The 288,358-nt window shown below is 41.9% G+C and overlaps 1 protein-coding gene across 1 annotated transcript; it reads left to right on the forward strand.

Moving 5' to 3' along the window:
- The first annotated feature begins 42,171 nt into the window (after window positions 1–42,171).
- Window positions 42,172–162,521, forward strand: LOC124788983 (protein hairy-like). Its single transcript, XM_047256271.1, has 5 exons — window positions 42,172–42,288; window positions 56,769–56,864; window positions 67,925–68,224; window positions 70,116–70,289; window positions 162,354–162,521. The coding sequence occupies exons 2-5, from the start codon at window positions 56,784–56,786 to the stop codon at window positions 162,519–162,521; spliced, it is 723 nt and encodes a 240-aa protein (XP_047112227.1). The 5' UTR covers window positions 42,172–42,288; window positions 56,769–56,783.
- Window positions 162,522–288,358: the final 125,837 nt, after the last annotated feature.

Consider the following 288,358-nt stretch of genomic DNA (forward strand, 5'->3'; position numbering starts at 1 on the left):
AAGATTTGACAAACTTATTGAACAGTTCAAACAACGAAATGAAAGTGTCGACAACCATTACAAACAACTTAGCGAAACAATTAATAAAAGTTTCGGACTCACAAACGAAAAACAAGACGATCTTAAAGAACAGAACAAACAAGTTAGTGAGCAGATTACAGTTGTTACCGTGCAATGTCGGGACAATACAGTACATTTACGTGAGGATACTGAGGCTTGTGCTAAAAACAGTAATAAAGAAATTGGCACTGTTGCACAGGAATTAAGTAGCACACGTGTAGACACAACAGAATCACATAAAGACAAGATTGATGCAATCACTGAACAATGTTTGGCGAACGAAACACAGATACACGAAATTAATGCAGTCACCGAACAATGCCCTAAAAACACAGTACAGATTCGCGATGATTTGGAGTCAGTGGAAGTTTCACACACTCCGAATACGGAGGCTGACGAGAAAAGTGAACGACACAACAACCAGATTGACGAAAGTATTAAAGTAACAGAATTAACAATTATTTCAGTCACCAATACGTCACAGAATCCGCCACGTTTCGAGCATTTGCCTGTCTCACGCAGCGTGTATAATGTGAACAATTTACAGAGACTACGCGACTTAAAATCCGAAAGGCCACGCGACTTAAAATATGAAAAGCTACGCAACTTGAAATCCGTAATTACACAGACGAACAGACTTTCACACAAACCTGAACGTGTTCTCAAATTCAGTGACGAGAGCGTTGATAATAAGCAATTTGTATTTGTAAGAAAATGTAAAGAATTTAATAATGACAGAGCACAGATACACGATTTGCACTGTATACGACAATTTATCTTTGTACATTCACCGCTATTATCTGTAATGGAGAAACTAGCTTTGAACCAGATGCGACAATTTATTTTTGTATTTACAACAGCATTACGTATTATGCAGAAACTGGAATTAGCATGCAGACAGCAATTTATTTCTGAATTTGTACCGCCATTGCCTATAACACAAAAGCTAAAGATTATTTGCAGTGCGTAATAGACCTCAGGGGATTCATTACGCTTTAATGAATATGTGCCGTAGCGAGCATAGGGCCCCGAGCTGTAGTAGTGCTGTTTCATCTTTAGTTTTCTGCACTGCTGCCTTCTCTTCTACTATCCTTTATATCTATCAAAACTGCTCTTTAACTATTGCTCTACCTATAATTAAGAAACGTGACTAAAGAAAACCGGATACGACAAATCTTTTACCGAATGTGACAATTTTCAGTAGGCACTCCAGAACCAGCGTAATTTTAATAACGGATAAAATCGTAATCATCAGTATGTGTAAAATTAACTGCAAACGCATTTTTTTTGTAACAATAGATGTTTTCCGCCACAATAGCATGAAAGTCAACCGCTTAGCATACCTAACCAACAATGGAATACACAAGGTCAACCAGGCTTTAATGTTTCGCCGCGTGCACGTAGTCCCAGCTCCAACAAATAGTAACGCATGGCAGCAAAAATAACTACGTACAGACAACAGACCATTTCAATTCCTATCGCAATGCGCAATATAGAAATTACTATCATGACAGACGTAAAAATAACGAGCACAATTTTCAGCGTACCTTTAATAGCAGTCGATCTTTTCAGCAGCAAGAACATCAGCAACAACATATTATGATGAATGAAACAGACAATAGGTGTCATCCATAACGTAAGACGTCAGGAAGAAATAGCAGAGCAGTTCAAAATAGTCGATATGCCACAATATTCTCCAGTAAATAATAACACGTACGATAGATTTTAACCAGATACAGCACAGATTGCATATTACAGTAACGCAAACATTACTTTTGACACGCAGAATTTTGTTCACGAGAATGTTATTTGAAGCATGCTTTGTTGAATGCTCCACTTTTATCGCACCCAGATCTTACTAGAAATTTTTCGATTGCCACCGACAGTTCCAACACCGCCTTAGGCGTACATATTTTTCAGGAAATTGAAGAAGATGGTTCTACAGTAATTAAAAACATCGCATTTGCAAGTCGCATTTTGTCACCTGCTGAACGAAATTATTCTGTTACAGAATTGGAAACATTATGTGTTGTATGGGCTTTCACGAGATTTAGGCACTTTCTTTATGGCAGACATACCACTGTTTACACAGATCACAGAGCGATACAATTTTTACTTTCAGCTAAATTTACTCACGACAGATTAAGCAGATGGAAACTTTATTTACAAGAATTTAATTTTACAATAGTTCACATTCCCGGCACACAAAATGTTATAGCAGACGCACTATCGCGTTCTCTCGGCAACAATCAGCAAGACGTAGCAACCAACTTCTGCAAAACAAATTTCAGTGTCATGTACATTCAGCAAGTTGCATTTGAAAATTTTATTTCATCGTCATTACAGGACATAGCACAAGAGCAAAATAAAGACAATGTTTGGAAAGAAATTAAACACCTTTGGCAAGATAGGAAAAATGTTACGATTAGGAATCACTACACTGTACGCAATGACATTCTGTTTCGCCGCTCTCATCCTGACAGCAACAATTGGTTATTATGCATACCTGACGAACTGGTTAACAAACTAATTTGGTACACTCATTTAAGTTACGCACATTACGGAGCAAGAAAATGTTTTCTTATACTGAGACAGAATTGTTATTTTACTAACATGGAAAAACGTATACGACGAGTTTTAGCGTCTTGTAAAATTTGCCAGAAAGCTAAATCAGACACCACTTCACATATTCCTCCGTTATATCCCATTATACCTGTTAAATTAAGACACATGGCCGCAGTAGATATTTTTGGTCCGATTCCCAGAACTAACAGAGGTTTTTCCTACATCTTTGTCGCTGTTGAGCTCACTTCAAAATTTGTTACTTTCACTCCGTTACGCAAAGCTACTGCCAAAACTGTTTCAAATGCATTTGTAAAACATTTTCTATTTCATGTAGGGCATGTAATGAAAGTAATTTCTGACAATGGATCTCAATTTCGTAGTAGCATATGGACACGCATGTTACGAGCCAGAAACATTTCTCCGATCTATATATCCAAGTACCACGCTTCTTCGAACCCTTGTGAAAGATTAATGAAAGAAATTGGTAAGCTGTGCCGAATATACTGCCACAAAAGACATATTGATTGGGATACACACTTACTCTCATTCCAAGATGTAATTAATTCCATTCCAAATGAATCCACTATGCTATCTCCGTCTGTTATACTGAAAAACGTTGAACCACCGAACAAAATTAAAGAATTAATAGAATTTCCCAAAAGTCGTCGCCTACGACACCACGAAATAATTGACATTGCGCTGAACAACATCAAACGTGCCGCAGAGCGCCGGAGAAGACAGCAAAAACAGGTTTGTACACGCCGCGACTTTCACGTTGGACAGAAGATACTAGTACGTACACACTATTTATCCAGCAAATTAAAAGGTAAGTGCAGTAAATTTGAACTTCTATACACAGGTCCGTATCGGATTCGCAGCATCCCTCACCCCAATGTTGTACACGTCGAAACTTTGAGAACCAGAAAATCGAAAGGCAATCACCATATCTCAAACATTAAACCGTTTATTGAGTGAAACCACTGTATGATTCAACACACTATGATGCCATTTACTAATGCAATTATTTCACGTGACTAATTACTGATGATTATCGTATTTTTTTTTGGCAAGTGCCCGGCAAGGTAAGGTTAGCAGGTCGCTCTTCTTGTCGTTACACATCAGACCGTGCATATTTTTCCAGATGAATTTACACATTTACGACTATTTCAGCAATTATATTTATGTGACTACTTATTGATGATTATCGTGTTTTTTCTTGGCAAGTGCCCGGCAAGGTAAGGTTAGCAGGTCGCTTTTCTTGTCGTTACACATCAGACCGTGCACATTTTCCATTTTTTTTGTGTATATGACTGTACTCCAGTTTTGTTTGTATGGACTATGAAATAGTTAAGATATAACACACACCAGTCGACTTTGACATTTTTTTTGCCTTATGACATCTCAACATCGTGACTGTTTCACATTTTTTTGCTGCTGCATTGTATTATTCTGTGTATATTTTTGTTTTTGAACACTGTCAATGTTTTTGACATATTACGTTTTCTGTCATGTTATGCTGTATGGCTAATTATGTCACCATAAACCAGTCATTATTTAGTGGGTATATGATTTAAATGCAGGACATTAATCTCTGTCATCAATTTCAGAAAGAAATGGTGCGTGTAAGAAATAAATTCAACAGAAATGGGAATTTCACCTACGGAATAAACGAAAGGAGATGCAATAACTTTATGAGGAAGAGTAAATGGATCAGGATTAACAAACATTAACAAGAATATACTATACTCATCACAGAATAGCAGTCTTAACTAATTTTTCTTTCAGAATACAAGGTGATTGATGCAGGCTGTCAGAGAGAACTACACATCTTAGTTTTAGTGATGAAATATGCTAGAGATAAGGAATAGTTATGTAATGAGTAATGAAGTGATATTTTGCAGATGATAATGAATACTGATGAATAATGATGAAGGAAATGGTATTATGAATAATAAAGTTTTTCTTTACAGGTGATGATAATGGTGAAGTTATGATGATATGGATAATGAAGTTTTTTTCTTTACAGATGAGGATAATGTTGAAGTTATGTATTTATGTTATGTAGTTATTTAAGTATTTGTTGCAGTTTGCTTTGACAGCAGGTGTTACATTGCATAGTAGGATGACTGAAAGTTTTGGAAAGGACAGCTATGGAACACATTTTTATACACACTTCACTGCCTGTTAATTCGAAGTTCACTTCTTTTCAGCATAGTGTGCGTTTCTTCTTTCAGGTCAATAATCCGTTTTTGTATTTTTTCCAGGAGAAGTTTTTCATGACACTTACTAAACCTGTTACTTATTATACCTGTTCTAGTACTTGCATTTTTATATTTTTTACCCATTTGTGTTTATCATTTATAAATGTGATCACATGTACTGCCTTGTTACATAATCTTGCTACAGCTGACTCATGACGAATGACGTTACCTATCCTCATTTGCAGCAATAGGTCAAAAGCAAAAAGTATTATGCCTCAGCAATTAATTATCGATCCCAACGCAATGTATTGCTAACAAAAAACATGTATTACCAGTCCCACATAATGTCACTAGTTTATGATAATTCTGAATAATACTGATCAACTCTGAATAGCATGTCACTTGATTAATGACCTCTTAATGAGACTATATTCAAAATAATGCTTTGTCACTAGCTAATAACTGCCACTGTCTATTATAATGATACTACGTATAATGCCTGTGATTACTAATGATTTGACTGTAATTAACTGATTTTAATAATGCCTTTGTAATGATCTGAATACTACTGAATGAGGAACACTGTTTATTGTAATGAGTACTTGTAATGCCCATGATTATTAATGCTATGACTGTAATTAACTGATTTTTAATAATGACTTCGTAATAATCTGAATAATACTGAATGATGATTTTATTCAATACTTGCTGGCCACTGAGTGCCAATAATTAATGTCACTTGAAGAATTGTTATTAATTATGCCATTAATTAGCCCTTTTTTTTCCATGTTGACTTTTCATGTTTTGGTTAATAGCCAATGAGTGCCAATAATTTGTATCACTCCATGTATTATGTTAATGCTAGGCCAATAATTGACTCTCCTTTTTAACTAAGACTTCTGATGAACATTATTCTGTCTTACTAAATATACTTTGTAACTGGCGAAGGACCGCCACTGTTTATTGTAATACGATTACCCATGATGCCAGCTAGTGATTCTTAATAGATTGTAATGACACATAATTAATTAACTATGGTACTGTTTAATAATGCTTTGTAATTAATTAAGGCTAATAATTCTTACTATATTGAAATGACAAATGATTAATTAATTAACTGTAATTAGAATGACAAATGATTAATTAATTAACTGTAATTAGACAAATGATTAATTAACGACAAATGATTAATTAACTGTAATTATACAAATGATTAATTAACTGTAATTAGACAAATGATTAATTAATGACAAATGATTAATTAACTGTAATTAGGAAAAGGTTAATGATTCTTAATTATACTCTGTAACTGGAAAAGAATGCGATTATTTAATAATGCTTTGTAACTAGGAAAAGAAGATTACTGATTCTATGTAAAACAATTAATGAACATTTTTCTGTAATACTACATACTTGGTACAGAAATGTTCAATAACTGGGCTATGAATGCCACAAACTGCTAATTAAGTCTGTAATTGTCAATATTATGTGACTTGATGTCCTTCACCTCATAAGCTGACTACCCTGAATTATTGCAATGTCCATTTGTCCTGTCTATCCCAGTGATCATGGAGCACTATATTTGGTTTTGCACTAATTCTACGTTGGTGTGCCTTGTAAGAGTGTGGTGTTGACACGACATGCTGTCCACCACCATGAGCGATGAAGACATTATTATGGTCCCACTGTTTGGTGTACCTAATGTACTGCCAAAATGAAAACATGGAACATTACTACGACAGTTCAGTGTCTTTGCTACACTGATAAATTCTGATGGGAAAAGATCTTCAAGTTGTGTCACTTGGTGTTGTACTTCTGTGGAAAGATATGGACTTTCAGAGCAGCTGTGTGCAATCTAAAGTGCTACAACCATGATGCAATCCTTCCCTTTCCTATCCTGATTCTTGTCACATAAAGAAAAAAATTTTTTTGGTAACATCATTTATGTTCATAGGTTATACATTTTTCGATTCGCTAAACTCCAGTGTGAGTACACTTATGTCACTGGTCGACATGATGTTTGCCATTATGTTTATTTGTTGTGAAAATACTAAAGACATTTTTCAGTGCATGTGCACTTTGGACATGATTTTTTTTTTTTTTTTTTTGCCATTATGTTTATTTCTTGTGAAAATGCTAAAGACATTTTTCAGTGCATGTACACTTGTCAACATAATATTTTTTGCCAGTCTGTTCATTTGTTCTGAATATGCTAAAGAATTTTCAGTGCCTGTGCACTTTATTATCTGTCAAATAATTTGTATATACATTTTTCTGATTTGCTACTATGTTTTGTACTCACATTTTGTCTTTGTCTGATATATTTTGTACTTAGTGCGTGTGCACAACATTTAAATACTCTGTAAGTTGTAGAATTTTGTTAATTAAAGAAAAATTTTGCCGCGCTTGGCAAGTCCAAATGACTCACCATCGCTGCCAAATTTTTGCCCCCCCAGTGGAGGGTTATGAAACACGTATGTAACGCAGCAGCGATGGCGAGGCATTGTAGCATCTGTGACCAGAGAGTATGCGCTTGACCGCGCGAGTGTTGCGAGCGGTTCTCAGTCAGTCAGTAGCAGTCAGTCAGTCGTTGCGAGTCTGTAGCTCTGTCTAGTTGAGAGCAGTACTCAGTCTGTAGTCGTCATGCAGAGCGGTCGGTCAGTAGTAGCAGCCCAGTGCGGTTGTGTGATGTAGGCGGTCGGCAACACTGGTCAAGATGAGGAATAAGGTATACTGTTAATTAATACAATCATTAGATAATGAAAAATTTTATTTATTGTAATTATTCTCCAACAAGTCTCCCAATAATAATTTTTTTATTTCAAAAGCATTTTCTCAAAAATTCAATTTTTTATTGAACTCAAGATTTCGTTGCACTTCCCATTTCATTCCACTTCTTTTAAAGAAAAACTCCACTAAAATCACAAAAAAAAAGGAAATATTATTATTTGCAATGCAGTTCCTCCAAGCGGTGCGCAACAACAAGAGCAGATATGTGACATCCATTTATTCTGAGGTAAGACTTTAATTCTGACTGTTTTACACAGGGCCAAAGACCGATATTTCGGTTTAATTGAATTTCCTGATCACTGAATGGACTTTAATTTTTCATGAGGAATTTATATTTGAGTCAGATTGCGAATTTCAGATTTTTGGTTGCCATTGTCAGTACATTTGATTGTGGGCAGGTTACGCTTAGAGCCATGTCCATCAGCATTTCTAATTAGTATCGTCCTTTTCTTTTAAAATTATTGTAGGGAGGTTACACTTGGCTCCCATTTGTATTGAGGATTGTCACTTACATTTCTTTTAAAATTACGGTGGGGAGGTTACAAATTAGATACATTACTACTACATTTAAACTCACAACATAAGAAAATATAGTTTACTGTGGAGCTGCGAGGATCTTCTACAAATTTGTTGTCTTCTATAAATTTTTTGTACCTTAATATAGACACTTATTTAACACTCACAGAGGAACGATAGGTACAGATACGGTAATCCCTGAAAGCTCCCAGAATCCGAACAGCCACCACAAACATGCAGTTTTCCACTCATAGGTGCATCGCATCATATAAGTTCCATTCCCTGACTCAACCTTTCACACAAAACTACGGACCATCTAATATATCGCTCCCAGCAATGGCTATAGGTCTGACCTGATTGATAATATACTAATAAAAACGGAAAATGCGTTAAAGTACATCACTTCTGTACGTCGGCCAACAGCAGTCAGTCAGTAGTTACCCAAAACTGGTGCAAAATCCCATATATTAGCAGAATTCCAGACAATCTTGCAAAACCGTTAGTCTCGTAACTACAGACCTGTATTTTATGATACCAGCAGCATATCAAAATTTTTATTCAATATTTAAGAGAAATTGCAACCCTATGCACAGAATTATGTATAAAATCACACTCAGGCACTCCGGAAAAGTGTGTATTGTCAGTCAGTCAGTCAGTCAGTCAGTCAGTCAGAGCAGCGGCAGTTAGGTTACGTGAACACAAGAGAAGCTGGAGGTTAAGGAAGAAAGATTCAATCTTTGCTGATCCTCTTTTAACGTAAAACCTTTCATATGAAGTAGAATGTGTAGTTTTACATTATGTTAAGAAAAGCAGAAAGATGACGCTATCGGAAATATTTGAAGGCAACAAATAATGAGACAGAATCCCAGTTTAGTATTAAATGATCAGACTGAGTTTCCTTTCTTCCCGTCGTTAAATTAAGTTCTCGTTGGATATACTAAATTCAGATTGTATATTAAGCATATTTCTCACCAATTGTTAAGTGTGTCTCCACATAAAAACTATTTTTGACCCTTTTTACGTTAATGATATTATTTCTATGTAACAAAAATAATTCTGTACAAATAATATCTGTGCAACTCGATTATCATTTTATCTGTGTCTGCGACATTCAGTTGTCATCTGAAGTCGGCCTGAGACGCCGAAAGTCGATACGTGACCAAGTAAATATAATTTTGCATAACGTTAGCGAGTTTTTTTTCCTATTTTATATTATTATCGTGTTCTGCCACGCAACGAAGAAAAATTAAGCTAATTTATTTTAAATTATTCACGATGACAGTGTGCAGCGTACAGTTTCACCTTCAGTTGCTCCAGTTTTAAATTGTGTCCCTGTACACGATATCTTGTGGCAGTACGCCACTGTAAAATAGTTCGGAAACAGAAGTTAATTTGTTCCTTAACAACATACAACTTAGTACGAAATTACTTGATACTGTGTAGCGTTGTCAAGTTAAGAATTATGATTTGGCACTACATTGTGTTGTGTTAATATCCGACAAAGGCTCATTGGATCTCTATCTCTAAATTGGGGAAAACTCTTTGCATTGCAAAACATAGTACCCGAGTAATAGGGAATTGAGGCTATCGACAACTGTGCATAAATTTCTGGAATGTAATCGCTATAGACAGTGAAATGAAATGAAATGTCGTGTGACGAGGGCCTCCCGTCGGGTAGACCGTTCGCCTGGTGCAAATCTTTCGATTTGACGCCACTTCGGCGACTTGCGCGTCGATGGGGATGAAATGAGGATGATTAGGATAACACAACACCCAGTCCCTGAGCGGAGAAAATCTCCGACCCAGCTGGGAATCGAACCCGGGCCCTTTGGATTGACAGTCTGTCGCGCTGACCACTCAGCTACCGGGAGCGGACACTATAGAGAGTGTGCAAACAGCACGCAGTACATAGTGTGACAATTAAATCGGATGAGGCTGGCCGCTGTGGCCGAGCGGTTCTAGGCCCTTCATCCGGAATCGCGCTGCTGCTACGGTCGCAGGTTTGAATCCTGCCTCAGGCATGGATGTGTTTGCTTAGGTTAGTTAGGTTTAAGTAGCCCTAAGTCTAGGGGACTGATGACCTCAGAGGTTAAGGCTCATAGTGCTTAGAACCATTAAAAAAAAAAATCGGATGAGTCTGATTGCGTGAAATTTGTGCATACGAGGCAATACTAGGGCCCAGACGAATATTATTGTTGAATGACAGCTCAGTGGAACTTGTTCCAAAACTCGATGATCGTAACTGCGTTAGATTACTGAGGAGCTACCAGTGGCATCGTGCTCGTGGGGTGGGGGTGGGATAGAAGATAATACATTCCGAAGTACAGAGGAAGTACAACTTTACCAGTCGTGTTTAGATTAGAGACATTAAATAAAAGTCGTTGAGGAAACGCTGTAGGTACTTCCTTGGTTCATCTGGCAGTCAGTTGCTCAACAGTTGCACATCTAGTCGCCCGTACACATCTCCGCAGCCATCGTTGGCCACTGTCATCTGTGGACCGTGGTACATCTCAGTTTTCTCGGCGCTGCTTCGCATAGCGCCATTTTGCAATGCGCTGTATATTTTAACCATGGCGGCACGCGAACAGTTTACAAACTTTGCCGTTTCGGAAATGCCTCCAACCTTGCCCCGAAAGCCAATAATCACGCCCTTCTGGACGTCAGACGGATCGCCCTGTTGTCGCATTATGAAAACGTTTGCACTGTTTTCCTTGTTCCCCGATAGGCTCTTATATACTCTCTACTAGTAGTGCTGCCACTTTCCGTCTGTCTGTGGTTATTGCACGTTGACGTCGAACGTAGGTGATGGTCACATTAAGTAACAAGACCGTGTATTGGTTTTCATGTATGGCTAACAAGTAACGAAGTTTGTTGACACATGTTGTAAGTAGGCTGTTTAGGTTTTTATGTTGGTAACGCCACGTAGAGCTCTGTTTGAAAATCACTGACTGTGCTGTGTGCAGTCTGTGGCTGGTTGGCATTGTTGGAATAGCCGCCATTGTAGTGTTGGGCAGTTGGAGGTGAGCCGCCAGCAGTGGTGGATGTGGGGAGAGACATGGCGGAGTTTTGAGAGCGGATGTTATGGACGTGTGTCCATCAGAGATAGTAAATTTGTAAGACTGGATGTCATGAACTGAAATATATATTATGTCTTTTGAACCCTATTAAGGTAAATAGTTGTTTGTTTCTATCGAAATCTTTCATTTGCTAACTATGCCTATCAGTAGTTAGTGCCTTCAGTAGTTACAATCTTTTATTTAGCTGGCACTATTGGCTCTCGCTGTATTGCAGTAGTTCGAGTAACGAAGATTTTTGTGAGGTAAGTGATTTGTGAAAGGTATAGGTTAATGTTAGTCAGGGCCATTCTTTTGTAGGGATTATTGAAAGTCAGATTGTGTTGCGCTAAAAGTATTGTGTGTCAGTTTAGTGTTGATCAGAATAAGTAAAGAGAGAAATGTCTGAGTACGTTCAGCTCTGCTCAGCTGTTTGAAGATCAAATAATGTAAGAGGTTTATCAGCACAGTAATTTACTAATTTTTCTTAGGGGACGTTTCAATGTCTTCAGTGGTATCTACGAGATGGCGAACGAAATGTTTTCTTTGGTGGATTACGGCAATAACCAAACAGGTGAAAACCGGCAATGTATTCTGGGTAGATTGCGAGGACCTCTTCCGCCCTCGCCAGCAGAGCTACTTTTTCCCGACTGCAAGATTCCGCGTTCACGTTCCCCGCCACTATGCAGGCGTGAGAGAACCGAGATATGCAGATAGCAGAGGCACGCACGCGAAGAGGCATTCCGTGGAAGAGGCCGCTTTTTTCTGTCGTGTGGAGCCACGCCTGTCCGTCTCAGCTCAGCCGGACAGCTATTAGTTAGTACAAATTGCGGCAAAAAGCAGGCCGTCACTTGCCCTGAAAGGATTTTCTTGTCAGTTCCGCTGTTACTTATGCAGGCGGCCACGGAATCTCAATCCTGAGAGCAAAGTGAGCAGCCGACAAATAAGGGGCAGATGATATCAGAACGCGCCGGCATGCTAAGCTCGGCTGTCGGAGGATTCTAGTTGCGACTCCACAATAGCTGGTGACCTCAGCGTTCAGTAACCGTACATTCGCCTGAAAGTCATCAAGCGGATAAGAAAAATTCTATCCAAACTGCATCTGCAAGTCTCTTATTGGCATATGGCAGTCTTCTATTCACATATTATGGACTATTTTAACTCTTTCGGTATGCTGGAACTTTTCAGGTAGGCTTGCTACTGAAGTCAGATGTCGTAATTCACATTCCACTGACTAAGAACGTAAGGACTATGATGATCAAATTTTAATGCAACGTACTGTTATATTCTTGATACGTTCCTCGATGGAACAGCTGGACAATTTGCAACGCGTACAATATATTGCTGTATCTTCATAATGAGAACTATCTTCTCGCAGTCACCGTGCGTAGCCGACTCGTAACGCTTCAGACTTAATGTATAGGAAGTTACACTGCAGTGTGAGAATTTCTTCAACCACATGACCAGTTGAATCTTCTGGAGCTCTGCGTAGCATGGGCGCATGCATTTGAGCCGTTGATATTTATTACTACTAATCTAAACGTAAGTTGTCAACTTTAAATAAATACTGCGTGATGCCGGCCGCGGTGGTCGAGCGGTTCTAGGCACTTCAGTCCGGAACTGCGCGACTGCTACGGTCGCAGGTTCGAATCCTGCCTCGGGCATGGATGTGTTTGATGTCCTTAGGTTAGTTAGGTTTAAGTAGTTCTAAGTTCTAGGGGACTGATGATCTCAGATGTTAAGTCCCATAGTGCTCAGAGCCATTTTTTTATTGCTTGTTGGAGGTAAGTTTAAGATATATCCGGATAAAATATTGTAGACAGTATCCCTATAAATGGTGTGACTGTTTCTCAAACATCACACATTTGGCAGCTTAGGCATTCGCAGGCAAACTGTTGTTTTTGTAGATAATGAAACATGCAGTATATTATGGTAAGTTCTCACTCCTGAGGCTGTGAGTGATGACTATTTCATCAACGCCGCTACATAGGTAGAATCGATGGAATAAGAAGGCCAAGAAAGGTTTGAAGCTGACTGTCCATCAGTTATCCTTGTATAAAACGAGTTATTAGGATGTCTCACTAATCGCAGTGTACAGAATCAATATTAGATCAAAGAGGTACGATGACTGGTTATTTGTTCACTTCCTTGATATGATCGCAGTATATGCATGGCTACTGGGCAGGAGGTTCTGTAACTCTCTTGGAGCATCCAAAAATAAGGCGAAGCCATTTCGTCAGTCAGAGCTGAAATAGCTGATGCGATTTGCAAAATAAACAAGGACGTAAGTGGTAGAAAGAAAGGAAGAACTACTTCGAGTGTAGATACTGAATCTGCAAAGAAGAAGCAAACAAGGCAGGCGTAGAAGCCAGTTCCCCAAAAGTCTGTTTGTCGACAATGTTGGACTCTGGCCATTTGTGTCTGACAAAAGAGTTAGATGCAAGGTGAAAAACTGCAAAGGAATTCTGTTTATTATCTGCCAGAAGTGTAATGTTAATTTGTGCAACGCGAAGAATAAGAGCTGTTTTCTGGACTTCCATAAAGAACAATAACTAAGGAGGCCAAAAGTTTCAAATTCAAATGTTTTCGTATGTCAGAGAACTATACAAGTAAAGATTCACAAGCCAAAGTTTAAGTCATCTGTATTCTCAAATGCCTAACGTAAAAATATGTAACACTGCAAAATATGTTATATAAACATGAATTAATGTAATTTTTATCAATATGTGTTTATTGTGATCCTAAAGTGACACAAATACAGCATTTAGGATTTTTTGTCTTTATTGCTTCACAATTCTGTCCATAGAGGGCTAAGTAACTACTTCTATCGAAACAGATTTCATTAAATTATCTGTAGAAAGTTTTCCCAACAACGGACAGTCAAATGGAGTCATATAACAAGAGGTCGTCGCACCTTTCATACTGTTAAACATTAGGCACGTAATTCTTTTATAAAATATGAGTTAATTCATTATAATGTTAAATCATATTAAAGTTCTACACTTCTCAATGTGATAACCGTTACATTGTGCACATGTAAACACTTTTAACAGAAACACTAACACCATCGCTGATTTTATACTCAACATTATTTGTACCGTATGTAATATAGAAACAAGAGTTGGTCTATGATGCGAAGGTTCCAATAGAAGGTGTGTCCTAAAACAATTTTCAAGTCGGTTTGTGCAACTTACCGTAATTTGGGAAGTGACTAAACAGGAATGACCCAGATGTACGCTTGATACGAAGGGTACAGGATGTACGGGTAATAGTGCGGAAATTCAGGAAGTTCGCCGTGACACCAGTTTTAGTCCACGCGGATGTGAGCAACACCGTCTATCGTCAGCAGTAGTCCTACACTACGCATCCATGTCATTGTTGCATTCTTGATTATTCAATAGAGAAGGCAACAATGTGTATCTCATCAGAATGTTTGTCTGAGTTTGGAAATTCAGCCAGCGTGGCATATTAAAACATTACGCTCCACACATGCCAAAGAGGCATTCCTTTTCATTTTGAATGGTTGATAATAATAATGAATTCAAAAATAAGAATTATCATCGATTGCTTGTAATACTAAAAGGAAATCGAAATATTGACACTAATTTGTAACGACAACGCAATTTTTATTCCTGATAACTGCAGATATACCAGATTATATTCGAATCAACGCAGGTCCTAACCATAAAGTCAGTAATACTGCGGATATCTGCACTCGCACAGACTTCTAGGTATTAGTGATTGGTGAATTCGTATTTTGAACGTCAATTAATTTCTTCTCTCTCTCGTGGATTCCATGGGACAGGGCTCTTCTATCTCCACTGCCTGTGTCTCTGGTTGATTTGTAACTACCCAAGTTTTAAGTCATCATTAAAGGTTAACTACATTCATCTACACTAATTTTGCTCAGTCTCTAGCAGCAGTCACAAAATGGTCTTAAATCTTACTCGTGGAATCACAAACAGTATCGAACTAAGTTGTTCGTTCCTGACTGCCTTTGCAGATTTATGCTTCTCATTATAAATTGTTTTTCAGATCACCGATACAGAAGCATGTAACTAGTCCCTGGTTAGGTGATTTTCTTACCGCCTTCTGGAACACCTTTTACAGAGTCTCTCCATACACATAGTGTTAAATATTGGCAGAAACGACCTGGCTGTAGGTAGATTCATAATCTCGTCAACTTCCTTGGTAATACAGAAACAATAAAAAAGCTCTTTAACTTTTTTCGACTGACTTCTCTTACTTCTACACTGGATGCTGTGTGTCCTTTATTTTCCGTTTGGTGACACACAAGAATGCGTCATTGCCCAGTGTTGGGGATGCTAGTACGTAATGCTGACTGTGCGAAAAGAAAGATATATTGCTTCATAGATCATCCCATGTTTATGTTGTATCCACTACTGCTTACCAATTCTAAGAAGACGACAGTGATTACTAGCGAAACGTAAGTTATCTACATATTGTCTCCCTCCGTTTTGTTATGTAAGAAGTGGGTAGCAACAAATCGGCGCAAGTGGTGTTTGTCTAATGTAAATTATAATCGATAATGAGTTCTGACAGATTACAAGCAAACTAATGGGTAAATTGCGTGTGTGTTCCTAAGAAACGTGCAGAAGTAAGGTATGCTCAATTCTACTGTTGGACGATGAACTTCCCCTCACTTTCCAGAGATAATAATATTGCTTATATGCTTCAGAGGCATGCTTACATCTAACCTTTTAGTATATGTCTAGGCAAATATAAAGCGAAGCAGGCAAGTTGAAGGATTCTGTTTCTTATCCGAGTTTCTCATTATGAGTACTGAAATACACAGGACTGAATGGAGGTGACCGTTTAACCGTTCGTGAGCTATTCCTCCAAGCGTTCCAGATTTAGAAGAAACCTGCCTAAAAGCGCAGAAATCATAGCAACGAGGTGCTCTATTAAGAGCTGAAGTAGAACCTTCTCTGTTGTATTCCTGCTTACTCTCCATACAAAATAAGGTCGTCATTTTATTAAGGATGAAGTGTTCTGAACGTATTGGTGTAATTTGTAAGAGGTTACCCTTTACTTCATGGCGCTAATTTTGATCAGCTTGTAATGCGCCCTACGCGATCAAACATTCCGCTAAATTTCGCTTTTTTATCAAATTATTTGACACTGCGCTGTTTTGTTTGGTGTGTTTGTCAAACAAGGACTGTGTTTCGCGAGCCCGATAGAAATTCTGTTTGACGATACATCTGGCAAACGTGTATGACAGATTGCGCTTGCGTTTGTTAAACAAAAGCGAATTGTTTGCTGGACTTCCGAGGAAACGGTCCTTATGCATATTTCGCTGTACATTTTGAAGGGAAATCAGTATTCGTTGCAGTGTATCTCATGGTGGATTCGCACTACGATGGAAACTAAGATCAAAGTCAAGTATGAAAGATCACTTGCCATTATGAGAGATATCTCACCTTGTCCATCTTAGTAACGCAGGGACCTAATGAAAAAAAAAAACTAACGCGCTGGATAAGCGGGAGTTTAACAGACTAAGGAAATCAAGGTTTCCAAGTTCGTCACAGTCGATTTTATGTGTCCCTGTTGTGGGATGGGATGGTTATAATTAAACTTGAGGCAGTATAGACGGAAAACTATTTATGGTTTGGGTACTCAGCTTTATAGGAATGATGCGTTGCCGGATTCGGGTTACTAGTAGTGTTGACGTCATAACCTGCCATCAAAACAACAGCAATACTGCTGCTATTCTTCGCGAGTATCGAATTAAAGGAATACGGAGAGGTCCTCTTTCCACAAGGGATTGGAGAACATGATTCCGAAGTTCGAATTCATTGGCGATTTGGGGAATTGCTCCCGGAACAGACGGACGACCAACTGCGCAGGAAACTGGTGAAGAAGTTACTGTTGCTATGGGTCAGAATGCTTGACGCAATGTGCGGTCCCACACCAGCAGTGTTGCGACAGCTGAACATCCCATGGTCCGCTGTCTGAAGAATGTTGCGAACAGTCTCTAGCGCGGTTCCAGGCTGTCGTGAATGTAGATGGCCGCCACGTTTAGCAACGTTTGTAGCCTGGAACGTAAGCATGGTACGCGACAAGAAAAGGTTGATCTCTCAAGTGGAAATTAAAACGTGTTTCTTTCAATGGTTTATTCGTTTTTTCTCTTTCGCATGTCCTTACAAATGTTTCGACATTGTCCTACGATAAGTCGTTTTTCATGGGGGCCCGTGGAAGTAGCGGAAAATTAATTATAGACATCCCGTACTTTAAAGAATTGACATTTTTAGAAAACCAAGTACGTTATCACTGAGCAATTAGAACAATTTTCGCATGAAATAATTCAAATAGGTTGCTAAAAATTTGAAACCCATTCGGAGAAAATTGGCGTAATCATTGGGTTCCGTGTCTGATACTTGCTTTAACAGAATTTCATTCTCTCTGCCAAAGTCTTATTTTCTTGATTTACACAACGTAAGAAACCCTTGTGTCTGCGCCGATGAAATTTCAAATTGTGTCAAAATTATTCGCGGACTAGATAACTACACAGCCTTGAGCTGCAAAAAATTGAAATTAAGTTTGAGAAACTTTTTCTTCGTCTGCTCTCCTGTTTGAAAAACCAGTAGAAAGTAAACAAATCTGAAGATCAGACTTTGCCGTTTACAGGGCCTTTAGCAAACCAGTGGCTCGATGTACAGCAGACGCGATGACCTACGTAAATGGTAAATCTTTCCTACCACGTAGTTACGCTGTGTATGGTATCCCGAGTAATTTAAGAAACTTCGAGTTAATCCTTCAGCTGTCAGTCGCTACACGCAGTTCTTCTGGCTCGTAGTGTATTGTCAACCGCAGTTTCCGTAAGGAAGTGCTCCCTCGTTAGGAGAGGCCCTCGGCAGAGACTTCCAGTACCGGTTACCGGAGCGGCTCGCGAACAGATGTCGTGGAATGCCGCCTGTCTATAATGGGACGGTCGCGCGGTCGTTTTCCCACGCGACAGTGACACCTGCGCTCCCAGCAGGTTGCAGTTTCCATTAGCAGAGGCGGCCGCATGTGGGAGCTGCCAGCGGGAGCGCCGCCTGTTCCAGCTCGCCTTGTATCTGCATCTCGGGACGGGCGCGCTGCATGCCAGGGGAGGAGTTTTCCCACAGCGCGGCACGTGCAGCCAAGGCCGGCGGTCGGCCAATCGCGGCGTCAGGCGGCGCGCGCCGTTCGCACGACCCGGCACGACGGCTGCCGGAAGGAGCCGAGGCGAGGACGCGCTGCCTGTCGGCGAAATTGGCACGGCTGCCAACCGACTGCGCGAGGTGTGGCACGCGGAACACTACGGCTGTCTACTAACAGAATTATGGAAAATTAGGCAGCAGTTTACTTTCCGCGCACACACATTGCTGGCAGGAAAAGACGGGGACCTAAAATGAAGGCCTTCACCGACATAAATGGATCTCGCAAATAATGCCCACTGTTCACAAGTCGAACGTCGGAGCTCTCTTCGGAGATCTCGGTGAGGGGACTGGCAATCCTCTAAAATAAATAAAAAAACCAGATAACTGCAAGTAGGATTCGCATACAGAATGTTTCGTATAAACTTGATTACGTATATAGGTAATTCACATATCCCGGGAATAGAGAATCTCGATTATTTTGGTCTGTTATCGATATCGATACTGGCGCAAAACAGGTCCAGGGATTTTCACGACTTTCGAAAATGACAAAAAATATTTTTCGTGTGATATAATTACAAATTAACAATTTCCGAACTTTCAAGATTCTAGGTCAACGGGAACCACGTATGGAGTTTGATGTTTGAGTTTGCTACTGTCAAAATACGCGACATATGAGTAAATGGTTTCACTCTTTGAGTACATTGGCCTATATGCTTAGTGTTTTATACCACCAAGGGACATGTGACATATATTTCAGCTTGATACGCCATCCATTTCTGAGAAAAATTGCCTTAACAGAAGGACAGACTGACAGTCGGATAACAAATGACAGAAAATATTTTTCTCGTGTGATATAATTACAAATTAACAATTTTCGGACTTTTTTCTTTACTTGTACTGCGAAACCTTGCTTCTCGTCAAACTCCATGATTCTGGGCAACGGGATGTAATCCATGCTCGTGGGTTTTCAAGAGTGAGTTTGCGAGTATTAAAATATGTGACATAAAAAGCCGTATCTTTTGATTGCATTGAGCTCGAAGCTCAAATTCTTACACCGCCAAGGGACCGTAGACCTTAGCATAAGACATAGAATTCAACTTAATACGTCTACCCGTTCTTGAGGAAAAGGAGTCTTAACGGTCGGAAGGACACACAGATAGGCAGCCAGGCAAGAAAATGATTCTATAAGGGTTCTGTTTTTGACGACTGACGTATAGAACCCTAAAGAACTAAGTTTCTCAGCGACAGAATCTGAAATACGTTAAGCGACAGCCGCACAGAACCACTGAGGAAAAACCGACGAAAAAGTAGATCGAAAGAACGAAGAGAAAGAAAACATGCGAACCGAGAAGTCGGGTAATCGAATACCAGCGGGACCACGGAAGTTTTTCACTCTGCCTTTAATTTAGCTTCCACCCCTCAACGGTATGAAAAGTGGCAAGGAATGACATGTGGTTAGGATTCCACATCGAACTGCGTATCCCCTTTCCGCAGTTGGGTAACTGGGAAAGAGTAGGGACACGCAAGTCGTCGAAGTGGTCTCCGATTGAAAGGTTTACACTCGGCCATTGAACTCACAAAGCTATTATTACTCTACCAAATAGAATGAGTTGGTGTTTCTGGATTACGACACCTAATCATCTGGTGAATGAGTGAAGCTAATCAGGTAGTGAAAGACATCAGTAATCAGTGGGTGAAGATGCATAGTCAGAAAGCATCCCAACTGTGTGTCCGAGGTTTCCTGTCGTAGCGATATCATTTTCCTTGTTTCTTGTTCCACCTCTGAATGAGGCGTGGGAAGAATAATTGTCTATAAACTTCTGTAGGACTCTAATTTTCAAGACGTGGTCATTTCACGAGACGTATGTGGGAGGAAGTAATATAAGGGGCGTTCACAAAGTTTCAGTATCAATTCGATGTTACATCTTATTTGTAACCCATCGCAGCTCCGATGCAGGCATATAAGCATCGACATGTAGGCATGGGGTTAGTGGGGCAATCAAAAAGAAACTTTGTCCAGTCACATTAATGCAACCACATACAGGCGAGGGTTTAGTGGGGCAATCCAAAGGAAACTCTGTCCAGTTACATTAATGCAACCACATGTAGACAAAGGCTTAGTGGGGCAATCCAAAGGAAACTTTGTCCAGTCACATTAATGTAACCGCATATAAGCAAGAGTTTAGTTGGGCAATCCAAAGGAACCTTTGTCCAGTCACATTAATGCAACCACATGTAGGCAAAGGCTTAGTGGGGCAATCAAAAAGAATCTTTGTCCAGTCACACTAATGCAACCACATGTAGGCAAGGGTTTAGTGGGGCAATCCAAAGGAAACTTTATCCAGTTACATTAATGCAACCACTTGTCAAAAGCCCGATTAATCACGTTTTGTAGTGCGGACCCCTTTGAGAGTGTCAGTGAAGTTCTGGAAGGTAGCGACAGGGATGTGAAGTCATGCCGACTCCGGTTCCGTGGCCTATGCACTAGGTTTCTCGGTTGAGAATCCATTTCACGAGCTGTCTGATCGAGGTGGTCCCGTATATTCTCGATTGGGTTTAAATCCGGGGAGATTTGTTGCCAGCGGAGTATTTTATAGTCATCATGTGGTCTTAGAACAACGCTCGTACGTTGCGACCTGTGTTAACACGTTGCGTTGTGCTGTTGCTAGATGCGACTGTTCGGAACAAAAACAAACTACATCCAGAGGTGAACGTGGCCCACAAGTATAAGACGCATACTTGTGTTGATCCATAGTACATTCCAGACTGATGAGATCACTCATGTAGTGCCACGGAAAGACTCCCTCAGCTGCGCTTTCACACGTTGCACGCCATACACGACACCGTCCATCTGTCCTATGCAGAATAAAACGTGATCCATCTGGAAAGGCCACCTGTCGCCACTCAGCCGGCCGGAGTAGCCGAGCGGTTCTGGGCGCTTCAGTCTGGAACCGCGCGACCGCTACGGTCGCAGGTTCGAATCCTGCCCCGGTGATGTCCTGAGGTTAGTTAGATTTAAGTAGTTCTAAGTTGTAAGGGACTGATGAGCTCAGATGTTAAGTCGCATGGTGCTCAGAGCCATTTGAACCAGTTTGTCGTCAGTCAGTAGGTGTCCAGTTGCGGCACAGGCGAGCAAATTCCAGTCTTCGTCGCCGATGAACGAAAGTCAGCATGGTTGCACGAACAAAGCGCCTGAAGTGGAGGTCCATACTCAGCAATGTTATGTGAATGGTCATTGAGGAAACACAATTGGTTCGTCTGGTCGGTCAGTAGCTGAACAGTTACACGGTGCCAGTTCTGGATAGCGCCATTTTCCCATGCAAGGTATAATTTAACCATGACGGCACGCGGACAGTTTACAAACTTAACCCTTTCGGAAGGCTTCCACCGTTGGCCCAAGAGGCAATAATCATGCTCCGCCCCCCCCCCCCCCACCTCCCTCCCTGGAGATGCTTTATATATCCTCCACTGCTAGTGCTGCCACCTGTTGACTTCGGGTGGTTGTTGTACGTTGACGTAGCACTTAGACGGCGATCACATTAATGTGACTGGACCGTCTGTATTGTTACTGAGAAGTACCTTTGGAGGTTTCAGAAGACAACTGTTTGAAAACTACAAGATACATAGAACAATGACACGTATTAGTTGACAGAGCATTTCTCTTAATTTTGACTCGTAATACGTGAGGTGGCACAGTTGCACTAGGACTATGGATGTCATAATATGTAGAGAAATTATCTGTGCTGTACCGTCGCACCGATTTACACCGAGCCTGCTGTTAGGCAACTCCATGAACAGATTTGCAATGCGGGTTGCAGTCGCCCCTTCCCGCGTCGTTCGTGCCAGCGACTTCAGTGACGTTTACTGCGTCACAAACGGTGCCCATATTAACTACTTGAAAAAAAACTTGAAGAATTGCTCTATTTTATCACAGTCGTCTTCAGAAACACCGGAGGTACTTCTCAATAGTCCCGTTCCTTGCCCAATTCTACTGCGAACGTATGCTATCGGAATCTTAACGATCATCCTCTTCGTGATACACAACGCCTCTCTTGTTCAACTGGCACTGAAGTTCGTTGAGTATCACATAACGGACACCATGTCAAGGAACCGTGATCTCTTTTGTTATAATAAGTAAACAAAAAGCCGTCTGCGTCACAGCTTTTTATTACCGACGACCGTTTTCAGTCTACACTACAGATCATCGTAATCTCTGCAACGCATTCGTGCCGACTAAACAATCCTGAGACAAAACATGTTGCTCATCGTCGGAGCTTCCTGTACTACACGGTAAGAGCCCCAACATCTCAGATGAATATGCGGCGGAAGACGCAGATCAGTGATATGTGACATCAGACAGAAAAAACCTAACATTTTGTGTGTACGTCCTCTCCCCCCCCCCCCCTTTTATTTTCAGTCTACCGTACTCTCTACCTTGTGGGTCAGCAGCATTCGTTAGTCTTATGCCACCGGTCGTTTTCAGTTAGTGACTGGAGGCTATTATTAACCGTTCGAGTTTCTTACGTTCTTTCAGTTTGTGATTGTCTTCTACCACCACTATGTCTAGGACTTCTTGTGTTCTATCTGTACTTTGCTTTATGGAGCCATGGGAAAGGGTTAGTGTCGAAAAAGGAACAATGGTCCCAAATTTATACGTATCTGGGAGCTATTTCTGGACAGTTTGTGGAATGAATTGGTTTGGTGCGGTATGGGGACTTGTACGGTAAAAGAGGATCTGAAATAAGCAGAAATATAACAAAAAATATAACAAAAATAGCAAAACACGCATCTTAAAATACACAAAACTAAGACGCTGCAACATAATCATCAAAACCAGACTGTCTTTCTCGGGTTGAAATATTCGTATTTAACAAAAACAAAAAAAAAAAGAAGACATTGAAGAAATTGAAAAGAGAGAACGAAAGGAGTAAACAAATGCGATCTTGGCAAATAAAGTGTTCGTGTAAGAAGACTTCAACATTTACAAGTACAGATTGCCTCGTACAAGACTCACTATGTCAGGTAAGTGTGCCAGGGAAGAGTTTGAAACCCACTGTTTATTTTACGAGTGAAGGTGGCATTTATTCAACACCGCTGTCAACCTGTTTTGCAAGATGCCTTATTTCTGTTACTATTTACTTCTTTTGTTTTTGTTCTTCAATTTTGATCATTCCATGTGACGCATATTGTACTCACAGAGCTGCCTCATTCTCGGCGAGAAGGTCAGTGTTAACTGTAGACTCTAGCGTTATTATCTAACATTCTTAGAGTTTTATTTTTTCACTTTCTTCACTTTGTAGCAGGTGTAGTTGGATGAATGGCTGTAGATATGGCTGGGGTCTCTGTTATCTGACCTATTAAGAGTCTGAATTAATACAGATAACCGAAAGGTGGAAGAATTGGCCTTCGTAGATATTCCAATTACCATTGTTCCCTAGAAGATTGTTCGCCTGCTGATCTTCTGTCCCAGACATCGGATATCTTTTCTTACAGCCGGTGCTACGTCGCCTAGTAAGGAACTGTTTAAAAAACGTCAGGGAAGCTACAGACGAACAAAAATCACACAATAATGTCTACCGTCCCTAGAGAGAGAGAGAGAAGAGAGAGAGAGAGAGAGAGAGAGAGAGAGAGAGAGAGAGAGAGAGAGAGAGAGAGACAAATGACTTAATATGCATCTTTACGACGAAAGAAGCTAACCGTGTGTCAAGAATGCTTACACAGTAACAGGGCCGGACAATTGAACTTATCTCGCTCCATGTCGATTTACAGCGCCGGTACACTCCGCGTGGCTTTGCAGCGTGCTTCTTAATTCGAAACATCACGAGTAACTCGCGGATGGCTAATTCATGACTGTAAGCTAGGTAATGGGAAGCAACACTTGCCGTAAAATGGCGGTAACTGCAGCACAATGTACCTCGCGATGTCGACCCCTTTAGAAAATCCAACGGAATGGGAGCGGAATGCTGCTCTGCGGGCTACTTAAAGATGCAGTCGATGAACTGTAGTGCCGCGGTCAACGGGAAGGTCCTTTTAGTCAACCTAACAGAGTCTGTAACTGTAACTGTTCCTGCTGTTCTGGCCGACAGGAGCTGCAAAGTTCCTACCTTCAGTTTGGGTGGCCCAAATTGGTGCGTATTTTCAGAACGCGGGGCAATTGTGTATGTTTCCATCACCGCGTCGCTTCAACGACATTTCGAAATAACGGTCAGAAAACCAAGCTGGATTTCACCGTCCTGGGTATTTTCTATATTAAATAAACTGTGAATGCAAAAATTATCCTGGCCCCTCCAGCCGATGTTCGTCTATATAGATAATACGTCGGCAGTGTCTCCAGAACTGGGAAAATTAGTAGCATTACATGTGTAATTAAGATTGACGACTGGTCAATTAATTAACTGACTGGCATGATTATGGTATCAATTTACTCGTAATTTTATTGGGAGATCGAATCTGTGGTCAGAATTAAAGGATTAATTTTATTACTCTCTCCTCCTCTGTGATGGTGAGTGATCTGGACAGACGCTATGTCCTCACGAAGTGCGGTATGTTATGTGCTTCACAATGTGACTGTATTACAGTTTCATATTCAAAACATAAATAAAACAGCTATGTTGATACGCTGCAAGGAACTGCTAGATTCTTTGTTTTTGATATATCCTACTTACTTATTATCCTCAAAGATGCTACTGCCCTGCCAGAAATTAGGAAATTTTAATTAATATTCTTAATTTAACAATGTTTGGCAATGTGAATGGATAGTAACAGCATTAGATTCTACTCATCTTGCGCAGGTGGCTTTTATCCTGTGTTATGTTTCCGTGGCGTTTGTGCTTAGCGTATGCCAAACGTATTTTCATATAAACCAAAGAGTGGGCGCCAAAGTTGTCGCGGTAATCCTGGGATCTAGAAGGTTCCAACAAATTTTATGATGTCAAGCGAATACGCTGTCTTAACATTCACTATGCACTTGCCTTAAAAGAAATAGGTAATGGAGTTTACTGGTTTGAATATCAATGAAATTAGTATATTAACGTATTGTGTAGTTTAAATTTTGTGAGAAATTTTACGGCGGTTGCTGGAAAGAAGTGTCACTAACGTAAGTATATTATTGGGAGCAGGTATTTGGCTGTTGTGATTCTAGATGGTTTACTGTTACGTAATTAGGGAATATTTTGCTAGACGTCACTCATCGAAGGAAAATTTTTGAGTGTTAAGTAACGCAGGTTATTTGATAGCGGAGTGTTGAACGAACACGAGTGATATAAACAGGAAGCAGTCGAGCATCAGCGCAGCACTGGGTGGCTGCCAGAAATTACCATACAGCATCTCCTTTTCATGTAATTTTGATCGATTCTATGCTCTCTACCCAGGCCTGACTTTTTCACCAGGTTTTTTTCTGCAGGCTGTAAGCGTAAATGTGAGAATAAATGGGAGTGTCTGAATGAGCTTTACAACGAAACCTCCTTAGTTTTAAATGTATTATTCACTTATTTTGAAACAAGCTATCAAGAGTCTTAACGCCGACAAGAGTGTATTGGTACATAATGCCGAAAAGAGAAACGTAACCATCGGAATGAACACAGAAGATTATGAGCGAAAGATTCGGGACCTACTAGATCTGACGCTGTTCCGAAAACTAAGCGCTGATCCGACGCAGCGGATCACATGGAATACGGTTAATCAAGGCGTCTTCTCTCTCGACGGACATACATGGGAACCTGAGCACCACAGAAGCCCTACCACCTTGGCTGTATGGATTATCAAAGGTCCATAAGGATAATGTTCGGCTTTGCGTTCCTGGCCCACCAAAATATGAACTTCGAAACACTTGGCCTCTGTGTTTCAGCTGCACATGGGAAAGACCAACGCATATGTAAAGGACTCGGGACATTTGACTGAGAAGCTAAAGAAACTAAAATTCAGGTCAAATGACATGATGGAGAGCTTTGGTGGTGTTTCTTTTTCACCAAAGTGTCACTCATTGACTTACTGGAGTATATTGGTTCCATTTTACCCTCAAGACATCACCAAGATCTTTCATGCTTGTCTCACCATGAGCTGTTTCATGTGAAATGGCAACTTCTACGAACAGCTGGAAGACGACGCCATGGATAGCCCACTTAGTCCAGTGATGACCAATTCCTTTATGGAACATTTCGAAGCATAGACACCGGACTTGGAAGGTTGTAAACGTAAGATGTGGTACAGAAGCGTCGACGTTACTTTCGTTGTGTGGAACCATCGTGAGGAAAGGCCCGGTGACGTCCTAAGACAACTCCGATCAATGCCAATTTAAAATTTACCATGGAGATAGAAAAGGACGAACAGCTACCCCTTCTGGACGTGCTGGTCACGAGGGATGGCGTAAACCTGAGACCCAGCTTACATTGAAATCCGTCACACACGAACCGATAAGTGCACAGACTATCAGATCACCACCCGAGGCAGAAAACATGCATGATTCACACGCTCGTAATGCGAGAAAGACGGTTATGTGAGCCGCAGCACATCAGACGAGAGATGTAACACCTGGAAAGCGTTCTGAGGAGCAATGAGTACTACACCAGTTACATTAGAAGTATCACGGAATCGAACACTCAGTGAAGTGATACAACGGGAATAGAATTTCTGCCATACATTCCCAGAGTGACGGACAGAATCGGCGGCATATTGCTCAACCACGGCGTAAAAACTATTTATAAACCGAAAAAGAAGATCAAAGGGTGTCTCAGATCGTCAAAGGGGAAAACGGACGCGCTTGCAATGTCGGGAATATGCCGAATACCATGTACTTGTGGAAAAGTCTATGTTGGAACGTCTTGACGATCAGTCAACACCAGGATCAGCGAACATAAGCGGAATAGCAGGTTGGGGCAGGCAGAGAAACCGGTCGTGGCGAAGCACGCGCTGTGTGAGACCGCCCACATAGTGAAATTTGCCGACGTGGATGTTGTTGCTGTAGAGAAGACCTATTACACCCGCTGGTTCAGAAAGCTGTAGAAATATATGAATACGACAATAGTTTCAACAAGAAAGAAGAAAGCATTGGAGCGAACGGATCCTGGATTCCCGTTGCAGGTAGAGAGGGAAGAACCGCGGCGGAAATTACCACGGAAAAGCCCTTCGACGTTGGCGCGCTCGACTCCAGTATACAACCAGCAATGGAGGGTGAATCTCTGACAGCCACTCGCAAGGAAGAAACATCAGCAAAATTATTAAACAAACGTCGGCCGGAAAACCCGCGTCAGAAGGCAACACGCAATTTGTCAACAAGTGGCCACGAAAGCCTTAACAGTTTTGTGTCTTGGAACGGTTCGGTATGGGTGCAAATAAACGAGATGTTGGGCTCTCGAAGTTAACACCCATTGTTCTTATAATATATCCGATGCGTCCAGCCACGAATTTCTCTCCTGTCATCGTCATCGTCATCGTCATCTAAGGGCTAATTGAAGTTGAATGTTTCAAGAGTCTTATAAATAATATCATCAGCATACATTTATACATTGTCTTATCACGAGGAAGTTAAGAATGGCCACTGGAACAGTAGCTTTATGGGTGGCGAATTTTTGCACAAAAGGTGCCTCGTTACCTGGGAGCGCCGCCACGGCGCAAGCGCCGGCTCCCGATGGCCTGGCTCGCTTGTTCTCACGCTGTGGCCAGCAGAGGAGCACGACCTCCGGGTCACGACTTTGTTAACCCAGCCTGGGATGCGGCCCTTTAGGCTCTCTCTCGTGCATCTTTTCCACAACTTGACCCCCATCTGGTCGGAAGAACGGAGATGAAATGGACCGGGCGATATTTCGATACTCAATTCCGAAATAATTAAATAACCAAGTAGGATTAAAAGACTGCCTTGTTTTCATTTTGAACTGATTTTACTTAACGGTTATCCAAAATTCAACTGTTGTCAAACTGTATAGGCACGTGCAGGGTAAAAAAGATCGATAAGCCCCACATAGTAACGAACACACCACGATGAAGTTAGCAGTGACACGCTCTTTTTGTTGTACCTGTCAGGGGCTCAGTATCTCCGCTATATGGTGAGTAGCAAGTTCCCTTTTCGCTATATTGTCATCATTCCGTCCTGAATTTTCCATTGTTTAAAGATAAAAGAAACATATTTTTAATTTCTCTCTAAAATCAGAAGACGGCGACACATCCACGTGCAAACAGGCTACCACCTCACAATGGCTTAAAAATCGAAACAAGTCTGTAGTGGATGTGAATAACTTTTTGATTTTGACAAAAGTTTATGGGAGGTTACGGTTGAGCTTTAAGCGCACTTCTGTAACCCTGTTAAGATCCGAAACTGGTGACCAGGTGACTCCCCATACGCCGACCGGGGTGTCCGAGCGGTTCTAGGCGCTACAGTCTGGAACCGCGCGACCGCTACGGTCGCAGGTTCGAATCCTGCCTCGGGCATGGATGTGTGTGATGTTCTTAGGTGATTTAGGTTAGTTAGATTTAAGTAGTTCTAAGTTATAGGGGACTGATGACCTCAGCAGTTAAGTCCCATAGTGCTCAGAGCCATTTGAACCATTTGAACTCCCCATAAGAAAATGGTTCAAATGGCTCTGAGCACTATGGGACTCAACATCTTAGGTCATAAGTCCCCTAGAACTTAGAACTACTTAAACCTAACTAACCTAAGGACATCACACACACCCATGCCCGAGGCAGGATTCGAACTTGCGACCGCAGCAGTCCCGCGGTTCCGGACTGCAGCGCCAGAACCGCACGGCCACCGCGGCCGGCCCCCCATAAGATCATGTGAATTACTAAACAAAAGTTCCACAACCGATAACTATGTGGGGCATCTGAATTTAAACAGGGGTGGTCCAGGCACACATGAAATATGGACACGATGCCTCACAAAGATACAATGAGTAGGTTTTAGTCTATTTAAGGAATGAAACAAGAGGTCACGATAAAGTCCTGTTTATTGTTAAAATTCATGCACTTCGCTTTTAAACATAGAGTGTGTAAAATGCTTAACTATTACGTTCATGAGGTTACAAATAACTAATTCAACGTAAACAATAATAACTCGACAAAGGTGGAAGAAGTTGGAATGCAAGATTCGGTTGATTCTGAATGTTGTTGTTGTGGTCTTCAGTCCAGAGACTGGTTTGATGCAGCTCTCCATGCTACTCTATCCTGTGCAAGGTTCTTCATCTCCCAGTACCTACTGCAACCTACATCCTTCTGAATCTGTTTAGTGTATTCCTCTCTTGGTCTCCCTCTACGATTTTTACCCTCCACGCTGCCCTCCAATACCAAATTGGTGATCCCTTGATGCCTCGGAATAAACCCTACCAACCGATCCCTTCTTCTAGTCAAGTTGTGCCACAAACTCCTCTTCTCCCCAATTCTATTCAGTACCTCCTCATTAGTTATGTAACCTACCCATCTAATCTTCAGCATTCTTCTGTAGCACCACATTTCGAAAGCTTCTATTCTCTTCTTGTCTAAACTATTTATCCTCCATATTTCACTTCCATACATGGCTACACTCCCTACAAATACTTTCAGAATCGACTTCCTGACACTTAAATCTATACTCGATGTTACCAAATTTCTCTTCTTCAGAGACGCTCTCCTTGCCACTGCCAGTCTACATTCTATATCCCCTCTACTTCGACCATCATGAGTTATTTTGCTCCCCAAATAGCAAAACTCATATGCTACTTTAAGCATCTCATTTCCTAATCTAATTCCTGCAGCATCACCCTGTTTAATTCGACTACATTCCATTATTCTCGTTTTGCTTTTGTTGATGTTCATCTCATATTCTCCTTTCAAGGCACGGTCCATTCCGTTCAACTGCTCTTCCAAGTCCTTTGCTGTCTCTGACAGAATTACAATGTCATCGGCGAACCTCAAAGTTTTTATTTCTTCTCCATGGATTTTAATTCCAACTCCGACTTTTTCTTTTGTTTCCTTTACTGCTTGCTCAATATAGAGATCGAATAACATCAGGGATAGGCTACAACCCTGTCTCACTCCCTTCCCAACCACTGCTTCCCTTTCGTGCCCCTCGACTCTTATAACTGACATCTGGTTTCTGTACAAATTGTAAATAGCCTTTCGCTCCCTGTATTTTACCCCTGCCACCTTCAGAATTTGAAAGAGAGTATTCCAGTCAACATTGTCAAAAGCTTTCTCTAAATCTACAACTTTAGCACGATGGACGAGAGTATTCAGAACGCCACGTTTTTGCTGGATGATGGTGGCTGAGAGCGTGTAGATACCGATCTGTGTGTGTTGGTTTCCTGTAGACACTGTGGCTCAGGTGCCCATTGGTTTTCCTATGTCGGCCAAACAGTACGCTCTGTGGAGCAACGCCGGACAGAACACGAGAGGTGCTTACGCCTACGCTATCCAGAAAAATCGGCCGTGGCAGAACAAACCTTAGAAAATGGACACCGAATTCTATTCGACGAAACATCTGTCGTTACGAAGACGTAGTGATTTTGGGATAGCGTCATAAAAGAAGCTATCGAAATAAAACCTCTGAAAACACCTTCAACACGGACGGCGGTTTGCAGCTCAGCACAGCCTGGGACCCTGCTATCGCCATGTTGAAACAGGCGCGATGGATGCGGCATGAAAACATTACCGTATATGGCGAGGAATAGAGCACCAGTGACGTCACAGGCAGCAGTGCGGCTGTATAACGACGCGGCCACGGCGACACAGCAGTCAGCCTTAGTACTTGACAATGACCGGGGAGAGCTCGGTCGAAAGCTCGTGGGATTTTAACCACCTGACGCGGATGGAAGCCCGAGAAAATTTTATTAATATACTCATATGTCCATGCTTTCCCTTGCCTGAGTGGATATTGAGTTAAACTTGTTGAGTTCACGGATGTGTTTGTAATACCAGAACCTAACTCGAAACAAAGGACTTCACGGCCCCTTCGGAATGTCGTTCGCTAGCTGCACGTGTTTGCCATACTTTGTACAATCGCAGGCAGAGAAAGACTGTGTATTAATTAAAAATCTGCGTCTGGCTCATAATTTGTGAGCAAGAAGCCACGGACCTGGAACTGATTGAACTTTCCCAGAATTAAGATGGAGTCCTTCCTCTCGTCACTTTTGGTTAGCTTTCATCTTTTCTCTTTTTTTCTCTGTTTGCTTGAGTATGCTTTAGATGACCAAATATCAGCTTATGGTGCGACCGCAAACCAACTGGATTTCTCGTAGTTAGCCAGAATCCTCTCTTCCTTACGTTTATTTATCGTTAACCAAGTGACTGATGGAGCTGAGAAGCAGCAAGAAAATTATTACCTCGAAGGCATATATGGTTCTCGTTCTCCCAGTCACATCTGCTCTTACAATAGGCATCAATTAAATGACTGGAGGGACGTTGGTGCAAAGAGTGAGCATCTCGGAGTGTGGCGGCGTGTCGCCTCATCCCTTAGCAGATCTTATCTTTGGAAAAGCGTCCCGTCAGTTGGTTTCCTGAGAGCAGGTTTGCAGCCGGCAGACTTACTTCACCCCCCTTAAACCCCGCTGTCCGCGACGCCCTGGTGCCGAACGCAGGCTCAAAACAGCGGGCGCAGCCCACAGCATTCCTGCCACCGGCCCTGACTTTCAGCGTAACACTTTTATGAGGCGCTTGCCGTTCTTCTACTGCTGTCCTTCCTGTTCCCATAGTCAGCAGGCGGCAAGCGGACTAAACTCGACAGAAAAATTGTTCATTTCCCGTCGCCATAGAAAGAAATGAAATAAAAAGTACTAGCTTTTTTTTACAACCATTGTTATTTGCTTTACCGTGAGGTGACAAAAATCATGGGATACCTCCTAATATTGTGTCGGGCCTCTTTTAACTTGGCATTAGTGCAGGAACTCAATGTGGCTTGGACTCAAAACGTTATGACCACCGGCTTCATAGCTTTTTCGTCCGTCTTTGGACAGACGTGCATATTTGATTGTGCGTACCAAAGACCCGATAATTTGTAGGTACGTTTTTGGAGGCATGTGGCATTAGATGTCTTGGTATAGGTCATGTAATTCGCATAACCGCTGATTTGGTACGCGATGATGGCGCCTGAGAGCGACCCAGATAAGTTCAATAGGATTTACATCAGGCGAATTTGATCGCCGAGACATCAACGTGAGTTCACTATAACGTTCCTCAAACTATTTTAGCACGGTTCTGGCTGTGACACAGACAATTATACTGTTGAAAGATGACATCGCCGTTGCATGAAGGGATGCACGTGGTTCGATTACTACCGCAGAAGAATGTCTCCTATAGCATAATACTGCTCCCACCAGCCTGCGTCCGTAGCGCTCTGCACGTTTCGAGCCGCCTTTCACCTCGGTGACGGCGTTTGTGGAGATGACCATCAAGCTAGTGTAGCAAAGTGTGATTCACCCGAAGAGCCGAAACGTTTCCATCTACATCTATATCATCCACATCTGTGTGATTACTCTGCTATTCACAATTAAGTGCCTGGCAGAGGGTTCAATGAACCACCTTCAAGTTGTCTCCCTACTTTTCCACTCTCGAACGGTGCGCAGGAAAAACAAGCACTTAAATTTTACTGTACGAGGCTTTATTGCTCTTCTTTTAGTATGATGATCATTTCTCCCTATGTAGCTGGGTGCTAACAGAATGTTTTCACAGTCAGAGGAGAAAATTGGTGATTGAAATTTCATGCAAAGATCCCGTCGCAACGAAAAACCCCTTTGTTTTAATGATTGCCACTCCAATTCACGTATCATGTCTGTGGCGCTATCTCCCCTATTTCGCGATAATACAAAACAAGCTGCCCTTCTTTGTACTTTTTCGGTCTCATCTGTCAGTCCCATCTGATGAGGATCCCACACAGCAATACTCCAGAACAGGGCGGAGAAGCGTGGTGTATGCAGTCTCTTTAGTAGACCTGTTGCACTTTCTAAGTGTTTTGCCAGTGAATCGTAGTCTTTGGTTTTCTCTACCCACAACATTATCTATGTGACAGTTCCAATTTAGGTTATTTGTAATTGTAATCCCTAAGTATTTAGTTGAATAGAAATTTATAGACTATCAAATCCCTATGGTCCTGAACTGACTGCAGTCGAAACTAGCGAAGTCAACATGTGAACTCGTAGGAGCAGTCTGCTGCGGAGCTCCATTTTCAACAATGTACGATTAACGTGTGCTGTTTCGGCAGAGATACTACAGATCACCATCTGTCCTACTTTACAGAGTGGACAAGCATGATGATTTTTCTGACGCTTTGCTGTATGGTCAAAGCTTTACCCCGCATTGCTGTCTGTAGAGGCTGAAGCTTTGACAATGCCACCCACTCGTTCTGGCGAAACATCAGAAATATCATCAAACAAACGTCAGCAGAAGAACCTGAGACAGAAACTAACACGTAGTTTGTCAACAAGTGGCCAGAAAGGAATTACAATATTGTAGTAAAGAGCTAGTTGTGTTCGACAAGAACGATATTTTATGAATCTATGTTGGCTATTTGTCAGTAAGTCGTATTTTCGAGATAATTCGTAACGTTCGAACACAGTTCATGAGTCCACAGTTGGAACCGACAAACCATATGAAGTCCAGGTAAGGCAGAACAAAAGGAGAAAGATGCTCCAATAAGGAAAACAGTGGAAAGACTGACTTTTCCGGGCGTAAGTGGAAACGACAGGACGATACAGCATTCCCCAGTTTGTAAGCTCGCAAAGTTCTGTGCTAACAATCTTAGAACCAAGTGAAATACTGATAATGGTGAATGCATACTCCGATTTTACCCCGTATGAATTACGAATTTTTCAAAGCTGTGAAATTTTGTTCCTGTTATAGTTCTTAAATCAACCACATAAAGTCTCTGTTACATGAAGCAGATCTCTGTTTCATGAAGAAGATATAGCTTTGTGAACTACGAATCGGGATGTGTCTTTGTAGGAAAGCCGAGAACAGGGCCACCACGTGTTGGCAACAGCTCCCCGGCGCCATAGCGCAGAGGGTGTTCTCGAGGCAGGGACAGCGAGACAAAGAGCATGTCCACCTCCCGGAAAACCCCAGCGGTCCCGACCATTAGCAGGTATTCGGCGTCGGGGCTCAGCCTGCGGCCGCCGTGCAAAAGCCTTAACTGCCTGCGGCCGTGTCTCCACGAGATAACCATCTCACAACGGCAGAGAGAAGTGACAGCGTACATTTTCTTAACACGAGACTGGGCGCCAGTGTTACCAACGCCGAGCACCTATACGGTTCCTCCGTTCGAGATTATTAAATAATGCGACCCCTTTGATGATGAGCAGGGTATGTCTCGATTCCTCGCTTCAATTGGCCCCAAACTCATCTATAATAACACAGACGTTAAACGGTGCAAACACTAATTGTGGTCTCCCGTACCGTACACCACTGACCCCATACTTCTCGGTCGTAGCAATCAGGGTCTTCCGTATCATACAAATTCCTGTCTGACACTTTGTATAAAACTTGGAGGAATCTGATAATTTTCATTATAAAATTTCTTTGGAACATTCATATTCGCTGCGGAAAAGTGCTGACGACCTTGCTGGAGGAAGCTTAGCAAATAAAACTGCAGGATACTGAACGTAAAGCTTCATCCAGAAGTACTTATAGTTTCTAAAAAATTTTTTCACACTATTTAAGGGTTACTTCCTTGATTAGCGTCGTTCATTGTAGACACAGAGGTCTCGGGATCGTTTTCTGTTAAACATTTCGGAATTCTTGGATTGGGAAGGTTCTGAACGCATTCCACGACATCCAGTGAGGACAAAGACACACACACACACACACACACACACACACACACACACACACACACACAAGGGCGCGCATACACAATGCATACGTGTGGTATTACAATTAATGTAAGCAGCGCGGGGTGGCCGCACGGTCTTAGGCGTCTTCTCACGGTCCGCGCGGCTCCCCCCGTCGGAGGTTCGAGTCCTCCTTCGGGCATGGGTGTGTGTGTGTGTGTGTTGTCCTTAGCGTAAGTTAGTTTAAGTTAGATTAATAGTGTGTAAGCCTAGGGACCGATGACCTCAGCAGTTTGGTCCCACAAGAGCTCTTACCACAAGTTTCCAATTTACAATTAATGTAATGGAGCATGTTGTAAAATAAATAAAAATAAAAAATCATGAGGCATTCATGGACAGTTCGTTAATATCATCTCCGTAATGGAGAGCGAGAGAGGAGGTTTCGAAGCATTTTTGTTTTCGGTAAAATCAGATGTCTTTATACGAGATCTTGTGTCAGAGAGTGTCTTCGTGTTATTTAATTAGCAGCATAAATAGAGTTTCGTTGTATAATGTTCTGCATTAGTTGAAAACTTTCTAGCCTTGTATTTCTGCTTTACGTACACGGAAATTCGCCTCTGTTACACGCTCTACGTAGAAACTTGCTGATGACATTGGTATCCTGAGTTAAAGGGAGGAAGAATTGCAAGACCTTCTGAACTCAATGTACAATCTGATGAGTACAAACTGTAAACCGAAGAAAGCCGAAAGTAATGAAGCGTGCATAGGGATTCACAAGGGGGCAGGAGGTGAAACTTCCTGCCTCCTGGTATCTGCGCACACCCCTTTTTTTTCACTACAGAATTCCCTCGAATTTCCAGTAATCATTGCCTGAAACTCTACTGCACTGCCAATGTAGCATTGCCAAGCGTGGCGAGAAATACTGGAACTTTAACAATCACCGTACATCGTGGGTTTTCTTAATTGTCAATCTGTTCCAGCACCCTGGACCACGTGATCTGTCGTCGATTCCCAACACAACAAATACGGCAGCAGTTACACGTCAAACATTCGTCCCCGCATCCCATAAGGACGCCACCTCCCCTCGATGCTCAACGGAATCACAACAGCGGTTTATCATTTCTATGTGTAAAAAGAAAATCAATAATGACTCTCTCATTCTGCAATCAGTTTTACAACACAGAGCTGTTGCAGTACTCTTCGAAGAAAATAACCACGTGTTTGAAATACATTAATGAAAAAAAGGAAACAGTTTTTCCGAGCTGGAAGAGAGGGAAAACTGAAATTTGGAGGTCGACAAAAGGTGCGCTCCAGGATTAGGAACTTCTCAAATTCTATGGGTGCAACAGGGTATCATGCACAGTCACAGGGCTACGAATTTTGTATTCCAGTTGGCATGCTGCACGATAATGTAACAAGAACCTAGATTAAGGAAAGGCAAACCTACGTTTCTAGCATTTGTAGACTTAGAGAAAGCTTTTGACAATGTTGACTGGAATTCTCTCTTTCAAATTCTGAAGGTGGCAGGGGTAAAATACAGGGAGCGAAAAGCTATTTACAATTTGTATAGAAATTAAATGGCAGTTATAAAAGTTGAGGGGCGTGAAAGGGAAGCAGTGGTTGGGAAGGGAGTGAGACAGGATTGTAGCCTCTCCCCGATGCTATTCAGTCTGCGTATTGAGGAAGCAGCGAAGGAAACAAAAGAAAAATTCGGAGTAGGTATTAAAATCCATGGAGAAGAAATAAAAACTTTGAGGTTCGCCGCTGACATTGTAATTCTGTCAGAGACAGCAAAGGACTTGGAAGAACAGTTGAACGGAATGGATAGTGTCTTGAAAGGAGGATATAAGATGAACATCAACAAAAGCTAAACGAGGATAATGGAATGTAGTCGAATTAAGTCAGGTGATGCTGAGGGTATTAGATTAGGAAATGAGACACTTAAAGTAGTAAAGGAGTTTTGCTATTTGGGGAGCAAAATAACTGATGATGGTCGAAGTAGAGAAGATATAAAATGTAGACTGGCAATGGCAAGGAGAGCGTTTCTGAAGAAGAGAAATTTGTTAACATCGAGTATAGATTTAAGTGTCAGGAAGTCGTTTCTGAAAGTATTTGTAGGGAGTGTAGCCATGTATGGAAGTGAAACATGGACGATAAATAGTTTAGACAAGAAGAGAATAGAAGCTTTCGAAATGTGGTGCTATAGAAGAGTGCTGAAGATTAGATGGGTAGATCACATAGCTAATGAGGAGGTATTGAATAGGATTGGGGAGAAGAGAAATTTGTGGCACAACTTGACTAGAAGAAGGGATCGATTGCTGGGACATGTTCTGAGGCATCAAGGGAGCACCAATTTAATATTGGAGGGCAGCGTGGAGGGTAAAAATCGTAGAGGGAGACCAAGAGATGAATACACCAAGCAGATTGAGAAGGATGTAGGTTGCAGAAGGTACTGGGAAATGAAGAAGCTAGCACAGGATAGAGTAGCATGGAGAGCTGCATCAAACCAGTCTCAGGACTGAAGACCACAACAACAACAACAATGTAACAAACTGGAGGGACTAAGATTACCTTGGTACAATCCCAGCTTCTGAAATCTTACTCTACCAGTCAATTTGAGGATGCTTTTGGGAGGTCTCCCCCATTAGTTTAGTCGCATTCTGGCACTGAGTTACACTTTTCCTAACATACCCAAAAAATGTAGCAGAATAGTTCAGCTCGTGTCTCGACGCTAAAAAGTTATAAATGTTCGATGTAATGCTAGTAATCCACTAATGTGAACAGATGTGAAGTTTTATAGCGTGTGTGTGTGTGTGTGTGTGTGTGTGTGTGTGTGTGTGTGTGTGTGAGAGAGAGAGAGAGAGAGAGAGAGAGAGAGTTTGTGTGTGTTTGGAGTTTATGGGCGCTCATCGGCGAGGTTTTCGGCGTCCTTACGGTATTAAAAGAATCAAATGTAAATAAAAGAACTATAAAGGAAGTCATGACACACACAGTCACTCCAACTCTCACGCCATTAAGACAACAGAGAAAGGGTGAAAAGTGCTAAATCTGGGATGAAAACATAAAGAAAACGACAGAAGAGCTAAAATAACAGCACAGTAAAATGTGGCTTGCTTACAGTTTACAAAAGAACGTGGTGTTTTATAAGAAAACAAACTCTTATAGATGGCGTCAGTTGAATAACCTTTTCCAAAATTTATTCCCTGATTCTTCACATTGAGGAGTATTAGTGTGACATTTTTGTTCTTATTCAGCAGAAGCTTTTTAATCATTCTCATTTTTTTTTCATTTTTCAGATTACGATTTTCAGTTACAATATAAGATTTTGGAAGCATGAAAATATTATGTTTTTGAATGTTTTCTTTCTTCATTTCATAATTATTGGACATCCGGAATGTAATCAGGGTGAAATTTTAGGTTGTTGTATCAAAGAGGTTGCATCCATATTCACGTTAACAACATGAAAAGATGTACTTTGCATATTATATTGAAATATGCTTACCGTTTAGGAGCCAAAGTAATTTACTTCAAAAGTTCTCAGAACATAACTTTCAAACCATAGACATAAAATTAATTTTGTGTACTTCCTGCTAAATTTATTCCTTGGGACACGACATACTTTCAAAGTTAACGTATGGTTTATTAAAAAAACTCGCAAGTTTTGAATGTTGCTTCCTCATGCAAAACCTTTTGCCGATTTCCAGAAGGAATGGCAGAAATGAAATTAGCGATAAACTTACTGTCAAAATTAAGGGCCACGAAGTAGACGAAGTGAAGCTACCTGGGAAGCAAATTTATAGACTACACGACGAACGAGGCAACGGGAGTATAACATGCTGGCTAGCACATACAAAGAGGGCATTCCACGCAAAAAGAACTCTGCTAGTATCGAACACAGAATTTCAAGAAATGGCTCTGAGCACTATGGGACTTAACATCTGTGGTCATCAGTCCCCTAGAACTTAGAACTACTTAAACCTAACTAACCTAAGGACATCACACACATCCATGCCCGAGGCAGGAATCGAACCTGCGACCGTAGCGGTCACAGAATTTCATTTGAGGAAGAAATTTCTGGGAATGTACATTAAGAGCACAGCGTTATGTGTATCTCAATCATAAACCGAGAGAAAACCGAAAAATAAGAGAATTGAAGTGTTTAAGGTGTGGAACTGCAGAAGGATGGAAGTTTTGTGGATGGATAAGATAAGACATGAGGAGGTTTTCCACAGAATCGACGATGACAAGAAGCATGGGCGTCTGCAGAAATTTATCCAGGAGGGGGCAATAACTAAATCCGACAGGTATTACATAAATCGTACTGTATATCGAAGGATTGATGGTTATCGAGTCCATACTTCTTTGAAAGTACATTATATTGATATCTGGAATGTAAACGTATTTAACTACCAGAAGATGAGTACATCTTTTTATTCTGAATGTTGTTGATCTGTCAATTCTTAGTTGCTGTTAATTATACTATTAATAACACTTCCTACTAATGGGACAATATTTAAATGTGTTCGCCTACGCTTTATCTGTATTGTAAAAGGGAAAATGTCATTTCCTTCGCTAGAAGATAGGAAAATGAATGTAGCGGTGGGTTGAGATCGGAAAGACAGCAACTCCCGGAGAGGGCCTCATTTTGAGCTTTGCACCCCCGTTCCGCTATTCTAGAGAAGAACGTCCCGAGAATTGACAAAGCATTCCGCGCTAGCGTGTTGGACCGGTACCTTTCTGTTGTTCGTTAAGCGCTCTACGGGCAAGTGACAGAGAAAAAGGAAGTGGGGACCCTGCTTCGATATTGCTCTGATACGACGACGCTTATGACAAGAAGAAGGGAGAGGATCATAAGAAATGTGTTAAGGTATCAAGGAGTAATTGCCGTGGTAGCAGAGGGAGCTGTAGAGGGAGATAATGTAGGGGAAGACAGAGCTTGGAGTATATCCAACAAATACGGTCCTCGTAACTGAGGAACTTGCCTGCGGGTGTTACGCTGAGTCGAGGCGGCTGGTACGGGAGAGGAATACGTGGCGAACTGCATCAAACCAGACAAAAGAGTGATAAACGCCCTGTCCCGCCCACTTCTCACAACCAAAAAACCAATGCTGCTTTGTCGAAAACTGACATTTTGAGCCTGTGGTTGCGTACAAAATACAAGTTGACTCTTGGAGAGAAGGTAACAGCAATCAGCCACTGTTTATAATGGCCGACCTGGGTGGCAGAGCGGTTCTAGGCGCCACAGTATGGAACCGCGCGACCGCTACGGTCACAGGTTCGAATTCTGCCTCGGGCATGGATGTATGTGATGTCCTTAGGTTAGTTAGGTTTAATTAGTTCTAAGTTCTAGGGGACTGATGACCCCAGAAGTTAAGTGCCATAGTGCTCAGAGCCATTTGAACCATTTGTTTGTAATGCTATTTATGTACATAGATAGCGCCGTAGCCAGTTTCGAACCCGTAGTATCATCATGAGACGCCTTGTTCACGTTTACATAGATTTTTATTGTAGTTTACATTAATTTTCACTCGTTATTCCCAGATTTTATGTAAATTCCTTGGTGTTTTGGTGCCCTATAATCAAAACATGCTATGAGAAACTGTCTACAATTACAGTTAAGCGGACATGAAACTTCCTGGCAGGTTAAAACTGTGTGCCGGAACGAGACTCGAACTCGGGACCTTTGCCTTTCACGGGCAAGTGCTCTGGGAAGCAGGAGAGCTTCTGTACAGTTAGGATGGTAGGAGACGAGGTACTGGCAGAAGTAAAGCTATGAGGACGGAGCGTGAGTCGTGCTTGGGGAGCTCAGATGGTAGAGCACTTGCCCGTGAAAGGCAAAGGTCCCGAGTTCGAGTCGCGGTCGGGCGCACAGTTTTAATCTGCCAGGAAGTTTCATATAAGCGCACACTCCACTGCAGAGTGAAAATCTCATACTGAGCTAAGCAGACAGTTTCCCACATCTTGTTTTGGTTATAGGCCACCACCCCTCCAAGGAATTTTCATCATACGGACGAATAAATAGTGGAAACTAATAGAAACTACGATCAAAATGTATCTTAACGTGAACAAGCTCCCTGATGATGAACCTGTCGGATCGAAACTGGTAAAGGCACTATTTATGTAAGTAAACGGCGTTATGAAAAGTGTCTGGTCGCCATTATCTTCTCTGTAAGAATCAACAAAAAGTAAGCTTTCTCTGAGGACATTGCATAAGCTCAGGTACTGTTTGTGTGAAGCTTTTCCTCTATGAGATTGATCAACATGTCGCTAGATTGGGGAGCGATCTAATGGTTTATCAGAGCAAGAGAATTCTCCCGCTGTGCGCGAGCACAGCTCGATGACGAGTTACACGTAGACGGTGAACTGTCTTTGTGGGTGTAGTGAAGCTTTTGGTACGGTAGTGTGTGGGTTCCGCCGCGGTCAGTTGGAAGTTGGTAGGGCTGTGGAATGCCGGGCGGCGCAGGTAGCCGGGCGGCAGGTATTCATTCCCACAGAGCTGCGCTCGCGCGCCTCTGTGGACGGGCCTGCCGCCGCGGTGCCCCAGGCACGCGCGGTGGTGGGGGAAGCGCCCGGGCGCGCGCGCCTCTGCCCGTGTAGGGGGCAGCCGCCGCCGCCGGTAGTGGGGGGCCGGGAGCGTGGCAGGCCGCAGCGCCGCCACTTTTTCTTCAGTCCACGACCGAAGCTCGTGCGCCGCAGACAGTTGAGGACCGTACAGCGCCTGCGTAAACTTGACGCGGTCGAAGACGCGCCGAGCGGCAAAAAGACGAACGACACGCAGCTGCCGTGGCAACCACTTGTTACGCGCACCGATAAACCGCACGGGTGGAACGGAGCGAGGCGATTACTGCTGCTCGCGACCGTGACAAAACCACAAACAGGGGAATTTTTTTTGTGTGCGTGTGTTCTGACCACCGCCGTTGCTACCGTTTTGCGAAGGACAGTTCACTTCCGCGGCGTGCTTTCCCACCCGCGAGTGCGGGTGACCGGCTGAGCGAGGAAGCGCGGAGTGCGTGCGGCAGTGGAGGTGTTGTTGCATGGCAGCGCAGTGATGGTGACCGGAGGGCCGACTGCAGGGCCGGGGCCGGCGCCGTGCGTCGTGACGCCCGCCCCCACGCCCCCGCCGGGCTCTGCGGCCGCCGCCGCCGCAGCCGCAGCCTCCACGTCCCCGGCGCCCGATGGCGGCGGCGGACCGATAGCCGTGCAGCGGCGCAGTGCCAGCGAAACGCGACGGGTGAGTCTCGCTGTGAGCGATAGTCATTTATCTAGAAGCTCAGTAGCTAGCATCTTCCGGGCTCTTTAGTTTCTTCTTACACGATCGTCGTTTCGACCCGTCTGGTTCGAACGTCATCGGGATCTTCTGCTGCTTCCGGTTAACCGAACACCGGGGACATCAGAAGACTGCAGCAGACAGATCGGAATGTCGTTTGTGTAAGAAGAAATTAATCATGAACGTGACGACGCCTGACAATCTAGACTATTTTATAATCAATGACAACGGCTACGGAAGTCTTACTTTGTTTTTTAATCTCCCAGTCGTTGGTGACGATGACATGTCGAAGGAACGCTCCTGCAATGAAATTTTACTGTGTGACTTGCTCAGGTTGATCTTTCTCGATACTGATTATTCAGACAATAAACATTATCGATTTCGGAATACACATCCATCAGCAGATACATATGACATGGATCATATCTGCAGGGATTTAGTAAAATACGTCCATGCATATAACAGTGGTACCCTGCCTTTCCACTTCACCACGTAGAAAAATCGCATAAAGTTAGAACACTGCCTTTTTCTTATATTTTACAACTCATACGAAACCCTAACTGACAGTGAAGCATTATCACCCAAACCGAGCAAATGTGATTTACCTTATAGACACATTTGATGATGCAATGTTTATTCCGAATTCGAACGCGTATGTTGTATGTATCATGAACATTAATAAAGAGTGCAGTTTCAGGAAGTCCGCCACTTTTACTTTATAAAATCGTAATGTTTTTATGTCGCACGTGAATGAAAACTGATTGGAAGGTGACTTTCCTGTCACATCCAAGAATACATTCTCACGTGCTCAGAGAGCCACAGTCGGATATGTCCAACGCATAAAGGACATTGATTCTACTTCATAGTCGCGAGACAGTGGGTGGCACAGTAAGCTTGACATCACAGAGCGTCTGGCACTGTTTTTTACGCTCAGGTGTACGGGATGATGCGTGTGTGTCTCATTTGTGTATTTATACATACGCGAGCTGATAGTGTCTTAGGATGTAATCGGCTTTTGGTAACTATACCGTATCGCTATGCTGTAATGCTGCTCATCGCAGTTAAAAATTATCCTTCACAGCTAAGTTTAGTAGAATCAGAATTATGAGATGTACTCCTCTTCAAAATTTTAAATACAACACGGAAAATACTACGCCCGTTGTACACAGTTTAGTTATCGAGGATGTCCGTGTAGCCTCTTATAATGAAGATAGCAACGTCCTTTATCCTCTCTTCTTTCTGAGTAAATACTGAGCGAATGAAGTTTGTAGTGCTGGTTTTTATTTTGTTGTAGTTTTTTAGTTCAATTCACTAACGGAGCGTGGAAGCAACGTATACTTCATGCGCCTCCGTGTAGGATGTTAGTAGTTCCTATGTTTTTGCTCCGTAAACTACCGTTATTGGCGATAGTTTTCTCAGAGATACTGAAAGACGTTCCTAGAGTGTTTCCTAGTTCACATTTTAGCTACAGCCAACAAGGACGTCAATGTGATACATTGCTTACAGATCAACCATACGACGGATCCCACATGCTAGGGCAAGTATCATGAAACAACCCGTACAGGTGTTCCGTTGGATTATACAGTTCCTAAAGTGTGCTGCAATATATTATTTAGTACGTGTTAATCGACTAGCATTCGATCTCAAATCTCTCTCTCTCTCTCTCTCTCTCTCTAATGACGAAACTTCACTTTTGGTTAGGAAGTGAGGAGATATTTCTGCCGCACAGCACCGCGTACTACCGTGGTGTACGTTTTGATCACCGTACAAATTAGTTTTGATCGATGTAGTCCTATCGAATCAGCACGTACAAAAATGTCGTAAGTTGCGTCAATTTCATATTTCTGGCTATAGTCTAGAGAAGATATATGTAAATTTTTGGTGGTAATATATTGCTACGTTTTTCAGTTCCTTTCTATTTTTTTGTACCGCGGGAACAACTCCAAGTTGAACTTTTTCTATTTTATGGATCTGCGAAGTAGTGACGGTCATATTTAAAAATCACTTTCACATATTGATAGAATGCTGCCTGTGAGTATGTTCTTCGGAAATTTTTGATAATTTTTAGAAGCGACGTTGTGTTACGCGGATTCATAATCACTACTTTGGATCGCTACTCTTCTCGTTGGAGTCTGGTTCACAGCAGCTTGACTAAAGACAACTATTCAGAGACAATGAAACACGCTTGCCGACTATAAGAGCCCTCATTCAAAAGTCACAGATGTAACTCGGAGGTTTGTTTACAAAGTAACTACTTTGCTGCCAGTAACGATCTGCTTTTTTATTTATTTGACGCAGGACGCTTCTGCGGAAACGATTTCGATTTTCAAGTGTTTTATTCGTATATTATGCAATTTATGCGTGATATTTTCGATATGTTAACTACAGCACGCATTAATATCGTAATACACGAAAACAGGGCAATGGAATTCATTTCCTGAAACGCGCCGTGCATGAAAATAAAAGGAAAATCGTGACAGGCAGTAGAAAGATATTTTATAAGCAGACCCATAAGTTATACAGCCAAAGACTGTCACCAAACCTTTCTAATAGATAAAAGAAAAAGAGATATAACTGCTTGAGACTGTTCTATGGTCGTTTTCAACTGGTACCTTTGCGTTACAACCAATGTGCCTGATTTTCTGAATGCTTGTAGGCTATTTACCAAGTTTATAGTCGCACTAGCAGACTTGTTTAGGATCTCGTTCCTTTGTATTTAGACATGGGAATATTCCCATTGGAATATGTAAAACCGAAAAAAGCCTTATGTGCACTATAGTTTTCATTATTTTGTGCCGCGTTTACGTTATGCTGAAAGGCGTCGTAAATGATTAATCGTATAAGTTCCATATTCACCTTCGTCAGCCAATACAGGTATTGTTGTGGTCTTCAGTCTGAAGACTGGTTTACTGCAGCTCTCCAAGCTACTCTGTCCTGGTATTACTGTCTCATAATTATGGATTCTGAAGGTACCAGTGCCGCCCATATCGGCAATCTGAAACATATTCAGCAGCCATTAAAATGAGAATTTTTGCATACTAGAGCGGATGTTGGTCGTGCGTGTAACTCCCCCTATCTGGTGGTCTCGCACGACGCGGGTTGCAAGGCACAGCAACAAGTGTCTCGTAACCCTCCCGGTTGGCTAGACGCAGATAGCATTTTAACTGGGTGCTTAACACCTCGTTTGAAGCTAACAGTTCTCTGGGAACGTTATTTGATTTTGCTGTTTTATTATTGTTACTTCTGCTTAGGTTTTTAGTATGTTACGATCTTCATATTGATTCCTTTTGGAATCGGTGGTGAATGTACCCTTATTCAATCACTGGGAGACTACCCTATCAAATTCGACGGGAAGGTCTGGGTGGCGATCAGTAACCTGAAAGCCGGCCGGGGTGGCCGAGCTGTTCTAGGCGGTACAGTCTGGAACCGCGCGACCGCTACGGTAGCAGGTCCGAATCCTGCTTCGGGCATGGATGTGTGTGATGTCCTTAGGTTAGTTAGGTTTAAGTAGTTCTAAGTTCTAGCGGACTGATGACCTCAGCAGTTAAGTCCCATAGTGCTCAGAGCCATTTGAACAATTTTTTTGAAGATTGCATCGCGCTACTTCACAACACAGGCACTGCAATTTCGTATTTATCAACCGGTGTCGGGCCTGTGACTTAAAAATAATATGCCGTTAAAGGGATGTATGAATACAGATATGACACGTGGACGATGATGTATGGAAGTTCGGGTCTGGTCGTGATTCGTGTTCGGAGAGCTTCATGGTAAATCGACCGCTCGTGTGAAGTGGGAAATCCGAGGTCTAGTCGCGGTTCGGCACAAATTTTCATCGTCATTCCATTATGCAGATGGAGGCGGTTTATATTCGCAACTGCGAATGCGTTTCATGTCTTGTCTTTCTTTGGTTTTATTGTCAATTTTTGGCAAGTGACCTGAGCCGACACTGTTAGCCGAACGTCTGTTTGATACTCTTCTCAAAGTATATTACCCACAAAAGTGTAAATATTTAGGTGGGAAGTTTCAAACAAAAAGAGTTGTGTATGAAAACTCTTGCACGCAACTGTCGGTCCCCAAAGCGCAGAGGACTCGTCTGCCCAAATGTAGGTACGCACAAAGATGGCGAGTTGCGGATTTAGAGTGCGGGGATTAGTGGATCTCACCCCGATGTCTTCGGAGTTGCAAGTCCGCGTGCTTAGCTGAGTGGTAACGTGTTTGCCTACTATGCAGCGCGCCCGCGTTCGATTCCCAGCCGGGTTGGAGATTCTCAACGCTCTTGTACTGGGTGTTGTGTTGTCCTCATCATAACCGACGCACAAGTCGCCAAAATGTGTCGTCACCTGAAATAAGACTTGCAACTCGGCGGCCGAACTTCCACGGTTGAGGCCTCCCGGCCATCAACGCTGCACGACGATTCCATTTCATTTCTGTGTTGTAGAGTTTCGTGTCTGCCCGGCAATTGTACGATCGTGCGGATCTTCACCGATTACCTGAGAGTTGTGAACCGCATAATGAGCAGTGCAGGGGAAACGGCCCCTGTCCGCCGCCGAGAAATGCCGCTTAGCGGGTGTTAGAGGAGTCGCACTAATCGCCGTTGCTGGCGAGACGTGCTGGGCGCGCCACGTAAACACGTCGCCAGCGAACTGGCGGAGCCGCCGCGCTTTAATGAGAGCGTTAGTTAGCCGGCGCGAAAACCTCGCCGCAGACCGCTACGTGGCCGCATAATTGCGTTGCGAGGTGTCGAAGAACGGCGGCAGAAATTACGCTGTCCGCGTGAGCCCCCATCCGGCGTATTGTCAAGGAGAGAAGATTGTCACGTTGCCTCATTTTAACGGACGCTAATAACAGATTGTGAAAATTTGCAACTTTGTAAGCGGCAAATGTTTCGAGCCTGAAGCCTGGCTGTAAAGCGCTCGCGTTCACCTTATACACACCGATAGGGCGTACGAGAACGTGGCAAACAATTATGGAAGAAACTCCGCATGGGCAACAGAGATATGTGCTACCGTCATCACTGGGTGAAGCTGTTTTACAGATTCTGCTGCCCGTGTGGTTTATTATGGTATCATACGCATACCGGTAAATAAGGTAGACGGGAGTGCTTCAGCTTTATGTTTCAGGTTCTCTCCGAAGACGGCTGAACGTTTCACAGCCGAAACATTGGCCGCTGATGTGTACTAACGATTGACTTTCAGGAATTTTTATGGGTCATGTAATACGCCGTGAAAATATGGAGCCTCACAATAATCATCATAAAACTTTCGTCATACAACATTTACTTCCAACGAGTGACATATTTTTACCAATTGGTAAAAAAAATCTAATTTCTGTCAATATCTTCTGCGGACAGGTACCGCAAAGTATGGAAATTCCCAAATGACAAGCAGGCGGTAATCCTAGAAAATTAAAATTTCTAGCTTCAGGGCGGAATTTATAAATGTTCTTTCGACTAGAGATTTTTGAGATAAAATTGGTTTCACATCTCAAATAAAGGTGTACATGAATCCATTTTTTCCACGCTCCATGAGCGAAAAGAGATGTAGGGAACCAGATGTTCGGTACGAAATAACAACTAGTTTTACAGTGAGTCGAAGAGTATATACCGTATGTAGACGCAGAAACGTTGAAGGGATTTCGGATTATTTAGATTGGTACATCTGAGGGAAAAATTTTAAAGGCTCAAATGGTTCAAATGGCTCTGAGCACTATGGGACTTAACTGCTGAGGTCATCAGTCCCCTAGAACTTAGAACTACTTAACCCTAATTAACTTAAGGACATCACACACATCCATGCCCGAGGCAGGATTCGAACCTGCGGCCGTAGTGGTCGCGCGGTTCCAGACTGTAGCGCCTAGAACCGCTCGGCCAACCAGCCGGCACGACGCTTACCATCTTATTATTTAACTTCTGAGGTTGAAGATATAATTGTACTTGAGATATAGCGAACGTAACGACGCCGTGTAACGATGCTTGATTCTGTTTTTGAAAAATCTATCTTGTATGGAATGAGGTCACGAAGGTGTATTGTTCGCCGATGAATGTGATGTTACTGGATTATGCAGGAGGAAGGTGAACACAAAGAGTGCCGTCTATACCGATTAGGTGACTTGCTTCCCTCGTAGTGAAACGTAATTCTCTATTTACATATTGATGCGTGAAATCTCAATCCTTTCTTTCTTCTTTTGTTTAGCATCATTCTCCCTATCTCCACTATACAGGAGTCTGTTTACCTTACGGTGTAGTATAGCTCCCGTCGCTCTGGGAAAGTGTATGCCCAATAGATGGTACTGTACGCAAGGCAAGGTGTTGGGATTTTATGATCACAGGACCACTTGTTCTAGTCGTATTTTGTGCATTTCTTGAACTACAATCGAAAAAATAAAGAAAAATATATGTATTTTATATGGAAGCAAGTAGCCCCAACGGGAATGGACCTCTGCTCGACCCAGCCACTAGCGACACCTGTCGCCTTCTTACAGCAACTCTGCTCGTGGGAAACGCGGCCGTTTGAACAGATCGTGCGCTTGGGATAGCCGTGTGGTATCGTTAGCGCCTCAGAATCTGAGCGGGAGCCGCGGCAAGTTTTGTTGATTTGGCAACAGACAAACTTAGCTCTGGGCATATGCTTTTACATATTTCGGGAGTACTGTATATATCTGTACGTATTTAGTTACTATTTAGTTCAACACGGGAAAAGCTAGACTGAAGATCTAGAAGCTGCGATCTAAATACCTATCACTACAACTCTGGCGATATGGCCATTGTATAAGCTAAATCACCTTCTCGTTTACTGGCGGGCAGGCACGTAGATAAAATACCGTATTGCTAGTTTTCATTGTTATGTATTGCTAAAATTCAATATGAATCTCACGTCCATCGTTTCATTTTTGCTAACAGCACATAAAGGTGGTTTTAACAGAACGTCAGGGAGAGATTTTAGGACGTGTCTTTTATTTCATTTGACTGCAAAGTTGTGGCCATTTAGTGAAATGCAGTTTCACCGTTCCTTTGTCGTAACGAGCGGAGTAGAGGCAGCGATAATTGGCAGGCTGTGGCGCTACCGCTGACAATCGACGAACTTGGCTGATACGTTTCTGATGGGTGACAGCGGGCAATGATTGATGCACTTTGGCGTTAGCATCAAACCTTCTAGATCCCGGCTATTTACCTGTCATAACAGCCATGATGTGATGTTCACAGCTCACTCCTTTTAGATTGAATTTACATTTATCACGAAATGATTCCACAGTGCATTTTTGATCTGCATTCAAAATTTGCAGTTATTGCCAGTGCAAATAATTTTTTTTACTGATGTGTTTACAGGACCACTAATACTGCGTGTTAATCCAGATACCTTCCGTAAAATTCTTCTTACATAACTGAGCACTATTTTTGTGCATATATCACGTCTAGAAAAATATGCCATGTAGTTAACTTCTAGTGAAGTAGATGATGCATCCACGGTAAAGCTACTGTGATCACGACATTTTCATCTCAGTGTCTATCCTCCGATCATAGCAAATTTAAGTTGCCAGAAAATGATTTCTTGTTTTGTTATCTTTTGGCAACGTTACTATCTTTCCATTAGCAACCGATAGTGCTTTGAATTCTAAATGTGTGGGTGGGTGGCTATACAAAGATATGTACGTTAGCTCATATCCGAGTAAGTGATGTAGTGACTTTGTCAGCAAGACATTGGAGTCACTGTTGTCGGAACATGCATGGCGTAACAAAACGGAGTTTTAGTTGCGATGCAAACCATGCTAGAGACTTTTGAAACAAACTGTCACCATGAGAATTTTTCCCGCCTGCTGTCACCTTTCGTGACCGGAGCCGCTATTTCTGAGTCAAGTAGCTCCTCTATTGCCTTCACGATGGCTGAGCGCACCCCGCCTGCCAAAAGCGCTCGGCAGATCCGGACGGTCTCCCATCCAAATACTAGCCGAGGCCGGCAGCGCTTAACTTCGGTGATCTGACGGGAACCAGTCATTGCGGCAAGGCCGTTGGCAGCATAGTAACTTGGTCGATTTTATGCCTTAGTCCCTCCCCCGTTTCAAAACAGGCCACGTAAATTGTTCCCCTGGTTATAGAATGTCAAAAGCACGCCAAAGGCGTTGTATATCACAGCGCTAGTGTTAGGATTTATAATAGAAACATGATATTTTCGCTTACAAACTGCATAGTGCGAATAAACGTGTCTATTTCTTTTTTCTTCCAGCTATTGACTACATTTGTACAGAAAGTGGCCACTACCCCAGAAAATGAGTTTATTTCCTTAACATTGTACTAAGAACGCGAGAGTAGCGTGCAGTATCCAAATCTGGCCTGCTTAATAGCTCCAGTTTAACGAGTTTATGTATTTTATTCATGTAGTCAAACGGTTCAGCACGATCAGCATCATAATTGTATTGATGAGAAATACTTTACACCTACATGTAGCTAAGATTGCCCAGTTTGAATAGTTGCAATTTATTTTTTTGCGCTAACAGGGTCTCTTTTATCTTCTTTGTGTATAAAATTAAACTTTTTTACTGATTTTATACAGTGTTCTTTTTTATATTGAGTTACCTTTCGATTTATAGCCAACATCGTCGGTAGTGTTTCTCCCTTACACCGACTTAAAATAATGCCTTTGGCGTGCTTTTGACATTCTATAACCAGGGGAACAATTTACGTGGCCTGTTTTGAAACGGGGGAGGGACTAAGGCATAAAATCGACCAAGTTACTATGCTGCCAACGGCCTTGCCGCAATGACTGGTTCCCGTCAGATCACCGAAGTTAAGCGCTGCCGGCCTCGGCTAGTATTTGGATGGGAGACCGTCCGGATCTGCCGAGCGCTTTTGGCAGGCGGGGTGCGCTCAGCCATCGTGAAGGCAATAGAGGAGCTACTTGACTCAGAAATAGCGGCTCCGGTCACGAAAGGTGACAGCGGGCGGGAAAAATTCTCATGGTGACAGTTTGTTTCAAAATACGAACATGTGTAAAGCCCAACTAGCACATCATGCGTTTGCTTAGACACCTTATATGCGTTAAATGGAACTTTCTCACTCTAAAATAATGCAGGAATAGTTTAAACTAACGAAACGTTGGAAAGCGTATTTACCTCAGGGATTTATGGTTTTGTCTTCGGCTGAAGTTTGAAATGATGTGTAGCGTTCAGGTGGTCACAATATTAAACAAAACGTTTTCTAAACGGAATCCGGGAACTTGAACAATCGTTGTAGTTCAGTGTGATGCAAAAAGAATAATGTAGTTTAGCAGCGTGAAACTGAAAACCAAACCCGTGCAATCGTTCTGTCCAGGGTAGAAAGAGGTAGTTTTACTCAAATAATGAGTCACGTATACACCAAATTTTGGTCGTTCCCTGCGTTGTGCTTTTGTGTCATCCAAATCATCAGCCACAGGGTTACAAGGAATGTCTTATTGCAGCGATTTTTTTTTTCAGATTGGCAGAATACGCCAATAGAGCGGGATCGTCGGTTTTGTGCGTCGAACAACGCCGCAATTTCGCATAACTGCGTGAATGCGTAGCCTCGTGATTACTACGCCGTTTGGCACGCGCCTGAGTGCTGTGTGAGTGTGCGCTGATGCGATCGTTCCTAGACGAGCAGATGTTCCAGGAGGAAATGAGCGTGCAGTGTGTCGATAAGCGTAATCGCCAGACCTGCAGTAACATCCGGCGTTTGTTCCTCGGGCGTATCGGGTGAAAGAGGTCAGGGACGGGATTCGGCCCGCGACCCTCTGGATAACCCCCGGCGGGCTCACGCGCCGGAAGGCGTGGTCGGCTCGCCTAGCGACGCGACCGAGGCGGTTTTTTCGCCTCCTTCCGTGACCCGCGCTCTATCGGCAGCGATAAACCGACGCCAGTTCACGCCCGTGTCGCGCACTCGTGCAGCCGCTGGTCCCCTCTGCAGCGCCTGCCTCTGCCTCGCCTTAGTTTCCGCTGTGCCGTTGCCCGGCTGTGATGACTGCCGCGATAAACAGAGATCGACTTACAGTGCCACGGCACCGCTGGCCCTATTCTGCCGACCGCGAGTCACATCTCGCCATGCGGGTAAAGTACAACTGGCGATATCTTTGTCGTCTTTGAGGCAAAAAATCACATTTATTCCTCTTCAATATTTCTAGAATACTCGACGTTTCGAACCCTTTGCTGGGGTCCTCTTAAGGACTCCAGTGGCACTGCGTGACCAACCGCAGAACGGGAGTCACAAAACTATTCTTACAAATAGTCCCTACCAAAGGAGGCCCTTTGGGAGCCGTGGCAGAAATATCAGTAGCCAGAGTTGGAGCCGACTACTAATTTGGCTACTGAAACCGCTCAGAGTAATTTTGCACTTAACACGGCAGGGTAGAGGCAGCACACCTACAGATTTTTCTAATTCGGGTTTGAATTAAATTTCAAATCAGTACCACAACCACATGGCTTTATTTATGAATGGATCTAAGCAGGCGGAGTGTCTTGACTTCACAGCTGTTTTTACCTAGTTTGTCGTCAAGATTCGTTTACCTAACGAGTACACTATGTTTCAGAGTTGTTTAAAGTTCTTATTTTTATACTCTCTATTATTTAATGAGCGTTTTATTACTGTGATTGCGTATTATTATTAATTTATTTTTTATCTATGGTTTGGTTACTGATTCCTTTTTACTGTTTGCTCCTTTTCAGTTCTTTTAGTTATATTTGCGGTGGTTATGAAGTCTATATTGCTTACTGTTCTCCGTAAGTTAAAGAACGCGATATCAGCATATGCATTCGCAGCGGCAGATCTCGTCGAGTATCCTTACTGGAACTTCTCCACCTGAAATCGCTAAGGATAATTTATCGCTCTACGGAAATCGATCGGTACAGCCAAGTGCTATGCTCTGTCGTGGGTATGGAATGTGGCGTCGAACTTAAGTTCGTGAAATTATTTAGGTCTTCGGAGAAATATTCTCGGCGAATCCCAAAAAAACGTGCAAAACTGCAGGTCCGCACCGTCAAACCACACAACACTTCCGAACGACTTGCATCTTTATAATCACTGAATATTTCTTTTGAAATGATTAAGGGTTATGAACTCTACACACCTGATACTCCTTTTGTGCTTTTATACGTATTTATTTTCTTCAGTACCATAAAACAAGGATTACTGCCTTAATGGCGGCTTCGAACAATCTCCTCTCAATCCGACATAGAACATCTCTCTTCCAGTGTCCAACATGTAACAATTATCTCTTTGCCGTCGCTTAATACAGTCTGTATATCTTTGTTATCGAGTTCGCGCGGAGATGTTTAAATTACACGGGTATTTATTCATCGTGCAGGTATTTTACATTTATCGTTGTATTAATAGCCCGTCGCACTTATCGAGACTTGTATGGTAACTGCATCAGCAGCTTTGACAAACCTGTTAATTAGTATCAGCTTCGATCGTCTTAAATCATTAGGCACAGGATGTTTGTCACCGTCTTTATGTCTACCTACCGTCAAAAAACGCGAACTGATCTTCGTAACTGATGCATAAAACACAATCATCATATATAAGATTGACAACACTGGATCTTCCGAACAAGATTTAGATTCTTTGTATCAGGTTACGGTGTTCAGTTTCCTTTCTCGAAGTTTCGTAGAGGAGTATCGATCGTCACGTACATATCGATGCATACAGCAAACTTAATGCTAATTTCTCATGATGGAAACAGAGGTAATATCTGAAACCTCTAAATCTACGTCTACATCTACGTAGATACTCCGGAAGGCACCGTACGGTGCGTAGTGGAGGGTATCCTTGTACCAATACTTGTCATTTCCTTTCTTTTTCTACTCGCAAATAGAGCGAGGAAAGAAAGACTGTCTGTACGCCTCCGTGTGAGCCCTAATTTCTCTGAACTTATCTTCGTGGTACTTTCGCGCATTGTATGTTGGCGGCAGTAGAATCGTTCGGCAGACAGCTCCAAATTTTCTCAACACTGTTTTTCGAAAAGATCGTCGCTTTTTCTCCGAGATTCCCGTTTGAGTTCCGGAACCATCTCCGTAACGCTTAGGTGTTGTTCGAAGCTACCGGTAACAAATCTAGCAGCTCGCTCAATTGTTTCGATGCCTTCCTTCAGTCCGACCTAGTACGGATCCCAAACACTCAAGCAGTATTCAAGAATAGGTAGCACCACAGTCACTTACATGTGGTCTCCTTCACAGGTGAACCACCCTCTCCTGAAATTCTCCCAAGAAACCAAAGTCGACAACTTTTCCACGAAGTCGGAAACAAAAAAATTGTCTTGTTTAGTGTTTTTTAAAACGATTTGATAATTTCACGAAGAATTAATTAATAAATGTACACATTATTTCAGCTAACGAATTCTTTATTTGCGCCGTTAATTAGGCGGGTATTCTGATTCTTCATAGGTCTGTGTCTTTATTCCTCTACAATCCATGCAGTCAGCAGTACTGCTTCTGTGCTCTATGAGAAAGATATTTCCTGTAGGAGTCGATGTTGACTATCAGTAGCGCGAAGTAGTAGTATAAGAACTCTCACTTACATTTTCTAAACGAAGTAACAATTTTATGAAGTCGTCATGTAGGTTTAGATTTATTGTATCAATCCGATACGTGATTGATACATCAAGGGAATTTATTGACAGAACATGACTGCCTTGTAGTGAAATCCGGAGGAGTGTGTTACAGTGCACGTACCAAGTCCATTTTATGCTTATAACTTTGACCTAGACCAGAATCTGGTTGATCACTTTCATGATAGCTAACCGCATCTGTTGCGGGAACGCAGGCCTAACGTGGTCTTGAGACCAAATAATATACACTGACCACATCAGGCTTGCTTTAAAGGATTCATTAAACAAGCATATTATACAGAGGCCTTACAGGCTTTTCTGCTGCAGCCATAAGAAGTAAATAAATGCTGTATACTTCGAACTGCATTTCATTATGCTCTTAAAGTATATTTGTAGGTTTCCCACAATCCTGGATGAAAACAATAGATAGTTTCCGTGAATTTACTTAACGCAGTCGTTGTCTAAAGTTGCAATTAATGCATAAAGTAACAGAAAATGATTTGAGATTTCGTCGAGGCTTATGAATCACCTTAACCGGAGCTTGGAAATAATTCTCCTGTTGGATAGTTTCAGTGCCTTCGTTCCGTTTTCGTCAGTATAAGATAGTTAGCTACAATCTAGTGAACATTAATTTAAATTGCTGCCTCCCCAGTACCAATCGGCTACAATTTCCTAATGGAATCCAGTGTGTAGCCTTTTACAGTGAAAATATCGATTAGCGTAAAGGTCCACAAAGAAAAATATTGTGAAATTGGTCTCCACTTGGCGTGTCGTACGCGAGCAGTGATATGACGAGCGGGTTGCGTTCTGGTTAATTGCAGGGGTTAAGCGTTCGACTGGGTTAAGCATTCGAGTACGAGCGGCAGTTTCCGGAGCATCAGGAACTCATCCGTTGAAAAGAAGGGTGACACTACTGTCATTCACTTCTACAACTCTTGCAACAGCCTGTGCTGTTTGTGTCATGTAAGAAATAGCATAAGGAATTAATGACGATATTTGTCCCAAGTTTTCTTATTCTGTCCTCTCTCTCTCCTCCTTGCTTCTTCCTTATTGTAGTCTCCCACTATGCCTCTGCCAGTCATTCCGCCCTTCTCTGAAGTGATATTATGTCCTCACTTACTCTCTTTTATATCTTCCCATTTACTCTCTTTTCGCCGGCCGTGGTGGCCGAGCGGTTCTAGGCGCTACAGTCTGGAACTGGGCGACCGCTACGGTCGCAGGTTCGAATCCTGCCTCGGGCATGGATGTGTGTGATGTCCTTAGGTTAGTTAGGTTTATGTAGTTCTAAGTTCTAGGGGACTGATGACCTCAGAAGTCAAGTCCCATAGTGCTCAGAGCCATTTGAACCATTCTCTCTTTTCCCCTCACTTGATCTATACAGTGATTCTTTCTACCTTTTCCTTCCGCCATTTTCCAGCTGCGTTCATTTGCTCTTCTACATTGCCTTCACTACCTTCCGTCTCTTAGCGTGTTTATGCATACATTCTCACGACGTAGCCCACTGTATTGGCTGGTGGTGTATGAGAGTCGCCTGGCTTTGATGAAGCGCTCATCTAGTCGTGTTCAGGCCTCATCTCTCCCACACCACTGAATCGAGGCAGTCGGTCACGTCAGGAAAAACACGGCGGCGCGTCGTCACAAATATTGAATTAGTAGGCGTCTCGATGAATAATTCACCCGTTCCCATCTTCCGCCGCGGGCGAGCGTGCCGTGGTACCGGCACCCAAATCACATTACGGGCGGCGCGAAAGAACGCGCTTCGACCCGCCGCCAGCTCGATCGATCCATCGACGCGTTATCGCGCCATTCGATCGATACACTACACGGCGGCATGCGTATGTATATGCGTGTTTATGTATAAAGCTTCTGACTTGGCGCTCTCTTGTGTTGCAGAGCAACAAGCCCATCATGGAGAAGCGGCGACGTGCCCGGATTAACAACTGCCTCAATGAGCTGAAGACTCTCATCCTGGACGCCATGAAGAAAGATGTGAGTATCATGTCTTCTATATATGTACATACGTGTGCGTGTGCATAGATATTTATAATACATACGCGTACTGCCTTGTAGTGATGGAGGGTGCGTGCGGCTCTATTACGGCGCCCCCTCATCTCTGTCATTTAGGCGTGTAAAGTGTCAGGTGAAAATTACAGGTGTGGTGTGCCGCGCGTTTAATAGGGAGCCGGCAGAGCGACGGCCGGGAAGGGCTTCTAATTATAACGTGCAGCCAATCACGTGGCGACCCGGCCAGCGCGCCCGTGTTCTCACGTTAGTATTCCTCGCCCTTATTCAATCACTTGGCGCTACCTGCTCACCGAGGAATTTTAAGTGATTTGGCAGGTGGGAGGGGAGGCAAAGTGCGATCAGAAAAACGGTCGGAAATGTCACCAGTCTCCATTTCGGCATTCACGAATGCTCCTTACTTGCCAGGTGTTCAGTGCGAAAGAGAATAAGAATTCGGTCCTAAAAATGCTCTCGTCATGTCATATTTCGAAATCCGTAGCGTAAACGTGCCATCGTGTTGCAAAACACGGTGGCGTTTAACAACAGAACGTACCAGTGTAAATCGCAATTTATTTTCATCACTATTGGTGGTGAGTGGTTTCGGTTATAATAACCAGTAACAGATGAAAATTAATTTACGTACGCTCCATACTGTTGTTGACTGCTACCCGGTTGGTAGCACACAGCGGCTTCGAGCGCTCTCTCTCTCTCTCTCTCTCTCTCTCTCTCTCTCTCTCTCTCTCTGCCAGGCCATGAAGGCCCGCTGGATGTCGACCAGCTGCCGTGTAGTCCTCTGCGTCAAGCGGATGCGGTTTGGAGGGACACGTGGTCAACACACGGTTCCGCTACTACCCCGTCAAGTAGCTCTTCTGTTGGTATCACTAGACTGAATGCATACCGTGCCAGTCCTCCCATGAATGAAAAATCCTTGGCAGTACCGGGAGTCGAACCCTGGTCCCCCACATGGCAGCCAACTACGCTGGTCACTCACTACGGAGGCGGACGGATTCCTTACGCGGTCTGACTAAATTAATTTTGGTCTGATGATTGGAAATGGAAACCTTTCACCACTGGAAGTACGAGAACAAATTGCTATTTACACTGGTACTTTTTGCCTTCAATCTTCTTTTGGTTTAATGCGGCCGGCCACCAATTCCTCTCCGGGGCCAACCTCTTACAGAGAAGCACTTGCACCTAGAACTCCTCAATTATTTCTGGGATGCATTTCTGTCACTGCTTCCCCCCACAGCTTTTACCATATCCGGTTCGCTCAGGTACCATCCAGTTATTCTTTGATGACCTAACACACATACTATCATCCTCTGTCTTCTTTTTGTCAATGTTTTCGACATGTTCTTCTCCTCTCCGATTCCGCGTAGAACTTTCTCATTTCTTACCTAATCAGCCTACCTAATACTGTACATTCTCGTCTTATTCTTATATAAAGACAAATTGTCGAAGTTTCAACAATTAACCAAAATATCTTACTATGGGATTTAATGTCGTACTCGACAACTCATAGATATTAAAATGCCAAATTTCTAGGAAACCGTCTAGATACGCTGGCGAAAAAAATAATTATTAATTGCGAGTTCGATTATCTGATAGTCTACACGTATCATAAAATTATGTGAAGCAGCTTCTATGACACTGTTCTTACTGTGGCATCAAATAAAACAAAAACTGCTCTACATCAGTTTGTACAGTGTCACCTGCCATTAATAGTAATATGTAATACAAGGTCAAAGCTATTATTACATTTATTTTTCTTTTGCCTGAATATTGCATTTTGGTATTGACGGCAGATTACTTCTTACTACCGTTCCCTGTCGCATTTTTGTTTGCACTGATAACCGCACCTTCATATCCATTGTGGTAGCAGGGTAACCGTCGATTTTATGTACTACACGTAGCCTCCATAAGTCACGTTCTAATTAGTGACTTTTGAAGGTTCTGCACAGCACACAAAACTAACGGGTTGCTCCGCTACTACAGGAGAAATACGGCAGTAAACTGTAATAAAACCATTAGATAAACAAACATTTTATGATCAAAGCTGGTAGTTAATAAAGATTTATTTCATCAGCAGTTCTTGGCAGATCTAAAAGTTGGATTTTTTTTCAAATTTTTCTTTTCTTCTTTTTAACCTAGCAAATAGTGGCAGCAGATATAATATTTGTTGCCCATATTGCAATCTTCAGACCTGCACCTGAGAACCCTTAAGTCTATAAGTGATCTTCTGGCAGATCGTCCGTGTACGTACTTGTGACCTTCTCATCGCCAGCCGGGGTGGCCGAGCGGTTCTAGGCGCTACAGTCTGGAACTGCGCGGCCGCTACGGTCGCAGGTTCGAATCCTGCTTCGGGCATGGATGTGATGTCCTTAGGTTAGTTAGGTTTAAGTAGTTCTAAGTTCTAGGGAACTGATGACGTCAGAAGTTGTCTCATAGTGCTCAGAGCCATTTGAACCTGACACTGTAACGCAATGAGGAAAACCTGTCGCCTGTCAGTGATTACTAAAATTTTTGGACACGGACAGTTTCGACAGCTAACATTGGTGGCTGCTAACCCCAAACTATGTATAACTAGAATCTTGAACAATATGTAAAAGTGTGTTTCATTAGGGAACAGTTACAGAAAGACTGGAGGTTCAACTTGGGGTCTGGACGAATGGTCCAGCTTGTATATGAAAATACCTAAAATACAAAATCCCAAATTCAGGACCTGGTGTCCACGTCTTACGAAGTGCCAGTATTTTCTCTTTAAGGCACGTGTTTTAAAACTTTTAACATAATCTTTGCCATGTTAGAGAAGTCAGCAATGTATTTATGGAAATATATATATTTTTCTAAAATCCATAATTTTATGAGTTAACGTATGATGAACCAATGTTTTACTTGTCAGAATCCAAAATCATCGTTGTACCATCAGCTGGGTAAATGTGGCACTTAAACCAAGATTCATTCAAACTAAATAGCAATTGTTTCTGTAATCTTCCTCTATCGACCACTGGGAATGTTTCTCTGTCATATTCCACTTTGGAGGAATATTCACAGTACCACTCATTGCAGTATTGTTGCATTTTAATTACACGTTCTTCCAGACTTGATTAGTCTAAATTTCTTTTAAAACTCAAATCCAGATGTACTAAATGGTATCCAACGTACGAACAATTTCAGCTAACTTTCAATTCAAATGCCCTATTTTCAGTGACTTTTCAAGAATTATTTTGAACATTGTAACCGGACCAAAGATTAGTTTCGGTATGAGTAAAATAGTTCTCGCTGAGACAACGTAGCCAGACTGAAGAAGACTGCCGAGCAACCAATTTTCCTGCTACATCATGACGCGGTCATGCACCTTGAAAAATATTATGTAAGTTTTTCCTGTCATTTCTAGATCAGTACCCCACAATCGGGCGAAACCTGGCTCAAATTCCGAGGTGCAGACAACACTGTATACACCTGGAGCCACGTACATTTGAAGTAGATAGCGGGAATGCACTTAAACTGCCAGGAACATGGAAACACACATCGATTTACATTGAACAACTGAGTCTAATTTTAACCTAGTTCATCATTTGAGTTTTAGCCACGTTTGCCGATTTCAGCATTTTCTTACTGGCACCGTTAGGGGTGGTACCAGAGAGTTTTTGCGTTTGGTCACATTGTGAACTCAGAGAAAGATGTTTATTAGATATGCTTCAGGCACTTTTTTACATACCGGAGCTGCTCCATCGAGGGAATTCTCGCAAATTCCAGAAACAAAGTCAGGAGAACGTCTGGGAAGTTTATGACGTAGGAGAGAGGAACTAGTAAAAGTAAACTGTGAGCTGCGCGTGCATAGCTCATTCGGTAAGAGAGCTGACTGCAGAAAGCATGGAGACAGGTTCTAATCCCAGTTCGGCAGACAGTTTTAGTCTGCTAGGAAGTTTAGCCTTCCAGACTATTACCGAAAGTGTTAATAAATATGTACACGCTATCTGAGCAACGTCTCGCTGATCCTCAGTCAGATGGCAACTCATTGGTTCTTCGACTTGAAATAATAACCGATTTGTTTCAGTTCCGCTGTTAGCAGAAAATTATGCGTTAAAAATGAGTCCTGAGTTGTATTAGTGAGGAGGCAGAGGGACGTTTCAGTGGTACTCGCAAGCTGCGGCTGTTCATTCTCATCGCGCGACCACTGTGTCCCCTTGGGCAACGACGAATGCCTCAGCAGGGCGCACATTGCACGTAGCTCGCATTATTCAGACACCTTGTTAATAGTAATCACCGAAACTCTAATCAGCGTGACAGGACATGCATTAACGATGCGTCCTTCTCTAACTAACAGCGCCTCCGCAGCGGAATCTTTTATGTCTTCCCAGCATGGGGCAGGGCATAAATGCAGAAGTGGGACAGCCAGTGGTAATTTTAATTATCTACGGACCCCGGAGCATTGCGTTAGTGCCGTAACGAGGAAGGCAGCGTATTGGCCGCCATCTTGGAGTTATCGTCGTCTGTGGCGCAGCCGAAGCTCATTAATTTCTGTGCACGGCTTCGTTTCGACTACCTGCTTCTGATGATGTCTTTCTTCCTGACACTCATTACATTCCCAATCCTCACTGTGTGCCCGTGGGCATCTCTGTTAGTGGCAGGTGGCAGCAATCATCTGACGCGTCTCGTATAAGGCCAGCGTTGCCTCTAACTTTCTAATGCGGCGAAAGATTTCGTTAGACAGTTGGAGGGATGCCATACCTACCTATAAATTTTCTATTACGGATTCTAGATATACCGCAAGTGTCTTCTTGTCCACTTTGTTTACCTCGCAGGGTACTGAGTTACGCGGCGCACGGGTTCAACGCCGGACCCGGTTCTGCCATGGTGATCTTGCTCTTACGGTGTTTCCCTGATAGGTGTCGATGTGGTTCCTTGAGTAGTTCACCGCTTGTTTATTCACCTATTCGCCTTTAAACTAGTCTCCAATGATTTCGTTGATGATGAGTCATTTTAACCTACCTTCGTGAACCACGTACCCAAAAAAGAATAATACGGCGGTAAAATTGCGAATCAGCTTAAGTGCTAATGCGTTCTCTGGAATAGTTCTCTCCATCATTGAATTCCTGCCTCCCGTACGGAAGCCCAGCAAGAGAAATGTCAGTCCACTTAGATTCACAGATTGTAGTACCTACGAAGCAAGACACACAAATGTAGGCAGCTACTCTTTTGGTCCATCCTGTTCGCGTTGTGTTCCGTTAATTGACTCTACTAAATCTGTGTTCTAGTCTAATTTTTATTTACTGAAAACCGAATTTACGAAGTTTCATTTTCACACGCAAGCATGTGCTGCCCATATTTTAAAAGAATCGTGCTTTGTTATCTTCAATATGAACGCAAGTGTTGAGTATATGAACAAAGCACTGTCTAGATCATGCATTTTTGTTGTAATAACCGTTTTTGGCAAATTTAGGCCAACTTCTGATCTAAAATATGGGGAGATTGGGAGGAAGATTTCCTAATTCGACCATTTGTCCTAAAATGGGAAGAGGGTAAACTTTCCTTTTGGTGTCACAATGCCGACTTTTCAAGCTCTCCGATGATGTATGACACTGTACTATTCCTTAGACGCAATACGTGGCAACTTTTCGTCGAAAATTTGCCTTACAAATCTGTAGAGGGTGTTCCATAAGGAAGGATCAATATTCTCGTGTGTGACAAGGAAGCCCGCTCGAAGCAAAAAAGTCTGTAAAACATGGGCTTCAAAATGCACATCTTAAGAGCTATGAGAACTTATTCATATTCCTAAAGTGAAACCCATCTCTTCTACTGAACAAGTTCTCAAAGCTCTTAAGGCATGAGTTTTGGAACCCATGTTTACTAGACAATTTTTTGTTGTTTTGGTCCATACTACCTCCTGTCAAAGGAAAGCAAGGAGGTTACAGTAGAAGAGATTTGTTTCACAGTATCGAAGATTTGTGCTCATAGCTCCTAAAGTATAAATTTTAGAATCCGTGTTCACTAGGCTTTTTTGCTTCGAATTATCGTTCCTGTCATATCCCTGAATGTTGACCTTTCCTCCTGGGACACGACGTATACGTCAAGTATTAATCTGTTAATGTCCTCTCTAATGGTTCCGTCGTCCGGAGGACGTTAAACTCGTGTTCGTTACTCTCCGAATAGCGAACGACACCGCCACGTCAGCTCTCGGGCAGTCCCAGAAAGGTAAAAAAGGGGTTATGGAGGGGAGGAGAGTGTGATGACCAGCACGATCGAATTCGGGGAGCGGGTGGTTTCAAATCTAGTTCACATCTCCTTCATTATGTTATGGTTTCAAATCTATTTCACATCTCCGTTATTATGTTATCAGTCGTTTCACTGTGTTAATTTGTGACCGCTATTGGAATTTTAAGATCAGCGCAACTGCAATACCTGTCGACATGCCATCAAAACAAACAGTAAAATAATGAGTCATTGAAAAGGAGATTTTCGGCGGTATGTTATTGCAAACTTGGTGCTCGGTATGATGAATAAGTACAAGGCAGATGGAAAACTGATTCGTGCGAGAAGATACACTGTAAACTGCCAACTCTGTACGAGAAGAATAGTAGTATGCGGTGTATGTGGTTGGGTAAATACCCTTAGACCTCTTATGAAACAAATCCTGGGATTTGCAGCGGCAGAGCTTGTAGCTAGGCAAACCAGTTCGTAAATCTCCTCTAAATAAAAATGCGGCCCACGTGGGTAGTGATTACGCGCGCGCGATGTTCAGCTGATAAGGAGAGCAAACGCGCTGCCGGCAGAGATAACCGCAGTGGAGAATGCGGCATCTCGCGTGTTTCGGGCTTATAGCCAGACGGGGTATTACGAGCTGATCCTCATCAGGACTGCTGTTTAACGCTATGGACGAGAGATTAGGGGGATTTGGGTTTTTCTGAATGATAAGTGGCGGCGTACGATGGACTGCTTTGATTTCAACTACTAGTTCTTGCGCGTTAGTCGAACACCGATCTTCTCCGAGGATCCCCGAGTTTGCCAGCACTTTTTTTAATTTTTTTTTTTAAGCAGCAGAACGAAACCGTTATACGATGGTCACGTCCGCCTGTGTAAATCATTTGGCTTGATCCGTCGAGGCCAAGGCCCTTTTCCAGCATACATTCTGCAACGGTTCACAGTGTTTGCATCAGACTAAGCGTCGCTCGATAAAGTAACGGAGTGATCGAGAACCTTCCGACTTTTGTACGTATCACTAATGAGGACTTATTAAGGTCTTTCACCGCTGGTATCAGCGTCCTTTACTCTCTGCACAGACTGACAGCAAAAATTTCCTGTCATGAGCTTCAGAAAGCAGTGTGCGTTGTTCACTACAGTGCAAGTTAAGAAATACTCATCGACTTCGTAGCTCAATGATCGAGAGACTGGTCTCTTAATCGGAAGGAGCACGGTTCGCATCTCAGTCTAGCCATTCAGATGTAACCGTCCCACGACTTAAAGGCGAACTCCGAGATCACTTCCTCAACCACCTATTTTCAGCTGGCTCCAGTCTTCGACGTTGACGAGACGTTAAAATACTATGGCGGTTTCTAACAAATTGGATACCCATTTCGTCTATGTCACTGAGGAGTGTGTAAAATTTTTGCTGCTCTACTGAGCAAAGCTTGAGTAAGTGAATATGTTAGGGACGTAGCAGCCTTTGTTGCATCCATATTAATAGTTTATTTCTGCTTAATCGAAGAGCATTGTTGGCACCTATTACAGTTTCAGGTATTTTTTTCTCGCAACGTAATATTAAAGTTCCCTCACTTGTCTTAAGGTATGTCTACACATGTAAAATGAGGATTTTCCAAAGCTAAACTAAAAATTGCAGGCTACTGACAACATTCTGTTAAAGCAACGAGTGAAAACTGCATGTGTTGAGGGAAAACGCCTTTTATTCGTTACTGATGGTACACCATATAACTATTTCCTATCTTCGTGGGAAGGAGAGCGATTAAGAGGATTGGGTTGAGGAGGTTACAAAGAGAATGGGAACTGGGGTTTGAAATGAGGTAGTAGTTAATTTCTCAGAGATGTTTAGGAACTTAATTTTGAGTGGTTGGCTATTTTATATTTTCCTGTATACAAGGTCTTCCTTTGCAGAGAACAAGTATTACTGCTTTGCTTTTCAGATAGTAGTGTTACAACCTGACACTGTCAGACTGGAGCACTTAATCTGGTTTTACTTGTTTATTCAGTATTGTCCTTAATGCATGTGGTGGACATAGCACGGTTCACCGGTTTCGAATCTTGCGATTGATAATCGGAGCTGGTGCGTTGTTACGAAAACAGCATTTCAAGGAGTCATCTAGCGCACACGATCACCTGTGCTCAACGCTGGTGGGTTCTGATGATGACTCATAAGAGTCGAAACCAAAAACTGTCCGAAATCCAGCAATTGCGATCAAGACCATTGCTTTTCACAATATACACTCCTGGAAATTGAAATAAGAACACCGTGAATTCATTGTCCCAGGAAGGGGAAACTTTATTGACACATTCCTGGGGTCAGATACATCACATGATCACACTGACAGAACCACAGGCACATAGACACAGGCAACAGAGCATGCACAATGTCGGCACTAGTACAGTGTATATCCACCTTTCGCAGCAATGCAGGCTGCTATTCTCCCATGGAGACGATCGTAGAGATGCTGGATGTAGTCCTGTGGAACGGCTTGCCATGCCATTTCCACCTGGCGCCTCAGTTGGACCAGCGTTCGTGCTGGACGTGCAGACCGCGTGAGACGACGCTTCATCCAGTCCCAAACATGCTCAATGGGGGACAGAACCGGAGATCTTGCTGGCCAGGGTAGTTGACTTACACCTTCTAGAGCACGTTGGGTGGCACGGGATACATGCGGACGTGCATTGTCCTGTTGGAACAGCAAGTTCCCTTGCCGGTCTAGGAATGGTAGAACGATGGGTTCGATGACGGTTTGGATGTACCGTGCACTATTCAGTGTCCCCTCGACGATCACCAGAGGTGTATGGCCAGTGTAGGAGATCGCTCCCCACACCATGATGCCGGGTGTTGGCCCTGTGTGCCTCGGTCGTATGCAGTCCTGATTGTGGCGCTCACCTGCACGGCGCCAAACACGCATACGACCATCATTGGCACCAAGGCAGAAGCGACTCTCATCGCTGAAGACGACACGTCTCCATGCGTCCCTCCATTCACGCCTGTCGCGACACCACTGGAGGCGGGATGCACGATGTTGGGGCGTGAGCGGAAGACGGCCTAACGGTGTGCGGGACCGTAGCCCAGCTTCATGGAGACGGTTGGGAATGGTCCTCGCCGATACCCCAGGAGCAACAGTGTCCCTAATTTGCTGGGAAGTGGCGGTGCGGTCCCCTACGGCACTGCGTAGGATCCTACGGTCTTGGCGTGCATCCGTGCGTCGCTGCGGTCCGGTCCCAGGTCGACGGGCACGTGCACCTTCCGCCGACCACTGGCGACAACATCGATGTACTGTGGAGAGCTCACGCCCCACGTGTTGAGCAATTCGGCGGTACGTCCACCCGGCCTCCCGCATGCCCACTATACGCCCTCGCTCAAAGTCCGTCAACTGCACATACGGTTCACGTCCACGCTGTCGCGGCATGCTACCAGTGTTAAAGACTGCGATGGAGCTCCGTATGCCACGGCAAACTGGCTGACACTGACGGCGGCGGTGCACAAATGCTGCGCTGCTAGCGCCATTCGACGGCCAACACCGCGGTTCCTGGTGTGTCCGCTGTGCCGTGCGTGTGATCATTGCTTGTTCAGCCCTCTCGCAGTGCCCGGAGCAAGTATGGTGGGTCTGACACACCGGTGTCAATGTGTTCTTTTTTCCATTTCCAGGAGTGTATATAAATGACCTAGTAAATAGTGTCGGAAGTTCCATGCGGCTTTTCGCGGATGATGCTGTGGTATACAGAAAAGTTGCAGCATTAGAAAATTGCAGCGAAATGCAGGAAGATCTGCAGCGGATAGGCACTTGGAGCAGGGAGTGGCAACTGACCCTTAACATAGACAAATGTAATGTATTGCGAATACCTTTATTGCATGATTATATGATAGCAGAACAAAAACTGGTAGCAGTTACTTCTGTAAATTATCTGGGAGTATGCGTACGGAACGATTTGAAGTGGAATGATCATATAAAATTAATTGTTGGTAAGGCGGGTGCCAGGTTGAAATTCATTGGGAGAGTCCTCAGAAAATGTAGTCCATCAACAAAGGTGGTGGCTTACAAAACACTCGTTCGACCTGTACTTGAGTATTGCTCATCAGTGTGGGATCCGTACCAGGTCGGGTTGACATAGGAGTTGGAGAAGATCCAAAGAAGAGCGGCGCGTTTCGTCACAGGGTTATTTGGTAAGCGTGATAGCGCTACGGAGGTGTTTAACAAACTCAAGTGGCAGACTCTGCAAGAGAGACGATCTGCATCGCGGTGTAGCTTGCTGTCCAGGTTTCGAGAGGGTGTGTTTCTGGTTGGTTCAAATGGCTCTGAGCACGATGCGACTTAACTTCTGAGGTCATCAGTCGCCTAGAACTTAGAACTAATTAAACCTAACTAACCTAAGGACATCACACACATCCATGCCCGAGGCAGGATTCGAACCTGCGACTGTAGCGGTCGCTCGGCTCCAGACTGTAGCGCCTAGAACCGCACGGCTACTCCGGCCGACGGTGCGTTTCTGGATGAGGTATCGAATATATTGCTTCCCCCTACTTATACCTCCCTAGGAGATCAGGAATGTAAAATTAGAGAGATTCGAGTGCGCACGGAGGCTTTCCGGCAGTCGTTCTTCCCGCGAACTATACGCGACTGGAACAGGAAAGGGAGGTAATGGCAGTGGCGTAAAGTGCCCTCCACCACACACCATTGGGTGGCTTGCGGAGTATTAACGTAGATGTAGAAGACAACTGTGAATAAAAACAAATTCTTTGAGTTGAACATAAATAAGAGGCAGTGTCACGGTAACCTAATGTATGATGTAGAAAGTAGTAGTTGGTTATAAGGGGACCTTCGGTTTGTTGTGTGCAGCCGGCGCGCCACTCGAAGCTGGAGAAGGCGGACATCCTGGAGATGACGGTGAAGCACCTGGAGTCGCTGCAGCGGCAGCAGTCGGCGATGGCGGCGGCGACGGACCCCTCGGTGGTGAACAAGTTCCGCGCCGGCTTCAGCGAGTGCGCCGGGGAGGTGGGCCGCTTCCCAGGCCTGGAGGCGAACGTGCGGCGCCGCCTGCTGTCGCACCTCGCCAGCTGCCTCAACGGCAGCGCCATGGCAGCCCAGGCCGCCACCGCAGCCGCGCAGGCCGCCTCCGTCCACGACCAGCAGCAGCAGGTAAACACTGCTCTCTTTGCCTCATCTTCTGGAGGCTTCGCCTCGCCTTCTGGATGGCAACAACGAATCATTTCGTTAGCCTCATATTCCGGTCAATCTGGTAGGTGTGCACTTTATGGTCAAATGTGGGTGAAATCGTATGGGACTTAACTGCTAAGGTCATCAGTCTCTAAGCTTACACACTACTTAACCTAAACTATCCTAAGGACGAACACACACACCCGTGCCCGAGGGAGGACTCGAACCTCCGCCGGTACCGGCCGCACAGTCCGTGACTGCAGCACCTCAGACCGCTCGGCTAATCCTGAGGGGCTGCACTTTATGGTAGCTTATATCTGCATAGTTCATGAATTTTCCATTCTAACAGCCTTTCTTTAATACACTCATTTGCAAGTTCCAATACCAGAATGCTACTGTGTGTCCAGCATCTCATCCTAAACCACTTGATAGATTTCAACCAAATATGTCTCACAAACACCACACTTCACGAGTATCACGACTGTGCATGTTAGAACTTTCTAGCACCCATACCAGTGGAGATACAGGCAAAACATGGTTTCTCAGCCCCGGATACGTAGCCTGCTCTTCGTGACAGGCGTGTTGTGAGATGGTAGTATCAGGCTGCCTTTTCAATCAGTTTAAAGGTGTCTTGGACGTAGTGGATCATACATACACGTCTTGTGATCTAGGGCCGGGCACTACAGCCCAGTTGGTACTGCTTACACCACATAAGTCGATTCTGGACTACTTCCCTTCCATTTTAGCATATTTCTCTGATACTTCAGCAAAATATATCAATGCCAGCATTAATAGCGATGTACCACTGAAATCGTCAAGTACTGTTTTATGCCAATAAAGAACTTCATCATCCCTTAGAAAAAAAAGTATCTCATTTGATACATGTATTAACACTTTGACTGCTCACCATGTAAACCTTGCCATTTCGTAGGCTGTCAGCCAGTTTATGGCTATTTTAGTGAAATATGTCTCTCAAAACACAACAAAGACCAATCAAGTCCATCTATATATGTGATTTTGTTTTTAAAGGTGAATGAAATTCTACCCCATCAAGTGAATAGTATCAGCAATCAGTGTTACCTTACAACAAAAATGTCGATACACTGTACCTCATCATATTCACATGTAGACCTGCACCACAGACTGCTGATTTGTAGTGAAGCTGTCTATCTTAAGGAAAATAAACGCTGACCTTTGATGGCGTTAGTGCAATATCTTTCCTTCATTGAAGTTAGAACATAACATCTAAGATTTTCTAGTATTAGACTTAGTCATTTTATTTCAATCATTCTATAAAGATAATATTTATGCATCATAGCCATTGCTATGAGTGTCTATTAATGAAAGAAACCATGTATATGAAGAAAATGCAATTCAGTAAAGTTGTTCTCGATATTACCAACTCAATATGTATTGCTACAGAGACTAATGTTTTGACTACAAGAGATGACCACTAGCAGTATACTGTTCCACCTCCATGTACCACTATGTTCATATCACATCCTCTAATGACAATAACGCCTGTGCTGATTCAGTGGTAGGTAAGAATCAAAGGCTCATCAGTAAAGAGATTTAGATTTATTCACCACAATTCTTTCTTGCAACTACTACAAGAGTAACCAAGTAGCCATTCAACATAATAAATAGAGGGCAGAGAGTGACTACATCATGTGAATCAGAGGCTATATAAGTAGTAACTTGTTGTAGAATGCCTGAAATAGTAATCCATTCACCATTTTTGGCTAGACAACATGCATGCGTACACACCTAGAAGGATTTTCCTCAGCTGCGAAGCATTTCATTTCTGTAACACTTTTACAGCCTGTGTGCCCCCATTCCTCATTGTGCTTAAGGTTGTGTTTTATGTTTACAGCCTCCAAACACTGCTGGAGTGACGGGAGCACCCACACAGCAGGTAACAGCTATGCCTGTGACTGCAGCACCGACAACAGCGACAGCCACGGCAGTGCAGGTCCACATTGTACCTGCCATGGGCACCTCTGGGGAGCACACGACTGGCCCACTGCTGCTGACGACAGCGGGTGCAGTGAGTGCCGGTGGGTTGCAGCTCCTGCCCACCAGGCTGCCCAATGGAGACATCGCACTAGTACTGCCTCGCTCGCAACTACCTCAACCGCAGCAGCAACAGCCGTCACAACAACAACAGCAGCAGCAGCAGGCTCAACAGCAATCCACCCCCACCGTACTGCCTACACTGGTGCCAATACCCACACGCACTGCCTCCACTGCTTCTGCAGCCTCCTCCACATCGAGCATGTCTTCTGTCTCATCGGCATCCTCTTCTCCGTCTGGAAGTGCCTCGGGATCTTCATCTGCATCAGTGTCACCGGTGGCCTTTGAGAGGTTGGCAGTCAATAGTAGCCCTCCTGCACCTCCGTTAGTCAGTCCCCCTGCACCGACGGTAGTTGTTGCTGCCCCTCCCATGGTCTCATCGCCAGTACCTTCCACGCCATCTGCACCCACCTCACCTGTCGTCCTGTGCCGGGATGTGGCTACATCACCAGCTAACCTTTATTACCAGCCGAGGCCTTATAGCCCACCGATGCAGAAACCTCTATCATTAGTTGTCCGGAAGACGGCACAGCCTGTTGAGGAAGAGAAACCCTGGAGACCATGGTGATGTAGAAATTATTCAACTGTGTAAATTAAACAACTGATGTTACAAATATGCAATTCTGGATAGAACATCACTAAAGAATTCACGATGGAAGTTCATTCTGAAAAATTGTCAATCTGAATAAACATTTTTGTTATCATGAGATACATGGTGTGTGATATAATTTACTTGAGTGGCAGTTTGTTTCTTATATATGAAATGTGTTTTTGGTGGTTTCTTTTGAGGTGTGCAATACATCAAACAGTATGTTGGCCCTGAACTGTTTAGCCAGTATTCAGTCATCTGTCACTTTTTCTTTTTTTTACAGTATGGCCTGCGTAAGAGATTTTGGTGTCTGAAAGAAAAGCAACGATGTCCAGAATGTGCAGACTGATTTTTAGGTTACTTTATACATTATTCTACTGCTCTGTGTGAGACCAATTCATAGAAACACCTTGTTGCAAATCTGTTCTTATTTAATAAAAAGCAACAATGACATTTAATGGCAGTTCATGTGAGGAATTGTGCATTTATTACTTGTATCAAAACTTGGTTTAAGAGAATCGCAATGACGTATAGTACTGTACATGTGAAAGGAAATTTTTGGAAAAAAAACTGTGTCAAAATGAGTCAGGGACTGTGAATACCCATTCCCATTCACAAATGAAGTAGCAGTCTCTGAAACTATCCTTGTTCTGTTTTCATAATTATGGATTTCAATTAAATTATGAGATTTGTAAAGATATTTTGGTTGATTCACTTTGATAATTCTTTATGCTATACTTGATCTGTTCAGCTAACATGATCTCTGTTACACATATTTATGGCAGCTGTGTTACTTTATTTCATGTGATATTCATTATGCTCCTCAGTACTGATGTTTTCTGATGATGGGTCCATAAAGAAAATATGGACAAAGGACATTATATTTTATTTTGAAACTTCACAGTAGTGATTTAAGGGCCTTATGGAACATCTGAATCAGAAGTTATGCCTTAACACACTCAGAAACCGATTTCCTGGTAAATGACTAAACTCGTTTGACATTTGGTTTTTATGAGATGTATTCCACAAATTCTTAAGAGGTTGTCACAGCATATTTGATCAGACTTCTATGAGTCTCTTTTTCTCCATGGAGAATGGCAGTATCATTTAACAGACAGTGACCAAAGTGTTTACTTACATATCTCCCTTCCTACAGTCATTTTACTATTTGAACCCAAGTGTGTTGTGAGCACCACATTATGAAAAAGGTGCCTTAATTAGGTTACAGTTCCTGACACTATTTTTTGATATCTTAAAACTGAAACTAGCTATCTGCAATTGTTTTTGGTATAGCACCTGAAATATTACAAACAAATATTACAACCCATGAACTGTGTTAATTTAGTGTTGTAAAGTTGATATTTTTTTACGTTTTTTGACAATGTTATTTCTCACAAATGCAGAAGTGTTGTGAAGTTACTTCCTTGTGGAGTAAAACAGATTTATAACAAATGTTTATTGGAGGTTCAAGAAGTGATAATTTGATGTTGTAAGAAACATAATTGCCTCTTGAACCACAGAACCGTCCATTAAATTGCATTCCTAACATTTACATGCTCTGGATCTCCATAAGTGATATTACACCATTAATTTGTTGTCTGTTTACAACTTCATTGTTGCCAGTACTAGCCTCTCTTTTCAGTTTTAGTGTGTGGGTACAAACATCTTGTGGGAGTCCTAATTCCAAATTATTCTGTTAGTGGGAGCAAAGTGCTGGAATTTTGCTCAAATGGAATCTAAATTGTCAAAGTAATATGACAGGCGAAGACCCAAATGAGCCTGAATTTATATAATTCTCATAAATTTTGAGAATAATATGCTATGCTTAAGATTCACATAAAAGAGGAGAAGGCTGAGCCCAGGCTATATATAGTTGTAATATGACTTTTGGGAAGTAAACAAACAGATGTGACCAAAAACTAATTTCTTCAGCTTACAAACAGCTACAATTTTGTTAACACTGCAATGATCAAACTATTCCTGCCAAACTTGGATGTGGATATATTTCATCCTTGTGATAACTCCAGTCATTACTTACAGAAATATCCAATAACTCCATTGTTGCAACTTCTTCTTCACTTCTCCTAAAAACTGAAATATATATTGAACTGCCATATGAACAGATACTTATATTTTATAATAAAGTTATCTTATAAAAGAGGAAGTGTGCTCAAAATGATGACTGCCATTTTGTAACAAATATTATCCATGTTGGCCTTTTGCTCAGTATTAAATGTGAGAGCACATTGATGGCATCTATACGAAATAGATTCAATGTTGTATATATGTCTGTGTTAGATTTTATAAAGTTAATATTTTTCTACTCTTGTTAAACTATTAAAGGAAGAAAGTTGACTGAATATTCCTGTTTCTTCCATTGCTGTAAATATTCCTTTGCACAAATTTTATGTAGATAATGTTGTATATAATTTTGTATGTAGAATAGTTAGTATATATGTTTCGCATCATGTGCCTTATACAACAAAATCACAAAGGTCTTCCACATACGTTGTATAAAGTTTGTTAATCTACAGCAAGATAAACTATTTATGCATATATTCATGTTTAAATTTATGGAAATAAATGCAAATTACTATGAACCTGCTTCACTTTTAATTATTTATTCACACACATCCTTTAATGTAAAAGTTTCATATCAAAAAAATGATATATATTGGTATCATTTTCCCACCAAGTACGAGTTTTTGACATATGTCTTCTCTTAAGAGTGCTTCATTTCCAATATTGTGATATATAACTAAATAATCTGGTCATGTTTTACAGTTTTGCCAATGTGTTCCTTTTGGTTTTCATGTCTCCTGTTTTTTGAATTATTGTTTCAGAACATTTAACAACAAACACAGAAAATGTATTTTCCATACACATGCAGGGAACATGTGTCTCAAATAAGGTATTAGTCTTTCAGCGTAATTTACATTTCAATGAGTTCATGAGTTTTGGCATGGGGTTCTGTAGTAACATTCTTAGCTTAGTTTCACAGATTGTTACGAAGGCAGTAATAATGTGGTGACTACATTACCAATAGTAGATTTGTTTCCTTGCAGACTTCATTCCATTTCTCTGGTGCAAAATTTTTTATCAGGAATGGTGCTCAACTCTAGTACACAACAGAAATGCTTGTTATTGTTTGGAATTACTTGACTACTAAAAAGAATGATTCTGCAAAAAGAAAGCAATTGGAAAATTATCGATGTGCCACACAGATTATCAAAAACTGTACATTGAAATCATTAAGAATTAATTATCAAAATCAATGAGGAATGTATACTCTGTGAAGATCTACAAATTAAAGGAAAATGAACTGAGACATGCAGGTGGGTACCTCCTTGATTATCTTCAATGTTGGAAGGAACATGATAGCTTTAGTGGATCTTTTCACTTGTAATTTGAATAGATTGTTTCAGATTTTCAATATAGTAGCACAGTATTAAAATATCCTGCATTATTGTGGATTGCTGAAGATTCCAAATAGTAATAAACTTGGAACACAGGTGGCACAGTCCTTCCTAGTAGTGCTTAACTGTTTTATTATCTTTCTGCTGTAAACTAAACTGTGATGCAATGAAAAAAATTAAGAATAATGGCATATATTGACAAGTGGTGTAGCTTATACAAAGGAACCACATGATAGACAATACTGAAAACGATATTGTATCTCTTATATTTCTGAAGTACAACTTAGTTTGGTCTAGTCATTTGATTTAAGACCCACTCTACTTCAAAGAAACATTTCTCTCACAGTAATGAGGAGCCCCAGAGTGGAGTTGGAAACCACAGGGGACAGCATGGTCAAGTGAGTGTCATGTCATGTTGTTCTGGTACATCACATAAAACTTACTGTCCAGTAGGATTGTTTGGGACAATTGTTGACTTTAGGTAATACAATATTATCAGATATAATTACATGAAGTGTTAAACTGGCAATGTAAGGTTCAAACTCAGTGTATTGTATGTTGGGCAAAGTTAAATTTCTCGTGCACTGTCTTCATATTGATAAATTACAACGCAGCAGAGAGAGACTAATAGATCTGAAACATATCCATTCGTGAATTTTCACTGGACTCAAATTTATTGACATGTGGACACATTTGGAAGTCAGAGGGTGCTAAATTTGGCGAACAATGTCAAGGGCTCCAACAAGTTTTACTTCAGTCTCACTTTTTGTGTTGCCATTTCTTTGTAGCAGGGGGGCTATATTGATGAAATATAAGACTGCAGTCAATGGTTCTTCTGAACGTCACCAATAACTACTGTTTGCCCCTTTGCAAGGCAATTAATAAAAATAAACTTGTGCATCTCACAATATACTGACCACAATTTTTCCTTGTGAAAATGTGCATCCACTTTTTTCATGCTAGATCCTTACTTCTTCATAGTGATTTAATTTCTGGTGTTAAGTGGATAACCCATGTCTCGCCAACAGTAACAACTTGAGCAAGTCAATAAAGCGTTGCTCCACGTCTGGCACTGATCCAAGCAGTTATTAGGCCAAGCCACTGATAGAGTTGTTGGATGTCCTGAGGAATATCGTGCCAGATTGTTCAAAATGGCTCTGAGCACTATGGGATTTAACAGCTGTGGTCATCAGTCCCCTAGAACTTAGACCTACTTAAACATAACTAACCTAAGGACATCACACACATCCATGCCCGAGGCAGGATTCGAACCTGCGACCGTAGCAGTCGCGCGGTTCCCGGCTGCGCGCCTAGAACCGCGAGACCACCGCGGCCGGCGTGCCAGATTGTGTTCAACTGGTGTGTTAGATAGGCAAAATCGCGAGCTGGTTGCAGGGCCCTGTTTATAATGCTCCAAACGTTCTCAATTGGGGAGAGATTCGGTGACCATGCTGGCCAAGGTAGGGTTTGGCAGGCGTGAAGAAAATCAGTAGAAACTCTCGCCGCGTGCAGGCGATAGTTATCTAGCTGAAATGTAAGCCCAAGTGGAATGTCTTGAAAGGCCATAAAACAGGAAGAAGAATATCGTAGACCCACCTGTGGCTTGTGAGAGTGCCGCGGTTGAAAAACAAAGTGGTCTTGCTATGAAGTGAAATGGCACTCCAGAACTTCCCTCCTTGTTGTCGGGCCTTATGGCGGGCCATAGTCAGGTGTCAAACCCACTGTTGCTTGGGGCATCTCCAGACACGTCTTCGCTGGTCGACAGGACTCAGTTTCGGAGCGAGACTCATCAGTGAAGACAATTCTACTCCAGTCAATGGAAATTCCAGGCCAAATGTGCCCGACACCGCTGCAAACAGGCTTGTTGGTGTACAGAGGTCAGGGTGCCGTGAGCTCAGCCCCCTTCTTGTGAGCCGGTGGTTTTTGTGGTTACTGAAGCACCAGTTGCACGCCCAGTCGATAATAATGATGAATTCGGGCTCTGAGTGCCTATCTGACGATTGGTCGGTCCTCACATTCTGTCGTCGCTCTTAGTCCATCGTTTCCTTCTTGACGCTGTGTTCGAGCATGGTTCACTCACTCCCGCCAACATCGTCGAATAGTGGCACTGCTTCCATTAAAATGTTTAGCGATTCGCTTATTACTCCAACCGGCTTCTTTGAACCAAATTACGCGTCCTCTCTCAAATGCAGACATTGAGTGCCTGTCTGCGAGGCATAGTTGTTGTCCAACGGAGTACACGGAACGAAATTCGCGAAGACTTTATGCTATGAAATCGACTTATCTCCCGTTTACTATCCTTGTCAGCTGCGCGGTGAAATTGTGTTGCTGCGTCACACATTCATCCATCGGCCGCCAAAGTTAACAATTTTTCCGACGATATTAATATAAATATCACTTTGTGACCAGTTTTCATAACTCCTTCGTTGTGCGCTTTTTTTTCTTTTTAATTTTGTCTTGGAGTGTATGTAAACAAGGAGAGCAGTACCAAGATAATAACGCTGGGATGAACCCAAATACGACTTCATAATTGAGATTTACTTTGCGTTTCAGACTTACGAGGTAATACAGAACGAATGTTAATTACTGAAATCGGGAGGCAAGAGTGTTCAATATCAAGTATCAATATCACAGTTTATCTAGTATCACTTAAAACCAAAGTTACGAAACTGTAATCGGTAAAGCACCTACATGGTTGAGACAGTGGAGCACGATGTATTGTTACCTAGTCTGCAGGCCGTGTTGCGCCGACGGTGGCTGGCGCTCGTTCCTGAAATTCTCTGTGGTGGACCAGTGCTCTGCATGTAAGGATGTTCTAGGACACCGACAAAAGGGAGGCTCGGGGATCCCGCTGAGTACTTTTTAAAAAAATCGCCCCCAGCTGGGAGCCAGCAGATTGCTGCTCTATTTGCTAGTGCCACTCTAATGTTCATTCCTTCAAAAAACTATGTGTCCTTCCAGCGAGTTCCGAGGGATGTCTGTACAAGTACATGGCAAGAATGTATTCCTACACTCCTAGCGTCCGTCTACAAACCAAGAAACTGTTCTGACGGTCGCCATCATTTTGGTGATCTGCGAAGGTTATAGTTTCAAAGGTGTTGCCTTCAAATTAAACTAGCACAAAAGTACTCCTGCACAGAGAGCATAACGTTAAGTACTATCTGTCTCTCTCTCGCCTCAGGCGCACACACAAAATCCGAAGGCAAAATTTTGGCTTATTTCAATATGCAAAATGGCCAGAACCAGTCTGTAAAGCTTGTAAGCCTGTTGCTGGGGAGGTTGGGCTGAAAAATAATTGTTAACCAAAACATTCAATATGTAGCAACTTTTCAGAGTTTTTTAGCACTAAAGTAACCCAATCAGTTCGTCGCGCGAGAAAATTCAAGCAGTTTGCCAGAGGCGGTATCGCCAAACGTGGTCTTCGTTTGGTTTTCTGAAGTCGGAGAAACGTCGCTTTTGCTCACCTACTCTATCACTTCCGAAAAAGGTACATTTCAACAGGTAACGATCATTTCAATAAGTGGTAACTCACGAATCCATTGATGTCTGTGCGTTACCGCGTTTTAGATCGTAAAAGTACTTGAATTTGCGCGCAAAACTCCCTAGTTGGTTAACTTCAATGCTGAATAAATCAGAAACGGCGCAACAATTATTTCTTAGCACAACCTCCCTTGAAACATCCTTGTAAGCTTTTCAGACAGTTTCTGACTACCGTGCACGTCTTAATTTGGTAATAATAAGTAAAGAAAAGCTCACAGGTTGATGACAGCAACGAAATTATTAAGAACGTCATAAGTGTCAAGCGAGATGTTTTCTACATATTGCTTAAGATCCATCCTATGCTGAGATGAAAATACGTTTTCAAGAGCCGAAACAAAAAAGTCCAATTGAAATAAGAAGAACTGGTGGCAACAAAAAGCGAAGGGTTGCAAAAACTTTCAAATGACAGCGACTTGCGGAGCATTTTTACATTGGAATAAAAGAGATATATGAATTTGTCGTTCCTTGTCAGGAACACTTGAAGCCCCCCCGACAGTACGACTATCCTCACTGACAGTCAGGACATTTTGAGTTACTGGAAAGAGCACTTCAGTTCACTCTCGAGCCGTAGTACTACCGCTGTTGAAGATGTCCTCAAACATGTCCCATAACACCTAGCACAAACTTGGATGGCAGTATCACCGATATTTCATCCGTTTAGCAAGATTGTAGGCAACACGAAACCGAGAACAGCATCCGGACCTGACAACATTTCCTTGGAGATCATTCACACTGGTGGCTTGCGTCTGAAAACAGACTCTTCTCTCTGTTCTGATGTGGGAAACATGTAGGGTACTCCACAGCTATCACCGTCTTTTAAAAAAGGCTGTCTGTGGTAACTAATGTGGCATATCCTTGCCCTCTGTGGCTGGAAAAATTTTCGCTGGAATTTTGTTGAATCGCTTGTACTTACCGAATCTTAAAGCGGATTTCTACCCTCCTCTAGAAATACAGATATAATCTTCTGTGCTCGACAGAATCGGATGTATAGAGAACAACATAAGCCTAAACTATCGGTATTCTGTTTTCTAGATGAGGCGTTTGATATGGCGCCCAGAGGGGCTGCGTGGAAGGTCTGAAAGAGCTGCAGGTGCTCTGAACACTTTGTTGGACTGATTAAAACTCTCCATGATGACAATTCTAGGCAAATGCTGTATCAGAATGAAACATCTGCGAATTCCCTATTACCTATATTGTGTCCCTGTACCTCGCAACCATGCTTTATGGAAAATCGCCTGTAAACAATACAGGTACAGAACTTAAACACGGATTTACGGGAGGCTATACCTCGCAACCATGCTTTATGGAAAATCGCCTGTAAACAATACAGGTACAGAAATTAAACACGGATTTACGGGAGGCTATTTAATCAGTCCAGACTCCATTCTGAAACTATCTCAAGTCTCAAATAATTGAACTGCAATGTGCAAATGTAGTAACCAAAACCAACTGCGGGAACGCCTTGGGCTGCGGATAGGTGCCGACAGGCGGGGAAGCCGCCGGCGGTGGAGCACGCGCCACCGGGTAAACACAGGATGAGTCGGACGACAGACCAACGACAACTGACGACAACCGACCACGAACGACTATGAGCGACACAACAAGGAAGAGATAAACAACGGAGGCTTGTGGAAACCACAACACCAAACGTAAATCCACTCGGAACCAGAGCCAGGCAAATGTCAACGAACAACGACCAGAACGCAGTACCGCCGAGATAGAAACGAAATCCTGAGCGTGTACCAGACTGACTGGACTAGTTTTTTTTTCAATTCCCCCCCCCTCCCCCCCCCCCAAGGGGGCTAGCTGGCAGCAGCTTAGTACGCTGCTCTACAGCCTACAGACCTTTATTTTAAAAAACGGGAGAAGAAAAGAAACAAGAAAAACAGTCGATAAAACGGTGACGTCAAGTGTAAAATGGCGGAAAAATGCGGAAAGTTAAAACGGAAAGCAAAAGGGGTTGGCAACGTTAATAAAAGACACAGGAATCAGATAAGTAACATAGCACACACACAATTAAAAAACACGGCGACAGTCTGGTTTCTGTTCGCAAGAGAGAAAAGGCACACTCAGCGACAGTATGATGGCCGTTCACAACACTTCCCAAAAAACACAACACGGAACACCCACTGTCCGCAGCTCGTGGTCGTGTGGTAGCGTTTTCGCTTCACACGCCCGGGTTCCCGGGTTCGATTCCCGGCGGGGTCAGGGATTTTCTCTGCCTCGTGATGACTGGGTGTTGTGTGATGTCCTTAGGTTAGTTAGGTTTAAGTAGTTCTAAGTTCTAGGGGACTGATGACCATAGATGTTGAGTCCCATAGTGCTCAGAGCCATTTTTTTGAACACCCACTGGAAATCACTCACTGTAGAACACTCAATGTAGAACACTGCACGAAAGTGGCGGCACAAAGATGACACTCCCGAGCCAAAGGCGGATGGGGGGGGGGGGAACTGGAGGAGGGGGAAGAACAAGGAGGGAGGAAGGAAAAAACGAAAAAGGGGGGGGAACCAAGGAGGGAGAGGACTAATAAAGGGGGAGAAGGGCAGACGCGAGAGGGAAATGTAAAAGGACTCGGGGGAGAGAAGGGGGCAAAGAGAGGGAAGGTGGGGAAGAAAGAGGATGGAAGGGGGGGGGAGAGGGAGCCCGGGAAAAGGACAGAGGAAAGGAGGGGGAGTGAGGATCAGAGTTGATAGGAGGGATAAATGGAGGGAGAGAGGGCAGCATCCGGGAGGGGGAGTTGATGGAAGCCACCTTGGGAAAGGAGATGTAGAGTGTAGAGATAAAGGGTAGGAGGGACACAACAGTGAAGCCGTGGCAGGGGTCGGGAACGGGAGAGGAGAGGAGCAACCAGGGGGTGAGGGGGTTCAAGGCGGCGTGAGGTGTAGAGGATGTGGATATGTTCGAGGAATAGGAGCAGATGGGGGAAAGGAATGAGATCATAGAGGATCCGCATGGGGAACGGGAGGCGTATACGGAAGGCGAGGCGGAGTGCATGACGCTCAAGGATCTGGAGGGACTTATAGAATTTGGGGGGGGGGGGATCAGATATCCAGGCAGGACTGGCATAACAGAGGATGGGACGGATTAAGGATTTGTAGGTGTGGAGGATGGTAGAGGGGTGCAACCCCCATGTCTGGCCCGAGAGGAGTTTGAGGAGTCGGAGGTGGTTGTGGGCTTTGGGTTGGATGGAGCGGAGATGAGGGATCCAGGTGAGGTGACGGTCAATGGTGAGGCCAAGGTAGGTGTGGTTGGGGGTGAGGCGGACAGGACGGGTGCAGACAGTAAGGGAGAAATCCAGGAGCCAGAAGGAACGAGTGGTACAGCCTACGATGATTGCCTGGGTCTTGGAAGGATTGATTTTCAGGAGCCACTGGTTACACCATGCAGCAAAAAGGTTCAGGTGATTCTGGAGAAGGCGTTGGGACCGTGGGAGGGTAGGAGCGAGGGCAAGGAATGCGGTGTCATCAGCACATTGCAATACTGGAGGGGGGGGGGGAGGTTGGGGCATATCTGCCGTGTACAGGAGGTAGAGGAGAGGGGAGAGGACAGAGCCCTGGGGAACACCTGCAGAGGGGTAGAAAATGTGGGAATTGGCATTATGGATGGTAACATAGGAGGGGCGATGGAAGAGGAAGGAGGCCATCAGACGAATGTAGTCGATAGGAAGGGCGTAGGTTTGGATGGACTAGGGCAGAGCGGGTCCCTATACACGAAACCGGAGGGAGCGGCTATTGGCAGCTGTCTGCACGTGGCGTAGCGGTGGCGCCCTCGCTGCACGAGAGCCGCTGCACGGAATAGCCGCCGCAGAGGCGGAGCCCTCTATGGGCTGACCACGTCCATTTGTTCTGGCGCGTGTTCGACTTCCGCGGCGGAAGGTACTAGAGCAAACGACATTGTTCTTGAGTTCTTACATCTGTAGAGCTGTAAGTTGAGTAGCGCACATGAACGGTTTGTCCTAACCGTCAACATCTCCAAAACATTTACGCACATCCAGCTCCTGGAACTGCCTATCCAGATTCCAGTGTTTCTGTTTCCGGAGCACCTGTGGGACAACTAAATCACTTCCACTACCTAGGAAGGACATTATAAATTAATTGCTCATCAGAAAAGGACGTGGAGAACGGAATACATGCTGGACATGTTGCCTTTTGACGTCTCACACATCACATCTGACGCTGTGCATTAAACTGATACCCTGCTCTATGGTTGCGAAAACTGGTCGCTATACAGGGTGAGACACCTAACATTGCCGCTGGATATATTTCGTAAACCACATCAAATACTGACGAACCGATTCCACAGACCGAACGTGAGGAGAGGGGCTAGTGTAATTGGTTAACACAAACCATAAAAAATGCACGGAAGTAAGTTTTTTTAACACAAACCTACGTTTTTTTAATGGAACCCCGTTACTTTTGTTAGCACACCTGAACGTATAAACAAATACGTAATCAGTGCCGTTTGTTGCATTGTACAATGTTAATTACATCCTGAGATATTGTAACCTAAAGTTGACGCTTGAGTACCACTCCTCTGCTGTTCGATCGTGTGTATCGGAGAGCACTGAATTACGTAGGGATCCAAAGGGAACGGTGATGGACCTTAGGTACAGAAGAGAGTGCAACAGCACATTACGTCCACATGCTAACACCTTTCTATTGGTCTTTTTCACTGACGCACATGTACACTCTTTGACATAAAACTTGAGAGGCGGTAAGCCGCTGTAGAGCCTAAGTTCGCGGCGACCGCGACATGGGACAAAAAAACTGACCAACTCGCTAATTCTCTAAGTCCGTCTATCTGCACAATCTGGCAACGCTGTAGACTGCGGAACTTCCTGGAGGAAGTCTTGGCCGATGTTAGAGAAAGCATAGACTGTTTATGCCCGTGGTCTAGCGGTAGCATGCGTTGGTTCTGGGTATAACGTCTGTGAATCGTGACCAGCTGACGAAAAAGATTTTTATAGCCTCTTCTGTCGGAATGCTGAAGACGTGAGTTTAATGGTAGCACAGATTCAATCTATTTCACTTTCTGACACACCAATAACAAAATTTTATCCAGTAACCATTTTGCGGCAGATTTCTCGCAGACTGTCCTCCTCTGGACTCCGTATGCGGCAAAGCTCCGGGATCCACTTGCTAGCTACCGGCAGCGGCCGTGGCGACAGCAGCGGCGCTGCACTCCCCCGTCCTTTATCGAAATCGCCTGCTACCACTCATCGCTTTTGATAATTTAAAACGCTTTATTATTATTAAATGTTGCTCCACAGAAAATTTCTACGATTTCCATTCACACTCGAGTGCAACGGAGATTACTGTACTACATTAAACGGCAAGAGCTGACTATGGCCCGAAATTAATTTTATAGATTGGGACGAAATTAAACCACCTCACTACATTCGATGAATTTATAAATGTTTCATACTTCGTTTATTTTTCTTTCAAAGTCAATTATTTGTGCAACTTTTGGCCAATATTCGGATGTTTTCGTCAAGGCAGAGTGAGCGTCTGTGGTGTAAAGCGTATTACAGTTTTTGTTTCATTCCTTATGATAAGTCTATGCGATAAACTGTGTGAGTACCTTGCAATGCATGCTCTGTAGCAGTGGAGGAACACTGCACATTTGGAGTTAGATGTATGGATTCAGGAAGTATTTAACGTTGATCGGAAGTGATAGTTAAAGTCATCAAATTTAAACCACAAAAAGTTATCGTTTTTGAGGTTTCAGAGAACGGAAAGGAATTGCTAACACCGGTGTCAGAAAACCTATACAATTAAATGCTATTGCAAACATTTGGAGGAGAGGAACTATATTAATCAACATGTTCACTTCATAAACAGCCTCCTGACATGTTAGATCTATATGACGAACAAAGCTCAAATTCGCAACGTCGACGGTCGGTTTGAATCTTTTGAGAAACTAGTTTACAGTGAAGCCCTTGGCATTTGCAAAGCAGACATCCGTGATATTAACATAATTTACTAGTGGATTATATCGTATGAGTTTTCGATGTGAAAAACGAATGCCAAGTGAATTTAGCGAGGTAATGCCGGGCTATACCTGGAAATAAATGCACTATCGCAGTGTTGACAAATACTTACTACGACGCTGCCAATTCTCAGCTTTCTTACGCCGCACATAACTATAACGAGGAAGTCTGCGTCTTCATAAGTTTCCTCCATGAAATCGGTGTAGTCTATTATATACTAAGTTTCCTGATCATAGTTTCCGTAATGTTAACCTCTTGTTTGGCTCCTAAACGATGAATAGATTCCAAATGCATGTCTCTGACTTCCTGCATTGTTTTTTTTTTTCTATTTTGCTTTGAATTCATGAAGCAGACCGCTGTGCTTCCCCCCCACCGAGGGTTAGGTCACAAAACTAAACCGTTTTTTATCCACTGGCATAATTTATTCAGACAGAATCAGCACAAGACTATCAAACAAAGCCTTTCATTTACAGTTGCAACACTCTAAACAGCAGCTGACCCAAGGGTAATTCACGGTCACGGTCCGAAATTAGCAGCTATCTGCTACTGTGGCAAAGTCTGTACTACATTTTCGATCCCGCAGGACTAGTTTATCTGGTAACACTGTGTTAAATCAACAGGAGTAGTTGCAGAGTTGTGCCAGCATATCAGTCCTCCCGTTGTCAACTTTATGTATCTGACTTCTTCTGTAGCGTTGAGCCGGCCAGAGTGGCCGAGCGGTCGCAGGTTCGAATCCTGCTCGGGCATGGATGTGTGTGATGTCCATGGGTTAGTTAGGTTTAAATAGTTCTAAGTTCTCGGGGGCTGACGACCTCAGATGTTAAGTCCCGTAGTGCTCCGAGCCATTTGTAGCGTTGATCACGATTTGCTGAAGTAAATTGTTTATTTTGCATAACGTAACATTCAGTATTCCCTTCTTTCTTAGCCACTCTTGATGTGCATCGATACCAAATAGGGATGTGAAAACTCTTGCGAATGAGAGAATGACAATAATAATCGTAACAAGAACAAGCAAATAATGGGTGAACTTTATTGCAATGCAAAACTAGAATGGCTGTGAAAATAAAAATCTATAAAAATAGTTTGATCATTGAGTTGGCACAATGCAAATATCTTCTTAGCATTTTGTTACCGAATTTAGTTCTGGATGTTTGCAGAGGTAAAAGTAAATTCGGTACTTCTTTTAGTGTAATATAATGTGAACCAGCAACTACCTTTCCCTTAGAACACGACTCAAGCAGGTCCCCAAGTAGCTACCAAGTCACTGCTGCATCTGTTCCCTGATATTGTTCTGATGATGGTTAATGCAGATAGTTCCGATTATGAAATAAAAACGTATTGCAGGTTAGTTCCTAGGATGTTAATATTAAATTTGCGATGTAGATGGCACATGAACGTGACGACTATCCAGATTACTCGTCAATATAAAAAGACAATTTTATGGGAATTGAGCATTGTCCCAAGGCACCAGTGCTGAAAGAGAGTGAATGACCACAGGCGTGCTAAACGTTTTCAAAAGGTCTGCCAAGTACGAAAGACAGTAGCAATATGAAGGAAGCATTGGACAGATCAGAAAGGCCTCACTGCTATCTACAGCCTGTTTGTGTCAGCCCTAGTGGATCTGCGCTGCCAGAATCCAACCCTATAGCACATTACACCACTGAAATCTACGAATCAATTGTGTACTTATACTGATCAGCTTCAGTGAAATTTGTTATACATGACTAGAATATCAGGTGTTATTATGGAACTCATTTGGTGGAATCACACAGAAAAATGTAAAGTGAGAAGAAAGGAAACATTGGAAAACGCGTTGATGTGGATTTTCATACGTGTTTATCTTTAGAGCTGCCATAGTTAATACATCAATAATAACCTCATTTATTGCTTCAGTAAATGTTACCTTCTTGTTTGACACCGAGGTTTCCAGAACACAAGTGAAACGGAGGGTTAAGAATGGCCTCTTAGTTGTGATATTTAGAATCGCAGTTGCCGCGCGGGGTGGCCGCGCGGGCTGGGGCGCTTTGTCACAGATTTCGCTGCCGCTTCCGCAGGAGGTTCTAGTCCTCCCACGGGCATGGAAGTGTGTGTTATCCTTAGAATACGTTAGTTAGTGTAAGTAGTTTCTACGTCTAGGGACTGATAACCCTAGCAGTGTGGTCCCTTAGGCATTAGAACTTTAAGAAGAGCAATAGCGGAAGGAATTGATAAGATAAAGCTTTTGCAGAAAAACTGGAACTAATGAAAAAAACGGCTATGGTTATATAAATTGAGGACTTTACTGCAGCAGTGCCTTGTTTGCACAGTAGTAAATACTGCCCGTACCATAATCGTAGCTGACGTATGCAGCTCGCAACGTGAAACATGAGGGTACGGCCACCTCTTGCCTGAAGTGACCATTTCGAACTGAAATACGTTTCCTAACTCAAAACTACTCCTTCTGTGGTAATTTTTCACAATATTTTATCGAGATGACAAGAAAATATTAAACGGCTGTAGCACATAAAACACAGTCTCGCAGCCTCAAATCATTCTCATACCAACACAGTTGCCAAATAAGGCGTAAGACGTTGTGAGTCCTTGACTACGTTAGTGGCAACAAGATTCCATTTTCTTAACAGGAATTCTTCACGAACTAATGGGGATACAATGCAATCCGAATGACAGATATGGCTGTATGCCTATATGTCTAAAAAGAGCAGAAAACCTAATTGTTAACCCATTGAGTAATATTCCCACGTCTGTGACTCGTATCATGGTTAAAGCCCATGTATTACCCCTGTTCATGCTTACCGACTGTTACCTACATCATCAAATAACAGCAGGGAAAGAGAGAAATACTTATGAGTAGACGCCTTGATATTTGAATTAATTTTCGGATGTAGCAGGTTTTCTTTTTCAATAAAGCTATTGTTTCTATTTGCAGACAACATTTCATAGCCATCTTACTTCTGCCGCAGCAGTTATTTTGCTGTCCACATGGGAAACCACGCCTACGACTACCATCGTCTCATTTCCTAATACCCTCTGCATAGCCTTACTTAATCTTACTACTGCTCATTACCCTTTTATTAAAGGTTATACACCAAGGAAAGAGAAATAACATCTACATGTAATGTTTACCGTGATGCAATCAGGAAATTGTGCTTGTAAAAGCGCTCAGAACAGCTGAACGAGCCTTTCAATTTGCAGCACACTCCAGACCGAATGAAAGAAAATAATATTAAGAGGTGCAAGTTGACCATAGCGAGCGTGGGGAGTGTTTGATGTAGTGCCGTGAAGTTGGACCAGTTTCCGTCGAATTTAGTTCCTGATAGATCAAAATGTGATCTTAATACAAAAGTATCAGTTTACTCACATGTGAACTGCTTCCAACGTGTAATTGATAGAATACCTGCTCACGTTAGGTAGCGTTTTGCTTGCGGCCATTCCTTGATGACGCACTGAAATATTTTCGAACTTTTCTCATTGATTCCTACCTCAGAGATTTCCTAAAGCGTTGTATCGTGTGTTAGTCGCACCGTAAGTTAGACAACCATAAAGCTCTGACTTCATGTAGAGCATCAAATCATTTGAGCAGCGATTCTAAAATACAAAAGACCACTTCTGAAGAAGGGCCTCCTGACAGCAAATCCTGGAATACAACACTGTGGGCAGTAACAATGCCCATGTTTTACGTCACAATATGCTTTTCGGAAAAGTCATTTCATGAATGCCTTCGAGTCCGGTAGCGTATCGGAAGGGTGTTTTTGTGATGGTAATAAGTTGGGCAAGACAGATTTCACTAGTTTCGTTGGATTTGAGAATGAGAGTCAGTTTTTGGGTAGTCGAGTGATGTGATTATGGTCAACACCAACTGCTATTTCTACAACACATTGGCTGCCGCAGCGTTCCTGTTTCGTCAACACAAACACCACGTGTCTGGGCACACTGCTCACCACGTCACATGCTGCGAGTGGCAGTGTCAAGAGGGCGCAGTGTTTTTTCAACATGTTACTCAAGTAATAAGTCAAATGGATTACATGAATATTATAAGTGGGACAGAAACCTTAATTTACCTTTTATTGCTTATTTGTGGTCTGACTAAAATGAACAACAGTATCGTTTAATATCTTGCCTAGTGATTGTCGTGTCTTTCTTAATAGTGATTCTTAACAAAGCATTTTAACGAAGTTTATATTTTTGTGGTCAGATAACTGAAAATAGATATTCTTTTATTTTGTGGGTCTTCGTTTCTCCACTGAGAAGTAAATGGTTCTCTTTATAAAACGAGTGGTAACGTCGCAAGGGCAACAGCCCCAATTCAGTCACAGTGGAATCGAGGGAGTAGGGTGCGTGTTGTTGCACTGATTGAGTATGGCAACTACTTGGCATCAGAAGCTGGAGAAGAGTGTGGAGTACTGGCAAGAACAGCTAGACGTTGGTGGAAAGAATACCAGGAAAGGGGTTATATAGGGTGGAAAAGAGGAAGTGGCCGTGGGACCATGCCCAATTACCATAATATTCTCTTTTTATATAGACTTGTAACCTGGATAGTCGTCACATCGCAAATTTAATATTCTCATCCTAGGAACTAACCTGCAATACGTTTTGTATTTCATAATCGGGACTATCTGCATTAACCGTCATCCGAGCAACGTCAGGGAACAGAAAGCAGCATTGCCTTGGAAGCTAATTGGGAACCTGCTTGAGTCGTGTTCTAAGAAAAGGGTAGTTGCTGGTTCACTTTATATTACACTAAAATAAGTACCGAATTTACTTTTACCTCTGCAAACATCCAGAACTAAATTCAGTAATAAAATGCTAAGAAGATATTTGCATTGTGCCAACTCAATGATCAACCTATTTTTATAGATTTTTATTTTCACAGCCATTCTAGTTTTGCATTGCAATAAAGTTCACTCATTATTTGCTTGTTCTTGTTACGATTATTATTCTCATTCTCTCATTCGCAAGAGCTTTCACATCCCTATTTGGTATCGATGCACATCAAGAGTGGCTAAGAAAGAAGGGAATACTGAATGTTACGTCATGCAAAATATACCATTTACTTTGGCACCTCGTGATCAAGGCTACAGGAGAAGTGGGATACTTAAAGGTGACAATGGGAGGACTGATATGCTGGCACAACTCTGCAACTACTCCTGTTGATTTAACACAGTGTTACCAGATAAACTGGTGCAGCGGGATCGAAAATGTAGTACAGACTTTGCCACAGTAGCAGAGAGCTGCTAATTTCGGACCGTGACCGTGAATTACCCTTGGGTCAGCTGCTGTTTAGAGTGTTGCAACTGTAAATGAAAGGCTTTGTTTGATAGTCTTGTGCTGATTCTGTCTGAATAAATTATGCCAGTGGATAAAAAACGGTTTAGTTTTGTGACCTAACCCTCGGTGGGGGGGAAGCACAGCGGTCTGCTTCATGAATTCAAAGCAAAATAGAAAAAAAAAACAATGCAGGAAGTCAGAGACATGCATTTGGAATCTATTCATCGTTTAGGAGCCAAACAAGAGGTTAACATTACGGAAACTATGATCAGGAAACTTAGTATATAATAGACTACACCGATTTCATGGAGGAAACTTATGAAGACGCAGACTTCCTCGTTGTAGTTATGTGCGGCGTAAGAAAGCTGAGAATTGGCAGCGTCGTAGTAAGTATGTGTCAACACTGCGATAGTGCATTTATTTCCGGGTGTAGCCCGGCATTACCTCGCTAAATTCACTTGGCATTCGTTTTTCACATCGAAGACTCATACGATATAATCCACTGTAAGATGAGACAGAAAGTATATTTAATTTCTGGACTCCAAGAACGACGTTCTTCACATAAATAACACCGGTTTGTGTGCTTAATGTTGCGTTTAGAGGATCAGGCAATATCGCATTGACTGTAGTCCGCCTGTTGCCACCAGTGTGTCGTTAGCTCAGCGGTTCCCTTTTGCATTGGGATGCTAGTGCTATATGAGATGGCAGTTCCAATCTCGGTGAAAGCCACTGAATGCAACGTTTTGTTTTCCATTTTAATTAATGGAGTTGCCAACTGCTGGTAAAAATTCCTTATACGAAATCGGAAGAATGCCTTCACACATAAATCTTCGTGCAATTCGACTTAGTTAATTATGTTAATATCACGGATGTCTGCTTTGCAAATGCCAAGGTGCTTCACTGTAAACTAGTTTCTCAAAAGATTCAAACCGACCATCGACGTTGCGAATTTGAGCTTTGTTCGTCATATAGGTCTAACATGTCAGGAGGCTGTTTATGAAGTGAACATGTTGATTAATATAGTTCCTCTCCTCTAAATTTTTGCAATAGCATTTAACTGTATAGGTTTTCTGACACCGGCGTTAGCAATTCCTTTCCGTTCTCTGAAACCTCAAAAACGATAACTTTTTGTGGTTTAAATTTGATGACTTTAACTATCACTTCCGATCAACGTTAAATACTTCCTGAATCCATACATCTAACTCCAAATGTGCAGTGTTCCTCCACTGCTACAGAGCATGCATTGCAAGGTACTCACACAGTTTATCGCATAGACTTATCATAAGGAATGAAACAAAAACTGTAATACACTTTACACCACAGACGCTCACTCTGCCTTGACGAAAACATCCGAATATTGGCCAAAAGTTGCACAAATAATTGACTTTGAAAGAAAAATAAACGAAGTATGAAGCATTTATAAATTCATCGAATGTAGTGAGGTGGTTTAATTTCGTCCCAATCTATAAAATTAATTTCGGGCCATAGTCAGCTCTTGCCGTTTAATGTAGTACAGTAATCTCCGTTGCACTCGAGTGTGAATGGAAATCGTAGAAATTTTCTGTGGAGCAACATTTAATAATAATAAAGCGTTTTAAATTATCAAAAGCGATGAGTGGTAGCAGGCGATTTCGATAAAGGACGGGGGAGTGCAGCGCCGCTGCTGTCGCCACGGCCGCTGCCGGTAGCTAGCAAGTGGATCCCGGAGCTTTGCCGCATACGGAGTCCAGAGGAGGACAGTCTGCGAGAAATCTGCCGCAAAATGGTTATTGGATAAAATTTTGTTATTGGTGTGTCAGAAAGTGAAATAGATTGAATCTGTGCTACCATTAAACTCACGTCTTCAGCATTCCGACAGAAGAGGCTATAAAAAATCTTTTTCGTCAGCTGGTCACGATTCACAGACGTTATACCCAGAACCAACGCATGCTACCGCTAGACCACGGGCATAAACAGTCTATGCTTTCTCTAAATGGGACAAGACTTCCTCCAGGAAGTTCCGCAGTCTACAGCGTTGCCAGATTGTGCAGATAGACGGACTTAGAGAATTAGCGAGTTGGTCAGTTTTTTTGTCCCATGTCGCGATCGGTGAGGACTTAGCCTCTACAGCGGCCGGCCGCCGGTCAAGTTATATGTCAAAGCGTACATTACCATGAGGGGTGAGGTACACGTACAATTCCGTTTTCAATTACGGAGTGGAATAGAGTGTGTCCCGATATGTCAGGCCAATAGATGTTCAATGTGGTGGCAATCATTTGCTGCACACAATTGCAATCTCTGGCGTAATGAATGCCGTACACGCCGTAGTACATCTGGTGTAATGTCGCCGCAGGTTGCCACAATACGTTGTATCATATCATCTGGGGTTGTAGGCACATCACGGTACACATTCTCCTTTAACGTACCCACAGAAAGAAGTCCAGAGGTGTAAGATCAGGAGAACAGGCTGGCCAATTTATGCGTCCTCCACGTCCTATGAAACGCCCGTCGAACATCCTGTCAAGGGTCAGCCTAGTGTTAATTGCGGAATGTGCAGGTGCACCATCATGCTGATACCACATACGTCGACGTGTTTCCAGTGGGACATTTTCGACCAACGTTGGCAGATCATTCTGTAGAAACGCGAAGTATGTTGCAGCTGTTTGGGTCCCTGCAATGAAGTGAGGACCAATGAGGAGGTCGCCAATGATTCCGCACCATACAGTTACAGTCCACGGTCGCTGTCGCACTACCTGTCTGAGCCAGCGAGGATTGTCCACGGACCAGTAATGCATGTTCCGTAGATTCACTGCCCCTTGGTTTGTGAAACTCGCTTCATCGGTAAACTGGTAGAACTGCAACGCATTCTCTGTTAGTGCCCATTGACAGAATTGCACTCGATGATTAAAGTCATCACCATGTAATTGCTGATGTAGCGACACATGAAACGGGTGAAAGCGGTGACGATGCAGTATGCGCATGACACTACTTTGACTCAGTCCACCGGCTCTCGCAATGTCCCGTGTACTCACGTGTGGGTTCATGGCAACAGCAGCTAACACACCAACTGCACCCGCTTCTCCCGTGACGGGCCTGTTACGGACCCGTTTGCGTGCTACGACCATACCTGTTGCATACAGTTGGCGGTAGATGTTTTGCAATGTGCGGCACGTTGGATGCTCTCTGTCCGGGTACCGTTCTGCATACACCCTGCAGGCTTCAGCTGCATTTCGTCGACACTCGCCATAGATGAGTATCATCTCCGCCTTTTCAGAGTTCGAATACACCATGGTCACAGTTCCTACGACACTACACTATCACAGACGTCTAGTAACACGGTGTACTACAGTTGGGCCGGCCGGGGTGGCCGAGCGGTTCTAGGCGCTACAGTCTGGAACCGCGCGACCGCTACGGTCGCAGGTTCGAATCCTGCCTAGGGCATGGGTGTGCGTGATGTCCTTAGGTTAATTAGGTTTAAGTAGTTCTAAGTTCTAGGGGACTGATGACCTCAGAAGTTAAGTCCCATAGTGCTCAGAGCCATTTGAACCATTTTTACTACAGTTGGTCTGCGTGCGGAGACGAATGCAGAATAACAATAGCAGCAAGCGCTACATGCGGACACTGCGACAACTAGACCAAACCATAACAGTGCACAACAGCCACACTCGTAAACACGGTCGTCATCGTAAACATGTCCCTGCAGATGCTGCTCGCCGACCGTGGCCTGTGTTTGTTACAACACGCAACTGAACGTCGGAGGTTTCAAGCATCAACTTTAGGTTACAATATCTCCGGATGTAATTATCATTTTACAATGCAACAAACGGCACTGATTACGTATTTGTTTATATGTTTAGATGTGCTAACAAAACTAACGTGGTTCCATTTAAAAAAACGTAGGTTTGTGTTAACAAACATTCTTCCGTTCATTTTTGTATCGTTTGTATTAAACAAATACAGTAGCCCCTCTCCTCACGTTCGGTCTGTGGAATCGGTTCGTCAGTATTTGATGTGGTTTACGAAATATATCCAGCGGTAACGTTAGGTGACTCACCCTGTATAGTCGTGATCCTAAGAAACTAGAATACTTGAACGAAAAGAAGCTTAGATACATTCTGAATGTCAAATGGGATGACGTCGTATCAAACTAAACCGTTCTGGAGAAGGCTAAGGCGGACAAAACAGAGGCCACCGTCATTGGTCACCAACTCAGAGGGATTGGGATCCTCTAGCGACTGAGAAATAACAGACTTCTTCAACAAATCTTCTGTAGCGGATTAAGCGCAGGTAGAAGATTTCGCCGTGTTCCACTGAAGCGCTATAAGGATCAAGTAAAGAAGAACTTAAAGAGTCGAAATATTACCCGAGTAACTGGTGCACTAAAGCAGAAGATGGTATTCGCTGCCACTCGACTGCTTCAACTGCTGTTTTACATTTTGAGAGAGAACGTCGAAAACTGGAAAACGAGAAACGTCAGAGATTCAAACTTCGCCTGGCCTAGCCACACCTTAACCATCTATGAGTGTAATCTGTGTGGTTGCATGTTTCATGCTAGGATTGATGTGATGTGCTAGCAAAGGCGTCTCCGCCTATACTATAAAGGAAATACTAGAGAAAAATGAAAACTCTGATACGAGTATCAGCCAACCACCACCACATCATACCCACACTTAGTCCCGTCTGATATGGCTCCCACGTACGCCTGAGTAATATTCTAAGATGAGATGCACGTGTTTTGTAGGCAGTCTGCTTTGTAGACTAACTGCATTTTTGTAGTATTTTATCAATGAACTGAAGTCCATCACCTGCTTTACTTATGACTGAGCCTACAAGAATGTTGTTTAACAGGATTGCGAGATATACAAAAAACGCTACGAGAGGCTGCCAGCACACAGGCGCAATCACTCGCCTGTTGGCTTCAGTTCTGACAAGGGAAAACGCCCCGTCGCACCCCCTTCAAACTTAATGGTAATTTGGCCAGTTGGATAGCCCGTCAAAAACTGAGCACAGATCAAACATGAAAACAGGAAGAAGATGTACTGCACTAAGGAAAAAAGAAGCAAAATAGAAACAGTAACTCCGAAGAAGGAGATCCGGGTTCAAATCTCCCTTGTGCCAATTACGAACTGTCCGTCCGGTCATTGACGTGTCTGTTCGCTGTAAGCAAATTTGTCTCTGCCGTGGCTTGATGTCCTTTTGCAACAGCGACGTGTAACGAAGGGAGGTCCAGACGTACGTAGCTCTTATTTGTTCTACACGGGGACCACAAGTTATGCCTCTTGCGTTCAGGTTTGGAAGTTCTGACTCTCGAATTTCTTCGTTGTGACATAGCTCACACCCGTTTCTTTGTAGTTTTCATTTCTGTGAGAGGTCTCAAAATGGTTCAAATGGCTCTGAGCACTATGGGACTTAACTTCTGAGGTCATCAGTCCCCTTGAACTTAGAACTACTTAAACCTAACTAACCTAAGGACATCACACACATCCATGCCCGAGGCAGGATTAGAACCTGCGACCGTAGCGGTCGCGCGGTTCCAGACTGTAGCGCCTAGAACCGCTCCGCCACCCCGGCCGGCTGTGAGAGGTCTATGCGGCATCTCACCTGCTCCACTCCTCATCACATTTCCTAGCGACGGTGATATATCCTTACCTCATGATTCATATTCTGTGATGAATAGTCAGAGTAGGCGAGCTGCCCCATAGACCTCTCACAGAAATGAAAACAACAAATAAACGGGTGTGAAATACGTTACAACGAAGGAATTCGAGAGTCAAAACTTCCAAAACGGAACGCAAGAGGTATATCATGTGGTACTTGTGTAAAACTAATAGAAGGTCCCATCGTTTTGTATCGCTGTTGCAAACGGACAGTACGCCACGACACATACACAAATTTGAATACGGCGAACAGACACGTCAATAGTCGGACGGACAACTCCTAAGTTTGTGGGGAAAAAAATGCAGCGCACGAAGGACATTTGAACCCGCATTTCCTCTTTCGCTGTCTAATACCACGACCACACAAACATCACGCAACTGTCGTTACTGCTGCTCGATATTGCACATATTAAATTTGTACTGTTCACTGTTTCTATTTTTCTTCTTTTTTCCACAGTTCGATACACCTTCTTCCGCCAACTTACTACCAAATCCGAGGGGGTGCGATGGGGAGTTTTCCTTGCGAGCAGCAGCCTCCAGACTGCGCTCACAAATCCGGACCCGTTCTGTTTCCTTGCCACGTCCATGAACGCGTTGTATCCGTCTGTGAACAGTGTTGCCATCCCACAAAGACAGGAAGGGGAGATTAGTGTTTAACGTCCCGTCTGCAACGAGGTCATTAGAGACGGAGCACATGTTCGGATTAGGGAAGGATGGGGAAAGAAATCGGCCCTGACCTTTCAAAGAAACCATCCCGTTATTTGCCTGAAGGGATCTGGGGAAATCACGGAAAACCTAAATCAGAATGGCCGGACGCGAATTTGAACCGTCGTCCTCCCGAATGCGAGTCCAGTGTGCTAACCACTGCGCCCCCTCGCTAGGTCCCGCCAAAGAGAGCACAGTCAACTGTGGACCACTTTGCTTCTCCTGATACTGGCGGAGATGGAAATCCTTACCAACAGGCAGAAAGGAAGACGCGCCGCGGCCACTCACAGAGTTCTAATCCTGCTCTTAACCAACACAGTTCAGCACCTGCAGCCAGCTAAGTACAGTTCCTGCCATTGCCCTATGGAGCAGAGTTCCATGTGTTCTGTCAAGAAGATTACATTCCGACTTATCAGTAGCCATTTATGGAGCAACAGATACAGTCAAACGAATGTTCAGTGAAAATGACAATATCATAGACCGCCAAGAGAGAGCCAAATTATTTGGGTTCCATGTATTAAGAATAGGACACGACGTGCCATGCACTAAGCTGTCACCAGAGTTAAGTAAAGGTTTGTAAGATACTCTTAATACATGTTATTGGTCATTTCTTGTTGTTTTGCCACACTTCTAGTGCCGCCCTGTCAAGCGTGTGTTTAATTACTAATATAGGTGCACAACATGTCACCCATTTTAAATAACTATAGCGGTAAACAAGTTTTCTGCTACAGTGGATGTTTGGGCTGAATCAATGCATTGTCCAGTCCCATTATCGTGGCCACCGCCTGTGTTCGACGCCAGTGTGCAATAACCAATCACAGATGGCATTGGAGGGCACATGAAGCTTGTCCGTGAAATGCGGAAAACAGTTCAGTTGATTTAGTAACGCGGAAGCGGAGCTATCTATTTAATGTCCAATAGGCTAAGATCATTGGCTCTTGGGCCAAGTCTGAGGGGATTTCCGAAAAGGCTAGTAAACTGTTCGTGTACAGACGTGATTAAAGTGTACAGCACTTAGCAAAACAGCGCTATCCATAACCAACAACTAGGCACTTTATGTTGCACCATACGCCATAGATGACAGGTATGAACGACAGCTGCAGGAAATGGGTACGGGCGAATAGACATGCAGCTGTAGAGCAACTGATTGCCCAGATGAAGCTAGGGGCTAACAACGCTGTCCCTTCAACGACGTGGCTTCGTATGGGCCTCTGCAGCAGGCATCTGGTTCGTGCACCCATGCTGACTACTGTTCATTGACGACGAAGGTTGGAATTCTCATGGCAATGCCACAGCTGGCCGTCCGCTCTGTGACGACAGATGAATCAGATGAATCACGTTTCATGCTCCATCGGCTTGAGACATCTGAAGGCAAACACACTGAGACAATCGTCAGAATTATCCAGGTCAGACGTGGGAACGGCTTGGTCTGCGGAACGTTTTCGTGGCATTCCTTGTGCTATATGGCATCCTGGGAGACGTAATGGATCAATACAAGTATGTATCTATCCTCGGGGACCATGTCCACTCCCATATGCACCATAGCGTCTACCAGCGGGACAATGGAACGTCTCACACTGCTTTTAGTGTACGCGCGTTATTCCAAGAGCGCCAGGATGACTTCACCGTACTCCGTTTGCCTCCATACTCCGTATTTAAACCGAGTCGAGAATCCGTGGGACGACCTCGATTGGTCTATTCGCACCTTGGTTTCTCAGCCGAGGAACTTAGCGCAGCTGGCCGTGGAACTGGAGTCGGCATGGTTCGACATCCCTGTCAGTAAAAACTCATTGACTCCCTTCCTGCACGTCTCGCAGTGGTCCACTCTGTAAAAGGTGGTTATTTAGGCTTTTGACAGGTCATTAACGAGACTGGGCTGTGTAGTAACATCCAGTTACGATGTCCTAAAAGTGAGCCTTCTATTTGATGTGCTGACAAATTGTTAGATTCAGATATTAGCGCGAGCTGACCGCACGGGACGATAAATCCAAAGTGAGACGTTTGTTGGGTACTGATCTTTATTAAGAGTAAGAATTACCACATTTCCTTCATCTCGGTGCAATGACGAAACACCAGAAATTTCTGTGTTAGATGACTTGTTTTCTTTGTCAGTTTAGCAGGAGCCTTTGTGAGTGCTACACCGTCCATTAACCCCTCGCTCCCTCCTCCCATCTGTCTCTCGGACAGGAGCGCCGGTGGATCATAAAGGCAGCCGCGCCGCCGCGCTGTTTATACCGGCAAGGCGGGCGCTCCCGTAAATCTCGCGGGCTGCCGGTTCCATCTCCCAGGCGAACGGATCGCCACCGCCGCTGACGGCCTGGCCGCCTTCTACGGGCAGCGCTCAGACACGCGGCGCCATTCCGCCCTCATTAAAGGTTCGTATTCAGATTCTGGGCGCCGCGTTCGGCGGCGGTCGGCTCGGCACGTGGGCGGCCCACTCTCCGCGTTAATTGCGTCCCTGCCGCTCTGAGCGCGCCGAACGCTCGTATTTCGTCCCGCGTCGTGCAGATGGCGCTTGACGAGACCCTCCATTCCGGGCGATGTGCTGTGGTGTGGTGTGGTGCGATGGAAAAGCAATTTCCCGCATGGCCTCGGAGGTCGTAAACAGCTGGTGCCCAATATGGACGTGCCGCGCCGTAATCTACTACCACCACCTCTGCGCGGCCGACTGCGGTCGATGGCAGAACGTGACACGAAAGGAAGTTAGAACTTCCCGGGAGATCAGAACTTAATGCTGGGCTGCAGCTCGAACCCGGACCCTTGTCTTTCACTACAAGTGTCCCAGTCTGGTACACAGTTTTAATCTTCTAGGGAGTTTTAACGAAGTGCCCTCTCTGCTGCACGTGGAAGTTTCATTCTAGATTCTCATTGTTGCAAAGTAGAATGGTAAGTACAGCAACAAAATTTTGTTTCAAGTCGATGGAGATGCCGCTTAGTGGGGCGCTCCTGCCGACTACGCAACAGTATCGTAACCGAATGTCAACATGCGAGGTGCAGAGTACAAACAAGTTGGAAGCTCGTTTCATCAGGTTATACGAGAGGGAAACCAAGAACAACTGATTCGGCACTTTGACAACAGGGCTGCAGTCAGCATTTTCTACTGTAATGATGCTAAAAGCAGTAACCACCTAGAGATGTCGTAAGAACACCTTCCAGAATGCAAACTTCGAAAAGAGGAAAGTCCTGAAACCCTAGCGTAGCCGAGAGCGCTCAGAGGATCAGAAAATGAGACCATATTCAGCTAACAGTGTGGAAGTAATCACGTCATAGCCTGCTATAAATCCTCCGCCCACCTCAAGCTTATTCGTGGAGTGAGGACATTCAATCTGCATTACAGATACCAATGGGAGAGGCGCTCTTTTAAACTGCAGGACGCTCTGGTTAGTTTGCCAAGTGTTTACAAGCTGCTGCCAAATTGGAGCGCACTGATAAAGGTCCACAATTGTCCGGTCGTGGAGTGGGCTTTTGATCTGCAAGCCGCAGTACTGACGGTCACAACGGTGACTGACTTAAAATGAGGGGCTGGGCTAATCTTCCGTGGATGAAGAACTGATCTGCCCATCTGCAACCTGTCCAAACTATCCAATTTTAATGGAGCCTGTGGCCATATCAGTATTGTCTTTGTGATCGAGAAATTGGTTTCTAAATCTTTTTGTAAGCACAATATAATCATCTACTTGACATCTTGTGACATGTTCTCTGCTATATTGTTTCGAAATATTATTTGTACAGCCAGAACCAGTACTGTAGAACGACGAAAGTCTTTGTTCTCTCTCATTCCCTTTCTCTCGCCCACATTTTTCGACAGTTTTATCTTCCATCCTCTACCACAGAACAGTCATGTCACCGACCTCCAGCAAATGAACCTTTTTTCGGACCACCGCTTTGTGAAACAGCGGTAAGGGATAGAAAGTGATAGGGACAGAACCACCACAAGCCTGAAGCCAATGCCGACGTTCTCAGGTTATCACGCCGATGTTAATGAGCGCCAGTCCCTTCACCGCTAATATGCAGCGTGCTGCCAGGTGTGGTGCCAGGATCCAACGGAGTGGCCTCTTAACACGCAGTATACTCACGTCATACGGAGACCAACGACCGCGTCGATGCTTACATTGTACTCTTCTATTAATACGCATCAGATCATTTGACAGAGGCGAATACCTCAGTTTTTTCTTGGCGGATCGAATTGACGCAAATGTTTACTGCGTGTACAAGGCTAGTTGCTGGTCTCGACAACATGCCATTGGTACTTTAGCCACAGACGTCACGGTGACGCCTCTGAAGCAGTCGTTTGTTAGAAGTAGGAGGGAGTTCTGTGGTGTGATTGGCGTCAGATTGCGACCTGTTATTTTTGGGGCGATCCCGTATGTAGAAAAATTCACTCTATTGGACCACTCATTTCTGCATTTTTCGCTGTTGACGTGCAGGCACAGTTCGGCAGGAAAGATAATTGAACGTTAACACTTCTTGAGAAGACGTGGAGGGGGGCGCGGAGCTTAAGACTTCTTGGGAGGACACGCAATCGTTTGCATGTAGAGGGACCTCCTCAGAAGACGTGGAGAAGTTCCGACGTAACTTCCTTTTAATTTCTTTTTTTTTAAGACACGGTAGACATTGCACAGAGATTATTTTCATGCGAGGACGTGGTGGTGTGCATATCAGCCGAACCGGGAGTAGAGTTTCAGCAATTGCAACGCGCCTATGTCTTTAGTCGAGGACCATTCTCACGAAGACAGCGTTCGTCACGACTCTCGTGCATCATTTCGTTGAACATAAATAGCAGCGTCGGCGTGTTAGGATATCTTTGGACCCTTGCGTTTCTGTGCGAGAGCATGTCTCAGATTCAACCTTAGCGTGTGTAATGTGTCCGTTTTGCTATTAGTAGCCTGGTTTACAGTCACTGTTTCTCGTGCAAAATTCACACGCTTTAAGATTCACTTTTTGACCGATATTACTGTCAGAAGAGCATACTCGTATTTTGTGGTTCAGTCGAGTGACACTGCTAGTCAGTTAATGACACTATTCAAAATTCCAGAATTTGTGTTTGTAAATAACTACGCATTTTCTCATAATTCATGCATATGACTGATGTTTTTAGTGAACAAATCAACATGTTAAAACAATACATTGTGTCTATTAAGCACCTTAATTAATTACTCTTTGTGTGAATCCGCAGTGTAGGATCTAGCGGTCGGGCCCTTAAATATTAGCATTATCCAGTGAAATGGTGCACAGAGAAATCACAACTTGGGTCTTAAAAGCGTGGCTCCAGTCACAATTTATTTTCTGGGTTAGAATAACATGCCACGCGTGGAGGACTCGCACAGAGATGCAGTACCGAGCGAACAGCGCATAGAGAACTGCATGGGTGGACATTTTGCTCCGGTTGCCTCTTAAAGGGTCATCGATTACAACGGTACCTAAAGCTACGCGTCCTAAATGGACCAGAAAACACAGAAACTGGGCAGTAACTGGCTAGAGGCGTGTAGATTCGACGAGTCATGATTTTGCCTCATTTCATATGACGGAGTGCGTCGAGTGAACTGAATGCTCAATAAAGCTTTTAATCGGCAGAATATGGAGGGTGAAGTCATCAGTGTCCAGCTTTCCCTCCAGGATGATGGTTTTCTGGACCGCAACCGGCAGAGGAATAAATTTGTGATGGTACAGATGGTTGTTTGGAATGCTATTTTTTTAACATGTAGTTCAGTCTGGAGGTAGTCCTGTAATGTTTAGATGCTGTTTCTAGTGCAGTGACTTGCAGCCACACGTTCAGATTACCGTGTATGAAGTGCGATGTTTATTGGTGACCAAGTGTTAAAAAAATGGTACCAATGGCTCTCAGCACTATGGGACTTAACTTCTGAGGTCATCAGTCCCCTAGAACTTAGATCTACTTAAACCTAACTAACCTAAGGACATCACACACATCCATGCCCGAGGCAGGATTCGAACCTGCGACCGTAGCGGTCGTGCCGTTCCAGACTGTAGCGCCTAAAACCGCTCGGCCACTCCGGCCGGCGTGACCAAGTGTTGCGCTTTCTTCTGATCTCCATGGGGAGTAAGCTGTGAACACTCCAGTCTCTCAACAACAGTTGCGCTCACAAGGCATATGTTTCTGGTTTGGTGAACATCGTACCTCACTTGGCCGCCTAAAATTGTGACTACTTGCAATATTGATTGAAACGTTGCAGTCATAAAGCCCAGTATTTAGTAGGTCTACTGTATCTAATCACCAATGAATGGCTTCAGAAGGACGTGCTCAACCTAAGCAACTTGTGGACTCACTCCCTCGCCAAGTTCAGGGCGTTCTCAGGGATAACATTTCTTTTTTCTCAACTGCGTTTACATTCCGCCTGACAGAGACCGTCCAGCTCAGTCCTTGACTCTGCGAGATTTGTTATGAGGGTGACGGGAACAAGTTTTGAACATCTTTAACCGTCGAGGAACGTTCAACCAAAGTGTATAGCCACAAGGCGGTGAGGCTTTCGAACATTACAAAGGAGATCTGTTTGCTTCACGGGCGAAAAACTTCAAAAGGCCGATGTCTTTACCCCTGTTTTCCATCTGAATGGTTTGGCGTGGCGACTTTGGCACGACTACCGTCGCAAAAAGTGGAAACAAAAGGAAACAAAACACGAATTCGCCCCGAGTTTATTACCTAAGCCGTTCTGCCACACTCCCTCGTGCTTCCCCCTCATCATCCTCCCACCCGTACCAAAGTACCCTTTCTGTTCGGCTCGCGCCTGTCAATTTGGAGATACCGGACGACCACTTAAAAATGACCCTCGAAAGGTACAGGGCCGCCGCCTCGCTGGCCCGGCGTTCCGAAATTTAATTAGTTTTCTGCGCGGCACACAATGAGGACGGCCGCACGCCTTGCTCCCGTGTATGGCTCAACCTGCGAGCAAAAAGCGGTGTCGCCGCCTGCGGGCGGGTTCCGGTTATTGGGCCGAGAGCGCGCGTGCGCCCCGTGTGTGTGTGTGTGTGTGTGTGTGTGTGTGTTTGGATCCATGGCGCCCGCAGCAGCGGCTCCTCACAAAAGGGTCCGTGTTTTGCTCCTGGGACCGCGAAATTGGCCCGCTAGTAATGGCTGGTCAGCGCGTGACTTCGGGGGGAGCGAAATTGGCTGCAAGAAGGCAGGCGCGTTGCTATCTGGTGTCGAGCCGCGCATCCTCAGGAGATGGCACGAGGCGGGTCGTCCACCTGGCCGCCACAAGAGGGACTAGCAATCGAAACGTCCTAGAACACGAGTTCGACCCTAGTCACTGCTTAAATTCTACATAAAAATGTCATCAGTAATGGTAGCGGACGACTTCTGGTATAAGGAGCCCAGCTTCAGAGCTAGTGTTGCTCGGAGCTTAGTGTGAAACAGACGTCACGAAACGTGACAGCAATCGACAAGTGATGAAGTTAGGAAACGCTATATTGGATTTCGTCGATTTTGCTTACTCCTATGAATACACACTGTCACAAAATCGTTAATCTCGGTACGATTAGTTGTAATTAAAAGTCAGTTAATGACATGTCGGTGGAAAGAGCCTTCAGGAGGTCCAAAGATGAAAGTGTAAGATGAAATCCCAGGATACAAGTAAGCAGTTATCTGAGTTCACTCTAGTCTAGGGCCGAGCGGTGGCCGAGAGGTTCTAGGCGCTCAGTCCAGAACCGCGCGACAGCTACGGTCGCAGGTTCGAATCCTGCCTCGGGCATGGATGTGTGTGATGACCTTAGGTTAGTTAGGTTTAAGCAGTTGTAAGTTCTAGGGGACTGATGACCACAGATGTTAAGTCCCACACTGCTCAGAGCTATTTTTTTTTTTTTTGTAGTCTAGGACGTAGTCAGCCTTTGACTGTGGTTAGGCGCGCACGTCTTGTTTGCGTCTCGCCTGTTGCGCTGCTTGCGAGCGAGCGGGCGGTTGTTTACTTCCGCGTAGCGGCTTGTCTCAGATCCCGAGTTCATCGACCATCATGGCGTTTTGTTACCGCCAAGCCACAATTAAATTAACTTATCGATTAGATCTCGAGTGACCGAGAGCGTATGAAGTTGAACGTTTTATACGGGATGAAATGCGGCTCCCGCCACAAGACGTTCGCGGAATACATTTTTCAAAAATGGTTCAAATGGCTCTGAGCACTATGGGACTCAACTGCTGAGGTCATTAGTCCCCTAGAACTTAGAACTAGTTAAACCTAACTAACCTAAGGACATCACAAACATCCATGCCCGAGGCAGGATTCGAACCTGCGACCGCAGCGGTCTTGCGGTTCCAGACTGCAGCGCCTTTAACCGCACGGCCACTTCGGCCGGCATACATTTTTCGATCCTCAGTACTACTGTGTACATAAATCTGGCGAATGACGATCTGTGCGCCGGGATTGTGCGGCGCCACGCTGACGTTTTCAAGTTTCGATACTCTGACGGACATATAGGGACCGTAGTTGTTTCAGGCTGGTTTTGGCCTCCGAACGTTGCGTGTTTTCGAACTCCCCCTTTCAAATACCGTCGGACGCTGTGGTGGCCGCTTTTAAACCTTACGGTAACGTCGTCGATCACGTGGTTGAAGGATTGTGGGAAGCCGGCCGGGGTGGACGAGCGGTTCTAGGCGCTACAGTCTGGAACCGCGCGACCGCTACGGTCGCAGGTTCGAATCCTGCCTCGGGCATGGATGTGTGTGATGTCCTTAGGATAGTTCGGTTTAAGTAGGTCTAAGATCTAGGGGACTGATGACCTGAGAAGTTAAGTCCCATAGTACTGAGAGCTTTTTCTTTTTTTTCTTTGAACGTGGCTGAAACGTGGAAGACGTTCGCAATGTACATTGACCTCGTGCCCTCAGTGATGTCCGACGGATAAAAACTGAACTACGAAACTACGGAATTACGGCTGCAGGGCAGTCGTCATGTACGACGGCCAGCCGCGCACCTGTTCAGGTTGCGGCCAGGAAGGCCGTGTCCGTTCCGAATGTCTCCCACGCAGACTGGTTTCGACGACGATCGGAGACGCCCCTCCTACGGCGCCCACTGTGTTACCTCTATCTTTCGCGTCTGTAGCGGTGCTGCCTGTTACGCCCTCTCTGAATCAGTCGGCACCATTTGTCGGCTCCTCTCGACGACGCGATGGACGTTTCGCCTGTTTCTCCTACAACGTTGCTGGAGGCAATACAAATGGACGACGACCGTCAGCAGGCGCAAGCTGTCTGTCCCGTCCTCATGGAGTACCTACCTCCGCCTTTCTGCCATCTGGCCACATGTCGGACGGTAGCCGCCCGCTATCCGACACGGAGCAGCATGGTAGGAAGCGACGGTCGACGAGGGAACGGAGGAGACAACGCTGTACCCCTTCTGATGACTGCGTCCATTGGAAGTCTGCACAGGATGACCACTCTGTTACTGATGGTGCGCTGTCTTCTGACGCCCTGACACCTGACGACGCGATGTCCTTCCCCGCCTCCATCCCCAGTCAGCGTCCATCTCCGGACACCGACCTTCCCCCGCCTGCGTCTGATGCTGTAGCCCCCCTGTCTGTGTCTGACGCTACCTGTTTTCGCACCTCTGATAATGTTCCACTGAATCGGCCCGGTGACATGTCTGTCTCCAGGGTGGACGACCTCGATGCTGAGGATGGACCCTCTGGAGGTGTACAGAACGATGGAGCCCCATTGGTGGGGTCGGCTCCCTCCCCGTCACAATGATGTGCCCTTCCGTACGGGCCTAACAGGGCTTCCCTGGGCTTCCCCCGTGTTTGAATCGCCTGTCCTACTGGTGAAGGCAGCTTTCCAGACTTACCGCATAGCCACGGTCCATGTCAACACTATTTGCGTATGCCACAAACTGGCTGTACTCCATGGCATGCTGTACGCCGCGGACGTTGACGTAGCTCTCCTTCAGGAGGTGCATGTTGCAACTTTCTGTGCTCCCCGTGGTTTTACGGCACATGTCTCCCATGCTGCCCCTACTGGTAGTGGGGTGGCGATCCTCTTATGTGACGGTATCCTCGGGTGATGCAGTTGCCTATCTCCCTGATGCCAGAGGTTTCTCACGTTTAATGGCGTCAGGATCACCAATGCCTATGAGCCATCTGGTTCCGATAGCCACCGTGAACGTTCCATCTTCTTCTCAGAGACAGTTACAACTCTCTTCCTGGGTCGGCAGTATGCATTGATCATGGCAGCCGATTTCAACTGCACCCAGGTACCCAAAGACCAACTACCACGTCTCCCTCCGTGCGCGGCGCTAGCGAAAATTCTCCAGCACCTCAGCATATTGGATCTTTGAGAGCATGTTCACGGCGATCGTCCATAGTTTACGCATTTCACTCGATCGTGTTTACATCTCCCGCGATATTGTCAGTGGGGTGCAAGCTGCTGAAGTCTGGCCCACTGCGTTCTTTGACCATGACGCATATATCTGCGCCATCAATCTCTGCCGCCAAAGGGCGTTGCGCGGCCGTGGAACACGATCCACCTTACTTCATCCGACTGCCGGCAGTTCATCGATACCACGTGAATAGCTTGTCTTCGACGCCGTGATGCCTGTCAGGTTGGCCTCTCATGGTGGGTGCTCCGTGCAAAGCCTTGATTGTTTACGGAGGGGAGTTTGCGGCGTGGCGGTGACGGACTCAGGAATTCTGTTTGACCTTTCTTTGTGAATATACGTTGATGCCGTGTTCGCCAGTGCGCCAGGCCATGGTGAATCGTTTCAACTCACAGCTCACGTCCCTCTCTCACCGCCATCTTGAAGGAGCTATGGTCAGGGCGCGCACACACGATGGATTAGTGCAAGAGCGTCCATCTATGTATCATGTTATAGCGGATCGACGCCACCGTCGGAGGAATTTTATTAGTGGATGACTGATGATGGGCAGCGTTTTGATACCGAACGGAATACCGGGTCTGTCCTCCATGCACATTATGTTACACTGTACTCTGAACAACGTAACCGCCCTGCCAACATTACAGCGGTCTCCAGACTCTCCTTTGGCTCGGTTACCGTGGATGCGACGATGGATCCGATTTCTAACGTCACGGAGGACGAAGTCTATGACACTACCCAGGAGAGTACTACGAACAGGTCACCTGCCCCTAACGGCCCCCCACTGGAGTTTTATCGGACATTTCGTCCTCTTCTGGCTCCTGTGTAGACGGCAGTTTGTCAGGACCTTAGTCCGCAGCTCGTGGTCGTGCGGTAGCGTTCTCGCTTCCCACGCCTGGGTTCCCGGGTTCGATTCCCGGCGGGGTCAGGGATTTTGTCTGCCTCGTGATGACTAGGTGTTGTGTGATGTCCTTAGGTTAGTTAGGTTTAAGTAGGTCTACGTTCTAGGGGACTAATGACCATAGATGTTAAGTCCCATAGTGCTCAGAGCCATTTGAACCATTTTCAGGACCTTACGTCACCTTTCGTGCCGATTCCAGACGGTTTCCTCGATGTTTTTCTTATTCCCATTCTCAAGCCTCGGTGTACCTCACGGATATGCGATTACCAACCCTTGACATTACTCAACAGCGACACAAAGATCTTTATCCAGCTGTTGACTGCGCGACATAAACGGACAGCTCGGTACTTGGTTTCCCCCGATCAAACTTCTTTTGGAGGTATCAGTAACATCCGCACTGCCCTCTGCCGCTATCGGGACATAATCGCTCTTGCTCTCGCTCGTCGTATGCTTGGACTTGGCAGCTCTTGACTTCAGCCAGGCGTTCGCTGGAGTAGATCATAACTTCCTGGAAGGGGTGCTCCGCAGTATGGGCTACCCTGATACTACCGTCGTCGGGGTCGTAATGCGTCTCCTTCGTGGAGCTACGTCTCGTGTACTCTACAATGTCCGTCTTACTCCTCCCATCTCGATCCGTCAATCGATGCGTCAAACCTGCCCGCTCTGGTAACTGTTGTATGCATTCGCCAAGGAACCGTTGCTATGCGGCCTTCCTCAACTCCTCTCTGGGATGTCTCTCGGTGACAATGTACTCAGCTCCACTGCATATTCAGACGATCTCGTCATCGTTCTTCGTTGCGGTGCTAAGGTCAGGGAGTCACTGGCATTGGTTAGTATCTATGGCGAAGCTTCTGGTAGCTGCCTTACAATTGCCCTCAACTGCCGACGTCAACTTCCCCAGCTACGAGCTGGGCTCTTAGATCATCGTGTGCGAGCACTCAATCTTCTGCAAAGCACACAATACGTAAATGTATATTTGGCGTCACGTGTTCCCCATATGGCACAGACATTTCATATTCCGCAATCTATGGCTCGCCACATGCTATCGGCATTGGGTTTGTTTGTTTGCCACGGCTTGGTGTTCAAAATAAGGTACGAAACCCTCACCCTCATACGGTGCTGGGGCGCTTTAGGTCTGTAACATGTGCCTGACAGAGCGTTAGCCATTTTCATTGGCTCTCGCATGGCGCTCTGGCGCCTACGTGACGTAACCAGCCTGTTGCTGGACGCCCTTGCGCCATTCTCTCTCAGCACCTATCCAACTTTCTGAAGTCCCGCCGCCTTTCTTTTACTTCCGCCACTTTTTCCTTGAGCCACGTCCGTACAGTTGACATCCACAAAGGCGATCTATGGTTTCCTTCAGCAGTACAGGTCGCCGAAGTGGTTGAAGGGAAGTTTCCCAACGCCTACTGGCGTGCCGTTTGACGATCAGTGTGCACTCCTTATCTTGACACTGACGTACAGTCTGCGTGGCACCTCAATGTCAAGGGGAAGCGAGTATGCCGATCACGCCTTCACAGGATTCACCTCGCAGACACCCTGTGTGTGTCAACTGTGATGTTATGGACACAGACGAGCACCGTCTAGTATGCGGATCGGCGAGAGATGTCTGGATCTTGGTGCGACAGATGTTGTCCCTAATTACTCATACGACTCCTCATTTGATACCTAATCAACTGCACCTCTTTCCGGACGCGAGATACTTCCCGCAAGTGGAGACGAATTCTGCGAGGTGGATTTGTGGATACGCAGCACACTACTTGTTTCCTGATGGCGAGAAAAGTATCCTTGGCTTTTGGAAGTTTCTCAATCAATGCCATTGTACAGTTGTCCGCAATCCAAAATACAGACAATTTTTCTCCAATTTCCTCTGCAGTGTCTTCCTTAACCCACCCGTGTTCCTGTCACGACGAATTGCTTCCCGTCTCTTCTACTCTTAGAACCGATATACGCTATTAATCGGAATGTTCTTTCGGAAAAACTGTACGTTGACACTCGATTCCCACGCCCGGGTTCCCGGGTTCGATTGCCAGGGGGTTAGGGATTTTCTCTGCCTCGTGATGACTGGGTGTTGTGTGATGTCCTTAGGTTAGTTAGGTTTAAGTAGTTCTAAGTTCTAGGGGACTGATGACCATAGATGTTAAGCCCCATAGTGCTCAGAGCCATTTTTTTGTACATTGACAACCTCATTTAGTCTGATGTCTTGCTGCGCCCTCCTCCTCGCGTGACGACGGTTTCCTAATATTCTCGGTAAAATAAATAAATAAAAATGAAAAAGAACGGCCGGCCGAAGTGGCCGAGCAGTTCTAGGCGCTTCAGTCTGGCACCGCGCGACCGATACGGTCGCAGGTTCGAATCCTGCCTCGGGCATGGATGTGTGTGATGTCCTTAGGTTAGTTAGGTTTAATTAGTTCTAAGTTCTAGGGGACTGATGACCTTAGAAGTTAAGTCGCATAGTGCTCAGAGCCATAGTGCTCTGAGCCATTTGAACCATTTAAAAAAAAAAAAAGAACGAAAAGAAAAATAAATAAATAAAGAAACGATGTTCATTGTACCTCTATTCCACGTTCCCTATGCTTTCCTTGGTTTCCGGAGGGTGGGAACGTGACATGATGGACAGGCCTCCAGTTGCGACCCCTGCCCACTTTGCCCCACCCCTCGAGAGTAGCTATGAAATCGAAAGGCGTGAGTTCGTGTCCGTCTGTTGTTTTTACAGACCTTTGCATGATTCTGGGACGTTCTTATTACTTTAATTGAACTCCAGGGGATATAAACGGACAAACAGCAGGAATGGTCATCGAAATCGCAGCCATATTACTGCGAAAATCGTGGAGATAACGTGACATTGAATGATATAAATGACGTGCTGATATAAGCAGTGTCATACATTCACTAGCAAATGTATACAACGAAAGTACTAGAATTGGCTGATAACTTACGTTTTCTAACCAGACTGAAGTGTATACTTTACAACAAATACATACTTTGCAACAAACTGCGTTGTTTCCTTTTCCGCCAAAGCAATTACACATGTTTTTGGATTCTACATGCACTGTTTCTGGAGTACGTCTACTAATATTACATTTCATTATCAGGTATGGAGGAGACGTAATATTCTGTAAATATAACTCGAATACATTCGTAGAATGTGTTTGTATCACAAATTAATCAACAGACAGTGTAAATAATTCGAATATGACAACAGTGGAATTGGTGATTTAACCTCGCATTAATTATTTTTTTCCTTCCTGAACTGATGTCAAAATGAAACGTGAACTCATACAACTTCCGACAGTTGTGTTTCAACTTAGGACCTCCTATAGGCTTTTACCACCAAACTGTTACTAACCGCCGTTTAAATGTAAGCTTTACGTGACACAGGATTCTCCTTACAAAAACGTTCCCTACATGCTGGGGCTTGTATCACCAAGATCTGAGTGCCTTTATTGTTAAAGGGGAGACCTCGCCACTACCGACTCAACTTCGAGTGAAAACCCTAACCCTCAACCAATCTTATTTCCTCCGTTCACATAACATACTTCGTGGAACTCGATGTGAGCTCAAACTCGATAGCAGTCGAGAAATGTGCTGTAGAGTACACCTCATTTTGACGCCTCTTCCCTGTAAGCCTCGACTGAAACTAGCTTCTCCCTATGAAGTCACTCCTCTCTACCAAAGTCCCTGTTAAAGAGGGCAGAGGAGCGGACAGGGTTTCGGTGCAACCTGTTAGCCATGGGGTGAGTCACTGTCCATAAAAGGCGGAATAATTAGCTATGTTCAGCGGCATGGGGATGCAGGAAGTAGTCGAAGCCACTGCATTAAAGACACATAAAGTGTATCCACAGGACATGTGACCCGTAACCGATAAAGTGCCATGATGATCTCTCTACTGGCAAAAGAATCCGGATTAGCCCCTATTCGTATATCCGTGAGGGAGGGGGGGAGGGGGGGGGCACACATGATAAAAAGATTGAAGAAGTAACGAGAGGCTAGCATTCCTTGCAGAATGTTAGAAGTCTGTATGTGGCAGAGAAACGCAAAGCCTCTGTCTAGATATAGTAGGGTCACTGAAGTAAAATACATAGATCGGAATGATTTCTGATCGAACGAGTATAGGATAATATCGAAATCAGCGAAAATTAATTTAAGAGGAGTAGGATTCGTCATGAGTAGAAACGTAGGGCAGAGAATGAGTTACTGCGAGCAGTTCTGTGATCCAGTTACTCTCATCAGAACCTACAGAAAAATCGAAGTCAAGAACAATAATTAAGGCATACATCCCGTCATCACCAGCAGAAGATGACCATACAGAGAAAATACGTGAAGACACTGGACGGGTAATACAACATGTAAAGTGAGATAAAAATCTATCACGGATGATGAGAACGCTGTAATATGGGATGGAAAAGAATAGAGTTAGGGGAGAGTATGGGCCCGATAGTAGGAATGAGTGAGGAGAAACACGAGTTCTGCAGTAACTTTCAGCTGGTAATCGCGAATACGTTGCTCAAAAATCGCAAGAGGAGGAGGTGTACTTACAAAAAGCCTGGATACACGAGAACATTCCAGGTAGATAGAATCATGGACAGATAGAGATCCCGAAATCAGGTGCTGGATAGAAAGGTATATCCACTAGAACATATAGAGTCAGACCGCAGTTTATTGGTGATAGAATGAAGTTTACCAGGATCGTCCGGAAGAATCATTGCGCAAAGACGTGGGGCACTGTAATACAGAGGAATGAAGACAAGCGTTTCGAGTTCTGTAAGTTTGTAGATACCACAATAACGAATGCCAGAATGGGCTCCCACCACTCGATTTCGCACTGCTTGTGAACTCCCTCCCCTCACAACTACCGATGGCGCCACCGGAAGGTGTCAAGGAGGGGATAACTCGCGGAAGTGCCACTCATCGGTACAGTTGGCTTTCGGAAGGCAAAGGAGCCACGGAGGCAGTTCAGACGTTGCATTCGGTAATGGAAGCAAGACTTCAGACAAATGAAGACGCTTTCATAGGATTTTCGACCTGGAAAGAGCGTTCTATAACGTAAAATGACGCAGGACGTTCGAAATTTTCAGGGAAAATACGTACGCCGGCCGTGTGGCCGAGCGGTTCTGGGCGCTTCAGTCTGGAACCGCGCGACCGCCACGGTCGCAGGTTCGAATCCTGCCTCGGGCATAGACGTGTGTGATGTCCTTAGGTGAGTTAGGTTTAAGCAGTTCTAAGTTCTAGGGGACTGATGGCCTCAAATGTTAACTCCCATAGTGCTCAGAGCCATTTGAACCATACAATACGTATGGGAACGATGAGGGAATACTAAGAATAGAAGACCAAGAGCGAATTGCTCGGATTAGAAAGAGTGTGAAACAGAGATAGAGTCTTTGGCCCCTAATGTTCTATCTTTACATCGAAGTAGCAATCTCGGAAAGAAAATATGATTCAGGAATGAGATTGAGATTCTGGGTGAAAGGATACCAATGACAAGATTCGCTGATGATGTTCCTATCCATAGTGAAAGTGAGGGATATTTGCAAGACGTATCGAATAGAAAGGTTTAACGAGCATATAATATGGACTGGGAGACAGGAAAAGACAAAAGTAAAGAAAGTAGCAGAAATGAGAAGAGCGAGACACTAAAGATCGAAACTGGTGGTCACGAAGTAGAAGTTGAGCAATTCTACTACATTGGAAACAAAATAACGCACTAAGGACGAAGCAAGAAGGACTTAAAAAGCAGACTAGCACAGGGAAACAGGGCATTTCTGGCTAGGAGAAGGTTACTGTTGTACAACATAGACCTTAATTTGAGTAATAAATTTAATAAAATGTACGTTTGGAACACATCGTTGTATGATAGCGAATCATGGACATTAGGAAAACCGGAAAAAAGAGAATGGGAAAGTTTGAGATGTGGTGTTAGACAAGAATGTTGAAAATTAAGTGGAATGGTAAAATAAGAAATGAAGACGTTTCCCGTGGATTCGGCTAGTTAGTTACATGTTCAGTAGACCATTTGAACGTTTCTCTTATCCAAAGAGGATAGGATGTGGAAAACAATGACAAGAAGAAGGAACAGGATGGTAGGAGATCTGTTAAGACAACTTGAGAGAGTCGTAGAGAGTAAAACTGCAAGGGAAGATAGGACACAGAAACTAGAAAATGAGTGACGATATTAGGTGCATGTGCTGCTCTGAGTTGTGGAGGTTGGCACAATAGGGGAATTTGGCAAGGGCCATATCAAAAGAGTCATAAACTGAAAAAAAAACCCTAAGAGGGTTCAGTCCTCATTAGGTTCTAAGAAATTATTTGTTATTTATCGCTTCTTTCCTCTCTGGCAAAGGTCTGGATACCTAAAAATTGCCGCCTCCACCATGCTTCGGAGTCCATTCTATGCTGTAGATCCTCCTATGGCTCGACAGCTGAAACGTTGGATTACTGGAAAAACATACTGCGACTAACCACTTTTCTGTAAACTTTGTGTCAAGCTGCGTTTCCAGTTACTACATTTGCATATATACCTCCCACATACTGTTCAGTGTATGCTGGACGGCACATTTTTCCAACATTATCTATTTTCCTTCCTGTTCTATTTGCCTACTGAGCGAGGGAAAATGTTTGTCTACATGCCTCTGTACGTGAATTAATCTGTCTTATCTTGCTCTAACGATCCCTAAGTGAGATGTAACATTATGTGATTGCCTTATTATTTTAAATCATTCACTAATCGAGCAGTCGCTCGGCAACAGCTACAAATAATGTTAGCAAATAATGTTGTGAGAATGTAAAAGGTGAACGACCTGTGACGTAACGTGTTTATTGTCGAAGCGCCTTCAGAGATGCAGTGAGTTATTGACTTTGAAAATCGCGGCGCGAAAAACGGACAGAAGAAGAACACTTTTACACTTTTTTTTTGAAGTACGAGATATTCTCGATGAACAGTTACTCATTTTTCTTCTCTTGTCTCTTGTAACTTGTGTCGGACGCCCATGTCTTGCGCCGTATTATTATCGTTAAAAATAATATTATTGTAGTGTAAAGTAAATGTGCAATACTAAAAGTGCACTACTGCATAGCACTAGATTTATTGTGCGACGTGTATGTGAAAACGTCAAAGAAATTATTTTCATTATGAGAAGAGAAGTGCTAGTCAAAATGGAATCCATGTTAAATTCTTCATTATAGTGTAAGTTCATCTATTAATTGCCATAAATTCAGAGTTAAATGGAACTGGTGTACAGACTATTTATTTAATATAGAATCTATGTCTCACTCCTTCATGAAGTTATTTAATTTTCTTTATGTTCCTGCCAAATAGAGAGTTCACAGTCACGAATTCTTTCGTCGAAATCGGACGGAAGTTGTATGCGGCGAAATATTTTCTCCGCGCCGTATTCTACTGGTAAATGCATGATAAACTACGATCACTTAGGAAATTCATGTTGAGCTATCCAAAAACAATTATATTTTGAATAGGCATTTACTCCCCTCTGCAATGCAACTTCCGACTGATCAGACGATCCAACAAGAAACAGCCGCACACGGTCGGCGTTCGCAAATATATTTCCACCGCTGATTATAGCTATATGTTACAGCATAAAAGTAAACGTATTGTTATAATTAGTGACTACGAACGGGAACATTTATAACTGTAAGTTTATGTATACACATTACGTAAACATATCGTTATAACCTCCCACGTACTGTTCAGTGTATGCTGGACGCCACATTTTTCAACATTATCTATTTTCCTTCCTGTTCTATTTGCCTACTGAGCGAGGGAAAATGTTTGTCTACATGCCTCTGTACGTGAATTAATCTGTCTTATCTTGCTCTAACGATCCCTAAATGAGATGTGCGATGGTTTCAGCATAATGTGCGCACAGGTTCGTTCAAATCCATGTCCTCTAAATGTACCCGACAGGGTTACTTGAGAACTACGTCGTCTTTCTCCTATGGATTCGCATTTAATTTCCCGGGATATTTGTGTTACACTTTCGTATGCGCTACACTGACCTATTACAATCCTAGCAACGCGTCCACATATTCGTCCGACGTTTCTCATACGTGCTGGATAAGGACTCCAAATAGTGGAAAGTGCCCTAGAATTGGCCGCACTAGCGTATTAGGTGCGCTTTCCTTTGCAGATGAATTACGTTTTCCCGGAAACTTTCCAATAAATCTGTATCTTCCATTCGCCTTACCTAATACTGATTTTACGTGTGAGTTGTGGTGGCTTGTCGAACTATATCGATATCGATATGCTGTTATCTTTGGCTGTAATACGTTGCCCAGCGAGCGCGACTGTGTCTGGCGCGGCCTGGAGGGCCACCTTGCTGAGTCCACAAAGGCAGTATGACAGTGTGATGTTCGAAGTATCAGTGGGGCAACCAAGCAGAAAAGAAGCCTTTTGCCGCCATCTACCTGTCTCTGTGTTTGCGCAAACTGGGAAGGATATGCTGAGGTCATTTTGGCCTGTGTTTGGCGTACAGAGCCGAGGAACCTCAGGAGTGGGTTATTGAAAACCCGCCGAGCTGTCAGAGGCGTGTTTGCCGGAATTTCTGGATGCTCCGGTTCTCTTTATTGGTACGAAAGTCCGCGACTCTATGGAATTCGCAGGCTGAATAGTGGGAGCAGGAATTTCTGTGTTAAAATGTTTGTTAAATATTTCAATTACATCTTTGTATATTGCATCTTATTGGAAATGAGATCTGTGTATGTCAGTGTTCGCCCATACAGGAAAGCTTGTTGTGAAGTTCTTTGCCAGTGTAGTATTTATGTGTGTTTAAGTGCTTCTACCGGCATATTATTAATTCTCGTCTTCCTTGAGGCTGGTCCCGGCGGAGGTTCGAGTCCTCCTTCGGGCATGGGTGTGTGTGTTTGTCCTTAGGATAATTTAGGTTAAGTAGTGTGTAAGCTTAGATACTGATGACCTTAGCCGTTAAGTCCCATAAGATTTCACACACATTTGACTTTTTTTTTTTTCTTCCTTGAGGCAAACAACTATCAGCTGATGTTATCAGGGTTAGTGTTAAGACCGATGTAACTTAGGTTTAATTTGAACATTTTGGATAAATACCGTGCTCAATTCGTTTGTCGGAACAATAACCGACTTACTGAACTTGTCTCACTTCGACTTGTTCATTGAGGCTAATGTACTGCTTATATTGCTTCAGGTCATGTATATAGTGTGTTTATTTAATTTAAATGTTTTATACGGAAATTTTAGTTTTTTGAGCCATATTTTCGCTTCTGAGCTTGTCCTGGACTGTGTACGTGCCCAGGAGCCGTAGAATTTAAGGCAACTGTCTCGGGGTTGGCTTAATCATTTGTTCGAGCAGAATCTGGTATAACTATTTAATTCTGAAATTTCCTTAAGTGGTGTCTTAAATTTTCTTCTAACTTCTTAGAACACTGTCAAATTTCGAGTATAGCTCCGTAAGAAATTGCATTGTTTGTTGACAGATTAATCATTATTTATTATAATCTTGGCTCTGACTTGAGCTTGAACTTATCGGATTTTATTAATGCTACAGAGAATTTTCAAATAAGACTACTTGTGCTCTGACGTGGGTGCTGTTTACCGATCCTTGTCAGGCCCACTCATTCTGGGAACAGTCGGCTCACACAGCTGCCTGTTTATGTGATTCTGTGCGCAAGCCTCGGGCTGCGAAAGCTCACGCTATCCGTCTTCTGCAGAAATATTCCTTCTGAGCGCAGTTTACACTTAAGCTGAAATTTTAGAGCAGTTCTGAGTCATTCTATTTGTTAATTAAAAGAGGCCCCCTTTTTTATAACCTTATTTCTGCTTTACGTTCCTTAAACATTCTAGTGATTCAGATCTCAAAGATCTTTCGTATTTAACGTAAATTTCAATTATTTGAATATTATTGTGGAACCCTATAAGCCTTGCTGTCATGTCTCTTTTATGAGGCTTTAAATCTTTTGTTCTCTTTCTTTGGCCAAGTTGTATTTTAGTAGAAGAATTTTGTATTAGTGGCCTATTATGTGACCAGTTTTGTTTGTTGTTGTGGTCTTTAGTCCTGAGACTGGTTTGAAGCAGCTCTCCATGCTACTCTATCCTGTGCAAGCTTCTTCATCTCCCAGTACTTACTGCGAACTTCATCCTTCTGAATCTGCTTAGTGTATTCAACTCTTGGTCTCCCTCTACGATTTTTACCCTCCATGCTGCCCTCCAATGCTAAATTGTTGATCCCATGATGCCTCACAACATGTCCCACCAACCGATCTCTTCTTTTTGTCAAGTTGTGTCACAACCTCCTATTCTCCCCAATCCTATTCAATACCTCCCCATTAGTTATGTGATCTACCCATCTGATCTTCAGCATTATTCTGTAGCACCACATTTCGAAAGCGTCTATTCTCTTCTTGTCAAAACTATTTATCGTCCATGTTTCACTTCCTTACATGGCTACACTCCATACAAATACTTTCAGAAACGACTTCCTGACACTTAAATCTATACTCGATGTTAACAAATTTCTCTTCTTCAGAAACGCTTTCCTTGCCATTGCCAGTCTACATTTTATATCCTCTCTACTTCGACCATCATCAGTTATTTTGCTCCCCAAATAGCAAAACTCCTTTACTACTTTAAGTGTCTCAATTCCTAATCTAATTCCCTCAGCATCACCCGACTTAATTAGACTACATTCCATTACCCTCGTTTTGCTTTTATTGATGTTCACCTTATATCCTCCTTTCAAGACATTGTCCATTCCGTTCAACTGCTCTTCCAGGTCCTTTTCTGTCTCTGACAGAATTACAATGTCATCGGCGAACCTCAAAGTTTTTATTTCTTCTCTATGGATTTTAATAACTACTCCGAATTTTTCTAGTGTTTTATTTACTGCTTGCTCAATATACAGTTTAAATAACATCGGGGAGAGGCTACAACCCTGTCTCACTCCCTTCCCAACCACTGCTTCCCTTTCATGCCCCTCCACTCGTATAACTGCCATCTGGTTTCTGTACAACTTGTAAATAGCCTTTCGCTCCCTGTATTTTACCCCTGCCACCTTTAGAATTTGAAAGAGAGAATTACAGTCAACATTGTCAAAAGCTTTCTCTAAGTCTACAAATCTTAAATCTTTTATTGGTGTTTTCTGCTAGTGAAGTTTTGGTAACTTGTATAGGCGTTTAAATTTGTCTTGAAGTTTGTACCACTAGTCTTTTATCTTATGGTCTGGCAAAGAGTGATTACGTGCGAGCTATAAGTGACATTTTTTGCCGCCACTGATTATTGTTCAGTATTCAAATTAATTGTTGTCTAATTAAATTGTTAATTGGGTTTAATGTAATTCTGACTGTGCAAAATAAGTTTTTATTTGGTACCATTGATGAACAGTGTCAAATCCACATTAGTGTAGCCCTTCCTCGTTTTCCTTCCTGGGCAAATTAAGATGGCATATTTTCACATTTCAACGTGATCGTGCAATGTCATGTCACTTCTTAGTATCACCGCTGAATATAAGGCGATTTCAAATGAAAACGACACAGATGGAAAAAAGGAAGTAAATTGCTTATTATATCAAAAGTAATCGACACTATTGTAAACACATTTATCACACCGTGAAACAAAACAGTGAATGCCTACATGGGAAAATGTTTGCGGTTGCCTGTAGAACCATGATTGTATCGAGGAGTGTACCTCTTCGTCCGAAGCAAATCGGCGGCCACAAGTGTCTTTCTTACAGTTACCAGAAAAATGGAAATCACATCGGAGGACACCGAGACTTTAGAGAAGATGTTTAGGGCTTCCCAGCGAAACGTCTGCAGCAAATCAGCATGGGCAACACGTAGGCACATCCACGACTGGATCCAATCTCGGTTCCAAAGGGAAGAGCAAACGTTCTTCCATGAAGGCATTGATTGTCTTGTCTCACAGTAGGATAAATGCATCAATAGTAATGGGGATTACTTTAGGAATTATAACAAGGTTTACGTACTTTCTTCATCTGCCTCCTTTTCATTTGACTGCCCCTTACAGACGGTGATTCAACTGCCCCAAACGATAGGTTTTATGCAACCCACAAAGCCTTCAGAAACGACGTGGGAGATTTTAGTTTTCTCTCGCCCGTCACTCACAAACTATTACTCCTACAGAAAAAAGTGAACAGTATCTTTTTGTTGGAAGTATAATATAGGTGAATTTTGTACTAGTATACGACTTTGCTGGAGGCCACGGTTTTCCATTTATTTAAGAAAAACGCGTTAGAAGGTGACTTGCGTATTTTCCTCTTGAATAGTTCGACAACTATGGCCACTAGCGAAAATGTATCCCAGTACAAAATTTAACTGTATTAAATATTCTACAAAAAACGTCGCGTTCATTTTTTCTGTAGGACTAACAGTCTGTGCATAACGAGCAAGAGAACATGAGGATCCTGCATGTAGTATTCGAATACACTGCGCATGTTGCATACGGCCCAGCAGTAGGGGCTGCTCATTCACCCTTGTATGTTAGAGCTGTCTGGAAGATATTGTGAATTCTTCAGATACAGAATTTTGTATTGAATTAATTTTTTAAACTAGTTACATATTGTGCTGTCTGTTAGGCCACATTTCGTCGCTTGTGCACCACCTCGTACAGTCAAACTGAATGATTTCTGTCACAGTACATGTGACATTTGCAAAAGAAGAGACTTTCCTTAATTTCTTAAAGACGTTATAAGCCCTGAAAATTGAAACTGGTGTTTTGTTTTCAATTGCTTCTATTTTAAAAAAGCATTTAACTTGTATCTCATTTTTGATAATATTTATACTTAATTTGACTGCACTTACTGATAGCTGGTGAGTGCCGGCCGGGGTGGCCCAGCGGTTCTAGTCGCTACAGTCTGAAACCGCGCGACCGCTACGGTCGCAAGTTCGAATCCTGCCTCGGGCATGGGTGTGTGTGATGTCCTTAGGTTAGTTAGGTTTCAGTAGTTCTAAGTTCTAGGGGACTGATGACCTCAGAAGTTAAGTCCCATAGTGCTCAGAGTCATTTTTTGTTGGTGAGTAGTAGATTAATGATATAGAAGATAGATTACTAAATGTGGTACTCTTGATTGCAATGCTTCTAAGTTTAAATCGAATAGTTTTTTCTAGGTCCATGACCATGTTGTACCTTGGAACACGTTTTCACGTTTGGAAAACCTTAATTTAAGGAGTAGTTTTCGTAATTGCAGAAAAAGCATATAGAAAGTAAATCCTATCATTTGAAAACGGTATAAGAAAACATGTTAAACTTCTATTACGAAAAGGTACCAAGGTACGATATTCTCCCTTACCTCCAGTCCGTATTGCCATAATACTACATTACCCTGCGAAACAATGAGACACTAAGACTTGTGAGAGTGACTGGATTGTGTGCTTTATGTTTTTTAATAAGCTGACAAAATTCGCTCGATTCGTAACTGTGTAGATCCTTGGTATTTCCAAGAGTCTGGCGGAAAAATTGATTTCTCGTGGGAAATCCCAAAGCCAAGGTGATGATTTATTTATGTTTGCGCTACTGGCAGTATGAATAATTATATTTAGTTCTTTAGCAAACAGTTCTGAGCCAGACACTCAAGATGATTTATGAGCAACTGATTTAAGGCTACCACGTTCCCGCGCGATATCGTTATCGTACAGGTGTATTTGGAATTCCCGTCCAACCGTTGAGCTGACACATGCAGTGGCTTCTCGTTTCGCAGCGCACCGGAGCAGTTAACACATGCGGAACAAATGTCCGTTTAAATGTGCTGTCACTCTGGCCTCGGCGGTTTGTGAGTGTCGAGCACCCATCGTCACAATACTCCGTCCACTACATTTCATTTCTTTTTGTGTCACTTTGGGAGATTTAACAACAAATACTCTGTTTCATTCACTGCATATCATTTTGTTTTCTGTCTTTTGGAAGAGTAAGCAACTTCAGTCTTCATGATAAGCACATATTACAAGTATTTGTATTGGGCAAAGATGCGAGAGAAGTGATGTTCTATTGAGTTTTTCAGACGTATTGATGGTGTGCTGATGTGCATCCGATGAGTGTACACTGGATGTCGCGACTGAGCGCAAAAATTGTCTTTATATAATTACAAATGAACGTGGAAAGAAGATAAGGGGGGGGGGGTGAAACCTGGCGCTACGTAGTCTGTTCTACTTATTGACTGCAGCAGGGGTTTCGTTGTTTAGGTTCCCCAGACAAACCCGGAAAAAAATTATCTCTCATTTCTGATAAATAAGACGTCGGGGAAGATCAGTTTGGATTCAGTAGAAATGTTGGAACACGTGAGGCAACACTGACCCTACGACTCATCTTAGAAAATAGATTAAAGAAAGGCAAACCTACGTTTCTGGCATTTGTAGACTTAGAGAAAGCTTTTGACAATGTTAACTGGAATACTCTCTTTTAAATTCTGAAGGTGGAAGGGGTAAAATACAGGAAGCGAAAGGCTATTTATAATTTGTACAGAAACCAGATGCCAGTTATAAGAGTCGAGGGGCATGAAAGGGAGGCAGTGGTTGGGAAGGGAGTGAGACAGGGTTGTAGCCTATCTCCGATGTTATTCAATTTGTATATTGAGCAAGCAGTAAAGGAAACAAAAGAAAAATTCGGAGTAGGAATTAAAATCCATGAAGAAGAAACAAAAACTTTGAGGATCGCAGATGACATTGTAATACTATCAGAGACAGCAAAGTACCTGGAAGAGCAGTTGAACGGAATGGACAGTGTGTTGAAAGAAGGATATAAGATGAACATTAACAAAAGCAAAAGAGGATAATGGAATGTAGTCGAATTAAGTCGAGTGATGCTGAGGGAATTAGATTAGAAAATGAGACACTTAAAGTAGTAAAGGAATTTTGCTATTTGGGGAGCAAAATAGCTGATGATGGTCGAAGTAGAGAGGATATAAAATGTAGACTGGCAATGGCAAGGAAAGTGTTTCTGAAGAAGAGAAATTCGTTAACATCGAGTATAGATTTAAGTGTCAGGAAGTCGTTTCTGAAAGTATTTGTATGGAGTGTAGCCATGTATGGAAGTGACACGTGGACGATAAATAGCTTAGACAAAAAGAGAATAGAAGCTTTGGAAATGTGGTGCTATAGAAGAATGCTGAAGATTAGATGGGTAGATCACATAACTAATGAGGAGGTATTGAATAGAATTGGGGAGAAGTGAAATTTGTGGCACAACTTGACTAGAAGAAGGGATCGGTTGGTAGGGCATATTCTGATGCATCAAGGGATCACCAATTTTGTATTGGAAGGCAGCGTGGAGGGTAAAAATCTTAGAGGGAGACCAAGAGATGAATATACTAAACAGATTCAGAAGGATGTAGGTTGCAGTAGGTACTGGGAGATGAAGAAACTTGCACAGGATAGAGTAGCATGGAGAGCTGCGTCAAACCAGTCTCTGGACTGAAGACCACAACACCAACAACAACAACAAGAAAGCTGGGAGAATGGGTGGAATTTAATTCCGGACACTGGAGCACTGTGTGGTGGTGAGAAATAAAGTTAGTTTTTTCCGTTATGTTATGTAATTTCGCTGATGTCTTCTATTTCTCGCTTGCAATGGGAAATCGGTATGAGCACACCATGTCATTGCGATTGTGGTCTGAGGTGTTGTTGGCAATTTGTTGTCCCTTATTGTTTAGATTTATCAGATTGGTGAGAAACGTAGGATGACTGTTTAAAGATAATGAAGATTATGGAGTAACTGATTACCGAAAGGTTAAAAGCAGAAGGGAAAGCAAAGTTTTGGTAAAGTAGGTGCATTTATTCTTGGCAGCGGTCATTGAATAGTTAACCCATAGGATTCAGTAATAGTTATATATAATACGGAAAATTAGTGGTCATGTGAGGCAGAGTTGTTCATTGTTACCAACGATATATTTATTTGTAAGACCAAATGAGAAGAGTAAAGAATTATCTTAATTCGGGAGGTGTTTGTAACCGACAGAAAATCCTTAGAATGCGATTATGCCTACTATTTCCTAATTAGATTCAACGTAACTGCTCAGTGGAATAAAGAAAGCAGCCCGAAATTAGTTTATGACTGTGGCTAATGGATGAAGGTAATTATATCGGAAAGGAAAATGTTACGATATTAAGGGACTGGATACTAACGCTACATTGAATGTTTTCTCGTTGTACTCAAAGTCACTATTGAATTTTTACATAAACAAATGTATAAGTTCCAAACACAAATTAATAATGGTTAATCTCGAAATTGGCCAAAATGTAAATGTTAATCGTCACACTCCACTCTGTTGACATACATATACAACACTGTAATCGAAGACGCACCGCAGTGTAAGCACTGAAATGAGGTATGATTGTTTGTTCTTACATGGATAAATATCCTCCGCAGGATAGTCACATGAAAGAGTGATGCAATACTTGCTGTTACGCATCTTGGCCGGGATGCTAAATAAACAAGCATGTCAGGAAAAGTAACGTTATGGAAATCGCACAAGGCTTTAACTTATTGGGCACCATTTATTCTGATTTTGCTTTTCTTTTAAAGTCACACGAAAATTCTAAAATGAGCATTTATCTTTTGGTGGTAGTGCATGTGAGTGGTGGGAAACAGTATGACTAGTGGTAAACTCATTTACAGAGATGGCAAAATTCTTTTATCATGACTGGTGGCAGCATTTTACAACACATCAATCACTAATATTCTCACGGTGCAAACAGGGGCGTACGATCTTAACAAATTATTAATTAGGAGGTACGTTAACAAAAATTGAGGTGTAACAGTGAGGCTGCACTGACCACTGTGACTGAAATAAGCCTCAGGTTCGAGACATTGGAATCCCATAATTCATCCGTACAGTGAAAGAGCGGGCAATCTTCAATACTATGATTTATTCCCATTAACGAAAGCAAAGAACGAACAGAGAAGGCAGCGGATGGCATCACATCAGAGATGCACGTGCGAAGACATTTCGTTAAAAGTCAAAAACTAGTCAACGAAGAATAATTCTTCGTCCATGTAAGGACTCGCTATGGTTAGAATTTCAGGTTCTGCAAGATGCATAACAATGTCATCTGAAAGCTATGAGGTCACAAACGCCTGCGGGTCTAACGGACAAATTTGTTATGTGCGACACAGAGATTCACTGGAGTTAACCACACTGAATTTAGCTCAATGTCCCTGAGATGCATGGATTATGAATGATCAAATCAGCAAAGATGGAAAGCTCACTATGCCTAGCGCACTGCACGGAACACACACGTAGCGGTAGCTCAAGCCTCAACAAAGCATTAACCGACAAATTAACTCCATTGTGCAAAATTAAATAAAACAATGGAAATACGAGATCGCGAAATGTTTCGCTAACTTAATTGAAGCTTAAATGGTATGGACTGAGCACTTCTGCAAACTAGACTATTCAAATACCTGTATCCACAACCGAACAAAACAGCTGAGGAGAGCGCGTCTGTTCATTTACAAGTTCACCGCCAGAGTGACGATATGACGCATGACCGAAAAACGGGTCCTCCATCGGACAGGTGGAGGGGAGAGACTCCGCTATGTCTGACCAACCACGTCCCGAATCTAACGCTCATAGTTGAGCCAGCTATCTGCTCTCGTTCTCTGCTAAACCTCCCAACAACGTTAGCTTTGGTAAAGGCTACAGCATGTGCTGACACTGACTGCCTACGAAAACATTTGAAATCCACATACACAAATTCGTTCATGTTCGTTGGCATCAAACATGGGCGCTGAAAAAGACTCATATAAACAGAATGAGTGAACCCATTGACTCATCTTTCCTCTGGAAATTGATTGATAACTTGGCAGAGTAATGTGCGATAGAAAATCGACACCCGAAGCACGAAAGATACGTGAGAAATTTGTGACACATGAAACGGCTCTGATTTACCCGTTTCAGTACGACTGGCACAGCAGATGTGAACATGGCGCAACGTTCATTCATATACTACTCACACAGTTCTGCTTTACATCCACCCTTGATAAAGAAAATATGCTTCGACGATTTTCTCCGCTCAGGGACTGGGTGTTGTGTTGTCCTAATCATTTGATCCCCATCGACGCGCAAGTCGCCGAAGCGGCGTCAAATCGAAAGACCTGCACCAGGCGAGCGGTCTACCAGACGGGAGGCTCTCATCACACGATTTCAATTACGTCTGTTGCTGAGGATCAGCCCGCAGCAAGCGAGACACGTTCAACTCCTGTTTTCAACGACCAACACTGAATTCTACTTCACTGCTACCATCACCACCACCACCACCACCATTACTATTACCACTGCCGGCCGGGGTGGCCGAGAGGTTCTAGGCGCTACAGTCTGCAACCGCGCGACCGCTACGGTCGCAGGTTCGAATCCTGCCTCGGGCATGGATGTGTGTGCTGTCCTTAGGTTAGTTAGGTTTGAGTAGTTCTAAGTTCTAGGGGACTGATGACCTCAGAAGTTAAGTCCCGTAGTGCTCAGAGCCATTTGAACCATTTTTGAACCACTAGTTCCGGACCCACCGTTTTCGGCGCTTCAACTTCGACAGTCAATACACACACGCACTCTTGAACTTTGCGAGAAAACAAGTAATAAAGCAGAGTAAAGGATTGAGGATCTCTTACCCATAGCAGTGGTCTCAGAAAGTCAACAAGAATTGAGTTGATTGTTTAACGCACTGGAACGTGTGCTAGCTGATGGCTAAAATGCTGAAAAATAAGGGTAAACCTAAATAATCGCATGTGCAGCGGATGAACTGATCAGATGGCTAGACTGTTATCTTAACAAGAAGAATTTTACTACAAACAATCCTGTTGGATGAACATCCGACACTGAGCATTTTAGCAGAGGCTGAAAATACCACTTCAGGTGTAAATTTCACTGCTCGTAGTCAGCACACCGCACATGGTACACGCGGCGCTCGAGGACCACAGCACAGCTACGACACCTGAAGATGGCCTTATAACAGTCCGAAACCGGTCGTGTGAAAATAAAGAAATTTGGAGCTGCAGCGGTATTTTCAACCTCTGCTAAGGAGAATTTTGAACAACTGGCAACACTTTACAATCTCCTTAGTATATCACATAAAGAAGCAAGTAGCGCTGTAGCAAGGATTTCACACACGTATAGGGCTATTAATGTTAGCATTTCAAAGTAGCACTTCCATCCAGTGTCCTTAATTATGTTATGATGCGAGTCGCCAACTCGCGGCGGCCGTGATTAGCAATATGTCGAGGCCTGATACAGGCGTGCGTCTATGTACACAGAATGCTTGCCGGTAGAGCTAGCTATCAACAGCTCGGTGTAAAGTAAGGCACCAGCTAGCAACACGAATCTAATCTCGAATTAGAAGACTGGTGGCCAGGTGCCCGCCTCTTATAACACTGTCCTGGTGGTCTTCCTTGGTGGCGACGTTCAAAGCGCAAGCTCGCGGGGCCCGCAGGAATCTTCATTGAGGCGCCGCTTCCGGCAGCATCGACAAAGCTACGATACTACAAATTATCTTTTGGATGTATTCCAGTCTATTTTTTAACCTTTACAGCCCCCCGAGTACAACTCAAGTTATTCCTTGATGTCTTAACACACATTCTGTCATCATGTACCTCCTTGTCATCGTCGCCGATTCTGCCGAGAATCTTCTTTTTCTTTATCTTCTCACTCCACGCAATTTTCAACATTCTTCTATAGCGCAACATCTCAGACCGATTCTCTTCTTTTCCGGTTTTCCCAGAGTCTATATTTCACTCCAATACACTTCTGTGCTCCAGATGTACATTCTCAGGAACTTCGTCATCAAATTAACGCCTATAGTTTATTCTAGAAGGAATGCCCTCTTGCGTCTGCTAGTTTGCTTTTTATGCCCTCCTTGCTCCGTCAGTCATGTGCCATTTTTCCTCCAATGTAGCAGAGTTGTTCCGCTACATCTGCTTTATCGCCTCCAATTATTTTGATATTAAGTTTATCGCTTATCTCGTTCCTGCTCCACTGGGAGATTGTAAACTGATACAAGATGTTGAACTAATCGCCAGTTGGGATCAATTTGTTGCTACCTAACAGTAGACGGCGAGTAAACGACCTTATTTCTATATAGCTTATCCGTAAATTAGGACTGCGGTCATGCGCTGTAGCTTTACGCCCTTATAAAAGCGTCAGCAGACACAATCACTGAAACTTTCATGTAACAGCATAATTTACTGAACGTATCATCAGAATAAAGGACACATAAAAGAATGTTCCCTCAGGATTATGATGTAGCCTAACATGAGGATTAAAATTCACTGTCAGTTTATTCACACCAATCATAAAATTACTTCGAATGATGGCCTTATACAGTCTGATATGTACACATAGTAAAGTAACAAGAGATAAGCTGAATGACTTAGCACACCACGCAGAGTGTTCTCCGGTAGCACTGTGAATAGAAACAGTGAGGTAAATAGAAACGAAAATTCCGAAGATGTTCTATGCTACCTTGACGGTATACAAATAGGAATATCATTCAAAGCTATTGACCAAAGCTGTTGACCAACTAATCTAAGAGAGAAATTATGAATTTGAAAGTTAGCGATAACGTCAGTTGATGTTTTTTTCACTCTATGACAAACATCGGATGTGATGCTGAGTTTGCTTACTTCAAACTTTATTTGAAAGTGGCAGTTAATTTAAGTACAGTACCTGATAAACAAATTTGCAATCCCACTTCATGAACTTTAAGTTCAGCTTTAAAGTATATTTTAATCTAAATTGTGTTTCGGCTAATTGAAAATGTAGGGTTGTGTTTTCGGAGTTTATGTAGTGAACAGAAACAGTAATCGTCTGTATTTCTTCAGAAGACCAAGGATTTTACCCGAAAGAAGAACCAAATTGCACTGTTCTTAACCCAGGAGATTATGCTGTGAAAAAGTATGTGGAAAAAGTAAGCAGTAATTTTGATAGTATGCACGTATAATTTGTTATATAGAAGGCAAAGGTTAGGCTGATATTTTTTCGAGAACAGCATCGCCAACTGAACACGTTTATTTAAACAGATGAGAAGTTATTTTTAGTCAAAGGATGTTGCTCCGAAGCTCTTGGGCACTTTAGGGGGTACGACGTGTAGATTAAAAGACATAATTTTTAAACATTAATTCAATGACTTAATGTATGACATACAAACCTAGTTCATAAATTTAATGTTACAATTAAGTAATTAGAGATAGAACGATTTTGTTTTTGGAAGACACGATAAAAAACACAATTCATGCAAGTTTTCGTATTGAATAAAAGATTTTTGAACCAGAGAAATTTTGTTTCTTATTCTACTAGATCCAAAACAGATTTCTACATGTTCCTATTCACCCCAAAGACTGATAATCCGAAAAATAATGAGATTAACACAGTTGTTTCCATTGACCTTATCTGAAGGTGAACAGAAACACCATATTTTTATTTTTTTCTGTTGTGAAGTCATGAGTGATGTACCAAATCTAATTATAAGTTTAAAATTAGGCACAAGATCTACAGTCGCATATAAATTCGATCTCAACATTTCTTTCTATAATTATCAATTTTTCTCTTAAAATTAAAAATGTTTCTACTCAGTTCAGTTTACGATCATGAATGTAATCCAAAGGCATTATGCAGTGCACCAAATCACTCAAACTGAATTAAATTTCTTGAGTTCGATAAGTTCATTCGTGACCATATACAGCAGCCAATTCACCACAGCAAAAGTCCAGTCACTGATAGCTATACTAGCACTCACTGTTCAGATATTGCCTAAGTAGCAACTGTTACACTTGAATATTTCTAAGTATCGAATAGATGCTCATCGTAATAATTCCACGTCCCAATCGACACTTAAAGTCATACAGTTCACTGTCCGTGTAGTCCTTACCAAACCACCTAATTCATCAAGACACGAACATCAAAAGACCACGAAACATGCCCTATCCTCCTGTTTAGAACCTTTTTCATATACTAAACGACTAAAGTCAGATGAGCAACTTGGAACTATAACACCATTATTACAATTATATATTTTACAACCTTTACTTCTTTCAGACATACATTACATAAACTTTTAGATAATTTGCCGTCTGGTTCTATATTATTACATGTTAAACATCTTAGAATGATGAGCTTTTATTTAAACACTATGCATCATAAATGGAACGGCAAAAAACTAGAAAAGTTCATGTCTTCATTCAAGCTGCCGCTGCAGCACTACGCTACTGACATATTCACCCTGTAAACTTTAAATTACTAAATACTCTTTAAATAAACATACAGAAATTGTGATACTAGCACCAATCATTCAGCTTACGCTAATATATACTGTAGCTGTGGCGAACTCTTTGTTTCGGCAACGTCGTGTGACTAGGGCCTCCTGTCGGGTAGACCGTTCGTCGGGTTGCAACAGTCCACGCATTGCATTCCAATCACGCATTATTGTACTCACTGAAATTACAGTCTGTCCCAAAAATATTGACTGTGGGTTCACTTCACGTTAACCATTCACATTTATAACCAAATTCACAGTTTTTCGTGCGTAATATTGGCGTTTGTCGTCTTCACCGCTGTTGAACGTTCAATACTAGCACTTCACTGTCCGTATCACAGTTTCACCTTCACAGTTTTTCACACTGCTTAAAGCAACTGTTTCTATTAGTCCACAAACACTAATGTATTTCATTCAGTCTGAACTGGATTTTGGCTCGTGCTGGATTTTACCAGTCTCTTGCACTAATTATCTCTTTTCATTTTCCACTTAGAGTGGTACTTGCCTTCAGATTTTTTGACTATACAATTGTATTTCCGTCTCATCTGAGGTAAGTCCCCATGTCATGTCTGCCCACTCATTGCGTACTTGCCCTCCAGAGCCAGGCTCGACTTTACAAAACTTTGCCTCTCGCATTATTGTACACATTTTATAATCTAGGCCTAGCGTGCAAATTCCTAGATTAGTGTTATATTTGTGACTTTTGTTTACACGATAAATTCGTGCAAATCTCTGCCTTAGCAGATGGCAATATATTTTAACAATGCTTAGCGGTAGTCGCTTTTACTGATTTGCTTTGTACCTTGTACACACCACATGAGATACCTTGAGTGATGTACACCCTGCACTCATGTTTTTAGTAAATTATGATTGAGCATATTTCAGGATCGGTATAGACGTAAATACATGGAACAACATATACACTATAATATTGAATTTTCATAAGTTGCATTACTACTACAATTCAAAAATATCCATGACACACTAAAGAAAAATTCTTTCATCATTACATGCTGTTGAATTTTTTTAAAAATATTTTTAAAGCATTTTTAAAAATGAAATTTGTAAAATATTCTTAAACCTACGTTCATTTTTTTTCTTTCAAAATGCAATTGCTTAAAAATACTGTAATTCCTTAACATCTACAAAATTGAATCGCACTAATCTTGTGTGCCTCATCGTCTTTACCTGTTACACTCAAATCTGAACATTTACACACAGAAAAACTACACTATAAACTTAACCTACTACTCATATATATGTAGAAGTTGCTCTACTGAGCGATCGTCTTTGTAAGTATTTTTCCCATTTCCTTCGTAACTGCCTCCTTCTTTGACCACGGGATGGTGTAGTTCGCGTGACAGAAAGTATCATGAGGTACCACTTCGATGTTATAGGTGTGGCCCTCGATAACACTGGGTTTTTCCGAAAACACATTCTCATAATCTGTAAGTAGCTGAGTCAATTCTTTTTGTTGTGCTTCAATCAAATGTTCTGACTCCCTGACTTTCATGGCTGTCAGTTTCCTATTTTCCTCTTTGTCTTCAGTAATACATTCTTTATAATATGCTTGTCTTGTACTTAAGTCAGAATATAAATTAATTACCTGTATTCCTTCGAATCTAGACTGAAAGCTCCGGCAATATTTACCGTGCACTTGCCGTGACCTCAACAATGGCAAAATTACACGTCTACTCTCATTCATAAGGTTTACTTCCCCGCACAAGAGGTCGATTTTTGCGTCCCTCTGGCGTACAAATTCCATCCCCAGGATGCAAGCAACACCTAAACTACCAGGAACGAGATTTTCATTGCTTCATTTCCTACCGTAAACTCGACTTGCACCTGGTGCTTTATGATATGAGATTGTGCACCTATTGAACCTGTGACACGACAATTCTTCACTGGCAATACTGGTATTCTATTATTTTGACTCAAGTACTTGTAAAAATTTGCACTCATGACATTGGTTGACGCACCGGTATCGACTATTATCTGTATTGGTGCTCCGTACATATCTGCTTGCAATATAGCCTGCACAACACTTTTGTCGGTTCGGTTACATTTCTGCGGTATGTCTACAAGTTCCTTTTCTATTTTTATTCCCTCATTGTATCTCAGCATACAAAGTTTATGGCTGTCATCCGTGAATGTGCCCTCACTACACCATCCTGGAGCCAACAACGGAGAGCGTATTGTGGCTGTCTTTAGTTTAACGGATAAGCATTAGTGGGTTGACAGTTGTCTGTCGCTTCCACTAACCTCACATTGTGGTTCTGGTTGTCGTTGTTGCTACTGTTGGGTTGGCTGCCCTGCCTCCCCGATGGCGTATTTTGATACCGTGTATGGCTCTAGTTTTGCGGTGGTCGGTTGTAACATCCTGACATGTTCCGTGATGGACCTGGGTTGGCGTTCCATTGTGGCGCTGTGTTTTGTTGCCACTGTGGTGTCGGTTCATTAATACTACGCCACTGGTTTCGGTTGTTCCGCCATTGCGGATTGCCGTTACCATTATATCCATTAGTCATGCGTCCATCATGATGTCTCTTTCGATTTTGACGCTTATAACCGTTGCCGTTATAACCACTGCCATTGTTTGTGTCTCGTTTCTGTTGCCGGTGCTCTTGCCTATTCCCGTTACCATTTGGTACTAAGTTACTACCGTTCCTGTGGCTGCCTTGTAATCGGCTTTTTGTTGATTACAGCCTGCATGGTTCCACTTATTTTCGGTTTTCATATCTTCGATCAATAAGTCAACAGAATCCATTATTTCCATGAATTTTTCTATATCATATTCCAGTACATTGATGAAATATCTTTCAATTTCGCTGGGAAACTTCATTTTGATTAATCTGATTATGTTACGATCGGACATGGGCTCGTCCCAGTACCTCGTTTTGTTTACATACTTTTCAAAATATTTGCGTAACGTTCCCATCTTAGAATTGTACATTTCTGGACTGTACAACTCCTTGCGTAGTCTTTCTTGGACACTATCCGACCAGAATTTTTGCAAGAAAGCACCTTCAAACTGTTGCATCATTTGACATTTTTCGGACACGTCGGTGGCCCACAGTGCCGCGTCACCTTGACTAAAGGAGACCACGAACTGTATTCTTTGTCTTTCCGTCCATGTCCTGGGAAACACATTCCTGAAGCTCTTAATAAAAACCACAGGGTGGACATTTCGTTTTTCGCTAATGAAGGGTTGGAATGTCCTGTGTTTTATTACATTGTCCTCTTTTTTGCACATCTGATTGCTCCATTCTGTGATCTTCATTCCTTCGTGATGTGCGCTGCACGGTATCGCTTGTTGTTCGTGCTCATAATTCGCATTAGGTTGCGGTTGCGCACTCGCACCCTGCATACCGTCAGTGTTATTATAGTAATCAGTACGCGGAGTCGGATTCATTATCTGTCCGCCACTGTTCACATTGCTTTCCAACACAGACAGTCTCCGCGCGACTTCCTGTTGTCAATTCGGCAACTCCGCTGTCACACGGGATTTGATCTGTGTTAATTCGGCATGTAGTGCGGCAGCGCTAGCGTCAATATTTACACTCACGGCCGCAGTCGCTTGTTCTACAGCTGTTTTTACGTTGCTTTCAGTCTTTGCAGATATCTCGCGATCCTTTACTTCTAGCCATTCATTAAATTCTTTGTCGACTGTCTGAGCTTGCACTTCCAAACATGTATCAATACTTTTCCGTGCACCTAACTACACATTATCCACGCGGGTGGTTAAAATCTGGACATTGTCTTCAAGCCTAGCCTGCGATATCTGTAGTTTTTGCATCTCGCCGGCTAAGCTTTGCACAAGATCGGGTATTTCTTTGCACGCGTCCCGCATCTCGGCAAGTTCGCTTTGGATACGATCTAGTTTCGCTTCACTGCGCTGCTCTTGCTCACCGAGCTTTTGCGTAAATTCTTTCCCTTGGTCATGTAGCATTTGAGTATATTTTTTCTCTTGCTGATGTAGCAGATGAGCTAGTTTTTCGTCTCTTTCTTTTTCCCTCTGCTCTGACATTCTATCTTTTTCCCTTTCTTTCTGTTCTCTTTGTTGCTCTTGCTCGTAGAGCATCTGAGCCAGTTTTTCGTCTCTTTCTTTTTCTCTCTGTTCTGACATTCTTTCTTTTTCCTTTCTTTCTGTTCTCTTTGTTGCTCTTGCTCATAGAGCATCTGAGCCAGTTTCTGATCTCTCTCCCTATCTCTTTCTTCTAACCTGCGCAGAAATTCTGCAAATGGGTCTGCAATCGGTGAGCATACTGGTGCCCCGCTTAATTTAACACTCGATTGGCCCACCTGTCCAGGCAGTGGAGTTGTTGTTCTGTTCCCACTCTGCTGTGGAGCGTGATTCACCGTCCACAGATCCTCGCTTCCCGCTCCGGAAATTATGTTATCCGAGGCGGTGACTTGGGATTCGTTTGCGTATTGCAAATGACCCTCACTTTCCATATTAACAAAATTTTGTTCGTCTGGTAGGGATGCCTTAGCTTGTCCTATCTTACCCATTCAAAATTCACTTTAAGCCACTGACAAATCTTTAACATTGATACATACACGAATAATTATCCCCTCCAAAAATAGACACATAAATACACAATTTAATTTGCACTTTACTTAATATTTTTTCACCGAAGGTATCTCATGTGCATATGGGTTCGATATTCCGCACAGAGCTACACAGGATGCTTGCACAATAGACCTTACCTTAGTTATTTCTGGTTATCGAAATCCTTTTTCTTTTCTACACTTTTTCTTCTCCAGATCTCCTCAGGGTGTGGTTTTGTTGTTGTTCATGTAAAAGAATTCACATAGGCATTAATATTTTACAACAATTAGACACGTACATAATTACATTAATTACAATAGAATCATACTGATCGGGCCCCAAAGTTGCGGCGCCAATCTCGCGTCCGTCGGCCGTCGTAATTTAATATATTATCATTATTTTGATTGTTGCCGACTTACATGGTGGGCCTTAATAAAAATGATATTTCATTCAATTTTGATTTACGATTAAATGCTTTCCTCAAGTTCTCCTTTTTAACAATATTAATCTCAAATTATTTGTTACGTTAATGAACGTTAGACTCACTGAAACTTAAAACATGAGCATATAAGCTGAACAATGTAATAAACTTTTCATATTAATTTCCTCGGCTAGTCAGCTCACTTTAACGCAAAAGATGTTTAGTTATTAATTACAATTGCGGCCAACACACGCGCGAGAATATTTTTTCTTACCTCTGTTAACCATTGCCTTATAGTCGGAGTCCTGCCTCTGGCTCTCGGCTGTGGTACTGAAAATAAGAACCTTAAAGCTACGTATTTTCTGCAACGTCGGGCGGCTGTGGCGAAAAATTAATATTATGTTAATAGCGGGCGAGTTTTTCGCTTCCGCTAAATTTTTCCAAGTTAATATCGCCACGTAATGGCGTCGTTGGCTGCATCGGCCGCTGCGATTGTTGAACCGTAAATTACTTGAATGCAGGTTAATTCAAGGAAGGCGGACATGAAATCGGGATCACCTCTTACAAATTAAAAGTGCATAATAATATTAAATCAATACATTATCTGCTTAACTCATACAAATATGCTTGCATTTGCCAGCACTCGCAAGATGTCCGTCTACACATAACCGAGACAAGAGAAGAAGTGAAGACGACTAAAAAATTAACAAAAGAGCGTATCTTGTCGTCTCTTTAGATCATTTTGTTATATTTCTTTGCCTTCGAAACTTACACAGAGAAATTATTATAATATAGAGAAAAATGTATGTTCACCTGAGCGGCTAGTGTCCACTTATTATTCAAATTTTAAATGTCTCTACTTTATAAATACCGTTTTCTAAGTCTTTTCGTAATATAGCACTGGGGACGCTATAGGGTACAAGTCCGATTTGACGCCACTTCGGCGTAACTGTGATGTCGTCTCTCCAAATATCAATTCATGTTTTTCCCTCTTCGTTCTTACATATATTGTATAGTGTGCATCCTTCTCTATAGCTTATACCTATTGATCATAGAATTTCGAAAGTCTTGATTAATTTTAAATTGAAATAACTACGTAGGCTTCCGCTGCTGGTGTCATGATGATTGAAATTCCTCGGCCACAAACTGATGCCAGAAAAGGAAGAACCATTTACTATCTAGTCAGCAATGCTTTGCAAAAGGAAAGGATACAACAACTCCGGAGCTTCGTAGATTGCAACAGCAGACAACTGTACAGCAAGCATTTATGGTTGTCATCAAAGCTATCAGCGAATAACTGGGATAACATAAACATAATACCTCACAAGCAAGTCTGCATGGAGAAGAGTTGGTCAGCAGTCGACAGAAAAAAAAATATCAGGAGATAACAGGGAACAAACAACATACACAGTCAAGACTGGATACAGTCCGTATAGAGGTGAACATCTCTACGCACACTATCAATGTGTCGGCAATGTCAGTTCTGTCCAAATGGTTAAACTTTGTAATTGCACTGGCGAAGATTCCCGCAGACGAGATCATTCAGTCTGTGGAGGCGTCGCTCCATTAAGTACCAGATGCCGAAGCAGAAAATATGCAACAAACCGTCAGAATATTACAAGGAGCAAAGCCACAAAGATAGGCCATAAAAGAGTACAGGAATAACAAGGATACCGTGGTCCTACATGCGGACAAAGGAGAAGTTACGTTTTTGATAAACATCTCTGAACATGAAAGGAAAATGGACGAACTGCTGAGCGACCTCATTTGCAAAAAATGGTTCAAATGGCTCTGAGCACTATGGGACTTAACATCTGTGGTCATCAGTCCCCTAGAACTTACAACTACTGAAACCTGACTAACCTAAGGACATCACACACATCCATGCCAGAGGCAGGATTCGAACCTGCGACCGTAGCAGTCGCGCGGTTCCGGACTGCGCGCCTAGAACCGCTAGACCACCGCGGCCGGCCCTCATTTGCAGAGAACTATAGAGTGATCCTACGCTGAGGACAGTCAAGAACACGAAGGCCCTCATAAAGGACGAGAATTAATCCTGACGCAGCCAAGAGGTTCATCAGCGAGTACCTAAGATCCATAAGGAGGGCCAGCCATTGAGGTTTGTTGTGAACAGAAGCGACTCAGCTACCTGTTACGTAACGAAACCTGGCTTCTAAATTGCGCCATCTCGTGAGACAAACGGACTCGTATGGGAAGTATTCTTCCTACATTTTACAACTAATTAAGAGGCCACGGATGTCAACTGACATTATAGTTAGTTCGAAATCAAATGTCTCTCTACCGTCATATCTATAGAGGAGACCATTCGCATCCTACAGGTGCGTATCTTACGTGCTACATGTGATTTGGAGCAGTTATGTTTATCATCAACAAACTTCACCTGGCGAGGAAAATACCACGAGGAATTTGATGGAATGGCAATTGGCTGCCCCTCTTTCCAGTCGCAACGGACATTTTCACGGAAGCTTTTGAGCAAACGGCCCTAGCTTCTGCACCGTTACGTCCCCGTTGCTAGCTACGATATATTGACGACACATTAGTTATATGGCCACACGGGTATGCTTCCGTCAGCATTTAAACAGCTTGTATGAAGATATTCACCGGCCGGTGCGGCCCAGCGGTTCTAGTCACTTCAGTCTGGCACCGCGCGACCGCTACGGTCGCAGGTTCGAATCCTGCCTCTGACATGGATGTGTGTGATGTCCTTAGGTTTGTTAGGCTTAGGTAGTTCTAAGTTCTATGGGACGGATGACCTCAGATGTTAAGTCCCATAGTCCTCAGAGCCATTTGAACCATTTTTTGAAGATATTCAGTTCGCCTACGAAACCGAAAACAACGGAACGTTACAAGTTTTGGACGTGGAAGTATATAGAACTGCCGATGGTACACTGAGGAACAAAGTTCACCTGAAGCCAACCCACTCAAATTGGTACCTGCACGCGGAAAAAAATGGCTCTGATCACTGTGGGACTTAACATCTGAGGTCATCAGTCCCCTCGAACTTAGAACTACTTAAAACTAACTAACCTAAGGACATCACACACATCCATGCCCGAGGCAGGATTCGAACCTGCGAACGTAGCGGTTGCTCGGTTCCAGACTGAAGCGCCTAGAACCGTTCGGCCACTCCGGTCGGTGAGGCGCTGCAGTCATGGACTGTGCGGCTGGTCCCGGCGGGGATAGCGTTTCGCCTTACCATGGACGTAATTATCGCTCACAGAAGAAATGCTACATTAGACAGCGAAAATAACAGTTAAATTGATGTTATGTTACGAAATCACATGTCTCTACAAGAAGAAATGCGACTTCAGTAGGGTTTCCATGTGAGGGAAAACTACATGATCTTCAGTAAAGAACAGATGTTTTCTCCACGTACTTCATTTTATTAAAAAATATTTACGTGAACTATTTCAAATCTAAAAACTAACATGTGAAAATGAAAAATCATGTAACATTCCAGGACCCCACTTAGGATGCCTTGTTGAGAAAGTGAAACGCGTCGGGGTACATAAATAATATTCACATGTAGCATAACGGCGCTTCCTTCCTAGCTAATACAATACGAAAATAAATCCGTGTGGGCTCCAACTGTTGTCTACAGCTTCAGACTGTAAACGACGTGACACGAGTCTAACCTCATTGACAGGTCTGATGTATTATCATCACATACACTAAATATAGCTACCTCCTATCAAGAACGGACATATGTTTCCTTCTGTGAAAATCCCGGTATTACCTGCTCCAAGTGATTTTGCATTGACAGCTCATATGGGTGAATAACAGGTCTTCACAATGAGAAATAAATACCTCTTTCTTTAGTTTATCGTCGTGCGACCGCACGATGGTTTAATTTTGTCAAGTCGCTCGTGGCAGGAGTGAGTACCTTCGCATTACTTGTGTCTTTGTCATATCGCTCATTGTCACATACTTCAGAAGACTGAAGAGAAAATCATCACAGATGGATTTAGTCTCGCGGATGTTCTTGTAATTCTACCTCGTGAAGAGGTTTTAGACAGGGTTACAAGCTGCTAAACAACTAATGACATATAGTTTGTACTGTCCTGTAGGAAGTGTGCAGTTATGATTAAATTTACTGAAAAATAATATCAACTGGTGCTACAGTTTCCAAAGTACTACAAAGTTATTGGCAAAAGTTTATATCGCACCATGGATGACTATCATTAACTGTCATTTAATCACCTCAGCTTTTAGCTAAATATCGGTGGTAAAATCTGCTCGCTGTTCCATCAGAGAGTGCTGATGTCATATTGTCAAGAAAGCTAGCTGGAGCTCAGTTTATCCACAGTTTAGTGGCTAAAAGAAGTAAGAATAAGACATTACTTCCATTAACTACGTCAGTAAACAATGCTCCTAAGAGATCCATCAGCACAGACTCAAAGTTGGATATCGAGACTCAGTTACATGGATATTCAAATATTACTCCCGTTCTCGCTAAAGGTCCTCTCAACACATTTGATTTAATTATATTGACTGCGGTTAAGCGGTGTTTGAAATCTGTCTACGTCACAATAAGCGTTTTTTTCCCCCATCAGTCTTCTGACTGGTGGTTTGAAGCGACCCGCCACGAATCCTCTCCTGTGGCAACCTTTTCAGTGTAGCATTGTAACATACGTCTTCAGTTATTCCCTGTCTTCCTCTACAGCTTTTACTCGCTACCGTTCCCTCTAGTATCATGGAAGCTATTCCGTGATATCTTTACAGATGTCCTACGAGCCTGTCCCTCCTTCGTGTCAGTATTTTCCGTATATTCCTTTCCTCCCTGATCCTCCAGGGAACTTCCTTATTTCTTATCTTATCAGTCCGCCTTATTTTCAACATTCTTCTGCAGCTTCACATCGCAAACGCTTCTATGCTTTTCCGGTTTTACCATTCCATGCTTCACTGCCATACAGTTCTGTGCTTCAAACGTACATTCTTCGAAATTTCTTCCTCGTAATAAGGCCCATGTTTGATATAGTAGACGTCTATTGGTCAGGAATGCCCTTTTTGTCAGTGCTAGTCTATGTCCTCTTTGCTCCGTCCGCCATGGGTTATTTCGCTGCCTAAGTAGCAAGAAGTCCTTAACTCCTTAACTCTATCTACTTCGTGATCAATAAACCTGTTCTCCTACTTCCAATTACTTTCGTGGTTTTCGATTTACTCTCAGTCCATATTCTGTACTCATTAGACTGTTCATTCTGTTCAGAAATCCTGTAATTTGGTTTCACTTTCGTTGAATATAGGAATGTCATCAGAGAATATTATCATTGATATCCTTTCACCGTGAATTTTAGTCCCATTCTTGAGCCTTGCTTTTATTTCAGCCACTGCTTCTTCGACGTATAGATTGAACAATAGGGGTGAAAGACTACATCACTGACTTACACCCTTTCTGGTCGGAGCACTTCATTCTTTCATGATAAGCATAGGATCTGTAAATTCTTCTTAACCAAACCCCACTGGATTTATCTCAAACAGAGAGATACAACGATCCAAGTGTCTCCGTGTTCAAAGTATCAGTAGCTGATGCCTGAGCAGTTCATCCAGTCTTCTAGCCCCGTCGGTGTGTTCTCGCTGCGTGCCGTGTTCTGTGACATATCGTACACTCATGATTCAAAACGTTATGACCATCAGCTTAATAGTAGGTTTGGTCACCTTTGGAAAGCAGCACTGCTGCGATTCTGCATGGTACGGGTTCGACGAATTATTTGTAGGTTTCCCAGAGGACCTTGGCACCAAAGGTCTCGTAAATTCCGTAAGTTACAGGTCGGTGATACGTGGGCGCGAAGTTGGCACGCGATAGCGTCCCAAATGAGTTCCATCGGGTTTCTAATGGTCAAGATATCAACATAACTTCACTATCAGGTTCCTCAAATAACTGTAGAACGATTCTAGCGTCGAGACAGGGTGAGCTATCCTGATGGAAGATGCCATTGTTCGGGTGAGAGAAAAAGCAAGAAAGGATGCAGGTAGTCAGCAATAATGTTGACGTAGTTCAGAGCTGCCTTCGATTACAACCACAGAACCCGTGGAAGCCCACGTGAATACCCCTACAGGAAAACCATTAAGCATAGGCCATACCGAGAACGTTCATAAACATTCTGTGGTGCATTCTCTCTCTGGACACTAACAGGTGACCAGGATCACCAGCCACAGTGAAGCGGGATTCGTTGATTTAATCACCGCGAAATGGCTCTGCCAGAGAGACGTTTACTGGCAGTGATCTGCCTGATGTCTATTTCTTTTCGTCACTGGTGGTACGTGTCGATCCGTCTACGGCCACTGGCATGTTTCCACATAGGATTTCTACTTTAAGCAGTCTTTTTTGAACACAACCATTACTGTGTCCACAGTAGTGACACTTTGACAGGCCTCGAGCTGTCCAACAGCTCCTCCACGATCGTAAATACTCAAATGATATCTTACGGACATTTCGTCATGCCATACAGAATGTTACACTAATCGACCCCTTAACAAAAAAAAAAAAATGGCTCTGAGCACTATGGGACTTAACTACTGAGGTCATCAGTCCCCTAGAACTTAGAACTACATAAAACTAACCTAAGAACATCACACACATCCATGCCCGAGGCAGGATTCGAACCTGCGACCGTAGCGCGACCCCTTAACAACTTTCGCCAGACACCGTACTGCAAGAACTGTCGCAATCATACAGACCGTTGGTGCACAGGCTTCGCTGCAGTTAAAATGTCCCACACTCTACATTTTCTTTTACTACCTCGGTTGGCTGTTTCCTAGTAGCTGTCACCTGTTCCGTAGCAATTGGAAGTTGGACCTTAGAAAGCGTGTATTGTTCCTTAGCAATTGTCAAGCTGTGTACTAGCCCAACCAGTTATCGTCCGTCACGCGGTACGATGACGGCTTATCCAGAAGCTGCCATCGAGCAGGCGTAATAAGAAACGTGATTCATCCGATCTGGCGACACGTTTCCATTGATTCACGTTCCAATTTTGATGTTCCCGTGGCCACTGCAATTTTAATTGACGACGTCATTGAGTCATTATGGTACAGCCTCGCGTTCAGCAATGTGCGCTGAACGGTCTGCTGCGAACCACTTGCGCTTGCACCAGCTTTGCATTCTGTCGTCCGATCTACCGCAAATCGCCATCTACCATGCTTTATAGTGCAGGCAAGCCACTAACCTCCACGTTCCGTGATGAGCCATGGACGTCCAACACCTCGCTGCTCACACGTGGTTTCATTGCCCCCTGCTTTCCAGAGATTCTGACGATAGTAGCACGCGAATAGCCCATATAGCCCATCAGATTCGCCGTTTCTCAGAGCCGAATTCTTAGGAGCCGAGGCACATCAATCTGCTCTTTGTCGAAGTCGCTTATATAGATTCTCCTATTTTCGTTCCGTATCGTCTCTAGAATGATTCGCCATTCCCCCCTGATCCTCTTATACAGGGTGGTCCATTGATCGTGACCGGGCCAAATATCTCACAAAATAAGCGTCAAACGAAAGAACTACAAACAACGAAACTTGTCTAGGTTAAAGGAGGAAACCAGATGGCGCCATGGTTGGCCCGCTAGATGGCGCTGCCATAGGTCCAACGGATATCAACTGCGGTTTTTGAAATAGGAACCCCCATTTTTATTAGATATTCGTGTAGTACGTAAAGAAATATGAATTAGTTGGACCACTTTTTTCGATTTGTGATAGATGGCGCTGTAATAGTCACAATCATATGGCTCACAATTTTAGACGAACAGTTGGTAACAGGTAGGTTTTTTTACATTAACTACAGAACGTAGGTAAGTTTGAACTTGTTATTTCGGTTGTTCCAATGTGATACATGTACCTTTGTGAACTTACCATTTCTGAGAACGCATGCTGTTACAGCGTGATTACTTGTAAATACCATATTAATGCAATAAATGCTCAAAATGATGTCCGTCAACCTCAATGCATTTGGCAATACGTGTAACGACATTCCTCTCAACAGCGAGTAGTTCGCCATCCGTAATGTTCGCACATGCATTGACAATGCGCTGGCGCATGTTGTCAGGCGTTGTCAATGGATCACGATAGCAAATGTCCTTCAATTTTCCCCACAGAAAGAAATCCGGGGACGTCAGATCCGGTGAACGTGCGGGCCATAGTATGATGCTTCGACGACCAATCCACCTGTCATGAAATATGCTATTCAATACCGCTTCAACCACACGCGAGATATGTGCCGGACATCCATCATGTTGGAAGTACATCGCCATTCTGTCATGCAGTGAAACATATTGTAGTAACATCGGTAAAAAATTACGTATGAAATCAGCATACATCGCACCATTTAGATTGCCATCGATAAAATGGGGGCCAATTATCCTTCCTCCCATAATCCCGCACTATACATTAACCCACCAAGGTCGCTGATGTTCCACTTGTCACAGCCATCGTAGATTTTCCGTTGCCCAATAGTGCATATTACGCCGGTTTACGTTACCGCTGTTGGTGAATTACACTTCGTCGCTAAATAGAACGCGTGCAAAAAATCTGTCATCGTCCCGTAATTTCTCTTGTGCCCAGTGGCAGAATTGTACACGACGTTCAAAGTGGTCGCCAAGCAATTCCTGGTGCATAGAAATATGGTACGGGTGCAATCGATGTTGATGTAGCATTGTCAACACCGACGTTTTTGAGATTCCCGATTCTCACGCAGTTTGTCTGCTACTGAAGTGCGGATTAGTCGCGAAAGCAGCTAAAACACCCACTTGGGCATCATAATTTGTTGCAGGTCGTGGTTGAGGTTTCACATGTGGCTGAACATTTCCTATTTCCTTAAATAACGTAACTATCCGGCGAACGGTCCGTACACTTGGATGATGTCCAGGATACCGAGCAGCATACATAGCACACGCCCGTTGGGCATTTTGATCACAACAGCCATACATCAACACGATATCGACCATTTCCGCAATTGATAAACGGTCCATTTTAACAAGGGTAATGTATCACGAAGCAAATACCGTCCGCACTGGCGGAGTGTTACGTGATACCACGTACTCAAACGTTTGTGACTATTACAGCGCCATCTATCACAAAGCGAAAAAAGTGGTCCAACTAAAACATTCATATTTCTTTACGTACTACACGAATATGTAATAAAAATGGGGGTTCCTACTTAAAAAAACGCAGTTGATATATGTTTGACTATGTCAGCGCCATCTAGCGGGCCAACCATGGCGCCATCTGGTTTCCCCTTCAAGCTAGATGAGTTTCGTTCTTTGTAGTTTTTTCGTTCGATGCTTATTTCGTGATATATTTTGCCCGGTCACTGTCAATGGACTACCCTGTATACTTTTCGTGTCTCGTCAGGTGTTCTCATCGCTAGTGTTCAGTTTTTCATCTCGTGGTGGGTAGTGGTCATAATGGTTTCGGTTATCATTGATTGACTATTTCGTCGGTTCTTGGTAGAACATTTTATACATTATGAATGAAGACACACACAACACTGGCGTAATGTTTAAAACCCGTTTTTGACTCATATGCCATCATCGGGCACAAAGATAAAAATGTGGTGCAGTGCAATTTTGTTGGATCAAAGATTTTAAACGAGTGCATCTACACTGTACCTCCATTTCCATGGATGAAAATGTTAATGCAAGATTTTGAAATAAAACGAGAGGAATTATTTCAGCGTAAATGCGATTTAAGATTATTTAACTAAGATAATATATGTGACACATTAACTAATGAACTATATACGAGTACAAATTACAACCATTGTTCACAGTAATGAGTAGTATCTGCAGTCATATGTGGCGAGTAAGGGAACTGCGCATTGACATTCAGTGATGAGGGGTTGGGAAGACGGATGTATGTTTTATTAATCATCAGTTATGCAGTCTCAACTGTGCCAAGGTTGGTTCCCACGCACTGCCGAACTGTAATTCAAACTGACATTTTCTATCCATGCTGGTTCTACGTACACACGTTGATCGAGTTATTCTCCAGTGATAGAGTCCCAGAAGATGAACGTTTCCTAAAGCATATTTGTGTCTACTTACTTTATTCTAGGTTCCGTGCCTACACAGTGTTCGGCAACAGTAGATATTACGGCTTACATAAATTCGGATAAGGTCTGGGCCTTTAATGGTGCGACACGTAAGACCGATGTATGAATTCCCTTCATCACAAAGGATCTTGTCTAATCCGAGTCTTCTTAGCCCTGGATTGGTATCTACAGAACCTAGAAAACTTTTCAATCTTGCCGAAGGGTGAGAAACACACATGCTTCAGTATCTTTCGAAAGGCATGTAGCTTGGGGGCTTAATTATTATTAAATTTGAAAATCATTTTTTTATTTTTGGTGGCTGTCTGTCCGATTACGCAAGTCTCGTAAACGGTTGGCCCTGACTAGTCTTAGTACGCAATCTGACTGCATAGAACAACAACAAAGAATGAAAGAAAATTTACGTTAACACAATTAATTAATTAAGTCCCCAGCAACTATAAAACCTACGAAACCAAAGCACAAGTATAACTGTTCTGTGTGTGGAAGTATGACTCAACGTACACATCTGGCACGGTTCTTCTTCAATAAGGCAAGAAATTTTAAATATCATTTATACTGAAGTAATTAAAAAATAGAAATACTATAATTGCGTAAGGAAAGCAGAATTACACTCTAATACAAGAACACAAGCCAGATGCTTTGTTGACTGAACCTGTAATGACGCATTATTTAAGACACTGAGATAATAAAAAGAAAAGGAAAAATCATTTTCTTTTACCTCATATATTGACGAAAATCACTCTAATCATTACAATATATCTCCACACCGACTCTCCACTACCACATCTCAACAAGAACTCTCCACCACGACCTCTCGACAAGCACTCTTCACTACCACATCTCAGCAAGCACTGACTACTACGAGTTCTCAACAAGCACTCTACTACGAGTTCTCCCCAAGCACTGCCAGTAGAGGCGGCTGAATAACACTCTTTGGCGCAATCTCTGGCGCTGTGGCTCAGTGTAGCCACCTTTCATATGCCCCTCCTCCACGGGCCAGAATTTGATGGTATTTTTGCCAGCATTGGTGGTGAAAATACCACCAAATTCGTCCACAAAAATACAGACAAAAATAAAAGATAATATTAATACGTAAATATCACATAATTAGATAAAATTTTGGCTTTGCACTGACCTTTCAATAACCTATTATATAAAATACAGTAAGCAATACAAATTCTTTCATACATGTGACTTTACATAATAGTTTACACAATACACAAAAAATCAGTTTATGCAAATGTTCACAAAAAATGCTTTTAATTATACAAAAAAAATAGTTGATAGTTCCAGCAGCAGCACCCAGCAATGGTCAACAGGTGCAAACACCAACAAGTGACATCATTTTAGTAGAAGCAGTTCCATCAGTGGCACCCAGTAATGTTGAACAGGTGCAGACACTAACAAGTGACATCATCTCAGTAGAAGCAGTCCATCAGTGGCACCCAGCAATGTTGAGTAGGTGCAGACAGCAAGAAGTAACATCATTTCAGTAGAAACAGTTTCAACAGTGCCACCCAACAATGTTGAGTAGGTGCAGACACCGACAAGTGACATCGTTTCAATAGAAGCAGTTCCATCAGTTGCACCCAGCAATGTTGAACAGGTGCAGACACCAACAAGTGACATCATTTCAGTAGAAGCAGTCCATCAGTGGCGCCCAGCAATGTTGAGCAGGTGCAGACAGCAACAAGTGACATTATTTCAGTAGAAGCAGTTCATCAGTGGCACCCAGTAATGTTGAGCAGGTGCAGACACCAACAAGTGACATCACTCAGCAGAAACAGTTCCATTAGTGGCACCTAGCAATGCTGAACAGGTGCAGACACCAACAAGTGACATCATTTCAGTAGAAGCAGTCCATCAGTGGCACCCAGCAATGTTGAGCAGGTGCAGACACCAACAAGTGACATCACTCAGCAGAAACAGTTCCATTAGTGGCACCTAGCAATGCTGAACAGGTGCAGACACCAACAAGTGACATCATTTCAGTAGAAGCAGTCCATCAGTGGCACCCAGCAATGTTGAGCAGGTGCAGACACCAACAAGTGACATTATTTCAGTAGAAGCAGTTCCATCTGTGGCACCCAGCAATGTTGAACAGGTGCAGACAGCAAGAAGCAACATCATTTCAGTAGAAGCAGTTCATCAGTGGCACCAAGTAATGTTGAACAGGTACACACAGCAACAAGTCACATTATTTCAGTAAAAACAGTCCATCAGTGGCACCCAGCAATGTTGAACAGGTGCAGACCCCAACAAGTGACACCATTTCAGTAGAAGCAGTCCATCACTGGCACCCAGTAATGTTGAGCAGGTGCAGACACCAACAAGCGACATTATTTCAGTAGGAACAGTCCATTAGTGGCACCTAGCAATGTTGAACAGGTGCAGACACCAGCAAGTGACATCATTTCAATAGAAGCAGTTCCATCAGTTGCACCCAGCAATGTTGAACAGGTGCAGACACCAACAAGTGACATTATCTCAGTAGAAGCAGTCCATCAGTGGCACCCAGCAATGTTGATCAGGTCCAGACAGCAGTCCATAATATTCACTATCACTAATCACACTGTTCATCAGCAGAAATTAAACATGTCCTAGTGGCACCAATCACGTAGAAAAAGTGCAAGTAACAGTCCATAATATTCACTATCACTAATCAGACAGTTCATCAGCAGAAATTAAACATTTCTAAGTGTCACACATCAATGTTGAACAAGTGCAGGTAACAGTTCATAATATTCACCATCACTAATCAGACAGTTCAGGGATGAACAATAGTTTGAATGCACATACAAATGCTTTTACAAAATTATTCTCAATGCTCTTACACTAAACATACAAATTCTAATAAACACACAAATGATATCAGATAATTGTCATATTAGCTATTACAAATACTCAAATATCAGTAAACCTATAATATTTATGGGTGTCAGTGCAAGCCACTACAAACAAATAAAATAATATTTAGGAGATAGGTGGGTAGGATTAGGAAAGGAAAACACACAAAACACACTCACTCATCTTTCATCCACATTAAGTACTACTGTGTAATTGAATAGTGTTAACTGTGTAAATGCAATTCTGTCAAAATTTGATGTTCTTCATGTGTATCAAGTAGTAGTGGCAGCAATGTATAACAGTCAATAATAGTTAAGTCAACGTCATAGTCATCATGTCAAGACCAATGTTTGCCAAGCCAGATCAAAATGTACGGTTGCTGAACAACTGTCAGTGAGCCAAGATATGCAATTACTTCCTCTCTCCAAAAAAAAAAAAAGTATATACTGCTTAGTGATTTAACAAAGTGTGTGTATAGACTATCTTCCTTCTACTAGAGTGTTCTAGTCTGCTATCTTCATCCTCCTTGTTCCATATAGACCAACAAAAAAATATGCACCTCACTTACTTTACCTCTTATCCACCAAAACTCCAATAATCATCAGCATCACATGATCTCAATACTTCAATAATACCTCTTACGTCGATACATATAAATCTTATCATCAATGTCATTTACCTTACCTCTTGTCCACAAAAACTCCAATAATCATCAACTTCATATAATCTCAATACCTCAATAATACCTCTTCAATACGTCGACACATATAAACCTTATCGCCAATATCATTTCACTTCCATAACAACTCTTTCCTCTAGTCAGTCTCCTCGAACAAGTACATATAAAATCCTAATGCAAACCTCATCATCCCATACAATCCGAAGACACACTGTCAACACACAACCTCTGTGTAATCCATCTGACCCAAATCTTCTACTCATTATAAATTATAAGATGTATTTTGGTTACCTTGTCCATCATTAAATAAAAGAAATGCATACATGACCTCTAACAGACTTAGTTCGAATAACTCTCAGTAATTAAGTACGATTACAGAGTGTGAATGATCATAGTATTTCACAGTGTGTACACCACTTCAAGAATTATGGCAAACAGAAGCAAAAATGTGGAGTATTTCTTGTGTCAAGTGTCACTTCCTATTTCAATTGCTCACGAAAAATGCAGTGTAATAACTGTCAATGGTCTAAACCTAGTTTTGTTATGTCATGTCGTTAGCTTCCTTCCTATTAGCATAAATTTATACAACTTCCATAAAACCTCCAGCTCATGTGACTTCTATGAAGTTTCTTGTACTAATGTCGTTTCTGTCGAATTATAGCAGTTCATTTTCCTATCTTAAAAATATAAGGCACTGAGCGTAAGCAAAACATGCAATAGCGAGCAAATATACCAGTAGAGAACAGAATGTCAACAAGTGGATGCAGCACAATTCCTACAACGAGGCTCTGCCAAGCGAATAATCTATAATTAATACCATAGTGTGACCTAAACTCTATGTTTGTACATAGTATATCAGCATTTCTATATACCAAATTAAAGAGTAGTTATGACAACAAACAGAAATGTATAAATATGCAATCCATACGCATAGCAGCAAACATATATCTTACGTAATAAACAGGTCATTAGCATCATATCAGCATAAGCAAATAAATGTTCATATGTCATCTTAATAAGTAAACATGAAGGCGCAAGCAGATAAATGACAAAGTGTAACCTACATACATAACCACAGTCAGCACAATTAATCAGGTGACAATTATAATGTAAATAAATAAGCACAGCAGACACATAATAAAAAAATATGACATCAGTGAAAAAGCATTGCAGCCAAGCGATGCATAATATATACAAATAACAACCCTGTTCATTAATAAAACATTGACAAAAATTAGCAAATGTACGCAAGCACGTCGCTTCACAAGTAAATTCATATAACACGAAATTAGCACATAGTATGAATCACGTAATTGCGAGCAGCAAATTACGTCTAAAGTACGTACCTAAGTGGAAATATGTTACCTGAAAAATAAACTCAATTAATAGTTACCTTTTTAGTTTATTAGTTTCTTCTTCGAAATTACATTCTTTCTGAAATTTTCTCGATAGCAAATCCTCTTAACGTCGGAGACACACAGAATTTATCTGAAGTTCTTAAATATTTTATACAACTGTATCCTGAAAAATACTGAACGTTAATAACATAATTCATCAAGTCACTATAGCTTTATACTGAATTTAGTCGGAGAAATTAGACTGTGTATTTGTTTACGGCTGTCAGTGCATTCGCACTGAGCGCTCGATCAGCTGTAGGTGCGTGACGTAGGAAGCAATTGTTTGCGGTCAACGACTGCCTTGTGCGGCGCGCAGACTTGACTGTTGCTTTGAGTATATGCCGCCGCCAAAACACAGCGCGGTATCCTTGTACTCTACGCATGTTTACATGTAGCTGTTAGTTTCTCTAAAGTATGTCATTCCACAAAAATTTTAACGTTAGATATATGATGTATTCCTTTAGAGCGCCGAGATTTAAGAGTTTCTACTTCGACAGTGTTATCATGAATAATTTTGGGAATTCTATATGGACCGTTATAAAGCAGAAAAAATTTGCGACACAAGCCTTTTCCTTTGTGAGACAAACGGTGAGACTTAATTAACACCTTTTGACCAACTGACAAGATTTTTAAACGACCAGGACGCTTAGCTGATTTCTCTCTTCTAGCAGCCGCAGATGCAATATTTTGTAGAGCCAGGTTGACAACTTCAGAATGCCGCAGTTTCCGTGAATGCGGAAAAGGAACGATTTCAGAAATGCGATTTGTCGTTGCTTTGTTTTTTAATATCAGTATAGGCGGTAAATAAGTTATTAGGAAGTTCATTCAGAATGTTTTGAAAAATATGAAGATACTGATCCCACGTTCCGTGATTCTGGTGACAATAAAGACGACACAATTTATTGATTTCCTTCATCCATCTCTCTGAAGCGTTAGATTGAGGGTGAAAAAGTGAAACGAAAATTGGTTTAATTTTACGACGCCGTAGAGTACGAAGCCAAATTTTAGAACGAAACTGTGATCCATTGTCTGATATAACCTTATCAACATGACCAACTTCTTTAAGAAAATGGTTAATGAAAGCATTAGATACTGAACGAGCTGTTGCTTTGCGTAACGGTGTAAAACACACATATTTTGATGTCAGCTCCACTGCTACGAAAATGTACGCAAAACCATTAGTAGAACGAACCACTGGACCGAACAAATCGACTGCAGCCATGTCCTTTAATTTCGCTGGAATGATAGGAAACAACGGTGCTCTGTGAGAAATTGTTGGCGGCTTAGCCTTTTGACATAATTTGCATTTGGCCAGAACAGATCGAATACGTTTTTCCATATTACTGAAGTAGCAATTTTCTCGTAATTTATGAATGCATTTTCTGGGACCAAAGTGTGCATAACTGAAATGCGTATACCAAATCAGCTTATTAACCCACTCATCAGGAATACAAACTAACCAAACAGAGTTGTCGACCGATTTTCGTTTAAAAAGAATGTCATTGCGAACTAAATAATGCTGTCTAATCGCTACGCTTTCCTTTCTCCTCCACTTCTCCTTAATGTCCTTCCAGATTGGATCCTTATTTTGCTCCTTAGCGATGTCCTGGAGCGAAGACGAAATAAAGTTCTCAAACGCAACACCTTGAATATACATCAAACAATAATTGTTTTCCTTGCAGTCCTCTTCAGCACTTTGTTTCAAACCCATAGGTGCACGTGATAAAGCATCAGCAACAATATTTGAAGAACCCTGTATGTAAACAATACTAAAATCAAATTCCTGTAGGTACAACGCCCATCGAGACAATCTGCCATGAGTTAATTTTGTCGACATAAGAAATTCCAGAGCTCGATGATCGGTGTAAACCTTAGTATGTCTGCCAAACAAAAATGTGCGAAATTTTGTGAAAGCCCATACAACAGCCAAAGCTTCAAGTTCCGTTATCGAATAATTCTTTTCTGATTTAGAGAGAACACGACTTCCAAATGCAATAGTTTTCTGAACTACAACGCCGTTTTCTTCTATCTCTTGAAATAAATGTGCACCTAGCCCTTAGTATGATGAGTCCGTCGCCAAACAAGAATCTTTAGATAAATCCGGATGTGAAAGAAGTGGAGCAGCAACTAAAGCATCACGAAGTTGTTCAAATTCTGATTGAGCTTCCTCATCCCAACACCAATTAGATTTCCTTCCAGATAATTCACATAAACGAGGTGTGGCCAAATCGTCCAATCTAACAAAGCGTCTAAGAAAATTACAGACACCAAGGAAACTACGAACATCACGTTTTGTAGTAGGAACAGCATAATTACGAATAGCGTCTAGTTTCTCTGGATCAGGAAGAATATCTTCTGTAGAAATAATGTGACCGAGAAATTTCACCTGTGAACGATCAAATTCAGATTTTTTCCAAGTTCACAGTAATGCCAACTCTTGCAAAGATACGTAATAATGAATCCAAAATTTTGTTGTGTTCACTCCAAGAACGTTTAGCAATGAGAATGTCGTCAACATATGAAGTAACATTGTCACGAAGATAAACAGGTAAGATTTCGTTTAAACTACGAATGAATGCTGCAGAAGATACAATAAGTCCAAACGGTAATTTCCGAAACTGGTAACAGTTACCAAAGGCTAAAAAGGCAGTATATTTTCTACAATCAGGGTGGAGTTCTATTTGCCAAAAACTTGCGCGCATATCAATCGTGGATAAAACTTTAATTCCATGGAAATGTTGAAGAAGTTCATCTAAATTTTGTGAGCGGTCAGTTTCAGGAATGATGATATTATTTATCTGTCTGGAATCCAGAACCAAACGAATTGACCCATCCTTTTTAAGAACAACGTGTAATGGGCTGGTGTAAGGACTGACTGCTGGCTCAATAATGCCCTGATCTAACATGTATTGAAGTTCATTCTTAACCTTGTCTCTGTAAGCCAAAGGAATAGCGTACGTTTTTCCTCGAAATGGTGTGTGTTCTTTTACTTTAAACAGATATTGTAAGCCTTGTATAGTTCCTGTGTGATGACTAAACACTGTAGCATGTGAAGTCAAAATGTGGTGCAGCTCTTCTCTTGCAACGTCATCTGGCACTTCAGCTTTCTTAACCTTTTCATTAATTAATTCTTCGCTATTAATTATATCATCCATCGCGTCTCTGTATCTATTGTCATTGTCATGAATAAACACACTGTCGTCATAATGCTCGACGAAAACATCAGAAGTAAGAAACCTTAAACATTTTGCATCTGATTCACATCTAGTTAAACACTCGAAAAATTTCGAACATTTCGGCGTTCCGGCAACAGTCAAATTCACACTTCATTCTCTAAAGTTCAAAATTGCCTTATGTGCATTAAGAAACTCCATACCTAATATAATTTGTGTACTGAGTAATGGAACAATAATAAAATTAGCAGAAAATTCGTATCCTTGACAAATGAAATTTAAGTTGGTCTGTTGTTTAACTTCCACACTTTTTCCAGAAATAGCGCCTCGAATTGTAGTTTTAGAAACAGGTAACACAGGACAAGCAATAGTTCTTACACATATACGAAAAACTGGTTCACTAATGACATTCAATGGGCTCCCAGAATCTAAAACTGCAGTGAACTTATTCTTACCCACACATACTTCAATAACAGGATGTACAAATGCGTCTACATTATTTTCCTTTTCGTCTAACAAAATGTCTCTCATGTCTTCCAGGCGTACGTAGTGTAAGGTCGTAGTGTCATTACTTTCTGAACCGTCTATATTGCTGCCAGAAGCCGAAGCTACAAGTCATTGTCGATTGCTTGCGTCACGTCTTTGACTATTCGCGTCATTTCGCGGATCAATTTCTACTATTTGCACTTGTCTCTCTGAAGTTCTGTCACGTGGAGGATGCCAATTAGGTCCTTCCTGTCTGTTAGATGCAAATTCTTGGTTGTGTCTGTTATTAAAATTTCTATTTTCCTGTCTGTCTGCATGACTACTTCTTGTGTAATTTCGACTGTCACTTCTGAAATTATTGTTGTATCTACTACCCTGGTTATTTCTGTAGTAAGAATTTCTATTACAGTATGAATAATTTCTGTCTTGATGATACCGATTACTGTTTCCGTATGATTGATCATTCCGGTACGAATTACCGTTATTATAATTGTCTGTGTAATTTCTGTTAGAACGTCTGTTATTGTCATAAGGCTGGTATCTATTGTCCTGTCTGTTACGTCTGTCATTCTCGAAGTTACCCATATAACGCCCGTTCCGATCACTGTCCCTTTTCTCTGAAAATCTATTGTAATTACTGTTACTGAAAAAGTTACAAGAAGTCCCGTCGTCGTTGTCATACTCAAGTTCTTGCAACAAAGTCTTAAAAGTCTCAATGTCGTCTTTACACCTTCCGGCTAAAGCAATTTGTCTTATGGACTGTGGCAGCTTAGTTAAACAAATGCGAATTAATTCAGTCGGGCTATAAGGGTTGGAAAGGAACTGATTCTTTCGAATCATGTCTTCAAAATATTCTGCTGGCGTGCGGAACTCAGACTGTTTGAAATTACGCTGCATAATAAGACTATGTTTGAGTCTGTCTTGTGTGTTTTCGGACCAATATGCCGATAGAAATGCATGATAAAAATCATTCAGATTATTACAATCTCTAATGAGTGCGCGCATCCGCGTCGTCGGTTCGTTTTCTAAATATCCACACATAAATTCCAGTTTGTGACTTAGTGGCCAATTTGGTGGAAGTGCGTACATAAATTGATCTAACCATGCACATGGATGTATGTCATTCTTAGAATTGCGGAAGATCTTAAATTTCCGAACAGTTAAAAAGTGTTTATAGTCAAAGTTTTCGCCTCGTGGCGACAAAGACCTACCGCGTCTGTCCCAGTCCCAATGACGATTATTGTTAAATTCACGCGCCTGGCGTTCTCTTGTTGCATCCCGTAAATGAAACAAATTATTTTCTTCAAACCCCTCTGGTATCTGTGATTCTAAATTTCCTTTGCCGTCTTTTCCTACGATTTCGCCTTCAATTTGTTTGACTTGCTTTTTTAATGCTTCAAATTCCCTTTTCACGCGTTCATTAAATTTTCCCTGATTTTCAACATGCTTATTTATGTTCTGATACTCTTCGGTTTCTGCAAATGGTAATGGAGCTGTATCATCCGAATCTCTGTCCCCATGTAAACTAAGATTTGTCAATTTATCTGAAATCTCCTCAACTCTTTCCGATAAGTCATCTATTTGTTCTTTCTGTTGATTTATGTCTTCCGTAAGTGTCGTGACTCGGGTTTCAGCATTGACACATTTGGTAGTTAACTGTTCATATTGTTGTGTTAGGTTATTTAATCTGTCATTTGGTACGGATTCCTCGATTCTCTCAAATATTTCTTCCTTATCTTTTGCACGTTGTAAATTTAACTCTGAAAATTTCTGTACTATCACACGATCTCTTTCTTCGTGTTCTCTATCCTGTTCCCTTTGTCTAACCTCTACTGCAATTAATCTATTATTGTGAGAATTCAAAATCGGTTGTACTTCTTCTCTGATTTCTTTCTTTAATTCATCTTTCATGTTTTTGAAACATGTCCCTATTCGTGAGTCTAACCGTGTTTCCATTGTTTCCATCTCTGTTTCTAAACGTGTTGCCACTGTTTTTAATTCAGATCCTAACTGTGTTTCCATTGTTTCCACCTCTGTTTCTAAACGTGTTGCCACTGTTTTTAATTCAGATCCCAAAGTTCCCATCTCTGTTTTAAATTCAGATCGTAACTGTGATCCCAGTGAGTCTAACTGTGACCCCAAATTTAATATTGCACCCATCAACTGCTCCGTATTAACTTGTTCGAAATTCTTTTCGCCCCTAACATTTCCCGCAAAACCAGTTTCCTTCGTCATAGCTGTAAAGCTATCGTGTTCGATACTATTCCAGAATCTTCTATCGTTAATCTCGTATTCTGTGAATTTTCTGATTGAGAAAAATTTTGAAATGGTTCCGGACTATCTTCCCGACTTATTAAATTGTTTTCCACTTCATTATTCATGATACTGTTTTCCTCTGTTGGCGAGTTCGCCATGTTAACAATTTCGTCATTCTCACTATCCATCATTTTTGCCTTTTTCATCGATCACGTAATCATTTACAAAACATACAAAACTCGTCACTGTACGAAAATTACACACAATGACTCTTTATCTCCAACAATACCATTTACATGAAACGTTTCCCTCAAACACGATTAATCGAACAATTGAAATAATTGTCCTAAATTGTCAAACCCATAGACAAGACAATAAAAATTAAATTTGGAAAAATACCATTAGAAGAATGCCAATTACCAAATCTACACATGCAAAATAGACTACAATTACTAAACTACAAATTACTACAACAATATTACTGTCTACTATTTTTACAATCAGAAGAATTCCAAGGGACGATCCGAAGCAGCGGTCGCCACGTGCAGGGGGGTTTAATTATTATTAAATTTGAAAATCATTTTTTTATTTTTGGTGGCTGTCTGTCCGATTACGCAAGTCTCGTAAACGGTTGGCCCTGACTAGTCTTAGTACGCAATCTGACTGCATAGAACAACAACAAAGAATGAAAGAAAATTTACGTTAACACAATTAATTAATTAAGTCCCCAGCAACTATAAAGCCTACGAAACCAAAGCACAAGTATAACTGTTCTGTGTGTGGAAGTATGACTCAACGTACACATCTGGCACGGTTCTTCTTCAATAAGGCAAGAAATTTTAAATATCATTTATACTGAAGTAATTAAAAAATGGAAATACTATAATTGCGTAAGGAAAGCAGAATTACACTCTAATACAAGAACACAAGCCAGATGCTTTGTTGACTGAACCTGTAATGACGCATTATTTAAGACGCTGAGATAATAAAAAGAAAAGGAAGAATCATTTTCTTTTACCTTCATATATTGACGAAAATCACTCTAATCATTACAATATATCTCCACAACGACTCTCTACTACCACATCTCAACAAGAACTCTCCACCACGACCTCTCGACAAGCACTCTTCACTACCACATCTCAGCAAGCACTGACTACTACGAGTTCTCAACAAGCACTCTACTACGAGTTCTCCCCAAGCACTGCCAGTGGAGGCGGCTGAATAATACTCTTTGGCGCAATCTCTGGCGCTGTGGCTCAGTGTAGCCATCTTTCAATGTTAATCTTAGATAACGACCCAAACCAGTAAAGGACGAAACCCATCCTAGTAGATAATCTTTCTACACACTGGGACCATGGATTGACTATAAACTGTGTAGACGTCTTACGTACAATCATGATTTCAGTCTTTGGTCATTTTCATGTCGGGTCGTTGCGAGATGTGCTGTAAATGCCCGCAGCCGAATCCTCTGGGTATAAAGAGACGGACTGATAGATACCGGCACTTCACCAGAAGATGGAAAGAGACAGAGTAGCCTTACGAAAACGTCATGGTGACACTGAGATTTTATACACCAACAAACCCACCCAAGAAGGCCCATAACTTTCTGTTTTATGCTATGACTCTTTAAGATGCATGAAATTTGTTAATGGTATTACATTTCTGCAGCTACTTTCAAAATTTTTTATCCACAAACCCGTAACCACTTCTTGCTGCATTAATGTCCCTTTGTTACTTCGAACCAGAATGTCGTTCACTGTTAGCTCGAATGTACGTGAGACATACTGAAGCATAGGGGAAAGGAGCCTTTCCTTTTCTCGGGGTAGCGTGCCCAGTGTCTATCTGAGTCGTGTAGCTATTTCTTTGCACACTGTAGTATAGTGTCGTGCTGTTCTGAATGACTATGGAAATGAGAGGAAGAGAGAATGTTTGCAGATGATGCAGTTGCTTATAAGAAGGTAGCAACGTCTGAAAACTGCGGCGAAATTCAGGAAGTACTACGGAGAAATGATGATTAGTCGCTGGGACTGACTACATAAAAAGGCTATCATATGCAATACCGTACGATTACACACATCACCGTAAAAAGTGACTACCGTAACATACCTTGGAATAACCATCCGGAACAACATAAAGTCAAATGATCGAATAAAAAAATGGTAACAAAAGCTGAGATTCAAAGGAAGAATGTTAAGGAAATGTAGTTCATACACAAAAGAAATGACCTACAGAACGCTTGTTCGACCGATTCCTTAGTATCGCTCACCAGCCTGCGACCCGTACCATGTTTGATTAATGGTACAGATAAAAAAGATCCAACGAAGAATGGCGCGTTTCATTACCGTATCATTTAGACAGCGTGACAGCACTACGCACATGCTCAACACACTTCAGTGGCAGACGCTACAAAAGATGTGCTGTGCATCGCGAGGAGATTTTACCAAAAGTGTCCTCCTCCACAGTATGGTCGCTTATGGAGTATAGATGTTGTAGGCGTAGATGCAAAAAGGGTGGAACATTGTGCCAGCATACAGTAGCTAACACCTCTCAAATACCGCCGAGCTCTCTGCCCAGTGTATCCCCATCTGACAGACGGATCACAATCAGTAGCACCACATATCACTTGTGTTGTATTTGTTATTACGAACAAGCTCATCAGCTAGTACGTAAAACGTGCCTTGATAATGTGACAGTTACACAACGCCACACCTGCATCATCTACATGATTACTTTGCAATTCAAACACAAATGCCTGGCAGTGGGTTCATCGAACCACGTTAAAGCTATTTCTCTACCGTTCCACTCTCGAACGGCACGTAGGAAAAACGAGCACTTTAATCATTCTGTACGAGCTCCGATTACTCTGATTTTATTCTGATGATCATTTCTCTCTGTGTATGTGGGCACCAACAAAGTATTTTCTCGATAGGAGGAGAATATTCTGATTTTTTTTAATGATTGCCATCCATCAATATGTATCATGTATATGGCACTCTCTGCCATATTTCAAGATAGTGCAGAACGAGCTGCCCTTCTCTGAAGTTTTTCAGTGTCCTTCGTCAATCCTATCTGACGCATATCCCACACCACCTATGAATACTCCAGAAGAGGGTGGAAAAGTGTGGTTAAGCGATCTCTTTAGTAGACCTGCTGCACTTTGACAACGTAATGATGTACTTATCACTAGTAGCGCAGATACACACACACACACACACACACACACACACACACACAGACGCCCCGAATATTCTCAATAAGAACCGCCTCAGCACCAGTCTCAGATAAGTAGCATGTCTGGCATGAAGAACAAGGCCTTTCTCTACAATAGGTTGCCCAACTCTCGTAATTAGGGAATGAAAGATGTGATAACAATAAGCGAATAGTCAGTAATTCTACAAAAAGACTCTACTTTAAGCTGCTACAGGTAGATGCCATATTCTAACCATGCAACTCAATACTAATCTAACATAGCTGCACTGAAAATTGTAACCGTAACTTCCGAGTCTACTGCAGTCACGGTTACATTACTGGTAGAAACTCACATTCCTGGCGCCGGATTACGCTAAAGCTCCTTTCACGACACTGTGCCTTCCGTTCAATTGCTCTTCGAAGTCGTTTGCTGTCTCCTAGAGAATTGTAATGTCATCGGCAGACCTCAAAGTTTTTATTTCTTCTCCTTGAACTTTAATCCCCACTCCATATTTTTCTTTGGTTTTCTTTACTGCTTGCTCAATGTATAGACTGAATAACATGGGAGATAGGCTGTCTTACTCCTTTCTCAACCACTGCTTTCGTTTCATGCCTCTTACAGATGCCGTCTTGCTTCTGTGCAAATTGTAACTAGCCTTTCGCTCCCTGTATTTTACCCCTGCTTCCTTCAGAATTTCAAAAAGAGTATTTCAGCCAACATTGTCGAAAGCTTTCTTTAAGTATGCAAATGCTGCAAACGTAGGTTTGCCTTTCCTCAACCAGTCTTCTAACAGAAGTCGTAGGGTCAATATTGCCTCACGTGCCCCCACATTTCTTCGGAATCCAAACTGGTCTTCCCTGTCGTCTGCTTCTACGAGTTTTCCAATTTTTCTTTAAAGAATTAGTGTCAATATTTTACAACTATGACTTAGTACCGACAGCTCGCTAATATTCACACCTGTCAGCACGTTCTTTCTTTGGAACTGAAATTATTGTATTATTCTTGAAGTCTCATACATCTTGTTCACCAAATGGAAGATTTCTGTCGTGGCTGACTCTCCCAAGGGTATCAGTTCTAATGGAATGTCGTTACTCCAGGTGCCTTTTATTGACTTAAGTCCTTCAGTGCTCTGTTAAATTCTTCTCGCAGTATCACGTCTCCCATCTTATCTTTATCCCACCCTCTTCCCTTTCTATAATATTGCCTTCAAGTTCATCTCCGTACAGGCCCTCCATATAATCCTTCCAGCTTTCAATTTTCCCTTCTCTGCTTAGAACTGGTTTTCCATCCGAGCTCTTGATATTCACACAGCTGCTTCTCTTTTCCTCAAAGGCCTCTCATTTTTCTGTAGGCAATATTTAAGGCAAATATGGATACCAGGACTGAGCAGAAAGCAGAAGCAAACCCTGAGCAGGAAAAAAATGTGGTGCAAGCTAGCCAAACATCAGATCCATTAACCGGCTTATTCAAAAAATTAGAAATGATTTCGTCAACAATGTCGTCAATATTGATGCACCAAGACATAGGATGAGATGGGGTTAGAATTTTCTGCCAATCATGATGAAATATCGAAAAAGCAGGATGCTATGCAGCAGAATTTGCTAGTAAACATGATGAAATGTCTAGGGAACTCGCAAAGATTTCGGACATCACGAGGAAGAAAGGCGCAGTGACGACTGAAAGTAATGAGCTTTCGATTAAGCATGACGCGTGGGCTAAAGAATTAACGGACGAGATAATCTCTCTGAAACAATGTCATGCGAGATTATCAGGGACGGTGCCAAAGTTATCGGCTGAATTAGAGGACGTCAAGCAAACGCAAATCGAGCTGTTGAAAACATTGCAGCACTTGTCGACGAAGGAAGTCAATCCCGCAGCGGCTGATAAAGTATGGGCTGATCGATTCGAATCACGACGAAAAATACTAGAAGACGAAATTCCTGCTTGGACAGTGACTAAAGAGCAAAAATTATTAAATCCTACCGATTCTAAAATCCAAGAGGCAACCGGTACGATTTCGACGGAAATCACCGAAGTAAATAAGAGCCTGGATACTTCTGTCGATAATGAATTGCGAAAGGTTAATGAAAAACTAAACAAGGCCTTTCGCTATGGCATCAGAAAAATGCGAATGTGTCTCGCGCTCTGAAGTCTCTCTATTGCACGCCACATCGAAGCCTTTTGTGTTGCTAACCTACCCCAGTCATGCGACCGGGGAAAGGGGACCTACAGCTTAATGTGGAATGTGAACCACATGTTATTTCTAGCGATTCCTCACATTGCTGGGAGGTGAAGGATAAGATAAAACGAAAACTTAAAAATCTGTTGCTTGATTGAGATTCTATCACGTGACCTCTCGTTTCCCATGTACATGCTTTTGCACTAGACAACCAGGCCTAACTTGTGTGTGTAGAGTTCATCAATAGATTTTGATGAGTGACTTTGCAAGTATCGAAATATGTGACATAAATGGGCATATCTTTAGAATTTATTGACTTAGAATCATAAGTATTTGCACCACTAACTTGATACATTTACCCATTGCTGAGATAAAGGGATCTTTACAGACAGCCGTATCTTTTGAGAGTATTTTTAGAAGCTTACATATTTTACACTGTCAAGGAAGTGTAGACCTTAGAACTCCGCATAAATTTCAAATTGATACTCCCACCCGTGCCTCAGAAAATACAGACAACACAGTGATCCTGTAAGGGTTCCGGTTTTATCAAGTGAGGTACAGGTTCCAGAAAGAAGGAGCGAGCAGAAGTGAAAGATACAAAACAAGATGATAAATCAGGGCCACCAGATTTGGAGCAAATATAATTTCCGATCTGAAGTGGAAAAACATGATGCTGGTGCATATCTAAGTCCCAACCGTTGTCTCGCACAGTTTCGTGTGTGGTACGGTGTCAGTGCTATTCTTCACATCAATGATGACGGAAGAAAACGTGATTAGGCACTGGAAACTGCAAGTTGTTGCGAAGAAAACCGTGCACCCTGTTGTGTTCGTAAAGATATTCAGGGGAGATATTCCTAAATTTTGAACTAATGTACTACACGCTGCTTTTGTGGCAGGTTTTATTCAGAAGACGCCGCTTTGTGGACTATGGAAGAAATTAACTGTTGTCGAATGTACGAAGAATTCGAGTGGCTACTCTTGATAAAATACGGGTCAGCTGAGGTGCAAGATGTACTGTGTACAGAGGTATCTGAACACAAACCTAAGCAGTCATGCAAAGGTAACCTGGGAAAACACTTCGAAAAATACCTGAATAAAACTAGATAATGGGAAAAACTGATGTCGAATCTCGATGCTATGAGTATTCGAAAGATAAAACTATCAATCAGGGGGGAAGCTGATAAATGATTCTGAAAGTGATGTAGAAGAATTCATGTCTGTATTACATTCTGTTGATCTGACACATGAAGATGCAAACGCCTCTTCACAGAGTGGAAAATATAACACTAATAACCACAATGATCACCATGGGAGATTAACCAAACTAAAAAAAAAAAAAAACAATACGAATGGGTAAACCCGCAGAAATAATGATAATGACAATAGGAATAATGGTAATAGTCAATTTTATCAATGAAAGCAGAAAAGATAATATATTCAATGACAGTTATTCCAGCCATCAATAGCAAAACGATCTGTGGGGTGCAATCATAATTCGCATTGGTATAATCTATATGTGGAAAGGAACACAAACAACGGTGGAAGTCGATCATCTGGGTCTTTACACTCGATCACATGAAGCCCCAAACAAATGTCGAGAAGTGTGGTAGGGGCAAACAAAACTATAAGACGTGATCAAGAAGTTTCTGCCTTAGGACATTGCTGCAGTGTATACCCAAAGCAGTGTGCTTCGAATGTGGGCAAATAAACACCGACATGTAGACATGTGGTTAGTGTAGCTGTCGAATGGAAACTGTTTGATAGCCCTTTATTCGTCTAATTTTGGGGGACATTACATGAAAGAGGAATCTGTGCTAGTAGTGGAATTAAGTCCAAGTCAGCACAGTCTGCATTGTTGCCAAATATATTCAAGACAATGGCTCTCCCTTGGGTGCAGGTCCACCATTTGCCCCCCTAGAGGGTATATGTAGCAACATCACATTGTTGACATCACCACTCCCACACCTCCCCCCTTTCTCACTTCCTCTCCCCTCCCCCACGTCCTTCTGCCCCCTTCGCTTCCCTCCTCTCAACCACTTGTGAACTGGTGGGAAAAAGACTCCATCTGTCCTTAACTGCTGGAGAGGAACGATGTAAGGTACAATATTTATTTATTATGAGTTTTGGCGGGAAATTCTGCTATTGGATTGTCCTCTACTCACTTTGAAGACCCCACCCACACTTTTTCCATTACACATGTCAGTACGTTCACCTCACAGTTTGATGATGGGCTGCTGTACTCCACAATACAGCCACCAGAGTATACTCAAAATTGTCCTACAGCTGGCCCCACCCGCCTCCACACTCTGCTGACTCCCATTCCACTTCCGCCGCCCCCTCCCGTGCCCCCACTTTTCCCAGTTGCACCTGTGTATGTTAGCCTTTAAGTTTAGAGATTGACTGCTCAACCCACAATACGGTCATCAGAGGATGCTCAAAACTATCCTACAGCCGCCCTCACGCGCCCCTACTTTCCACTGCCCTCCGGCCCCACGAGTGAATTGGCGGGAAGCAGGCTGGAGTGGAAGTTACTGCCTTTATTTTTGGAGCGAAATATGTTCATTTGATGAGATGCTAGTGTTAGAAAGAGAGAGTATTATAAGTATATAACCCAAAAGCAGATAGTTGAGGACTGTGCCCATAGCCTCCTACATGATGAATAGAAGGAGGTGATAATGGAGGAATGTAGAAGGAATACTTTGTAGCAAATAATGGTGATCTAGCAGTATGAACTGAGGATGCATGCTAAAATTCATAGAGACTAGTGCTTGTGCTGGAGCTGTTCGTGTTTTATGAAATGACCAGTTAGTCCACAGTGCAAAAGACAACTTTGTCCAATTCCACTGTCCCAGACTAAATGAACCAGAGATGCTCGACTTGGTGTATGGAGCTCAACTGAAGATACTTGCAACTGAATTTGCTTCCCTTTCCAATCACGGGTGTGGATCTGACCAGCTTGCTGTGTGTTCTAGTACACAACACCAGTCGAAATTGGCGAGAAACTGTCCTACTGCCGCTACCCGAAGAGGTAACTACCAATTTACAAGTGAATAGCTGCTGAGGAATGTGTGCGCAGATACATGGTAAGAGGGAATACAATAAACACTATCACTGAAATGTAGGAAGAGTATCCTCCTAACGGTCTCTATGTGAAATAGCTGCTACTTGGTAAGAAGGGACAGGGTAGCAAACCATCACTGAAGGGTGGGAAAAGTTGCCTCCTACCGATCTGTAAGTGTATATATACTGAGGAACTTGTACGTAGAGATGTGGTAAGAAGAGACAGGACCTCAAACTATCACTGAAGTGTAGGAGGAGTTGCCTCCTACAGATCTATAAGTGTATATTTACTGAGGAAATTGTACACAGACATATCATAAGAAGGGATAGAGCAGCAAACTATCACTCAAGCGTAGAAAGGCCAATATACGCCACCACAACTGATGGAAATTGATTCACTGCTCTAACTATAAATCGAAATTGTCATGTAACAAAATCACCGCCATTAGTAAGCAAGAGGTCATAATACGACACACACACACACACACAGTCTGGGAATTGAGAAAAATTATTTTAATAACACAACTACCACAGAAATCGACCTCAGAGATCTCACCAGGAGAGAGTGGTGGCAACTGCACCTGTGCTCACTTCGGTGTGCGGATACAGACTAACAAGTACAGAACCAGTCTTACCTCCATTCCTACCTTCCCTCTTCCCTCCCTCTCCTCCTCCCATCGGTAAGGATACTGGTATTCCAGGCCTGTTCTAGTAAGTCACTGACAGTGGACGAAGATAGCCACCTACTGGCAGTGATATAGTGTTTCAGGTCTGCAGGAATCAGTCACAGGTGGACTAAGGACTCGAGGACGCCTCCTCCAAGCCATTAAACGTATTTCTCAGAAAGACGGACTTCCCTGGAACAATAGCGACATAGTTGACTGTTTGTCACAGATGAAGAACTGAACGGTCAACGGCAGCATGCTTTAAATGTTTTGGATGTGCCAAGACCACCTGAAACTGGCCCTCAGCTAAGTAAAATCATTCTCATGTAGGATAAACACTGAAATAATACGTCCCGTGTAAATGAAATACGCACAAATCTTTATACTGGTCATCCCACAGTGCGCCTATCCACCCACTCTGCAACCAACAGGAGGAGAGCAGTGTTGGCACCCACTAGCCTCCGCCACTACAGGCAGTTATAACCCCTCATCGCTGGCATTTATTCTGATTACTCAGATAAACTGTCTGACGGTTGGAACTTCCTGGCAGATTAGAACTGTGTGCCGGACCGAGATTCGAAGCCCCGAGTTCGAATCTCAGTCCGGCACACAGTTTTAATCTGCCAGGAACTTTCACATCAGCGCACACTCAGCTGCTGAATGAAAATTTCTTTCTGTCTGGTTGAGGCTTCAGACCCTCCATTGTACCGACTTCCATTGTACCGACTAAAGGCATTGTGTGTGTGTGTGTCTGTGTGTGTGTGAGTGCGTGTGTGTGTGTGTGTGTGTGTGTGTGTGTGTGTGTGTGTGTGTATTTGTGACACTGCATGTCTTACTAAAGTGTTGCCTTTCTTAGCAGCTCAATTGCTATATTATCAGCTCATTTATTTAAAAAAATTAAACTGAATAAACATGAACACTCATTCGATGCATGAAGTATTACCATTGGGTATTCTCCACGTGTGATTCTTACGCTTGCTACAAGGAATATCGTAACGACAGACCTCGCCGCATTTCATGTAGGGGCTTATAAAACGAATACTGTAACAGCAACAAAATAGGTTACACAGTACTGTAATCAAAGAAATATCCAGCTAAATAAATGTTAAGTCACACTTCTGGTATGAACTAATGCTTGCTACTACGATTATTGAACTGGAAACATTGAATCTCCCATTGAAAACACTACAGAATAATCACTTAACACCATCTAGCGCTTCTTAAATATACATTCAGTTAGCAAGTTCCACAAACCATGGTGAGTAGTAGACTTCACCAATAACATAATACTGGTGGGACCAAACAGCAACATGATAATCATCGTACATCCATAGTTGAACTGGAGGACAGAAATTCCTCCAGCTGTATTTAATGTGTCGATTTTATTTTGGCAACTAGTTTCAACGTTGTAACAACGTCATCTTCAGGCCTATACACTTGTTGACGTCAACTGCGTGCGGCTGATACTAGAAGTCAGTGGTGAGATACGGACGTGCTGCGTGTGGAAGGTGGTTGGTAACTAGTACTAGTACTAGTTGTTAGCACACTGGACTCGCATTCGGGAGGACGACGGTTCAATCCCGTCTCCAGCCATCCTGATTTAGGTTTTCCGTGATTTCCCTAAATCGTTTCAGGCAAATGCCGGGATGGTTCCTTTGAAAGGGCACGGCCGATTTCCTTCCCAATCCTTCCCTAACCCGAGCTTTCGCTCCGTCTCTAATGATCTCGTTGTCGACGGGACGTTAAACACTAACCACCACCACCACCACTAGTACTAGTTACCAACGTGCTCTGTGTGGAAGGTGGTTGGTAACTAGTACTGGAGGAATTTCTTCATTTTTAATATAAACGTGATAATCAGTACTGAGAGAACATCCCGAGATGGATAGACGTGGTTTACTTGAGAATGGTAACCAGTGTGTCTTAGGAGCAGAATGATGTAATCCTCTTAAAAGCGAGCAACTATTAAGAAAAACACCATAGCAACGACAAATGTAACTCCGCGAGAGCATCCCACCCTTTGCTCTACAGGGAGACGATACACTGTAATAACATTATACAACTAAAAAATAAATAATAAAAAAATTAAAACCTTCCAGCGAAACAGCGCATTTGACTTCACCTCGATGTGTGGATAGCCACAAAGCAGATCGGCCGCGCGGGGTAGCCTGAGGTTTCAGGCGTCTTGTCACGGTTCGCGCGGCTCCCGCCGTCGGAGGTTCGAGTCCTCCCTCGGGCATGAGTGTGTGTGTTGTCCTTAGCGTAAGTTAGTTTAAGTTAGATTAAGTAGTGCGTAAGCCTAGGGACCGATGGCCTCAGCAGTTTGATCCCATAACCCCTACCACAAATTTCCAAAGCAGCTCGGAATCGGTCGTACCTTCCCTCATAGCTACACTCCTCCCTCCCTCTCCTTCCCCCATAGGTAGGGATTCAGGTTTTCCAGGCCTGCTCCGTCCTGTCGCTGATGGTACACAAACAGCTCCAGCCACTGAAGGTGCTCTGCTTTGGCCTGCGTTGGGTTGGCAATGATACGCTGTTTCCGATCTGTAGTTTGACCTTCCTGTAGATAGTCGTTCTGTTTTCTGAGGTCTGTTCTGTTCTCTAGTTGATGGTGTACGAGGCATGTTTTTTAAGTAAGTACCGTTTTGACAAAAAAAAGACGTGCTAAGATATCTCATTAATATTATTTTAACATGAAAGCCTGTACCTTAACCTACTTTTCTACATAATTTCCGTCAATATTGAGGCACTTGTCATAACGTTGTACCAGTTTTTGAATACCCTCCTCATACAAGCCTGCCGCCTGACTTTTTAACCACTGCATCACCATTGTTTTGACTTCGTCATCGTCTTGAAGACGCTGACCGCCCAGTAATGTGACAATCAATGCAGCAACTTACTGTAAGACATTGCACAATCTGCGCCGTTCAGTTCAGAACAAAAGGCGTGGCAAATTGAGCAAGGGTATCGTTTTGCTGCAAGACAATGCCCGTCCGTACGTGTCGAATCACACCAAAGATCTCATCACATCTTTTCGATGGGAAACTAGATTATCCTCCGAACAGTCCCGATCTTGCACCCAGTGATTACCATCTGTTCCTGCACTTGAAGAAACACTTGGGCGGTCAGCGTCTTCAAGACGACGACGAAGTCAAAGCAGTGATGATGCAACGGTTAACAAACCAGGCGACAGACTTCTATGAGGAGGGTACTCAAAAACTGGTACAACGTTATGACAAGTGCCTCAATATTTACGGGAATTATGTAGAAAAGTAGATTAAGGTACAGGATTTCATGTAAAAATAAAATTATTGAGGTATCTTAGCATGTCTTTTTTTAATTTCAAAACGGTACTTACTTAAAAAACACTCCTCGTACAAAGAGATCCATCTGTTAGCGATGCTCTGCTTTGGTCAATGTCAGACTGTTTCAGGTCTGCAGAAATCAAACGTGTTTCCAGGATATGCCGACTCCTGGAATAATAGCGAAATACTTGACTACTAATTAGAGAACGGCCAACAGCACGCTGCTGCCCTTGGCTACGTCTCTCGGTGGGGGGCGGCAGCACTCTGCGAAGGGGCGGACGCGTTGACCGGGCTGGCGCAGTTCCTCTGTGGCCGCTGCGGGCGATCGCTCTTCCATACGCTGGCGCTGACTACCCCGCTGCCGTCGCCAGCTCCCAGCAGCCTCTCGTAGCCCAAGCACTTAAGATTAGATCTCAGGAAGTATGGTAAATTAACTGTCATACATGCAGGTATACATATATTTCTGAAGCATAAATATCAATACAGAACAGCAACTTTCACGCTATCTATTCACATACTGGAAAAAAACACCATCTTTTTTACACCCGACAGCAAGTAACAATTCACATTCCTCCCTCTTCGTTATTTCGTGACAACCACTAATAAAACTATGAAATCGATCTACCACAACGTCGTCGATAACAGATGAGCAAACTGCCGAGACTGTAGTCCTGTAACAATAATTTTGGTCGTATTTTTCCTCACTTTTCGTATTTTCCAGCAACTTCTCAATTTTACCAGGTTTTTCCGTAATTTCAACGCATTTTACGCAATTACTTGAGTGAAAACCACTGCTGTCGACGTCTTATGTCAACAAAACGTCTCATTGTGTCGATCTCGTGATGCTATCAGCCAATGACAGTACAGCACGGTTCTCAATCTCTGTATCACTGCTAAATCATCCCCTTCATTACTCTGCGAGTGCTGTACACATGTGGACATATCATGAACCCTGTTGCACTGCCTGCTTCACATGACACAAATACTGTTTCATAGGGTGGGAAATAACGACCAACAGAGAAGACGTGCAAAAACTACGTTCCTTAGCCGAAACACCTTATAAGTTCGGTAAGATTTTATTACAATCGGCCATTTATCCCAATGTGGATGGGTGTCACAAGGTTTTCTCTCATTCGTAGCATAAAGTCGGACACCGAGAAACCTCACCAACAAACGACTCATATCCACAACATTAATATGGCCTGTATTTCGGAACGAGATGCCATTTCATTGAACCTTTCGGCTAAGGATTCTGAGCAAAACTCTAAATGATCTCTTTCTATGCATCTCGTTGCCGTTCCTCCGTCTTTCACCAAACCTCACTGCAAAATTGCCTCCGATTTAATGAGGAACTGAGCAGAAGTAGGAGAGCGCCTATATCCACTACATTCGACGTCTCGTAAAGGAACAGAGCGAACTTAGTTCCACGTAATCAATGAACTTTGATATTTTGCTTTAGGAAAGAGCATAACATCGTGTTCCAAACTTGTAAATCTGAGTGACTCTAGTGACAGAGGCCGGTAGTCTCATTCCAATACTGTAACTGCCATTCTGCGAACGCTGTAGATATGAACCTGATACATTTGAGAGTGTTGTGCTGATGTAACAGATGGTCGAGAAGAAGAAACGAATGGTTTATGCCTGATGGAGCTCGAGACGGTAGGAGTTTGAAAGGTATTACATTAATCACTTGTGCTATCATTTCTGCAGTATTGTTCTAGTGTTTTGAGTCCATACAAGAAGGTATGAGAAATGATCTTAGAACATAAAGACATACTCCCAAGGCTATATGGTTCTGCACTTAAGTACGCTATAATCTTTGCGGATCCACTCACCAAAAGGCTACGGCAGCGGTTAGGGTGGATTCACCTACATTATAATTACTGGATAACATTTGGTATGGATCCATCACATTGTGTAGTCTGTTAGTTAGATCCTCCTACGTTAGGGTCGACGTGACCACCACTGACGAAGCATTCAGTACTGATGGAGTGTGGGGGAGAGGGTGTGGGAACCCCACCAGGGAACCCAGCACATGAAACAACGCAACTGTTTTGTGTTTACAACAGAATAACGCCAGCCATCTAATCCAAAACAGTGATCCATGAATATGCGTTTTATCGACAGACTGTATACACCCAAGCTGGTATGGGGTGTATATCAGAGTTGGATGCTATAAACAGAAACAGCAGACCACATCTGCAAGCAATAAGAGCGTATACTTATGGAAAATCGAGGCAGCGGCAGCAGGAGAAACTAACTCCACACACAGGTCAACTCCCTGTTGCAGCTACCTACACGTTGGAGTGGGAATCAAGTCAACATAGTCAACATGCAGAACTGTTTCAGACTTTGAATTTCCATCAACAGCACCATTACATGCGTCTGCCTACACACTCTCTGATGCATCAGCGTAGGACACTGAATCGTTTCCAGACATCGAGTTTCCATATATCCTTCGCATGCAGCACCTGCCGAGTAATAACATAGCTACAAAACTGAGGCTACTATACTTTCAGCCATCTCGTTCGATTACTTGCTACTTGCACACTTGTTACATCCGAAATTGGTGAATGTACATCATCGGAAGGTGGGAAATTCTCAGGATTTTTAATAGGTTGACGAAGATTACCTACATAAAATCAAGCCACACCCAGTTATCTTAGCAATATACGTATATAAATATCTACCGACCAAAGCATAGCATCCCAGCAGATTAATTTCTTTGCGTAACATCAATGGGAGGACAGAACAGGCCTGGGGAAGCAGAACCACTACCTACGGGAGGGCCCAGCTGCAGTCTGGAGTAGGTGGGTAAGTTGAGCACACTAGCAGTGTTTTTAATGTGTAAGGTGGCTATAATTTCGCACCTTACAAGCACTCATCTACATACTTTGCTGTGATTTACAACTCGTATTAGATATCATTTGATAGACTGTACATCGTATATATGAATATTTAAAGAAGACTGATATTGTCACGTACACCTTGTAAATAGTTGTTAACGCTTATTGTATGAAAGGTGACGGAGTGTCTTTATTATCAAAATGGCGTAATGAATGGTTGCCTGTACTAGTAGAGGTTGGAAAGCCAGTGAAAATGAAACGGCAGGTGTAACTCAAGCCCTGGGTGGAAAAGCCCGCACAGGTGAGTTGGTCCTGCTGGACACAGTTAGTAGCCAAGACGGACGGTCGGGGCACCTGAGCGCTGCAGCACAATACAGCAGCGGCCAGCCGGTTTTGTAGCGGGGCCGGAAGGATAACTGGATAACACTTCGGAAACTCTGAAAAACATGGACGCAACAGAGAGGAACGAGGAAGCGTTACCTCAGAAATCAGACATGATGGGTTTTTTCCGAGGATTTTTACTCTGAAAAGCGTACCACTGTATGAATTCCTAATTAACGGGGATAGGTATTTCCTCGCTAACTTCCCGCTCTGGACGACAAAAGACTAAAATATGGTAGGTCGGCGTTCGGAAGAATCTGTAGAGAGGGATAATATTCCGTGGTTTCGAGAATATGATTCGCCTTCTGCAGCTATGCGAGAGGGGAGCCGAGCTCTGCTGGGAAGCCAGCGATGGAGAGAAGGTGGGTCTTCCGTTTTGAGCGCCTGTGTCTGACAGGCGCTTAGTATCAGCTTTGTTGGTACAGATGTACTTGCTATCTTTGCTCTCAGGAGATTTTATAGTTAGAACTGTTAGGCACTGTACTGTTGCGAACTTACACGACTCTGAACTTCGCCTCCGGTTAGGGAGTCGTCGATGAGAACGCAGCGTTCAGTGACTGAGAGCACTTCTTCTGCGTGTACTCACAGTGAGATGTTGTCTGAACTAGATCCTTGTGGCTGGAAGTTGGCGTGTCCAGTCTGTAGAACACAGAGAGGAGAAGACAGTGTTAGATTTTACTAGTGAGAGGACCACTTTCTGCCGTCCTAGTATTTGAAAGAGTTTTTATTTTGTGGCTGGAGTTCTTCCATCGTCGCAGACGTATACGAGAACCACCACTCCGATGCATCGGACATAGTACATACTGTGATACTGCTAATTGCTTCGGCATATTTGGGACATGAAGCCAAACAGCTGTAATTACGTAAATTTTATTTCCACTGAGGTTGCACACCACTGTAGATGATCTAGTGTTTGGTACCTATGTGATGTCAGTCATCTCGCATTATTTATATTATATCGCGTAGCCATAAAAAGGGGCAGATTTGGGTAATTGATCAAATGGTTCAAATGGCTCCAAGCACTGTGGAACTTAGCATCTGAGGTCATCATTCCCCTAGACTTAGAACTACTTAAACCTAACTAACCTAAGGTATCACACACATTCATGCCCGAGGCAGGAATCGAACCTGCGAATATAGCAGGGACGCGGTTCTGGACCAAAGCGCCTAGAACCGCTCTGCCACGGCGGTCAGCGGCAATTGATCAATCATACTAGTTAGGAAATTCATTTATATCTCTTTATGTCCATGTAACATTGATATATAAGCATTTGTAATATATAAAGAGTTTTTAAGCTACAATAAATGTATAAGCAGAATCAGCATTTATCATTTTATAATTACTAGTTCCCTTAATCATTCATTTATGTTTATGTTGTAATTTATATGTTAAAGAGCAAGAAGGAGGAGATATCACCATTACGAGATCCTAAGCTCTGCTTCAGGGAGTAGTCAGACAGTGCCAAATTTTCATCTTCCCACTCAGTTTTTTCTGTTGCGCACATTCATTTTACACCCGCCTGGAGTAGCATCTTGGAAACGCAAACATTTTTTTATGAATCATTATGAATAAATCTTATATAATATGTAGTTATTATATAAAAATTTTAAAATTTCATATAATATTTATATATAAATAAAAAAAGTAGCTTTATAAAATTCATAAGAAAGGTTGTACATTAAAAAACCTGAGAGTACACTCAACGTACCCACTTAGTACTGTATTGCATCGAAAATAAACATCATTTTGAGTGCACTAATATAAATTTAAAAATAATTTGTGAAACAAAATTTCAGCAAAACTTTTCAGCACTTTTTGGAAGGAAACCCAGCTGTCAGACTGCAACTTGGATGCTAACCATCGTCCACCCACCTTCCTCTGTTGCGTCTTGGTCAGTACACATTGGTATTCACTGGTTCAGCTGTTGGCTGCAGATGTCTTCGACTTCTTCTGGCTTGGCTCGAGCAGCGTACGAAGACAGCGAATAACAATACCGTCAGCTACGCGAACTAGCCATTCAACTGTGCTCTGCAGTGCAAGAACATAACGTTCACAAATTGTATATATGGTTGGTATTGAGGAACGAAGTTGATTCAAGAACAAAAATGAGACATCTGTTAGCCGTTTCTGAACCAGCTACGGCAGCTAAAGGCGTCAGGGAAACTGGTTTGATAGTTCGGCGCGACCTTGTGGCCCAGCCGGATAGCGATCAAAGCTTCAATCTGTTGCGAGGCATGTCGCAGACAGGAGCTATGCAATATCTCCCGCCAGCTGGCCTGCTGAATAGGTCGATTTTCAATAATTTCTCAGCCAAATATTAACCGATTTAAAAAAATTCAAAATCCTAACATAATCTACATGAGAAGGGCTATCCAGAAAAATAGTAGAGAATAAAATTGGGAGCAGTTTTTCAGTTTGAAAATTCTCAGTTAACATTGTATGTTGAGAAACCAGTGTCAAAATTTTCTTACTGTACGTGAATATAGAGACAAGAGTGTCTTTTGGTATCTTACCATTTAATGTACCCACAAATTTCGACGTTGTACTTCGACTGGTAACGTTATTTTTTCTACATGTTATGTTAATCACATATATACGATAATTTGCTATGAAATTATAATGGTTTAATTGGCATCTCCTTTCGGTTGACTAACTCGTTTAAAATCGACAAAAGCATCGTAAGTTTTCAAGTAATTATCGTGTGGTTCTAAATTCCATGTTTCTTGAGGGAATACTTCGTTTCTTCCGTTTTCCAAATACAGATTAAATTGTTTACTTGACTGTATAGAGATGAATCAGCCAACTTGTTGTTTTTCGATTAGTTTGAAACACAGCAAAAAAAATGAGGCATAACAAATTCTAATAAGTCGTAATAATTCGTGAGATACAGCTCGAATTTTTTCTTGTCACTTAATCCTGCTACCTCAACTGTTTGTGGTTCATAGAAAGAAATTGAAATTTTAGGATTTGTCGGTGCACTTTCTCGTTAGGCTCATAATTCGAGTCATATTTAAGAATATGCACGCGAATCTCCGCTACAATTTCACCTTCTTTTCACCTTCTTCAACTTCAGCACCGTTGTAGTCAACCCATCTAAGAAGGGCATCTCCAGCACTGGAGATTACCTTATTGTTACGAGTTCTACATCTACATCTGCATTTATACTCCGCAAGCCATCCAACGGTGTGTGGCGGATGGCACTTTACGTGCCACTGTCATTACCTCCCTTTCCTGTTCCAGTGGCGCATGGTTCGCGGGAAGAACGACTGCCGGAAAGCCTCCGTCTGCGCTCGAATCTCTCTAATTTTACATTCGTGATCTCCTCGGGAGGTATAAGTAGGGGGAAGCAATATATTCGATACCTCATCCAGAAACGCAGCCTCTCGAAATCTGGACAGCAAGCTACACCGCGATGCAGAGCACCTCTCTTGCAGAGTCTGCCACTTGAGTTCGCTAAATATCTCCGTAACGCTTACCAAATAACCCTGTGACGAAACGCGCCGCTCTTCTTTGGATCTTCTCTATCTCCTCCGTCAACCCAACCTGGTACGGATCCCACATTGATGAGCAATACTCAAGTATAGGTCGAACAAGTGTTTTGTAAGCCACCTCCTTTGTTGATGGACTCCATTTTCTAAGGACTCTCCCAATGAATCTCAACCTGGTACCCGCCTTACCAACAATTAATTTTATGTGATCATTCCACTTGAAATCGTTCCGCACGCATACTCCCAGATATTTTACAGAAGTAACTCCTACCAGTGTTTCTTCTGCTATCATATAATCATACAATAAAGGATCCTTCTTTCTATGTATTCGCAATACATTACATTTGTCTATGTTAAGGGTCCGTTGCCACTCCCTACACCAAGTGCCTATCCGCTGCAGATCTCCCTGCATTTTGCTGCAATTTTCTAATGCTGTAACTTCTCAGTATACTACAGCATCATCCGCGAAAAGCCGCATGGAACTTCCGACACTATCTACTAGGTCATTTATATATATATATATATATATATATATATATATATATATATATATATATATATTTTGTGAAAAGCAAGTTGAAGTCAAATGCAACAAAACTGATGCTGAAATAAAATGATGCTCTTTTCTGGACATAACATTATTTCGTTTCTTTCTGGTTATAAAATCAAATAGCTTTGCCACACGGTTATCAATAAATTTTTATTAGATTTCCCCTCGTGAATTGGATAATCAGCACTATCATCGCCAATAATATACAAGCTCATGTACAACTGAACATGATTAGTATGAAGCTATCCATCTCCTATATGTATGTTAATTTCCGTATCCATGTTAGGAATATTTAGATTACTTTTTGATTTGTCATTCATAAGGAATAAGTGGAAGTAACAGCTGTTTTGTTTACTATTTACTAAAGACAAAAATTTATTAAGCCATTATAAAATAACTGTTACAGCAGCAACATTAAAGTCAGCCAAATGATCATTTTCATCTGTTACAGTTTTTTCCAATTCTTGTAGAGTATCAGGAAGTGTTATGTTTATAGGATAATGTGGTTCATGAATTACTGGTCCATCAAATTGAGCATTAGACTTGAATGAAGCAGAATGAAGCAATAATATTAGCTTATCGATGAAAATGGTCAGCATGTTTCACTAACATTTCATCAGCCAAATTAACACAACTGTTGGTTAACTCACATGGAATAATTTTAGGCTCATCATTAGCACCTGCTTTTTCATTGCGTTAAATAGTTTGACTGCTAAATCTGAACACATTTTCAATACTATCTTTTATATCCACATATAATTTAACATCGCTCTCAATAATAATTCTATTTAAGATTTCATTAGACTTTTTTGAATGAATAGATTTTTCCAAGCTTTTCAAACCATACTGGTGAACAGGAATTTCTATCGTTTCTCCATCACAATACGATTTACTTTTTTTTTTGAGAACTGATGACTTACTACTCAATTAAAACAGGTGACTCATTTAATATTAATACAAATTTATTTAATTAAATGAAAACAGGTTGGGAACCAAAAATAACAGTTCCAAAGAATAAATGAAAAAATAAACGAAGCATGCTGTTACCGAATTCTATTCGATGTGCCATAATTAGTCCAAGTGGCTGAGGGAGAACAACATTATTGAGTGACAATTATATACAAGCTTCAGGGTGGTTAAACTGGAATAAGATAAATCACTTGCATGTTTATTCAAAAATCTTAGATTAGCCGAAATATCAAGAATTTAGAAAAATGTGTAAGAAATGTATGATTAAACAACCGTCATTCAAGCCAGAGTTGAAACATCCACTTTGAAAAATTAATGAACTACTGTGCTGATAAACCTCTTACGTTATTTAATTTTCAAACAGCTGAGCAAAACTGAACGTACTCAGGCATTGCTCTTTTTACTTATTCTGATCATCACTAAACTGACACACAATATTTTTTTAGCGCAACACAGTCTGACTTTCAATAATCCCTACAAAAGAATGGCCCTCACTAACAGTAACCTATACCTTTCATGAATCACTTACCTCACAAAAATCTTCGTTACTCAAACTACTGCAATACAGCGAGCGCCAATACTGCCAGCTAAATAAAAGATTCAAACTACTGAAGGTACTAACTACTGATAGGCATAGTTAGCAAATGAAAGATTTTGATAGAGAACAAACAATGTATTTACCTTAATAATGTTCAAAAGTCATCATATATATATCAGTTCATGATATCCAGTATTACAAATTCACTCTTTCTGATGGACACGCGTCCAGATCGTCCGCTCTCAAAATTCTGCCATCTCTCTCCCCACATCCACCACTGCTGGCGGCTCACCTCCAACTGCGCAACGCTACGCGCTGTTCACATCCAACTGCCCACCACTACAATAGCGAATATTCCAACAATGCCAACGAGCCACAGACTGCACACAGCACAGCCAGGGATTTTCATACAGAGCGCTACGTGGCGTTACCAACATAAAAACCTGAACAGTCTACTTACAGAGTTAAGTCAGTAACTTAGGTTGTTCATCCAAAACGCCTGAGAAGTGAACTGCTCAGATTACGGATCGTGCTACTGCGGACTGCAAAAACTTACCTCTGCTCCAAGTCAAGTAGACTGCTGGAAGATAGCCACAGCTGGCCATCAGCCCTTATCTCTGCTGATCTTCATATGTGGCTCGAAATAATAAATAAAAAAAAACTGCCATCTGCAGACAGACAGAAAGCATCGATACATCCAGAATACAATCGCACATCATTACATAACAACTTTAATCACGAGTGTGTTCAAATTAAAACACTGTAGATCATTGTTTCACGATATACTCAGCAGCAAATTTTAAATCATTGATTTACGTTACCACATAAAGTTCTTCTTGCTGCATCCATCCCTTCTGCACATAAGTGTATCATGTGGTGAGGAAATAGTAAATACAGCGGAAGCATCAAAATTTTTCTAACGAGCATTCTTTGAGAACTTTGTGGCTGATGTAACTTCGAATTTGGCAGGCAGCTCGTTTGTGACCACTCGGGGGGCTTCTCTAACCTACAAAAACCTCATGTGCCCGCTATACATGCTCCACTACCCTAGTAGCCCCATTCTGCGATTAGCATACACCATACCTATTAAGGGGAACTCTACAATTCAGCACTCAATAGCGGAAGTCTAGAAATTTACATCCAGTGCCGTTTCAGAGTTGCCTGGGCCTCTGCTTTAGAGCTTCCATTCTGCTCAAAACCAGAGGACCACGATCGTCCCTGAGTATGAAGCTTCAAATAGTCAGCTTAGAATGCACCCTAAATGTGATTATAGGTTTCTTCACCAACTCACCAACTCAGCCACCCGCCGAAAAAAAAAAAAAAAAAACCTGAGGATGGCCTCAGAACTCAAACGTCCAGCGACATTCGTGCTGACACGTGCGTCTATTTGTAGCCAATAGCGCCCAGTGCGCTCAATAGACGCCGGCAGGTCCAACAGAACAGCCATCCCTTCCTGGCTCAGAAGTATTATCAACACTTCTTAGTACCTCGTACCTGTTACTAAGGCTTATGGAACCGAACACGGGGCACGTTCCCCCTTCCACCCTCCACCCATAACATGCGAACCACCACAGTCTGCCATTTACTCTCAACCAAAAACAAACCGATCATATGTTATGTTGCCTGTCAGAAGACACAACGACAGCCTGGTCATCAATGCATTCCAACGGCGCCAAGGCTGTCGAAAGTCTCGTCAATGGTGCCCTAATGTCGCCGCTGCCTCAAGTAGTAACCAGAAGCCTGTCGACCATGGCCATTGCTGCCCCCAGCTGTTTGTAGACAGCAGTTAGTTCTGCTTGTGTCCGCTCACAACAACCACTGTCCATATCTATGCTGTACTGTGTGAAAAAAAGCTGGATGGGATCTCAAAATGCAAACAAAGAAGTGACAAGTAACCGATGAAGAACAAACGGACTCCTACAAAAGAGGAAATTATATCTTTCTTCAGGCAACAGCACAGTCAAACCTATATAGTGGTACTCGATCCTCAGCAAGAACAAAAAAAAAACCTACAATTGTTCAATTCAGCAAAATATCTTACAGCAGTACATGCTCCATTTGGTTAATAAACGTCTAGTATTGAACAATCAAATGGGCAGTCACACCGCGGAGCATTATCGCTTAGTTTCAACAATCAAATGTGCCGGCAGAGTGGAATCATGTGATCTGTTGGGAGCAACTAAACCGGTCGCAGCCAGAAGGTAAGGACGGAAACGGAGTCCCGCTTTACCCTGACCTTGCAAACTTTTTCAAGACTACCCACAGATTTCAACTTTTCAGTTAATATTTTACAACGGATTTGCGGTGCTTGCGATCTCGCTCATACAGCAGACTTGTGGTGGTTGCGATTTCGTTCACTGACCGCAGGTAACACAATTTGAGGAAAAGCGTATTAGAAGACTGATATTGTTCTTTAACTGTTAACATTTTAATATTTTTAAATTTATTGGCTTTCGGGATATGGCCATCCAGCAGTCTCACTCGCGGAATGTCAGGTATGAGGTTACGAACGTGAAGACAACACTTAATCCCGGAGCAGAGAAAATCTCCGACCCGGACGGCAATCGAATCGGAATACCTTTGATCAGCAATGCGCGGCGCTGACCGCACAGCTTCCGAGACGGACCAGTTGTCAACAAAAAAAACAATTACTGCTGCGGATCTCCTCAGATAACCTCTGATATCCACAACCGCAAATTAAGAATTACTACAGATATCCGCACAGACCACCAAAGGACGTTTTCGCCATCACATAGCCGTGTAACGTCCTATAGGTCGCATTCATTTAGTTAAGTCTATGTGTGGCGATTTCATTCTGCGTTCACTTGCATATTTACTGTACTCGACTATACAGGGCGAGTCACCTAAAGTTGCAAGGAAAATATTGCGGAAATGGAAAGTGCTATTGATATGTGGTTTTCATAGAATGAATTGATAGGCAACATCTCTTGCTGATAGCCAATTAACATATTGTAATTATAGAAAGTGTATTTTTGTGCAAACATACACTTTTTAAATTGAACAATGGCTATTGAAATTAACAAACTAAAAGTAGGGCACATTGGAATGTCAATTGTTTTTCTGCAAAATTCTGGTGCGAGTATCTTATTCTGAAACGTTTCCACACTGATACTTCTACAATACAGGGCTATTACAAATGATTGAAGCGATTTCATAAATTCACTGTAGCTCCATTCATTGACATATGGTCACGACACACTACAGATACGTAGAAAAACTCATAAAGTTTTGTTCGGCTGAAGCCGCACTTCAGGTTTCTGCCGCCAGAGCGCTCGAGAGCGCAGTGAGACAAAATGGCGACAGGAGCCGAGAAAGCGTATGTCGTGCTTGAAATGCACTCACATCAGTCAGTCATAACAGTGCAACGACACTTCAGGACGAAGTACAACAAAGATCCACCAACTGCTAACTCCATTCGGCGATGGTACGCGCAGTTTAAAGCTTCTGGAAGCCTCTGTAAGGGGAAATCAACGGGTCGGCCTGCAGTGAGCGAAGAAACGGTTGAACGCGTGCGGGCAAGTTTCACGCGTAGCCCGCGGAAGTCGGCGAATAAAGCAAGCAGAGAGCTAAACGTACCACAGCCGACGGTTTGGAAAATCTTAAGGAAAAGGCTAAAGCAGAAGCCTTAGCGTTTACAATTGCTACAAGCCCTGACACCCGATGACAAAGTCAAACGCTTTGAATTTTCGGCGCGGTTGCAACAGCTCATGGAAGAGGATGCGTCCAGTGCGAAACTTGTTTTCAGTGATGAAGCAACATTTTTTCTTAATGGTGAAGTGAACAGACACAATGTGCGAATCTGTGCGGTAGAGAATCCTCACGCATTCATGCAGCATATTCGCAATTCACCAAAAGTTAACGTGTTTTGTGCAATCTCACGGTTTAAAGCTTACGGCCCCTTTTTCTTCTGCGAAAAAAACGTTACAGGACACGTGTATCTGGACATGTTGGAAAATTGGCTCATGCCACAACTGGAGACCGACAGCGCCGACTTCATATTTCAACAGGATGGTGCTCCACCGCACTTCCATCGTGATGTTCGGCATTTCTTAAACAGGAGATTGGAAAACCGATGGATCGGTCGTGGTGGAGATCATGATCAGCAATTCATGTCATGGCCTTCACGCTCTCCCAACTTAACCCCATGCGATTTATTTCTGTGGAGGTATGTGAAAGATTCGGTGTTTAAACCTCCTCTACCAAGAAACGTGCCAGAACTGCGAGCTCGCATCAACGATGCTTTCGAACTCATTGATGGGGACATGCTGCGCCGAGTGTGGGAGGAACTTGATTATCGGCTTGATGCCTGCTGAATCACTAAAGGGGCACATATCGAACATTTGTGAATGCCTAAAAAACTTTTTGAGTTTTTGTATGTGTGTGCAAAGCATTGTGAAAATATCTCAAATAATAAAGTTATTGTAGAGCTGTGAAATCGCTTCAATCATTTGTAATAACTCTGTACATGTGGTGGCACACGTTAAAGGATAACACAAGTGCATACACTAGTTATTTGGATTCTGACTAACAACGAGACAACTGACGATCACCGGTTGTGTTCCGAACGATCACTCGCAGCGTCAGTACACGCTTCCAGGCCAGTCCTGAACGAATGCTGCACACGTGCTAGCATTTCAATGGAGACGTACGAGCAGGCTGCAGCAGTAAGTCGTTGCATATCCTCGGGTGTGGTTGGTATGTCCTTGTAGACAGCGGCTGTCAGCTTTTCACACAGAAAAAATTATCGAGGAGTCAAATCTGGGGAACCGGCCGGCAAGGGTACAGGTCCCCTGTGTCCAATCAACGATTTGGAAACAGTTCTTGAAGACATACTGTAGTACTTCAAACACTATGGGTTCGACTGCTATCATGTTAGTACCACAGGCTCCTCCTAGTCTGCAGAGGAATGTCTTCTAGCATCCGTGGAATGTGGTCTGTGATACTTGTGTGCATTTAGTGGGGATTGTCAACAGACCAACACTGCATGTTTTAGTGGTTTACCTGACCGTGATTGATAAATGTGGCTTCATCGTTAAACAAGATACATGATACATCTGGAGTGTCTTGTCTTAAAGCCCTGTACAGATGTTAACAAGATTCTCGTAGTCGTTTCCATGCAACTCTTGATGGAGAGAGATGTGGTAGGGATGGAACCTATGTCGATGAAGAATATGTAGGTTACCTCGTAAGCGAATGTCCATATATTCTCACAATATTCTAATTTGTCCAGGTGTTTAACACTATCACTTTCACGTAACTGGTTGAAGGGTTGATAGATAGCTGTCGAGATAGTTGATGTCTATTGGAGTATCCTGCATCTTATACCGTACAAGAACGAACTGCATTCTTCTTACACTCTCCTTAATCCATGAGCATGTCAGCTTTTTCTGCACTGGTAAATCCCGTCTTCCACTCACGACCTGCTGCTTGAACTGTCACACACTAACTGACTAGCTAGTCGCAGTGCACTCAGGGAATACATAAGCACAGTGTAAGCAAACATAACAACATTGTACATAGCAACTAAACAGTTTGAACTGCACAAACAAGTATCGGTGTGGAAACTTTTCTACATGCCATGTCGCGTGAACGACTCGCACTAGATTCCTGCAATGAAAACCACTGACATTTCAATTTATCCTGTTTTTAGTCTGTTAGGGTCAATAGTTAATTGTTCCATTTAAAAAAGTGTACCTGCACAAAAAGTACACTTTATAAGTGTTACTAAAATCTGTTTATTGATTAAAAATACGATCCCTTGACTACCAATCCATTCTGAGAAATCCACATATCAATAGCACTTTCCATTTCTGGAATACCTGTGGTGCGAGTTTTTGGTGAGCAACCCTGTGTACTACGTTTACCTTATTTCTCTGTTTGTCATTACTGTCGTAATGTCTGCCTTGCTGTGAGGTCAATTAGGCAGCCAATAATTACCCTAGCGAGGTAGTACCGTACTTAAGATGATCGACTCTGTAACAGAATTCATATATTTTCACTATATAGGACTACTTATGTGAATATATTTTGCAAGAAATTAACAGTGTCCTTGTAAAGAAGTCGATGAACCATGTTAAAAAGAAACTAAGTTGTTGTATCTAACATCTATGCGAATATCTGAGATGAATTCAAAAGCGAGAGTGAAATAGTCGAAGTAAAAGAGATGTCAGAGACAGGTTCTCACGTCAGCGAGAGAAAACAGTCTTTTTGTGACATTTGGAAATCCCGACGTAACTGTCTGATGAGTGATCAGTCAAGCCACGGATATTCTTTGTAGCGGAATCACTGCAGTGTCTTGTGACAGCCAGAGCGAGAGCACCAGCAGCAGCGAGTACTGTTTGTATAAAGCGTTTATTTTGCATTTTGTTTACGACCTTCCACTAAGGAAGGGATTCTATTTGTGTTTATCTGCTCTGCATAGTAACTAACAGTTCTTGATAAAACTTTACGTAGTTTTCGTGTTAGATTTCTTAGTGTTTTCTTGATCGTTTAGAACAGAAAGTGCCCTAAAACCGTCTTTTGTTTGTTTCGCGGCCGTTAGCCACTAGTCACTTGAATCAGCAGTTGTCTTGTGACAGCCAGAGCGAGAGCACCAGCAGCAGCGAGTACTGTTTGTATAAAGCGTTTATTTTGCATTTTGTTTACGACCTTCCAATAAGGAAGGGATTCTATTTGTGTTTATCTGCTCTGCATAGTAACTAACAGTTCTTGATAAAACTTTACGTAGTTTTCGTGTTAGATTTCTTAGTGTTTTCTTGATCGTTTAGAACAGAAAGCGCCCTAAAACCGTCTTTTGTTTGTTTCGCGGCCGTTAGCCACTAGTCACTTGAATCAGCAGTTGTCTTGTGACAGCGAGAGCACCAGCAGCAGCGAGTACTGTTTGTATAAAGCGTTTTTGTACTTATTTGCTGCGCTTAGCTTTTAAATAGTTTTTCTGGGAAAACCTATCGTAGTTTTCGCGTCTCGTATTTCAGTGAGTGTTTCTTGATTATCAGAGTAGCTCATCAGAAGATTATCTTGGGAATTTGTCACCGTATAGAGTAGGGTAAACATAGTCATGTGTAGGGACTGTGGTTGTTGTGAGCGGACGCAAGGAGAATTGGCCACTCTTCGGGGCAGGTGGAGGCTTTGTCTGTTAGGCTCATCGAGCTCGAGGCGCAGGCGTCGGCTCGTAGTGGCGTTGGGGCAACTGTGGTGAGACCTATGCCTACTTCGGTGGCCTTGGAATCACATGGAACCCCTGATGTCGCTGCGTCTTCCGGCAGTGAGCATCTTACCGGTCAGCCATCACTCCAGGGTGAATGGCGGACAGTGGTGGGCTCGCGCGTGCCTGGCCGAAAGGCGAAGGTGGGATCTGGCCGCGTGGCAGCTGCCTTACCCCTTTCCAACAGGTACGGGGTGCTTCCTAGTGGTGATGACATCGTTTCCGAGCCACCACAGGATGCCTCGCCTGTTGGGCCAGTGGTCGATTCTCCGGCAAGGTCCCGACAGTCATAGAGGGCGGGCCTATTAGTTATAGGGAGCTCCAACGTTAGGCGGGTTATGGAGCCCCTCAGGAAAATAGCGGGTACGTCGGGGAAGAATGCCAGTGTGCACTCGGTGTGCTTGCCGGGGGGTCTCGTCCGTAATGTGGAGGAGGCCCTTCCGGCAGCTATTGAACGCACTGGGTGTGACCGGCTGCAGATAGTAGCACATGTCGGAACGAATGACGCCTGCTGCTTGGGTTCTGAGGCCATCCTTGGTTCCTTCCGGCGGCTGGCTGATTTGGTGAAGACAACCAGCATCGCACGCGGAGTGCAAGCTGAGCTTAATATCTGCAGCATAGTGCCCAGAGTCGATCGCGGTCCTCTGCTTTGGAGCCGTGTGGAGGGTCTAAACCAGAGGCTCAGACGACTCTGCGACTATAATGGTTGCAAATTCATCGACCTTCGTTATTGGGTGGAGAACTGTAGGGCCCCCCTAGACAGGTCAGGCGTGCACTACACACCGGAAGCAGCTACTAGGGTAGCAGAGTACGTGTGGCGTGCACACGGGGGTTTTTTAGGTTAGAGGGACCCCCCCTTGGGCGAAACGATAAAATACCTGACGGCTTACCAGAGAGGACATTATCATCGTTAATAAAGAACGTCCGTCCTCAGAGACCAAAAAGAGGAAAAGTTAACGTAATATTGGTAAACTGCAGGAGTATCCAGGGCAAGGTTCCTGAATTAGTATCTCTTATTGAAGGAAATAGTGCGCATATAGTATTAGGAACGGAAAGTTGGTTAAAACCGGAAGTGAACAGTAACGAAATCCTAGACACAGAATGGAATATATACCGCAAGGATAGGATAAACGCCAATGGTGGAGGAGTATTTATAGCAGTAAAGAATTCAATAATATCCAGTGAAGTTATTAGCGAATGCGAATGTGAAATAATCTGGGTTAAGTTAAGTATCAAAGGTGGGTCAGATATGATAGTCGGATGCTTCTATAGACCACCTGCATCAGCAACCGTAGTAGTTGAGCGCCTCAGAGAGAACCTGCAGAACGTCGTCAAGAAGTTTCGTGATCATATTATTGTAATAGGGGGAGACTTCAATCTACCAGGTATAGAATGGGATAGTCACACAATGAGAACTGGAGCCAGGGACAGAGACTCTTGTGACATTATCCTGACTGCCTTGTCCGAGAATTACTTCGAGCAGATAGTTAGAGAACCAACTCGTGAAGCTAACGTTTTAGACCTCATAGCAACAAATAGACCGGAACTTTTCGACTCCGTGAATGTAGAAGAGGGTATCAGTGATCATAAGTCAGTGGTTGCATCAATGACTACAAGTGTAATAAGAAATGCCAAGAAAGGAAGGAAAATATATTTGCTTAACAAGAGTGATAGGGCACAAATCGCAGAATATCTGAGTGACCACCATCAAACGTTCATTTCTGAGGAAGAGGATGTGGAACAAAAATGGAAAAAATTCAGAAACATCGTCCAGTACGCCTTAGATAAGTTCGTACCGACTAAGGTCCAAAGCGAGGGGAAAGATCCACCGTGGTATAACAATCATGTACGAAAGGTACTACGGAAACAAAGAAAGCTTCATCATAGGTTTAAGAGTAGTCGAATCATAGCTGAAAAGGAAAAGCTGAACGAAGCGAAAAAGAGCGTAAAGAGAGCAATGAGAGAAGCATTCAACGAATTCGAACATAAAACATTGGCGAACAATCTAAACAAGAACCCTAAAAAGTTTTGGTCATATGTAAAATCGGTAAGCGGATCTAAATCCCCTATTCAGTCACTCGTTGACCACGATGGCACCGAAACAGAGGACGACCGAAGAAAAGCAGAAATACTGAATTCAGTGTTCCGAAACTGTTTCACTGCGGAAAATCGTAACACGGTCCCTGACTTCAGCCATCGTACGGACGCCAACATGGAAAATATTGAAATAAACGATATCGGAATTGAAAAACAACTGCTATCACTTAGTAGCGGAAAAGCATCCGGACCAGACGAGATACCCTTAAGATTCTACAGTGATTATGCTAAAGAACTTGCCCCCTTTCTATCAGCAATTTATCGTAGATCGCTGGAAGAACGTAAAGTACCTAGCGACTGGAAGAAAGCGCAGGTCGTTCCCATTTTCAAGAAGGGTCATAAATCAGATGCGAATAATTATAGGCCTATTTCGCTTACGTCAATCTGTTGTAAAATAATGGAACATGTTTTGTGTTCTCGTATTATGACGTTCTTAGATAATACAAATCTCCTTCATCATAACCAACATGGATTCCGCAAACAGAGATCATGTGAAACTCAGCTCGCCCTATTTGCCCAAGAAATTCACAGTGCCGTAGACACTGGCGAGCAGATTGATGCCGTATTCCTGGACTTCAGGAAGGCATTTGATACGGTTCCGCACTTACGTTTAGTGAAAAAAATACGAGCTTACGGAATATCGGACCAGGTTTGTGATTGGATTCAGGATTTCCTAGAAGAAAGAACACAACATGTCATTCTTAACGGTTCAAAATCTGCAGATGTAGAGGTAATTTCGGGAGTACCGCAAGGAAGCGTGATAGGACCTTTATTGTTTACAATATACATAAATGACTTAGTTGACAACATCGGTAGCTCCGTGAGGCTATTTGCAGATGACACGGTTGTCTACAAGAAAGTAGCAACATCAGAAGACTCGTACGTACTCCAGGAAGACCTGCAGAGGATTAATGCATGGTGCGACAGCTGGCAGCTTTCCCTAAACGTAGATAAATGTAATATAATGCGCATACATAGGGGCAGAAGTCCATTCCAGTACGATTATGCCATAGGTGGTAAATCATTGGAAGCGGTAACGACCGTAAAATACTTAGGAGTTACTATCCGGAGCGATCTGAAGTGGAATGATCACATAAAACAAATAGTGGGAAAAGCAGGCGCCAGGTTGAGATTCATAGGAAGAATTCTAAGAAAATGTGACTCATCGACGAAAGAAGTAGCTTACAAAACGCTTGTTCGTCCGATTCTTATTGCTCATCAGTATGGGACCCTTACCAGGTTGGATTAATAGAAGAGATAGACATGATCCAGCGAAAAGCAGCGCGATTCGTCATGGGGACATTTAGTCAGCGCGAGAGCGTTACGGAGATGCTGAACAAGCTCCAGTGGCGGACACTTCAAGAAAGGCGTTACGCAATACGGAGAGGTTTATTATCGAAATTACGAGAGAGCACATTCCGGGAAGAGATGGGCAACATATTACTACCGCCCACATATATCTCGCGTAATGATCACAACGAAAAGATCCGAGAAATTAGAGCAAATACGGAGACTTACAAGCAGTCGTTCTTCCCACGCACAATTCGTGAATGGAACAGGGAAGGGGGGATCAGATAGTGGTACAATAAGTACCCTCCGCCACACACCGTAAGGTGGCTCGCGGAGTATAGATGTAGATGTAGAAGAGTTGAGCCTCAGATGAAAGATAATTGCATATGGTTCTAACATTCTGCGTGGTGTCTGTTTGTTCTAAGTCGTGATTCCATACCACTTCCTCGTGTTTTTTAGGGAATTGACTAGTTTGAACCTGGAACCTGTTGTTGGTAAGGAGACGCCAGACCACACATGACATGTAGAGTTCAGAGAGTTCAGTGAGACTAACGATGATATAAACAAATACTTAATGATTTCAGCGTCAGCTCCACTTCACTCCCTGTAAAAGAATCTTAATACTAACTAAATTTAGCGGAAGGGGTTCAAAGCTTTCCTATTTTTTATTTAGCTGGTAAAATAACGTCGAAAAAGCAGTTAAGTTTACCACTGGAATTTTTATTCTACTCACAAAACATTGTTTATAAATTGTACTATTGATAAAAGGAAATATTTTAATACAGGATGATAAAAACCAACTGCGTTCAATAAAAATGCGAACGAATATTCCCTGAATGGGTTTCCAAGTTCTATAATGGATCGAAGGATGAGCTATGCCATATCACATCTATAATCTAGGTTTAAATTAAGTTTCATAACAGAGAAAACGATCAAAAATGGTCTACAGTGACCCTCAATTATCTTTAATTTCTTATTTAACTTGTCATAAATTACATTGGCTGATGTGGCTTCTCAATAATTGTATAACAGAAAAATCATTGTGTTTCAGATTTTAACTTCAAGTAGCTAATGTGAATACTACGAAGTTTAATTGATGATCGACACTAGCATTTCGTAAAAAGGGGATGAACAGATGAGACTTCTGCAGTTCTGAGTGAAGCCTTATGCGCTCTTATGCGGCATCGGGTGTGTACATTACCTTGTCGGTGGTTAGACAGCGTCAGAGGCGGCGGGCGGCGCAGCTCCACACACCTCGCCTTGGTATCAACTCTCTCGAACTTATCCTTACTACTGTTTACCGAAGTTGGTTTAAGAAAGAAGTATCTGGCTGTATTTTCAACTGACCAATCAGCGCCTCAATGTTAACCTTAAGCTCTACCTACAAAAATTCTGTCTGTCCAATGAGAAACGTTATACTTTTTGTGGTGGGGCAATGTTTTTCATGTTTGCTACGTAACAGAGACGCGTATAGTCTCACGCTAAAACTTGCAGCTGGTGTTGCCCTTTTAATGTTATCGTAAGATCTATATTGTTCTTCTGGAGGACTCTATCTTTTAACATGGGCTGGGGATGGACCTCTTGGCGGTTGGCCGGGAATGTGGGTGTCCCATTGTCCCGCTCTTGTAGTAGAGCCTTCTAGCTTACACACCTCTGCTCTCGGCTTCTGTTCTCGTATCTCCCCTTGGAACTGCGTCTGTTTCTTGATGGGAAGGTATGACATGCATTTAGGCGTTCTTGTGTTAGTCTGTGGTATTCCATTTGCTCACTCCTTGATCATATTACTTTGGTTAATTTAATGTCAGGATTGATTCAGAGCTATGTAACTTATTGCCGAAGTTGCTATCATGTCTGGGTTTTCATGGATGGTGTTGGATTTGCCTGACACCTTACGTGGTTACGGTGTGAGTACCTATTACTATAAAACTGCTGCGAGAGTATCGCTTTGTAATTTAGGTCATCTTTTGTGAAAGGAATATACAGACAAAAATTACAAAATTTCATTCTCTATGTGCGTATCAGAAGCTTAATTACGTTAACACTCAATCGAGGAAATGTCCCGTCTACATTGCGAAATGTAATTCTATTAGTCTGCGTTTCTCTTTTCAGAGCAGTGAAATTTTCAGAAGAAAGTTTGCATACAACAGACAGACTGAAATCACAACTGGTATTTTTCGCCTGTTGGAATTAAAGGTACCGAATAAAATTTTTGAACAGAGGATCAACAATCAAAGATAATTTTAAGGCGAACAACAGCATAGCGAGGAAGTTCTTCAGAGAAGGTAAGATGTTAGATCTTGTAGTTGTCTAAACAAAACTGACACACCTACCGTACATACGAGGGTAAGTCAATAATCATCCGCAAAGTAGTTATAAAATTTTACTGTAATCAAATAGGAAATGCTTCAAAGAACAGATATTGATGACGTTATGAGGGGCAGAATAATAGAGCGACTGGAGTCTGGTCAAACACAGCAGGTCGTAGCACGGGCCCTCCGTGTGCCACAGAGTGTGACCTCAAGATTATGGCAACGATTCCAGCAGAAAGGAAACGTGTCCAAGCGCTACAGTACGGGACGGCCACAGTGTACAACACCACAAGAAGACCGATATCTCACCATCAGTGCCCGCAGACGGCCACGGAGCATTGCAAGTAGCCTTGCTTGGGGCCGTACCGCAGCCACTGGAACAGTTGTCTCCAGACACACTGTCTACAGACGACTGCATAGACATGATTTATTCGCCTGGAGACCTTGCAAGGTCCATTCCACTGACCCCTGGCTGGTCACAAGAGAGCCCGTAAAGCCTGGTGTCGAGAACACAGTACATGGTCATAGGAGCAGTGGTCCCACGTTATGTTCTCGGACGAGTCCGGGTATAGTCTGGACAGTGATTCTCGCCGGGTTTTCATCAGCCGCGAACCAGGAACCAGATACCAACCTCTTAATGTCCTTGAGAGGGACCTGTGTAGAGGTTGTGGTTTGATGGTGTGGGGTGGGATTACGATTGGTGCACGTACACCCCTGCATGTCTTTGACAGAGGAACTGTAACAGGTCAGGTGTATCGGGACGTCATTTGGCAGCAGTATGTCCACCTTTTTAAGGGTGTAGTGGGTCCCACCTTCCTACTGATGGATGATAACGCACGGCCCCAACGAGCTGCCATCGTGGAGGAGTACCTTGAAACAGAAGAACGTCTTCAAACCCCTACGACACTTCAGGAACTCCGACAGGCACTGGTGCATGAATGGGAGGCTATACCCCAGCAGCTGCTCGACCACCTGATCCAGAGTATGCCAACCCGTTGTGCGGCCTGTGTATGTGTGCATGGTGATCATATCCCATATTGATGTGGGAGTACATGCGCAGGAAGCAGTGGCGTATTGTAGCACATGTCTTTCGGTACAGTTTTATCAACTTATCACCAGTACAGCGGACTTACAGATCTGTGTCGTATGTGTTCCCTATGTGCCTATGGTATTAGCGTCAGTATGGCACCACATTCTGCAGTTATCCTTAATTTGTGAGCATGATTGTGGATCTGAAAATCTTCTCACTAAGTTCGTGCAACATCGAAAGCCAATTTACGTTCGATGGGTGTACGTATCCCGTCAAGCCTTTTGGGATCACCAGATGAACAAGTTCCTTGTCCTTAGGTACAACGTTACAAACGCTTTTGTCACACTGATCTCCACTCTTTTCGTAGTTAAATAAAATAATGGAGAGTTCGGACTGAAAATTGAGAATCACTTTTTGAAGCCTCCAAATGTGTTTGTAACAGCATCTCAGACTATCTTAGCGTTACAATCGAGGTTACTGTTATTCTGGAATATTCCTTATGAAATTAGCAAGGCTTAAACGAAGCATCGTATAGAACAATTGGTGTTTCTTATTATGTAGGGTGCGCGATTGTTAACGTTCAAAACCTGAGCATAAGCTTACGGAGGCCATCCTGTGCCCCTGGTAGAACTACCAAAGATTCGACCAGCCCCCCTCCTCCCCCGCCCCCCTTCATCCCTCCCATCCAACAAAACTAACTTCCAGCAATTTTTTTCTTCACAGATCAATCAAATTATAAGGTTAGAAAATGTGTATCTCACTTTATATGACAGCTACCCTACATTGAGGTGAAAAAATTCGTGGGATACCTCCTAACATAGTGTCGGACCTCCTTTTCCCGGTGTAGTGCAGCAACTCGACGTGGCACGGACTCAACAAGTCGTAGGACGTCCCCTGCAGAAATATTGAGACATGTTGCCTCTATAGCCGTCCATAACTATGAAAGTTTTGCCAGTGCAGGATTTTGTGCACGAACTGACCTCTCGATTATGCCCCAGAAATGTTTAATCGGACTCATGTTGGGCGTTCTGAGTGGCCAAATCATCCACTCCAATTGTCCAGAACGTTCTACAAAGCAATCTCGAACAACTGAGGCACAGTCACATGACGGCACATTGTCATCCATAAAAATTCTATCACAGTCTGGAAACATGAAGTCCATGAGTGCCTGCAGTTGGTCTTCAAGTAGCCGGACATAACAATTTCCAGACAACGATCGGTTTAGTTGGACCATTGGACCCAGAGCATTAAATGTAAACACAGCCCGCACCACTATGGAGCCAACAACAGCTTGCAGATTGCCTTGTTGACAATTTGGGTCAGTGGCATCAACTCTTACCAGCTGAAACCGGGCATCATCTGACCAGATCAGGGTTTTCCGGTCGTCTAGGGTCCAATTGGTATTGTCAGAAGCCAGGAGAGGCGTTGCAGACGATGTCGTGCTGTTAGCAAACCTACTCGCGTCGGTCGTGTGCCACATTTTGCCGCACTGACCTAAGGGATATATTCGTCGTACATCCCACGTTTTTTCTGCGGCTATTTCACGCAGTGTTGCTTTTCTGCTTACACTGACAACGAACGCTACGCAAACGTCACTGCCGTCGGTTGTCAAGTGAAGGCGGTCGGCCTCTACGTTGTCCATGCTGAGACGTAATGCCTTAAATTGGGTATTCTCGGCACTGTGGACCTCGGGATGTTGAATTCCCTGACGATATCCGAAATGGAATGTCCCATGGTTCTATCTCTTGCTTCTATTCCGGGTTCAAAGTCTGTAGAAATTTCCGTGCGACCATAAACACGTCGAAAACCTTTACTTATGAATCACCTGAGTACAAACGACAGCTCCGCTGGTGCACTGCCCTTTTATCTCTTGTGTACGCGATACTACCGCCATCAGTATATATTCATATTGCTATCACATGACGGTTGTCACCTCAGTGTATATTATTGTAGTATGATTTATAATAAGGGAAAAGTTGGAAGTCTTCGGTGAAATAGCATATATGTTTCAGCACATACTCGCCGATCTTGATATAGCACAATGTTTAGCGAGGCAGCAGCAAGAATTACGCCGAACATAAGGCAGCTCTGTTGGCGGTAAATGTCTCAACTGTCTGAGCCGAGCACACTGTTGCCATACACATAATGTTAAGAGCAGATGTTTGCTCGCTAGTAATAGTTTACTTATGATGCTACTTGAGCTAAATGACGTTGTGGAAATGACACACAAAACAGAGTGCGTTTACGGTGACTGACTGAGGAACAGAGGATAGGCACACTCAGATACCTCTCCCGACATATTCTTACAACGGCGTTTATTGCATTTTCGGTCAGTGTGTGCACCCTTGGCGGAGCCTATTTTGTCAGACCTTCTTTACAGGAGGAAAGGAGGAAGATTTTAAAGTCTCATCGACAGTGAAGTCATTATAGTCCGATTCACGAACGATGCCGGTTCGCGCTGGTCTAGAAACGGTCGGAGCTTGCCAGCGACAGTTGCGGTACGCGGATACACGTGCTTTGCGCTTGATGTAAGCGTGTATCCTGCAAAATATGTGTCTCACATGCTTGTGTAGAATTTGTCGCTTACCGCCACCATCAGTCATGACAACTCGCAACAAATGGAACAACAGTTCACTGAATAACTTCCTACGCTTACATGTAATACTCGCATTTGGTACGGTACTGACAGCAGAGCGCTCAGAAAACTACTGAGCGCTCTTTAGATGTCTGAGAATGCGTGACGCTGGTGCGCAGAAAGTGCCCAAACTTTTCCACCATTGTTTGTGACGGATCTCTGTATGACCCTCTTGTTGAGTACTTACACTCAAGTACAACGGCGTCCTTTGTGACATCTTATTCTCCTCTTTTTCTCTGATTTCTCTAATTATTATTCTTCCGTCCACCACATTTGCACTTCTTTTTCATCGCAGAAATTTATTTCAAGTGAATGCATTACTAACATTCAATATAACTTGAAAGCAATGCGTGTATGTTTGTATAGAAGCATCTACTGTAGGCAGTGATTAATATTTGCAGTTTCTAAACGCATTAAGCAACAAATACATCACTAGCTGAAAGATGATTTAATGGAGGTTTAACGAGCGAGGTGTCGCGGTGGTTCGCACACTTCACTCGCCTTCGGGAGGACGAAGGTTCAAACTCGCTTCCGGCCGTCCTTATTTAGGTTTCCGTGATTGTCCTAAATTGCTTCAGGCAAATGCTGGGATGGTTCCTTTGAATGGGCACTGACGACTTCCTACCCCATCCTTACCTAATCCGATCGGGCAGTTGACCTCGTTGTTTGGTCGCCTCCCCCAAATCAGCTAACCAACCAAACAACACAGGCTTAAATTCCTATCAGATGAATAATGATAACAGTTCAATGACACAGTACTACCACATGTTTCATATTAGCGTCCAGTGATGGAGGACCATACGAGTACGTAGTCTTACCTTATTCGCTCTCTGAAAACCAATTAGTATGCAAGAGATTGTGAAACGTCCCCTTTGAACAATTGTACAAGACTGTGCTTAAACTGACACACAATATTTTTAGCGCAACGCAATCTGACTTTCAATAATCCCTACAAAAGAGTGGCCCTGACTAACATTAACCTATACCTTTCACAAATCACTTACCTCACAAAAATCTTCGTTACTCGAACTACTGCAGTACAGCGAGCGCCACAACTGCCAGCTAAATAAAAGATTCAAACTACAGAAGGCACTAACTACTGATAGGCATAGTTAGCAAATGAAAGATTTTAATAGAGAACAAACAATGTATTTACCTTAATAGTCATAATATATATAGCAGTTCATGACATCCAGTCTTACAAATTTCAAAACTCCGCCATCTCTCTCCCCACATCCACCACTGCTGGCGGCTCACCTCCAACTGCACAACGCTACGCGCTGTTAACATCCAGCTGCCCAACGCTACAATGGCGAGTATTACAACAATGTCAACCAGCCACAGACTGCACACAGCGCAGCCAGTGATTTTCATACAGAGCGCTAAGAAAACCTAAACAGCCTACTTACAATTGTATTACTTGTTAATAATAATAATAATAATAATAATAATAATAATAATAATAATAAGTGTCCCTTCTTTAGATGAATCTCGATTGATGGAATTGGCCGCGTAGAGCATCCTTGTATTTCACGTAACATGGCGCCTCAGCAATGTGGCAAATTTATGCAGGATAATACATTCCTGGTATAAACGTTCACAATACTTGACTTAAGTAACTGAAATATTAACTTGTGAGAGCAATTTAAAATCTTGTAGTGGTAATTTAACCTACATTTTTCATGCAAAACCAAGAGAATTTTGTCGGACACAAATCCAAAATAACACTAACTGAGCGGTTAACACTGAAGAATGTAATACAGTACGGAACCAAATGAAGCTACAGATGATGCAGTGACCGTCCTTCAAATAATTATAAGCTCGCAACCAACTCCGGATCTATTCCATTGCGTGTAAAGACGTAACCGTATTCTAGCGCGAGGATCAATACTAGCAAAGTAAAATTTTGTCAGCCGATCCTAGTAAAAACTCTAAGAGGTTTTGGTCTAACGTAAAATCAATAAGTGGTTCGCAATCCTGTAATAATTCGTTCAGTGACTATAGTAGCACCGAAAGGGATAACAGCGAGATAGTCGAAATACTGAATTTGGTCTTCCGAAATTGTTTCACCGCGGAACATAACGAGGTCTCTCCTTTCAGTCATCGTACCAACGCCGGAAATACGGATATTGACATAACCGATTGCGGAATAAGTAGTCAACTATAAGCGCATTGTAGTGGAAAGGCATCAGAACACAGCGAGACACCCATAAGATTCTACAAAGACCAAGCGAAAGAACTTGCTCCCCGTCTAGCGTCGTAGTTCGCTGGAGCAATGAAGGGTACCTAGCGACTGGAAAAAAAGCGCAGGTCATTCCTCTTTCCAAGAATTGTCGTAGGACAGATGAACATAATTATAGGCCTATATCGTTGACGTCAATCTGTTGAAGAATTATGGAACACGTTTTATGCTCAAGAATTATGACGTTCCGGGGAAACGAAAATCTCTTCCATACTAATCAACATGCATTCCGCAAACAGGGATCTTGCAAAACTCATCTTACTCTGTTTCTCCACGAGATCCGAAGCGCTGTAGGCAAGGTAGGTATGGGATAAAACGACTGGTTAAAACCGATACCGGTATTTTAGTTCTGAGTAATCGGTATTTTTTGGTATTTGTTCGGTTTCGCTTATTTTTTACTGGTAACCTAGTAAAAAAAACGAAATATTAATTAACTATAGCAGCATTCTAAAATTTTTCGTTTTTAAATAAATCTTTTTTTAAAAAAGGAGAAATTATTACTCGTGAAGTCTGCATTGGTTTGAAATATGGCATTACTATAAAAATGAGAAAAGCGATCAGTGCTATTTTAATAACAATGCCGACAGCAACGAGCGACAAACACATGGGATGAGAATTGGTACAAAATTGATGCTACAATAATTTCCCTGTTGCCGTGTGTCATGGCTTAAGGTGCGCGTTTAGTGAAACATGCAGGACGTGCTCCCACCTGGTCTATACAATAGTTTCTCGCTATAATCCGTTGTACTGCAGAATGTCACCAACCCTAGCCTGGAAATATTCTTACGAAGTCGTGTAGCAATGATATACAATGCTTCATTTGCTTTAGAATATTAAAGATTTCTCTGCCATTTCTATGAAATAATAAAGAGGAGGGAGATTGTGGTAACAGCAATAAACTAAAAATTTAACTATTCATTCATAATGCAAAATAAAAGTAGAAAGTAACTGATCTGCTGCCATTGTGTACATAATATGTCTTTATCTGCTTGCTGCTCTTAAAAACTAACAAATTAACACGAAAAAACTTTCTCCATTCTCAGTTTTCACTTTTTAGCACTGACTATTCGTAATGCCCAAATAGAGATATGATCCCTGACTAGAATTGATTCGCGAAAAGTGGTGATTTTTTTCTAGTAGACACTTACCACTTTTCTTTGTTTGATTTCTACCTTTAATACAGGAAATAATGGGAACAAAACACCGAAAACCTGTTAGTTTGAGTGATTTTAACAGTCAGGTTAAACTATCGTGAAGAAAAACCGATATAATGGAAAACCATTTGTTTCAGTGATAACCGCTAGCCCCAAGACAACAGTACTTAGGTTGATGCCGTTTTCGTTGACTTCAGGAAGAACGAATTCCCGCACTGACGTTTAGTGAAAGAAATACGAGCTTATCTAGTATCGGGGCAGATTTGCGACTGGATTCAAGACTGCCTTGCGGATATAATCCAATACATCGCACTTAATGGAACAAAATCGAAAGATGTAAAGGTAAATTCTGGTGTGCCCCAAGGAAGTGTGATAGCATCGTTACTGTTTGCAGTGTCTGCTACACGCGCAAACGAAGTTGGCACTCGGCGCGATGGCTGATGGGAGCGACCGTATAGCCATTTCCCGTTTACAGTGGCTACCATGAGCCACCGCGCCGAGTACCTGTTTGCGCGAACAATACAAACGATCTAGTAGAAAGCGTCGGAAGCTCCTTAAGACCGTTCGCAAATGATGACATTGTCTATAAGGAAGTAACAACGCAAGGAGATAAAACTGATCTGCAGGCTGAATGCAGAGGACTGAAAGATGGTACAGGCTCTGGCAGTTGGCGCTGAAGGTAGATAAATGTAACATAATGCGCATACATAGGAAAGGAAATCCACTATTGTACAACTACACTGTTGACGACAAACTGCTAGAAACAATATATAACGTAAAATATCTTAGTAATTGTCCGGAGAGACGTTAAGCGGAATGGCCACATAAAAGAAATAATAGGAAAAGCAGATGCCAGACTGAGGTTCAGAGGAGGAATCTTAAGGAAATGTTGCTCATCCATCTCTTTAGTAGTGTTAATCCATATGAGGTAATGACCTGGTAGGACCGATAGAGAGAGAAGATCCAACAAAGAGAGGCGCGAAATCGTCCGCGGATCGTTTAGTTAGCGCTAGAGCGTTACAGAGATTCTCAATAAACTCCCGTGGCAGACGTTACAAGAGACGCTTTGTGCATCCCAATGAGGTTTACTACCGAAATTTCGAGAAAACACTTTCCGGGAAGAGTAGGACATCGTATTACTTCCTCCAACATACATCTCACGAAATGACTACAACGAGAAAATTCGATAAATTAGAGATAATATAGACGCTTACCAACAATCTTTCTTCCCACGCGCTGTAGGCGAGGGTACAGGGAAGATGGGAATCAGTGGTACATGACGAATCTCTTCCACACGTCGCTAGGTGGCTCGCGGAATATGTTGTAAACATAGGCGTAAAAATAGAAATTGGATTGATCTTATCAGGTATCTTGTACGCCATGAAAACTGTTCAACAACATGGCCCTCCATTATCAAAACAGCATGTGACCTAGGAAACAGCTCCCCAACCGCCGGCCGGCCGAAGTGGCCATGCGGTTCTAGGCGCTACAGTCTGGAGCCGAGCGACCGCTCCGGTCGCACGTTCGAATCCTGTCTCGGGCATGGATGTGTGTGATGTCCTTAGGTTAGTTAGGTTTAATTAGTTCTGAGTTCTAGGCGACTGATGACCTCAGAAGTTAAGTCGCTAGTGCTCAGAGCCATTTGAACCAGCCCAACCGCCTCTACGTAACACTCCATCGTACCTAAGGGCATAGCAATGGCTGACTTCCTTAGCACAAGGAACCCACATGGCTTGTAGACCGCCAACGAACAGTATTCGCTAAGGCCAACGGACTCAACAAATACCTGACACTGATGCAGTGATTTAGCGAAGACTCTTGTAGTGGGACGCGAAATTGAAGCGTCACCCATGCACCAGTGTCAACCCAGTTTGCAGGTGAATATAAGTTTAATTTAGTGTTTTGTTCATGTATTTTGTAATATTTGTAATGTTTGTGAATTATCTAAAGTTTTGTACTTATTTTTATGTTTCATGTACGGAGAGGGCGGCGCAACGAACGGAGACAGCATCTTCACTGCCGGGACCGGAGAGAATATTGCTGGCCACTATACGTCGCGGGTCGACAGCCAAAGAGCAACAGAAGATCCTGAAACCGAATTGTTGCGTCGCGCTTCTAAAAACTGAAAAAATAATAATTTGTAATGTTTCTACAACAATGATGTCATAGAAAGTTTAATCATGTTGTAAATGTTCAGTTCTATCTTGTCAAGGCTCATGTTCACGTCTGTATATAGTATATACGAAAATAATAAACTAGTGTATACTACAAAAGTTTAAATACGCGTTCCGATAATTTATTTATGAAGAATTAAATTTAGGAAGAAGTATTACTGATTTATTTGACAAGATTATTAATTTTTGACAACGTTCATCGCGAGTTTGAGTCTTAAAAGTTTATTCAATGTGGTTTTAATATTTATTAAAGCAGATAACTTGCATTAATATAATTTCTGAGAAGAAGCCAACGACACATAAATTGAAAAAAGTTTGCGCAAACCAATTGGACTGAGAGACGTAATTCTGCGCATACTACTCAAATGGTGATGTTTCAATCACAGTTTCGTTCAAGAACCATTCAGAAAGAATTTAAGTAATTTTGAAGTGTTCTGTAAGTGACGTAGGTGACGAAGTCTGCACATAGTCATACGTCAAAAGAAAATCATTTATACAAAACTTACGTCGTTACACTACACTCTGCAAAAGGGCCTTTATCGATTTTGCTTGGAAGAGGTTATTGCAGATTCTTAAAGACCATTAAAATTGCTACACCACGAAATGACGTGCAACAGACGCGAAATTTAACCGACAGGAAGAAGATGCTGTGATATGCAAATGATTAGCTGTTCAGAGCATTCACCCAAGGTTGGCGCCGGTGGCGACACCTGCAACGTGCTGACATGAGGAAAGTTTCCAAACGATTTCTCATACACAAACAGCAGTTGACCGGGGTTTCCTGGTAAAACGTTGTTGTGATGCCTCTTGTAAGGAGAAATGCGTACCATCATGTTTCCGACTTTGATAAAGGTCGGATTGTAGCCTATCACGATTGCTGTTTATGGTATCGCGACATCGCTGCTCGCGTTGGTCGCGATCCAATGACTGTTAGCAGAATAGGGAATCGGTGGGTTCTTGAGGGTAATACGGAACGCCATGCTGGATCCCAATGGCCTCGTATCACTAATAGTCTAGATGACAGACATCTTATCCACATGGTTTTACGGATCGTGCAGCCACGTCTCGATCCCTGAGTCAACAGATGGGGACGTTTGCAAGACAACAACCGTCTGCACGAACAGTTCGACGACGTTTGCTGCAGCATGGACTATCAGCTTGGAGACCATGACTGCGGTTACCCTTGACGCTGCATCACAGACAGTAGCGCCTGCGATGGTGTGCTCAACGACGAACCTGGGTGAACGAATGGCAAAACTTCATTTTCTCGGATGTATCCAGGTTCTTTTTACGGCATCGTGATGGTCGCATCCGTGTTTGGCGACATCGCGGTGAACGCACATTGGAAGCGTGTATTCATCATCGCCATACTGGCGTATCACCTGGCACGATGGTATGGGGTGCCATTGGTTACACGTCTCGGTCACCTCTTGTTCATATTGACGGCACTTTCAACAGTGGACGTTACATTTCGGATGTGTTACGACCCGTGGCTCTACCCTTCATTCGATCCCTGCGAAACCCTACATTTCAGCAGGATGATGCACGACCGCATGTTGCAGGTCCTGTACGGGCCTTTCTGGATACAGAAAATGTTCGACTGCTGCCCTGGCCAGCACTTTCTCCAGATCTCTCACCAATTGAAAACGTCTGGTCAATGGTGACCGAGCAACAGGCTCGTCACAATACGCCAGTCACTACCCTTGATGAACTGTGGTATCGTGGTGAAGCTGCATGGGCAGGTGTACCTGTACACGCCATACAAGCTCTGCTTGACTCAATGCCCAGGCGTATCAAGGCCGTTATTACGGCCAGAGGTGGTTGTTCTGGGTACTGATTTCTCGGGATGTATGCACGCAAATTGCGTGAAAATGTAATCACATGTCAGGTCTAGTATAATATATTTGTCCAATGAATACCCGTTTATCATCTGCATTTCTTCTTGGTGTAGCAGTTTTAATGGCCAGTGGTGTAAATGTTGCATGCGAAAAAGACACGAAGAGTGTAAAATATATTGTGATGAAAGGAAAGAGTCGATTAACAGGCAGCTTGAAAACTCTGTTCCTCTCCACATCCTGTCTCCTCCTCTCACAACATGACGTGTGGGCTCACTCGGTCCACACCCGACTAGCAACACGTAAAATTCACATTTTTACGATGCCCAACGAATATCAGCTTGGCGCCCGGCAAATATGGTATGCCTACACGCGAAATCCTTGAAAAGGCGTACTGCCCGGTCTTGGCAATTAACGTAACACTGCATGACTGTACCTTTACAGATTTTGAAGAACTGTCGTCATAGGTTTTAATACGACAACTTATGGGCGATGACGCAAACCAGTGTCTGTGCCGGGAGGATCCCCGCTATGCAAACACGAGCAGCGGCATTGCTACTCTGTGATCAATTAACAAAATTGGCGTGACGAGGGATCCCGAGGCTCAGCAATGCAGGCAAGCCTAGAATCACGCGTCGATGAGGCGTCATTAAGCGAGCCATAGGATGTCATTCCGAGCGACCGCCCCGTGTTCGTCACGCCGTAATAATGGAAGACGGTAATTGGCTAATTACAGTTCAGCGCAACACACACGCATCCTGCGGACCAGAGCCACAGCGAATGCTCTTCTGAAAATAAGACCACTGCTTCTAGTAACGAAAGAAAAGTGGCTGCACTTGAAAGTATTGCCACTCATGAGGGACACATTTCTTTCATAGATTTCGCCCATGCGTAATTTTCAGAAACGGAATGTCTATTACTCGTTGTCCACCATTCGGAAATAACTCAACAGGGCAAGAGAAAATAAATAACCCACGACTGGATCGGCGGCAACGCCCTTGCCGCAGTGGATAGACTGGTTCCCGTGAGATCACCGAAGTTAAGCGCTGTCGGGCGTGATCGGCACTTGGATGGGTGACCATCCAGGCCGCCATGCGCTGTTGCCATTTTTCGTGATGCCAATTGAGGAGTTACTCGACCGAATGCTAGCGGCTTCGGTCAAGAGTACCATCATAACGACCGGGAGAGCGGTGTGCTGACCCCACGCCCCTCCTATCCGGATCCTCCACTGAGGATGACACGGCGGTCGGATGGTCCCGGTAGGCCACTCGTGACTTGAAGACGGAGTATGGCTGGGGATGCTACGACAAAGCTTTAGATGAGATCTTACTTTTTCCAAGCAGCATAGTGCAGTGGTTACAGCACTTAAGGATTCAAACACCACCCAAATCCAGATTTTCCTTGGATAAAGCAAACACCTTTCTTCTGAAAATGATGTTGCGAGTTTCTTCATTATCCTTGTTAATGCAACATTTAGCACCATCTTTAACAACCTCGTCGTCGCCGGGACATTGAATCGTAATCCTCCTTTCCATTATTGAACTAAGAAACAGAGCAACTCGCAATACACTTCCTCTGCTGTTAACATTTGTAGAAAATTTGTCAAATGAAGAAGCAATTATAGTGTTATAAAAGCGACGTTTAGACCACCCACCTCAAATATGAGGATGCGACGATAAGTAAAGCCTCCGTACTTTTTACGTGAAAACTTTTGAAGCTTCTTAAAATAGAAACAAACGCTATTAACATTCTACATCGTTAATCTTCGTGTTTACATGTTTGTTTCTCAACATAGTCACCCTGGCGACGAACACATTTCTCCCAACGAGAGATCAGTTTGCTGATACTGTCACTGTAGAATGTTTGTCTTTGTTGACGAATCCACAACCTCGCCTCTGCATGTATCACTCCCTTTACTACCACAGTGAAGTCCTCGAAGGTGTTTTGCTAATAGATGTAAATCCGATGGGGCAATGGAGAATGATCGAAGGCAGTGAACCTAAGGCGTCGGGTTGCTGCTGATAGCGCAGCGCTCGTATGTGGTCTGGCATTGTCATGCTGAAGGAGTGGGTGCTCCACGTGTGGACGAACTCTTCGAATGGTTCAAATGGCTCTAAGCACTATGAGACTTAACATCTGACGTCATTAGTCCCCGTGACTTAGAACCGCTTAAACCTAATTATCGTAAGGACATAACATACATCCATGTCCGAGGCAAGATTCGAACCTGCGACTGTAGTAGCCACGTGGTTCCGGACTGAAGCGCCTAGAATCGATCCACAGCGGCCGGCTCGTGGACGAACTCTTCGAATTCGAAACTCGGTTATAGCACACCCTGTTTCTTCAAAATGGTTCAAATGGCTCTGAGCACTATGGGACACAACTGCTGTGGTCATAAGTCCCCTAGAACTTAGAACTACTTAAACCTAACTAATCTAAGGACATCACACACATCCATGCCCGAGGCAGGATTCGAACCTGCGACCGTAGCGGTCGTGCGGTTCCAGACTGTAGCGCCTTTAACCGCTCGGCCACTCCAGCCGCACACCCTGTTTCTCATGCTCTGAAGTACGAGGGTCACTCCAAAAGAAATGCACACTATCTTTTTTAAAATCCATCTTTTATTCTACATGTTTGAAAGTTTTACAGTGTGTAGATACATCCTTTAGGAACAATATTTTCATGTCTCCACATAATTTCCATCCCTCTCAACTGCCTTATGTCATCTTGGAACCAGCGCCTGTATACCTACGCGGTAAAATTCTGGACCAACCTGTTGGAGCCACTGCTTGGCAGCGTGCACAAGGGAGTCATCATCTTCAAACCTTGTTCCACTAAGAGACGCTTTCAGTTTACCAAAGAGATGATAGTCACATGGATCCAGGTCAGGACTGTAAGGCGGGTGTTTCAGTGTTGTCCATCGGAGTTTTGTGATCGCTGCCATGGTTTTTTGACTGACATGTGGCCGTGCATTGTCGTGCAACAGCAAAACATCCTGCTTCTGCCGATGTGGTCAAACACGACTCAGTCGAGCTTGACGTTTCTACAGTGTCGTCACATATGCATCAGAATTTTTGGTGGTTCCACTTGGTATGATGTCCACAAGAAAGAGACTTTGGAATCGAACAACACCGTAGCCATAACTTTTCCAGCAGAAGGTATGGTTTTGAATTTCTTTTTCTTGGGAGAATTCGCATGATGCCGCTCCATTGATTGCCTCTTCTTCTCTGGTGAAAAATGACGGAGCCATATTTCATCACCTGTCACAATTCTTCCAAGAAATTCATCTCCACCATTCTTCTACTGCTCCAAAATTTCGCTGCATACCGTTTTTCTTGTTTCTTTGTGAGCCACTGTCAACATCCTGGGAACCCACCAAGCACAAACCTTTTTTAACACCAACACTTTCAGTATTCTGCAAACACTTCCTTCCCCTATCTCAACCTAGCATGAAAATTCGTTCACTGTGATGCGCCTGTCAGCAGTCACCAACACGTTAACACTCTGCACATTGTCTGGAGTGTGTGCAGTACGAGGCCTGCCGCTACGAGGACAATCCTCAATATTGCCGCGCCCTCTTTCATCACGTAACCTGCTTGCCCACCGACTAACTCTACTGCGATAGACAGCAGCATCTCCATATAACTTTTTCAACCTCTTGTCGATGTTTCCTACTGTCTCGTTTTCACAGCACAGGAATTCTATGACAGCACGTTCCTTCTGACGAACGTCAAGTGTAGCAGCCGTCTTGAAGACATGCTGTGACGGCGCCAGTCGCGGGAACAGGTTGAACTAAGTATGAAAACAAGCGGGAAGGATGTATCCACACACTGTAAAGCTTTCACACATGCAGAATGAAAACTGTATTTTTACAAAAATAGTGTGCATTTCTTTAGGAGTGACCCTCGTAGTTACGTTACAGATCCCCATATTACACAACACAATTCGGAGCTCTCTAGCGGCAGACGGTTGCAAACGTGTGTGTGAAAATGTTTCAAATGGCTCTGAGCACTATTGGATTCAACTTCTGAGGTCATTAGTCACCTAGAACTTAGAACTACTTAAACCTAACTAACCTAAGGACATCACACACACCCATGCCCGAGGCAGGATTCGAACCTGCGACCGTAGCGGTTGCGCAGTTCCAGACTGTAGCGCCTAGAACCGCTCGGCCACCCCGTCCGGCTGTGTTTGTGAAGAATAAAGATGTAGAATGTTAATGCCGTTTGCTTTATTTAAAACACTTTAAGAGTTCTCACATAAAAATTTAGAAGCCATTAATTTTGAACCCACTCTCGTACATCGCGGACATGGTAACATCGAACATCGGAAAGACTTTGGAATGAACAGCAGTTGCATCGTATTGCAATGAGATTTCCCCTTTAAGAGGATACGTGATTCTAAATACCTCTCGGTTATGGTAAATAGAAATGCTATAGTATCATAGTAAGACGATCCATATTATAGTCAGGGAGGAACTACGCGGAAAATAGCCTTCAAAAGAGAAACTGAAACTGAAAGACGCAAATTCCTGAGTAAAATTATTGCTTCTGTTATGGACGGGAATAGGGAATAAATTATGAGAGTCAAGAAACTGTGCAATGAAACAGAGAAAATCAGTACAGCAGCGAGAAAGAGTAATGCAAACTGTACTACGGTGACACAGCCAAACAGGAAGGCAATAGCTCATGTCACGGATTTTCAGCGTATGTCAACAGAGATGACAACGAACTTGAAGAGGACGTGATTAGTTGGGACTGAGTTCAAATACTATCTCTGTGAACTGTTCCTTATCTCCGCCCTTGGGAGCACAAAATCGAAATCGCAGCCAGAGCCATAATCCACACATTGTTAGCTACATGTTTTGTGTGTGACAAATTACACTACCTGTTGCTTCGCAAAATTTGCTCTAAAACATTTGTTAGCAGCTCCGGATTAGTGCTCTGGCCCGTTGCAATAATAAATAAGTAAGTGTCGCTGAATCTGACACACGGTACAGAGTTAAACTACTCACTACTTCAAAGCAATAGTTAGAAAGCTGTAGCTAAAACTCAAAGATTTAACAGCTGGACTGTAAAATGTCTTCTTTAGCAGTTCACACACCACCTCCGCCGATAGTCTGGAAATGCAGCAACCAATTTTGCATGCCTTTTTTTTCTTCTTTGGAATGTCCAGCTAAGGACCACGATATTCAACTTTTCAGCCTGATGTCTGCCCAGCAATCCCGCATTTTCTGGCTATGTTCCTCCTTTCTCTCCTTTGTCCAAAGGGCGCCGGTCTTTTTACGGGGTAATCTGTCCTGAAACCTCTTTTCTTTTAGTATCCTTCTGAGAAGTGCTCGGTTTCTAATGTCACTTTCAGTTATGTTCAGTTCCTGGATGTCTTTCTTGACTTCTATCAGCCATAGTGTCCCGGTGTTCCTGCTCTTCCAGTAGTTGAAAAGTCGGTTGGTTAGTCTTGTTTGGTCCATCGTTGTGATATGTCCGTAGAAAGCGAGACGTCTTTTCCTGGCTATATCTGTGATTTTCTCAGTATGATTGTATAGCTCCTGGTTTGAGTGTCTTCTGTACTCACCATCTGTTTTGACTGGTCCCAGAATTTTTCTCAGGATCTTCATCTACTGAAGCTCTAGTTTATCTGTCAAGCCTTTCCTGTTCTGATTCAAGCATTCTAAGGCATATAGTACTTCAGAACGGATAACTGTTCGGTAGTGTTTTAGTTTGTAATTGCGAGATAGGCATTTCTTATTATAGATGTTCTTAGTTAATCGATATGCTAATTGTAACTTATTAAGCCGACTTGTTAGTGGTGATAGATTAGGTTCCAACCATTCTCCTAGATACTTGAATCTGTCAACTTTCTCAATTTGACCTTGTTCCAGCTGTAGTTCACTGGATGCATCACTGATGTTGGTGAGGTATTTTGTCATTTCTAGTAACAACTGAAATCATACGTTGGCAGCGTGGAGTTCGGGCATATTGAGTTGCTTTACTGCTACTTCCATTGAGCTTACTATAAGTGCCAGATCGCCTACGAAAGCTAAACAGTCTACTACTAGTCCCTTCCGTTTGTGTCCCAGGTAAATACCGCTCGGTATATTTTGTACTTCCTTTCGACACACTCTGATCACCTTGTCCAGTGCACAGTTGAAGAGAAGAGGTGAAAGTCCATCTCCCTGTCTAACTCCTGTCTTTATCTCAAAGCTTTCTGAAAGTGCTCCCCTGAACTTTACTCGTGATGGCCCGCTGGCGGTCTCTACGCAGTGTCGGAGTGTGTGGGAGCTGTTCGATTGCTACGAGGTTCGTGGCTCACCGGCCCAGGACATCAAAGTTGAGTGGTGATTTAATTACCGAAGCCAGTCTGTTCACACTGTGCCGTTGGTTTTCATGGTTGGCCGTTGGGGGTATTGCCGTGAACAACAGCGAGTGTTCGAGTTGGCGAAAGTTTGGCCACCATCCGGTGGAGTTTAACTGTATTTTGGTTATTTGAAGTCCAAGTGCACTAGCGGAATTTTCTGCCTTATGGCCGTTAGAGTTCCGGTCACCTGCCCTGACCGCTGACGTAAAATTCAGGCAGTGTCCTTTTCTCACCGTGTTGTCGCGGTCCAACACGCGTGTGTAGTTTTTACAGCTTATGCATACTTGGTTTTAGGTTTTGGCATTGGAGTTCCTTGTGTACTGGTCGGGTAGAAAGCAAGTCGTCTTGCCGCTGCGTCCGTTGACTGTCTCTTGGTTGGGTTGCCGGCGGTCGGATATAGTTGGGCCGAATGCCGGACATTTGCCACGCCGGACCTTTGCCACACTTGCCCCTTCGTCAGGTAGCTTGAACAGCGATCCCTCAGGGAAGGGACGCCCTTCCTCGTACTTCTTCTGTCCGGTTTCAAACCGCCATCTCCACATCTTACTCGGTACAACCAGAACGGAAGGGACCCTCTTCTTCGACATCTTGGCGAAATACAGAGTTTCTTTTCCGAAATAGAAATATTTATACCTTTTGATAAACGAAAGCAATACCGACTATTATGTCAGTATGTAATTAGTTCTGCCAAGTATAAATATAGATCCCTTTGTCTGTACAGTAGCTTCCTTTCACGCATACTGATTGCGATTGAAACAGTCCATCGCCATGGCAGCAACAAGAAAGGAACGATGTAAAGAGAATGCGAATGTACGCTAATCATTTCTTTTTGATCACTGCATTTGTACCTAGTTTAATTACTGCATTTGTGACTGCTTTAATTACCACAACTGCATGCCCAAAAGACAATAAGGAAAGAAGAAATAGGTATGTGAATGTTTGAAAAGAAGAACGACATACTCCATATTAATTTATTCTCTAAAATCCGATATCCCCTGAGGCGAAACATTAGTTAATAAGGTGTAGTGGGACAATGTTCAAAACATGACTGAAAATACGTTCACTAAATAGAGATAAGAACATCTTTGATTGACATGTCATCTAAAGTCGACGTACAATTTTAAAATGTTAGAAATAAGGAAATGAAGTAATACAAATGCTGCGCTTGTAACGTACGTTGTTGTTCTACATTGTTTAGTTCTGGTATTTATAGGGTCACAGAGAAGGCATCCTAGGTTTTGGAGGGAAAAGCCGTAATTGTAATGATCTGCACAGCAGAAACAAGAAGCACAACATAAGGAAAAATAATGTAATGTGCGTTCCAGCTCACAAGCGACATTGAAGCAGATAGTTCCTGTGACTTAGTAAGGGCAGAGTTTATATTCGACAACCGGTATAAATTAATAACTGGCTCCATTTACCGACCCCCCGGTCTCAGATGAAACAGTGGCTGAACAGTTCAAAGAAAACTTGAGTCTCATCACAAATAGGTACCCTACTCATACAATTATAGTTGGCAGTGACTTCAATCTACCTTTCGTATGTTGACAAAAATACTTTTTCAGACACTATTGTAGATAGAAAACAACTTCCGTAATTGTTCTAAATGCTTTTTTAAAAGTTATTTTGAACAATTAGTTCACGAGGCCATTCAAATTGTAAATGGTTACGAAAACACACTTGACCTCTTAGCCACAAATAATCCTGAGCATAACGACGGATACAGGGATTAGTGAACACACAGTCGTACCGAGGCTCAATTCCGTAACAAAGAAATTCACCAAAACTAAACGCGAAATATATCTGTTTATAAAAGTAGCTAAAAATTCGGTTGGCGTCTTTCTAAGAGACAGTCTCCAATCCTTCCAAATTATGTAAGTGAAGACCATATGTGGCTTAAGTTCAAAGAAATAGTATCACAGCACACGAGAGATTCATACAAAATAAATTAATAAGATACGGAACTGATTCCCAATGGTATACAAAACACGACAGAAAGCTGCTGCAGGAGCACCGAAAAAGGCACGTATAATTTAGACGAACGCAAAACCTCCAAGATTGGCGAAGTTTTACTGAGGCTCGAAATTTGGTGCGGATATTAGTGCGAAATGTATTTAATAGTTTCCACAACGGAATGTGGCGGAAAATCCAAAGAGATTCTGGTCCTATGTTAAGTAAACCAGCGGAAAGGCTCAGTAAGTACCTTTCTGCGCGACAGCGACGGTAATGTTACTGATGACAGTGCCACTAAAGTGACGTTACTAAATGCAGTTCCAGGGGTGGCCGGCGGGTGAGGAGGAGGAGGGGGAGACAAGGGGCCCAACCCTTCGGAGCAGGTAAAATCGTGGCAAATGTCCGCACACCGTTGGGCCGACTACCTGTCTCCCCTAAGCGAACTTTAATATTTCAAGTGCAGACCAACCCCCGGAAACTTCGGAGTGTGGCTGGCTGTACTGCCTTTTCTTATTGGTGTTTAATTGTGTATTTTAATGGCTCATAGCCGACGGTTTGAATTCGTATGCTTTTAGTTGGGTTTTAAATTATGGGCCTTCAGCCGCTTTAAAATTGAAAGTTCCTTACTTGTCAACTCTTTCATTGTTTGGACCATCAGCCTCATTTTGAAAATTTATTGTAGTTGTGTTTTTCAATCATGGGCCTTCAGCTGTCTTAAAATTAAAATTCCTTACTTGCTAAATCTTAGATTGTTTGGGCCTTCAGCCTCTTTTAAAAAAATATTTAAGGATAAAGCCTTGGGCTTTCTACCTTGTAAAAATTTATTGTAGTTGTGTTCTAAATCATGGGCCTTCAGCCATTTTAAAAATTAAAGAGGTTGTACCTTAAACCGTAAGATTGTGTGACATATTCAGTCGATAGTTAAGCTCGGAAATTTGTGCTCTAATGTTTGGGCAACTAAAGAAAGTTACATGTGTTCGAGTGTAACTGACAGCTGCTCATTTTTGGTCCCTTTCCACAATTCCAACTACCTGTTCGGTCCTGCGGATTTAACCAAGTGTCTCACTCACAGTTGAAGATATTCTCAAATTATTTGGCCAATATGTGGCAGTTGTCCTTGTCATTATAGACTTTGTTTCCATCTGGTCTTCTGAAGTGTAAGTCGGGTGGGGCACAGCTTCTAGTGTTTCGTTTGAAAGTTTGGTAAAAGTTTCTATTCTTCTTGAAATCTTCATCTAATTGAATCAGTTGGTCCTGAGTGTACTGACGTTTAACCTGCCTGATGGTTTTGGCCGTTAGCCGGCGCTGTTCTATGAGTTTTCCTTATTTGTTTCGGTCTTCTGAGAGCTCCATCTTAGCCAGGCTGCTTCTCTCTTTGCGATCGTTTGGTCGCAGGTACTTGTCCACCACTCATGTATCTTCTCTTTCTTCGTGGGGCGACTTTTGTTGCGGCTTTTACTAATTTGTCCCTTAGTTGTTCCCAGTTGCTGCATTCATGATCTAGTGTTTGCATTCTCTCTGTAAGCATATTGCAGGTTTTCAGTTTTTCCAAGTCAAACTTGGTAAGTTTGGGAGTTTGAGACTTTCTTGTATTCCTAGGTAGAAATCGGAACATTAATTTTGAGAGGTAGTGGTCTGAGTCCAAGTTCGCCCCTCTTAACACTCTCACATTCTAGATTTCTCTATAGGACTTTCTTGAAATGGCCACATGATCTATCTGAAACTCTCCTAACAGCTTATTAGGTGAAGTCCATGTCTTCTGTTTTCTTGGCAGATGCTTAAAGGCCGTTGATTTCATTACCAGGTTAAATGCTTTACTGAGTCCCACAAGTCGTTCTCCATTTCTGTTGGTGCGCATATGAGCTGGGTATTCACCCACCATATATTTATACCTCCACTCTTTCCCTATTTGGGCGGTAAAAGCACCCAATAATATGACTGTGTTCCGCTCAGGGATCTTGCCGATAGTGTCCTCGAGTTCTTCCCAAAATTGGTCCGTGCCTTCAGGGTTTTTCTTGTTGTCCTGCTTTATAGGCGCATGTACATTCACAATGGTGTAGACCTTATTGGAGCATCGAAATGTTAACAGAGACACTCGACTATTAGGTGAACGGAAGTCGATAACTGAATCAAGTTGTTTGTTACTGTCAATGAATCCAGTTCCCGGGTGAGGGACATTCTTCATCTTCCTGCGTCCCACTTTGCCCCTGAAGATTCGATAACACTGAGATTCAGAGGCATGTTCATCTGTATATTTGGTCTCTTGTACCGCTGTGATAATAATCTTGTGTTGTGTCAGAGTGTCTGATGCTTCAACAGACATGTCGGTAGAGGTTAGTTATGCATAAAAAATGTCAAATGTAAGCATGTAGATGGTAATTAGTTTCAATGGAATCGAAGAGAGAGACATGCACTAAAATCTTGTCGGAGGTTTCGTGAACACCAGTGTGATATAGCATCTCATTGGTAAAGTGGGACTTGCCATATTGTACAAATAGCAGTGTCCTCTTGAATTATAGCTTCTTGTTGTCGAATGTAAAATGATTGTGCTTTTTTCTGACACCTGGGCTAATGCCACGAAAGTTGGATTAACCAATGTTATTTCACGTGACTGAAATGTCTGTAATACACACGAGCATGACAGTTTATTTGCAGACACTGATTAGAATTCGAAAGATCCTCTCAGGTTATGTAATTTACCAAACAAGCTGAAAAAAAGCTTAACATAGTTTTTTATCCTCAGAATTTAAATTCTCGCTTTTTGTTTACTTCTATGATAGTTTTGAAATAACGAGAAATTTTGCGGTGATCGATAGTTTTCGCAGCAAAACAGTGGAAGTTTTTTTCCCAATTTTATGCAGGGTGGACGTGTGTAGTTGTCTGGCGTCTGATCATTTGTAATCGGCAGTGGTGCATTCCATTTGATGCCGCAAAATAATGAGATGCAAAGTGTATCCTGCAGTCGAACGTAAAAACTATACCAATTTTCTAATAAACTTAAAAAGAGGAAATGACAGCACATATTTTCGTGGAAAGAGATCGTTTACTATCGTCGCAATTGAGTTTTCCTTTTTAAATGATCCTCGACTTTTAATAGATGTGTTAACGTTAAATATAAGTGTTCTCTATCGCAGAAGGACGGTCGCTAGCGGTGGGGTGGGGTGGGAGAAGGTCCACTGTGTGTGAGATCGCTGGCGCAGTGTAGTGGGACGCGAAATTGAAGCGTCACCCATCCACCAGTGTCAGCCCAGTTTGCAGATGAATATAAGTTTAATTTAGTTTTTTGTTGATGTATTTTTGTAATATTTGTAATGGTTGTGAATTGACTAAAGTTTGTATGTACTTTTTATGTTCCATGTACGGAGAGGGCGGCGCAACGAACGGAGACAGCATCTTCGCTGCCGGGACCAGAGAGAAAATTGCTGGCCACTATACGTCGCGGGTCGACAGCCAAAGAGCAACAGAAGATCCTGAAACCGAGTTATTGCGTCGTGCTTCTAATAATCGAAAAAATAGGAATTTGTAATGTTTTGTACAACAATGACGTAATAGAAAGTTTAATCATGTTGTAAATGTTCAGTCCTGTCTTGTCAAGGCTCAGGTTCACGTCTATATGTAGGAAGATGATAAACTAGTGGATGCTACAAAAGTTTAAATACGTGTTCCGAGAATTTATTTATGAAGAATTATGTGAATGAATTAATAATATATTTGACAAGATTATTAATTTTGACAACCTTCATCGCGAGTTTGAATCTCGAAAGTTTATTCAATGTGGTTCTAATATTTATTAAATCAGATAACGTGCATTAATATAATTTATGAGGAGAAACAAACGACATCTAAATTGAAAAAGTTTGCGCAAACCAATTGGACCGAGTGAAGTAATTCTGCGCATACGACTTAAATAACGATGTTTTACAGTTTCGTTCAAGAACCATTCTGAGACAATTTAAAAAGAATATAAATAGTTTTAGAGTGTGTTGTAACTGACGTAGGTAACGAAGTCTACACATGGTCATATGTAAAAAAAATCATTTATAAGAAATTTACGTTGTTACACTACACCGTGTGACCTTAAAAACAGGACTTGTGTGCAACTAAGGCACACAAGTTGAAAGGTGGCTACACTGTGCCACTGCGCCAGAGATTGCGCCAAAGAGTACTATTAAGCCGCCTCCACAGTGCGTGTTAAGAGTTCGTGGCAGTCAGTGCCTGTTGAGAGCTCGTTGAAGACAGTGTGTGTTAAGAGTTCGTGCCGAGATGTGCTAGTGGGCACTGCTTGTCGTGAAGTTGGAGTAAGATGTTATAGTGGAGAGTGTTGTTCCATGTTTTATGCAGTTATTTGATGGGAGAGATAGCAGATGTTATTGTGTGCATTTCGTCAATATATATGAAGGTAAAAACTACAATGTTCTTTTATTAATTGTGTATCTGAAATAATGCGTCACTACAGGTTCAGTCAACAAAGCATCTGGCTTGTGTTCTTGTATTAGAGTGAATTCTGGTTTTCTTGCGTAATTATAGTTTTTCTAATTTTCTTTTGTCACGTCAGTATAATTGGTATTTTAAAATTCTTGTCTTGTTGGAAAAGAACCGTGCCAGATGTGGACGTTGAGTCACACTCCCACATACAGAACAGTGACTCTTGTGCTTATTGGTTTTGTTGGTTTTATAGTTGCTGGGGACTTAATTAATTAACTGTGTTTACGAAAATTTTCTTTCATTGTTTGTTGCAGTCAGATAGCGTAATAGTACTAGTCAGGGCCAACCGATTACGAGACACAGCGTAATCGGACATACAGCTACTAAAAACCAAAATCATTTTCAATCATTTATTTAATTAAGCCCCCATGCACGTGGCGACCGCTGCTTCGGATCGTCCCTTGGATTCTTCTGATTGTGAAAATTGTAGACTGTAGTATTGTTGTAGTAATTTGTAGTTTAGTAATTGTAGGTTATATTGCATGTGTAGATTTGGTAATTGGCATTCTTCTAATGGTATTTTTCAAAATTTAATTTTTATTGCCTTGTACACGCGTTTGACAAATTAGTGCAATTATTTCAATTGTTCGATTGATCGTGTCTGAGGGAGACATTTCATGTGAATAGTATTGTTGGAGATAAGGAGGCATTGTGTGTAATTTTCGTACAGTGACGAATCTTTCGTATATTTTGTAAATGATTACGCGGTCAATGAAACAGGCAAAAATGATGAATAGTCAGAATAACGAAATTGTTAACATGGCGAACTCGCCAACAGAGGAAAACAGTGTCATGAGTAATGTAGTGGAAAACAATTTAATAAGCAAGGAAAATAGTCCGGTAACAGTTCAAAATGTTTCTCAATCAGAAAATTCACAGAATACGAGATCAACGATAGAAGATTCTGAAGTAGTATCGAACACAGATAGCCTTACAGCTATGACGAAGGAAACTGGTTTTGCGGGAAATGTTAGGCGCGAAAAGAATTGCGAACCGGTTACTATGGAGCAGTTGATGAGTGCAATATTAAATTTGGGATCACAAATAGAAACATTTGGAACTGAGATGGAAGCAATGACAACACGGTTATGCTCAAAAATAAGAACAATTGGAACAGAAATAGGAACAACTAAAACCGAGATGAAAGCAGTGGGATCAGAGTTACGATCTGAATTAGAAACTGATAGGGGAACAATGGAAACTCAGTTAGGCTCACGAACAGGGACATGTTTCAAATACATGAAAGACGAATCAAATAAAGAAATTAGAGAAGAAGTACAACCGATTTTGAAGGCTCACAATAATAGCTTAATTTCAACAGAAATCAGACAAGAGGAACAGGACAGAGAACAGGAAGAAAAAGATCGCGTGATAGTACAGAGATTTTCAGAGTTAAATTTACAACGTGCAAACGATAAGGAAGAAATAATTGAAAGAATCGAGGAATCCGTACCAAATGACAGAATAAATAACTTAACGCAACAGTGTGAACAGTTAACTACTAAATGTGACAACACCGAAACCCGAGTCGCGACATTTACAGAAGACGTAAATAAACAGAAAGAACAATTAAGTGACTCATCGGAAAGAGTTGAGGAGATCTCAGATAAATTGACAAGTGTTAGTTTAGCAGAAGGGTGTGAAGAAAATAATTTATTTCATTTACGGGATGCGACAAGAGAGCGCCAGGCGCGCGAACTTAACAATAATCGACATTCAGACTGGGACAGACGCGGTAGGTCTTTGTCGCCACGAGGCGAAAACTTTGACTATAAACACTTCTTAACTGTTCGGAAATTTAAGATCTTCCGCAATGCTAAGAATGACATACATCCATGTTCAAGGTCAGGTCAATTTGCGTACACACTTCCGCCAAAGTTGCCACTAAGTCACAAATTAGAAATTATGTGCGGCTATTAAGGTCCTCAGGGGATTCACTACTCTTAAGTGAATATGTGCCGTAGCGAGCATAGGGCCCCGAGCTGTAGTGGTGCTATTTCTTTTTTAGTTTTCTGTACCGCTGCCTACTCTTTTACTATTCTTTGCATCTGTCAAAACAACTCTTCGACTATCAATCTATCTAGACAGTAGATAAACAATAACCGGATATGACAATTTACCTAAATGAGATTTCGAAAATTACTGTTTGAACTTATTAAGGTCCTCAGGGGATTCACTACTCTAAGAGAATATGTGCGGTAGCGATCATAGGGCCCCGAGCTGTAGTGGTGCTATTTCCCTTTTAGTTTTCTGTACCGCTGCCTACTCTTTTACTATTCTTTGCATCTGTCAAACCAACTCTTCGACTATCAATCTATCTAGAGAGTAAGTAGACAATAACCGGATATGACAATTTACCTAAATGAGATTTCGAAAATTACTGTTTGAACTTATTAAAGTCCTCAGGGGATTCACTACTCTAAGTGAATATGTGCCGTAGCGAGCATAGGGCCCCGAGCTGTAGTGGTGCTATTTCTCTTTTAGTTTTCTGTACCGCTGCCTACTCTTTTACTATTCTTTGCATCTGTCAAACAACTCTTCGACTATCAATCTATCTAGTGAGTAATTAAACAATAACCGGATTTGACTAATGTACCCAAAAGTGATTTCGGAAATTACCGTTTGGACTTTATACTGTATCTTCAGCAGCATTCATTCGTAGTTTAAACGAAATGTTACCTGTTTATCTTCGTGACAACATTACTTCTTATGTTGACGACATTCTTATTGTTAAACGTTCTTGGAGTGAGCACAACAAAATTTTGGATTCATTATTACGTATTTTTGCAAGAGTTGGCATCACAGTGAACTTAGAAAAATCTGAATTTGGTCGTTCTCAGGTGAAATTTCTCGGTCACATTATTTCTACAGAAGGTATTCTTCCTGATCCAGAGAAACTAGATGCTATTCAGTTCGCAATGACATTCTTTTTAAACGAAAATCGGTCGACAACTTTGTTTGGTTAGTTTGTATTCCTGATGAGTGGGTCAATAAATTGATTTGGTATACGCATTTCAGCTATGCACACTTTGGTCCCAGAAAATGCTTCATAAATTACGAGTAAATTGCTACTTCAGTAATATGGAAAAACGTATTCGATCTGTTCTGGTCAAATGCAAATTATGTCAAATGGCTAAGCCTCCAACGATTTCTCACAGAGCACCGTTGTTTCCTGTCATTCCAGCGAAATTAAAGGAGATGGCTGCAGTCGATTTGTTCGGTCCAGTGGTTCGATCTATTAATGGTTTTGCGTACATTTTCGTAGCAGTGGAGTTGACGTCAAAATATGTGTGTTTTACACCTTTACGCAAAGCAACAGCTCGTTCAGTATCTAATGCTTTCCTCAAACATTTTCTTAAAGAAGTTTGGCGTGTTGATAAGGTTATATCAGATAATGGATCACAGTTTCGTTCTAAAATTTGGCTTCGTACTCTACAGCGTCGTAAAATTAAACCAATCTTCATCTCACTTTTTCACCCTCAATCTAACGCTTCAGAGAGATGGATGAAGGAAATCAATAAATTGTGTCGACTTTATTGTCATCAGAATCACAGAACTTGGGATCAGTATCTTCATATTTTTCAAAACATTCTGAATGAACTCTCTAATGATTCAACTTCTTTACCGCCTTTACTGACATTAAAAAATAAAGTACCAACAAATCGCATATCTGAAATCATTCCTTTTCCGCCTTCACGGAAACTACGGCATTCTGAAGTTGTCAACCTGGTTCTACGAAATATTGCATCTGCGGCTGCTAGAAGAGAGAAATCAGCTAAACGTCCTGGTCGTTTAAAAATCTTGTCAGTTGGTCAGAAGGTATTAATTAAGTCCCACCGTTTGTCTCACAAAGGAAAAGGCTTGTGTCGCAAATTTTTCCTGCTTTATAACGGTCCATATAGAATTCGCAAAATTATTCATGATAACACTGTCGAAGTAGAAACTCTTAAATCTCGACGCTCTAAAGGAATACACCATATATCTAACGTAAAAATTTTTGTGGAATGACATACTTTTGAGAAACCAACAGCTAGATGTAAACATGCGGAGAGTACAAGGATACCGCGCTGTGTTTTGGCGGCGGCACATACTCAAAGCAACAGTGAAGTCTGCGCGCCGCACAAGGCAGTCGTTGACCGCGAACAATAGCTTCCTACGTCACGCGCCTACAGCTGATCGAGCGCTCAGTGCGAATGCACTGACAGCCGTAAACAAATACACAGTCTAATTTCTCCGACTAAATTCAGTATAAAGCTATAGTGACTTGATGAATTCTGTTATTAACATTCAGTATTTTGCAGGATACGGTGTATAAAGTATTTAAGACCTTCAGGTAAATTCTGTGCGTGTCCGACGTTAAGAGGACTTGCTATCGAGAAATTTTCAGGAAGAATGTAATTTCGAAGAAGAAACTAATTAACTAAAAAAAAAAAAAAAAAAAAAGGTAACTATTAATTGAGTTTATTTTTCAGGTAACATATTTCATATTTCCACTTAGGTACGTACTTTAGACGTAATTTGCTGCTCGCAATTACGTGATTCATACTTTGTGCTAATTTCATGTTCTATGAATTTACGTGTGAAGCGACGTGCTTGCGTACGTTAACTGATTTTGACAATGATTATTAATGAACTGGGTTGTAACTTGTGTATATTATGCATCGCTTGGCTGCGCTGCTTTTTCACTGATGTCATATTTTTTTTAATTATGTGCCTGCTGTGCTTATTTATTTAAATTATAATTGTAACCTGATTTATTGTGCTGATGTGTTTAGGTATGTAAGTTATACCTTGTGATTTATCTGCTTGCGCCTCCATGTTTACTTGCTAAGATGACATATGAACATTTATTTGCTTATGCTGATATGATGCTAATGACTTGTTTATTACGTAAGATATATGTTTACTGCTATGCGTATGGATTACATATTTACACATTTCTGTTTTGTTGTCATAACTACTCTTTAATTTGGTATATAGAAATGCTGGTATACTGTGTATGAACATAGAGTTTAGGTCACATTATTGGATTAATTATAGATTGTTCGCTTGGCAGAGCCTCGTTGTAGGAATTGTGCTGCATACACTTGTTGACATTCTGTTCTCTACTGGTATATTTACTCGCTATTGCAAGTTTTGCTTACGCTCAGTGCCTTATATTTTAAGATAAGAAAATGAACTGCTATAATTCGACGAACGACATTAGTACAAGAAAGTCATAGAAGTCACATGAGCTGGAGGTTTTATGGAAGCTGTATAACTTTATGCTAATAGGAAGGAAGCTAACGACATGACATACCATTACTAGGTTTAGACCATTGACAGTTATTACACTGCATTTTTCGTGAGCAATTGAAATAGGAAGTGACACTTGACACAAGAAATACTTCACATGTTTGCTTCTGCCATAATTCTTGAAGTGGTGTACACACTGTGAAATATTATGATCATTCACACTCCGTAATCGTACTTAATTACTGAGAGTTATTCGAACTAAGTCTGTTAGAGGTCAGGTATGCATTTCTTTTATTTAATGATGGACAAGGAACCAAAATGTATCTTATAATTTATAATGAGTAGAAGATTGGGCTCAGATGGATTACACAGAGGTTGTGTGTGGACACTGTGTCTTCGGATTGTATGGGATGCTGAATTGAAGTTGCATTAGGATTTTATCTGTACTTGTTCGAGGAGACTGACTAGAGGAAAGAGTTGTTATGGAAGTGAAATGATATTGGTGCTGAGGTTTATATGTAGCGACGTATTATTGAGGTATAGAGATTATATGAAGTTGATGATTATTGGAGTTTTTGTGGACAAGAGGTAAGGTAAATGATATTGATGATAAGACGTATTGAAGAGGTATTATTGAGGTATTATTGAGATTGTGTGAAGCTGATGATTATTGGAGTTTTGGTGTATAAGAGGTAAAGTAAGTGAGGAGCATATTCTTTTTTTTGTTGGTCTTATGGAACAAAGAGGATGAAGATAGCAGACTAGAACACTAAAATAGAAGGAAGATAGTCTATACACACACTTTGTTAAATCACTAAGCAGTATATACTTTTTTTTGGAGAAAGGAAGTAATTGCATATCTTGGCTCACTGACAGTTGTTCAACAACAGTACATTTTGATCTGGCTTGGCAAACATTCGTCTTGACATGATGACTATGACGTTGACTTAACTATTATTGACTGTTATACATTGCTGCCACTACTACTTGATACACATGATGAACATTAAATTTTGACAGAATTACATTTACACAGTTAACACTATTCAGTTACACAGTAGTACTTAATGTGGATGAGAGATGAGTGAGTGTGTTTTGTGTGTTTTCCTTTAGTAATCCTACCCACCTATCTCCTAAATATTATTTTATTTATTTGTAGTGGCTTGCACTGACACCCATAAATATTATAGGTTTATTGGTATTTGTGTATTGTAATAGTTAATAGGACAATTATCTGATATCATTTGTGTGTTTGTTATGATTTGTATGTTACTGTAAAAGCATTTGTATGTGCATTGAAACTATTGTTCATGCCTGAACTGTCTGATTAGTAAAGATAAATATTCTGAACTGTTACCTGCACTTTTCAACATGATTGGTGCCACTAGGACATGTTTAATTTGTGCTCATAAACTCTGATGAACAGTGTGATCAGTGCTAGTGAGTTTGATGGAACTGCTTCTGCTGAGAGATGTGACTTTTTACTGTCTGCACCTACTCAATGTTGCTGGGTGCCACTGATAGACTGCGTCTACTGAAGAGATGTCCCCTGTTGCTGTGTGCACCTGATCAACATTGCTGATGCCACTAATGGACTGCTTCTACTGAAATGGTGTCACTTGTTGGTGTCTGCACCTGCTCTCAATATTGCTGGGTGCCACTGATGGTCTGCTTCTACTGAAATGGTGTCACTTGTTGGTGTCTGCACCTGCTCTCAACATTGCTGGGTGCAACTGATGAACTGTTTCTACTGAAATGAAGTCACTTGTTGCTGTCTGCACCTGCTCAATATTGCTGGGTGCAACTGATGGACTGCTTCTACTGAAAAGATGTCCCCTGTTGCTGTCTGCACCTACTCAACATTGCTGGGTGCAACTGATGGACTGCTTCTACTGAAATGGTGTCACTTGTTGGTGTCTGCACCTGCTCTCAACATTGCTGGGCGCAACTGATGGACTGTTTTTACTGAAATGATGTCACTTGTTGGTGTCTGCACCTGCTCTCAATATTGCTGGGTGCCACTGATGGACTGCTTCTACTGAATGGTGTCACTTGTTGGTGTCTGCACCTGCTCTCAACATTGCTGGGGGCAACTGATGAACTGTTTTTACTGAAATGAAGTCACTTGTTGCTGTCTGCACCTACTCAATATTGCTGGGTGCCACTGATGGACTGCTTCTACTGAAATAATGTCACTTGTTGCTGTCTGCACCTGCTCAACATTGCTGGGTGCAACTGATGGACTACTCCTACTGAAATGGTGTCACTTGTTGGTGTCTGCACCTGCACTCAACATTGCTGGGTGCAACTGATGAACTGTTTCTACTGAAATGAAGTCACTTGTTGCTGTTTGCACCTGCTCAACATTGCTGGGTGCAACTGATGAACTGTTTTTACTGAAATGAAGTCACTTGTTGCTGTCTGCACCTACTCAACATTGCTGGGTGCAACTGATGGACTGCTTCTACTGAAATGATGTCACTTGTTGGTGTCTGCACCTGCTTAACATTGCTGGGTGCATCTGATCGATTGCTTCTACTGAACTAATGTGACTTGTTGCTGGGTGTACCTGCTAAACTTTACTGGGTGCCACTGATGAACTGCTTCTACTGAATTAATGTGACTTGTTGCTGGGTGTACCTGCTAAACTTTACTGGGTGCAACTGATGGACTGCTTCTACTGAAAAGATGTCACCTGTTAGTATTTTTTTTTTGTATAACTAATCATTGAAAGCATTATATGTGAACATTTGTATAAACTGATTTTTTGTATATTGTGTAAACTATTATGTAAAGTCACATGTATGAAAAGAAGTTGTATTGCTTACTGTATTTCATATATTAGGTTAGTGAAAGGTCAGTGCAAAGCCAAAATTTTAACTAATTATGTGATGTTTAGGTATTAATATTATCTTTTATTTTTGTCTGTATTTTTGTGGACGAATTTGGTGGTATTTTCACCACCAATGCTGGCAAAAATACCATCAAATTCTGGCCTGTGGAGGAGGGGCATATGAAAGGTGGCTACACTGTGCCACTGCGCCAGAGATTGCGCCAAAGAGTACTATTAAGCCGCCTCCACAGTGCGTGTTAAGAGTTCGTGGCAGTCAGTGCCTGTTTAGAGTTCGTGGCAGTCAGTGATTGTCGAGAGTTCATGGCAGTCAGTGCTAGTAGAGAGCTCGTAGAGGACAGTGCGTGTTAAGAGTTCGTGCCGAGATGTGCTAGTGGGCACTGCTCGTCGTGAAATCGGAGGGATATGTTGTAGTAAAGAGTGTTGTTCCATGTTGTATGCAGTTATTTGATGGGAGAGATAGCAGATGTTATTGTAATGAGTGCATTTCGTCAATATATATGAAGGTAAAAACTACAATGTTCTTTTATTAATTGTGTATCTGAAATAATGCGTCACTACAGGTTCAGTCAACAAAGCATCTGGCTTGTGTTCTTGTATTAGAGTGAATTCTGGTTTTCTTGCGTAATTATAGTTTTCTAATTTTCTTTTGTCACGTCAGCATAGTTGGTATTTAAAAATTCTTGTCTTGTTGGAAAAGAACCGTGCCAGATGCGTACGTTGAGTCACACTCCACATACAGAACAGTTACATTGTGCTTGGATTTTGTAGGTTTTATAGTTGCTGGGGACTTAATTAATTAACTGTGTTTACGGAAATTTTCTTACATTGTTCTTTGCAGTCAGATAGCGTAATAATACTAGTCAGGGCCAGCCGATTACGAGACACAGCGTAATCGGACATACACCAACTAAAAAGAAAAATCATTTTCAATATATATTTAATTAAGCCCCCATGCAAAGTACGAAACAATTGAAACATCAAGAGTCCTTCGGAAGTCAACGCGAGTGTTCGTGGAGCCTTCACCAGCAGCGGCGACTTCGCGGGTGTGGGCAGCTGACGGAGCGCAGCCAAGCAGTACGGTCAGGCAGTTATTCCACGAGAAGGCACACCTGTTGGGCAGCAGCTGAACGCTGCAAACCCCGACAACGTTTTTCTCCCTAAACTAACAGGCCCAGTGCATCAGCTGGGGGGCGTTCCTCCGGCTGGTATTAGAGGTGTTGCTGAGGGCTTCGCCTGTCAACGGTGGGCCCGGCGTGGTTGCAGCCAGTGACGTCTCCGGTGTTCGACTCGGCGTCCTGCCGGTTGCGGAAGCGGGGTCGCAGCATCTCAGCGGCTGCATCGACGGCTGTTACTTCTGCAGCCCATTGCTGGTTGCGGAAGCGGGGTCGCAGCATCTCAGCGGCTGCATCGACGGCTGTTACTTCTGCAGCCCATAGCAGCACACTGATCACCGAGAACTGCAAACTACAGTATTAGTGTCCGGTGAGTCTGTTTTAAGTTGGAAGTGGAGTGTTGTACATAGGGAGTGTGTTTTTGATAGGATTGTTGATTACAAGTCTGCGTGTGTAACTAGTTAATATCTTACAATAATGTCGGGAAGTGAAATGTCAGATGAAGAGCAATCTGTGTCCGGTAGAAGCATGAGATCCCTTTTTAGGGTGATTGCTAAATTAAAACACTCTAACGAAGAATCTATTGCTAGATTAAAAGAGGAACTAAAACAGGCTAGATTAAAAGAGGAACTTAAAGGGGAGCTAACAAAATCGACAGACAGGTTACAGGAACATCTTAATGAAACCAGTCGAGAATTAAGTGATGAAATAGAGGCTTCTAAAGTTGAAATGCAGGAAAAACTAGTAGGACTTAGTAATAAGATTGCTGATAATTGTAAAAGGTTAGAAGAACGTATCCAGGAATCGCGTGAGGAAAAAGCCCGCATGCGAAATGATATTACTGACTTTACCAAGAGACTAGATAATGTCAATGTCTTAATTGTAAATGAAATGAAGAAAAATAACGATAAGTTACGAGATGAATTTTCTATGCAAACAGAAACTGTTCGTAGAGAATTATTAGAATCTATTAAAGAGGTTTCTACCAAACCTGTAGAGATTTCTTCAACAGATAATGAAGAATCAGAGACATTAACTCACCAAGTAGAAAAAGATCATACTGAAATAGAAAACATGAAATTTTTAATTACCGAAATATGCAGTAACCTTGAGACTTACAAAGATAATAACACTGACGAAGGTACAGAGCGTTCACATTGTGAACACAGTGAAGAATCGATACCGGCTAATCGAGTATCCAATACAGAAATGCGAATACAGGAAATTACTAAACGGTTATCGGAATTAGATAATAATGAAAACATTTCAAGTAGTAGAAGTAATAATGTAATCAGAGACAACAGTCGCATCGTGTTTGCTAGCTCGGACGACAACATTACAAATAAAGAAATCACGGCAAGCAAATCCGACGCAACTCCGTCTCTGCAATCTAAACAAAATCCAACTATGTCTCTCGCAGAATGTTGGGATGATATAACGACAAATTCAAATGTAGCAAGTCGATTTCCTGTATTCAAACCAGGAGACGAACTTCACCCTATAATCTTTATAAAAGCTTTTGAAACTTCATTATATCCGAAATGGAGTAATGAAAAACGGATTCAATTTGTAATAGGACATTTAGAAGCAGAAGCTGCGGAATGGGCAGTACTGCATAGAACTGAATTTAGGGACTGGGATGAATTTGTTAAGCAGTTTAAACAAAATTATTGGTCAAGACGAAAACAACAACACTTAACTTTAGAGTTGTTAGACCCTCCTCCATATTCTAAACGGTGGGGAGGTTTTAGGAATCATTTCGAATGGCATTTAAACCGTGCTAAATTAATTGAAGAACCAATTAATGAAAGTCATCTAATACGAGTCCTAATTAGTAGGTTACCGTATTATGTAAAGGAAAGAAAAATGTTATTCTACGAATTGACCATCCGAACGAGAATTGGAAGACTTTGTATTAATACGATCTCATCATATGTTGTTCATAAGATTGTCCATCCCAAAGCGTTACTTCTTATGGAACCTTCATCAGGTGTAATTAAAGGATTATATAGTGTCGATCAAATTAAACCCTTCATTCCTAAATAAGTTAATATTTAGTATATGTTGCATACGGAAGAGCGTTCATAGTTTATTCATGTGAAGTTTTTCGTGATAGTTACGTGTTATTTTAAAGAAATGACAGGAAGCTTAAACAAGTGTTCTACAATAATCTACCGGTCCTTCAAAAAGAGAAAGATAACCAAAAGGGGATTTATATGGAAGAAATTTTGTTATTAGGTCAGAAGGAATTTTGTATATTTTGTATTTACTCGGATAGTAGGAACCAAAGGGGATGGTTAATAATTTTAGGGACCTTGGACGTCCAGAGCTAAATGGCTCACGAGAACATAGCAGAGTGCCTTTAATAGCGATTTGTGATAGTGTTAATACAGAACACACCAAACGGGGATCTCTCGCTTGTTTCTCCTAGATAAATTGCCATTACCCAACAAAGTGTCGGAAGGCGAAGAAAGCCGTGCCGAGATTCTAAAGAAAGTTTTGCTTCATTTCTTCTTGACCTCAGGCATAAATAAAGCATTAGGGAAAGAAACGACGTAAAGTAAATAGTACTATTAGTTATTGTGAGAAACTTATTAGTAATATATATTTTGGAAAGAATAACTCTAGTAAATGAATAAAACTGAAACTAACCTATCACAAATTGAACGCTCTGTCCTAATGTAACAACGTTAAAGAACGTACTAAATTATTATTTACTAGCAACTATTAAATAAAAAGGAGTAATGTCCATATATTCGGTTATGGATTACCATAATAACACAATTAAAAGCAAATGACAAATAGTCACAACAATATCGTCGTAAAAGGATTGAATCTATCTAAGAGCAAGAACTTTAGATTACGGAAAATGTGAGAAACATGTACAATATTAACAGTTAAATATTGTATAAAGAAGAAGTTTTATTTTCGGTTAAAACCTGACAAACTGAGCTTGTGGGTGGGGTATGTAGTGGGATGCGAAATTGAAGCGTCACCCATCCACCAGTGTCAGCCCAGTTTGCAGGTGAATATAAGTTTAATTTAGTTTTTTGTTGATGTATTTTTGTAATATTTGTAATGGTTGTGAACTGACTAAAGTTTGTATTTACTTTTTATGTTTCATGTACGGAGAGGGCGGCGCAACGAACGGAGACAGCATCTTCGCTGCCGAGACCAGAGAGAAAATTGCTGGCCACTATACGTCGCGGGTCGACAGCCAAAGAGCAACAGAAGATCCTGAAACCGAGTTGTTGTGTCGTGCTTCTAAAATCTAAAAAATAGGAATTTGTAATGTTTTGTACAACAATGACGTCATAGAAAGTTTAATCATGTTGTAAATGTTCAGTCCCGTTTTGTCAAGGCTCAGGTTCACGTCTATATGTAGGAAGATAATAAACTAGTGGATGCTACAAAAGTTTAAATACGTGTTCCGAGAATTTATTTATGAAGAATTATGTGAATGAATTAATAATATATTTGACAAGATTATTATTTTTGACAACCTTCATCGCGAGTTTGAATCTCGAAAGTTTATTCAATGTGGTTCCAACATTTATTAAATCAGATAACGTGCATTAATATAATTTATGAGGAGAAACAAACGACATCTAAATTGAAAAAGTTTGCGCAAACCAATTGGACCGAGTGACGTAATTCTGCGCATATGACTCAGATAATGATGTTTTACAGTTTCGTTCAAGAACCATTCTGAGACAATTTAAAAAGAATATAAATAGTTTTAGAGTGTGTTGTAACTGACGTAGGTAACGAAGTCTACACATGGTCATATGTAAAAAAAAAAATCATTTATAAAAAACTTACGTCGTTTACTACAGCAGCTGCGTCCAACCAAGAGGGAGTGTGTAGGGTGGGATGGTGCCACTAACTTTCCCTTTTATCTTAGCAAAGAACCGACACCTCGAGGTGGGACTGGGTGTTGCTCGTCCGCCGGCGGAATGGTGGTAACCCGCAGAAAAACTGCGAGTCGCTCGGTGGTAGCAGTTAGCCATTTGAAAAAGCTTGTGTCCCTTTGTAGGTGGAGAGAGGGTGGGCCGGTGGGAGGGGGAGGGATGAGGGGAGGTAAGAGGGTAGAACAGTGATACATTTTCCCCATCATTTGTGGTAGCACGTGTTGGCTTTGATTACCTGGGCTCAAAGGTGATGGTTGAGCAGGCGTCTGTAGTGAACTCTGACATTAAAGAACTTTAGATACAGTCCTCAAGCTGTATGCTTACCGGCAATGCACTTATCAAACTCCTCTCTGACCAACACCAGCATCTCGTCAGTTGAACGTATTTCCCACGAAAAAAATAAATATAGTTCTTCATACCACAGCCTTTTTCCCTCAAGCTTTTCAGTGAAGGATAGAGTTTGAGTGCATCTGCCACTAGTTTTGAATGGTATTATGGTATGGTGAAATATTTTCCCAGCAGGCTATCACAAGTGGTATGGCATCTTGACGAGCTCTACTGAGTTTAGGCAGTCCCCGTGCTGTAGGTGTAGCGTCTTTGATTCATAATCAAAAATCTTCGGTCCCGGGTTGAATTTTGATTAATAATCAGCACTGGTGGCCGAAGACTTCCGGCATAAAAAGTCGCCATTCCGTCAACGGCCTTGTCAAAGAGGGTGGAGGAGCGGACAGAAGTTCAGGGCACTCTCTTGTCCTAGGGGTGGGAAACTGCACACAAAGGCAGAAGAATCAGCAATGATTAACGGCATGAGGATGCAGAAGGCAATGGAAACTGCTTGTAATGGTCGCCTAGTCATAGATATTGCTATTGCTATAATCGCACTATTTCACTCCCATTTACGGAGCTTGTTACCACTTGATGTTAGGTTGGCGCCATTAAAATGCATTGTAGTAATCGCTGCTGCTTGTTGGATCGCTGCTGTGTCTCGATGCTAATGCTGGCTCTAAATCTGGTTGTCTAGGGTTAAAAACATGAGGTCCTGTGTTTTTGATGTGCTTTTCATGATAAATAACGAGTGAAACCAACAAATATTTAAACTTCAATTATTTATTACTCTGGTGGCCATCTTCATTCCACTGTCCACCAAAGACCATTACACAACACAAAGTAGTACCTCTTTTACATGTTCTTTGCACTGTTTATCCACCTCAAACAATACACACAAACACACTTTACCAAAGTGACATTCCGACTGCGCCCCCGACCCTTTTTGCTGCTTGTATTCATAACATTGTCAAAGATCTACTAAAAAGAGATATAGTTTATAAGTCACATGTACATTTGTTATCATAATTTGTGCAGAAAAGTTATTAATTTGCATCGAGTGACATAATTTAAGATGTTATTAAAATGGCAGACTGATTTGTTGACTTGACAGAATAATTCTTTGTTACAAAAAGGCCGTTTTTTAGAAGTTTGTCAATTGAGTTCTCTAATTTGCATAAATAAGTAAATAACATGAATTATTAAGAATTACATTTGTTTTCGTCTAAAATAGGAGTGTTTACGTGAATACTGAGTGAAAATGGTCCTAGTGAACAAATAGGTTTCACTGGGTGATTTTTATTTAAGGAGATCCAAAATATGTCAGTTGGTCTCTATTTTTCTTACTTCATATTAATTATTTAAGATGAACTTAGTGTTTTTACATGATGACATTTGCTGTATCAGTGATCACGTGATATTAACTTTTATGTGGGTCAGTTATTCAGTATAATTTAATGGATTGACTGTTTATGGAGACATGTTATGCAATCATTGGTAACATACGCAATAACTTTTCTATAATCATAAATACTTGCTAAACTGGTTGAATTTGGAGGTTATCGCATACTTCGGTAAAGTGAAGCCTTTAATATGTTCCATTACAATACCCCCCTCGGGTAATATCATTTACAAAATGTTAATGATATTAGCCGACTATGGCAAATGTGTCAAATGGTTAAAATTTGGAAAACTACTACTTAAATGTTTTTTTTGTTTTACTATGCATAATGTGTATGTATACAATGACCGTTACACCGTTTCAAAATGACTTTTTCCTGCAAATATTTTAGTTGTGTTGTTTCAAATGCACTTTGTGTTATGGCTCTCAGTATGACAGCATTATAAAAATATTTAGTAAAATATGAAAGTAAAAAAAATTGTTAATCTTTGCTCCCAGTGGGCCACATGGAAAATGATCAAAAACAGACACAAATATATCACATGCGATTTTAAAATATATAAAAAATATACGTAAATTATTTCAAAGTCAGCTCACATTGAGTCACAGAATAATCAAGATAATAGAAGGAACATAAATATATTACATAGATGGACAGGTCAGATGTCCATAGGAAAATGTTGCAACAGTCTGCTCTTTTTGAGCCACATAAAGGAAATGAAAACAGAGAACATAATTATAAGTATGGACATGATATATAAACACAAACGTTAGAGAAGTCACATGTAAGAATATAATATGCATTTGAAAAAAAAGAAAAGTTTTTTAAATATTGTCTCCCATTGAGACACATAGTGAAGATAGTTCAAGAACACGTGAATACCAAAATTGCACACTTAAAGTGGTCGCAACATAACACAAACATCAAACTTGGTGAACATCTGATTAGCTGTAGAAAATTGTACACAAATCTTATGCCTAAGAAAAGAATAGTAACAAAATGATGGGTCTTGCACAACAATTTTTACATTGTCTTTTATATTTGGTGCAAGTATGTCCCATATTCAACAATACAAACAGAAAGTAATAAATGTTTGTCACCTCTTTGGGTGCATGGTTAAACTTGCCCCTTGCAAGTAAAGAGGATGTCTCAAAATTTAATATTCAATAGTGACAATAAAAATATAAAAACATTGTCTCAGAGATCTGGAACTTTTCCAGGGTCTGTAGGATGAGTGGTAGTTGCTATTTGACACACCCAGTAAAAATCTTTGCTGATAACATGCTTTACGGTAAATGGGTAAGTAATTGTATTCAAACAGAGAAATGTGCTTAATCATGTTTGTATGGTTTCAATTCAGTGACGTTTCTTAATCCAAATAACCTTTTTGATCTGGGAAAGATAAGTCTATACGCATTAGGATGTGGGCTTTCTTTTATTTCAAATGGACCAATGTATATATCAAAAAACTTTTTAAGTTTGGCTGACAATAATTTTGATTTATCTTGTGTCTTGACGAGTACAAGGTCCCCTGGTTTGAACTGTGTAGCTTTTACTTTCACTTTTAATCCAACAACTCTCAGGAAAATATTGAGAATTTCTGAGCTTATCTCCAAGTCTAGAAGTGATGGCAGAAACGGGACTTCCTGTGTCTCCTAACACTCTTCCTTCCCACTTGTCAATGATTACTTTAACATATGGACAACCTAGCTCAACATCTTTGTCTATTTCAGTATTTTCAAACAAAAGATCATTTTCAATTTCTTTAGTTCCTAAGTCTAATGTCTCTTTCCTATACTTAGACACATCACTCTCTGTTTGCAAAGCATTGACATTTAAACGTAAACCTCTGTTTTCATTTGTTCCTCTTAACACTGTGTTGCCACTTAACAAACTCCTGTTTTCACCCCATTTTTTATGAAGTCCACTACGGATTCTTATCCACCATGTAGGATACAAGGTTGCACTTACCTTTGCTAATTCTTTCCGAAAGGCATCTTTGTTTACACAGTTTCCATAGTTGTTCCACAAAACTTCTAAAAACTTTTCCCCTTTTTCTTGAAAACACACATTTACATTCCATCCCTTTATATTTTCTTTAATAGTATTATTATTATCATTCTCAAAGATTAGTGTTTCATAGTTCCCAATAGGCAATAGCTTGTCATCAGATACACATTCCCTAGTCTACATTTCACTTAAATTAACCTCATTATTACCCATATTTGTCACATCACTTACCTTTACCACATAATCACTTTTCAATTCCACAAATACTTTTATTTCTTCCTCCACACTCTCATCAATAACATCACTTGATTTAGGATCATTATTTAAATGTCCCTCTATTACTTCTTCCTCCTTCTCCACAACAACCCCATCTTCAGTTTCCCCCCATGTATCTGAATCTCAGCAATTGAGTCTTTGGCTCCATCAAACACTTCGTCATCCCCCTTCTTATCAAATAAACCCCCCAAAATAGATTCTATTTGTGGTTTGTCTGACTTGTTATTAACACCAGTATCTTTTTGAGCCCAACTATGGAACTCTGCAATACCTTCAACTTCTGCACCTTCACTAACTACCTGTGCTTGAACACTGTTTTTATTAACTGTATCACTTTTACTCATAGTATCCCAAAACCTTTTATTAAATTCTAATTTATTCATTCTAACAACATCAGTATGTTCATGGTACTTACTCTTTACATTGTATCCTCTCCTTTTCCAGTTTTGGTTATGTGTTGCCCTGTCATAATATTGTCTAACCCCAAAACTACGGACATCTAGTGGGACTGTCCACCGTTTCCCGGCTGGTTCCCTCGGTCTGTCCGTTTGTAGTTGTCGTTTTGTTCACTAGTTTCAACAAACCCCCTTCTATCTTGTTCTCTTCCCCAATACCTATTTCTATCATTCCTGTTATCTCTCCTCCATCCCCCCTCCTGTGTATTGTTTCTGAAATCATTTTCATATCTCCTATCTCCCCTGTTTGGAGCATTATTTCCAGAATTTTCAAAGTCTGTCCTCCCATAATAATCTCTATTTACATTCCTGTTCCACCCCCCCCCCCCCCCGATACTGGTTGTTGCCAGAGCCAAAACTTTGGTTATTTTCTCTTTCCAAGGCCCTATCTAATCTTTCTACAAATTTCAGGAACTCTTCCATTGAATCGTCTGGTCCACGGACCAATTCCCACTGCAGTCTCTCTGGTAACCTTCTTTTTAAAATATCAATTTGTGTCATAATATCAAAAGAGTTATTCAAGTGAGCAAGTTTTTTCAATTGATCTCTGCAAAATTTTTGCATTCCCCCTACTTTCCCTCTATGCACTGGTCCATTTAGAAATTCTGACTTTAATCTGGCTTGTACGGATTGTGACCAAAATTTACAAATAAATTTAGCTTCAAACTCTTCAAAAGTATTCCAAGAATCATTATTCTCGTGTGCCCAGGATAGGGCTTCTCCTTCTAGAAACCTTTTTACTAACTTAATTTTTATGTTATCTGACATTCCTACTACAAACATATCCTTACATTGGTGAATAAAGTCAATAGGATGCAGATTTTCACCAGGAAAGCATTTCACTTGGATGTGCCCATACATTGCACTTTGATGGTAAAAAATTTGTTTGGATATCACCGTGTCTTCCAATTGCGTATATTTAGTGTGCATATTTTCTACTTTTGTATCTACACTAGTGGTATACAGGTTGTATTCTTGTTTAAGGTTTTTTGATGTTTTGTCTATTCTCTGATCTAATCTTTCTACTTCAGTATCTACTCTGTTGTTGATGACAGCAATGCTGTCTGTGTTAGCTTGTATGTTTTCATTTAAACTTTCAACTTTAACTTAAAATTCTTTTCTGAAGTTTATCAACTGCTCTCTAGTGTCCTTACTGAGGGTAGTTTTAATTTCCTCACACTTCTCATTGAGATGAGTAATTAATAGATCAAAATTCAAACTTAACTTATCCAGTATATCTGTGTTTTCTTTAAGGTTCAAACTTACTTGTTCACTCGATTGTTTAAGTTGTGAGCTTATTTGAGTTGCAAACTCTGCTAGCCACTCTGTTAAGTTTAATTGTTCACCATCCTCTGGTTCAATTTTTACATTTCCTACGATCTCATCACTCTCAGGTAGAGACATGTTAACTATTAATTTTTTAAGACAACAACAACAAAATACCTTGCTTTTTTTCTGTAGCTATGCTATGATATCGTGGTTGGTGTTCCTTGTTGGCTTTCTTCACTTTTATTCGGTTTTATCGAAGCTGAAGTCTCGATTGATGAATTCCATTGACATAATCCAGACGTTAATCTTCTGAGCGCTGTGACGATTGTTTTTCGTAGTCGCAGATACACACGTTTTTTCAGTTTGACATATTTTCACTGTTGCCACACTGCACAAATACACTTTTTTGTAGTGCTAAGCACTTACGAAATTTATCGCTGCACTATTATCATCGATGCACTTAAAGATCCCGGCTGAAACCCCTACTTTTGTAATGGTCGCCTAGTCGTAGATATTGCTAATTGCTATAATCGCACTATTTCACTCCCATTTACGGAGCTTGTTACCACTTGATGTTAGGTTGCCGCCATTAAAATGCATTGTAGTAATCGCTGCTGCTTGTTGGACCGCTGCTGTGTCTCGATGCTGATGCTGGCTCTAAATCTGGTTGTCTAGGGTTAAAAACATGAGGTCCTGTGTTTTTGATGTGCTTTTCATGATAAATAACGAGTGAAGCCAACAAATATTTAAACTTCAATTATTTATTACTCTGGTGGCCATCTTCATTCCACTGTCCACCAAAGACCATTGCACAACACAAAGTAGTACTTCTTTTACATGTTCGTTGCATTGTTTATCCACCTCAAACAATAACACACAAACACACTTTACCAAAGTGACATTCCGACTGCACCCCCGACCCTTCTTGTTGCTTGTATTTATAACATTGTCAAAGAACTACTAAAAAGAGATATAGTTTATAAGTCACATGTACATCTGTTATCATAATTTGTGCAGAAAAGTTATTAATTTGCATCGAGTGACATAATTTAAGATGTTATTAAAATGGCAGACTGATTTGTTGACTTGACAGAATAATTCTTTGTTACAAAAAGGCCGTTTTTTAGAAGTTTGTCAATTGAGTTCTCTAATTTGCATAAATAAGTAAATAACATGAATTATTAAGAATTACATTTGTTTTCGTCTAAAATAGGAGTGTTTACGTGAATACTGAGTGAAAATGGTCCTAGTGAACAAATAGGTTTCACTGGGTGATTTTTATTTAAGGAGATCCAAAATATGTCAGTTGGTCTCTATTTTTCTTACTTCATATTAATTATTTAAGATGAACTTAGTGTTTTTACATGATGACATTTGCTGTATCAGTGATCACGTGATATTAACTTTTATGTGGGTCAGTTATTCAGTATAATTTAATGGATTGACTGTTTATGGAGACATGTTATGCAATCATTGGTAACATACGCAATAACTTTTCTATAATCATAAATACTTGCTAAACTGGTTGAATTTGGAGGTTATCGCATACTTCGGTAAAGTGAAGCCTTTAATATGTTCCATTACAATACCCCCCTCGGGTAATATCATTTACAAAATGTTAATGATATTAGCCGACTATGGCAAATGTGTCAAATGGTTAAAATTTGGAAAACTACTACTTAAATGTTTTTTTTGTTTTACTATGCATAATGTGTATGTATACAATGACCGTTACACCGTTTCAAAATGACTTTTTCCTGCAAATATTTTAGTTGTGTTGTTTCAAATGCACTTTGTGTTATGGCTCTCAGTATGACAGCATTATAAAAATATTTAGTAAAATATGAAAGTAAAAAAAATTGTTAATCTTTGCTCCCAGTGGGCCACATGGAAAATGATCAAAAACAGACACAAATATATCACATGCGATTTTAAAATATATAAAAAATATACGTAAATTATTTCAAAGTCAGCTCACATTGAGTCACAGAATAATCAAGATAATAGAAGGAACATAAATATATTACATAGATGGACAGGTCAGATGTCCATAGGAAAATGTTGCAACAGTCTGCTCTTTTTGAGCCACATAAAGGAAATGAAAACAGAGAACATAATTATAAGTATGGACATGATATATAAACACAAACGTTAGAGAAGTCACATGTAAGAATATAATATGCATTTGAAAAAAAAGAAAAGTTTTTTAAATATTGTCTCCCATTGAGACACATAGTGAAGATAGTTCAAGAACACGTGAATACCAAAATTGCACACTTAAAGTGGTCGCAACATAACACAAACATCAAACTTGGTGAACATCTGATTAGCTGTAGAAAATTGTACACAAATCTTATGCCTAAGAAAAGAATAGTAACAAAATGATGGGTCTTGCACAACAATTTTTACATTGTCTTTTATATTTGGTGCAAGTATGTCCCATATTCAACAATACAAACAGAAAGTAATAAATGTTTGTCACCTCTTTGGGTGCATGGTTAAACTTGCCCCTTGCAAGTAAAGAGGATGTCTCAAAATTTAATATTCAATAGTGACAATAAAAATATAAAAACATTGTCTCAGAGATCTGGAACTTTTCCAGGGTCTGTAGGATGAGTGGTAGTTGGTATTTGACACACCCAGTAAAAATCTTTGCTGATAACATGCTTTACGGTAAATGGGTAAGTAATTGTATTCAAACAGAGAAATGTGCTTAATCATGTTTGTATGGTTTCAATTCAGTGACGTTTCTTAATCCAAATAACCTTTTTGATCTGGGAAAGATAAGTCTATACGCATTAGGATGTGGGCTTTCTTTTATTTCAAATGGACCAATGTATATATCAAAAAACTTTTTAAGTTTGGCTGACAATAATTTTGATTTATCTTGTGTCTTGACGAGTACAAGGTCCCCTGGTTTGAACTGTGTAGCTTTTACTTTCACTTTTAATCCAACAACTCTCAGGAAAATATTGAGAATTTCTGAGCTTATCTCCAAGTCTAGAAGTGATGGCAGAAACGGGACTTCCTGTGTCTCCTAACACTCTTCCTTCCCACTTGTCAATGATTACTTTAACATATGGACAACCTAGCTCAACATCTTTGTCTATTTCAGTATTTTCAAACAAAAGATCATTTTCAATTTCTTTAGTTCCTAAGTCTAATGTCTCTTTCCTATACTTAGACACATCACTCTCTGTTTGCAAAGCATTGACATTTAAACGTAAACCTCTGTTTTCATTTGTTCCTCTTAACACTGTGTTGCCACTTAACAAACTCCTGTTTTCACCCCATTTTTTATGAAGTCCACTACGGATTCTTATCCACCATGTAGGATACAAGGTTGCACTTACCTTTGCTAATTCTTTCCGAAAGGCATCTTTGTTTACACAGTTTCCATAGTTGTTCCACAAAACTTCTAAAAACTTTTCCCCTTTTTCTTGAAAACACACATTTACATTCCATCCCTTTATATTTTCTTTAATAGTATTATTATTATCATTCTCAAAGATTAGTGTTTCATAGTTCCCAATAGGCAATAGCTTGTCATCAGATACACATTCCCTAGTCTACATTTCACTTAAATTAACCTCATTATTACCCATATTTGTCACATCACTTACCTTTACCACATAATCACTTTTCAATTCCACAAATACTTTTATTTCTTCCTCCACACTCTCATCAATAACATCACTTGATTTAGGATCATTATTTAAATGTCCCTCTATTACTTCTTCCTCCTTCTCCACAACAACCCCATCTTCAGTTTCCCCCCATGTATCTGAATCTCAGCAATTGAGTCTTTGGCTCCATCAAACACTTCGTCATCCCCCTTCTTATCAAATAAACCCCCCAAAATAGATTCTATTTGTGGTTTGTCTGACTTGTTATTAACACCAGTATCTTTTTGAGCCCAACTATGGAACTCTGCAATACCTTCAACTTCTGCACCTTCACTAACTACCTGTGCTTGAACACTGTTTTTATTAACTGTATCACTTTTACTCATAGTATCCCAAAACCTTTTATTAAATTCTAATTTATTCATTCTAACAACATCAGTATGTTCATGGTACTTACTCTTTACATTGTATCCTCTCCTTTTCCAGTTTTGGTTATGTGTTGCCCTGTCATAATATTGTCTAACCCCAAAACTACGGACATCTAGTGGGACTGTCCACCGTTTCCCGGCTGGTTCCCTCGGTCTGTCCGTTTGTAGTTGTCGTTTTGTTCACTAGTTTCAACAAACCCCCTTCTATCTTGTTCTCTTCCCCAATACCTATTTCTATCATTCCTGTTATCTCTCCTCCATCCCCCCTCCTGTGTATTGTTTCTGAAATCATTTTCATATCTCCTATCTCCCCTGTTTGGAGCATTATTTCCAGAATTTTCAAAGTCTGTCCTCCCATAATAATCTCTATTTACATTCCTGTTCCACCCCCCCCCCCCCGATACTGGTTGTTGCCAGAGCCAAAACTTTGGTTATTTTCTCTTTCCAAGGCCCTATCTAATCTTTCTACAAATTTCAGGAACTCTTCCATTGAATCGTCTGGTCCACGGACCAATTCCCACTGCAGTCTCTCTGGTAACCTTCTTTTTAAAATATCAATTTGTGTCATAATATCAAAAGAGTTATTCAAGTGAGCAAGTTTTTTCAATTGATCTCTGCAAAATTTTTGCATTCCCCCTACTTTCCCTCTATGCACTGGTCCATTTAGAAATTCTGACTTTAATCTGGCTTGTACGGATTGTGACCAAAATTTACAAATAAATTTAGCTTCAAACTCTTCAAAAGTATTCCAAGAATCATTATTCTCGTGTGCCCAGGATAGGGCTTCTCCTTCTAGAAACCTTTTTACTAACTTAATTTTTATGTTATCTGACATTCCTACTACAAACATATCCTTACATTGGTGAATAAAGTCAATAGGATGCAGATTTTCACCAGGAAAGCATTTCACTTGGATGTGCCCATACATTGCACTTTGATGGTAAAAAATTTGTTTGGATATCACCGTGTCTTCCAATTGCGTATATTTAGTGTGCATATTTTCTACTTTTGTATCTACACTAGTGGTATACAGGTTGTATTCTTGTTTAAGGTTTTTTGATGTTTTGTCTATTCTCTGATCTAATCTTTCTACTTCAGTATCTACTCTGTTGTTGATGACAGCAATGCTGTCTGTGTTAGCTTGTATGTTTTCATTTAAACTTTCAACTTTAACTTAAAATTCTTTTCTGAAGTTTATCAACTGCTCTCTAGTGTCCTTACTGAGGGTAGTTTTAATTTCCTCACACTTCTCATTGAGATGAGTAATTAATAGATCAAAATTCAAACTTAACTTATCCAGTATATCTGTGTTTTCTTTAAGGTTCAAACTTACTTGTTCACTCGATTGTTTAAGTTGTGAGCTTATTTGAGTTGCAAACTCTGCTAGCCACTCTGTTAAGTTTAATTGTTCACCATCCTCTGGTTCAATTTTTACATTTCCTACGATCTCATCACTCTCAGGTAGAGACATGTTAACTATTAATTTTTTAAGACAACAACAACAAAATACCTTGCTTTTTTTCTGTAGCTATGCTATGATATCGTGGTTGGTGTTCCTTGTTGGCTTTCTTCACTTTTATTCGGTTTTATCGAAGCTGAAGTCTCGATTGATGAATTCCATTGACATAATCCAGACGTTAATCTTCTGAGCGCTGTGACGATTGTTTTTCGTAGTCGCAGATACACACGTTTTTTCAGTTTGACATATTTTCACTGTTGCCACACTGCACAAATACACTTTTTTGTAGTGCTAAGCACTTACGAAATTTATCGCTGCACTATTATCATCGATGCACTTAAAGATCCCGGCTGAAACCCCTACTTTTGTAATGGTCGCCTAGTCGTAGATATTGCTAATTGCTATAATCGCACTATTTCACTCCCATTTACGGAGCTTGTTACCACTTGATGTTAGGTTGCCGCCATTAAAATGCATTGTAGTAATCGCTGCTGCTTGTTGGACCGCTGCTGTGTCTCGATGCTGATGCTGGCTCTAAATCTGGTTGTCTAGGGTTAAAAACATGAGGTCCTGTGTTTTTGATGTGCTTTTCATGATAAATAACGAGTGAAGCCAACAAATATTTAAACTTCAATTATTTATTACTCTGGTGGCCATCTTCATTCCACTGTCCACCAAAGACCATTGCACAACACAAAGTAGTACTTCTTTTACATGTTCGTTGCATTGTTTATCCACCTCAAACAATAACACACAAACACACTTTACCAAAGTGACATTCCGACTGCACCCCCGACCCTTCTTGTTGCTTGTATTTATAACATTGTCAAAGAACTACTAAAAAGAGATATAGTTTATAAGTCACATGTACATCTGTTATCATAATTTGTGCAGAAAAGTTATTAATTTGCATTGAGTGACATAATTTAAGATGTTATTAAAATGGCAGACTGATTTGTTGACTTGACAGAATAATTCTTTGTTACAAAAAGGCCGTTTTTTAGAAGTTTGTGAATTGAGTTCTAATTTGCATAAATAAGTAAATAACATGAATTATTAAGAATTACATTGGTTTTCGTCTAAAATAGGAGTGTTTACGTGAATACTGAGTGAAAATGGTGCTAGTGAACAAATAGGTTTCACTGGGTGATTTTTATTTAAGGAGATCCAAAATACGTCAGTTGGTCACTATTTTTCGTACTTCATATTAATTATTTAAGATGAACTTAGTGTTTTTACATGATGACATTTGCTGTATCAGTGATCAAGTGATATTAACTTTTATGTGGGTCAGCTATTCAGTATAATTTAATGGATTGACTGTTTATGGAGACATGTTATGCAATCATTGGTAAAATACACAATAACTTTTCTATAATCATAAATACTCGCTAAACTGGTTGAATTTGGAGGTTATCGCATACTTCGGTAAAGTAAAGCCTTTAATATGTTCCGTTACACGCTGCATTAAAGACACGTAACGTGTACCCACAGGACATGTGGCCTGTATTTGAAGAAGTGTCATGATGATCTCTCCATTGGCAAATGATTCTGGAACAGTCCCCCATTCGGATTTGTGGGAGCAGACTACAAAGTGGGATGGTCTAAGAATCGGGGTGTGGAATGTCAGAAGTTTGAACGTGGTAGAAAAGCTAGAAAATCTAAAAGGGGAATGCGAAGATACTAGATATAGTAGGGGTCAGTGAAGTGAAATGGAAAAAAGACAAGAATTTCTGTTCAGATGAGTACAGGGTAATATCAACATCAGCAGAAAATTAGAGCAGACGATTCATTATGAATAGAAACGTAGGGCAGAGAGTGTGTTACTGTGAACAGTTCAGTGGTAATGTTGTTCTTATCAGAATCGAGAGAAAAGCAACACCGACAACGATAGCTCAGGTATATACGGCTACGTCGCAAGACGAAGATGAAGAGGTAGAGAAAGAAAATGAGGATGTTGAAAGGGTGATACAGTCCGTAAAGGGAGATGAAAATCTAATAGACATAGGGGACTGGAATGTAGTTGTAGGAGAAAGAGTAGAAGGAAAGGTTACAGGAGAATATGGGCTTGGGACAAGGAATGAGAGAGGAAAAGGACTAACTGAGTTCTGTAATAGATTTCAGCTAGTAATAGCGAATACTTTGTTCGAGAATCACAAGAGGAGGAGGTATACTTCGAAAAGGCCAAGGGATAGGGGAAGATTTCAGTTAGATTACATCATGGTCAGACAGAAATTCCGAAGTCAGATACTGGATGCAGCGCGTACACAGGAGCAGATATAGGCTAAGATCACAATATAGTAGTGATGAAGAGTAGGCTGAAGTTTAAGACATTGGGAGGAATAAATACGCAAAGAAGTGGGATACGGAAGTAGTAAGGAATGACGAGACACGTTTGAAGTTCTCTAAGGCTACAGATACAGCAATAAGGAATAGCTCAGTAGGCAGTACAGTTGAAGAGGAATGGACTTCTCTAAAAAGGGCCATCACAGAAGTTGGGAAGGAAAACGTAGATACGAAGAAGGTAACTGCAAAGAAACAGAAGAAATACTTCAGTCGATTGATGAAAGGAGGAAGTACAAAAACGATCCGGGAAACTCAGGAACAGAGAAATACAAATGGCTGAAAATTTAAATAAATAGGAAGTGCATGGAAACTAAGACGGGATGGCTGCAGGAAAAATGTGAAAACATCGAAACAGATATGATTGTTGGAAGGACAGACTCAGCATACAGGAAAGTCAAAACAACCTTCGGTGACATTAAAAGCGGGGGTGGTAACATTAAGAGTGCCCCGGGAATTCCACTGTTAAATGCAGAGGAGAGAGCGGATAGGTGGAAAGAATACATCGAAAGCCTCTATGAGGGTGAAGATATGTCTGATGTGATAGAAGAAGAAACAGGAGTCGATTTAGAAGAGATACGGGATCCAGTATTAGAATCGGAATTTAAAAGAGCTTTGGAGGACTTACGGTCAAATAAGGCAGATAGATAACATTCCATCAGACTTTCTAAAATCATTGGGGAAAGTGGCAACAAAACGACTATTCACGCTGGTGTGCAGAATGTATGAGTCCAGCGACATACCAGCTGACTTTCGGGAAAGCAACATCCACACATATTCCTTTCCTCTCTGATTCTACACAGAACCTCCTCATTCTTTACCTTATCGTCTGTAGCACCACATCTCAAATGCTTCGATTCTCTTCTGTTCCGGTTTTCCCACAGTCAATGTTTCACTACCATACAATGCTGTACTCCAGACGTACATTCTCAGAAATTACTTCCTCAAATTAAGCCCGATATTTGATATTAGTAGACTTCGCTTGGCCAGGAATGCCTTTTTTGCCATAACTAGTCTGCTTTTAACGTCTTCCTTGCTCCGTCCATCATTGGATATTTTACTGCCTAGGTAGCATAATTCCTCAACTTCATCTACCTCATGATCACCAATCCTGATGATAAGTTTCTCGCAGTTCTCATTTCCACTACTTCTCATTACATTCGTCTTTCTTCGATTTACTCTCAGTCCATACTGTGTACTCATTAGACGGTTCATTCCGTTCAGCAGATCAAGTACTTCTCCTCCACTTTCACCCGGAATATCAATGTCATCAGCGAAACGTATCATTGATATCGTTTCACCTTCGATTTTAATCCCACTACTCAACCTTTCTTCTACTTCCATCATTGCTTCTTCGGTGTACGGATTTAACAGTAGGGGGGAAAGACTGCATCCCTGTCTTACGCCCTTTTTAATCCGAGCGCTTCGTTTTTGGCCATCCACTCTTATTATTCCCTCTTGGCTGTTGTACGTATTGTATATGGCCTGTCTCTCTCTATAGCTTACCGGTACTTTTTTCAGAATCTCGAATATCTTGCACCATTGTACATTGTCGAATGCTTTTTCCTCATCGACAAATCTTATGAACGTGTCTTAATTTTTCTTTACTCTTGCTTCCATTATTAACCGCAACGTCAGAATTGCCTCTCTCCTGCCTTTACTTTTCCTAATGACAAACTGATCGTCATCCAGCTTATCCTCAATTTTCTTTCCCATTCTTCTGTATATAACACTGATAAGGAGAAGGGATAGGATGATAGGACATCTGTTAAGACATGAGGGAACGACTTCCATGGTACTAGAGGGAGCTGTAGAGGGCAAAAACTGTAGAGGTCGGCAGAGATTGGAATACATCCAGCAAATAATTGAGGGCTTAGGTTGCAAGTGCTACTCTGAGACAAAGAGGTTGACACAGGAGAGGAATTCGTGGCGGTCGGCATCAAACCAGTCAGTAGACTGATGACCGAAAAAATGGCAGTCCTTGTGTAGCACTATGAGTGTAGTTGTGTAATTAGAGCCGATCTTTATGATTAATTACGTAGTTAGGACCGATCTTTACCTCAGTTGGTTTCCCAACCAAAATAAATAAAGTACACTAACCTAATATTGATATCTTGCAGCCGGCCGCTGTGGCCGAGCGGTTCTAGGCGCTGCTGCTACAGTCGCAGGTTTGAATCCTGACTCTGGCATAGATGTGTGTGATGTCCTTAGGTTAGTTAGGTTGAAGTTGATCTAAGTCTAGGGGCTTGATGACCTCAGATGTTAAGTGTCATAGTGCTTAGATCCATTTGAATCATTTGAACCTCTCTTGCATCTGGACAGTTTCCATGTGTTGGGGGTGTGCACCTAGGCTTCCTGTCCAGAAGAACCAGGGTTCGATCCCTGGAAAGGGGGCTACCATATTTAATTTCCTGGCAATTCCCAGAATGGGGAGAGGGGGGGGGGGAGGTGTTTGGAACGTCAGAACAGCCCTGGAATACAGAGATACCCACCAAAATTCAAAATTTTCGCCAAAATTCGAAATTACCTCAAAAATTTTAAGTTTCCGCCAGTAGAGTAGTTGGAGGAGGGGAGGGAAGTGGAGTGGATGAGGCCCATGTGTATGATGAGGAAAACACATGACGTCATCTGGGGCTTTGGATGGGGGTGGGTTGGTCACAGGGTATCAGTAGATCAATTTAAGTAAAAATGATTCGATCTTTAAATTTATTTTACTGTCAAAATGCACATTTCGAGACATGAGTGCCCTCCAAGAAACCCGTATTAGGAAATGTGAAACACACTGTATAGCTTTGACAGCCTCACCCAGTTGCGAACATTTACATACAAATAAACCCAGGGTTATATTCACAATAGAAATAGTCACACTCAAGGCTTCGCCATCGTCTTCGATCTGCCATACTTCAGTTCCTATTAGATTTCAAGTGAATTCAGTTATGCAGAGAAGAAGGAACCTGCACAGGATGGGCTAAGAGGTAGAGCTAAATCAAATCATTCTTCGGAATGAAGACCACGTGTGATGAGAAGTTAGGCAGGGGATACGCTGTCTTTAAATGGTAGTAAGCTTTTCCCGCTTAGACGGTACAAGCAATGCATATCGCTTCAAGGAAGGGCTTACTATTAAAATTCCATGAATGGACATCCTAAATATATCTCTCTTAAACATACCAGGTCTCTCTCCTAAGAGTCTTCAGGCGTTTTTTTCTCTGGTGAAAGCCAGAACAAGTACTGATCATCACGTCTTTCATGCGACACCCAGTGGCGACGGAAGTCGTCGACATGTTTCTCGTTACAAACAAAATTCTTTTTAAAGCGGACTTTTACATTTCCTTTCGACAGAGCAGTCCCAATTCCGTCTAGCGCGATATTTCCTTGTCGCTACAAATCAACAGGTGTAGTAAAACACGAAGAATAGCAGCACTCCAGCAGTGATAGCACCGTCTTGATCCGTGTTGACTGCCACCGCCGTGTAGTAGCGCTGCTCAGTCGCTGCTGGAATTATTTATCATATTTTTTATTTATCATATTTTACTGTCCCCGTTAAATACATATCGATAAAGTAAATACAGCACTAGACTAATTTTGGCTGACGTCAGCTAGAGGCTGCAAACACGAAAGTGCGTATATCTGCAGAAACACCAGAGAAAATATGACTGTCGACTGTTAGGAGAGACGCATTGTGTATACAGACTTGTGTGCAGACGTATCGACAAAAGCTCTTCCAGCAGACTTGCCGCTCATAAAATACGGGTGCCCTTAGTCATACAGCGAGCTGTGTCTTTCGGAATACACACGCAGATCTATGGGTCTGAGCACTATGGGACTTAACGTCTGAGGTCATCAGTCCCCTAGATCTTAGAACTACTTAAACCTAACTAACCTAAAGACGTCACACACATCCATGCCCGAGGCAGGATTCGAACCTGTGACCGTAGCGGTCTCGCGGTTCCAGACTGTAGCGCCTAGAACCGCTCGGCCACTCCGGCCGGCAAACGCAGATGTTGCCTCAGGGTTAGATTTACCGTCTCGCAGCTGTGAGCGAGAAACGACACTATGATTTAACTCCGTCGAATTAAGCTGTCAGCGTGACCGGATGCGCCGCTGTCGGCGGCATTAGTGCTGAATGGAATAATAACGCCGTGTCGGTCCCTTAGGACAGCCATGTAGAATCCGGAGTGTTACGTAAGAAAAGGTAGAAGTTCTCAGGAATAATGATTAGGTATGGAGAATCAATAATGTATCTCTACATTTCTCCATTCGGTTGATAAAGCTATTCATGCAGGCGAACGAAAAAGTGTGTTTCTAAAGCTTCGTAATGAAATTCAAGGGCTGATTGATAGCATCGAAACAAGGCAAAATGTTAGAACGAACGTACGATTTGTATTGCATATAGTGGTGAGGTACGCCAGCTGGACAAAATATACGAGGGCGTGATGAAAAGTAATCCCTTCTATTTTTATGTGAAAACTTTTTAAATAAAATAAACGTTATTAACATTCGACATCTTTATTCTCCATATCTACATATTTGCAGCCCTCCGACGTTAGAGGGATCCGAAATGCAGCATGTAACATGGTGACGTGTAATGTAATTACACTACGTGGTCAAAAGTATCCGGACACCTGGTTAAAAATAACTTACAAGTTCATGGTGCCCTTCATCGGTAATGCTGGAATACAATATGGCGTTGGCCCACCCTTACCCTTGATTACAGCTTCCATTCTCGTAGGCATATGTTCAATCTGGTGCTGGAAGGTTTCTCGGGGAATGGCAGCCCATTCTTCACGGAGTGGTGCACTGAAGAGAGGTATCGATGTCGGTCGGTGAGGCCTGGCACGAAGTCGTCGTTCCAAAACATCCCAAAGGTGTTCTATAGCACTCACGTCAGGACTCTGTGCAGGCCAGTCCATTACAAGGATATTATTGTCGTGTAACCACTCCGCCACAGGCTGTGCAGTATGAACAAGTGCTCGAATGTCTTGAAAAATGCAGTCGCCATCCCCGAACTGCTCCTCAACAGTGGGAAGCAAGAAGGTGCTTAAAACATCAATGCAGGCCTGTGCTGTGATAGTACCACGCCAAACAACGAGGGGTGCAAGCCCCCTCCATGAAAAACACGACCACATCATAACACCGCCGCCTCCGAATTTTACTGTTGGCACTACACATATAAAAATGTGATACTTGAATTTCCCCAGGAAAGCGTGACAGGCCCTCTGCTGTTCCTGACCTATATAAACGATTTGTGAGACCAACTGAGCAGCCATCTTAGACTGTTTGCAGATGATGCTCCCATTTACCGTCATGTAAAGTCATCAGATGATCAAAACCAATTTGAAAAATGAATGAGACAAGATATTTGTATGGTGCGAAAATTGGACTCTAAATAATGAGATGTGTGAAGTCATAAACTTCAGACCTAAAAGCCATTCATTAAATTTCGGTTACACGATAAATCATAAAAATCCAGAGGCTGTTAATTCAACTAAATACTTAGGCATTACGAGTAACTTAAATTGGTGTGACCACATAGATACTGTTGGGGGAGAGGGAACCAAAGACTGTGACTTATTGGCGAAACAGAAAATGTAACAAGCTTACTAAAGAGATTGCCTACACTACGCTTGTCTGACCTCTTGTGAATCGAAAAAGTTCAGAGAAGGCACCTCGTTTTGAATTATCGCGAAGATTGCACGGATATGATACGCGAACTGGGGTGGCCATCATTAAAACAAAGGCGTTCTTCGTTGCGGCTGGACCTTCTCATGATATTTCAATCACCAAAATTGTCTTCCAGGTGTAAAAATATTTTGTTGGGACCCACCTACAAACGGAGAAATGGTCATTGTTATAAAATGAGGGAAATCAGAGCCAGCGCGGAAAGATTTAAGAGTTCGTTTTTCCCACGCGCTGTTCGAGAGTGGAACGGTAGATAAATAAGTTGATGGAGGTTCGATGAACCTTCTGTCAGGAACTTAATTGTAAACTGCAGAGTAGTCATGTAGGCGCAGATGTATTTAGAGTCTTGTCTGAAACTAATGATATCCCATGGTCGCAACGGCCTGGTTCCTAAGTGTTGTCTGTACGTGTAGCGGGTAGCTTAGTGGTACTTATTTTTGACGTCTGACGTCCAGCAAGCTACTCACCTTATGAAAAGAAATTTTCTTTAAATGTATGGTTGTCAAATATAACTTGGTTGATTACTTCCATAAAAATATTATTTCACTGTTTTACCCTTTTATGTGTTGTATGAGTTTAATTAATAAATCTTTGAAAGTACCACTCGGCATTCATTTAACCCAGAACTCGCTCCATGCCATCCTGTGTTACAACAGTGGCAGCAGATTGAAAAAATGTGGAGGATCAGTGCAGATGACGTACATAAGTACAAGTACGGCTCCTGTTATTGGGTTCAGAATGGTTAATTGTATCGTGGGAGGTACAGCTTAACCTAAGACGAACTCCAGTATCCTCCATAGGTACATGGAACAGCAAGGGAACGTTAACCCAAAACGTACTTGGAAATATGGACAAACCATACACAATACAGTTTTGTGGGGAAAAAGAGTTCGGCTGCAACTGATATTTGCACTGTCCTTAGTGAGACGCTAGATAGTAGACAGCTGTTCCGAGAAACTAATTCCTTTAGTAGTCATGTTATAAGGTTACAGTCTCGGGTGGATCATGGCGATGGAAGATTAAATGACTTAGCACGCTTAGTTGGCGGTGCTTCTGATGAGCTCCAGTTGGGCATATTGGAAATTGTTCAGTGATTAAGTGAGCCTTCCGCTCCACAAATGGAAAAAAATGAAAGTGTTGGAATAGAGACGTTAGGTAATGTGCAGATTCATGTAAGAAATATATTTTCTACAATGTACAATGCCTTACAGCAGTATGTATCTGGATGTAAAGCTGTGTCTTGTGATTATGTAGAGGAAGTAGTTCAGCTTTTGCCGGCCGCGGTGGTCTAGCGGTTCTAGGCGCACAGTCCGGAACCGCGCGACTGCTACGGTCGTAGGTTCGAATCCTGCCTCGGGCATGGATGTGTGAGATGTCCTTAGGTTAGTTAGGTTTAAGTAGTTCTAAGTTCTAGGGGACTAATGACCACAGATGTTAAGTCCCATAGTGCTCAGAGCCGTTTTTGAGTTCAGCTTTTACAGGTGCTAACTAACCTCCAGCATCAAATACGAGAAATGAGAATAACGGAGTATGATCTACCGCCTGTTTCGGTAAGTCCAGTAAGAGGAACGTTGTTAGACTGGCTGTTAGAAGCAGTTGAACATAAACAAGGAAATACTAAATTACTGTCAGTGGTTTGTAATAATAGGATATCACCTAGAGCACTAAAACAGTTAGTATTTTTCACGGTACGGTAGAGAATATTGATGAGGAGAAAATATTTACAGTCATCAAATACATTAAGAAAAACAGTAAGGGTGTTATGTCTGCCATACAAGCAGACGGAAAATATACAACATACACTAGACGGCCTAAGGCCAAAGGAAAACTACTGAAAATATTTATGGAACTTAATAGTTTGGTATGGTAGGTACATGGTATAACATATGTAGACGAGAGATGGGGAAAGCAAGAGGAAGATAAAGGTAAGCAAAAGCGAAACAATGTTTTGCATGAGGACAATTCGGCCATATAGTTTTGAAAAGCTAACGTAAATTAGTGATGAAGCGTTCGAAGCTTAAGGAGCAGTCAGGTCAAACGTGGCATTGTTGACGTTGCGGGATGGACGAGCGTATTAGAAAGAATTCTAGAAAGGGACAAGTTCCTTATAATAAGGATTGACAGTTAAGCTGGGGCTCAACATTTAAAAAAAAAGGGGGGGGGGGGGCACTCCGACAGATATAATTAAAGGATTACACGATTACACTAAGAGACACAGCCACTTAACATTTATGGGTACTTCAGTTTCTGGATTCAGGAAATGCTGTGACATCGGTAGATGAACAAAGGTTAAAAAAAACGTATTGTAAATGGTCAGCCGTACTAAAGGAGCCCGAAAGCTACACCGCCGAGAATAACACTAGTATACGAGTAACTGGACAAGTTTACGTAAAGATTGGATAAGGTCCCTATACGTGGGAGATCAAAATTAGAATAACTGCAGAACTTGTAATTCCATATACATGAAGATCAAATTTTGTTGCCAAAGATAACTAGACAGGAAGGAAGTTCTGTTTAACATTTAAACCAGAAAATAAAATTGCCTTTTGTCGTCATCGAAGGAGTTATCGGTAGTCAAGGTAAACATTTGTCACAAATACCTCGGCACAGAAAAGTGTGAACTATTAAGTCGTAAGTCATTTGCAGATGCAGGTCAAGCAGAAAATCATAGCTATTTGTCAGGAATTAATCCCACACCTGAACGGTTCTTTTACATCCGTCATTGCTTCTTCGATGTGTGCATTGAACAATAATGGCGGTAGACTGCATTCCCGTTCTACACCCTTTTTAATCCGAGCACACTTCGTTCTTGGTCTACCATCCTTAGCGTTCGCTCTAGGTTCTAGTACATTTGTATGTTAGCGGACGCTATTTTTCTACGAATTTCAAACGTTTTATATCGTTTTATACTGTCGAATTATTTTTCTAGGCCGACAAACGTCTTGCTTCCACATAACCATAAGGTTTCATGCATGCAATAAGGCTGAACGGCAGCCGACGCAGTGGCTCAGCATATTCGGTCACAGGACTGCCTGCCCTCTGGAGGGGAAAAAAAAAGAAAACCTGAGAAGACGACTCGGTGATGAAATGCAACGGCTGTCACGTGACGTCCGCCTAGATCAAATGCAACGAAAACAAAAGAAAAAAAACTGTTAACGTCGCTGGCTGGCATACAACGAGTTGCCAGTTCAAATCTGACCACCGATAGATATTTGTTGTTTAATATTTATGATTTATGGAAGGTTCTGGAAATTTCTTACGTTTGTAATGTATTCTGGAATAGGGCCCGCTCAATGTTTACCAGCACTCTTCGTAAAGGAGTTCAGTTCTAGTCTGGCCGTACGTTGCTACTCGTAATAGACGTTCTTTTACTGCTAAGTGCTGTACTTCATTGACAACCCTATTTTCAGTTTTAGACTGGAGGTGGTTACGAGGAGACAATATTATCAAGCACGACGTCGCAAGTGCTTTTGCAATACTCTGCTTTTCCTCAAGCCAAACTGATCGTCATCCAATAGATTCCCGCTTTTCTTTCGGATTTTACTATCCCTAAATATTATATCATACGTTCCACATTTCTGTTCCTCCATAGGCAATATTCAAAAACCTATTTCACGCCTACTTTCACGCCTTTCTGTTTCTCATTTTGGTTGCACCTCATTTCCGTTCGTATGATTAGGGCGTCAAGACCCTTTCGACCGCCTAACTAGACAGTACTCGTATTTTACTAGCACGCTCAGTTGAGATACAGGTTTTATATTTGGTTTTTAATTTAACACTTGGAAATACTAATAGTAGAAATAGTAACAACAGCTGCAGCTGAAAAAAATCGGAGCTAATGTTTATTTTGGAAGAGTAGAATCACTTAGACTATGGACAGTGTGACTGATAAATGGGAGAAGAAAAATGAGAGAAGCAAAGAAGAACGTAGGGAACATGTTTTAACACAAATAATGTTGAGAGAAAGAGAGAGAGAAGATGATGAGGTAACTGACTGTCAAGTGAACAGAGACAGAAGCATAAGCAGTTATTTCAGTGTCTCACAGAGACAAATGACCACATATGTTCATTTTTAAGGAGAAATATAGAATGACAATATAACGTGCTTCAGATTTTTGTTAAATGCTGAACGTTAAGGAACTGCTGGTATATTACAGGGTAAATTGTTCCACAGAGGAGAACAGCTACTTAAAAGAAGTCTGAGAGTGTTTTTGGTTAATTGATGAGTAGATATAGTCAGGATACTGCGATTATGATGAGCTGATAGGTACTTGATGTGCGATACAAGCACTGAGAAGAGTGCAAACAGAGGAGTTATTGAAGTAAACATAGCGTACAATAGTCATATAAACTTACAGGTTCTAATCATCCTATCTGGACGTATGAAGCTCTGGCATGTGTGCCTCTGCGACAATAATTACGTTGAAACTTTCTGGCAGATTAAAACTGTGTGCCCGACCGAGACTCGAACCCGGGCCCTTTGCCTTTCGCGGGCAGTGCTCTACCATCTCAGCTACCGAAGCACGACTCACGGCCGGTCCTCACAGCCTTACTTCTGCCAGTATCTCGTCTCCTACCTTCCAAACGTTACAGAAGCTCTCCTGCGAACCTTGCAGAACTAGCACTCCTGAAAGAAGGGATACTGCGGAGACATGGCTTAGCCACAGCCTGGGGGATGTTTCCAGAATGAGATTTTTACTCTGCAGCGGTGTGTGCGCTGATATGAAACTTCCTGGCAGATTAAAACTGTGTGTCCGACCGAGACTCGAACCCGGGGCCTTTGCCTTTCGCGGGCAAATGCTCTACCATCTGAGCTACCGAAGCACGAGTCACAGCCGGTCCTCACAGCCTTACTTCTGCCAGTATGTAAGGATGTGAGGACCGGCCGTGAGTCGCGCTTCGGTAGCTCAGATGACGCAGTTCCGTTTCAGCCGCGCTCGCGAGTGGCCGCTGTTAACTGTTGCGCTGCACTTCAGTGTTTACATCGCTGTACTTGTGCTTCGCCGAGTGCCGTCCGTCCGTTAATCTCCGTGTTCGTTCCTGTTCCTTGTGATCTGATCGCTCTTTCTGGTCTTGCTGCTGCTACTTGCAATTTCGGTTATTGAACCGAAATTGCTTCGCTGGATTAACCATGGCTACAAACCTCAGGAAGAATACTCTGGTATCTGCTTTTGACAAAGAATCCCGTCCCGTTCAGCCGACATCCCTGGAAATAGATGACTGGATTACACAGGTAATTGGTCTAAATTCTGAAACCGTTCATACCTGGCAACTGGATCATGAAAAATACTGTGTTTTTGTCAAGTTAATCAGTGCTTCGACTGTTGATAAAGTGTTACGAAAGTGGGGCTATGAAGTAGATTTTGTGCATAGAAATGGTTATAAAAGTAAGGTTTCCATCTATAGAGCGGACATTCATTACAAAACCGTTCGTGTCTTGAATCTCCCCATCGAAATTGAAAATGATAAGATTAAGGAAGCTCTTTTAAACTACGGAGACGTTAAATCAATTGCAAATGAAAGATGGTCGCCTCGCTTTAAACTGCAGTGTTTTAACGGGGTCCGCTGTGTAGAGATGGACGTTAAGACGAATATTCCGTCTCACATAACTGTTTGTGGGTATAAGGCACAAATTGTTTATACCGGTCAGGAAGCTACATGTCATATATGTAACGAAACCGGCCACTTCAGACAGGAATGTCCGCGGCGAACTGTTGTGCTTAAAAGTAATTTGATACAGCGTCAGAAGCTTACCTTAAATGAACTGTTACCAAAGAATAGCCCGGAACAACTGGTTGAGGATGTTAACGCAGCGGGACAAGCTGATGTCTCCCTTCACGATAACAGTCAATTTCCCCCGTTAACAACAAAAGGAAACCCCGTTGCCACTACTCGTGAAACTGAAATGCAATCGAAAAAACGACCTCTGGAGATAACTGATTGTTGTTCAGAGGACGAGCTGTCTTGTCCCACTCCCTCACTTCGCAAGCAAAAACAGTGCGATGAGAAGGCAGAGGAACCTGAAGGCAAAATGCGAATGGAAACTAATGAACAGAAAGATAATACACATACGGTACCAGAAAATGAAAGGGGTGTAAGCAGCATTAATTTGCAAGAAACAACAGGTGCAGTAGCCGATTGCAAAGATCAGAATCTATCTGTTAATAAACAAATTCAGGGAGAGGATGCAAAACTGCAGTCTCCATTTGTTTCCCTCGATCAGAAAGTGAGTGAAATTAATAAAGAACGAGGAAGTGGTGGCCAAACTGAAATCACGGTCAACACCTCAGGGCAGGCGCCGGCAACCGAAATTGCTAAAGCGTCTGCTGCTGCTCCAGATAAGCCGCGAAGTAAAATACCGACGCAACCAAATGAGAATGTAGCTCGTAACCAGGGGAAGGGAAAATCCAGTAGGGGCGACCCAAGCCCAAAGAATGTTCAGTCCGAAACGGTGGTGCACGAATCACTAAAGGAAAAATCAGAAAGTTTACCAGGAAATCAGTCTGCTTGCGCTACAAGAGAAAACATCAGAAGTAGAAAAAAACGGGACAGTAACTAATAAACTGATTGAAGTGTTATTCCATGTTCAGCCTTCCGAGAAAACTGTTACAGCTTAACTGAACCCTGAACCACAGGAAACTAAATTAGTTCATCAAACAACTACATAGTGACAGCACAATGACGCAATCTTATTCTGTCACCACTATAAACATAAATAAAATCACGACCGGTTTGAAATTATCGGCCCTTAAGGAATTTTTGTACGAATCCGCGACTGATATTGCCCTGTTACAAGAAGTTCTAATTTCGGATTTGGTAATTCCCGGTTTTGCCAGTTACATAAATGTGTCTCCCGAAACAAGTGTTGGAACAGCTATTTTGGTAAGGGAAGGGATTACAGTAAGCGAGGTGGAACGACTGATATCCGGAAGGAGAATAGGACTAAATATCTATGATGTGACTATCATCAACTTGTACGCCCCTTCAGGAAGTTCTCATCGAGCTGACAGGGCACGTTTCTTCAAAGATGACTTGATATACTTGTTAAGGAAATCACCAAGACAGTAATTACTTGGAGGTGATTTTAATTGTGTTTTAAATCGAAAAGATCAGTTACCTAATTTTAATTTCTCAAGTGAACTAAAACAATTAGTTACTGGTTTAGAATTAAAGCATATATGGGAAATCAAATACCCCTCTGTAGGGAAGCAGCCTACTCACGCTGTAGTAAATTCACATCAGTTTCCATTGTGTGCCAGCCAGTCTGCTGTAACTAGCTCTGACGTCATAAATGTTGCGCAATACCTTAAAAATCAAGCAAATGACCTAAAACTTTTCTAGCATGTCAGGAATAATACTAAATTAATGTGTGTTAAATATCAGTTCGATAACTTCAGCTATTTTCGAAGTTTGGACGTTTTTCTGAAAAAATCATTGGCGCAACAGAAAAGAGCTAGAGACTTCAAAATTTACATTTAGATTAATCTTTCAGAATGATTTAATAAAAACAGTACTTTGGATTTCACAAATTAAGATTTTAGTGGAAATTCATGATTTTGTGGTTTTCGTCTCAAAACTGAAGGAAGCAAGATAGATTAAGTAGGCTAATAAATAAGGCTAGGATGTTTAGATATAAATAGGTTGGAGGTCCGCTATGACTATGAAGATGTGAAAAGTTTCTTTTGAATACCTATAAAATTATAGCGATAGCGGATCTCAAAAGGGCCAGTTCAGAGCTCATCTACTGCATGCAGTGTAATTAAATTAATTCTCTCGCCCAAAATATTTAACTTAGCCACGTCAAAATTTTATTATCAATACTTACCTGCGTGCTGAATGCACGTTTAAATTAAGAGCTTCATCGGCCATCAGCAAAAGAAGCTATAAATTATTATGTAACTTGAAGTGGTGCGTTATTAACCCAGCGGCTAGTCGGGAGAACCGATTTGATCAGGCGTTCCCTTCGCCGTCCGCACCGCGGCTTTATATATAAGAACGCTGCGCGAGGAAGCAAGGCCCCAGTTCCCTCCAGACACTGAAGAACACGCCATCTGTGACGGGAGTCGCGTCGCATCGGTATCACTGCGACAAACAGCCTCGGGTGCCGTATTAAGTTACTAGAGATACGCGGAACCATGAAATCATTTCAGGTGAAGGGTTAATTCTGGGATGATTTTCATTATCTAGCTTCAGTTTGCGTATTGTCGTATTTTCACGTGCCGTCGCGGGACAGACATTCAACCAAATATTTAGCGTGGCGTTTGATGAAATATTTTCATCAAATTATGGCGAGCATACATTTCAACATTTAATTCGGACATTTATAGTTGCATCAGAGCATTAGACTCCGAACTGCTCTATTAGTTATGTTGAAAGGATACTTATGTTTTTTATCAGTGAACTTCAGAATATACTCAACTATTTTGGAAAATCGTTTTTGATTAGAAATCCCAGACAATCTCCTAATTCCTCAGAGCTATAAGCTGCAGCTATAATTGTATTCTCAGATGAAGTGGGCACTAGGAACTCTAATTACAGGCTTCACGTTTTGTTAAATCACTTTCTGGGTGCTAAAAAGTAAATAGAGAGCCAGTGTTGAGAACGGCGAAAGACAGCATTAACAACATTCTAAAAGCCAGAAACTGATTCAACATGCAAGCATTTATACAGCAATCAGCAATTTATTTTTACAACTTAACCGCCGCCCCACATATGGTGCATCGGCCGGGAATATCAACTAAGTGAAAGTGATTTTTTTTAACTATTCGGATTCGCGAGTGGAATGCAACACGCAGCTGAGTAATAGAACAGTGAGAGTGTTACGTGTGCATGTGGACGACGTAGTTGGATTAACAACGCATCTGGATTGACGGAGCTGGCACTGAGTCTAGCGGTGCTGCCGGCATCGCGAGAAGCCAGTTTTGCCGTACCGCAGTCGCCCGCCGCAGCAGCCGGAGCCGCGCCTGCAGTTACGGGCCACGCAAACACACAACAGCCGTCTGAGTGCCGTCTGCAGTTCAACGTGCCACGTCGCATCAGTAATCCTGTACGCTGCGCCGACAACGTTGTGCAGAAGGAACTAAGTTAAGTGAAAAGCTGTTAAAAATTTTACTAACCTGCACTAAAAGACTGTCGGCGATGGAACCGCCAAAAGAAACTGAGTTTAAACTTAAATTAGAACCTAAGTCTGTTGAGGGAACTGTAAATTCAGACAACGTTTCAAGTACAAACATGCATGAAAGTAATAATGTTAAAGTGAAATATGAAGTATTGCCTCCTGACAGTAGTGTGCGAAGGGGCAATGATTCAATAATAGAGACCCCTGTAGTTAAGCAGAAAGCAGAAATTGTTAATTTATTGGATGACAGTTTATCTGATGAGTTAAAAATGAATCAGTCAACCGAGGTGGTAGAGTTTAAGAAGGAGAAGTTAGATATAACGGATCAATCTGAAGTTTCATTTAGTTTTGATGATTCTGGTATTGGAGCTAGTTTTTCGTCACCTGAGTGTGATAAAAAGCCAGCTAGTGAGCAACCCAAAGATGCTGGGGATGTTGATTTAAATGTTATATTACAAGCAATAGCTGCTAGTCAAACAAATTTTAATAAACGGTTTCAGGCAATGGACAATACCTTCAAGGCTGGTTGCAATAAGTTGAAAGAGGATCTAGACAGTTTGAATTGTAAAATTGATTACAATCATGAGGATATTAAGAAAAAGGTTGCTCAACAGTTTTCTGAAATGTATAAAACAGTTAAATCCGAAGTTGCTGAGGTTCGCAAAGACTTCCAAATGGAAGATGCGAAGCTGGAGCACAAGTTAACAGAAAAGATCGAGGCAGAATCTGAACTGTGCTCAGATAGATTTAAAGATGTTAATATAAAAGTAAACATATGTCAAGCAGAAGTAGACGCAATCAAAACTGATACTACTCATATTGTACAAAGAGTAAATAATGTTGAAATGAAAGTAGAAAATATAAGGACTAACATTGCTAACATTGAGAGTAAAGTATCTTCAGTAACTTCTGGTAATGGTAGTATACAACAAGTTGTAGCTGCAAATGCCGCTTTTATCGGGTGTCGGCAGTTCTTGCGGTTTGATCCAAATAAAAATATCCACCCGCTAGATTTCTGGAACGATTTTGAAGATGTGACGCCACCAACTTGGTCTGAACGAGAGAAAATCTCATTTATTAAAAGCCATTTAGCAGGTGACGCCATGCGTTGGTCAGCTGATGTTATGTTGAAGTGTAAAACATTAGCGGAGTTTAAAACAGCTTTCATTAATGAATATTGGTCTAGTAATAAGCAAAATGAAGTGTTGAGAGAATTTTGGAGTGGAAAACGCTTCAATGCAGGCAAGGAATCTATTAAAGAGTTTGCTAGGTCATGGATTTCACGTTTATCACATTTGGACGAAAAGCTGAAACCTGAAATGATAATACTGGGTCTTGAAGCCAAACTGCCATGGTACTGGCAAACTAGAATTATATCTGCCCCTAGAGACAATCTGGATCGTTTCATTGAGTATCTGGAACGTGTAGAACGTGTTGCTGCCAATGAGGAGCAAGCACGTAATAACAGAAATGCTAATAATAATAGTAGTAATTTTAGGAACGAGCAAAATGGCAATGTAAACATCAGAACAGTAAGTGTTCGCCATCCTAAGAGAGGTAGGAATTGGGGAAATAATTATCAGAACCAACAATGGCATCCAAATGACAGTAATGTTGTGCCAAACAAAATTAAGCATGTAAACCACAGTACGGAAAGCAATGCTATGCCAGTTAACTATAATGAAACTAAAGGAAACAGTAGTAGGCCGAGGCAGGAAAACTAGTTCCCATCTACGAGTACACTGGCGCTCACCAGGCAGTTACTTTTCCTAAGCCAGTAGTTACGAGAATTGGTAAGACAGATCAGAATACTCAGACTGAACATGTGGATGAAGAGTCGGTAGCACCTAAGGATACAACAGAAATATTAGATCACTCGCAGTATTTGATAGATACCGTGTTAGAGACGCTTTCTAAGTGGGAAGAGAAAGAGAAGGCGCAGCAGTGTAACGATAGGGAGGAGCTACAAAATACTGAATTGTCAGGTGAAGAAGCTGAAGAAATTCATGCTTATATTTACGATGAAGATGACGTGCTCTTATCAAAGTGCCTGTGCAGGATGTTGATAATGTACTAATAGATTTAGGACAGGAGATAAGTGAGAATGTAGAGGGTAGGCTGTTGGGGGTCGATGAACCCAGTAGCTGTGACCAGTTGTCACTTGAGAAGGAAACCGACGATAATGGTGAAAGTTGTTTAGCTGTAACTAGTGCTATGCCCGGTCTGGAGACGCAGAATCGCTCAGACTACAGTAATTTGGGTTATGTTCAGCAAACTAAATGTAATGAAGTCGTGCGGTGTTTCGATTTAAAATTAATAGACCGACTGGAAAAGGCAGCTGAAAATGTAATTCAGGAAACCCCTACACACTGTGACCTAAATGTAATGAAGACAGATGTCGATCACTTTAGTTGGAGACAAATCCAAAAGGAACTATTAGATGAATTTGAGGAACCACCTGTACGACCTAGAATAAGCCACCCTATAATAATAGTGAATATGTTGGGTATCAATGTACGTTGTCTCTTAGACAGTGGAAGTGAGGTGAGTGCAATATCTCAGTCCTTCTTTGATGCATTACCTATTAAAGACAAGCTTACAGTAATGAGGGTATCAGGACTAAGAATAATTGGTGCTACTGGCAAGGTGTCAAAAACGATAAAGCAAGAAGCTTTTCTACCCTTTAACATTAATGGTAATTTAATTGATCATCCATGTTTAATTGTAAACAATCTCAGTATTGAGGTTTTAATTGGCATAGATTTCTTGTTAAAATGTCAGAGTGTTATTGACTTTGAAATAAGGCAGTTAAAAATGGTCTTGCCAATAACCAGAGTAATTATAGTACCTTTTAATGATAAACATGTATTAACTAATGATGACAATTGGGAGCTGCCTATACGAGTTCTGAAAAATAGGAGGTATTGGGACGAAGATGTTAATCTTTGTACAAGTAAGCTAAACACAGAAGAAGAAGCAATTATTTTAGACAAGATAGAAGCTAAATTGCAGGAAATCGATAAAATTTCCGCCAATCAGAAGGAAGACCTGAGACAGGTTTTAAAAAGGCATCATAAAGTATTTTCAGATCGACGTGGCGTGGTCAAAGGTTATGACTGAATGCTGTAGGGAGGAGGTTGTTCTGTAACCTCTACACAGTGTGGCAGCTGTGCAGTCCCAGCTGTGTGAGATCTTCTTTCCATTTCAGGTCTCACTCATTCTTCATCTTTCCTATCCACAAAAAATTCGACCTCTTCTTTCCAGACATGAAAATTTTCTGTCATGGCTATCAAGCCATGAGTTATGTAACCATTCTATCTACCGATTAGTGAAGAAAAATACCTAATGTGACAAACCTAACAGTGACAAACAATAGAGAAGTATGACGTAATTAAGATACAAATGTATTTGAGTAACAATTATGTATAGTACCCTGGTAATATAGTAAGTACAAAGTGTTATTTTATTGGACATGGTCCCACAATAATATTTTAAAAAGATGTACAAATTCGTGTTCAAGCAGCATCTGAAGTGTTAGTGAAACCTAGTGTATGCATTAGAGCTAACTAAGAAATAGTAAAAGAGATTGCTTAGTGTTAGGAAAAATATGCAGATAAGTTGTAAGATTAAACTCACCCGGTGTAGCAAGGAAAGGCAGTGTAATAGAATTGAGCAGTGTTTGTGGTTGCAAGACGTGAAGGACACGTCCCTGAAGTATTTATAAGGTTGGAGCTGGCCATTATTTTAGTGTAGTGTGTGACAGGATACACCTACACGTATTGAGGTTATGAGTTGGAGGCGTGAATACGACCATGGGTACCCTTATGTTAGATGAGACAGAGCAGCTCATGGTGTCCTATAGGTTAAGGAAATTAGCATTACGCTCGTCCATAATTACTTGATGCACTTTAGTGGTAGGTCTGAGAGAGACTACCTGTGGTTTCAGCGTCCGATCGAGTGGAAATGGATTGCCACGTGAGCAAACTGATCAGCTGCAATACACTATGAATATGAAATAAATGTGCTATCCTATGCTTTAAATATTAATAGAGTGAGTGTTAAATAAGTTCATACACTAGCAAAGTAAATAAGTAACATAATGGCAGACGTGAAACATTAATTTTAGCTCAGCATAAATACACTTCAAAGTAAGTAAGTACCTAATTGCAGATGTGGAACTAACACAACAGCAGAGGACCAATAAGTGGATTTTGTAGTCAACTAAACGTAGTGTGTTTTGAACACTCAGAACTGTACTATTACCAAAAGTTACTCACGTGTACAAAGAAGCTGAGAAAACAACCACTAATCAAATATACTCATACTATCTCTAAGAATAAGGTAATCAAAGATGAGTCAGTTAAGTAAATAAAATGCAGATTTGTCAGGAATGTACCGAGCATTGGTTCAGTGTTCCGGCCCAGAATTAATAAATTGATGTTAAATAGGATTCATGATTGTATGTCTTGAGCATAGATTTTCTATAGTACGTGACTAACGGCGTTTTGAGCCATTTGTTTACCGATTTTATGACAATTAAGTAACCACGAGAGTAAAATTGAAAAAGTTCTGTTAACTTTGTTCTAGCAAAATATTGAAGGATAAAATGTATATATCCCCATTTCATTGTGACCCACCCTTAGATGTTAAGTGAACAGAGTCTGAGGCACTCTTTTTGTTTGTTCTACAGGACAAACCAGATAATGGCAGCCTGGTAGCTGCGTGAAAGCGTGGAGTGACTTGGACGCAACTCACAGTGATCCCTCCCCTTTCCCCCATGTAATTTAGAGAGAACGTGAAGGACGCACACCATAGCAACTTTCCCTCCTCTACCCTTGTGAATGGAAATGTAGGACGCCAGCCAAAGTGGCTACAACCACGTGTGTAAAAATTATTTGTGAACTTTTCTTTCAGGTTTAGAAAAGACTGCTAAGAGATAATCATCTGTTTATGTATCATGTTATTTTCTTTGAATTTGTGTATGTAAAAATGTATTTAATGTATTTAATGGATCTAAGATTTTCATAATTTTTCAATTTGTATGTGTTTGTTTGTCTAAGGCAATATGTATGCCAAAATATTTCATTGACTTTGCTTGAAATTTGAGTAATGACATTGTTTAAAAGGCAGTGAACATGCCCACAATTTAAATAATTAATGTAGGTAATCAGTTTTCTTTAATGTTTCTACACGTTTATATTTCAATATTGATTTTTCATAGGGAGTTAAACTGTACTCTTGCTTCCCTTTTTGTAATTAAATTTTTTTTCTCATTCATTAACATTCATAAACAAAAAAAATTTTAAGTAGAGGGTGATGTAGGGAAGCAGCCTACTCACGCTGTAGTAAATTCACATCAGTTTCCATTGTGTGCCAGCCAGTCTGCTGTAACTAGCTCTGACGTCATAAATGTTACGCAATACCTTAAAAATCAAGCAAATGACCTAAAACTTTTCTACCATGTCAGGAATAATACTAAATTAATGTGTGTTAAATATCAGTTCGATAACTTCAGCTATTTTCGAAGTTTGGACGTTTTTCTGAAAAAACTATTGGCGCAACAGAAAAGAGCTAGAGACTTCAAAATTTATATTTAGATTAATCTTTCAGAATGATTTAATAAAAACAGTACTTTGGATTTCACAAATTAAGATTTTAGTGGAAATTCATGATTTTGTGGTTTTCGTCTCAAAACTGAAGGAAGCAAGATAGATTAAGTAGGCTAATAAATAAGGCTAGGATGTTTAGATTTAAATAGGTTGGAGGTCCGCTATGACTATGAAGATGTGAAAAGTTTCTTTTGAATACCTATAAAATTATAGCGATAGCGGATCTCAAAAGGGCCAATTCGGAGCTTATCTACTGCGTGCAGTGTAATTAAATTAATTCTCTCGCCCAAAATATTTAACTTAGCCACGTCAAAATTTTATTATCAATACTTACCTGCGTGCTGAATGCACGTTTAAATTAAGAGCTTCATCGGCCATCAGCAAAAGAAGCTATAAATTATTATGTAACTTGAAGCGGTGCGTTACTAGCCCAGCGGCTAGTCGGGAGAGCCGATTTGATCAGGCGTTCCCTTCGTCGTCCGCACCGCGGCTTTATGTATAAGAACGCTGCGCGAGGAAGCAAGGCCCCAGTTCCCTCCAGACGCTGAAGAACGCGCCATCTGTGACGGGAGTCGCGTCGCATCGGTATCACTGCGACAAACAGCCTCGGGTGCCGTATTAAGTTACTAGAGATATGCGCGAACCATGAAATCATTTCAAGTGAAGGGTTAATTCTGGGGTGATTTTTATTATCTAGCTTCAGTTTGCGTATTGTCGTATTTTCACGTGCCGTCGCGGGACAGACATTCAACCAAATATTTAGCGTGGCGTTTGATGAAATATTTTCATCAAATTATGGCGAGCATTCATTTCAACATTTAATTTGGACATTTATAGTTGCATCAGCGCATTAGACTCTGAACTGCTCTGTTAGTTAGGTTGAAAGGATACTTGTGTTTTTTATCAGTGTACTTTAGAATATACTCAACTATTTTGGAAAATCGTTTTTGATTAGAAATCCCGGACAATCTCCTAATTCCTCAGAGCTATAAGCTGCATTCTCAGATGAAGTGGGCACTAGGAACTCTAATTACAGGCTTCACGTTTTGTTAAATCACTTTCTGGGTGCTAAAAAGTAAATAGAGAGCCAGTGTTGAGAACGGCGAAAGACAGCATTAACAACATTCTAAAAGCCAGAAACTGATTCAACATGCAAGCATTTATACAGCAATCAGATATTTTTTTTAATAAACACGCCGCCCCACACCTCCACTGTTAAATTCACTTACGTCACGGCAACATCACGTAGCAGGATTGATAGACTATATATTTCTAAAAATCTTGTAACTTCCATGACAAAAGTAGAAACCATTCCTACGTACTTTTCAGACCATTCAAGTGTCTTAGCTTGCATAAATCTAACAGGACAGCCGGTTCGCCGATTCAAGAATCAGTGGAATTTGAACACTTCCTTGTTACTTAATCATGATTTGGAAGATCTGATTAAAGAAACATGGGCAATAGGCCTGCGAGCCCGTAGTAGATATGCCACTGCTATTGACTGGTGGGTTAAAATGGCAAAGCCAAAGTTGAGGAAAGTTCTTATTCAATACTGTGCCCAGAGCGCAAGGGAACTGAAATGCACTATAGAGTATTACTATTCCGTTTTGAGAGATCTATATGATCAAGTCTCAGCAGATTCCTCACTTCGGATAGCAGACATAAAAAAAGTCAAAGCCAAGTTACTTAATATCAAGAGAAGTCAAATGGAAGGGTTGAAAATAAAATCGAAGGCAAATTCGGTGTCAGCAGATTAAACTACTTCCCTATATCATTTAGTGAAGCATACGAAAAACGGGAGAAGGACTTTTATTGAAGAAATTCGAACAAAACACGGCACGATTCTCAGAACCCAGCAGGATATCGTGGATGAGATATATCGCTATTATTGCGAGCTATATTCTGTACATCAAAGTAGTGATGCTTCCTTGGAAGAATTCCTTGACATCCTAGCCCCACAGCTGACAGAAGAAGACAACGAAAATTTTCTCGAGGTTGTCAGTGAAGAAGACGTGTATGCGACTGTGTGCCTCGCCACCAAAAAAATCCCCAGGACCGGATGGTCTGCCAGCAGAGTTTTACATCCGTTACTGGCCAATAGTAGGTGCGAAAATCACGGACATTGTAAACGAGGTTATTCAGGGTAAAATGGTTCCGGCTGAGTTTAAGGAGAGTAAAATTGTTCTGGTGCCAAAAAATAATGGAAACAAAGATTTAAATAAATTTCGTCCAATTTCATTGCTGAATTCTGATTATAAATTAATGGCTAGAATAATAAACAAGAGAATTTCATGCCTTACAGATAAAATTATTAGTCAACATCAGAAATGTGCGCAAGGCAGAACCATTTTTCAAAATCTAGGGGAATTCAGGGATATCATTGCAATAACTTCTGTAACAAACATAAACTGTGCTTTATTGTTTTTAGATTTTTATAAGGCGTTCGATGTAGTAAACCATGAATATCTTCTACAGACATTGAAGAAAATAGGTTTCAACGATAGGGTTATACAGTTGATTAAGAACATAGCAACTGGAATAAGTGCTAAAATAGCGGTGAATTGTCAACAATCCAGGCCGATGCAAATACAACGAGGTGTTCCTCAAGGAAGTCCTCTGTCCATGTCGCTCTTCGCAATTTCGCTGGAACCTTTCCTCCGACATGTCCATGCTACATTAAAAGGCTTAACATTATCAGGAAACAAAACAGTTATAAGAGCCTATGCTGACGATATAGGGGTCATTATAAGGAATAATGACGAGGTAACCACGCTGCCAACAGTGATTGATTCGTACTGTAGAGCATCTGGGGCCAATGCAAACGTAAAAAAAGTAAGATGTTAAATCTCAGAGGTTTTGATAATATCAACTTCGAGTGGGCAAAGTTAGTCCGACAACATAAAACACTTGGGATCAACCTGACAGCATGCCCTATGAAAATGACGGCTTTAAATTGAAAAGTTGCAGCAGATAAAGTGCAAGGAGCCATTGTAGAGAATTTAACTCGATATATGAACCAAGTTCAAAGAACACAGTATATCAACTCATGCATCCTTGCTAAGGCTTATTATACTGCCCAGCTGTTTCCAATACCGAGAATGATAGCGAGGAGAATAATGTCCAAAATCACAAAATTTTTGTGGAGAGGTGAAGTGTTCAGAGTACCTGCTAAAGTAACCACTTTAGATCCTTAAAATGGTGGACTAGGATTAACTGATATAACGGATAAAGCCTCTGCTCTTATCAAAAGGCAAGTTAATTTAATAAGAGACTCGCGAGAAAGCATAACCAGCCAACTTTTCGAGATCATTAAACCTCCAAGCCTGCTTCCCCCGATTGACGTGCAGAATATCAACAGTCGCTTACAGCACGCGAGGATTTTCTATGTTGAGTTTAGTTATGTCAGTGTCGAACTCAGGCAGTTCCGACACTTAACATCGAGAGCCATAATGCGGGAACGAAAGAAAAGCGAAGGAAGAAACAAAATAGAACGACAGTTTCCAAACATTGAGTGGACTGAGATCTGGAACAACATTAGTTCTAATGTGCTCACGTCTAATATAAAAACGTCATGGTACAAGACAGTTAACAACATAGTTAGCACCAATGAAAGACTGCACGCAATCGGGCTCTGTGAAACAAATTTATGTCAACAATGTCATCTAATTGACACAGTAATTCATCGATATACTTGCAGTGGTCACATGAATAGTTGGAAGTGGATCCGGGAGCAAATAGCTCTGATTACAAGAACATCCCCTGAGTATATATATCGCTGTCATTGATACACAGGCCTGAAGCACGCTATTTCCCAGAAGCAAAAAATAACGCTGTGTACTGGTTGCTGGGAAATTTTGTTAACTACGTCCTTAACAAATTAGGATCCGATAGCATCATAGAGTTCAAGGTACACATGCTGTGTGAGTTCCACAAAATTAGAAGCTATTCGAATCACAAGAAAAAGTTCGGTAATATGCTAAAAATTGTATTTGAAAGAATGGGCATTGGTTAATATAAATGTTCTTAGCCATATTCTAATGACATGTATTGTAGTTACCTTAAGGATACTATTTAAGATTTTACAGTATATTTATGATGTGTGCTTTTTCTACTTCAGAGAGTAGTTTTTTGAAATTTGTAAGCTAATGTACAGAACTTATGTGACATTGAGATTGTGTGTCTAATAGTGCCAAACACAAAACATGAAAGGTGCATTATTGGCTTATACTAGAAATTTGGAAATAGACAGTTTTTATAGAAATCTCCTTATCGATTGGTTAAAACCATAAGATTCTATCCGATAAATGTAATATTCAATGTCTGGCACATTGCCCTGTTCATTTTTGCAGTGAAAGACTGATTACATAGAAATGATCACTTCAAATACTTAGATTCAATTAATGTCCAGAAAGTGTAGTTGGAAGGCTAGTCAACTTTATTATATATCTTCTTTCCGCCATTCTCAAGTATTTATGTTTAATTTAATTCTTTCTGGTGATTTAGTCAGTAACACAATCTTCTGTTGTCTTTCCTTAATGTCAGCGCAGTTGAAATGATCAAACCGCTTTGTTTAAATAACTTCACGTATGTATAACTTAGTATGTATTTGCAATGTGTAACATTTTTTTTAATAGAGGTTTTATTTAAAAAAAAAGATGGTAGAGCCCTTGGCCGCGAAAGGCAAAGGTCCCGGGTTCGAGTCTCGGTCGGGCACACAGTTTTAATCTGCCAGGAAGTTTCATATCAGCGCACACTCCGCTGCAGAGTGAAAATCTCATTCTGAATAATTACCTTCTCTCTGTTTCTTCCACGCGTAGCTTGTACTTTGTTCAAGCTCAACAAGTTAAACAGATTTTTGGATTTCAATAATCTCGGTTTCTTTTGCTAGCCCACTACAGCTGAACGCCCACATGCTTATTATTGCCACGTCATCCGCCGACGAAAGTGCAACAGCGGAAGGTGGTAATATTTACTGCACAGTGAGATGAGAGCGGTGGCAGAGAACTGCTGTAACCATCCGGCAACACCTCGCTTGCAGGAAACCACAAGATTCTCGGCTGGCGCATGAATATGGATGAGTGTCGTTTCGTCCGCCGATAGAAAATTGCCTCGTTTTCCGCCCTCTTCTGCAGGGTACGCCAACACCTGCCAGTATTCTCAGCATTTTTTGCCGAGCACAAAGTGCCTTATAAGTGTATCGGGTGTGAAACACGGGAGCTCTACCCAGAATATAAGGTGTGACTAAAAAAGTAGTGACTGTATTAAAAAACAGGAAGACATAATATTATCATTCTCCTTTAAACTAATCTCCTTTATTATAGGATCCTTTCGCACCATTAATAAAACAGCTGAGAACCGTCTCAAAACTGAGACATGATAAAGTCGATCGAAGCGATTTCACAGACGTCGTTGAATGACTGTAAAATCTGTTGGTTACCGATCCTAGTGTGAAGTGCACTGAGAACTCAGTTGCTTTGATGATGTTTTACAAAATTGATGGATTACGGTTACATACGTCAGTGAAATTCCCAGTAGACCATATCTGTGTTACCTTCTCAGCCGAATTATCTAGTTCAAATACGGAACAGTTATTCCCCTTATCCAAATTGTGGTGTGAGAAAGGTTGTTGAAACAGCGAATCTCAGTTTTGGACATTATTTATCGAATTTCTTCTTGACTTCGACTCTGATGTGGCTCATCAGAAGTACCATCAGCTACATACCGCTGTCGTGCCTAGTTGATAAGTACTCCAATTCTGGGCCTGTTCTGTAAAATGGGCCTGACTAGCATATTTTCTTATAGCTGTCAGAATTGTTACAGCAAGTCAGTCTTCCTTTCTCAGGGCCGGTTTAAGGCATTGTGGGGCCTCTTGCAAAGTCTGATTTGGGGGCCCCACTACTTTCTTTCTTCAGTCCAATTTTGTTTACACTTTGCATGATTTTTGTAATTATATATGATTGTTATGAACATACGCTGACGAACAAAAATCGCAACACAAAGACGGAGTTGTGTGACATAAACGAAAGTGGTAGGCGTGTTTCTACACCTGAAATAACGATGTCTAATCAAATTTCGCACCAGTCGCATTGGAATGACATAAGGATGCAAAGGTTTGCTTTAAATACACGTTGTAACGGTTGTGAGCGTTAGCTACCTCTGAAATTGGAAGCGGTGAACTTCTGTTAGTCAAGAATACCTTTAAGGCGACAAAGACGCAATTATCAGCACTCACGGAGTTTGAACAAGGCTACGAGAAGCTGCATCTTCCGTCTGCGATCCTGCAGGAAGACTTGTAGGTCTGCAATCACTGTACACGACTTGCTGGCACCGTTGGTCATATAAGTGTGCGGTCGCAAAAAGAGTAGGTTCCGAACGGCTACGTACTACTACCGAGAGGGAAGACCATCGAGTTCGGAGTACGACCCTGTCGCATCGTACGGCAGCAGCGCTTTCAGCAGCATTTGGCACCACACTGACACAATGAACTGTTACAAATCGTCTCATCAAGGATAGCTCCGGGCGAGACTCCCCATAGCGTTCATTTCACTGACCCAAAGCATCGCCAATTGCGGCTTCGGTGGTGTGAAGGCTCATGGGAGGGCAGGGTGTAGGTCTCTTGCGTTTTCTGACGAAAGCTGGTTTTGCCTCGGAGCCATTTATGATAGTGTGTTGGTTAGAAGTATACCAGTTGAGTGCCTACAACCTACCTATCTGCGTGCTACTCTCGCTGGAGGCACTAGCTTACCCGTGCCTTCGTGTGGGCTTAGACTTTTTGGTAAAAAAAATCAGAGGTTATTTCTGTAGAGTGTTACGTGTTAAACTTGAGATGACTGGATAGTGTCGATTACATAATACTGTGAGGAGTCGGTTGAGCTGTTTAGCATAACCGCAGGATGCTACAGATCCTATCGCCGGTAACCCACAGGGAAGGAGCTCCCCAAAGGATCATGAAAATTTAAAAGAAGCAAGGTTACACAAACGGTGAAATCAAATCTGAATGATACAAGATTCGATCTTACATAGTTCTCCCTTCAACTTTTCACAGTGTAGTTGATCTTTTTCTGTCCAGCTAAAATCACTATTTTCTTCAATAAATTACACAGATCTGAATCATTAAAAGCCTTTCCTTCCACATATCTGTGAAAAAAATTGCAGCCACAGAGAAATGATTTTAACTGTTCTTAGTTTTCAGAGACTGGCAGTATTATTATTTATGTCTTTCGTGGGTGTTTCGTTATCCCTGATGTCATTAGAATATGGCTAAGAACTCTGTTTCTTTTTCAGGAGCTCACATTACTTTTCTCATTAACTTGATACTACCACGTCGCAAACTTCATACACTACTGGCCATTAAAATTGCTACACCAAGAAGAAATGCAGACGATAAACGGGTATTCATTGGACAAATATATTATACTAGAACTCACATGTGATTACATTTTCACGCGATTTGGGTGCATAGATCCTGAAAAATCAGTACCCACAACAACCGCCTCTGGCCGTAACAACGGCCTTGGTACGCCTGCGCATTGAGTGAAACAGAGCTTGGATGGCGTGTACAGGTACAGCTGCCCATACAGCTTCAACACGATACCACAGTTCATCAAGAGTAGTGACTGGCCTATTGTGACGAGCCAGTTGCTCGGCCACCATTTACCAGACGTTTTCAATTGGTGAGAGATCTGGAGAATGTGCTGGCCAGGGCAGCAGTAGAACATTTTCTGTATCCAGAAAGGCCCGTACAGGACCTGCAACATGCGGTCGTGCATCATCCTGCTGAAATGTAGGGTTTCGCAGGGATCAAATGAAGGGTAGAGCCACGGGTCGTAACACATCCGAAATGTAACGTCCACTGTTCAAAGTGCCGTCAATATGAACAAGAGCTGACCGAGACGAGTAACCAACGGCACTCTATACCTTCACGCCGGGTGATACGCCAGTATGGCGATGACGAATACACACTTCCAATGTGCGTTCACCGCGATGTCGCCAAACACGGATGCGACCATCATGATGCTGTAAACAGAACCTGGATTCATCCGAAAAAATTACGTTTTGCCATTCGTGCATCCAGGTTCGTCGTTGAGTACACCACCGCAGGCGCTCCTGTCTGTGATGCAGCGTCAAGGGTAACCGCAGCCATGCTGATAGTCCATGCTGTTGCAAACTTCGTCGAACTGTTCGTGCAGATGGTTGTTGTCTTGCAAACGTCCCCTTCTGTTGACTCAGGGGTCGAGACGTGGCTGCACGATCCGTTACAGCCATGTGGATAAGATGGCTGTCATCTCGGCTGCTATTGATACGAGGCCTTTGGGATCCAGCAAGGCGTTCCGTGTTACCCTCCTGAAGCCACCGATTCCATATTCTGCTAACAGTCATTGGATCGCGACCAACGCGAGCAGCAATGTCGCGATACGATAAACCACAATCGCGATAGGCTACAATCCGACCTTTATCAAAGTCGTAAACGTGATGGTACGGATTTCTCGTCCTTACACGAGGCATCACAACAACGTTTCACCAGGCAACGCCGGTCAACTGCTGTTTGTGTATGAGAAATCGGTTGGAAACTTTCCTCATGTCAGCACGTTGCAGGTATCGCCACCGGCGCCAACCTTGTGTGAATGCTCTGAAAAGCTAATCATTTGCATATCACAGCATCTTCTTCCTGTCGGTTAAATTTCGCGTCTGTAGCACGTCATCTTGGTGGTGTAGCAATTTTAATGGCCAGTCGTGTGCATTAATTCACGATGTTCTTCGTACGAAGAAGTTGCTCTCAGCAAATTATCAACATAGATCGTAATCCCTTCTCTAACACACTATCAAGAACTCGTATGGACACCGATAAAGATGTCTTCAACCCAAAAGGAAATGCTTTATACAGATAGAGGTTCTCTCCAAAGCGGAAAACTGTCAGATTTCTCGATTCTCGCTGCTGGGGAATTTGCCAATATTCTTCAGTTGATTTAGACTTTCATGTGCTGCGCATTGTGAAATTACTATCATATATCATCTGCACTTTCTGGACTATATGTGCCATCTTTAATCACTTTGTCCAGAGCTAGTGCGTCTATTACGAACCTGGCACCACCGTCTTCCTTATTAACTAAAGTCTGTATTAACTCTTACATTGTGCTGTAATTCCCCATTCTTCCATATCGTTGACTTCCTTTTGCACTGCCTCTTTCCTTGCTGATGGTACTTGATAAATGTGCCGATAAAATGGGTCGTGTGGCATTGTTTCAATTTTATATTCGAAATTATGAAATAAATGAAGTTTGTTGAAAATACTTCTTCATTACCAATCAAAACCCTCATTTAATACAGTCAAAACGTGTGTGACTGTGGCTCCTAATTTGTCCTCAGAACAGATTTCGGACATGATAGTTTTCTGATCCTTCAGTTAATACATCACATTAAGGTAATGTAATTAGTCGCAACTGAGAGTATCACGCTAAGTCTGTTGTGCAACAAGAGTGGGGCGTTATCTGAACAGAGTATACATTCTGGGTTTCCTGCAGACACAGTTGTTCTGTAGTATGGATAACAGCTGCACTACATTGTGGGATTAAAATGGAGCGGCAGCTGGAAATGTCCTACAAGAAGTTTAAGTACGTGGAAGATTACGATTCTTGTGGGCAAAACATCTAGATTTCATACAGATTCACCTTGAAGTGGCAGTATAAAGATCAAATGCACTATCGCCTCCAGCCTTAGTGAAATGGTACCAACAAACAGATCAGACCTGGGTGCTGCTGAGTATGAATGGAGGTCATCAACATCAAAATCGGCTACAGCCAACAATCTTCGTTGATCCATTGCATCAAGAAAGACGGACAACAGTGTGCGGGTTTTTGAGGAACTGATTCGCAGCGATGAAGACATTCACACAACTGCCCTCGAATGGCTCCGTGACCAAGGAGCTCATTTCTGCAGTAGAACGATTGGTAGAACATTCCGACCATTGTTTACAGAGACTGCAAGTAGGCTGTTTATGTTTTCTTATTGGTAACGCCACGTAGCGCTCTGTATGAAAATCACTGGCTGTGCTGTGTGCAGTCTGTGGCTAGTTGGCATTGTTGACTGCCATTGTAGTGTTGGGCAGCTGGATGTGAACAGCACATAGCGTTGCGCGGTTGGAGGTGAGCCGCCAGCAGTGTTGGACGTGGGGAGAGAAATGGCGGTGTTTTGAAATTTGTAAGACTGTATGTCATGAACTGCTATATATATTGTGATTTTTCAACACTATTAAGCTAAATACATTGTTTGTTCTCTATTAAAATCTTTCATTTGCTAACTATGCCTATCAGTAGTTAGTGCCTGCCGTAGTTTGAATCTTTTATTTAGCTAGCAGTAGTGGCGCTCGCTGTATTGCAGTAGCTTGAGTAACGAAGATTTTTGTGAGGTAAGTGATTTGTGAAAGGTATAGGTTAATGTTAGTCAGGGCCATTCTTTTGTAGGGATAAAGCACAGTCATGTATAATTTTTCAAAAGGGGACGTTTCATATGTGGACCCTTAGCCGAGGATACCTCACTGGAATCTTCTGATTTCTTTCTTGTAGTTTGTGTAGTTAGTGTAGCCTTTGTTTATTGCTAGCGCGTAATCATAGAGAGAATTTTCTTTTTAATTGTAGTTTTTCATTGCTGTACAGTAAAACAGTTGTGACATGCATGTAGATTTGCACCAAGTATTTCGCAGCTGCGCTTGCAATTAAGTAGACATTATTTTCATTGCTATGTTATCTTATTTTGCTCTTCAAATTGTGCTTTTCTGTGTTATCGTGTGAAATATTGTGACAATTATGGCGTGTGAAAAACGTAATACTCGGCTCCAAAGTAAACTGAGAAATGACAGTGAAGACGAAAGCAGTGTGTTAGCGTCACTGTGTAATGAATTAACTAATGTTCAACATAGTAATTTGGTAATTGTGCATAGGGAAATGGAGCGGGCCCCAAACAATGGCGTAGGCAGTGAAACAATTAGTGAACAGGGAAGCATTATCGATCGATCGGTCGGCAACAGCTCGCCTCAGGAATCCGAAATGACAGGACACAATTTTGCAAATACTGTAGATTCAGGTTTTGTGTCCTCACCATTTTCTCAAATAAGCCAAGACACATTTTCTGCTTGTCAAAATGTGAATGTTGCCGGTGCAAATGCACTGCCGAAAAGCGTAGAGGAACAGATTCCAGACACTAATGCATTGTTATTACAGCTAATGCAACAAATGGAACAAAATCAGAGACAAACACAGCAAAAACTTCAAACGTTAGACACAATGGAACAACACCAGAGACAAACACAGCAACAGTTAGACACAATGGAACAAACTCAAACAAAGCAAAAGCTTCAAAAGTTAGTCACAATGGAACAAAATCAGAGACAAACACAGCAAAAGCTTCAAAAGTTAGACACCACACTTGAACAAACACATGAAGATTTAACTACTGAGTTACATAACATTGAATCGAAATGTCAAAAAGTCTGTAATGAAGTAAAAACACAAATTTGTGAGCATTTTCAACCTATTTTTTCGCGTCATGAAAATGCATTACAGAATCACGAAGCAGCCATAAAAGATCTGCAAACCACTGTTCATGAAAATCACGACATCTTGCAAGCTAAAATTGATTCAGTTGCATCTACCGATTCGGTTACACAACTTGGAAAAACTCAGGAAAACTTAAAGGACACAGTAGATACTCTGAAACTTGGTTCAGAAAAACACACTGAGGAAATAAGTATACTATCGGAGAAAGTAGCCGAATTTTCGGATCAGTTCACTAACTTATTTACAAAGGCAGATGATGATCTGAATGACGAGACCTGTAGCTATCACAGACACAGAAGAGTATGAACAAATTAAGAAATTCAAACAAAATCAGAATCAAATTAATACGCAACACAAAAGAGAAATCCAGGAAGTACAAGATCAGTTGGCACAAGTAATACAAAAATTACATATGTCAGAGGACACTCGCGCTCCAACATGGGAAGAGGGACTTAGAAATACTGAACAACTACAAAATAATAACACAGGACACTTCGGAAATTATGAAAGAAATTGGCAAGGCACACCGAATTTTGAGATGGAAGCGCTGACACGACGTAACAATGACCGATATGCTACTCGCCGGCATGATGATTTTGGCTACAAGCTGTTCATTACTACAGGTACATTTAAGAATTCTGGCAACGACATTCATCCACAAGCGTGGCTCCATCAATTCTCTCATTGTTTTTCTCCCAACTGGTCATTAGGACACAGATTAGAATTTACATGTGGCTACTTAGAGAATGAACCAGCTGTAAGAATGCAATCGGTCATTCACGATTGTCACAGTGAAGGAGAATTTAATCATGCCTTCCTCTCAGCGTATTGGTCTCAAGCTACACAAGACCGAGTAAAACATAGCATCATAATGATGAAACATTTCGAACAAACTGAATTTTCCAGTCTTGTGAAATATTTTGAAGACATGTTGCACAAGAATCAGTACCTGTCAAACCCATACAGCCCCTCAGAACTCATCCGCATTTGCTTAATCAAATTACCTGAACATTTACGACATATTATTTTGGCAGGACGTTGCAAAGACGACATTGAAGCTTTTCAGGGACTCTTACAAGAATTAGAAATTGACACTGACAATCGCAGAACGCGAAAACTGGAACATAACAATTACAGATCACATCCGTCGCAATTCCGCGGTGAAAGAAATAATAACTGGACACGACAAGGCTATTCTCACAACACAAATCGTGACCAAAACAGACACCACCCGTATGACAACCGTTGGCAGAGTTTTAATAATTACAGGGAAAGATCACCTCTCCGCAGTAGTGACTATCACAGAGACAATCAGAGAAACAGACAATCTGGGAACAAAAATAATTATTATGAAGGGAGACAGAATAACTTCAGACGCAATGGTCCACCACGCAGTTACGATTCCGGGAGAAATTCTCCACCACATGACTGACAAACAAGAAACTATGTAAATTACCGACAAAACGACAGACCTGAATTCCTTCAGAACTGGCGAGCTCCAAACAGGGCAGGGCCTTTTCGTCAAGGAGAATTTGTAGAAGTTAGGTCTCCTAATCCCAATTACGACAGGCGCCAACAAAGAAACAGACAATGACTCGCACCGCAGGCAGCCACGTGCGCCCGCTGGCTCAGGGAAAAATAACATAGATGCTAACCTTGAGAAAAATTCCAGTATTCTTTACCAATGTATACCACATGATATTTGCGTTAAAGTTGAAACTCTGCGTACTAGGAAGAGCAAAGCGTTACACCACATTTAACATGTAAAACCATTTATTGAGAGATAATCTGCTATTTACCTTCGTCTTTGCCATAAAATTTTTCACTTCACACTACCAGCACAATTTATCACACTGAGAATCTGTTAACATGCAACAATGTTTGAAATTAAATATCCAGTCTAGAACCTACGGAACATATTTACACAGTATTTACAAGAGCATTGTTATAGTGAACAGACGTCACAGTGTTATTGTGTGTGTACATTCTTGCTTGTTAGTTGTACGATTATGTAATGACTATAAGGCTCACATACTTAGAACATTTACCAGTACTGCTAATGGGATTTTAATGCAACATTTTGGTTTACTTGAAAATACATTCTGGATTTAAAGTACTTTCTGTGAGATACCAGACGAAACAGTGGTTAGTTTATGTGACAACTACACGGTTTTATCACGACGCTCCTAATGAGTGACAAATTACAATGTTGCTTTTGCGGTGTTTCTGTTTTATATCTGCACAGTTTTTCTGCATTATTCTGGAAAGTAAAACATGTTTTAGTAGTAACTTTTGTGGTATAGCTACAATGAGACAGCCTTTTTCGTGGCACAACAATACGTTACTGTACAGTACTTTCTTCATCACCCCAGTAAGCAAAATAACTACGATATCTATACGCAAAGCATTTCACTTTTGTTTATCATGAGGTAGGTTCATTGACTTCTGCAGAACTTAGCTTTCAGAGGACGATGACTACGACACTTCCACAGAGATTATGTTGCAACAAGACGCACAGTTTAGCGCTACAGTATCCGTATTTGAGTGTTTAATTTTATACCTAAAACATTTTTTTAAAGATTTTTGAATTACAAAGAAAGTTTTCCGTGATACATTTCATTCCATTGCTGTAATCTGTAACACCTGAGGGTATAATTACATTAATCCTCAGGGGGGTACACGCTTACTTTGTGTACCACGTGTTTGGCAAGCACAAGGAGCCCTAGCTAATATGGTATTTGTTTATACAACTTTACACATCGGTACCATATTTCTCTAACACATAAATTACACAGCTATCTGATCATTTAACTGAGAGATAAACATTTTTTTTACTACATCAGTGACACATGTTTATGCAATTACACAGTTGGGTAACTTCACACTTATGAAATGGTATTTTGTCTGTACTTTGTGAACTGTTCATATTTTTTCGGAAACATTGTGATATTATGAGAGCTTTGAATGATATATTTGTTATGGGATCACGATTTTTAAAGTACATTTGAGGTAGATGACACTATTGAAATGAGCAGAGAATTTTTTTAGGTTTTGACATTATAGCTAAAAGCTACGATGTTTTGCGATTTGGCTGAGTTTTTATGATGTTATTATTACAATGACAATGTGTATCATGCTGTTGAGGTATGTTTATGATCAATAAGATGATGCTACCGTAAATGAGGAATTTGATAATGCTACGTATTTATTTTGATGAAATATTGAAGAAGTGTCGACGAATACGTATATGAATAATGAGTAGTGGTTAGGGACTCTGATTTGTGGAAAAAGATGTTGGAAACCAAGAATCGTACTGTAAGAGTTATGAAATGTGTGTATATGCGTGAATGTATCACTATGCTGGCGAAAATTTTTTGGGCACTTGTTATACTCACAGGATTGTGTTTCTGCACGGTTGTAACGCAAATTTTCGACCTGTGAAATTTGTATATGAGACTGTCACTGTAGTGTAAACTGGTGTCATAAATATTTCGGTAAGAAAGTCAAGTGACCTTGACGTAATGCGTCTTGAGCGGCCAGCTGTGTCAGATGCCTGGAGAAAAAGCCATTAGTGTGTGCCTTTTCACAGGCACAGGTAGAAAAAAAAAGAGGACATTATCCTTGCTATTGACGTTTCTTTGTCGAAAGCGTCGCAAACACGACACGCTCAAACTTTAAAACATATGATTACACTTTGGAGCTCTTAATTTATGATATTTACTAAAATGCCTAATGAAATGATGAGCTACATTTTACATCTATTGTCTTTCTAGCTGAGAGATTGCTCATTTTGTTTAATATCTGGTCTCCAGCTGTGTTGCAGCATTGGTTTTATAAAATAAACTTAAATGCATCTGCCAATGTGAACACTTTCTGTCAACAGATCTATTAAATAATTATTTTCTGATCCACATTCTTCGAAAAAGGAGCTCTTGGAATGGAAATAACAATAAGAAGGGACTAATAACAGTAACTGCATATATAATTTTCTTTTCATGTACTTGGTAATTTTTTTGTAGAATTAGTTTTTGTGGTGCACCACTTTAATTATATAGACATTGAGATGTGAATATACATTTCCCTTATCTGCATTGTTATCTTTAGTGTACTATTTTTTTTTTTTTTTTTTTTTTTTTTTGCTTCAGCTATGTCATGTTTGGATATAAGTTATTGCATTTGCTGCTGCTGTTTGCCAGGCATAGTGCTACTAAATTTCACTTTACATTACTCTGTTAAGCCAGTTTTACTATTGATTTATTTTTCTTGTTGCTGCACATTGGCTCATATTAGTTGTAATTTTGCATTTCATCTGTTAATTTAGATTTACTGCTGCTTGCTTTGCACTCTGCATTTTTTTGTCATTGCTATTTGTGTTAATTGTTTTGTGCTGCTACATTGCCTCGTGCCTTAGTTTAGCATCTGAGCTCAGTAGATTTAAGTTAGCTTAAGATGGGGTAGGCTATATGTGAGATCGAGTTGTGATGAATTGGACTAAATGCATTGAGAAGCTATAAGAAAATGGTTTGGCCAAAAAAGAATTTTGAAAGAGGACGTGAACAGAATATAGAAAGCATGCTTGGATAGGATTTTTTTGATGGAAACAAATGTTGAAATAAGGGGAAAGATCTACAGAACGAAGTTTTGGGTTGGACTGCGTCAGCCGGCCGAAGTGGCCGAGTGGTTATAGGCGCTACAGTCTGGAACCGCGCGACCGCTACGGTCGCAGGTTCGTGTGTGAAGGAATAACAACTTTTCACCGCATGTAATTAGAGAGGAAAATCGAATTACTCAGAGTAAGATAGAAATATGAGAGGGCGCTAATGCCACCTCTCATCTTATCCCACACATGCTCTATTGGAGACAAGTCCGGAAATCCTGCTGACCAGGGAAATTACTGCACGTCATGCACAGCACACTGAGTTTCAAGGGCAGTGTATGTGCGAGCAAGTTGGAACAAAGCATCATCTTTCTGTTGCAAGAAAGGGAAGAGAATGGGTTTAACAACATTCTACATGTACCGAGCGCTGGTTAGAGTCCTCCCTAGAAACACCAAAGGTGAACGAGAGTTGTAGCTTATCACACCCCAGTCCATGAACCGGGGGTGGGGCCAGTGTGTCTTGGACAAAGGCACTCCACGAGGCAGCAGTCACCAAGTCTACCCTGTGTGAGCAAACGACCATCACATTTGTGCAAGAAGGACCTGCTTTCATCGCTGAAGACCACACACGGCACGCCATTTCCTCTTCTGAGTGATTCTTTGACGGCACCAGTCGAGCTGTGCATGTCAATGCTGTGGCGTGAGTCAAAGGAGGGACAGAGGTGTGCGTGCCAGTAGTCTCACTGCTAACAACCAAATCGCAACAGCTCGTGTTTTCGCATTTGGGCTCATAAGCCCTCTTGTGTGGTAGCTGTACGATCTACCACTGCTGTCCTTACAATAGCACAATACTGGTGAGCGTGTTTGCTGCGTGGACGTCCAGAACGTAGTCTACGGGTGTGAGAATGTTCACACGACTCCAGTATCCTTGCACAACAGACGCAGCACATCCACCAGGTGTGCCAGTCTCGGAAATAACCATACCGCTATTCGGAAGGCCACAATTTGACCCCTTTCAAACTCGCTCACTTTGCTATAGGAAGCACAAGTTCATCTCTACTTTCATCACACGTTTGCACGACACTGAGCCTTCTGGCTGTGAGCATTCGCTATTAAAAGGTAGACACAGATGACGCACTGGTTCAAATGGTTCAAATGGCTCTGATCACTACGAGACTTAACATCTGTGGTCATCAGTCCCATAGAACTTAGAACTACTTAAACCTAACTAACCTATGGACATCACACACATCCATGCCCGAGGCAAGATTCGAACCTGCGATCGTAGCTGTCACGCGGTTCCAGACTGAAGCGCCTAGAACCGGACGGCCACATCGGCCGGCCAGAATATTTCATTACTAGGATAAAATATGTATTTCAGACCCGATATACGGTGCCCTAATTTTTTGGTGAATCTCGAGAATTTTTTAAATCTACTGTTATTTTGTTATAACTCCTTGAATACCAGTTAAAGTTTTTCATTCACAACATTTTAACTCATGACTGAGGTGGGTATGCAAAAATTATGTAACACATCATGAACTTCGGACCATGCGAATCCTAACCAAGACCTGTTCCAGAAAATGTACCTGAAATTGTCGTATCTACGCGTGAGATCAATCAGAAAGTTCAAAGTGTCCATTGACGGACTTCGGTCTGGCACCCACGGTGCATTTCTGCCGCAGGCAACCTTGTTTTCCTCATTTGTTCCAGTCGGACGTATGTCTGTCAGTAGCTATTTGGTACTTGAAGTATCTTTAATCCATTGCGTAGGAACGCTCCGTAAAAGGATAATTGTAAATCGATTAGAACCTGCATCAGTGATGAGTCCAAGTAAACAGGCGCTGGAGCGGAGAGAGACCGCCGCGGGCGTAAGCGTGTGTGGGCCAGCAATCACCGCCGGCTAACGCGGCAGCAGCAGGTGTTCCAGTGAGTCGTATCAAGCGTTCCCAAGACGCCCGCAGATGCCGTCCCACAGCGGGGTACCCGTCGGCGATTTCGGGTAGCCCGTACGTGGTCATAGGCAAAGAAATATCTGTAGCTGCACGCTTTAAGCAGACGATCTTTGGGCAGCAGGAATATTACACAAAGAATGAGGTATTATTATCACTGTAATTGAATTTCTTGGAACACCAGCATCCTTCTCCAGGTTTTTTGCTTCCGCATGTCGAGGCTTATTCCTGGAACCTGGGCGCCTTTAATTACAAGATTCGACAGAAAGTTCCGGTGGATAGCGCAATACGTAAATGACAACGTGTTAAAGATGGCTGCAGTACATGTATGCGCGTAGGGAGAAACATTTATAGAAGGGCCGTATAGCGTCGGATATAGAAAGCTGCATCAGAAGCTGCATCTTCCACGCCAAATCGAACCTCTTGCCGTGCATAAATCCAGCGCATGAACTGCAACAAATAGGAACGAACATGCAAGCGATATCAGTGAAGAGAAGAGAGTTCATTTGGCGCAGTAGGTTTCGGAACGGAAATGAAACTACTGGCTATGTACCACGTTCGGGTCGACTGTCAGAAAGCGTGACTCTCACACACCGTTTTGGCTGTATTCGGCTGTTACCGTTTGTTAATATTTGTAATAACTCGGAACAATTATAGTTTACTGTTATCATGTCTGGATGTTAAATAGAGATGAAAATTTTTTTTAATCGGGCAGTTTTTAAAAATGTAGAGACTTATATTACTCTGTATTCCATGTGGTAGAAGTATGCTTTTGTTTACACTGGAAATTACGTCCAACTCGAATTGTCGGATATGTTCGGAAAGCACTTCTGAAATCATTTGCGTTTTGGACTGAAACACTTTTGTTTTATACTTCATAGCTTGAAAGCCACAGCAAAATGCAATTTTTTTCGCAAAATGTCACATTTTTGGTACTCTTCCATCATCGTTTGCGTAATAACATTACAGATTCAGCGTTATTAGGATTAATTCAGTTGCATTTTGTATGTTGCATCTGGTCTGTGCAAAATATCAACTCTTTTAGTTACGACTTTTTGCTAGTCGTACGTTTAACTCTTATTTAGGTTTAGATGTAGTTCCTCTTTTCTACGTCCTGTATCTCCTTGTTTCGAATTTCTGCACATATGAAACACAGTTTCTGGATTATCCATGTGGTCGAAATATCTTTTTTCTTACACCGTGAATTACGTCCAACTCAAATTTTCGTATATGTTAGGAAAATATTTCTGAAATCAGGTGCGTTTTGGCTGAAAGAATTCTGTTTTGTACTTAAGAGTAATGCCCATCGAACTGTATGGAAAGCTCAGTGCGAATTAATAATGAGCTACATATGATGTCAAATTCATTTTTTAACATACGTGTATTATAATAACGGAGGTATAGTATTTTACATTCAGACTCTTGATTATTCACATTGGTAGAAAATAAATGAAACTGTAAAATTTTGTATGAATTATATAAAATATACAGGTTTATATTAATAAACAGATTTTTAATGATACCTGTAAATGGTTCAGCAGTTTGGATATTAACAGAACGACGATTAAATTTCCATGGATGATGCTGGTCTAATACGGTATTTTCTACGTACAATTACTAGAGTGTCGCAGTGGAATAGCATTTTGGACAGTACACACCATGGAATACAATGACATTCTTCACATACTCAAATACAAGATGAATTTTCTCTGTCGACTTTGTATGGGCGTATGCTGCGGAATGCCGTGTCTGTTAGTACTGGATGATCTTTACGAATGTCCAATTCCAACAGTGCAGGTGATTCATTTAGGCGACCATTTGTTTCATACATTAGCACTGTGCTATTTGGTGCATAAATCGTCAAAAATAAGCACTTTACCTGAAATAACGAGGCTTTAGTTTTGAAACTTGAAGGTCCTTTCTAACAGAAATAGTTTATACTTGATTAACGAACGGAAAAAAGTTCTAAATCGCATGCTTCTGTCCGGCGAATTGTGTTGACGAGGTCAGTATTTGCTGTCATCGACGTTTTTGTTTAACAAAGAACGTGGTTAAAATTTCATATTGTGTTTTCATATTGCGTTTGGCACGCTGATGTTCTTTGGTGTCATTATTTTGAGAACAGATATCGACCATATAGTGAAAACATATTTTTTCTGTTCATGAGGAATTTTGCCTTGTTTATCGAGTACCACAAAAAATATTGAAAGGGGTGTGAATTCCTAAGGGACCGAAATACTGAGTCCATCGGTCCCTAGACTTACACACTACTTTAAACTAACTTAAACGAACTTATGCTAAGGACAACACACACACACCCATGCCCGAGGAAGGTCTCGATCCTTCGGCGGGAGAGGCCGCGCAATTCGTAACATGGCGCCTATAACCGTGCGGCCACTCCGCGCGGCTATCAAGTTCCACTGATTAATACAGCGGTGTGAGTTGCTTTCGAGTATGCGAGATTCAATAGTAGATACTAGTTACGAAATGGTCGTGGGTAAACACTATGCAATCTGCATACTTCTTTTGGGACCATACCTCCCTAATCTGCAGTCAATAGACGTCTGAACGCTTCTAGACAATTATTGTCCATCTGACTCAGCAAGCACCAATGTTTACATACAATGTGTAAGCACAGCGGCATCCAGTGCTTTTTTTTTTACAACCTTAAGTGACCACCCCCGGTAGCTGAGTGACGATCCACCGATCAATGTGGCACCTATTTCTCCATTATTGTACCACGTCGCCAGTTGTTTCATAGAACTTAGCTACGTTCGGGCCAATCTTCTAGTCACCCGTCCTCCCCGTACAAAAGATTACTATCGTTTGTTTATGGTGTCCAACCCTTGCGACCCCATGGTGCTACAGCACCCTGACATTAACTGGCGAACGGTTTGGCGGTGTGTGCACGCACTCTTTTTACCGTCGTCTGCGTCTGCACTCTGGTATGTTTCAGTCTATGGCAAATTCCCGACTAATAGTCGACTTTATCGCATAGGACTGGCCACCTCCGCACTCTGCCCTGACTGCAGGCTCGAAGACACCGACGAGCACTGTCTTACGCGCCGCCTGAAACGAAACGTATGGCTTTTACCTCCGTGCCCCGCCAACGACGGTAACCCCAGATTTCTTATTGTTGCCCCATACATTTCACTACCCTCTTGCACCATACACTCATCTGGTTTCGAGGACAGGCTTTAGAATACCTCTTTCAGAGTCCTTGACTTCTGGTACAAAGTTGTCAGACCGAGCACAGCACCCTCACCCGAAAACCACATTTCCGACAGACTTTTGCCGGTTATCTCCGCAGCGTCTTCCTTGACCCCCTCAAAGGTGGAGTGTGCCATGCCTACCCGTCACATGATCCAACACCCTTATCCACGTTGTCATGCATCGACAAAAAAAGGGAAGAAGACAGAATATGTTATATTTTGTTGTATTTAATATTATTCTAATATTTTTGTTTAACTAACAATCATTTGTATATGTCTAAATGGAACCTTGAAGAACTGTTGCATTATATATATATATATATATATATATATATATATATATATATATATATATATACTGTTATTTGTTCAATAAAGATTATTGTACAAAGAAAAGTCGGTAGAGCACTTGCATGAGAAAGACAAAAAAAAAAAGAAAAAAAGAAAGTGATAAACGCGATAGAATGTTAATCTTGAGGGCCCAGGTTCGATTCCCGGCTGGGTCGGAGATTTTCTCCGCTCAGAGGGACTGGGTATTGTGTTGTCCTAATTATCGTCATTTCGTCCCCATCGACGCGCAAGTCGCTGAAGTAGCGTCAAATCGAAAGACTTGCACTCGGCGAACGGTCTACCCGACGGAAGGCTCTAGTCACACGACATTTACATTTTATTTACGTTAAGTTTCGGTTTTTTGTTGGAAAATAATTTATATGCTGGCGATTTACATCATTAGATATCTCTGTTACTTTACAGTACGATTTCAGTTGCGATTGTATTAAGTTTTGACACTTTCACTAAGACTGCAAATAGTTACTTCTATTTTTAACACTAGATGGCGGAGAGGTGCAACTTAGTCCCTCCAAAGTGGTCCTCCGCCTGGGACACTGTACGGTATGTAATCAAAAGTACCCCTACATCGGTTTGTTATGCGGAACTGACCATTTCGTGTTACGAAAGGCAGATCCGCCAGTATGAAAGGAGTCAGGGAGTATTGTGATGTCAATAGACAAGCAGTAACAGCAGAGTAGGCCAGTCAGGAGAGCTCTGTTATTTTCATCGTGGACTAAATGACTGGATGTGATCTGAGTGATAAGTCCATCAGGGACATTGCAACCCTTCGAAAGCTGCATAGTCGAATGTTTGTGACGTAATTGTGAAGTGCAAACGCTGTACCGGTAGTCCAGCTAGCTAAATGACTCTGCATAGATAATTAAAAAGATTGGGGTACAGCGGTCGAGCAGCTCCTCATGAGCCACACACTTGTGGTGAGGCCAGGCAGCGCTTGAGGTGGCGTAAAGAGCTACGCCACTGAACTGTGGATGATAGGAAACGAATAGTTACGAGTGATTAATCGTGCTTTACCCTGGCTACCGCAGATTATGTAGGCGTCTGTGATAGAGAAACGTTAGTAGTAACGCTGACTCAGCTTGTTTCACTGCTGCCTCCCAGCATCGAGCGCCCAGTTTCTTGCATCTGTCAGGATATACCCACTGTCTTGGTTGTTGTAATGTGTATTCATTTGTAGACAACCAGTTTTTCTCACTCAACAACCTCGAAGTCGCGAATTAAAACTACAAGTTAAAGGAAGGTTTCTTGATGTCCAGTAAATAATTGATGATCAAGGAACATTCTTTTAACTTTATTGTGATCTGAAGATGATTGCTTGACGGCAAATGGTTATTTCTGTGTACTTGCACACTGATGAACTAAAATGTTCTGATCAGTGCCCATCGCAACCTGGTGGCATAGTTTTAATAAACACAAGAGATACACATAACAGAGACTTACGTCATCAATAAAATATTTTCCTTCTCTATTTAGAACATCTGCCAACGCTGGGCTAACTTTTCATTTGCCCGTCTGTAGAAATCATATGGTTTCGAGTCGCAGAACTCGTCGAGCCATGTTCGGAAGGCATTTTCATCCGGAAAGGAAGTTCCTTGAAGATTGTTCGATTGAGGGTTAATAAGGTGCGCGAAATGACTTCCCAATCCAGCTGCTTTATAGTGTTTTTTGTCAGTCTAGCAGAATGTGGCCGATCGTTATCTTGGAGTACCATCACTTCATGCAGTCTTCCGGGAGCGTCTGGAATAGTTCATAGTTGTTAACGATAAATATCAGCAATGATGCTTACACCTCGAGGAAGCAATTCGTAGTACAACACATAGTCGCTTTGCTTGGGCTCAACCATTCCTTTCTTCTCCATAACACAACGACACAATTTTACGACACCATTAACGATATAGAAAAGAAATGATCGGTTTTGTTCAAGAGCCAGTTGATCACCAGCAAGTAGAGATGCAAATACGGTCAAAAAAAATGGTTCAAATGGCTCTGAGCACTATGGGACTCAACTGCTGAGGTCATTAGTCCCTTAGAACTTAGAACTAGTTAAACCTAACTAACCTAAGGACATCACACACATCCATGACCGAGGCAGGATTCGAACCTGCGACCGTAGCGGTCTCGCGGTTCCAGACTGCAGCGCCTAGAACCGCACGGCCACTTCGGCCGGCGCAAATATGGTCGCCCGCTGATATTTTTTCTATTTTGGCTTAGAGCATGCGGTACCCATACACCCGAATTTTGAACCTTCTCCACTGCATGCAAATGTCGCACCATGGTGGAATGATCACACTTCATCACATCTGCCAGTTCTCAAGCACACTGTCTTGGATCATTGCCGATTAATGCGTGTAAACGATCTTCATCAAACACCGAAGTTCTTCCTCCACGTGGAGAGTCATTAACGTCAAAACGATCCTCCTTAAAACGAGAAAATCCATTTCTCACCATGTTCTGTCGAATAGCATAATCCCCACACACGGCGCAAGTGTTTCTGGCAGCCTCCACTGCTGCCACCCCTCTACTGAACTCAGAGTAATCTGTCGGAAACGTTCCTATTTCTCCACTTGGCTGTCCGTTTTTAAGTGTCCACAAATCCACTCGCTATCTCCAAATGAAAAAACGTATACTCAAATAGCAACAGTGAACCACAAGTAAAACCTGTCAATCGATAAATGAACACATAGCAACCGAAACACCAACATGCAAAGCAAAAACGCTACGAACTTATGCACCAAGCCAATTTATTGGCGTAGCAGAGATCAATAGTGAATCATTGTACCGACGATAAGGCCAGAAAATGAAGAAATGCACTGACTTAAGCATCTTCATAAAACGTAGAGAGTTCTACGGTCCGGAGCCTGTGAACTATCGTCTCGGAAACGGTGAAGATGGTAGGCTGTTGTGAAAGCGTCTATGAAAAGTGCATCAAAGAACACGGTAGAGGTCGGAAGCTCGCCCACGGAGTAAAGCTTGAGGCGGCAGATCTGATAACAAAGTACAATGATGGACGGGTCAAAGAGCTTCAGGGAACACTGTCAGCACACTTTGTTGAAAACTTGGCTCCGTGGCAGCTGACACTTCGTACTTCCATTGCGACTCCACAACATCATGAATCGAAATGGGAACGTTGGTTAGTGTTAACATGTCACCTGGTCTGATGAATCACTTTTTTTGTCTCACCGGGTATACGATCGTGTCGGATACGCCCACATCCTCTCATCCAGGCGAATGGCTGCTTGAAACTTCGCACCGCACCACGTATGCCGGCCGGTAGGGGCGATATAGTGGAATTGGGCACGTTCGTCTGGGCTTTCGTGAGACCTATGGTAGTAACTGAAGTCACCATTAAAGCTACAGACCAGCCGCCTTTCATGCTTGATAACTTCTCACCGAAGATCATGTGAGATCTTCCAGCGGGCTAACTGTCTGTGTCTTAAGGCCTTACTTGTACCACACGGGTTAGCAGCACGATGGTAAACTCATATATATATCTCTTGGCCACCAAATTTGTCTGTTCTGAACCCGCCGGAACATGTCTACTGGGTGCCAGCTCTGTGCGCATAACCCGCCGATCAGTAGTTTACGGGAGTTGCCTGACCTGTGTGCAGACGTTTGGTACCACTTATCTCCAGAATCCTACCAAGGACACGTCGAATCCGTACCAAGCAGAATCGCTGCTGTATTGCATTCGAATGGCAGACCAAGATGCTATTGAACAAGTGGTCACAATGTTTTATCTTAGCTTGAGTACATCACAACAGCTGGTGGTAGTTTCGTGACACAGTTCTTTAAATACAGAAGCTGTGCATCACTCTTTACGTAGATATTTTTGCTTCACCGATGACAGAAAGCTACCAGACAGACGCATGAGATAAGATTTACGTTTTATTGAACATAGTCATATGTTTGTTTGTGAGTGTGTGTTTAGTAACAACTGATTTGTCAAAATAGCGCTATTTCATGTGCACCGGTTCTCTATGCAGCGTCCTGAAATCGTATGCCATATAAGTCATACCGCATACGCAGTCACACCGGGTGGTTATAATTTAAGTGCAGCTGTTCACACAGGTCCAGTACGAGCTGTAATTATCGTATGGCAGCGGAACTTGATACATATTCTGACGCGTTAATGCGGAACCAATTTTCACTGGGAAAACGTTAGTTCCGATTTCGTCCACCAGATGCAAATCTGGGGTTTTACTTTGTTTGTAGGATGGTATAACATCAACGCTGTTATTTGACAAAGTGTGACTATGGGGACGAGAGACAGTGAAACTGTTTTATGTGAACGGCAGCAGTTACAGTGCACACTGGCAGAGCCGATTAAAAGGTCTGAGGAGAGGCCGAATGTCATTAAATGGTTTAAAGTAGATGATAATACAATTCGAAAACACGGATGAGCGTGGAGGACAACATGACGAGAAAGGCGTCGTATCCCAGTGGAAGCCATTGACGAAGTTGCTGATGCTGTAACTGACCATTCAGCATATGCCCCGGGTAGTTGTAGTGCTTGTGCAGTGTCACGAGGATTGTTCGTCCCCTGTAAGCAGCACGGAAAGTTTTCCTGTCTGTTTTACACTGGTACCCGTACAAGATCCAGAAGGTGCAGCAACTGAAGCCACATGAGACACAGCAAAGTTCTGAATTTGCTCTTCGGTTGCTGGCACGGATCGAGGTTGAAGACATGAGGTCGGACAATACTCTGTGGAGTGACGAGGCACATTTGACACCGCAGGGTGCAGTGAATACACTGAGCTGCCGAATCTGAGGTACTATTAAACCGCGTGTTTTGCAGTAAGAGCGACTGCTCACGCCATATCTGAGTGCGTGGTGTGGATTCACAAGCATCTTTATTCTCGGTCCGTTCTTCTTTGAAGAGAATACACACAGAAGGCTTGTCACGTGTACCGTGATGTCTGCACATTTTCGAGACCTCCTTGTACAGCATGTGAGTCCTGCTTTGGAAGAGCGCAACTGTGTGGAAACCACTGTTTTCATGCAAGCTGGAGTAACGTCTCATGTCGCTCGTCCAGTGAATGATCCGCTTAATACAACCTTCCACAAAACTGTTATCTCCAGAGATTCCCAGATGCATGGCGCGCAGGATCACCAGATCACAGACCATGTGACCTCGGCTCTGGAACGAGAACGCTTTTACCAGGGACACGGTTGGCCTCTACCTGATCTGAAGGCCAGTATACAGGAACACGTTGCTCAGATTGCAACGGAAATGATGGGATCAACTGTTGATAACGACGTTTTTCAGATGCAGCATCTCGTCGACGTCTCCGGCGCTCATATTGAACGAATTTTGTAAGCGGCTCTTAGTAATAAAATCATCACTATGCATTTCTGTCTTGTTTGACCTTTTCCGCCCACGTCCAGTGAAAGGGTACAGTACCACCCGACATTGAAAATATGTTCAACATTCTTCGTTATTCTTGTCACAACAACATATTTTTTCTAATAATAACTCAATTTCAATTAATACAGTGAAGCCGGATACCAGTGTGGGAAAGAATGACAATTTATTTATTTAATTGATCACATGTGCACTCCCACAAAATAAATCCCTACAACCAGTTTGGTGAGATCTGTGAAATGAATGAATATATGGTCGTCTACTAACCGCATATAGGGAGTGTGAATATATGATCATCTTTGAGACGACCCTTTGGTCACCTTTGGTAGAACCAAAGAGATAAAATTTACCGGAGCTTTGAGTGCCTGAAATGTGGCTGACCAATACGGTAGCAAGGTGCTCCCCCACTTTGGCAGAGATGCGAGAGGACCTGAATAACGGCCATGTTTCAGCACTCTGCTGCTGGATCTTGAGTTGGTAAGACCTTGTAACCTCCCCCTCACTTATCGACCTTAATGACAGTGAAAAATTAAACCACATGTACGTAATGGAAATTTGGGAAAAGCAATCATCACCGAAGTTAATCTGTCGGTAAAGAGGGAGGAAAGAGTTACATCTAAATGAAAGGAAAACTGCAAATGAAACTGGTGGAAATAAATTTTGAAAAGGGGTAAAGTTAATAAAGAAAGTAAATGTGCGGCCATTACATTTACAATTAACTAGCGGTAATTAGATATTTGAGATTTGGGGGAAAATACGGTCGACAGTCCTAAGGACAATTACTATAGTAATTTAAAAAGAAAGGTTATTACACATATAATTAGCACTAGAAGCGTGGCAACTGAAGGTTGACACGTGTAGTGTGAAAACTGAAAGTTTGTCAGAAGTAATAAATTTCGCTACACTCTGGCTTAATTTAGCAAAAGAATTAATAAAACCGTAAAATCGAAAGTTAATTTAGTGACTGAAGTTAATAGTGAGCTTTCTTTCTGAAGCACATCGAAATTCAGTAAAATATGGTTAGTCTTGGACTACCTCAACAATCATTTCAAAAGCTACTTGAATCTACGCAATTTAGAAATAAGAGATTTAACATTGAACTTGAATTAAGTGATTCTGAACAATTAACAATAGTAAAATTTAGTACGTACCAAGCTGAGCTGCAGTCACAGGTAAGCTAAAATACGGTAACAAAACTCGCACTCATAATTTGAGCTTGTGTAATCTAAATATTGTAGCCAGCTATGAATACCTTAACTGAACTTTGAAATTAAAGCAGTGAAATCGAATGATGCTCGCGTTTGAATTTCAACGACACTCAGGTTCATTCCGGAAAAGGAAGGGACCTTGCTAGGTAATGCAATTGGGACAATGAGCAACAAAGGTTCATGCTACGTTGCTGTAATTTTGTGATTTGAACAGTTTGAAAAGCTGAGGTCTGCCATACAGTTCTAAAACTTTACGTGCTTCCAGCCTTCCTTGTTGGTTGATTGAAGGTTTG

This window comes from Schistocerca piceifrons, chromosome 3, assembly GCF_021461385.2.
Source record: "Schistocerca piceifrons isolate TAMUIC-IGC-003096 chromosome 3, iqSchPice1.1, whole genome shotgun sequence".
In the NCBI taxonomy this organism is placed as follows: domain Eukaryota; kingdom Metazoa; phylum Arthropoda; class Insecta; order Orthoptera; family Acrididae; genus Schistocerca; species Schistocerca piceifrons.

Excerpts from the sequence above, each read along its gene's own strand:
- LOC124788983 (XM_047256271.1), top strand. The coding sequence starts at position 56,784 with ATGGAGAAGCGGCGACGTGCCCGGATTAACAACTGCCTCAATGAGCTG. Across the intron at positions 56,865-67,924 it reads TGGACGCCATGAAGAAAGAT|CCGGCGCGCCACTCGAAGCT; the intron begins GTGAGTATCATG and ends TGTTGTGTGCAG. Across the intron at positions 68,225-70,115 it reads TCCACGACCAGCAGCAGCAG|CCTCCAAACACTGCTGGAGT; the intron begins GTAAACACTGCT and ends TTATGTTTACAG.